The sequence below is a fragment of the Monodon monoceros genome, unplaced genomic scaffold (assembly GCF_005190385.1).
Source record: "Monodon monoceros isolate NGI ecotype Baffin Bay Population unplaced genomic scaffold, NGI_Narwhal_1 Super_Scaffold_13, whole genome shotgun sequence".
NCBI classification, from domain to species: Eukaryota; Metazoa; Chordata; class Mammalia; order Artiodactyla; family Monodontidae; genus Monodon; species Monodon monoceros.
The window spans coordinates 44,656,693-44,945,050 of NW_021703769.1; the positions used below are offsets into that span (position 1 = coordinate 44,656,693).

Genomic DNA, 288,358 nt, shown 5'->3' on the forward strand with positions numbered 1-288,358 from the left:
TAACGGCCGGGATGGAGGCGGGAAGCATGGAGAAAGCAAAGGGGAGTGATCTTTTCAAGAAACACCCAACTGCCCCCTTTACCTTTTTTGTCTCCACTATGGGGAGGTGGGGGGCCGAGAGAAAAAGATGTCAATGACCATTGTTTGCTCGTGTGCGATGTTGCTCCGCCCCCCGAGTCTGTCGTAAACCTGGCGCGGGACTAAAATAAACCCCAGATCCCGCAGCTCTGGGGGCTCGCCGCGCCGCCGACTCCTGGTCACAGGCGCTGCCGCCCCGGCCCAGGTGGCGGCGACCCACGGCCGCCGCGTCCCGCCCGCGCCCGCCCCGGGCCCCCCTACCTGGCCGTCCGCCGAGCCATGTCGTTGAGCCCCAAGCACACGACGCCCTTCTCCGTGTCCGACATCCTGAGCCCCATCGAGGAGACCTACAAGAAGTTCGGCGGCGCCATGGACGGTGCGCCGCCCGGCCTGGGGGCGCCTCTGGGGGCCGCGGCCGCCGCCTACCGCGCGCCGCCGACCGGGCCCTCCTCGCAAGCGGCGGCCGTGGCGGGCATGCAGCCCCCGCACGCCATGGCGGGCCACAACGCGGCGGCGGCGGCGGCGGCGGCGGCGGCGGCGGCGGCCGCCACCTACCACATGCCGCCCGGCGTCCCGCAGTTCCCGCACGGCGCCATGGGCGGCTACTGCAACGGCGGCCTGGGCAACATGGGCGAACTGCCCGCCTACACGGACGGCATGCGGAGCGGCGCGGCCGCCGCGGCCACCGGCTGGTACGGCGCCAACCCGGACCCGCGCTTCTCGTCAAGTGAGCGGGGCCGGGAACGCGGGACGGAGGGCAGCGGACCGCGCGAGCTTTTCCCGCCACAGTCCGAGGCGCGGGGGGCGCTGGGACCGGGCTCGGAGCGGGCGCGGTGTCCTGGGACCCTGAGCGCGCGGGGGGCGCTGGGACCCGGCCGGGGTCGCGCGGGGCGTCCTGGGACCCTGCGCGCGCGGGGGGTGCTGGGCCCCTGGGCGCGCGGGGCGTCCTGGGACCCGCCGGGGCCACGCCGGCGTCGCGGCCGCAGCGGTGTGAAGAGAGTTGGGCGGCGGCTCACTGGCATTCCCTTTGGGCCCTCCCCAGTCTCCAGGTTCATGGGGCCGTCAGCGGGAGTGAACGTGGCCGGCATGGGGTCGCTACCGGGCATCGCGGACGCCGCCAAGTCGCTGGCGCCACTGCATACGGCGGCGGCGGCGCCGCGGAGGAAGCGCCGCGTGCTGTTCTCGCAGGCGCAGGTCTACGAGCTGGAGCGGCGCTTCAAGCAGCAGAAGTACTTATCGGCGCCCGAACGCGAGCACCTGGCCAGCATGATCCACTTGACGCCTACGCAGGTCAAGATCTGGTTCCAGAACCACCGGTACAAGATGAAGCGGCAGGCCAAGGACAAGGCGGCGCAGCAGCTGCAGCAGGAGGTCGGCCTGGGCCCGCCGCCGCCGTCCCCGCGCCGCGTGGCCGTGCCCGTGCTGGTCAAGGACGGCAAGCCCTGCCAGAACGGCGCGGCCACGCCGACGCCCGGCCAGGCCGGCCCGCAACCGCCCGCGCCGACGCCCGCGCCCGAGCTGGATGAGCTGTCGGCCAGCCCGCCCGCGCTGCACGGCCCGGGGGGAGGCCTGGCGGCCCTGGACGCGGCGACTGGGGACTACGGCGGCGGCGCGCTGGGCGCCAACCTGCTCTATGGCAGGACGTGGTGACGGCGTGGGCCGGGCGGGGTCCCTCGTGACGCCTGAGGGTCGGCTTGGACCGACGGCGGACGCGGAGCTCGCAAACGGACGGACGGGTCGTGGAGGCGGGCGGGCGCGGAACCTTACTACTGGGTGTGGGGACGCGACAGCCCCAGGATCGAATCACGAGCATCGCGCCAGGGGGCTTTGAGGTGGTCATTTCCTCCTTCCAGAGGTTCCTAAATTATGTGAAAAGCCGGCCGAATCAATATCCACCACGTTCCTAACCAAAGCTCTCAGAGTTTTAAACGTTGGAGACTTCGTTGGTGTTTGTTGCTCTAAAAACCAACCCAGCTTTAGCAATGAATTCTTCTTGGAGTGGAACTTACCTTGGGAGATTAATTTTCGAATCCCCTTCCCCTTAAGTGCAATTTCATTAATGTTTGATGGAAAGTAAATTTAATTGTAGCTCAAGGTGGATCATGCACATAGCAACATTATTGCAGAGGAGTTATTGCCATTTACAGAAATGGAATAAACTTAATCAAAATATTGCTTATACGAATTGAGATAGCTTTTTAAATTTAATGCTGTTTTTTAAATGTTTTGATCATTATTTGGCAATGAGTGTTTGTATATTACCCTAAAAGAGGATTTTCCCCCTAATATGCAGTTCATCAAAAGAAAGGAGGGTTGTAAGCTACTTTTTATATGGAAACTGGTCTCCCCAATGAATGGATAAAATAAATGACACCCTGTCTTTCTGTAGACATGTTATTTACTCTTTCTAAGGTATTTGCTTATCTTAATTTGAATACCGTGATAAAACATTAGAACAAGTAAGCAAAATTGCTAAGATAGACATCAATTAATTAACCTGTTTGAAAGCATGTCAAGAAGAGAATAAGGTGATTTACTGAATTGTAATCAGTATGTAAAGAATAAGTAACTAAAATATTTATAATTTTCTCATATTTAGAACTTAATAGGGGTTACACACCGATTTTGTTGGTGTTTTCTTGTACAAATAATGTATTTACTCTTTAATATGATGATTTATATTTCCTGTGTTTCAAAAGGATATTTAAATATAACTTAAAAGAACCTTAAGTACTTTTTTTTTGGTAAGAGTCAAATGGTCATTTATTTTTCACTAAGTTGTATAGGTTTTTTTTTTAACACTACTTGGCATGATGTGACAACACAGCTCAGTTGACTCATGATTTAAAGAACTGGTAGCGGAGTAAAAATACTAAAAAGCTGAAGAACGTGAGCTTATGAAATGAAGAAAAATTAAAGACGTTAACATGGATAAAACGTGATTTATAATGACCAAAACATCTACCAGAGACCTTAACGCTCTTCTACATTTGAAGTTTTAGAATTATAGTTTGAAGCGAAACATTTAACTTCACTGTTTGGGTGTTTTTCTGAATGTGCAAAGTGCATTCTTTAAGAAAGTGTTTTAAAAGTTGCACTTTCTCTAAATGTATTTTATATAGTGAATAATAATAATAGTAATTAAAAACTCCAGTTCCTTCCACAAAGAGAAAAAACAAAACCCAAAACACTAAAGAAGCAAGTGGATCAGCCTTTATCAAGGGGCTGTGAATGCATTTTTGTAAAATGATAACTGATTTTTAAAACATTTTACATAAAAAAATAAGCAAAAAAATAGTATGACAATGGTGCAATGCACCTGAAGGAAATTTTCCCAGTTTGGGTTTTTGCATACTAATAAAATTGACTTTCAAAATATTAGCCAAGCTAGCATGACTATTACTGATGTGCCACATTTCAAAATGCTTGTTTATATTGATCGGATTCCTTCAAATTCTGAAATTTTACTTCTAGAAAACATGTTCTAAAAGTTCACATGGTTTGTAATTTTTTTTTTTTTTTTTTTACAGCCCAATACTTAACAAAAGCAAGAATAGCTTATGGACTAAGGGGTCCAAGTAACATATTTAAAGAAAATAAATCTTCATGGACAGTTTTTTCCTTGCTAATTTCTGGAACAAAAAATCCCTTAGACTAAGTGAACTCTCTATCAAAAAGACCATTAAGAAGAAACAGCCTTCTTTATACAATATTTTCTGAAAGTGTATTTGGTACAGGCATATCTTTTTCCTTTCAATGTTCCTTTAAACAGTAAAGGACCCAAGCCAGAAGTAATTGCTGCAGAGGGCTTAACATTCTATACCCAGAAACTTACTGAGTTTATGTGTGCACATCCTGAAATTAGGACAAGGTTTGATTTTGAAACATTAAAATAGAAAATGTTTTTATTATAGAATTCCACATTCTGATTAATGCAAAACAAGAGCTTTTTTCTTCTTTTGCAATTAATGCTTTGCAGATCTTTTATAAAAACACAAACGGCCAGACTAGGTGAAACTCATTAACTGAAGAGGAGGATAAGTGTCTTCACGACCAAGAGGGAGGGCTGGCGCAGGGTCTAAGTGGAACAAAGCCCCTCCAAAGTTTAGCAGAGGCCACGGTAAAACTCGGTTTCAGAAATGCTAACTGCAGATGTGACACTTTCCTAAATGTTTTGGAGTTTTACAGCATTCTAACGTATCTTTTCCAATTGAGGCACAGAAACCAAGATCCAGAATCAAAGTTGCAGAGAGGAACGGCAGGGATTGCAGGTACTGTTCTGAAATCTGTGTTGGGATGTAAATTGAAGCGGGGTGTGTGTGTGTATGTGTGTGTGAGCGCAGTGTTGAAGGATACAGGAAGGGTGTTTTGTATATGGAAGGGGGGATGGTGTGTGTAACCCAGTTGTCTTCTATTTAAGGCTTTGCTTAGAACTAAAACCTAATGGTCGGAACAAGTAAGTCAATCAGATTTTTATCAACACAGATGTTGTGTTCAAACTCCATTCTGCTATCGACTGTTTACTTTCAATTTAAAGCAAATCAGAGACTCAATCCTGTTCACTAAATGCAAGCAACTTCCAAAGACTTGCTTTGTTAGCTGCATTGAATACTGATGATGTATAAACTTTTAGAATAAATTGGTGAACCATAGTCACATAAAGACCCATCGACTGGATTTTTAGCTATGAATTTGTGCATCAGATGGTGCACTGTGTAGTGGCAGTATAAATTTCAGATGTAGTTCAAAGCATGAATGATACTGCCCAACTGTTTAATATAACACTAACGTGTGGATAAAACCCTGTATGTTAATTACTAGTCCAGTTTTTAAAAACAACTGCTACTTGCCATGCCCAAATACAATGAGACAGGGCAGTAGGATACATTTTATTAAAACTGAACTAAATAAATAGACTTTTGCTAGTGAGAATTGGTGAGCATCTGGACAAGATTCAAAGAAGACTTGAAGTCAGGAATTCGCTCTCTCCAGTAAGTATTAAGATAACTTTGTGATTTTAAGATCATTTTATGTCATTACTTTTAAGCCTGGAGGTAAGCTTAAATGGAAGCTTCTGAAAGAGGTGTTTTGGTTTCATTTGTCTTTGCTTTAGAATGTTTACCTGCAGTTGAATGAAATGCCTTTTATTTCAGTTTCTAAATTCCATGTAACCTCTTATTTCAGTAGTTGCTTAAATGATTTCCAATAAAAGTTTAACCACGAATTTGCACAAGTCTAAGTTGTGCAAGCTATTTTGGAGTAGTGAATAGCTCCATTCCCATTTCACACACACAAATTAAAGCATGTTCCTCTTTGGCCCTCGTGCATGTATACGGTGTCAGACAACAAGCAACGCAGGCATTCACTTCACCCCGAGTGGGGCGTTTGCTACTTCATTAGTTTTACTTTTTTCCCGGTTAGAAGTAGCAGAGCCGTCGCTCGCGGGCACGCGTCCGGTGGGTCGGCTCCAGGCCGCCCTGGGGGCGGGAAGCGGCGCCGACGAGCGGGATGCAGCCGGGGCCGCAAGCCGCCTGTGAACCGGGCGTCCAGGTGACTTCGGAGAATGTCTACATTCTAATTTGGAAGCAAAGCGAAATTCGCTTACGTTCAGGCTTGGAACTTAAATCAGCAGCCTCGGGAGAGGACCCTTTCCGCTCTTTCCTTCCAGGTCCCGGTATTCGAACGCGTGCGGAGCTGAGACGACGCTGGGCTGTAGGGGAAGCTGCGGCGCGGGGTCCGGCCGGGGATCCGGGCCAGGATGCCGGGTCCCCCGAGCCTCGGGGCCGCGGGCGTCCCCGCCCCCGCCGAGCGCCCCCCGAGCCCGCCCGGCCGGCCCTGGCTCGGACTCTGCCTGCCGGTCATCTCCCCGCCTGCCTCCCCGACGCTGCACGGCGGCCGGACAGCGCTTCCGATGGATGGCCGTGGGCTCTAAGGCTTTGCCTCACTGGACCCTACAGGGAAGACAGCTGCTCACCATGGGCTCTTAGCGCCGCGATGAAGTCGGGCTGTTTCCAGGTTCTAAGATTCTTACAAATCTTTAATGAGACCCTGAAAAAACTTGGCCCTACGTAAACGTACTACAGTGGAGCTAATTACATAAAATTGACCCGTTGACTTTACACCCGAATATGGAGGGGATAGTTATAGCTTTAAACATGCCATTTAAAGTTCTAAAAAGCGTGTACTTGTTGAAATAACAGGGCGTTTTTCTGGGAGATTCAAACGTGGGGGCAAGTTAGAAAGAGATGCAGAGTAAGGAGAGGGAAGGAAGCGAGGTCTCACCACCCGCTAGTGGGACTCTAGCCGGCTTAATTTTTCCATCAGGCTTTTTGCTTAGGTGTCTTCAGAACACTTTAAACATTAATTTTCAAACTTGTTTGTAATGGTGAAAGAGCCAAATCAGAAAGTTATTTTAGACACGCTCATGATAGCTTAAAACAAAAACTAGACCAAAATTAAAGATTTGAGAAAATACAGGTTCTGCAGAAGTGTGGGTATGGTGTACTTACGAAGCTCTGTACACTAAGACAGACATGTATGTGGGCTCCTTTGGAGTATGCAATACTGATTTAGGCGCTATACATTTTCAGTATTTGGAAGACAGAGAAATCTAACAGAAGGTATTATTCCCACTTTAACGTATTGTGAAGTAATATATAATGGTTGTGTTAATTCTCAGCAGAGAGACTCTTTACCTCAACAATAAAGGACCCTGCTCTATTCACCCATCAGCAATGAACTCAATAGCTTCAAAGTACCTTCCTGTCCAAGGTTTAAGGTGGGACTTTTTCTGAATAGATTTAAGATTAACAAGTGTGCCTTTGTAGAATACTAAAGCAAAAATGTCCGAGGTCAGAAAGTCAGACAGAAACCTTACTTTACAATCTGAGGCTACAATGGAAAGGTGGAAACAAGGCAGCAAGTCTTCATACGTGTGTCTGGGTTGGTTGTGGCAAGGAAAATGCATATGGAAGTGCTGCACGTGAACTGCAAGCGTAAATGTAAGGAATTATAGTGTGCTTAGTAGCAAGAAAAAGTTAAGTACAAATTGGAATCTATTGTGAAATAATGCAAAAACCTGCCAAGGAACATAGGCAATTTAGCTAGGAATTAAACTTTTTAAGTTTTCTTTCTTCTTTCTTTCTTTCTGCCCTCCCATTGGGTTCTGTGTAGTGTTTTTTCAACTTAAGTACAACTGACCTACACCACTGTGTTACTTCCAGGTGCATATAATGATTCGATATTTCTATACATTACGAAATGATCACCACAATAAGTCGTTACCATCTGTCACCACACAAAAATAATATTATTGATTATATTCCCCATGTTGTACATTCCATCCCATGACTCATTTATTTTGTAACTGGAAGTTTGTACCTCAATCCCTCTCACCTATTTCACTCATCACCACTCCCCGGAATTTTTCAACTTTTCTTAGAGATTTAAAACCAGTCCTTAAAACTGCAGTATAAATCTAAATGAAATTTGTAAAATGTAAATAATTTATTCTCATGAAGATTTTATAATTTGCCAAATCAGTAGCAGACACATACATGGGTTGGTTGGGTTGTCTTGCTGACCATATCCTCTTAAAATCTACTTCTTCACTGATTTTCTTTTGACATCTAATTGTAGAAATAAATTATTGTCTGATATACTGATTAAAGAACAACAAAAAGGGCTTCCCTGGTGGCGCAGTGTTGAGAGTCCGCCTGCCGATGCAGGGGACACGGGTTCGTGCCCCGGTCCGGGAAGATCCCACATGCCGCGGAGCGGCTGGGCCCGTGAGCCATGGCCGCTGAGCCTGCGCGTCCGGAGCCTGTGCTCCACAACGGGAGAGGCCACAACAGTGAGAGGCCCGTGTACCGCAAAAAAAAATAAAAAATTAAAAACAACAAAAAAAACACATGCTTGGCCAAGATTTTCAAAGTTTAAATACTGTAAAAGAAAAACAAGAGACCAGGGTTTTAAGTTTTTTTTTTTTTTTTTTTTTTACTAAAGTCCAGAAATTTCCATATGACAAGTACATTAATGAAATGTTCCCAAAGAAATACTGAACAATATACACTCTAGTTAGCTGAGAGTTCCAGCTCAAGAGTTCATACCTAATTGTGCATTAAAAATCAGCATGGATCTTAGATGATCTAGAATACCACTGTGTTTTGAAATCCACAGCTGGTTTGATTTTTGAACATAATGAAAAACCAGTATTCCTGTTCCATCAAATGTGTTTTACAAGCAATAATAAATTCAGATCCACTGTATTATGCAACACACATCTTTGGAAAGCAACATAAAACAGTGAGATCGGATCAGTAGAAATATACACAGTTAAAAGAAATACACAAAGTACTGTAGTTTTATTAAAAACTACTACTTGAGAAAGAAATCTTTCCACAAATAGCATAAAACTGTAGAATGATGAAAGGATTTGGGAAAGCTTTACAAAAGCCTAATTCCAACTGTATCTTCCTGAAGGTGGTGGCAAAGGGTATTTCCTTCCTTCTCTGGGATATCCCTGAAAAAAGAGCAAAAGAGAGAGTTTATCTTCTGGATTAACACTCCTGCAAAGAAACTAATCTTACTTCTCTGTGGAAAAACACACTATAAAGAAGGTGAATATGTCTTACAAGTATATCACATGGAAGGTCTCCTTAAACTGGTGCTTTTGGTCTGCAGCTTCATAGAAAGCTGCATGCAAAGTGGGACATCAGCATAAATGCTATCACTGATAACTAACCAAACAAGCCTTAACAAGCGCTTGAGAAATTCCTTAAAATGCACACAAATGAAGGATAGTTAAGTGTCCTGTGTAAAACACTTGTCATTCTCAATTCTCCCTACCACCCCCTCCCCAGCTCGTAATTCAAGCCACACTGTGGTAAGGTGCCCACATCATCTTCACACACACGTATTATATACTAGGAAAGTCGTTTTGCTTAACAAAGGCAGGCGCTTGCTGCATCAGCTGAGGCCTAATGAACTATTAATTTTAGGGTTTTTTGTTTGTTTAGCTAAATAATAGTGTACCACATTAGGTTATTACATAATCAATTACTGGCAATATTCATAACAGTTCCTAATATGCTTGCAAATAACATTTCTGTACAACCTGAAGGTAAATGTGACGTGTCTCCCATCACAATTCCCTTTCTACGGAGGATTCTGAAATGGACCCCCTTCCCCATGTTGCCACTCAGAGCGCTTCACCAGTTTAAATTATAACATGAATATGTGTAGTCCTTCAAGGTCATAATGTAGGCTAAGGACTTGTTTAGTCGTATAAACTCCACTAAAAATATAATGAAGTCATAATTTTACTGCTTTTAACAATAAACGTCTACAATTTAATAGCGCTTCAAAATTCTGATTTAATTAAAAAAAAAATCTCCACAGAAAAAAGACTTAAGAAAGAAATGTATTTCCAAAAGGTCCTAAAAGAATTATAATGTACAACCAGTTTGCATCTCCTAAGCGAATAAGAATTTTACCTCGTGTAACAGCAGAAAGCTCCTTTAAAGGGACGGGCTCCCCTAAAGGAGGCAGGGGAGGTGCTGAACTGGGGTCCGAAGTCACAGGCGTCCCCAGCTCTGCTGCCCAACCCAGAGGCAGGAGGGTTAAGCTTTCGACTCCTGACTTGGAAAAATGAGGTGACTGGACTAAACTTCTTCCAGAACTTCTTCTAGTTGCAAGTGTGCCTTCCTTTCAAAAATATTCATCATTTAGGTGGCCCAGTGTCCCCTCGACACTAGCAGCATAAATAGTCTCAATCTATGGAACCTACCAATAGCATCTGTAGAGATCTCGGGCTGAGAGTATGCAAAGTCATATTCTACAAATTGATTCTAAAGAACTGTAACAAAATTCTCTCAAAAGACAAGATGATTACTTTCTTGTAAAGTGAACTGAGACTTGTAAGAATACACCAAAAAAGCGTGGAAAAAAAAGATTTTTCTTAGCTGGCAGAAGATTTTTCTCAGCTGGCAGAACAAAGGGACACATGGCAAGAACCTGAGTTAGAAAATTAATATTCGAAGCACTGCAAAAGGCTGTAGGCGACACCAGGTAAGCAATTTAAAAACCACTTCACATCACCACAGGTGCCAACTCCAGGAATAGCACACACTCTGAATCACGGCATTCAGATCCTGTTCTCTGGCAAGCGTTTGATTAAAGAGCATGTAAATACTGGCCAGGGTGTCAAATGGCTGGGGGACAAACAGACTGAGGCAAACAGACCTCAGGCTTAAATGTTGCTAAAAGTGGATGCTATAAAGAGAAGGAAATAAAGCTTACATTTACTGAATTTGTCTAGGAATTACTATACTCACTCAATGTATAGCTGTTTAAATTTAGTTTAAAAAAAAAGTGGGAAATTAGATAGGAAAGGTTTCTTTCCATGAAGATAGAGAACAGATGAATCAAGACAGAAAACTCCCAAGAGGAATAAAGATAACAGCTGAAAAGGTGAAATATTACTTTCAGCTTCTAGAACATTACCATTTATTTTGAGAGATCTAGTTTCTATGAAACTAAAAAGCAATACCCTAAGGATAAACATGTTTTGGTGACAGACCATATTTGTGCTAAATATCAGATTGCTGTGATTAAAGGGGCTTTTGGTCTGAAAATTCTTCAGCGTCATCAAAGGATAACCTATTTAGTGAGGCAGATACTCACCCCGTATACATTTTTAATGAGGGATCCAAGTTCGACTGAGCTACTCTATCAGTAACTTATCCACAGATGTTTAAGGAAACCAAAACCAAAACAAACCATGGAGTCCCAAGAGGCATGGTTCCATTCAAAGTGAGCAGTAAGCTTTCCATGCCACAGTCCCCGCTGCATCACCTGTCTCCCGCCGCGATCATCACGTCTGGGTGCATAACCGCCCGGCCCGGCGAGCATCTGGTACTGGTTTGGCTGGAAGGCTGCGTTTGGGGTTTGGAGCATCCGGTTCCATGGCAGCAGAGGTTCGGCCCCAACGCCTCTGTGGAAAAGCATCATGTTTGCATTAAAAGTCAGAAGCCTAAAATCTGGCAGGTATCATCATCTCCAAATCTGAGGAGAATCCAATCTGCCTGGATTTGTCGTAGGGGATATGTAGTATCAGAGTGGCCTTTATGTCCCTCACAGTGAGTGTTGTTTTAACATGTTTCAGGAAGTATCAGCATTTATTTAAAAGGATGTTTAAACTCAATCGAATCAGAAAGGTCTGACTTAAAAAAAATTTTGTTCACCTTCAACTGTCAAGTTTCCTTTTTAGTCACTTAAAGTTTTGGGCCCAAGATCACCAAGTTGGCTACATTTTAAGATGCTATCCAGGGCTTCCCTGGTGGCGCAGTGGTTGAGAGTCCGCCGGCCGATGCAGGGGACGCGGGTTCATGCCCCGGTCCGGGAAGATCCCACATGCCGCGGAGCGGCTGGGCCCGTGAGCCATGGCCGCTGAGCCTGCGCGTCCGGAGCCTGTGCTCCGCAACGGGAGAGGCCACAACAGTGGGAGGCCCGTGTACCGCAAAAAAAAAAATAATAATAATAAGATGCTATCCAAAGAGTAAACATGTACAAGACAGGAGAATGAGGCTTTATTTTAAAAAATGTCCAGGCTGGTTCTTGGAGTCCATTCTTTCTAGTTAATTGCACACTGCAAATGAATTCTTACTGCTGAGTATTTTGAATCTAGGGTAGGGGACTTGGCTGTTTTTTCCCATCCATTATTCTGCTCAATATGTCAGAAGGTCTGATCAGGAGGAAACCTTTTCAAGTTCTATTGATGCAGCTTTCAATTGACCACGGTGACCTAGCAACGTGAGCACTAATTGGCATGGGCTGACTGGCATTTGGTGTACAGTTTACATGGGAACACAGATTCAACAGCTATTATAACCCAGTTTGCTGGCCCAGATTATGGTCAAAAGAAATGTTTTAATTGTCTTCAAGTGCCTATTTTAACTTTGCAGATACAAAGCAACAGGTATGATGTATTAAATCATAACAATTTAAAACTGTCACATCAACAATGTAGCAAAGATTACCCTCTAAAAGCGATCACCATGTATGACATAACTTTCTTGAGGCATTTTCCTCAACTTCCAGTTTATAGAACAGTCACTACAAAGAATAAACAGTAGCAAAATTCTCCAGTATATTTTAGCATTAGAAGCTTTGGGGCCATTACAGATGTTGGGAGGAATTATAAGCAAACTTTAAATTTGCTAAAGCACTGACTAGCTGGTATTAGCTATAACTGATAGCTTATGAATTTCACTTCCTAGGTCTTAGGGGGAAAAGCCCAAAGCTGGGCTCACTGGGTAATGCATTCTTCTCACAGCTATTCAAGCTTGAATCCATCCTCTCTACCCCCCACTCTCCTCCCTTCACTTGGAGCTTGCCTGTTTTGTTTTGTTTTTTTTCAAACACCAAAGATAATTATTTTTGTGTGATGGCTCTAAGAACAGCTCTTTTAAGAACTCTAGAAAGGCCAATGCTATTCTTCACAGTTCGTGGTGAAATCAGGACTCTAATAATATAATTTTCTGTGAGTCAAAATAAAATGAAAAATCTGTACCTCAGAAAGAATATGCATATATTCAGGGCTTTTAATTATTTTTTGGATTCATTAATACAACTATATTTTAGTGAGAAGGCCTCATCTATTTAGCAAGAACAGCTCCATATGTAGAGAACATATGGTCTCTTCCACCCTCTGCAGGACTGAGGGGTTGAGGTTTGTGCTGTGACCAAGGAGGCTCATCAAAACTGAGCATGCAAAACCCACTTGCGTTAAGTGCCACTCACACATTGTATTAACTGTGATCATTTTTTCTTTACAGTTTTATAATGCTAAAACTCACTCAACTGAGTTTCAGGAAAATCTGCTGGTATGGATAAAATACATTATAAATGCAATTTTACATTATTTTATGATTTAAAAATAGGTTAGGAACAAAGCCACAATTTAAAAGCACAAAGTTCTCCTTTTTGTTTGAAATGATTACTTGAACTGTTTTTGACAAAAATAATGTTTATAAAAATAATTTAATTAAAATTAAATGGAAAGAGCAAGTAAGAGGGACATGTACTACTCTCTTTTTTGCTTGTAAGTGGCAGAAAGGCCTTTATTTTACACAAGTTTATCATTTTTCTACACTGTACTAATTATATTAGTTTGCAAATACTTACAAACTGAAATTTACCCTGGAAAATACATTTTAAATCTGGGATGGAAGCGCTGAGGCTGACACATTTTAACTTTTAAAAATCAGTAGCCATTGATTGAGGCAACTTAACTGAGGCATTTGGCATCGTGAATGGCAACAATATTCTTAAGTTTCTAAATTACTGCTCTGGAAAGTAGCTGGTAATGTGACATAACTACATACTACCACTGGGGTATCTTTATGTGTATGTGTGTGTGTCTGTGTGTGTGTGTGTGTCTGTGTGTTTGTGTGTCTGTGTGTATGTGGCAAATCAGGTTTGAGCTTAGCACCCATTTAAGTTAAAAACTAAATGGATAAAAAACCTTGCATACAGCCAGAAAAGAGAATGCTCCGCCGGCAAAGACACAGACAACAGGGCAGAAACTCAGGTGAGGAGGAGGCACATGCTGGACCTCACTCACCATCAACACAATGATTGCTAGGTTGTCTCTGTGTGGGGAGAAGAAGGTGGGGGCAGGGATGCGCCCAGTGTATTTTTAAGTGAAATGAATATATGAATTATATATACTATTTCAAAGTAGGAATTAATTCAAGAAACAGTGTAGTTTATTAAAAAAAAAAAGTACACTCAAAATTTTCTTCTCTAATAGGGTTTTCAACCAAACACTCAAAACTGTGCAGTGGAAAAGTACTGAACTAATGATCAGTAAAACCTGGTTCTAGGAAGAATTCTACTTACCAGTTGTGACATCTCAGCAAAGTCAAAGTGACTATGAGTTTGTATTTTCTCCTCTATGTCTTGTAAGGTCAGAAAGGTTAGACTGACACGTGCTGTAGAAACGAGTGATGTACTGTATTTGCTAAGAGGCTGGCTAATAGAGAAGTTTAGGAGGCTGAATTCAAACTTTGTTTTCTTTATGAATAAATGGTGTGTGTCTTAAATGACCGTGATTTAAGACGTAAGAAAGAATTATATTACGCTCACACGTAACTTCCGCTCTACAGCATGATTTTAGTTTCTGACTAAAACTAAACCAAAAACATCCACAAAGTATGTCCCAGATCTGTTGGGTTCACAGAGTCAGTCCAGAAGATACCAACTTGGCTAGGACAGAACAAAAAAAAACGATGGATGTCAGGACACAAGGTGATCATCTTAGGGAAACGATGTGTAGAGGGAAGGAAAGCTTTAGGACTGAAGAAAGGGTGCCTTGGAGGTGGAAGGGGCTCCTTTTCTTCTATGAAGTCCCTGTGGCATATTATGGAATGCGATGCTCACAGTCAGTTTTCTGATGAGTTTCGCTTGAGTGAAAAGTTTCCTAGTAAAGGATGGTGAGGAAGAGAGACCTCAGATAAGCTACTGAATTGTGTGCCTCAGTTTCCTCATCTGTAAAAATAACAACATCCACTTCAAAGGGTCGCTGAGAGGAACAGTGAATTCACGTTTCTAAAAGCATGTTAGCACAGTGCTGGCACTTCCTAAGCAGATAATACTGGCGATTATTAACAATATACGAGAAAGGCAAGCAACAAAGTGGAGAAACCAAATCTTAAGAGCAAACTTGACAAACGTAATGGAGAAAGACAGTTATTAAAATGAGATCAGCGTGAATGTGATAATATGTAATTTAGAAAAAATTTACCCCTCACTCATTTAATCTGTTTGACAATGGTGCTACTCTGAGGATGCTGAAGTGGTACATACCATGTGCCTTGAGCACTTATACTGAAAACAAAACATAAACACAGGCAGTAGCAGTTATTTTAAATTAAAATGCAGCTTGCACTAAGTAGCTGATACTATTAATAAACAATTGAATAACATAATTTCTTTTATCTTCTTGAAGAAAATAATGAAATGAGGTTTTGGAGTCTCTAAAGAAAGACCTTTCTTAAAGGGGGTAGAGGTTATAACCCTGTTCAAATAACAACACTTCATTCATTTCAGATGTGAACAGCTCAGACTGCTAAAACGGCAGAAGAGAGGCAAACAAAACAGATCAGAACTGGGGAAGGCAAAGAAGGAAGCCGTACTATGTGGGGGCTTAAACTCGTCTTAGCATTTACTGGTGCTGGCAAGACCAGCATGAGACGACAGACTTTAAAGCTGCCCTTAAAAAATTATTCTTCAGATGTTAATATAATTATTCATAACACGCCCGGCTGCCTTGTCGTGCAGAGACCACCTGACTTCGGAGAGCACAACTTATCAATGAAAGAACACATGTCAAACATCCCTTGTTATTAAACCATGTCACATTCCTCCTCGTCCGTGGTACTTATTAGACTGCAGATCCCATAATCCTCTTCTGAGTCCCTTCTGCATTTAATTCAGTTCAGTCTTAAGTAGTTAAAGAAACTGTTTTCAGTGGCAACTAATAACTACTGACCTACAGTGACACTGCACTACAATAGGCCTGTCAGCCCTGAAAAAGTTGTACCAAAGAAGCTGATTAGGACTTCAAGAGGTTTGCAGCAAGAATCAATGGTTGGTCTGTGCTGACGCTGCGCCGCCGGCACAGAAATGATGAAAGTGGAACTCCATTAGTTATGCCTCATTAAGCTGCACAACACTTCTCAAAAGAAATTTGTTTAGCCTGACCAAAACCTAATACAACTTTAAGCTCTCTGTGTTGCATTTTTCAGGGCACCTCAAAAGCATCAATAAAATAAAGGCCAAGAACCAAGAAAAGCAGAAAAGTATACAGGCATGAATCTTTTACCTCAACATGTTAACCATCTATTTTCCTAAAGAAAGGGCACAAGAGAAACTATTTAGAGGGAAGAAAGTATATTTCATACCACAGAGAAAGCCCAAACTTCAAATGCTGATGTGAAAAGTTACTGAAAAGTCGTATTTGCTTTAATATTACCTGTCAAATCTTTGCTGCTGGAAAAGGGGAGGAGGACCTCGCCAGGAATCCTGGGGCCTCATATCTGGAAGATAAACAGGAAAGGGTTGAACAGGAGATTTTTTTTTTTTTTTGAAAAGTAATCACTATTCAGCTACCCACATATATTATAATTAAAAATTCTTGAAAAAAGTTGAGACTGAATATAAATTAAATAACTAGCATAATTACATACCCTGGAAATGTAAAAAGATATGAAACCAACAGGGTCAGTAAATCTGTTAAATTATTTCTCCTTTGATAACAAAACACAGTTTTAGAAGCCCTGGTCATTGAACTCACGTTTCTCTCTCCCTCACCATCTGTGTATATAAAGCTATACATGTGTTTTACGTTTATATTTTAAACGCTGTGCAAAACGATGGTATTTTGGTTTTATCCGTAAATACAAACTGAACGAATAGTAACTCTAATAGAAATCCTAAAATTTGCCCCCGAAATGTGTAAACTGGAAAGAACGCTGACTTGCCTAGCTGTGCTAACATGAAGCAGACAGTACACAATCTCTCGAACACAGGTCAGAAGACATGTTCATAAAGGGACTGCCCACTTCCCTATTGTTTTCTGAGAGTCAAACCTCTTCCCCTAACAGAAGCTAAGCTGGGAACATCGAACGAATTACAAGGAATAGTTAAGTGGCTGCTGGTCCTCTGTGTAAATGGGATGAAGGGCACCCCCAGCACAGTCAGCAGGTTGGTATCAACCAACCACCATTCCAGTCCCCAGTCTCAGTCATCTCAGCCACCTTCCGGCAGGGTCTGAGTGTGACCTAATTAAAACAGCTGTTCCAGGAGTTGTCTAATGAGGTCTCCGCGTGAGGACAGTAACCTCCTCCAGACTCCCAAGGCCCAAGGACAACAAGGCTTACCATAATGTATTCAGGCTCACATTTTAATGGAAACACAAACTAGAAACATGCTTTTCGAAATTACTTTCTTAAAGGAAAGAAGAAATGAAAGCTTATCTCTGGTTACCAACCAAAAAAATGCAATCTGGGTTTACTTGGGGGCGGGGGGGGGGGCAGAGAAAAGAAGAAAGAAAAGTAGAATTGTGCTTTAAAACCCCCTGCAAAGGAGAATCTGGAACAAGTAAAGCACCTGGCTGCTCACAAAGGTTCCAGCATGAAACACCCAGCTGTTGCTGCTCTGGAAGCAACACAGTCGAGGTACTGGCCCAAAGAAAGCCTCCTAGATGGACAAACCACCCCAGGGGAGCCACCCCAGCCCCCGGCCCAACGATCAGTGCACGCGCGAGGCCTACACCACCATCACTTCCAAGCAGAATTCCATTCTGAACTGAAAGAAAGGTGGCATCCCTAGTCAATCTGCATTAAGTCCCCCTTTTATCTCTTAAAAACCAAATTAGTAGCGGTCAAACTGAGAACAATGCTGAGGAGGTTTCCCGTTGGTCATTAGATATTCAGAACCTGAATGGAAACTCAGGAAGCTCATTGCCACACAATCCACAGGAAACAGGGCCAGGATCCCTAGTCTAGGCCCAGAATAACTTCTGAATCACTATGCAGACTGTACACCACCAGAAAATCTAAATCAGAGGAGGGAAAACCAGAAATTCTTACAAGACAGCAAACCACCTGTGCAGTTTACTTCTATAGAGAAACTTAAAATACACTATACGATTTTCAATGAGTTACGAGAAGGCAATCTACCGAAAGTAAAACCAACATTTTGGCCACTTTTCCTGATGATTACTTTGTTAAACTTGTAGTCCATAACTATTCAGATACTGCACAAAACTTAGGTCAGTGAAAATTGGTTAAAATGTTCCCAGAAGTATTATATTTTAGTGTCTTATTATACAAAACTAGCTAATATAGCAAAGGTCAAAAGAAATACAGTAAATTTCATTTGGACACCTGTCTAGCTCTGTACTTCACATGTCCCAGAATCACTGTGGTCACCCTGGAAACATGCCTCTTTTTAACATAAAAACTTAATTCCATGATTCTGGTTGCATGGTGTCTCTTTATATATGATGTCATCACAGAACACACTCTCCATGGTACTAATAAAAGCTTCCACACAGGATCCCTAATAAATATAAAATTGAATGAAGATAATAAAAAAACACATTTACATTAAGAAAAGCCTTCAGAAATGTTTATCGTAATGTTTTATGAAAAATAAAGTCAGGGAAAAAGCTGGTATATTTCCTCCCAGGAACAGTATTAAGTGGAGGGAAAGTCCTCACCATCAGGAAATACATGTTCACTAGATCCAAATACGCTGCGTGCTAGATTAAGCACACCAGTATTTCTAAGTAGAATTGGAATGTAATGTTCACTAAGTGTCAGTGCTTTTGGAGAGGGGGAGCCCTTCTCAGTAGTCTAATTGTATACCTGTAAATGTCTAGAAAAACAGCCAGAGCTCCTACCCCACCAATTCTGGTATGCCAGGTGCTGCCCACTCTGTTTTGCTTTCACTATTTCTCACCTCCAGGACAACTTTTTTTTTCCATACAACAAACTCAGCACATGCAAAAACTATAGTTTTTTGTTAAAAACCTAAGCAAATTGTGTTAAGACTTTAAAATATCTCTTGCTTTCAACCCAAGAAGAAAAGGACTGAAGACAAATTTCGAGGCTACCTGTAAACAAATCTCTTCGTGTGGCTCTGAGCAATATATATGGCCCTTAAGTGTTCATAAAGCAGAAATATTTCCTGGCTGAGAAATAGAATGTAAAACAAACTTATTATCATTCATTTGTATGGCTCTAAAAGAAGATCCATTTGAGAAGGAGAAAAAAAAATCCGAGATAGTGAATTGCACTTCACAAATTACAAGCAAGAGAGAGAGAAAAAAAATGACAGCTTATTTTTTCCTGTGGTCTTTAAAAACATATCCCTTTTCTAGAGCTCTACAGCCACAGAAACCAAGGCTTCACCCATAGCTCCTCAAGTGACAATCTACCTAATCAGTGTAGCAATCATGGAAAAGATTCCATGTTTACTGATTGCACTAATCAAAAATCACTTTTCAAATGCAGCTAATTGACAAGTTTACCGACTGAAATGAAGAGAAGTGACATGTCACGTTCTCCAGGTTGCAGAAGCGAACGCTTTATTGATGCTGAGCACTTGGGGCTGCACTTGACTCTGACAAGTTCCCAGTACCTGGACAATCACCCGTCAGCCAAAAACTGACACATCAAAGACTGACAGTGAGAAATGCCTGCAGCAGACACTCAACAGAGCTGGAAGTATGACCAATGGCTCTCCTTGATGTAACTCTGCCCCACATGAAAAACCAGCTATGATATTGATACTACAAATATTTTAAAAGACTGACTAAACAGTTTAGATCTCAATTTTACTAAAATTATTTCCAAACAAATTTTTTTTTTTTTTTGCGGTACGCGGGCCTCTCACTGTTGTGGCCTCTCCCGTTGCGGAGCACAGGCTCCGGACGCGCAGGCTCAGCGGCCATGGCTCACGGGCCCAGCCGCTCCGTGGCATGTGGGATCTTCCCGGACCGGGGCACGAACCCATGTCCCCTGCGTCGGCAGGCGGACTCTCAACCACTGCGCCACTAGGGAAGCCCTCTAAACAAATTTTGAAGTTCAAAATTCTATAAAGAGGAATGCTGATCTTTTATCACTGAATACTTTCACAGTATCTACTATGTGCCAGGCACTGTTTCAAGTACTTAATAACTTAAACTCACTTACTGTGAATATTTTGTGAGATGGGTGTTCTCTGTACCATTTTAGACGTGAGGAAAGGGAGTACTGACAAAAGCCTGCCTGAGGTCACAAGGCTAATAAGGGTGGAGGGAAAGCCAGGATTACCCCCCCCCCAACACACTATGCTGCTCCATGGTTCACGTGCACTTGTGCTGTCAGCTGAGGTGACTCTTCATGTTATTTTACGTCAGAAGGACCAGGAGAGCTGCCTCCTCAACCAGGAGGCTCAGGAGCTCAGGGTCTCAAGAAGGCAAGACCGGGGATCTCTGCAAACTACTTTCAATATTTCCAAAGTTTAGAATTCACATGACTACACCCACCCAATTAAGACAGGAAGGAAAAATAAACATACTTTATTAACACATGCACTTCAGGAGTAAGCATCTTGACAAACAGATTCATGGGGAGAAAATAAAAGATCTTGGGTAAAACATCTGGAATCACTGCTTTTTTTTAATACAATTTTTACATTCACTTTATTAGTAATTTAATGTGGAAACAGTTAAACATTAGAAAATAATTCTTTTTGACATCTGACATTTTTTTTGAAAATCCATAATTACTTTTTTTCTGTTTTGTTAGTTCATTTGTATCCATTTTTATTTTTTTAATTTTTTTGAATTTCATTTTATTTTTTTTAATACAACAGGTTCTTATTAGTTATCTATTTTATACATATTAGTGTATATATGTCAATCCCAATCTCCCAATTCATCCCACCACAACCCCCCGCCCCGGAATCACTGCTCTTCTTAAAAGGGTAATACTACCTTAAAACACTTTGTATTCAAAAAAGATATGTAAATATAAATGTAAACGTAAGGAATCAGATACAAATTAGAAGAGAAAATACACAGAGAGAGATGAATGGATAGACAGATGGATCAACGGATGGATGGATGGACTGGTTGGCATATACATAAGGATTAGGTCTGTCTGCATAAATATGAAATCTAGAGGTCACAAGAGACCATGAAATAAATATGCCAGAAAAATATTAATGACAGTAAACTAAAAAAAAAGAAAAAAAAAGAAAAAAAAAAGAAAAGAAAAACCAAATCTTCTGTTGAGCCACATGTAAAGAGTACTGGGGAAAACATCCCAGAACATGGAATTTCCTTTCTTGACAGTTGGCAGCATTTGTCTGTGCTTATCATACAACTGTGACCAGTTTACTACCATGCAACAACTATTCTAGATTAGGCCGATTATTTCTCCAACACATCTCTTACAAAGGTATCAGGGAATACTGTGTCAAATGACATGGTTGCCTTCTAGGAAGTCCAATCTCACAACCCCAGGCTTTTCTAGGTTCTCGTATAACCAAGGGCAATTAGAAATCTTTAACCTATCGCAATCCTGCTTAAACTTTTACACTTCTGGCTTACACGGATATGATTCCCAATTTCCTCTCTCCTGAGCAGGTATCAGATCCTTATCGCTACCTCCAGGCAGATGGCATCAATGTCTTCAGGCATTTCAACTTCCACACAAATCAGAACTATCATGTTCTTCCATCTTCCTCCATCCTCCTGTGCTTCCAAACTCTCTAGTCCCCCAGGTGCCCTCAGTGCACAAAGAGCCTCATCTCTCTCCTGCACTTCGCACGTTCAACTACACAGCCCTTTAGCGCCTCCATTCCCACCTTCTCCACTTGGAATCCACTTCGCCACAGATCAGTCCAGACTTTCACCATCTCTCCCTAAACAGAACCACCACCAAGTCTTTCCACAAGCAAGTTGTGGTTCTAGAAACGAGATGTAACTGCACATTTTTTTTGCTTTAAAAATTTTAAAACTCTTGCCAAAAAAGAGAAGAATTCAGTGGTTTGTGTGAGTCTAAGAATTAAGACATGACAACAAGCTCACAGTAACCCCTATTAGAGAACAAAAATGTAGGAAACACTTTCTAACTTGTTTTATGAGGCCAGACACGTGAAGAAAGCTATAAACTAATCTTTCATAACACAGAGATGAAAAAATAACCCACACTATACTGACACACGCACACAAAATTGATATATCACAAACAATTAGGCTTATTCCAGTAATGCCAGGTTAGCTTAACAGTCAAAAATCAATCTGTGTACATTCACCATGTAACAGAAGGAAAAAAACAAACAAACATTACCATCTCAAGAAATGGAGGAAAAGCATTTGATAAAATTCAATACCCACTAGAAACAAGGAATAGAAGGAAACTCCTTCTATAAATGAAAAAACTATAGCAAATATCATATTTAATGGTGAAATATTACAGGTTTTCCCCTTAAGACTGGGAATGAAACAAGGATGCCCACCATCACCACTTACACTGACTCACACTGGAGGTCCCAGGCAGTGCAATAAAACAAAAAGACCAAAAGACATCGAGATTAGAAAATGAATATATAGAACTGTCACAACTCACAGAGGACATGACTGAGTAGGGAAAAAATCCAAAAGAACATACAAACTTTCGGAATACACGAATTTTAGTGAAGTTGTCAGATAAAGTCAATATTTAAAAACCAACTCTTTATATATACAAGCAACAGGAAAATGACATTTAAAAGATATTACTTACAAAAACATCAAAATACATGAAATATCTACGAATTTTTTTTGTCCTCGGTTTTTTATTGTGATGATTCAAGACCCAGAGAAAAGCTACAAGAGCACAAGGAGTTCCCACATGCGCCTCACCCACTTTCCCCAAATGCTGGCTCATCAGATGACACTAAAAGGAAAAGGCAAGTTTTCAAGTGGAAAAAGATACTTCCAATACAAAAAACCCCCAAACAAACTCATAACCAGACTATAAAAGAACTCCTACAAAGTAAAAAGAAAAAGGTAGACAACCCTGTAGAAAAATGGACAAAAGACCCAAACAAGCACATCACCAAAAAAGATAATCCAAGCAGTCAATAAACATGAAAAATTGCTCCAAGTCACCAAGAAGAGGCTAATTCAACGTGAGTGAGCTTCCACTACCCGTCCCACAGAGTGGCTAAAAGCGAACAGGCTGACAACACCAGGGGCTGGTTAGAGCAGGGAGCAGCTGGACCTCCCCCACACTGCTGCGGGGATGTAAACCGGGCCGTGTCTGGCACTTCTCACGAAAGGTGACTGTGCACATAGCCCTGACCTTGCAGTTCTGGGAACGGACCCACCAGAAGCGTTTACAACACGCACCAGGACGTGAGAGCTTCACAGCGGTCCATTCCAAGCACCCCCAAGCTGGGGACCAACTCCACACTATCCCAACTGGACAGATAAATGACGGTCAGTCACATAATGGGACACAGGAAGCAATGAGAACAAATGAACTCGCGCTACAGCGACAGGCGGATAAATCTCAGAAGCAAAACATCCAACTAAAAGGGCAAATTTAAAAAGGGTAACGGTGTTAAGAGACTGTTAGATACTACGTTAAAAACAAAAAAAGACAAAACTAATCTATGGAAGTCAGGTTGTCTTTAATGGGCACGGGCAGTGCCTGGGGGAGGACACAATGGGGGGCTTCTTGGGCACCAGTAACTTCTTAATTAATTAATTTATTTGGTTGCATTGGGTCTTAGTTGCGGCAGGCAGGCTCCCTAGTTGAGGCAAAGCGGGCTCCTTAGTTGCGGCTCGCCCGCTCCCCGGTTGTGGCATGCAAACTCTTAGTTGAGGCACGCATGTGGGATCTAGTTCCCGGACCACGGATCGAACCCAGGCCCCCTGCGTTGGGAGCGTGGAGTCTTAAGCATTGCACCACCAGGGAAGTCCCAACTTTCTGTTTCTTGATCTGAGTGGTGGTTACATGACTGTGATCATTTCATAAAAATTAAACTTGTAGGGCTCCCCTGGTGGCGCAGTGGTTGAGAGTCCACCTGCCGATGAGGGGGACACAGGTTCGTGCCCCGGTCCGGGAAGATCCCACATGCTGCGGAGTGGCTGGGCCTGTGAGCCATGGCCACTGAGCCTGCGCGTCCGGAGCCTGTGCTCCGCAACAGGAGAGGCCACAACAGTGAGAGGCCCGCGTACCGCAAAAAAATAAAAATAAAAAAAATTTAAACTGTACGTTTATGATTTGGCACTTTATGTATGTTACATTTTAATAAAAAGTATATGTGAAAACATGTATAATAACCTAATTTTCAAAAATTGCATATATGAAGAATTAACAGAAGAAACACTGCTTATTTCACGATCATGGATTTATTGGTTTTTAAAATGTTTTACTATTATACACCATATTTTATTTAACTAACATGTATTACAGTTAACATACATTTAAAACATCAGTTAAAAAAAAAATCAGCCTCCCTACCTTCATAATCAGTTCCAGTGCATACTCTGTGACTAATTTTATATTCTAAGCTTAATACCACCTGACTACTTGCAGTGTACTTCAAGCTCATTTTTTTCTCTCAGTATTCCAAATTCCCCCTTGTTGGCTCAATTTAAATATCGCATCCTGGTTGATTTTTTTTCCATAAACTTTTTCACTCCTCCCATCCCCACCCCCTTTGAAAAGATATGTTAAATACAATGAGAGTCCCAGCACTGATCCTCAGGTGACTCAATGTTTACAAGTCACCAGGCAGAGAGGGCCACTTGTTTCTTGCTCAAAGTGAATCCCTACTTCACAAAGCATATTTCCTATTTTTTAATGATGTAATTAAAGAGATTCTAAGTGGAACAGATTCTAATCAAAGTTTCTAATCAAAGCTTCTTTGTAAGTATAAACAAATTTTATCTAATTAAGTGCTATAAAACAGCAAATGACGAGTTAGTCAAAGTAATAAAAGGGAAGAGGGGACCCCACTATTTTAAATAAAATGCCCAGATGCTGACAAGAGTTGTCTGTTTCCACAAAAGGCAAACTAAGAACTCTAGAATTGCAGGCCCTGAAGGGTATGAAATTCTTTACCTCTGGTATGACCTTGATAAATAAAAGAACTTTCTGACTTCTTTCTCTTACTGTTGGGGCAGGATCCTGCAGGGTGGAAGGGGACCTCGGATGCAGTACTTGGATTTATATGAATCCCACACTGAGTGACTTTCTGGGAAGGGACTCCATGACTTTTACAGATCCTCATATGGCCTATGATTCCCTGATTAAGCAAAACTGATCTAGGCAATATTTCCCCAAGTGTGGTACATGTCACAGGTGGTACAGAAGATGATTTTCTGGGGGTCCATGAACAAGCTTGTTCTCTTCGTGGTTGTATTCATTTTGATGTATATTTGAAAAAATACAGCAAGCGCATCAAAACCATAATGTATTGATACACTTTACAAATTAAAAATAAGTCAATTTAAGTTAGTGGAAAAAAAAGACTTCAAAGTTTTAAGTAAGATGTCCAGGTGCCATCTGGATAAACTATGGTGGCAGCAGGCCAGCAACTGGGCCTTAGGAAACAGGAGGTGGAAGGAAGCCACTTAACACAGAGCACGTGTGCTTTCACCTCTGCTACTCAAACCTCTTGCCACACCTCGGAAAGTCTACTCAATGCAACAACCTCAGGAATTCCCCACAACCACGGTCTTGAGAAGTACTGGCTAAACTAATCCACAGAGATTATACCTGGTTCTAGCACTTGCATCTCATTTTGTCCCCGTATTTGGCAGCTGTGATACCAGTAGAGATAGAAATAAATGGCAAAGAGCCACAAGGAAAAAGGAACTGATAAAGAACGTCTGAGTAAACAGCTGGCTTTAACAATTAGCTGGAGATGCTCTCACTGCTCACTGGTGAGATCTCAGGGCACAGATAACTCCTACAAAGTGATTAGACTTTTCTGTTGTATGTGGTACATGTTGATACATATTCCGCATGCATTACAAATGGAAATACTCAGAAATGCTATTTGCTAAATTTTCGGGGGAAAGCAGCTGAGGGAACTACTGTAACCAAGCAGATCTCCAAGAAGCCCATTAAACCCTGTGCCCCTTCTGTGCTTCCTTCACTAAATAGAATAAAACCGCTGAAGTCCACAGATTTCATGGTGGAGTCTAACAATGCGCCATTCAGTGTCATTAAGCCACACAGAGAGACACACAGACAGACAGAACACAGTGAAAACAGGACCCTGAGAGAAGGAGACCATCAGAACTCCTTTCTTACAGGGCTTCAGGTTAAAAATGGTTTTGTAACTAAATCAGCATGAAAACAATACTAAGTACAAAGCATAAATATTTCCCAACAATCCTCACTTTAATCTGGTTCTTTCTTTGACAGGTGTAACTGGTTTAAAAGGAGCTCTAAGGGTTCTCTGCAATAGAGTAGCCCTTCCTGTTTTTTCTAAATTTAATTTTTATCAACTATTTGAAACATTCAGAAAAAAACTTAAATGCTACGACACTTGGATTTAACAAATGTTAGCATCTTGCCGCATTGTCTCCCTCCTCCCCACGCAGGGGCTGACTGGTGGGGCAGCAACCAGACAACCCGGAATGCAGAAGCACAGGCTTCACAAAGGAAGGGCTCTGAGAACTTGGCACGTGACCTACACTTCCCTGAAAATGAGCCCGGCCACAGAGCTCAGACACAACAGTTAACGGGGATACAGTTTAAAATTAATACAAAGTCCGAAGCCCAACACTCAACTATTTTCTCCGATTTCCACTGCAATCCAAATGCCATATAATCACTTTCACAGTTAACATTTCTGATTCACTTCTGCCCACAAAACAAGTTATAAGGGGTCAAGGAAAGGCCACAGTCTTCACAGAACCACAAGGTTAAAGGCATATTTCTACCTAAAGCAACGCCTGTCTTTATGTTAGGCAGTTACTAAGATACGATTTGAATTAAGAAACAGATACCGTTGTCTTTCAAGTAATTCCAATTCCATGTCTACTGCACCTGATTTAATTGCCCCATTACCTGTATTAATGGAATAAACAGGAGCTTGTTTCGCATACCTTTTTCTGCATATGTTCACCCAGAAGCAGATTTAGAAATGAAAATAAGAAATCCAATTCATATTATTCAATTAACTATATACAGATAAGATAAAAATATCTGAAAGTCTGTATGAAGTATTCTCTTATAATTCTTCTAAACATTATGTTTTTAAGTCCACTATGTCTGCACTGACATAATAAATCTTTTTAGCAATGAAGATCAGAAGCCACCCTTTGTTGCAGTACTTAATTTAGCAGGTAGAATAATCCATTACTGAAAACTTACTTGACATAAGCTTTGGAATCTGGGCTTGTCCTCTCAACAGTGGCCGGTACAAGTTTCCCTGGTAAGTCGCAGGTGGTGGTGCAGCATTGCTGTAAACGCCAGTTCCAGAGCCTCTGGGCATAACATGGCTATAAAAGGACCCCCCAGCCAGCAAAACAATTATATAGACATATATCCAACACATAATAAATAAATGTTGGCAGCCGTCTTTGTACTACTAGATCTGATTAAGACAATGCAAATTTAAAAGATTTATAATGGACAAAGTTCAAAACAGTACCCGATAATGGTGACAGCAAATATTCACTTATCACACCAAAGATTTTTAATAATCATGTAAATATTTATTACTTTATGCAAAAAATAATCTGAGTCTATTTCTCTTTTTTTGCATTATATTTTGTTTTGTCCTCAAAAACCCATGCTGTTGCTATCACTATGCAGTTGACCCTTGAACAACGTGCGTTTGAACTGCGCAGGTCGACTTATAGGTGGATTGTTTTCAATAGTAAATACTAGAGTCCTATACAATCCACAGTTGAGGATTTTCGACTGCTCAGAGGGTCAGTGCCCCTAACCCCAGAGATGTTCAAGGGTCAACTGTATATACTACTACTCTATATCTTACTATTTTCAGTTTACTACTGATATATCAAACATTTCCCTATATCTTTCATAGTCTTCCTAGGTGTTAACATCTATACCTATAGAATATTTACATGTTGATATCTCATATTACTAAACTAGTCCACCATTTAGTACCAGTAGTATAGACAACAATGCCTAGAGAGATCTGGGCATATAACTAGGCTCCTCTAAAATATCTTCTCAGGATAAATTCCAATAAGCAGGAATCTGGATCAAAAGTTCAGAGTACCTTCAGAACTTAAAACTCTATTTAGAGGTATTTCTAAATGTTGCTTTCCAAAATGGCTGAAATAATGCAAAAAAGAAATCTTTTAAGAATACTTTAGATTTGCATTTCTTTTACTATTAAGAATGAAGACGACCAAACAACCACAATAGAAACTATGCTAAGCAGTTAACCCCACAACAACTTCATGAGTTAAGTAGGTGTGATTGTGATTCCCATTTTACACACAGGAAATGGAGGCACAGGGCGGTGCAGTAACGTGAACAAACATGTCAAGTGGTAGACACGGCATCTGATCCAGACGTTTAGGATCCAAAGCCCATGACCCTACTGTCCCTTACTAGCCACTGTATAACGTACATGCTGCTGATGGTAACCTACTGCCTAAATCCCATTTTGAATCTTAAGGTTTTCCTATGAATTGGAAATATCTATTTATGAGTTATCATCATTAATTCATAGATGATAACTCATTAATATTTACCCCAGCACATTGCTCTTTTTATCCCAGCTTTATGTGTTACCGTTTCAAAGCTCCCTCTTTTATGTACGGTTGTCTCCGTAACTAGGAAAAAGGCAATTTGATAGCTAATAAGGGCAAAGGATAAAAATCAGAAATTCACAGCAGAGGAGATACAAATGGCCAGCAGACATCTTAAAAGAGACTCAACCTGACTAACAGGCCAGGAAACACATTAAGGCAGCACGGAGACATCAGTGCTTGGGTACAAGCCCCAGAGGTGATGGCTCTGCTCAGAGGTACTGGGGACACCCGGACATGAACTCGGCCAGAACTTTCTTGAGGGTAAAGAGCACGTTTTATTCTTTTGAAATAACGGTCTTCTAGACAGCAAAATCTCTTAAGAGAAAATAACGGAATTCTCAAGCAACACATAAAGCAATATATAGACCAAAGAAACAAGTGAATTTTAAAAAATGAAGAAAAGCAGAAAAGTATCAAAGTCATTAAAATATCTGCAAAATAGTTGTATTTAATTAAATATTAAATATCTGTGGCATAAATGCTGACTTAATGCTTTGTGGAAGACCCAGAAAAAGCAAAATACACACACAGAGAAACCTACCACTCACCCCAAAGCCCTGAAGGCCGCTGGATCCAGGTGGACGGGCCGCCGGTCCCGGTTAAAGCCGAGCTGGGGCTTCCACTGCCGCCCATTGCTGGATTTCTCCCAGTCGCCAGGTTTCAGTACCGGTGCAGGTTTTCTAACCATTTGAAAATACAAAATTTAGTTATAGGGATGAACTTTGCTTATACAAAATAAACCTGGAGAGTTTTATAAATGCATTGTTGTTTACCTTGCTCCCGGAAGCATTATGGCTTTAAAAATGTAATCTTCAGCAAACTGTGGGTCTTTAAAATTAATACTAGAAGAGAACAATACACAATTTGGTGATTATACTGGATTAGCCTCGCTTAACTATCATGTAAACTCAGGCACTTTTCACCGTTATATTTAAGTTTTTTTTTTTGGCCTCACTGCGTGGCTTGCACGATCTCAGTTCCCCCACCAGGGACTGAACCTGGGCCCCGGCAGTGGAAGCCTGGAATCATAACCACTAGGCCACCAAGGAACTAGGCACTTTTGACCTTTAAACAGAATAACTAAAATTCGAATGTTCTCCAAAAATGATCTTAGTCATTGGATTTTGCCAAATTGCCAAATGGCTAAACATCTTCCTCACCAAACTGCCACTAATTTCCAGGATGGCCCTCGTGTAACTTTCTGTGCAAGAGTCATGTTCAAGTTAATTGTGAGTGATCACAGAGAAATAACAGACACTGCCTGCCCAACTCTTGAGAAATTCCAGTATAATATCAGAGACAGGTCCAAGAGGTTTCCAACAACAAAAAATAGAAAACACCTTTCATTTTGTTCAGGCCATGGCAAAGACCCTCCCTCTGGCATCTTAGAGAAGATCAGCTCTTGTTACAAGAAAGATGCAAACAACAACAGAAACATTTGCAAAATCAAAAAAGAACACAAATAATCCATAGGGGAAAAAACACAAAACCTCCCAGTTGGAAGCCTGTATCCTGCTCTACTAATGTGTGTTTCTGTGATAATGTAACAGTCACCATTTGAACACTACACAAAGGCTGTACATTCAGACTAACAAGCTGGACCAAACTCCTTTCTGGTGGGGTGTGTGTGTGTGTGTGCAGGCGCCTCCCAAAGCACACAAGTCTTCCTTCTGACACAGCAACGTCTCTTCTAGGACTCTGGATACGCGCCTGGTTTATACTTAAGGATGCTCATAACATCAGTATTCATAATATTGAAAAACTGTAAAACCTAAGTGTATGGACAATAGTGGACTGGTTAAAGAAACTATGGTTCTTTCTAAAAACGGTATCCTCAATTGATATTTTTTAAAATGTAGTAACAAAATACTTAATGACATGGGAAAATTACACATGCAACAGACTAGACACACATTTACCAAAAGGTTACTTGTACATTCAACCATTTCCTTTCCTTCTTTTTGCTTTTTTATATTCTCCAAAGATCCTCCAAAGATTACAGATTACAGTTGCAATCAGTGAAAAAGGGTTTTATTGAACCGGTTGACATTTTAGATAGCTAACTTTTTTTTCCTCTTCAAATACTGCCACTTAAAATAATTAAGGCCCATCTGTTATAGAGAAATTTTCGTTGCAGTAGGATTTAACTGTATATTTTAAGTACACAAAAATAGTTTCATTTATAATAAAGATACTATAAGCTCAAGAACAGCTGAACAACACTTCATTTATTCAATCTGTTCCTCTTACAAACTCACTCTTCACCGCAACTGTCTTTATCTCAGATGTTCTCTATTCCAGATGGCTTAGGGCAGGGCCAGGCACAACAGGCAGTATGAAAGGTTTAAGAGCGTGAAAGAGAAAGAGATAGGTATCTGGGTCTGTTAGGGCTTTGTAGATACATAGTAAAGAGAGAAAACTGGGGACTTCACTGGCGGTCCAGTGGTTGGGACTCCGAGCTTCTACTGCAGGGGGCACAGGTTCGATTCCTGGTCGGGGAACTAACAAGCCACGATCTCACAAGCCACGTGGAGTGGCCAAAAAAAAAAAAAAAAAAAAGAGAGAGAGAGAGAGAAATCTGGTGATAAAGCAAGACTTGCAACTAAAGTATCTCAAAATACTCCTCTTAGTGTCAGCAGGCCTTTTCGGCAGTTTACCAAACAAATTTTCAGAGTGCCCACTGCATACATGGTCTCACGGTGGGATCAGGGGCACAAACACTGACCAAGCACGGAACCTGCCTCCCCTTCTAATAGGGGAAATAGACAGAAAAGGTTTAATAACAGTTTAATAGGGAAGAAAGTGGAAAAGGCAACAACAGGCACAGGAAAGACGCTGAATCAAAGCATGTGAGTGCACATGCCTTCCACACACACGCCCTTGTGAGTGTGGGCTAAATGCATGTATGTATGGTGGAGGGAGGCCTTTCACCTGGGACCAAGGAAGACAGCACCCAACAGGCTATGGTTGAAGGTGGGACAGGACTGGCTGCAGGATAGAACAGACATGGAAAGGGGTAGCTCCGTTTAATTGGAGCAGCCTTCTCAATGGGGATCTGGGAGAGAAGTAACAAGCCCTACAAAAAATGATTTAAGTGACTACATACATTCTCAGTTCTCCCAAGGAAGATACATAACCAGTGCCATTCTAAAGGCACAGGATACAAACTGGTTCATTACATGCAGTAAATGCTTTCAGTTCTCAAGACTTAATTCTCAGGTGGGACCCCGGTTGAGAAGGGCTGAACTGGAATGAAAAAGTATGTGAACAGAAGTGGGCAGTAAGACGGCCTGGTTGAACTGGAATGTTGTCATGAAGGGCTTGTTCTGACCACAACGTAAGGCCACTTCAAGTTGTCAGAGTAAAAGCAATCCAAGATGCAATTCAGAAAGAACCACCCGGCCACACTGCATTAGAAAGATGGGGCGAGAACCAAAAGGAGGTCACAGTCCTAGCCTAGGGAATGCTGGGCGAGCTAAAGAAATGGCAGGGCTGGAGCTGGAAGGAAGATCATGCTTAGGTGAGGGCTCTAGGGGAACACCTGCAAGGCGCGCACAGAAAGAGCTGAAACTAAGAAGTGAAAGAAACAGCCAAGTAACAAGCTCCCAGGGAGAAGAGAGAATCCCAAGTCATAGGGATACTTTCTCTCGAAAGACAACGGTTACAAGAGGTTTAATAAGAGAGCTGAAGGTAATGTCTGAGAAAACAAATCCATTTATTCATCAAATATGTGCAGTTTATTATATGTCAATTATTCCTCAATAAAACTGTTTTTAAAATTCCATTATTCATGTTCATGCTCTGAAAGGGAAAACATTTCCAAGCTAATAAGAAAACAATCTCCTATATCTCTCCCACTTCCCCTCAGAACTACACTCAACAGAGTGATCTTATACTTAATATGGTTCAAGCCACTGGAAGACAGAAAAGGAGTATTTAAAAATAAGCTTGGAGGTCCCCCACTGAAGGGACAAGGGACACAACTTACGATCTGAAAGATTAAAGCATTCATTCCCCTTGGATCTTTGAGAACAATCTGAAGACTTATTCTCTCCTAGAAAGAGTTAAGCTTTTACTGGTTGTGAGATTTTTTTGTATTTTAATTTGTTCCCCAAAATATATACTAAGAACTATTATGTTTCTAGAAACTAAAGTAACAACAGAAGCTAAAGCACAACTCTACTGTACTTTTTTCCAATGTGATAACATCAGCCACAACTTAAACTTCCTAAAAGTAAAACAGACTTAGGCAGGAACCCATTAGGCAAAGGTCCAAAGGGTAACTTTTTATTTGGATCCAAACTTTCAAAGTGCCTTTGGTTTTTTTCAGGTTAACGTAATTCAAATTTTTATAGGTAGAGCATTAAAAATAATGGAAATAATTCCATTATACTAAAATATATAAATAAAAATAACGGGGGAAAAAATATAGATTACTCTGAGAAATTCCCACCATTAGAAACAAGAGGCATTAATTGTGGAGAGTTTACTGGGGAGGGAAAGCAGTAATATGGAGATAAAGTCAGAAGCACCCTCAGGGAGGAGACGAGTTAACAGAACAACCTCTGGACCCAACAGGCTGCCCGGCTAAGGTCAGAGAACGGTGCGTAGATTCATATTGTTTCATCTAACTGGTGAACAGGGGAGGGGGGTTAACCACTCCCTCGAGGTGGAACAGCGCCGACTCAGCCAGCATAAGCTTCTACCCTCCAGACCAGCTCCGACGAGGGCTTGTACAGTAGATCCCCTCCTTGGTAGGTAACCTCCCTATTATTTTAATCACTTAATTGTCTTCATAAACACACTAAGGACAATATAAATTAAAAATGTTAAACCTAAGCATAGTTGTAAAGTAAGGAAACTGAACAGTGCTTTTATTTTTATCACAAGTAGCACTTTAGACACTTTGCAGCAAAGTCTCAATAGAAAAAAACCAGAATGCACACCTTTTCCAATTCCATTCACTTTAAGAATTATCCTTAGAAACGCTATTTAAGTACTACTATTGTTTGAGAGTGCTAGGACACATCACAAAGAAAGCAGAAAACTCCAGAAATCTTTTCATTTTTACCTTTCCCTGATACATTCCATAATTAATGCTCTATCAGCAAACCACTGCAAACTGTTCACGATTCATATACTTGACATTTTAAAGCACTTAAAGAGTTTATAGGACTTAACAATGTCTTTTCTGACATCCTATCAGAAGAGGCTAACCAGTTGTGTCCTATGAAGTATTACAGGCAGTGAAAGTTAAACCCTCCCAAGTGTTCCCAACCATCAACTCTGTTACTGATTCCGTGTGTCCTCCACTTCTTCAGGTTTTGGATCTCAAGTTACCTGCTTGCCAACCATGAGTCTTACAAACACGGCAGTAATGGTCATTATATTAAAAATCTATCTTCACGTGCATCCACATTTTAAAAACATCTCCTTGAAGACAGAAAACATTCTATCCCTTGCCTGATCCATCCAAAAGTGAACACAGAACCTTTGAGAAGCAGTCCTCTGAAGAAGTAAGTCTGAGCTCTTAGAAGAATCTGGCAAACACAGGTTCCAACAGTATGAAAGCCAAGCTTTTACATGGTGTTTAGAAGGATGCAAGGTGCCATGAGAGAAAAAGAGAAATCTGACAATGCTACTAATGAAAACATCTCTAAAGATTACATAAACCCAGATTACCTTTGAGAAGAGAAGAAAAGCAATGAAGGGTAGGCAAAGGGAAGAGCATTCCAAGCACTGGGAGGAAGGCACAGGGATGAGTGGGACACGGAAGGGACCAGCCTGGAGAGCAAGGAGGAGGTGTCCCTGAGGAGCTGTGGGCACTCAGGCGCAGAGCACGGCTCCACCAAATTAGGGCAGGAACCAAAGGTCGCCGAGGGGTGGCAGTGTTTAAGAAAGATGAGACAACAGATTCAGTGGGAAGGAAGGTGGCATAAAAAAAAAAATCAGCTGGGAGAGCACTACGGTAATCCAGGAGGAACGAGTACAGAGCAGGCTCACTGGGAAAAGCCAGATATGAAAAATAATTGGGAAGAAAAAAATATTCCAGAGCAGTGGTGTAGGTACATGGAGTCCTGTAAAGTGAGAAGCCAAAGCTCCTAAATCTGGGCATCTGGGGGAACAGGAGGTCGAGGGACAGAACGGAGAGATGGGCAAGGAGGCGTGTGAGGGGCACAGAACAAAGCAGCCAGTGTGGACACAGAGTCCGAGGTGAGACCAAGGGGGTGTGCGTGCATCTACTCCCCCAGATGGATAGAAAATTGTGCTGCTACACCAGGAAGATAACTTTTTTGTAATTTAAAAATCATATACAGGTTTTATATGTTTAAATTTGACAAAGAATTATTCTAAAATACTATGCTAAGCAAATTACAATGGTGGAGGAAGAGCAGACTGAGGAAAATTCAGGGAGATAGCTCAGCTCTGTTCAAAGTTAAACTACTACTATGTTGAACGATTTATGGAATCAGAATTGGAAAAAAAAATCCTAGGTAACTGCTGATTGTATTCTTTAAGAATCCTTCTATGAATTTAAGATACTTCAATAACTTTTAAAATATACTTTCTCAATACTACAGATAAGACCTAACACGATGAGAAGAATCTACCTAAAGTCAATGTGAGGAAGCAACTTCTCAAACATGGAATGCAATACCAGATGCATGCAAACAGAGAAGGGGGAAAATATCAAGAGTCAAAACAGAACTGGCAGCTGACTATGGAAGCTACCTTTTCAGATTTTTTGTTTATAAAGCAAAAAAAAACACTGGGCTACACAAGAAACCCTGAAACAAACACACGCAAAACTACAGTAAACTGCGTCTCAGCCTCAACATGACCCCTCAGAGAAAACACTGAAAATCACCTCATACGGTAAGAGTTAACACTTTGGTCTTTCACGAAATCTCTAGGAAATCAACTCAATTAAGTCAATTTTATTATGAAGTTATATTCAATATATACCTGAATATACAGCTGAATCTCAGATTTCTTTTATAAATTAATAAATCTTGTAAAAACAGTGGATACCAAACACCACCAAAGGCCATTTCAGGCTCAGAAATCACCACCACCATATCATCATACAAACAAAAACTCCAGGATGTCAAGTTTGTAACTCTTCCCTTGCGCAAGTCTCTATCCTAATTAGATAGTTAAGAAGAATTAACTATTTCTAGAGGGCTGTGAAGGAAGACCCTTGAGAACATGCTGAGAAATTGAGGAGCACAGCAAACAGAGAGGACAGGTGGGAGTTAACTGGCCTGAAGCTCGGCTGGGAGCCAAAGACCCCAGGGGTTAATACACAGAGTCCACACTGGCTCTGCCGCAGCCAGACTGTTTGTGGTGGGCACAGCAGCTTGGCTTATGGTTCTGAATCCCACCCTTAACAAAAGAGCCCACAGACAAAGAGCCAGGACAAATTATGTGCAAAGATAAACAAAAATTGTGGGTAGAGATAAATAAAGGCAACTAGTTTAGGAAGATTTTCCAAATTCACAATGGTTTTCTTTAAGTAAAAGCCTTTCTAGAATGGCAGTTGCTATCTAAATCCATGAAAGACAGGAAAATAAACATGCTTATACGTCACAATGAGAAATTTAAGTAAAATCCAAAATATTCCCTGAGAATGAGAGAAACAATAACGTGTGGGAAAGGAGTATTCAGGAACAGCTTTTACAAAATCCTTGAATTACTAGAATATTTGCCCTACTCTCATCTAAAGACTGAAGAAAACAAAAACATAAACCCTGCCATCAAGATTAGTAATTACATACAACAGTTACATAAATGAGTAGTAAGTTTGATTTTTATCTAAATAGCTATATTTTACATACTCAGTAGAAAATGCTGTCACCATTGAAGAAATGAAGTGTAAGTTTTCCAGATAGCAGAAATTAGCCCCTTAAGTTTTAAATTGTTGATTAAAAAATTCCACAAATTCGTCTATCTCATCTTAACCAAAATAAAGTATATTAACAGTTTTGTTTTTAAACTCAGCAGGGCCACGACCATAAATGTAATAAATAGTCTTACAATACGGTGAAGCTGTGTGGGCCTCTGGGGTGAAGAGGTCTGTTTGCACATACACAGCACACTACTCCTGGAAACTCCTACTTTCTACCTCCCACTTTTCTAATCCAGGAAGAATCAGAGGTTGTTAGGGGAAACCAGAAAGCAGAGAAGCAAGCTTGTTAAATCAGTAGCCTTAACAATATACATAATTTAAAGTCAAGAGGCTCTACTAGGAGGTCTGCAACACAGGGACTCTCCAATCTCAAAGCACTGCTGGAATAACAGCTACCATTTCCCGGTGAACCAGTCTTCTTAAACTTATCTGCAAGTTCAGAGCTGCATTCTGGGCAAATGTCAGCAGTTTGGAGAAACTTACCTGATCGCAGCGTTCTGTGTCAGATCCCTTAACATGGGAACAGGAGAACATACTATTCTAAAAAGAAACAAGAGAAGAACCATCTATTTGTGAATCGTAACCTTTTAGATAAGTGGAAGCAAGATGTTGCCATGTTTCTGAGGAATCATTAAAATGCACCAGCAAAACAATATAATCGTATATATCTTTAAAAAAGGGCCTTGTCTTCCTTGCTTGTAATCTCACTAACAGAAAACAATTATGGGCAAAGGGCTTTTATCAGAATTTGTAAAGAATACCTACAAACCAAAAAGGGGGAGGTGGGGGGACAGATAACTTAACAGAAAAACAGAACAGGTACTTCATAAATGAGGAAAACCAAATAGTTAAGAGATATACCATACGGCATTCAATTTCATTAGTAATCAGAGAAATACAACTGTCAACCACAAGATCCCAACAAGCATCCACCAAATTGACAAAAAGTAAGGTTGTGACAATCCCAAGAGTTTACAAGAACAGAGCAATAGGATCTCTCACAAACTGACACAGATTATAAAATAGTGTAATCACTTTGGAAAACCCCCTGATATTATCTAGAAAAGATGAAGATACACATATTTTATGACCCGCAATTCTATTCCTGGATCTATATACCCTTGAGCAGCAGTTCTCAAACTCTGATCTCAGAGCCCCTTTACACTCTTATCAACTGAGGACCCCAAAGAACTTCTGTTCATGTTGGTTATATCTGTCAATATTTACCTATTAAAAATCAAAACTAAGAAATTTTTTAAACACTAATTTAAAGATAATACTAATAAACCTATTATTGAAAACCTAATAAGACAATTTAGTAATAAACCTACCATTAATTTATATAACATTTTTATGAAAAAAACACTATATTTTACAAAGCAAAACAAAAACAAATGAGAAGAATGTTACTGTTTTAACTTTCTTTAATACATGGCTTAGTATCTATCTTAATAGCTGGATTCTGTTATCCGCTTCTGATTCAATCTCTTGAGGTATCACACTACATTTAGCCTCTGGAAAACTCCACCATACACTCAAGGGAGGAAAAGAGAAAGGCAAACAGCATCATAACACCTTAGTATTATTATGAAAATAGTTTTGACCTTGCGGATTGCCCCAAGAGCTGGGCTTTGACCCCAAGTCTTTTTTTAGTCCAGGGATATTCTGTTGTTGTTTTGTTTTCTCACTACTTTCTCATTATTACTAGAAAATGAAACATTTAGGCAACAAAGTAAAAATGCTAACTATACATCCTCCCAATCGCTTCAATTATATACAATGAATACTTACTGATCTGGAAGAATGGCTTCTTCATCCAAAGAAAACTTTCCTTGAATCCCATGGCATAGTTCAGGTGGTACATCCACTGACTGTGGAAAAACACAGCCCTGATTATACACCCGAAAAGATTGGAAAGCAGGGACTAAAACATATGCTTGTTCGTCAACGTTCACAGGAGTAACATTCCTAACAGCTAAAAGGTGGAAACCACTGAAGTTCCCATCAACAGATAAGTGGATAAACAAAATGTAGCGTATACACACAATGGAGTATTATTCAACCATAAAAGGAAGGAAATTCTGACACAAGATGGCTGAACCTTGAAAAATTATGCTAAGCCAAGTGAGCCAGACACAAGAGGACAAATACTACTATATGATGCGACTTACGTGAGGCATCAAGATTAGACAAATTCATAGAGTCAGAAAGAAGAACAGAGGTTACCAGAGGCTGGGAGGAGGGGAGGATGGAGAGGCAGTGTTTAATGTTGTTTAATGGGTACAGAGTTTCTGATGGGGAAGATGAAGTTCTGGAAACGGACAGTTGGTGGTAGTTGCACAACTTTGTACATGGTCTTAATGCCACAGAATTATACACTTAAAAATGCTTAAAATGGTAAATCATGTTTATATTTTACCAAATTTAAAAAGGGTATTCCTGATTAATTAACTAGGTATTCCTGATTAATTAACCAAATAAATATACTGTTTAAAAACACTTCATGTTGGAAGGGAGACCGTACCTCTGTGGAACCTGTCTTGTACAGCTCTGAAAGGAAGTCGTGCAGTGGGTGATGTTTCCCCACAAATAAGACATCGCCTCCAAGACTGTTTCTTCTAGCTGGGGGGAAAGTAGGAAAAGAATAAAGATCAAACAATTATATCTGCAAGAGCAATTTTTATGACAACAACATTAAAAGATGCATCTAAATTATAAAAACTTAAAAGTCTGTGAAAAATAATTTAACAATAGGTCTAAATAGGTGATATGTCTCTGCAGAAGAAAAAAAAACTTTGATGATAAGGTTTCAAAAATCAATGACTATCAAAAAAAATTACTAAAATATACCTGAATTATTATGGGATTGCAAGATAAGGGTCAGAGTTTTCTTATTTATACAGAACTCAATTTCTTATTATAAGAAACAAACATTCCCTGAGGAAACACTAATTTTATCATCTGAGAACAAAAATTATCCTAAGGATGGTTGATGGAGATACTATTTCTATAGGTTTGTTACACTGGTATTAAATAAATTTTCCAATTGAGCCCAGCCTTGCAATTTCCCAATATTTTAACTGTCAGTATTAATGACAAAATCCCACTTTTTGTGAAAAATAACATTTCAAGTTAACACTCTGAGAGCAAATGCTTTTGACTCAACTTAACCTTCAAGCAAAGTTATTGTTATCTGGGGGGTAGGGGAGGAGGAAGGGAAGAAGGGAGATGGAGGAAATCTAATACTTATAACTTAAAAGTTTCATTTAAATACTATTCAATTTACAGATAATAAATTTTAAGAAACAAATTTAACTTTTGTTACAAAGAAGTAAAATCAGTGATTTTGCCCCCTTTGTGAAAAATTCACAAATGAAAAAAAAAGGTCTAATTTTTTTTTTTTTTTTTTTGCAGTACGCGGGCCTCTCACTGCCGTGGCCTCTCCCGCTGCGGAGCACAGGCTCTGGACGCGCAGGCTCAGCGGCCATGGCTCACGGGCCCAGCCGCTCCGTGGCATGTGGGATCTTCCCAGACCGGGGCACGAACCCGTGTCCCCTGCCATCGGCAGGCGGACTCTCAACAACTGCGCCACCAGGGAAGCCCAAAAGGTCTAATTTTATAAGGAAACGTGAAGTCTGTGTCCCACAGACTCACTGCTGCCTGAGTGGGGCGTTGGCCTTACTCTCTTCGGGGGTGAGGTCCGGGTACACCTCTTCCAGGGCAGCTCGCAGTCTTCGTTCATCCACGAACGGCAACAGAGCCACACCTGGGGACATAAACGCACACCAACCGCCCAGCTATTAGGGTCACCTAAATTCCAACTGGTCCAAATGAACATTTCTAGTAGAATATCCCTGCTAATATAAAAATATTTGGGAACTGAACTCTAATCTTTAGCCAAAATTCAAATGTAGAAGAAAAAATTCCAAATTTCCCACCCTTAAAATGGCTCATATGGAAAACCATGTTTGATCTTAACTCTGTGATAATAAAATTTTTAAATTAAATGAACAAGTGGCCACCTAGACACCAGCCTCTCTCTGTTCTCGCCCTCCTTACTAGATGCCCTCGGGCAAACCAGTCAATCTCCCAAAGGCTTGGGTTCATCCTTTCATCTTTTTAGGACCTTGGTTTCTTCTTTTGTACAGAGATCATTCAACAAAAATACTCAGAAGTTCTGTTTAACTAGAATACTTGAAATGACTCTTGCAGCTCTAAAATTGCATAATATTCTGTTATATTTTAAGACCTAATAATTAACTTATACACACAAAAATTGTAGACACTTGTTTGCTTAAATTTTAGGGGCGGGCAGAACAGATGATGATTTTCAGGTTGAAAATTGTCCCCTGGAGGGTGCTAGAATTGAGATCATTGCTTTATCTGGACCCATGTGCATAATCTTCAAAGAAACACACCAGTAACACGATATCTATTACTAGAAAAACATACGCAGTTATTGAAGCATAGTAAGCGCTGCTGTATACAGTAAAAATAGTATTTTGGCCAAATAAAAATTTTAAGATAAACAGCAAACAGAAATGTTAAATAAAGCTAAATAATTTTGAAACTACTGCCACTCAAAACTGCTGTATTTGTGATTTTTTCCCTTTAAAATGATGAGAAATGAAAGGTTTCCAAAGTTGTCATTAATTATTTAGCTACCATATTTTCAAAGTTAGGAAACGTCTTCAATTGTACTACAAGTAAGGAGAATACCTAGTTAAGGAGAATACTAACTTCTAGTGTGAATTTTATGGGGCCTAAAAAGCTGGTAAACACTTAGATGGAAAAAACCTAGAAAGTTGTTCAAGTGGTAATTAATCATTCACTTAACAAAAGTTATAACATGAAAAACTACAACATTATCTAGCTTTCGTTTTCTACCTACTAGATTTAGGATCTAAACAAATTATCAGAAAGACTTTCCTCCAATATCAACTCCAGAAGCTAATTCCAAACAGTAAGCAACTTGCAGTGCTAATGACAGCCATATGGTTAACAAGTAACAAACGAGCCCTACTGGCCAAGGGAGGAAGGAACACCTTACACCCAGGTGTGACAGTGGTAGTGCTTGAGAATGAGTTGATAGTAAAAATGACAGCAGCAGCAGCTACCTTTTTCTGAGCACCTATTTCCTATGTTACATGCTTTGGTTCATTTAAACCTCTCAACAGTCCAGAGGCAGCCCAAATGGTGGTAATATTTAGTTAAACACAGTGGTCAGACTCTCTGGGTTCAGATCTTAGTTCTGACACTGTGTGACTCTGATCAAATTACTTAAATTCTCTGTTCATATATAAAATACACAGCATTCAAAATATCTATGCTATATTATTATTATTTTTTTAAAGAAGATGTTGGGGGTAGGAGTTTATTAATTAATTAATTTATTTTTGCTGTGTTGGGTCTTCGTTTCTGTGCGAGGGCTTTCTCTAGTTGTGGCAAGCAGGGGCCACTCTTCATCGCGGCACGCGGGCCTCTCACTATCGCGGCCTCTCTTGCTGCGGAGCACAGGCTCCAGACGCGCAGGCTCAGTAGTTGTGGCTCACGGGCCTAGTTGCTCCGCGGTATGTGGGATCCTCCCAGACCAGGGCTCAAACCCACGTCCCCTGCATTAGCAGGCAGATTCTCAACCGCTGCGGAATCAGGGAAGCCCTATGCTATATTATTATATATAATAATTGTAAGTACACATGGTCAATAAATATTGGAAAAATACCCAGATACATTTTATCATCTATCACTTTAAGATGTACTCAACTTAGGCAAGAACTTAACTAAGTATTATCATTACTTTCCATACGATTTAAAGATATGTATGGAGAAAAAAACTACATCTCCTAACAGTAGTAAATTTTACCTCAAGAAAGGTATGTTCTTGCTACAGAGTCTCATAAATGAAAATATTTATATAAAATATAAAAATATTAAAGGTCTGAGTTTAAACCCATGCTAAAATTCATCTGGAATCTTAAGGGACCCCAGACAGCCAAAAGAATCTTTAAAAAGAAAAATAAAGTTGGAGGACTCACATCTCCTGATTTCAAAACTGACTACAAAGCTACAGTAATTAAAACAGTATGGTGCTGGCATAAGACGGACATTCTGACCAATGGAATAAACAGCCCAGAAATAAACCATCATACGCACTCAAATGATTTTCAACAAGGGTGCCAAGACCACTCAGTGGGGAAAGGGCAGTCTCTCCAACAACCGGTGGTGGGAAAATGGATATCCACATGCAAAAGAATGAAGTTGGACCCTTACATTACACCACATACAAAAATTAACTCAAAATGGCTGAATGTCCTAAACGTAAGAGCCAGAACTATAAAACTCTTAGAAGAAAATGTAGGGAGCAAGCTTTGTGACACTGGATTTGGCAGTGACTTCTTAGACACCAAAAGCAAAGGCAACAACAACAAAATAGTCCAACAAAAATTGGACTTCATCAAAATCAATAATATATAAAGTACACCTATAATAAAACAACAAAAACCCAATTCAAAAACGGGCAAAGGACCTGAAAAGACAATTTTCCAAAACAAGATACACAAATAGCTAATAAGCACATGAAAAAAGAAATGATCAACATAATTAATCATTAGGGAAATGAAAATCAAAACCACAGTGAGATACCACTTCACACCCATCCAGATGGCTACTATCAAAAAACCAAATATTGGCAAGGGTGTGGAGAAACTAACTGATGTGCACTGCCTTACTTTTCCTCTACACAATTTATACTACAATGATAGTCAGCAAGTCATCTGCATGTTTATATACTTACTTATTCATTTAACGAACACTTACATAAATAACTTATTTTTACTTTACTACTTCCTGTTCTCCTATGCCTCCTCTCCCTCTATGTGACTCCTCTACAAAGCATCTTCAAAAACAACCTAAGTCCCCAATCTTTTTACCTATAACACAATATGCCCACAGAGTACAACACTTGCACAGCCCCAATCAACGGGTTGCACTTCCCACTATCATTCTGTTAAAGTAATATGAAATTCCTGTTACTACATAAATCAAAAGTCAACCCTAAAATCTCATAATTATTTCAATTGGTAAATTATTATTTATTCCCCTTTTCCTCCACAGTTCTCTTTGAGTTATTTTACTGGTCTCTGTACCCCAGAGAATAATCAGGGAAAAAGAATGAAAGCATGGTATTACCAAACATGCTTATCATTCTAGAAAAATATATGGTGGAAGAAGAGGTTAAAATGATTTGCTGAAAGGGACTTTGGTGTGAAACAACAATTGGCTTACTGTGTGAGAGGCATTCTTGTGTTTTACTGTCATCACACATTTTTTGAGTGGGAAATATCACCTTACATTTAGTACTAATTTTTACTGCCATTCTTTCTACAAAGTCTGTGAAAAGAATAGAATGAGAAAATAATATACACATAAATAAGAAATAAACTTTTAAGTATGATTAATGTTAAGTATGTAAACTAAATTTCTAATACATTTTTCAAAAGTTTCCACAGAATGTAAGTAAATCTCCACATGGATACTCTCATGTTTCTACATTGCTCAGCAATCTCACAAGGCGTCAGTGACTGAAAGGAGCAAGTCCCAAGTCCTGTTAATTAATCACAAAGGAGATAAAAAATATGATTAATGTATTTCAACCCATTTATTGTTTACCACAGTGTGACTATTAAAATATCAATCATTGCTAATCCCAGTTTGGATGGCAAAATATAGAAATTCTTTCATCCCGTAAATCACGTTTGTGCACAGTTTTACCAAGAGAAAATTATTTTAACGAAAAGGAATAATGTCTAAATTTTACCTTGCCATGCATACTTCTTCCCATTCAAATCAACAGCAAAATCTTCTGGGTAGAAGTCAATTATACTAGAATCCTATACCAGGAAGACAAGTAAAGATTCAAAAAGTGAAGTCACATATTTCTGTTACAAAGAATTGGACATAACATTTGATCACGTTATCATGCCTGATAAGAAAATGAGCGTCCTTTCCTTTTAAAAATGGTATTCCTTGGGCTTTCCTGGTGGCGCTGTGGTTGAGGGTCCACCTGCCAATGCAGGGGACACGGGTTCGTGCCCTAGTCCGGGAAGATCCCACATGCTGCGGAGCGGCTGTGCCCGTGAGCCATGGCTGCTGAGCCTGCGCGTCCGGAGCCTGTGCTCCGCAACGGGAGAGGCCACAACAGTGAGAGGCCCGCGTACCACAAAAAAAAAAAAGTATTCTTTACATTGCAGGTCTAGTGAAACAAAACTAACTAATAAATTTATTTATTTTTGGCTGTGTTGGGTCTTCGTTGTTGCACACGGGCTTTCTCTAGTTGCGGCGAACAGGGACTCTTCTTTGCGGTGCACGGGCTTCTCATTGAGGTGGCTCCTCTTGTTGCGGAGCACGGGCTCTAGAGCACAGGCTCGGTAGTTGTGGCACATGGGCTTCGTTGCTCCACGGCATGTGGGATCTTCCTGGACCAGGGCTCGAACCCATGTACCCTGCATTGGCAGGCAGATTCTTAACCACTGCGCCACCAGGGAAGCCCCAACGATTATATTTTAAAAGGGGAAAAAAGGTATAATTATAGAGGAATTTTAAAGCAGACAGCTGTGGACCCAGTGTAGAGTGAAGAGCTTACTTACTCCACCTCCCAGCTGGGTCTCACTCCTCGCCCACAAAACCAGCTGGGAGGGGATTTCAAGTGGGCCAGCCTTAGCTCTAGCAGCCACCACACAGGCTGGAACAACCAAAAATAATAGCTTACAGGTAGGCTGAGAATAAAAAAACTGTTCTAAGAATTTCTCCCAAACACAAATGATTTTTTTTTTACTAAGTTGGGTCCTGATGGCCAAGGAAAGCACAAAAAGAATAAAGTGGTGAAAAATATACGGAACTCAAATACTTTTACTTTTTTTCCTGCACTTCGCTCTCTTAACTATGAGATGCAAGACGAATTGTGGCTAATGTTGGTAAAATGTACGACAAAAATCCAGTTACCAACACACTCAAAATACTAAGACTCACAGGATCACTCATGAGCTTCCGCCATGATGGAGGTAGAAAGTTACCACTTGCAGCTGGAAAAACCCCCATGAGTTGTTCCAGTGGTTTAAACTGTAAAAAAGAAAAAAAAAAAAAAACTTTAGCATACAACACACAATTTTTATCTAAGCCAAAATTCTATAAATTTTATGGCTCTAAATAGTTAAGCTTACCGGTTTGGTACCCTTCTCAAAATCAGAAGCCATATCTGCAATACCTTCAAAGTCTGAAGCGAATGGTGCATAATGGAATGGATAATACCACTTCCAGGACGCACAACCCTGCAATCATTAAAAACAGCAAACCCAAAAATCTATGTTAATGATATACACAGAAAAAAGCAAATAAAAATTAGACTGTTAACCTATATATTCTATTTATGAAACACGACTTCTAGTATATATTCCATGCATTAAGTTTTTCCATGAGTCCTAAGTTATTTTGATTAAATCTGAACTTTTTACTTCGTATCAATGGCCCCTTGATTTAAAAAATACAGCAAAACACCTTTAATAATCAGTAGTTAATACCAAACTTTATATTCACAAACACAATTTGGTGAAGATTTTTATCCTTATAATGTGTTTGGTGGCATTTCTTTCAACTCTAGAGCTGCCATCATCAAATAAAATGAAGAGCAGCTGCAGCTGACACTTACTGAGCCTACAGGTGAGGAAGGGACTTCACTGTGATTGAGAGTAAAACAAGCAAAAGCTTCTTCTTACTATTCCCTATATTTTCAGGGAAAACTTTATCTTCATTATAAAAATATTTAAGTAAGCCCATCAAAACGGAAACAAGTTATACTCATAGAAAAAAGAAGTCTTCCTGATATATGTTTTCACTCTGTGCCTGGTGAATTAAAATCTTGGTAGGAGTAAAACATGAAATTAAAATATTTTATAGTTGATACTCAGCACATAAATTACTTTCTACTTACTAATTTCAGATCACACCAACTGAACTTGCTTCACTCTCCGAGCACAAAACCAGATATTAACTATCTGTGTTACAATCCCCGTGTCTACCTAACCTCTCATCAATCTGGCATCCCAATTATCAAAGGCTTTAAGTCAGATACAGATGACTCCAATTAGAAAGCACTTCAAGTAACATCACTGCCTTATACGGAGGAAATGGTATCATTCAAATTCCTTTCTAATTCTTAATAGTATTTTCCAGGCTTTGTCCTTTGTTCAGTCATTTAGTGACTATCTATTAGTTCCTCACTTATTTTTTTATTCCAATTAAAAAAAACTACACTTTAGTCATTTGAAAGACAAAGTATACTCAACCATACTCCCTGGTGTTGAAATCTTTTGACAGAGCAAAAAAATAGCTTTGTTTATATATTAACACCTAAGGAGCTTTAGAAACAAATATTATTCAAAGTAATGAATTTCTAAATAGGAAGCTTAAAAAGAAGTCTAGGTTTAATCTCAGAATACAGCTCAATAATACACATTATTATAGAAATTATGTTCCTAAAATGACTAACTAGAGGTTTAGAGGAAAATATTCTCTTTGTACCTGGTAATAATATCGAAGAACCCAGCAGAGTCCTTCAACGTAAGACTGCACAACTTTACGTCGGAATTTCTCATCAGCTGCATCAACATCAAATTTGTTCTTGTAGTACCGCTGTTTCCAACCAGCTTCCCATAACCTACAAACCAGGCAAAGCCAGTGTATGCTGAATTAATACGGTCACTGTCTACCTGTTTATCACCAAATCAATTTATATTTAATGTCCAGGTGAACTGTAAATGAGTTAAACAGTAATGCTAACAAACACGGTTTCATTTAACTATTTCTAAAAAGTCCACTTTCACAGGATTTATTACCAACTTGAAGAGAGTTAAACATCAAAAACTCAAACACGGATTCCAGTAAGAATCCGTGTTTGAGTTTTTGATGTTTAACTAAAGTAGATACAGAACACTTGTTTGCTCGAATTTTCATACTGTTTTACATGCTTTTTGATTGCGGAATAATTCTAAAACTACATTTTTTTTTTTTAATTAACTTTTTGGTTGCATTGGGTCTTTGGTGCTGCACGCGAACTTTCTCTAGTTGCGACGCGTGAGCTTCTCATTGCGGTGGCTTCTCTTGTTGCGGAGCACAGGCTCTAGAGCTCGCAGGCTTCAGTAGTTGCGGCACGTGGGCTCAGTAGTTGTGGCTCTTGGGCTCTAGAGCGCAGGCTCAGTAGTTGTGGTGCACAGACTTAGCTGCTCCGCGGCATATGGGATCTTCCCAAGCCAGGGATCGAACCCATGTCCCCTGCATTGGCAGGCGGATTCTTAACCACTGCGCCACCAGGGAAGTCCCTAAAGCTACACTTTAAAATTTGCTGAAGATATTTTTATATAGTTCAAGTTCCTCAGTTTGTTAAAATATATTTAAACTATACAGAGAAAGTCAATTAAATTACTTAAAAGAAAAAAGACTTGCTGGGTAATTCTTTTAAAGGTAAAAAGTGATTTATAAAAGAATAATCTAGAAACCAGGCAGAAATTATATGTATAACTAACCTACTCTCCCTACGCTTGGGCCTCTTTGAGCTAAGAGTTGAAGAGAAGGACACACATGCACATGTACACACGTACGTATGTATATTCTGGTAAAACTTAGAAGCAGGTCAATTAATTCACTAAGTTATCATTAATCACTGAAAATACAATGTGAAGAACCACAAAGTACTCATTTCTCATTCTCCAAGAGATGAAAACATCTTCTTAAAGGAACACAAAGAAGCCAAAAAAAAATTTTTTTAATCAGCACAGATCAAGAACACCAAGATGATTCTACAGTAAGGCCATTTTCTACCATGTGCCAGAGCTTACAAATTAACTGCAGTCATGTTTCAGAATACAGGTATGCCCTGCTTTTCAAAAGTTCACTTTATACCACTTTGCTTTTACAAAAGACCCCCATTAATACCTGTTTTCTCTAATAGAAAGAAATGCAGAGATTTCGCTTAAAAAAAAAAAAAGGCAGAAAGTGGGAATCTCGTTTAGCACGTTTGTTTTCAGTGTGCACCCCAGAAGCAGGAGTGGCCCCGCCAGCCCCTTCCCCAGGAATCACACTCAGCGTCTTAGCATCTGCCGCCAGAGCTGTGAGCTGTGAGCTGTGTCTGTGAGCATCTGGGCTTTATATCTCCATTTATTTTGTGCAGCCCTGGTCCGGGAAGATCCCACATGCCATGGAGCAAAATTTTGTGACCTAAGGTAACTCCTTCTTTACGCCATTTCGGCTCTGAAAGGTTTCATAGGCCCCATCCACCTTCGGATACTGGGGGAAACCCGCACACATTACCGATTTTAATTTCCCGCATACACAAAGGATTCACAGAACATCAATCAGGAGAACTATCCTCTATCCATGATGTGGATTATCACCATTTTACAGAAAATATGAACAAAATAAATGCTAAGAATCCCAAGCATTTCTTGAGAAGCATTTCTACCTTGATTATCCCCAGCACCTGAATTAAATAATAAAGTACTAAATAAATCAAGTTTACTATTAAGCTAGTATTGATCATGATGACCTCAGAGTAAAACAAAAGATACTCTAAGAGGAAATCCATTGTTATAGAAGCAGAGGATAAAAACTCAGGTCAGGTAAATGTTCAATGACCAGTCATCACAGATATTAGAATCTAACGTCAAAGAACATTTCTAATTATAAACACACCACCCACATCCTATATAAGAAGCATGAGATATGGACCACCATTGTTTGCTTAACCCTGAACTATATCATTTTTGCTAAATTCTTAATGAGTTACATTTATTAAGACTGTTGGCCTTTTGCACTTGGAGCCCAGGATTCAAACCTAGATTTAATTACAGGAGAGGCTGTTAATCTTATTATATGATGATCTCCAACTTCTGGACAAATTAAAGAATCAAAGTTTCCCATTATAAATGTTAAGTATGGGACTTCCCTGGTGGCACAGTGGTTAAGAATCCGCCTGCCAATGCAGGGGACTTGGGTTCGAGCCCTGGTCCGGGAAGATCCCACATGCCATGGAGCAACTAAGCCCATGTGCCCCAACTGCTGAGCCTGAGCTCTAGAGCCCACAAGCCACAACTACTGAAGCCTGTGTGCCACAACTACTGAAGCCCATGGGCCTAGAGCCCGTGCTCTGCAACAAAGAGAAGCCACCTCAGTGAGAAGCCTGCACACCACAACGAAGAGTAGCCCCCGCTCACCGCAACTAGAGAAAACCCACGTGCAGCAACGAAGACCCAACGCAGCCAAAAATAAATAAATATATTTTTTAAAAAATAAAATAAATGTTAAGTATACAGCTACAGGGAGACCTCTCTGTCATGAAATATAACTATGCATATACAAGTCTGTGTTTTTTTAAAAATATACATATTTATTTCTTAACCAAATAAGTTCTACATATTTCATCTTGAGGAAGAAACTTTTCAACTAAGAAGATTAAAGCAAACCATATCAAGTATCCAAGTGTAACTGAACTTTCTGGGTTAAGCAGCTTGAAAATGTAATCTCCACGCAGTGACCTTCAGATCACAGTCAGAGCTAAACACCTCGTGCCTAGCCCATCTAGCGCCTGCTCTCAGAGGGAAAAGTGGCTTGGAGGACGAAAACCTGCATACTAATCTAGATACTTAGGTTTAACAGCTATAGCTTACACATCTCACTGGAATTTACTGACTATTCTAACCCTCCACATTAATTACTTGTGGATAAAAAGATCACAGGTAAGCATCTGAAGGCACTGCTGCTCTGAGCTAATAGCATTAATTAGACCGCCTCTATTTCAGCAATTTGCTAACAAAGTGCTACCAAAAAATGGCTTCACCTGACGTTATCCTCTGGCTCAGGTTCACTGTCACTGTCTTCCGCTTTTCGCTTACTTCCTCCTCTCGGAGATGGGGAGCCATCAGAAGTGAAACTCGCATTAGGAGACACTGAAGGACTCTGCAGACAGTTATGACATTAGAGAGGAAGGACTTAATTATTCATTTCACATAAGAAGTTACATCCAACTGCTACTACCACCATGCTTCACGGTAATACATTTTTTAAGGCTGTTAAATAGATACTAGTAAACGTATTTAGAAAGCACAAAGACTGATCTTGGCCTACTGCACTTCCCCAAAAAACAGTAATATGGTACCAAGCTTCCTATGCTTAAACTCAAAAGAATCTGAACATTCTTAGGGTAAAAACTGCTTCAGAAGAAAAAAGAAAAATTTAATTTTATAAATTTAAAAAATTAATACTTAAATATTTATTTTCTTTGGTGATTCGCTGATCTTATGAATTCACGATCACTTTCCACCAATCAAACAGCAAAACGGTAAAGGGGGAGAAAGATAAATAAATAAATTAGTAATACATAAAATAGTCAAGCTGGTGAAAATGAAGTTAAATGGTATGTGTTCAACCTAGTATAACCACTCTGGAAAGCAACAGTTTAGTAATAAGGCTCTGCCAGATAACTGTTAAATTATTTTACATACACTATTTTAAAATTCAATGTACAAATAAAAATCTATTGGTCATCTTAGAAAAATGCACATCTTATTAGTATTTCAAAGACTTGGATACCACTTTAAATTCAGTATTATCTCTTCCCTTTGTACTTAACTCAATGAAGATAGGCACACCCTACAGTATTTTAATTTTAACTAAAAAATTAAAGTCTTCTGCAACTTTAGTTTTATGTTAAATGACCAAAAACATAACTGGCAAAAAAGGTTTTCATAGTAAAGGTTTTGTTCCATTATTCACAATATATTAGATATTTTGAGTAAATTGAATTTTTTAAATTGAGAGCTCAGGAGGCTATTTTGTTGATACTATAATTAGCATAAAGGCAGTTCACACCACAGGCTAAGAAAGTTTGTTACAACAAAGCAAAATTATACTTCACACAGAGCTTATAACACTTTCCCTTTAAAAGCGTATAGTATCAATTTTACTCATGATACCGTATGGCCAATACTGTCCAAAACCCCTCACAAAACCCAGTAAAAAAATAAATCCAGGAAGGCACTGTTGCACTGGGAAAATGAGATGGGTATTTTCAGTCAGACAGACCTGAGTTTGAAATACCAAACCAGCCTTTCTCGGTGTATGGCCTTGGGCAATTTATTTAACCTGTCAGCCTCAACTTGAAATGGGGATGCTACTGTTCTCTATCTTCACAGATTACTGCAGGGATTAAACGAAACACCACATGTGAAAGATCAATAGCACACCTGACTCACTAAGTCATCACTTTTATTTTTAAACCCCACACTAATCCATTTGGATTAAATTATGATGGGAAGTTGGGTAAAAAGCAAACTTTCCCAAATTGACAAAATATAAATTCCATCTTTAGATAACAAAAATAATATTCCTTCAAGGAAAACACGAAAGGCGGGTGTCTGCTCTTTAATGCTAACCCCCCCACGGCTCTTTTCTCCTCTCCCTCTACCAACAAAAGGATTCCTTCCTAAACATACCAGATTCATAACAAGTCATAAACATTTTTTTTAAATGCTGTTTTGTAATCATATTCTGTTAATTGAGAATGGCTGCAGATATAATGAAACCATACTTCAGAATGCAAAAATTAAAAACACATATTTATGAAGAAACAGAAGCCGTCTGATAAAACACTGACAATGTTCGCCGTCAGCAGACATTGGTCAAGTACTGCAGACTAACAAGCCCAAACAGCTCAAAAAAATCAATAAACAAAAATAAACAAAAACACACCAAAAGAGCAAAACTCCATAACTTTAAAGGCCATCTTTAACTGAACTGGTAATATGGCTTCATGATTACTTTAAATTCAGAACATTCTAGATGAAAATCCCTCTTTGCAAAGACTCCAAAAGAAATAAATGTGTCAAGAGGAATTAATACAAGATCAAATAAGCAACGTAAACACCAACCTCCCCACTCTCACTCCCATGGGAGACGTTACTAATCAACAGTGGATCTGATTCTGTGGAGCCTGACTGTAATACTGCAATCCTTCTCAGGGCAATCACAGGTGACAAAGTTTAAACCTACTGCCTCCCTGACATTAAGAAAAAAGCATTCTATCATATCATCAATATGGTGTTTGAGAATGCCAGTCACTTTCAGTTCCACTCTGTGGGGACTGTAGTCACTATGATCTTAAATGATGGACATCAGCTTTTTCTGTTCTACTCAAGTGTCTCACTGCAGTCCCTTTCACTGACCCTCCACATCTCACTCTGTATAAGAAAAAAAAAATCAAAAATAGATACATGTACATGTATACGTCTGGCCAAAACGTTTGCTGGTCTTTTTCCATTAAGATGGCTCTAGTAGCGCTCAGTTGTCTTTAACTTCATTTGAAACAATTTTCTTTTCTTTTTTATGGCTACGTTGGGTCTTTGTTGCTGCACGCAGCTTTCTCTAGTTGAGGTGAGCGGGGTGGGGGTGGGGGTGGGGGGGCTACTCTTTGCGGTGCGTGGGCTTCTCATTGCAGTGGCTTCTCTTGTTGTGGAGCACAGGCTCCAGGCGCGCGGGCTTCAGTAGTTGCAGCACGCGGGCCCCAGAGCGTGTGGTCTTCAACGGTTGTGGCACATGAGCTCAGTAGTTGCACCTTGTGGGCTCTAGAGCATGGGATCAGTAGTTGTGGCGCACAGGCTTAGCTGCCCCGCAGCATGTGGGATCTTCCTGGACCAGGGATCGAACCCGTGTCCCCTGCACTGGCAAGCAGATTCTTAACCACTGGACCACCAGGGAAATCCGAAACAATTTTCTTAGATTGTATTGTGACAGCTGTCACATCAGTGTGCATTTTAAAGAAAACATCAAGATTGGTGAATTTTTGTGTAGCCATTTTAATATTGAAGATGGAAGAAAAAAAGCAGCATTTTTGGCATATTACGCTTTATTATTTCAAGAAAGGTAAAAACACAACTGAAACGCAAAAAAAGATTTGTGCAGTGTATGGAGAAGGTGCCGTGACTGATCGAATGTGTCAAAAGTGGTTTGCGAAGTTTCATGCTGGAGATTTCTCGCTGGACGATGCTCCACAGTCGGGTAGACCAGTTGAAGTTGACAGAGATCAAATCGAGACATTAACTGAGAACAGTCAATGTTATACCACACGGGAGATAGCTGACATACTCAAAATATCCAAATCAAGCGTTGAAAATCATTTGCACCAGCTTGGTTATGTGAATGAATCGCTTTGATGTTTGGGTTCCACATAAATTAAGTGAAAAAAACCTTCTTGACTGTATTTCCACATGTGATTCTCTACTGAAACGTGAGGAAAACGTTCCGTTTTTAAAACAAATCGTGATGGGTGATGAAAAGTGGACACTGTACAATAATGTGGAACGGAAGAGATTGTGGCGCAAGTGAAATGAACCACAACCAACCACACCAAAGGCCAGTCTTCATCCAAAGAAGGTGATGTTGTGTATGTGGTGGGATTGGAAGGGAGTCCTCTATTATGAGCTCCTTCCGGAAAATCAAACGATTAATTCCAACATATACTGCTCCCAATTAGATCAAATGAAAGCAGCACTCGATGAAAAGCATCCGGAAAACAGACAGAAAACGCATAATCTTCCATCAGGATAACGCAAGACCGCATGTTTCTTTGATGATCAGGCAAAAACTATTACAACTTGGCTGGGAAGTTCTGAGTCATCCACTCTTTTCAGACATTGCACCTGTGGATTTCCATTTATCTTGGTCTTTACAAAATTCTCTTAATGGAAAAAATTTCAATTCCCTGGAAGGCTGTAAAAGGCACCTGGAACAGTTCTTTGCTCAAAAAGATAAAAAGTTTTGGGAAGATGGAATTATAAAGTTGCCTGAAAAATGGCAGAAGGTAGTGGAACAAAACGGTGAATACGTTGCTCAATAAAGTTCTTGGTGAAAATTAAAAATGTGCTTTTATTTTTACTTAAAAACCAAAGGAACTTTTTGGCCAACTATATATAAGTGAATCATTTTGCTGTACACCTGAAACTAACAGAACATTGTTTTTTTTGTTTTGTTTTGTTTTTTAACTAATTTATTTTGGCTGCATTGGGTATTCATTGCTGCATGCGGGTTTTCTCTGGTTGCGTCGAGCGGGGGCCACTCTTTGTTGCAGTGAGCGGGCTTCTCATTGCGGTGGCTTCTCTTGCTGTGGAGCACGGGCTCTAGGTGCATGGGCTTCAGTAGTTGCAGCAGTGGGCTCCGTAGTTGTGGCTCAGGGACTCTAGAGCACAGGCTCAGCCACTGTGGCACACGGGCTTAGTTGCTCCGCGGCATATGGGATCTTCCCGGACCAGGGCTCGAACCCGTGTCCCCTGCATTGGTAGGTGGATTCTTAACCACTGTGCCACCAGGGAAGTCCCAGAACACTGTTAATCAACTATACTCCAGTATAAAATAAAAATTAAAAAAAGAAAACAAAACTCAAACAGAACAAAAAAAACACAATAGAAAGGCAGGCAGGCTTCTTCTCTTGGGAGATGCAAAACCTCATTTCTCAAATTCCAAATCTAAGGTCCTAAAACTTCTAATTGTGAATTTATGGGAATATAAATTCAATCAGTCTCTTGATATGGCAAAAATTCCACATACAGGATTGCCCTATAAAAAGGGATTTTATCATCAATAGGATAACTAATAGAAAAATAAAACTTAAATATCCAAACTTATGCAATTTCCTTGCATCTATCATAGTAAAAGTTTACATAGTATCTTTTCTCCCTTTACAAAACTCTCTCTCTCTCATGCCTACTAGCCTGAAATAAGCAATAGCTTTATCTGCTGTATGTGTGTGTTAGTTCATGGTCTATTCCCTCACCCCTGCTTGCTGTCTTGCCATGTGCTCTGAGCTCTTGGTCTTCTGTCAATACAACAGGAAGCTAATGGACAGAGTAAAGCCTTGCTGGCTGAAATGATCTGCTCATGCAGCTTGGATTACAAAGTTCAAATAAGGAGGGATACCATGAGGCAAATCCATTCTGAGTTCAGTAGTGAGAACTACCTTAAAACACATGCTCGGATCTATTCTATGACTGAGTTGGAGAGTGAAGCTTAGGCAGTAAGAAGTACCTGTATTTAACAGACTGAGGAATACCATTCTGCAAAATGCCCATAACTGATCCCTGGAAGGAAAGGGGAAATTAGGCAGCAAAACCCTCCCTTGTCTCTCACGCCAGAGACGTGAGACATTTGGATGTCCCCTCATGCTTCTAGCACCATCACCACTGTACCTTTGGGGGAAGAGGGAAGCACTGTGGCCCAGGTGCATTACAGAGACACTGCAGCCACTTAGCCAACTGTATTTACATGCATTTTCTTTCTTTTCACATCATTTAGATATTTTCATATTGATAAAGAATTTAATAGAATTAAAAATATCTCTCAAGGCAAAAGAAATTGAGAAAAACTATCAAACAAAACAACCCCAGGCTAAATGATCAAATTCACACACAACTACAGGGGCATCTGATAAGTCACCACCCTTCAAAGCTACAAAAAATTGAGTCACTTACAGAGTTATTCTGCATCCTCATTTCATAGGCTGCTTGTCTCGGATTATGGGCTACTTGAGATCCTGGTGAGTTTCTTGAACCAAGGGCATGAGGGGTTAATATTCCACCAGGAGAGAAAGATGGTTGATCTCTCTAACATACATGGAAATAAATGAATGTAGAAATTAAAATTAAATCACAACACAGTTAGATGACAGGAAGAAAAGAGGGCAATAGAAAGAGTCCCCACTGTAAGCACTTAAAAGACGAAATGGATTTCTGTTAACATGACAGGGTTGTCTACACTTTGATATAATGGTAACTTACCCTGTAAACAACCGTTTGTAATAGTAACTCTGCTCTAAAAGTACATATAATTCACTGTTCTGGTATATACACGTGGAGTTTGAGAATGCCCGTCACTTGCAGTTCCACCCTGTGGAACTGTTCAAGTCTCATTAGGCTGTTCTACTACGTTTACTTACAATTTCTGAACACATTCAAGACATAATTTTAGGCAAATAAAAATAACAAATAATAAATAACTATAACATTTACCTTAATGGTAAAAAAAAATAAGTCAAGAGTTTGACTTCTACTCAGGAAATACAGCTTTTATTTACCTTTCACCTTGCTAGAATTTAACTCTTTATTGCCAATTAATTACAGCTATACTATAGCTATAGCTATACTAGGTGACGGTTGTGGCTGACTGATAAACAGATGTTTTAAAAACAGACATTGACTGAAAGGAAATAATAATATATGGTACAAACTATTATATATAAAATAAATAAGCTACAAGGATATAATGTACAACACAGGGAATATGGCCAATAATAACTGTAAATAGAATATAAACTTTAAAAAGTGTGAATCACTATTATATATACTATACTGTACATAATATACTCTAATCACCTGATTATATAATATTATACATCAAATATACCTCAATTTTTTAAAATTAATTAAAAAAAGGAAAAAAAATAAAGTAGAAACCAAATATGCTCCTCCCAATCTAAGTGGTTTGCAACTACCTGCAACAATAAATTACTCTTCTCCCTTCTAGGTTCCTGAAATTGCTCAAATCCAATAAAATATGATAATAAGAGGCAGTCCCTCAACTCCATGAATTTAAAATCCAGGAAGGAAGACAACATTCACCAGAGATAAAGGAAAGGACTGCTCAACCTGGACCACAAGCAGAGGCAGCAAGGGAGGCCGTGGAGAAGGCAAGGTGTGTGGGGCTTGAGGTAGGAATCTTCTGGAGCAGCCAAAGGGGGCCAAGGCTCTGGGTCAGGAGCAACATGGTGTATTTAGAGGACAGCAGGGGAAGGGCTGGCGGCCAGAATTCAACCAGGCCACGGTGCACTCTGCAAGGCAGACTGAGAGAGAACTGGATTCTGAGGGGACTAAGGAGTCACTGCTGACTTCCGAGCAGAGAAACAACAAAGCTATGGGTATCCTGTTCTAGGAAGATTAACCTGACAAAGATATAGACAGAGTATAGTGACTTGTAAGGGGAAACAAAGGGTTGACTGCTTTTATTACAAAAACAATATCTGATTATTGTAAAAAAAAAACCTCTTAAACAGCTAAATGCAACCTGCCCCCTCCTGCCCATCAAGTGTTTCCCTTCAGACTCCAGAGAGCTTAGAAAGGACTTCTTTAAAATCAATACCAGGCAGGAAGGCAGCTGGGTGGGTGCCACGTCCCTAACCAACTCCCAGCCCGTAAGGAATAAAGAGCTATTGTAATGAACATCTTCCTCCCAAATCGTAAACTGATACCATTGCCAGTCTTATGATATTAGCTAAAACTCACCTTCATTCTCTTTCTTTTTTCTTTCTGTCGTCTTCTAAAACTGTCCTAAAAGTATAAAATCCACATATTCTGTCAAATAATTACACAAAAATGTAAGAGTTAAACATTACCAGGAATGATTCGGGAGACAATTAAAGTTTTAAAGGAAGACCCCAGAAACCTAGGTACATAATTAAACCAGGCAATGGACTGTATGTTCAAAGTGCTGCTTATCAGAACTGCAGATGGATAGAGAGCATTCTAAATTGAGTTTAGATACAATTTTAAATGTTCCTCAATTTTTTTTTCAGGTAGTTTTTAATATCATTTCAGGAAAGAATGCAAGAGTCATGACAAGGACCCTTGGTTCTTCCCTGGAGTGAACAGGCTGCCAATAATGGAGAAGATGCACGTAAAGTAAGAAAACAATTCTTTAAGCTGTAGCTGAAGATAGTTAATAATCCAGATGGCAATTTTTAAAAATCAACACGACAATTTAATAATGGGCCTCTATTACCTAAAAAGGGCTGGACAGCTTCTAGCGCTGTCACATGTGTGGCACAAGTGGGTAAAGACAGCAGTGGGGCTCTATGCAAACACTACCCACCAAGATTGCAACAAGTCGACCTAATGAAAGAAGGAAGAAAATTCAGATGTCTATACTGTTTATTCTGGGCCAGTTAAATTCACAGCAAAGTGTCCAGTCTGCCTTGATTCTTCCCTCCACTCATTTTCAAAATGTAGCCATAGTTTCAACTAGACAGGATTTAGGGTTGACCTTGCTCTCCCCCAAGTGAGCCACGCAAAGGCCCCCTTTCCCCAGAAAGCACTCCTCCCACGCCTGCATTTCTGTTGAGTGTCCAGGCACTGAAACGACAGCTAAGGTGACCACGGCAGGTACTATACTGACTGTCACCCTACTCGCAGCACTTCCACCCACAACAGGACACCTAACGAGATGTGAGCTTTGTGCTTTCTGCAGGAGGGGCTGAACGCTGGACACATGGGGACCTACTCCTGAAAACCTCCTAAGACGTGAACACCACCCACTTCTCTGATGAAGCTTTGCCCCTGTTGTTAAGGAAACGTCTCTTATCTGACCACGACTCCTCCTTCTGGAATGGTGCCCTCTGCACTGGGCTGCCAGGACACCACACTCACCTGGTTCTTTCACTCCTGCTGCTGCCTTCACTCAACAGCCTCCCAGCCCCCACGCTGTCCCTGTAACGCTGGTGCCCCTCCGGGCCCGATACTTGGACCTCCCCACTTCCCTGCGCTCACAGAAGGAATCCTCTCATCTCATGACTCTCCAGCCAGAGCCTCTCCCAACTCAACACCCCCACCCTCACGTCTCAAGCTTGACGTGTCCAAAACAGAACCCCACCCCCAGCCCTGCACCTCCCAGTCTTCTCACCACAGCTGCTCAGACCAGACCGTCTTTCATCTGCTCAGAAAAAATGCCTTAGAGTCATTCTTGACACCTTTCCTTCTCTCACACCTAGGATTTCATCTCCCATTGGTTCCTGCTTCAACATACGTTCAGAATCCAGCCACCTATTCTCACCTTCACTGCCACCATGCTGGCTCCCCTGGATTATTGCAAAGGAGCCTCTTAACTGGGCTCATTGCTTCTGCCTTTACCTCCACACAGCAGCCACAGTGATGGCTTTATAGTACGTGTCAGATCTTTGTCACTTTTATGCTTAAATGATGCAGACTGAAAGCTGAAGTCCTGTCACTGACCTAGAGGGCTCTACCAGATCCATCGTCTTTCTGACCTCTTCTCCTACTCGCTTCTCTTTGCTTCCTCTGCTCCCACCACAGTGGCTCCTGGCTCCTCGCTGTTCTAAACATCCTGCGTATGCTCCTGCCCTAGAGCCTTCGCACGGACTGTTCCCTGTCTGAAATGCTCTTTCCGCACACATCTGCCTGGCTCACTCCCTCACATCCTTCAGGTCTTTCCTCAAAGCCATCCGTCAGTGAGGCCTTCTCCAGCCACCTTTTCTAGGGTTGCAACCTCCCCAGACACTTCCTGCCCTGCTTTAGTTTCCTTCATGGCACTTAGCACTCTCTAACACCCTGCACACTACACTTCGTTTTTGTGTTGATTGTCCATTTCCCCCGGAAGAATGTTAGCTCCATGAGGTCAGAAATTTCGTCTGCTTTTTTGCTTCATTTTTTGTTGTATCAGTAACGCTCAGAATACTACCTGACACACGGTAAACAAGAAATATTTGCTGAATAAATGAACATTTGCAAGATGAAAGGCAAACATCAAAACTCATTAAATAAAAACTATACCTTTCTGACCTAACTGTTCAATTTTAATAACAAATATTGATGTATTCCTATTCTACTATTTTGCTATTTTTAAGGGAGGTGGCTGCGTAAGCAGAACAAGTCCACCTGGACGGATCTTACTGATCTTTAATCTTTTTTGTGTGCTATGAATTCCTCTGGAAATCTGTCAAAAGCCGTGGACACACTTCCCTAGATACTTTTATACTGAATTCCCCAGATACTTCCCCACCAAGTGAGCCAGATACTGTTATATTGAATTTCCGAGGGTTCATTAATTTCCCCAATGCCCAACCATGCTAACAGACATCATATGATGTCAAGGACACCAAAAAAGATCCAAAGCTGTAAAATGCCCTCTCTGCCAGGCCAGCTGGAAACCACATGACATACTTAAATCTGAAGCACTTTGGAGTCTATCAAATCCTATACATCCAATTCTAATGCCAAATACCATCAATATTTAATAGTACAGAATCTGCTAAAGCCACCTCAAAGGACTTGTCTAACATGAGATTTTTACACCAAGTAGTACACAGTATATATAGTTTATTTCTTAAGCAAAATGGCAGCAGTTCAAGTGGAGCCACTGTAATTGCTGAAGACTTAGTTAAAAACGGCTGTTCTGGTAGACATTTGATATCCCAAAGTTAGTTATTTGAATTTTACATGTGAAGATTATCAAATACCAAAGGCTTTGAAAGAATGCCTACAGTCCACTCACTGTTACACAAAATGGTACCCAAAGTTCTAAAGAAGAGGTCCCTAACTACAGTACACAAAATTGAAGAGAACATAAAATCTTGTCAGAGACAATGACATGTTTTAATCTGTTAGGAAATCGTGAAGCAAGGTAGTGATATTATGTTGCTATTTGCTCACAAGAGCCATGTGACTTGTAGAAAATCAGTTTCTAAGCGCTCTCCTCCATTTGCTCTCTGCTCATTTTACCCACTGCTGGTCTCCCTGGCGACTCCCCGGGGTCATCCTCCAGCCCACTCTGCCTCCAGGCTGCTGCCCCTCCAGCCCTCAGCTCCCGAGGGCATCTCAAGCCCTGGCTGAAGACTAGGGGCCTGTCCATCCCGCTCTGACACCTCAGGCAGCACGGAAGGCTTCTCCTCTCTCTAGGGACCTCCTCCCCCGGCCCCACCTTCTCCTTAAACGTCCACACTCCTCAAGGTTCCTGATGGAGGCACTTTCACTCTATATGAGCTTCCAGGGACATCAAGTTCACACTCATGATGGGAGGTATCTCCCACATGCCAGTGGTTCTCAAATCTCCTTTCAAAAGACTTATGACCTGCGCTCTACATATATCCATCTAATTGGTTCATGGACTTTTCTCCTCTCAGGTGTCCTGTGGCCCCTCAAACTCAGTACCTCCAAAACGAAACTGACTTCTACCTTATCCCCACCCCATCCTGCTCTACCCCTGGGGCTTGCTACCTTGGTGAATGGCACCAGCAAACTCCCAATTACCCCAGCCAGAAACCTGGACTTCTCACCTAAGCACTCACCCTATCACAGGTAACTAATTCCCGGGTGCTTTGTGACTTTATTTCCTTTTTTTATGTCTACATTTCTTACACAGAGCTGCAACCACCTGCCTTGACTGATGTAATCCCACCCAGACCCCCGATACTCTGCCACCAGAGTACAGAGTTCCTAGGTCCAGAGCATAAACAGTGCCTATAAAACACACTAGTTCAATTCCAGCATTCTTCTAGCTTTGGAACCCTCATTTCATGTCCTATTGATTAGACAGGTGTTTGGATTTATACCTTAATTAAGATTAAGAGAGAAGAAATTACAATGCAACTCACACAGGGTGCAGTACATAGTTCCACACAGCAAGCATCACAGCCTTTATAAAATCATCAAAGCACTGACCACTCGTGATTACATTGGTGTTTGATACACTACAGTGATTTAACAGCGCACTCAAAGAGGTTAAAAGGACAATCACAGGATCATCACAGCCTATTAGAGACAGGAGCAATTTAGCTACTGCAATAGAAACACTTTACCTCATCATCCTTTCTCTTTTTAAAAATGCTATCCTCAACTTCACCAACTGCTAACATGATCATCTGTACTCTCTGCAGATTGACATAACCACTTTCTGTAAGGTAACCCTGTAAGTGATAAAATACATGTAAAATGATCTTCTTATAAAAGCAAATACTTCTGTTTTGAAATTATTCAAGAGTGAACTTACCCCAGTTTTGTGTACCACATTTTTGTATATGTTAACCAAACGGTCAATTGCACCTTCCCTGCCACCAGGAAACAAACATTATGTATTAGGACCAGCGTGCACTGTAAAGGCAAGAAGGCTAAAACAACAGTTTGAAGACCGACACAAACATACATACCTAATCTCTAAGGACGGCAGGTGAGGAAGGAAGTCATTTCCCACAAAGAAGCACATGAAGACCCAGTCATCAATGCTCCTCTCAACATCAAATGTGAATGGCAGGCTGGCCATGGTGAGCTCTCTTTCCAAATACTGCAACCAAGAAGGAACGCTGCCATTAAAGCCATGAAAAGGCAGCCTGGTTTAGTGGCCCGATGCCAAGAGTCACTGCTACATACCTCACGAAGAACACTGAGACGAAGGAAGATAAACTCTCCTTCTGCACAAGGAAGACTGTCTGCCAGTTCATCGTGCTGCAAGAAAGGGGATGAAGACTCAACACATCTACTCTGAACCCTGGAATTTTCTCCACCCACACAAACATTATGGGTTTTTCTAAAGCAAGACTCACTTTAATATTACAAGTATTAAATAAAAAAGAACTCACCAAACCATGTTAAAAATAAAAATTACCCATAACCTCAATCAGACCTAGACCAGGGATTGGCCAACGTTTTTTGCAAAGGGCCAGACACTAAATATTTTAGCCTGGGGAGCGGGACGCATATGGTCTCCGCTGCATATGCTTTCATGTTTTGTTTTGTTTTTACAAGTCTTGAAAAAACGAAAAAAAACCCTCTTAGCTCATACGCCAAATCTGGAGAGCTGCAGTTTGCCAAACCCTGACCTTCACCCAACCAATATTAACATTTTAATGTATATGCCTCATCCTTCTCTGTGAATACGTATACTTCTTACCTGCTTTTTTCACTCAACATGTCTTTTAAAGAGGTACCATATTCTTAAAACAGAAACCCCTTTAAAGGAGAATGGATATAATCAAGGGAACCCAGAATATGTAGAAACTAGGAGTAACTTAAAAGTACCAAGGGGACTTCCCTGGTGGTCCAGTGGTAAAGAATCTGCCTCCCAATGCGGGGGACGCGGGTTCAATCCCTGGGCGGGGAACTAAGATCCCACACGCCGCAGAGAAACTGAGCCTGCGCGCCTCAACTAGAGAGCCTGCATGCTGCAAACCACAGAGCCCACATGCCACAACTACAGAGAAGCCCAAGTGCTGCAACGAAGAGCCCGCGCCGCAACAGAAAAATCCCGTGTGCCGCAACTAAGACCCGACACAGCCAAAAAATAAATAAATAATTTTTTTAATAAATAAAATAAAATACATATGCCGTTAAAAAAATACCAAGAAGTTTAACATACCTGATTTATAGTTCCTTTTAAGAAGAATAACCATTTGAGACAAATAACTTCTACAAACAAATCAAGTGCAATGGGCATTATTACCTATATGACCTCAGCCTCATGTAGATTATAAGCTGTGTTAGGAAAGTGGGGAGTAGAAAGGATGAGTTCATGCGTGGTTGTTAATTGGTGTTTACTTTAAAGAGCTTTGAAAGATACATCTCTATGAGGGGTGACGGAGCAAGTAGGTAAAAATCTAATCAACCACTGTCTTCTCTTTATCCATTTTTAAAATGAGGCAACCTAAATATACTTAATGCCATCGCACTGTACATTTAAACGTGGTTAAAAAGGTGTATTTTCTGTTGTGTTGATATATATCAATATTTTATCACAATAAAAAATAAAATTAAGAAATTTTAAATGAGGCTACTACCACCTCGAAGTTCTTACCTTTCCCTTCTTTTCTCTCGGCAAACCTTCACAGTCTTTGACCTCATGTCCGAACTGATTACAAAGACCACAGGGTTTGGGTTTGTTTGGTTTGAATTCTTCTCTGATAATGGTAAAGTTGGGCTCATGTGTAGCAAGGCCGAGCATAATGAGATCAGCTATCAATCAACAACAACGAAACAGCAAACAGTGAGCACCCTAGAAGACCCTTACCCCATAACCAAAGGCAAGACATTATCATAACACAAGACACCAACGCAAAGAAAAGCCCAAATGAGCACATAGAGGCAGCAAAGCCAAAAAGCCTAAAACTTCCTAGAGGCCAACAAGATCTCCTACAGAAATGTGGGCCTAGAATCTAACTACCACTCAGGAGTCAACACTTGGAAACATTCCATTTTAAAGATATGTGTGGCCATATTAAAAAGTTGAAAAAATGTAACAACAACAACAAAAATTCTAGATAGGTGAATGTTAATCACAGATTGAACAACAACTCTATACTAGTTCCCCCTCACACATAAAATAAGCAAGGCATTTTAGAATTTCCAGGCAACCACAAATAATCCATTACTACACACCAACCCATCAACTTGCTATGGTTTAATCCAAGAGACTCAGATCCCAAAGAAGAAACTTACCATCTGCTCCACATAAGCAATGATGAGTGTTTGGGTCGTGGTTAGGCTGGGCTAGAGAGAAGGGAAATATATATTGAAGTAAATATATTTTATACTACAGGAATATCACATTTTACCAAATATTTTCTATACAGTGGCTTGTCTTTTTTAAAATGGAACATATAATCAAATATTTATAAGTGAATTTTACCTCTTTGTCTTCTAATGTAATCCATGATTTTATGTTCCCCTTCACCAGGAGCACTAGCATCAGATAAAATAACCTATAAAAAAGTTTTTAACATTTGTAGCTCACCCCCAGTTTTCTAGCACAAAAATCAACAGAATTGAATGTCTTAAAATAAACTGGGGTAATTCTATTAAGACAGTGTTATTAATTAGAAATTTTTCTTAATTAGGTGTGCATGTGTTAAACATCAAAATTATTTCATTGGTTAACTTACTACTTGGAATAGAAAAAAATGAAATGTTTGTGTCAAACTTAGCCATTAGAAAAACAGATTCAGTTCACAAGTTTCTACTCTTCTCACTGCTACTCAAGTATACAGCATCCAACGATATAAGCCCTGAGAGTAATCAGTAAGAGATACCCATTAAATATAATGTACCATATCTAATTAACAGGGAAACAAGCTTATTATAATTTCTATTATATAAAAGTTTTGCTTAAATTCTCAGGAGAATTTTCTTTAGAGGCAGTCCCATGACTTTAATCTTGCTGTATTTTGATTTCTAATAACAGAAATGACTTTCATATATACGTATTTTAAATCATGAGTCCCATCTTATGGCTTCGCAGTGATGGTAAGAGTACAAAATTGGCACTGAGAGAAAATCAGCTGTCTCTAACTGGACCATGCAAGGCACCCCATTTCTAATAACCCTGGAAGCTTCTCCTTCCTCTAACAGCCAACCAGTATTTTATGGGGGGAAAAGGACAAATAATATCAGTCGTATCAAAGGACAGCCTCAAATCGTCACTCTAATCTTTTATTTTTTTTTTTGCAGTACACGGGCCTCTCACTGTTGTGGCCTCTCCCGTTGCGGAGCACAGGCTCCGGACGCGCAGGCTCAGCAGCCATGGCTCACGGGCCCAGCTGCTCTGCGCATGTGGGATCTTCCCAGACCGGGGCACGAACCCGTGTCCCCTGCATCGGCAGGCAGACTCTCAACCACTGCGCCACCAGGGAAGCCCCACCCTAATCTTTTTGAAGTACGAAAATATGAAACTTACTGTCAAATTTTTCCACCCTGGGTCATTATTTAAACGATCAGCTATGTAATAGCGAAGGCATTTAGCAAGATTGTCCATGAACTCAGTTCCCTAAAATGATAGAAGGAAATAAATTAACCTACCATTTAAGAGTTAGCAATAACTAGCAAAGTATGAGACTACTTACTGGTGTAATGCAGTTGCTGTCAAATCTTTCCTTTATTTCTTCTGGAGGAAGAAAGCCACCTAGAGAAAAAGGGGCAATGCTTTGTTCTCCCCATAAACAGTGAGGTAACTATTCGATATTAGGCCAGAACAACAAAAACAATAAGTTGAAATACAAAAGGAGGAGAAGTATTGTCACCTGAGGAACAATGATCCCCCTTTCCGAAGAAAATAAGATTCCTCCCCTCAAATTTAAACTAAGCTTTAACATGACTGTCAAACAATACATGGTACACAAAAGATACTATACTGTTACATAAAAATACAAAAATTATGACATTCTTCCTAATGCCCCTGGCAGCAGAACACACACACACACACACACACACACACACACACACACAGAGGTTAGGGGCTCTGATCCTACTAACAGTTCTGAAGATGAAGGGGCCTTAGAAAAACAAAGTTAAAATGCTGAATTTATCACAGCTTTATATCACCTAGAGGGATTTAGAAATCCTATTTGTTCCTCTATATCACTGATTAGCTTTTTCTCAAGACACAAATATATTTTATAACATCTTCAAGAAAGAAGACATCTCTAAAAGCAAAGACAGCCTGTTATAAATATAAACAGGTTTTAGAGTATTAATTCCAAGCTGCAGCTAAAATACTCACATACTTGCACACTTCCAGCAAATTAAAATAACATTAAAGGCAGCGTAATTATAAGCCGCAGCCAACTACACTATGTCTCTTTTTCCACTTGCCAAATGCAACATCCTGAACCAATAATCGTGGCTTTCCTGGTCTATCATTTTGCCTCATGGAACAAAACACCAAACAAGCCACCCTGCCAGCACCGCCCTGCACTGCACCACACCCACAGGCATCTTGGAAGAAGCGGTCCCGGGGCGTCAGGGCCCTGGTCGCCCTCCTCTATGACACTCAGCCAACTCCCACCTCTGGACCCATCAGGGCTTTGAGGAACTGCCAAGATGACCACATTCCACCCCACAACCCCCTCCCTGAACTGAGGGAGGCCTGGGCACCTCACTACCTCGGTGCCTGCTGCCTCAACCCAAAGTGAGAGTGTGCATGACTCAGGGAAAGCCTGGAAACATGGTCCCATCATCCCAGGCCTCCTCACCCAGACCTGAGTTCTAGGGAGAAGCAGCAAGCATGCCACCAAGACTGACTTGAGGAAAATGCTTACACAACTGTAGCTCCCTAACAGCCCCCAGAGAAAAAGGAAGTAAGAAGCACTCTTCATGTGTTTCTAGTTTACAGATCTATAAAGTGAGCTGAAGGGCTGCACTCGCCCTGACAGAAGTTGACAATTTGCTCTCCCTACCAGAATTCCCTCCTTTTATTCCCAAGTTTCCCGTTTACTATAGAGTTTGGAAATGAACAAGCTTATTAATGGAATAAATGATTCTATTAACTACTTTTCCTCAACAGTGAACGTCAATTTCCCTTGGCTATCCTGGGGTCCTGATTAAATTAAAACCGTACCTATTTGTAAGGAGAAGTCTCCACCCCTACACCCCCGTCTGCATACATCTGATAAGTCCAACCTCAAGGTGCATGTTCTTTACCTTTTGCCAGTATTTCTTCCTTGACTCGCTGCTTCTCTACTGCTGCTTCCATTCCTTCTTTGGATGCTCGGAACCTCCTTGAACGCTGCTGGTTCATTTTAGCGCGTGGCGCCTGAAAACAGGTATTTCATAGTGACATAATACTGTTCCAAACATTCGTAAGTAAATCTGTACATTATTTTGAATCAGTTAGTCTTACAAAAATAGTATGCTAAAATGGAAAAGTTAAGCAATATGTCCAAACAATCCTTTCATGACAGACAGTAGATCCTGGGAGCTTATATCTGGACCAAGAACCTTGAACGCTGAACTTAGGTGAGTGAGTGACATGTCAAAAAGACAAACATCCTATGAGGCCACAGCACTTAATACTGCAGGGTCCATGCCCCAAGGCCAGTTCCACTGGGTTACGACGCTTTCAGGCACCCCAGACGGAAAACTCACTTTACTCAAAAGACTCAGCACACAGCAAGCGAGTGGTTTCTACAGAACCAGGATCAGGAAGACCTTCCCTTTGTCCACGACTAAAAGGAAGGATGGTCTCCAAATGGGATTCACAAGACCTTAAAAGCCTTTTTGTATTTCCCACAATAAGGTTCATAATTATCACTCTGTGTCTATAATAAGGCACAGCAGGTAGAAAAGGAGCAAGGTTTTAATCAAAAGTACTCTTAAATCACTCGAACCGAATGTAACTTACAATCACTGGGTAAGCCTGAATGAAGTGAAGTGAACTGCAAGGTTTTGCAGTTACTGAACTGGGTTTGGGACTGGAAGGGACTCTCAAGTATCCTGCCTACATGAAATAAGTTATTTCATATTCTCTTTAAACAGTTCCCTTTCCTGTAAAATGAGACTACCTAATCTAACTCTTTTAGGTTCTATGATCTACATTTATATTTTAACAAAACATGAGTTATAGACAAGAGCGTGTACATACACATACGCGTGTGCATATAACTTAGACCTGATTCAGCAGAAGTGCCCAATGGAGTACAGTGAAAGAGCTTCTTCAAGAAACTTAGCTAATGTGAACTGCAATCTGCTCCAAATAGGACATATTCCTGTTCCCTTTATTCCTCACTACACTTTAACTGCAACTTAAGTTTTCAGGTAGCTAAGATTTTTCTTTGAGTAAATAGTATCTCACAGAAAAGTTAAGCTTCTTGGACCCAAGTTTTCCAGATTTTCAAAATTATTTCATTAGCCACCAAAATTATTAAATCTAAAAGAAAGGGAATCAATGTGTATATGGCTAAATAAATTTAGGGTTATGATTTACCCTAATTTTCCTTGAAACCTGATATACAGTTTGCTGGTCATTTATAACTGAAACCACTTGGTATTATTATAAGCTAGTCCCCACCGACGTTATTGTGATGACTACTCACTGCATATAGGATAAAAGCCAAACTGAGTGTGACAAGAAAGGTTTTCTCAAGCCCCTCTCTCTACTTCTCTTTCCAATCTAAACACCTGCAGTTGCCCCAGCATGTCAGTGTGGCCAGAGACACAGAAAGTGTGTGACCTGGCACATTTGAGACATCTGGAAGGTCCTCCTTCCCCACATCTGTCACATCCACCTCTCTCCTCTGCCCCTGCCCTCCCAATCTCCAATTATTCTTAACTCTTCAAAAAATGGGACAAACGCCCCCTCCTCTCTATTTCCTCACTCCCTTGTAGCACTGACTCCCCCTCCTTCAAGGCCCCTGCAAGTGCCGTCTAAGGCCCGAGGAAGGCCCTGGGTAACTAACCTTGCACGTCTACCTCTGCCTCTGTCCCTTAAGTGGCGAGCCCTTCAAAGCAAGGGCAGTCACTGACATCCCCAGCCCCTCACGGGATGCGGCACAAAACAGGCACATACACAAAATACATTTGAATGAATAAACTGAAAGATGAGGCTTTCTTTCTCAAATTCACTATAGTCAACATTTTTCACGATTTAGCTTACTTTCATTCTAGACACTGGGAACACAGCAAAAACAAAAATGGGGGATTTAGCACTTACCACTCCGTCTATTGCCATGTACAGAAGCCGTCTTGGTCTTACAATATTGAAAAGCCTGTCAATGTACTCAAAGATTGCAACCATCATTTCATCCTCGTTTTTCGGTGCTGGTCTACGATGACAAGCAAACGATGTAATATCAAATAGTACTCCTCTGTAATTTGTGACATCAGTAACAAAAATGGGTTACGTACTTGTCTTCAGGATGAGTACAGGGATGGATGATTCCATTCATATCCAAATACAGATTATCAAACTCCACATCATTTGGATTAGGTTTACTGGCATCGACAGGGATCTTTACACCACTGCATTCTTTTGGCTATAAGGAAGTGATAATTAATAGTAGTTTGAACTTTCAAGTCTGAAACTGACACATCATAGGCTCAGTATGAACCTGCTTCATTTCTGAATTGGAAATAAAATACTTTTAGTAATCTTTAAATTATAAGATAGGCTATTGTAGTCCTTAAAGATTCCATCGCAACAAGTTACTCTTGACTACGTGGGGGATAGTTGCCAAATTCCCAAATCACTCAGTTGTCCAAGACAGAGACCATGGGAGTCATCTTAGAATTCTCTCCCTTATCGCCCGTTACCAGTAAGTCCTGTCAATTTAACCTGAAAAATGCCTCTCCACACCATCTCCTCTCATTCCCACTACCAACATCAGGCATCACCTCTCACCAAAAGATTGGAATAGCCTTCATATGGGCTGCCCCACCTCCAGACTCTACTGTCTCCAGCCCACACTCTATGCTGTCAGTTTTCCTTCTTAAATACAAATGTGGCTGTGTCTTCATCTTCCCTAATTTTTCCAGTGATACCACAGCAGGTGCAGACCAATGAGTCCAGCCCTTACCCACCCTGTCCTGCCAAACACTGCTCAGGCCGCCAGATCTCCCCAGTTCCTGGAAGACGCCCTTCCATCTCTCAACACCTCTGCTCCTCCTTCTTCCGCCCAACCAACACCCACTTCCGGAAACCTTATTAATTTTCCAAGGTCTAGACTCACATCAAATGCCATTCACTTTATAACACTTTGTACACATCCCTCAAAAAATTAACTTCTCTGCCTGCATTTCCTCCCAATTTTGCTTATTCACCTGTAGCACTTTTATGGTCTTATAATTAGTTTGTCATTCTAACCCCCAGCTACACTGTGAGTTCTTCCAAAGGCAAGGATCACGCCATACTCACTCCTGGAGGCAATCAGTTGTATTTCTGTGGTAAGCATTATCTTTCTCTTTTTCTACCAGAGCTTCAACAAATGATAACAATATGACTGGTTTTTACTCTTACTAATAGCAAAGTCACTTAAAAAATAACATAAAAAGTATCATTTGTAATAATAAAAAATTGTGAACAACTTAAAAGCCCATCAGGCACATGCTACGTCATGGATGAACCTCAAAAACATTCTGCTAGGGCTTCCCTGGTGGGGCAGTGGTTGAGAGTCCGCCTGCCAATGCAGGAGACACAGGTTTGTGCCCCGGTCCGGGAGGATCCCACATGCCACGGAGCGGCTGGGCCCGTGAGCCATGGCCGCTGGGCCTGCGCGTCCGGAGCCTGTGCTCCACAACGGGAGAGGCCTGCATACCGCAAAAAAAAAAAAAAAAAAAAATTCTTCTAAGTAAAAGCCAGTTACAAAAGACCACAAAAGATCCCATTTACAAGCTCCAGAGCAGACACATCTTTAGACAGAAATAGATTACCTTCAATCTGCAGTTGGGGAAAGGGTGAGGGAAATAGGAAGTGACTAAAAACGGTTACAACATTTCTTTGGGGAATGACGAAAATTTCTAAATTAGATAACAGTGATTGCTGTACCACTGCATATATACTAAAAACCACTGAACTGTATAGTTTTAACAGGTGATTTTTATGGTATATAAATTATATCTCAATAAAGCTATTTAAAAAAGAAATAAAAACAAAAGGTCAACTTAACTAGGAAAAAAAAGAGCCTGTAGAAAGGACTGATGAACTGTAGTACATCCATACACCGGAACGCCAGACAAAAGTAAGATTCAAAGAAATAGGGCTGGAAGGTCATAAATATCTTAAGTCAAAAAAGCAAGGTGAAGAAGAAAAAACACAGTATACCACTTACAGGAAGTTATAAAATACACAAAACAGTATTAGGCATTGTTCAGGGATGAATATGGATGCAGTGAAAGCACAGGAAAGAGCAGGGGAATGATGAACACCAATTTCAGGACAAGTGGTGATCTTCGAGAGAGGGAAGGAATGAGACTGGGCTTCAGTTTGTATATATAATGGGGAGAAACGGATATCAAAACAGGGAAGAAGCTATCAGTGATCTGTGCAGACACCCTGTAAATCAGGAAAGAGGGGCTTGATCAGAAGCAGTGAATGGGATAAGTGGGGAGGAAAGCAGGAGGTCAATTTAGGAGGTCTATCAAACAAGATAATCTGATGAGTCCAAAACAAAAACAAGCTCAAAGAAGGCAGGAGGCTCTGTGCCTCTCCACCTCACCTCTACATTCAAAGTCCACATTTTCCTTTCTCCTGAGCCAAGCAGACACCACACTCAGGAGAATCCAAACCCACTTTCTTTATGCTCTCCAAGAAGCCAGACGGTAAGTATTTTAGACTTGTTGACTGAATGATCTCAGTTGCAATGACTCATATCTGCCTTTATAAAGTAAAAGCAGCCCTAAACAAGATGGACATGAATGAGTATGGTTACATTCCAATAAAACTTTACAAAAACAGGAAACCACTGGTTTGCTATATTGCAGCTCTTCAATGAATGCTGAATGCAGCTGCATGAGAATTTCCACTTCCACTACCTAGAAAGTATAGCCTGGGGAAGGAGGTATAGGTGGGTCCTAATTTTGAGAAAAGAGCTGCAAGCATTCCCAATAAGAAAATGGAACATATTTTTCTCTCCAGAGTTCTGAGGATATCTTCAACACATTAATTATATAAATTTAGTGCTTCTTTCTTCAAGGGAAGATTCTGATACTCAACAAAGGTACTCACTCTTCAAGAGCCTTGCCATTAAATACAATGCCAGTTATCTCCTGCTAGGTTCAAGAGAGATTCTTAATCAATCAAAGAGTAGCTAAAAGGAGAGCTACTCTGAACCCTAAAACCAATTCATTTCAAATAGCTTTTCATTATCTTTCGGGTTTTCCAGATGATAAACTGAGCACACATTGCAGTCTTCCCTTTCTATCCCCAGACCACATAAAAGACTAAAAACAGGGACTTCCCTGGTGGTCCAGTGATTAAGACTCCACGCTCCCAATGCAGGGGGCCTGGGTTCGATCCCTGGTCAGGGAACTAACTGCATCCTGCAACCAAGAGCCCGTTTGCCGCAACTAAAGATCCCGCACGCGGCAACGAAGATCCCACGTGCTGCAACTGAGACCCAGCACAACCAAATAAATAAATATTTTTTTTAAAAAAAAGACTAAAAACAAACAAATAACCACAATTGCATAACTGTGCTGAAAAACCAAAAGGAGATCCGTCTGTGACTGATAAATCACAGGGGATGCCCAAAATGTGGAAAACTAGTAGATCTGATCAGATGGAACACACAGCCTCAAACATGCAGAAATGGGAGAACACAAGAGGGCTCTGGGCCCAGAGGGGGCTCACAGGACAGCATCTGGATGATCCCGCAGCAGCAGCAGGAACAGCCCAGTGGGTCAAGCCCTGCACCCTCCTCTCCCCTGGCCCTCTCAGGCCCCATGTGGACCAGTCAACTTGAGACAGTTATTCCCATAAAACACGAGTGCTTGCGGAGGAAGGGCAGTCAGTACCCTGGCTGAGCAGCAGTTCCCCGCAGGGGCAGGGAGCACACCCACCCAAAGGCTGGCCGTCAAGGCAGTTCTGCCCTGCAGGAAGCCCACTGCATGGAAAGAGGAAGGGATATATGTATCCCAAACAAGCAGTTGAGAAATTACCCTGGTTGTGCACAAATATGCCAAGGAATCAAAATAAAGAAGGTATTTGAAGAAGATGGTACACATACACAAACAGTGAATCTGTATAAAAATACACTCCACAGGTTTTGAAGTAAACCCCCAGAATGAGCTTCACATCAACCTACTGTTCCAGTCAACCTTATACGGCTTTCTGGCTCTTCAAATGTAAGGCGGAAACCACTACTATCAGTAATACCTAACTAAATGCATTTCTGTGTAAGTCTGCACAATATTTAACAGCAGCACTAGGAATATCAGGACTCATGCCTGAGGTTCCACTGTAACAAGAGCTCCCACTGTTGGACAGTAGATAACATACTGTAGAACTTGGTTTTAGACTTCCCTTAAAGCAGCTCAGAACTCCAAAAAAGAACTGCAAAACACAGGTGACATTTTGGGGAGAAAGGGTCAAAAGGCTACTGAAAAATTTAGATTACCGTATTTGCATTAAAAATTCGGGCTATAAATTTTGATGTAGCTGTCAAACAAAAAAAACTTAGTATTTCTAGTGATTAGTGTTTTTTCAAGTTGCATGTATATCAGCTCTCCATTTTTATGCAGTGTTAGTCAACAAGGACTACTAATGATCACTAGCGTTTACAGAACACTTAAAATGGGATACTGTTCTAAGCGCTTTTACTCATGGATTATTTCCCTCTCTCCTCACAACAACCCTGTGAGGTACAGAGTATCCCACTTACAGATGAGAACACAAATGCTTAGAGGGGGTAAGTGGCTTTCCAAAGTCACACTTCTGCCAAGTTCAGAGACCAGGATTGAACCCAGTCATCTGAATTCAGAGCTGGTATCTTAAGCGGTATGTCAGACTGATTAACTGCAATTTCACTAGATTCAGCATAAACTTATTGAACACCTATAATGTGTGTCAAGGACTACAGCCAGAACTATGGGGGACACATAATATGCAAGATGTATGAATCTGATCTTCACTCTCCAAGACAGAGATCATACTGGAGAGCTCGGCTACCAGCATGACTGCATGAGGACTTCTGCCTACCTGCTCCCCAGCTGAACTAGAGAAAATCTTTTAAAAAACCAAAACACTTAAAGCCTTTGGAAACAGTCCAAGGAGCAAACAGCAATCTAGTCAAGAAAAGCTTTGAAAATTCAGAAATGACTTCATTTGCAACAGAGCATGGAGAAGTTTACACCCAAGGGCATTCATTCTCAAGAACGGCATAAGGTGTGGTGAAAAGAACTGAGTAGAGAATCAGGGATCTAATGAAGATACAGCCTAGACCACAGACCAGCTGGTCTGCAGGAGAGAACTGGGGAATAAGACAGCTGGGAGGAACCCTCCTGGGGTTAGAACAGATACCAAACATTAACCTCAGAAGCTAATCCTTGGAAGGTGCCACAATTTCACTGCATTAGTCTGTAGAGGAATTTATTCCCTGAGCGCTGTTGAAAACAATGTCGCAATGGACAAAAATCCATGGAATTTAACTGCTGGGTGATCACATGCAGCAGTTAAGTGGGTGAGAGTAGGAGACAGCCCTATGTGTGCCACTGTCATCGCAGGGTGACTGTGGGCACATCAAAACTGCACCTCCCTGAAGATCAGTATTAGAGGCATAACAACACGTTGAGAAAGAAACTCACCTCCTTAAAATAATCCAGCCAGTAGCAACATAAATAACAATAACATATCTGGGAAGGGCTTCGGGGGACCAGCACCTAAAATATCCTGTTCGCAGGAAAAAAAAAAAAATTCCAGGCATGCAGAAAAACAGAGAAGTATGACCCACATGCTGGAAAAAAGTCAGGCAAAAGAAACTACCTGTGATAGTGTCCAGATGTCAGATTTAACAGAATAGAGTTTAAAGCAGCTATTATAAATATGTTCACAGAATTCAAGAGACATATGGTTAAAGAATTAAAGAAAGGTATGATGACAACTTTTATCAAATAGATATAGTAACAAAAACAAGAATTATAAAAAACAAACAAATGGATACTCTGGAGTTGAAAAATACAATAACTGAGATCAAAAATTCACTACAGGGGCTCAACAATAGATTTGAACTGGCAAGAAAAAGAAGTCTTGGGACTTCCCAGGTGGCGCAGTGCTTAAGATCTGCCTGCCAATGCAGGAGACACGGGTTCGAGCCCTGGTCCCAGAAGATCCCACATGCTGTGGAGCAACTAAGCCCATGCACCACAACTACTGAAGCCTACACTCTAGAGCCCACGAGCCACAACTACTGAGCCCGTGTGCCACAACTACTGAAGCCCACGCACCTAGAGCCCGTGCTCCACAACATGAGAAGCCACCTCAGTGAGAAGCCTGCACACAGCAGAGAAGAGTAGCCCCCGCTCGCCACAACTAGATAAAGCCCGCGTGCAGCAACAAAGACTCAACACAGCCAAAAAAAAAAAAACACCAAAAAATAAAAAAAGAATCCTTGGAACTTCCCTGATGGCTGAATGGTTAAGAATCCGCCTGCCAATGCGGGGGACACGGGTTTGATCCCTGGTCTGGGAAGATTCCACATGCTGCAGAGCAACTAAGCCCACGTGCCACAACCACTGAGCCTGCGTGCTGCAACTACTGAAGCCCTTGTGCCTAGAGCCCGTGCTCCGCAGCAAGAGAAGCCACCACAACGAAAAGCCTGTGCAGCGGAACGAAGAGTAGCCCCCACTCACCACAACTAGAGAAAGCCTGCGTGCAGCAAAAAAAAAAAAAACAGAATTCTTAAACTTAGATTAATAGAGATTATGCAAGCTGAGGAGTAGAGAGAAAAAAGGATGAAGAAAAACGAACAGGGCCTGAGAGAAATATAAGACAGAAATAAATACATGAACATACAACTGGAGTACTGGAAGGAAAGGGGAGCAAGGAGCAGAAAAAATATTCAAGGAAACAATAACAAAAAAGTTCCCAAATGTATTGAAAAACAATAACCTACACGTGCAGGCAGCTCTAACAACTCCAAGTAAGACAAGCACAATGAGACCCACAGACAGATACATCAGAGTTAAAATGATGAAGGTATAAGACAAGGAGAAAACCTTCAAAGAACCAATAGGAAAAATGACGAGTCACTTACAAGGGAACCCCAATAAATTTAACAGCTGGCTTCTAGCAGAAATAATGGAGGCCAGGGACTTCCCTGGTGGTGCAACAGTTAAGAATCCGCCTGCCAGGGCTTCCCTGGTGGCACAGTGGTTGAGAGTCCGCCTGCCGATGCCAGGGACATGGGTTCGTGCCCCGGTCGGGGAGGATCCCACATGCCGCAGAGCGGCTGGGCCTGTGAGCCATGGCCACTGAGCCTGCGTGAACGGAGCGTGTGCTCTGCAACGGGAGAGGCCACAGCAGTGAGAGGGGCCCGTGTACCACAAAAAAAAAAAAAAAAAAAAAAAATCCGCCTTCCAATGCAGGGGACATGTGTTCAAGCCTTGGTCCGGGAAGATCCCACATGCTACGGAGCAACTAAGCCCGTGTGCCACATCTGCTGAGCCTGCGCTCTAGAGCCTGTGCACCACAACTACTGAGCCCACACACTGCAACTACTGAAGCCCACGCACCTAGAGCCCATGCTCTGCAACAAGAGAAGCCACCACAATAAGAAGCCCGTGCACCACAACAAAGAGTAGCCCCTTAAACTGTATTGCAAAATTGTCAGCCTTCCCTCAAGTAATCTATAAATTTGATATGATTTCAATAAAATCTCCACAGGAAATTTAAAAAAAAAAGAAGAAATAATGGAGGCCAGAAAGCAGTGGGATTACATATATAAAGTACTGAAACAGAAAAAAAAAAAATGTTAGCCGAGAATCATATATCCGGGAAGGCCACTGTTCAAAAATGAAGGTGATGGCTTCCCTGGTGGTGCAGTGGTTGAGAGTCCGCCCGCCGATGCAGGGGACACAGGTTCGTGCCCCGGTCTGGGAAGATCCCACATGCCGCAGAGCGGCTGGGCCCGTGAGCCATGGCCGCTGAGCCTGCGCGTCCGGAGCCTGTGCTCCGCAATGGGAGAGGCCACAACAGTGAGAGGCCCACGTACCGCAAAAAAATAAAAAGAAGGTGAAATAAAGACTTTGCCAGATAAACAAAAATTGCATTTGTTGCTAGCTGACTGGACTTACAAGAAATACTAAAGGAAGTTCTTCAGGCTGAAAGTTAAGTGACCCCACTAAAGATAATAATACATTTTTTTAATCCTTTCTTTTCTTAACTGCTATTGCAAAAAAACAGTTGGATGAAATGATATTTTGTAAAATACTATGGCTTACAATACACACTTTAATATAAATGTAATATATTTCCTAGTAACAGCCCAAAAAGAGGTGGGTAGAAGCAAAATAGCAATATGCTACAGAAGTAACCACAGATGGTAAAGTAATAATTATAGCAATGCACTGTTGGGTTTGTAACATTAACAGATATAATACATATAATGACAATACCATATAAAAAAAGGAAAATGGGGGGACTTCCCTGGTGGTCCAGTGGTAAAGAATCCATCCTGCAATGCAGGGGACGTGGGTTCAAAACCCTGGTTGAGGACCTAAGATCCCACATGCTGCAGGGCAACTAAGCCCACATGCCACGACTACTGAGCCCTCGTGCCTCAACTAGAGAGCCCCGTGTGCCGCAAACTACAGAGCCCATGTGCCACAACTAGAGAGAAGCCCGCACGCCGCAACAAAAGATCCTGCATGCTGTAACTAAAGACCCAATGCAGCCAAAAATAAAATTAAAAACAAAAGGAAAATGGTAATCAAGCCATACAGCAGTAAAGGTTCTATATATTACTGGAATTCAGCTAGTATAAATCTAAAGCTAACTCTGGGCTTTCTCTGCCAGGGGCCTGGGTTCAATCCCTGGTCAGGGAACTAAGATCTGTAAGCGTGGTGCAGCCAAAAGACAAAAAAAAAAATCTAAAGCTGATTAAGATGTGTATAGTAAGCCCTTAAGATATATTTTTTAAAAAGATCACTAATGAAATCTAAACGCTACATTAAAAATACATATAGAAAACAGAAAGTAAAAGGGCAAATGTAAATTCAGTGATATCAATAACATTAAATGTGAATGGATTAAACAATCCAATCAAAAGACAAAAGTTGTCAGACTGGATTTAAAAAAATACCCAATTATACGCTGTCTACAAGAGACACACTTGAGATTCAAAGATACAGAGTGAAAGTAAATGGATGGGAAAAGAGACTCAAACAACAACCACAAGAAAACTGGAGTGGCTGTACTAGTATCAGACAAAATACCTAGACTTTAAAAAAGACTTACTGGAAATAATGACATTTGATAATGATAAAAAAGGTCAATCCATCAAGAAGACATAACAACTAGAAACACATGCACCTAGTAACAGCATCAAAATACATGCAACTTTTAATAAATGACAAAAATGAAAGAAACAGACAATTGAACAATAATAGTTGGAGACTTCCATAGTCCACTTTCAATAATGGACAGAATTGAACAGAAGATCAACAAGGAAAACAGATAACTGCAACAACACTATAAACCAACCAGACCTAAGAGACTTTTACAGAACACTCCACTCAACAGAATATACATTCTCAGCTGCATAAGGAACATTCTCTGGGAAAGACCAATCGCTGGGCCATAAAACAAACCTCAATAAAAGCATAAAAGTGATGCCAAGTATGTTCTTCAACCACAACAAAGTAATGAGCTCAATAATGGGAGAAAAGTTGGCAAATTCATAAACATGTGGAAATTTACAACACACTAATGAATAACCAATAAATTGAAGAAGATATCAAAAGCGAATCAGAAAATAATTTGAGTGGAATAAAAATGAAGACACAACATATGAAAACTTACAGTGTAGAGCCCAAAAGCAGTGTTCAGAGGGAAATTTATAGCTGTAAGTGTCTATAATAAGAAAGATCTCAAATCAACAACCTAACCTTCACTGGAATCATGTTGATTATAACTGATTTGAAGAAGGCCAAGTGAACTGAATAAGATCACTTGAACAGCATGTTTCTTGTAACTATCCTTATATTCTTCTCACAAAAGGTCTATAAAATATTTGTTTAAAATTTTTTTGTATCAAAATATTTGGAAAATTAGAAGCTTCTTTTTAACATGTATTGATATGACTTGAATTATTATTTTATGAAATTAAGAGCCCTATATACCCGTAAATCTTTTCACATATCGTTTAAGATTTTAAAAAAAAGAAAAAAAAAAAAAACCTAACCTTCCACTTTAAGACACTAGAAGAGCAAACTAAACCCAAAGCAAGCAGAAAGAAAAAAACAACAAGTATTAGAGAAAAATTTAATGACAGAGAATAAAAAGAACAATTTTTAAAAATCCATGAAACCAAAGAAGATCAACAAAATTGACAAACCTCTGGCAAGTCTGACCAAGAAAGAAAAAAAGCAAGGTGGGAAACCTAGATTTCACTACATGCAAACAGCACAATTCTGTATTACACAACATTACCAAGAGTTAGACATGAAAATATCCCCACTTTTACTTGGACATATAAACTACCAAAAATTAACTTACCAAATAAAATTCTGAAATATCAGTGCAAGGCACTGTTTCATGCACTTAACTTGGATTAACTGACTTAATCCACACAACCACCTTATGTGGCACATAAACAGCTGATCTTCTTTATTCACAAATTCCATATTTGCTAATTCACCCGCTCACTAAAATTTTTTGTAACCCCCCAAATCAATTTTTGCACTCTCAAGGTCATTCACAGACACAAGAAGGGTGAAAAATTTGAGTCCACTGACACACACATTCCCAACTGATGTTAAACAAGGCAACATTCTGCCCTATTTCAGCTCTCATACAGAGATGACCAGAGCATAGAGACTGTAGGAACAGGGTGGTGAAATGCAAGAAACTCCAGTTCTTCACCGTTTAGGAGAGTTTAAGTCATTTTCCCAAGACCAGAAAGCTAATGAGTGGAGGACTGTATAAGCCAAGGACACAAAGTAAAGAAACTGATGGTTGAATGAATTAAGAGTAGTTAAAAAGCCAAGAAGAAATAAAATGGAATCATAAAAAAGAAGGAGAACAATTGTAAAATGGAAACAAAGCACAGATGAGACAGACAGCAAACAGATAGTAAGATTACAAATTTAAATCTAACCATATCAATAATCATATTAAATGTAAGTGTTCTAAATGCCCGATTTACAAGGCAGAGATTGGGAAAACAGTTTGGCAATTCCTCAAAAAGGTAAACATGGAATTACCATAAGACCCAGCAATTCCACTCATAGGTATATATACCCAAAAGAATCAAAAGCAGGGACCACTCATAGGTATATACCCAAAGTACTGATCTATTGTACAAATACCTGTGCACCAATGTTCACAGCAGCATTATTCACAATAGTCAAAAGGTAAAAATAACTCGTGTCGGGATATCATTATACAGACTTAAAAATTAACAGTTATAGAATATATGTATCTTCAGGTTTTACAGATGCTCCCAAACTGTTTTCCAATAAAATTAATTGCATTTTCATACAATGGGCTCCACAGTGAAATACTACATAGTAACGAAACAAATTTAGATAAATCAAAGAAACATGAAATCTCATAAACACAGATACAAGAGAAAGTAGAGGTTACGGTACCATTTTTAACAAGATAAGCATTACCAAAACTACTCTTTGCTATCAGAAGACAGGATTGTGGGGTGGCCACTGTCTAGAAGGGAGCAAAGGGGAACTTCTGGGGTATGAATACTACGATAATATTCTGTTTCATAATCTGGATGCAAGTCATACATTTTTATTTTGTGAAAATTAACAAGCTATACACAGTTATATAACTTCAATATATGAAGAGTTTAAACATTTAAGTGACTATACATGCATATATGTATTTGTGTATATATACTTCAATTAAAAGGTTTCCAAAATCCGAAAAAAAAGAGAAAGAAAGAAATTGATACATGCTAAACATGGATGAATCTTGAAAACACTATGCGAGATGAAAAAGTGAAATAAACCAGACAAAAAATGACAAATATTATATAATTCCACTTATATTATATATTAGCTCCTAGAATAGACAAATTCATAAGATAGAAAGTAGGGGAATAGACCATGTTAACACTAGTCAAAAGATCTGGTTATATTAATACTGGACAAAACAGATTTCAGAGCAAAGAATATTACCAAGGATAAAGGTCATTTTATAATGATAAAGGAGCACATTCAGGTATTTCCCTGGTGGTGCAATGGTTAGGAATCCACCTGCCAATGCAGGGGACACGGGTTCGACCACTCATCTGGGAGGATCCCACAGGCTGCAGAGCAACTAAGCCCACGAGCCACAACTACTGAGCCCGCATGCCAGAACTACTGAAGCCCACGCGCCTAGAGCCCATGCTCCACAACAAGAGAAGCCACCACGATGAGAAGCCGGCACACTGCAATGAAGAGTAGCCCCCACTCACCGCAACTGAAGAAAGCCCGCGCACAGCAACGAAGACCCAATGCAGCCAAAAATAAATAAATTTTTTAAAAAAGAAAAGTATCAAATCTTCAAAAAATAAGAAACACATTCATCAAGACGACCTAACAATATTAAGCGTTTATGCACTAATAAGAGTTTTAAAATGCAAGGAGCAAAAACCAACAAAGCTGAAAGAAGAAACAGACAAATCCAAAAAAATTATAGAAGATTTCCATATATATTGATAGAACAGGAGACAGAAAATCAATGTGCTGTTCAAGTCTTCCATATCCTATCAACCAGCATGATAATATTTACAGAACACTCTATCCAACAACAGCAGAACTTGTGTCTTTTTCAAGTCAAAATGAAACATTTACCAAGACCATATTCTGGGTCATAAAACAAATCAGTTAAGCTTTAAAATACGTAATTCAAATTATGGAAAGTTATGTTCTCTGACAAGGGAACTAAATCAGAAGTCAGTAACAGAAAAAGAATGCCTGGAAAATCCCCCAAATATTTGAAAATTAAGGAACACTCTTCTGAATAACCAATGGGCCATAGAAGTCAAGGGGATATGAGAAAGTATTTTTTACTGAATGAAAATGAAAAGACAACATGTCAATGTTTGTGATGTGCCACTGGAACAGCACCTAGCAGGCAGCTTATGGCACTCAACAGAAGCAACTCAAAGAAGCAGCATCAATACAACGACCTCAGCTTCTACCTTAAGAGGACAAGAAACACAAGCTAAACTCAAAATGAGCATAAGAAATAATAAAAATAAGAACAGAAGTCGATGAAGTAGAAAACAGAAAAAATAATATAGAAAAATCAATGAAACCAAAAGCTAGTTCTCTGAGATCAGTCTAGCCAGACTGATAATGGAATAAAAGAGAAAGGACAAAATTAGTAGCAGGAATGAGAGAAGTGACATCACTACATTTTCTATTGATATTAAAAAGATAATAAGGAATACTATGAACAACCTTATAGCAACAAATTGGACAACTTAGACAAACAAAATCTGTGTAAGACACAAACTACAAAAGCTCATTAAAAAAACAGATAGGGCTTCCCTGGTGGCGCAGTGGTTGATAATCCGCCTGCTGATGCAGGGGACACGGGTTCGTGCCGCGGTCTGGGAAGATCCCACATGCCGCGGAGCAGCTAGGCCCGTGAGCCATGGCCGCTGAGCCTGCGCGTCCGGAGCCTGTGCTCTGCAACGGGAGAGGCCACAACAGTGAGAGGCCTGTGTACCGCAAAAAAAAAAAAAAAAAGATAATCTGAATACCCCTATGTCTACTAAAAAAATTATATTTTTAGCTTAAACCTTCCCAAAATACTTCAGGTCCGGATGGCTTCAATGATGAATTCTACCAAATACTGAAGGAAGAAATAATACCAATTCTACACAGACGCTTCCACAAAACTAAAGAGGGTATGTACCTCGCAACTCAATATGAGGCCAAGATTACTCTGATACCAAAACTGGACAAAAACATTATAGGGGCTTCCCTGGTGGCGCAGTGGTTGAGAGTCCGCCTGCCGATGCAGGGGACACGGGTTCGCGCCTCGGTCCGGGAAGATCCCACATGCCGCGGAGCGGCTGGGCCCGTGAGCCATGGCTGCTGAGCCTGCGCGTCCGGAGCCTGTGCTCCGCAACAGGAGAGGCCACAACAGTGAGAGGCCTGCGTAATGCAAAAAAAAAAAAAAATTATAAAAACACTATAGACAAACATCGTTTTTGAACATAAATGTAAAAATTCTCAAGAAAATGTTAGCAGACTGACTCCAACAGTATATAAAAATAATACACCATGACCAGGTGGGATTTATCCACCTGAAATGCAAGGTGTGTTTAACATTTAAAAATCAATGTAATTCACCATGAAAAAAACCCCTAAAAAACAGAAAGCATAGTATGAACTAAAAGCATAATAAGACATCTCTAAGAAAACACAAGAAAAAATCTTGGTGACCTTGGCAAAGATTTCTTAAATATAACACAAAAAGCAGGAATACTGAGGAAAAAGAAAGAAAGCAGACTACTAAAATTAAAAACTTTTGCTCTTCTTTGCACTAAGTAAGAAGACAAGCCACAGATTAAGGGAAAATATTTGCAAAAAAAAAATCAATATGTAAGAAACTCTACAATTCAGTAAGACAAACAACCTAACTTAAAAATGGGCAAAAGATATGAATAGACACCTCACTCAAGAAGACATATGGAAAGCAAATAAGCACCCAAAGATGCTCAACATCATTTCTCATCAGGGAAATGAAATTAAAACCACACTGAGATAACACTACACTAGAATGGCTAAAACTAGGAAAACTAACCATACTAAGTGTTGACAAGGAAGCGGAACAACCAGACCTCTCATACACTGCTGGTGGCAATGAAACGGTACAACCTCTTTGGAAAACAGTCTGGCAAGTTTTTCTTTTCAAATAATCAAACACCTACCATCCAATGCAACCAATTCACTCCTAGGTATTTTCTCTAAAGAAATGAAAGCATACATTCACACAAAGATTTGTACACCAATGTTCATAGACTTTTTTTAATAGTCGAATACTGGAAACAATCCAAACGTTCACCAATCAGGTGAATGAATAAACATGATATATGCACAACACTGAATACTATTCAAAAATAATAAGAAATAAACTACTGATATAAGTACCAACATGGATGACTTTCAAAATAATTGTTCTGAATGAAAGTAACCAAAAAAGGGTACATATTGTATAATTCTATTTATATAAAATTGTAGGATATGAAAACTTATCTATAGAGTCAGAAATAAATCAGTGGTTGACTAAAGATGGGCAGTGGGGAGGGGTTATGGGGAGGAACAACAAAGGGGCAGAAGGAATGTTTCAGAGATGATGTTCATTATCTTGATTGTGGTGATGGGTTCATGAACATACACATATGTCAAAATGTATTAAATTGTACACTTTAAATGCGTGCAGTTTGTTCTAGGTCAATTATACCTCGGTGGAGGAGGGAGGAGAGAACAGAGAAAAGAAAAATAAATCAATCTAGGAGGACCAGTATTCAGAGTTCAGAGAAGGCAGAGTAAAAGGAAAACAAGAAAAAAATCAAAGAGCATTCCCTAGAACTAAAGAACACAAGCCTCCAGACTCAGAGTCAGCCAAGCACTGATCAAAATGAATTGAAATTTTTAAAAAAATCTGTACCTAAGTACATAATTACAAAAGCTTATACCACCAAGGATAAATATCTTTTAAAAATTCAGAAAGAAAAACAGATCAACTACAAAAGAATGAAAGCAAAAGAACACAGAAACCAAGAGCATGGGCTTCCTGGTTTTGACACTGGCTCTGACATGTATTAGCCACAAGACCTTGAGTACCTTACTTAACCCCTGTGTGCTTCATTTTCTCATCTGTAATAAGAAGGAGAAGGGGGGGAGGAGAAGGAGAAATAGTTATGTAGTTGTTATGAGGATTTAATAAATTCATCTGTGAAGTGCCTAGTACATGTTAAACACTACATAAGTGTTAGCTAAATAAATAAATCACATTAACATTCAACTTCTCATCAACAATTCTGGATGACAGAAGTCAAAAGAACAATGCCTTCAAAGTTTTGAGGGAAAGTAATTTTCAAACTCTGCCTAGCTAATGATTATTCACGTATACAAGGGTAGAATGGACTTAGAAAACTCACATACCACACACCACTTCTTAAGAACTCAAGTAAGAACAAAAACCAAGGAAGGGTTTAAGCCAAGAGAGATAATGATTAGAAAACAGTACCTCCAACTGAAGAAATTTTTAAAAATCTCAGGAAGCGGCTTTCTAGCAAGTCTAAATAACCAGGTGTGACAGCAACAGAAATAAAGACTTCAAGCAGTCTCCAACTAGAAAGAGGACTCGACAGAATAACTGATGAAGGAGAGTCTAGATGGGGAACGATGTATAATGGAAAACAGGCAACACACAGAAAAAGACAAAAGTAGCACAAGAGAAGAAACAGTCACAGTACATAATCTGAATCTACTCAGTGACAATCATCACCAATACTATTTGACTTTTCATGTTTTGAAACAAACCTGTACAGCCAAAGCCCTGACAATTTAATTCTGGATGCCAACGAAGCAAGAGCACAGCTGAGAAGCTTGGGATGAAGAGTAAGGAAACAGCAGTAGAAAAGCTAATACCTAACCTCAGAATGTGAAGAATCACGGGATACTTTGTAAAGGAGATGGAATAAAACAATAAAGGAATATTACTTAAATTTATCAAGTTTACCAATAGAAGAAATAGAAATAATGATTAGGAGGATGGGGGGGGCATGTGGGGAAGGGCACTGTATAAGTGACTACATCCTCTTCTATCATAGCTAGAATGCAACAGATACACTCAAAATCAATAAATCAGATGTCAGCAGGACATTTAGAGATAGAACCAAAAATAGTTTAAAGCAGTTATCAGTGGAGAGTAGAAATGGGATAAGATGTAAGTAAACTTTAAATAAAGTTTGATAAAAGTTTTAAAAGCAAAGGACGTGAGCATTCAGTTTAACAGTTTCTCTTTGAGAAAAGCACAGAGAGTACTGGAAATTCATCAGAACAAGAGTTTCGGTTCCTCCTAGGATAGAAACTAAGCAAAATCAAGATCTCACATCGAATGAACCCTGGAGATCCATCTACCTGTCCAAAAAACAAACAAACGAACAAACAAATCTCACTAGCCTAAGCAAAAAGTTCCCAGTGTCGACTGGGCACTTCCTTCAAAAACGAAGGGGTGGGGAGCATAATGTGCCCCTGAACTTCCCAATCCGGAAATTCTCATTAAGAGTACAAAATCGAACTGGGACGGAAACAAGGAAACGACAAATACAAAACTCAAGAACGGCCAACAGTCTACGTAACACTAACAAACCAACAGCAAAAAATGTATTGTCCAAGTGCATCCAGGAATTCTGAAAATGTCAAAGGCATGCCCAGCAGTCGGGCACCTAGACAAGGGGGCACTTAAGGGACTTCTGTCCTATCCTAGACATTTCCGAGGTGCTGCTCTCTCCATAGGACCTAACAACAGCAACAAATGGCCTCTCCCCTAGCAGAAAACCTTTCAGGCTAGTACAGGAAACGACAAAAAGCTGCCTCCCCCCCCCCCCCCCCCTACTTCACAAAGTGGTTAGAGACTGGCAGGAACACCCGCGCATCCCTAACCAGCTAACTCAGCTGACCAGCCGCGCGCTGCCCGACGGCCGGGGAGCCGCTTTCGAAACCCAAACCCGGTGAGCAGGGAAGAAACAAAGCCGTGGGCGGGGCCTTCCGCCGGGGAATCTGCGGACCGGGGAGGAGCATCCCTCCGCGAGCTCCGCCGCTCGACCCTCGCCCCGCCCATGCCACCCCCGGAGCCCGCGTCCGAGCGCCCGCGCCCGGCGCCCGGCGGGCCGCGGCTGCCGGGGCGAACGCAGCGCGGGCCCCCGCACGACGCCCGCTGGGCGGGCGGCGGGCCCCAAGGACCGCGGCCTGGACGCGCCGGGGCTCCTGGCGCTGGCGTGGCGGCCTCGGGGCGCCTCCTCACCTTCTCTTCCACGCAGTTGACAATGATGGACGGGTACTTGCGGCTGAGCCAGCGAAAGAAAGCCGGGACTCCCATAGCGGCGGCGCAGCTGTAGGCGGCTGCTCGGCCCGCGGACGGACGTAACCAGAGAGACAGGCAGCAGCGGGCCACGGGCACTGGCACTTCCTCCCACGTGCACCCGGCGACAGGAAGTGAGGTGATGGCGCCGCCGCCTGGGAAGCCGGGAAGGAAGCTCCGGCCCGGCTGGGCGGAGCGGGCCTGGTCGGGGGCGGGGCTGGCCAATGGAGCGGGTGGCGAGGGCAGCAGCCTGGGCGGCTCGGCCTGCGTCCTCGGCGGTACGTGTCCCGGAGCCTCTTCTGCGGCGGGCGCCCCTCGGGCGGGATCCCTGCGCCCCGCAGGCCACCAGGGAGCCTTGGCCGGTCTGGTCTCCTCCTCTTTCCCACCTATCTTGATTCACGTAGAATCTAAGCATCTACACGCACTCGTTATTTCTGCTTCCTGCTTTCTCCCGGTTTTATGCCACAGTACGTATCTGGACTAGCAACCGTATTTTTGAAAAGTATTTTGCACTAATGATGGCTGGTTTGCATAAGTAACTCACTTTAAATAGTTGTAAAATGGAGTGTACCGTTCAGCATCTAATTCAAGCATCCAGCTACATTTATGGGTATAAAATAATTACTGGTATCACTCTCCAGCATTTAATTGAGCGTTTACAATGTGCTAAAGCATTGGCTAAGGGATTCTCAAATTTGATCGTCACTTGGGCGTTCTGAGGGTGCTTTTATCATCTTCACGTAACAGATGAGAAGGCCAGGTTGTAGAGGGGTTAAGTCATTTGCTTATTCACACAGCTTGTGTTTCAGTCCAGGTAAAGATCATTTAATCCTCTGTCCTTGCACTAACAGAATACTTTTGTCCTTTGTTTTCTGATGGCTTCAAATACATTTTTTTTCAACATATAAAAAGGAAGGTGTGGAAGGGGAGTTATTTATGTCCATTTGCTCAAGCCTGGAAGCCTGTCTCCCTGGAATCCCCTCTTGGCTTGATAAATCACACTCAACCCTAAAGGCTCACCTCAGGAGGCCTCTGTGAAAGCATTTCCCCCTACGACCTGGCATGCAGTATTCATGCCCCCTCCTCTGTGGTCTGATGGCACTTTGTTTAAACTGCTGGTGTGGAAATTAGAGAAATGGTGAGGCCATGTTTTACCTAAGGACAGCCAGAACTATTACCGGGAATTCTATCTGTGGTGAAGTCCTTCATTTCTCCTAGAAACAGCCCCTCCTCAATATCTGGCTTCCCTGCGGAAGTATCTTATAGGAACACACGCCGCAAGCATTTTGGTACGGGGATGGGTAGCTGGGCAAGCTTGGCCATTGAGAGCCTTTGCCCAGCATTTTTGAACTTCAAGCCATAAGGATGGTAAGGCAATCTCTCCCAGATGGTTGAAAGCCAAAAGATAAGAATGGGACTTACTGCCAGTCTGCAATGAGAGGAGCAGATTTAGTCCCTGGTTTCAGTGGGTTTTGAGTACAGCTAAATCCCTCTTCTTACAGTTTGGTTGGTAAACCTGTCCTTTAATTCCATGAGCCAACAAATGATCCTTTTGCCCTAAGATGTTTTGGGCTAAGTTCCTATCCTTCTCAAAGGAAAGAGTCTTCTGCCAATTCATATCCTATGTAGTCCCTCTTCCCCCTCTTCTCCAGAAATCTCTCCCAGCACATGAGCCCAGACTGGCTCCTGCCTGCCCTCACCTTCCATAGCACTCCTTGACTTATAACACATGGTGTTGTGTCTTACATTGTTTCCTATCTCATCTGTGAACATCCTCTTTCCTCTAACATATAAGGATAAGCTAGGCTTTGCTGTGGTAATAAGTAATGCCTGAAAACTCATCAGCTGACCGTATGTGCGGTTGAGCTACCCTACAGGGCTGTCCTCCACGGGGTGACTCAGGGATCCAGCTGCTTTCATCCTGTGGTTCTGCCAGCTCAACACATGACCACCACAGCCACTACCAAAGGAAGACAGGGCAGGAGGGCTGCCCTGGATGTTCTGAAGGGCCAGGCTTGATGGTGGCTTACATAATTTCTACTTGCATCCGTTTGACCAAATCCCAGTCACATGGTCCCAACCCAACTGAAGACAAGATTGGGAAATACAGTCTTTTGGAGTGCTCAAGAATAGGAACAGGAAACAGGATTGGTGAACACGCCTTATCTCTGCCACACTTTTTAATTAAGCTGCAAATCAAATTATTAAATATGTATTTAAGGTCCACAGTCCCTGCTGCCTGCCTGTGTTGGGCACCATTAGCAAAATAAATCATTGCTTTCAAAGAGCCTACCATCAGTAGCAAGGACAAGATACAACCACAGCATAATAAAGTTGCATTTTGACCTATGGTAAACAAGTCTCATACCACAGTGTATGATTAAAAATCCCAGATGAATTGCACAGACAATAACTGCTACAGACATTTTAAAAAGATAGAGATCTAGTCATCTAATGGGGAAATCAGAGATGATAAGGAGGAAGTAGAATGACAATGAGTCTTGAAATCTCAGTGAGATTGGATTGGGAAAAAAGGAGGTGTGTGTAGAAGGAGACACTGTGAGTTCCCTGGAAGCAGGGACATGTCTTTATTAATCTTGTTGTGGGCATCCAGTAGATTGTCAATATTTTTATTGAATTGAATTCTTAGAGCAGTAGTTCTCAAAATGTGATCCGGGGACCCCCTAAGATCCCAGAGACCTGTTCAGGGGGTCCATGAGGTTAAAACTATTTTCATAGTAATATTAAGATGTGATTTTGGGGGCTTCCCTGGTGGTCCAGTGGTTAGGACTCTGTGCTTCCACTGCAGGGGGCATGGGTTTGATCCCTGGTCCGGGAACTAAGATCCCGCATGCCGAGTGGCGAGGCCAAAAAAAAGATGTGATTTTCCCCCTTCACTCTTATTCTCCGAGTGTATTGTTCAGAGGCTATGTGATGTGATAGCGCAACAGATTGAATATCAGAAGCAGCTGTGGCAACCCAGTTGTCTTCTATTAAGCCAGACACTGAAGAATTTCAAAAAATATAAAAATGCCAATCTTCTCACTAATTTTGGGGCGTTTGGGAAAAATAGTTGTTTTATTAAAATATGTTACTTATGTTAGCATGTTATGGGTTTTTTGTTAAAGTGAATTAATAATTTTCTTTCTTTTTTGGCTGCGTCGGGTCTTAGTTGCGGCATATGGGATCTTTCGTTGCAGCGCACGGGCTTCTTTCTAGTTGTGGCGTGTGTGTTTTCTCTCTCTCATTGTGGCACGTGGACTCTGTAGTTTGTGGCACGTGGGCTCTCTCCTTGAGGCTGCAAGCTCAGTAGCTGCGGCGCCTGGGCTTAGTTGCCCCGCAGCATATGGGATCTTAGTTCCCTGACCAGGGATCGAACCAGCGTCCTCTGCATTGGAAGGCGGACTCTACCACTGACCACCAGGGAAGTCCCAATTAATAATTATTTATTTTAGTATTCTAAGCATTTTTAAATTTTCTCAGGTTTGATTTCTAACATGGTAAATATTGACAGATATTATTACCTGAACAAAAGCTCTTTGGGGTGCTCAATAAGTTTGAAGAGTATAAAGGAGTCCCAAGACCAAAAACTTTGAGAACCTCTGTCTTAGGACACAGAAACAGAAATGGAATCGACAAGTTTCTGCTCTTAGAACCCATCCAAAGCTACTTTTTCAAATTTCTAGGATTCTGATGTATTCAGATCTTGTCTTAAATGCTCCTTGCAGCACGAAACAATGTGCAATCATTATCACCAGGTGTAATTCACAGGTACAAATGAACATGACGTTGGTGAAAACATGTTTGTTCCTGTGCAGTCCTGTCCTCACTGAACTTAAGAATGCAGCTCAGAAAAAAAAAAAAAAAAGAATGCAGCTCAGAAATGTAGGTACAGAAAGGTAATGCAGAAATGGAGATAACTGAAAGATGCATTTGTTAAGGCCTCAATCTGTACTCACTGCTAAATGTATTCAGAAAGCTTATTTCCCTGTAAACTTTCTCAGTCTGTGCTCACACCTTAAATTGACCAAAGACATAAAACAATGAGCATCGTACCCCCAAAGCATGTGAGAAAGGGGATCTGTAGTCACATGACTTTAGGAGCTCTGGGTTAAACTGAGTTAAGCAGACTACATTTCTGTGGCCACGTTAGAGCCTTTTGGCATGCCCCATCTCGCAATTTCTCTAACCACAAAAATCCTTTTTTTTTTTTGCAAGGCCTTGTATCCCTCAGATACTTTTGGAGTGTATACAGTGTATACAGGCTGCGACTGACGTTTTTGCAAACTTTGGCTGTATGTAGTTCGGTTTCAAAGAACAGGATTTGACCAAAGCCACAAATCTAAATCCATACTTGTTATTACGTGGATTTCAATGACAAATCCCGTGCTCTGAAATGTAACCCCAAACAGTCAAAGCCCACCAGAATGTGATTCGCTTGTAAAGCAGGTATAAGACGCCCTAGGTCAGCACTATGAAAGGGTCCTGCTCCATTTCATTCCATAATATAACATTTGAGAAGATTCTGGCAGATTTCTGTTTAAAGCCACAGGTTGTATTGTCTCCTAAAGCAAAAGACAGGAAGTTGACAGAAGGCATATGTTTCAAGGAGTTGAACAGTAATAATTCCCTTTGGGGGTATAAATGGAGAAACTGGATGGAAAAGGCCTCCTTTAAAGGATAATAAAGTGTGAAGCACTAAGAAGTGTTGAAGGTATGACCTCAACCCTACAAGCTGATAAGCAGGCCCAGACTTTTATTTATAGTGACATGAGTGACATTTATCTGCCTTTCACTAGAACATCTAATCCGCTTGTCAAGGTGTGTCTTAAGCGGACACCTGATTTCTGGTCAGAGTTGGCAGGCTTGGAATACAAATGTGACTGCCCTGGCTGAAATTCATGACTGAAAAAAAATCATGGAGATATGAAATCATCAGGGAAATATATCAACTAGATTTCAGTTTGCCACAGAGAGGACATCACCTGAAGAGGGTATTGGCTTTGTGGTAGAAATTATGGTCTGTCAGTTAAAGTAGAAATGGGTCCAAAAGGGAGGGGATATCTGTATGTGTATGGCTGATTCATTTTGTTGTACAGTGGAGGCTAACACAACATTGTAAAGCAACCATACTCCAATAAAAATTAATAAAAATAAATTAATAAAGTAGAAATGGAGATGAATTACTGAGGGGTTCACAAACCTCATTATCTCCCTACATAGTCCTTAAGTTCAGTTATGATAGAGTTGTAGCTGTCTCTTCCTTATGCCAAATTGTTAACAGAGTCCAGTTTTAGGAGCTGAAAATCAACATGAATCAAGAACATCCACAAAAACTGCCCGACTTCTCTGTAGGAACTAAGGGGGATCCAGGCTGTGGTTCTCTCTTCAGGGACTTGCAGTAGCAGACGATATAAGGTGTAATCACATTTAAAATTAAGTAGCAATAAGCAATTTCAATAGCAGTACAAGAAAAGAAAAAAAAAAGGCCATGGTTACTTCCAAACAAGTTAAACAGAACTTACTCTAAGAGTTCAGGGGAGAGAAAGAAGAAAAGGCTGTTATGGGCAGGGAGTCAAGCAAGACTTCATGGAGAAAGTGGGACTGGGAACAAGTCTTGAAGGAAGAGCCAGATAGGTAAGATTTTCACTAGAATGACGTGCATTAATTAACTCCAGGCCACAGGGATCCCATCCCCCCCGCACACACACACACACGCACTCTCCTCTCCGTTCTGTCCACATGCTTCCCGGGCCATGGCACCCACGCTGCTGTCCATGGTGCTGCAGTGCGGGGCCTCTATGTCACAGGCTGCAACTCACCTTCAGTCAAGAGGACAAGCACCTTAGGAAGGTCTGTCTTGTTTCCTCTGCCTTGTATGGCATTTTGCCCAAATACAGTTCTGTTTTTTTAAACCAGCTTCGTGTAGGTATAATTTACATACATTAAAATACTTCCATTTAAGTTCAATGAATTTTGACAAATGGACGTACTTGGGAAACCAACACTACAACAAGGCTATAGAACAATTCCATCACCCCCAAAAGTTCCCTGTGCTCCTGTGCGTGCGGTGGCAACTCCCTCCTCACCCCTGGCTTCAGACAACTCTTAATGTGCATTTTGCCCCTACAGATTAGATTAGTTTTTTTGAGAGTTTCCTATAAATGAAATCTACTGTTTATAGTCTTTGTCTGACTTCTTTTCCTCAGTATAATGTTTTTGAAATTCATCCATGTTGTGTGAATCAGTCCTTTGTTTATCACTATGTAGATGTACCACAATTTGTTGGTCCATTCCCCTGTTGATGGATATTTGGGTTGTCTCCAGTGTTTTGGAATAAAGCTTCTGTGAACATCCATGTACAAGTTTTTTTGTGTGTGTTTGCAAATACACTTTCATTTCTTTGGAGCAAGCAAATACTGGGGATAAGGGGTGCTGGTAGGTATATGTTTAATGTTGTAAGAAACTGCCGAACTGTTTTACAAATAGTTGTACCATCTTTACCTAAACAGACGTTTGATGATTATAAGGATGGCCTCCATGAGCATTCTTGTCATTGTCAGAAACCTTGGGAGGGGGCTTCCCTGGTGGCGCAGTGGTTGAGAGTCCGCCTGCCGATGCAGGGGACACGGGTTCGTGCCCCGGTCCGGGAAGATCCCACATGCCGCGGAGCGGCTGGGCCCGTGAGCCATGTCCACTGAGCCTGCGCGTCCGGAGCCTATGCTCCGCAACGGGAGCGGCCACAACAGTGAGAGGCCCGTGTAATGCAAAAAAAAAAAAAAAAACCTTGGGAGGATCTCTGATTGCTATAGAATGGAACTGATACTCCTTAGACTAGCATCTTTGGCCCTCTGCCATCTGCCCTTATTTTGCTTCTCCACCACCCTAGCATATGCTTACTTCACTCACTCACACACCATTGAACTACTTGCTCATCCACAACTGGCCAAACATAAGTGACAGTACTTCCAGCACATGGATTTGCACTAGTCCAGCTCCCCTTTTTGCCTCGTTGTCTATGTGACCACATACCTACCAGCCAAATGGTCAGGGTAAGGCACCAACTTATATGTGTGACATCACATTCTTAAGGCAAATTTCACAGACATCATTAATCTCGAAATTTTGTCTGTCTCTAAACCTTCCGAACATGTTTCTAGGAGTTCAGAAATCCTCTTTTTGAAGGGAAGGGAGTACAGAGAGCATTCTCTTGACAGATTCAGTCTGCAAACATTTAGTGAGCATCTACTAGGAACAAAGCATAGTGGGAGATACCATTTGTAGAGTCTCTATAGGATGGGTGTGAGTCACTGCAGCAGTCTAAAAGGGGGAAGTAGCAGACGGCTCTAAGGGAGCCTGAAGTAACCACATGGGCTGATGCAATTTTACCTGAAGCACAAATGGGAAAACGAATATACAGTTCATGACAATTACGAAGAGGAAGAAAAAATGAGCAGCCCACCCTGTCTCATTATTCATTCATTGTTTAAGCAAATAAACCTCAAGTGTCCATTTGGTGCTGCTGAATTGCAATGATGTCTATCGCTATTAGAAACATCCTCATGGGGACTTCCCTGGTGGTGCAGTGGTTAAGAATCCGCCTGCCAATGCAGCAGACATGGGTTCGATCCCTGGTCTGGGAAGATCCCACATGCCGCGGAGCAACTAAGCCCGGGCGCCACAACTGCTGAGCCTGTGCTCTAGAGCCTGCATCCGCAACTGCTGAAGCCCACGCACCTAGAACCCGTGCTCCACAACAAGAGAAACCACCACAATGAGCAGCCCGCGCACCACAACGAAGAGTAGCCCCCACTCGCTGCAACTAGAGAAAGCCTGCATGCAGCAACAAAGACCCAACACAGCCAAAAATAAATTAATTAATTTTTTAAAAAAAGCATCATCATGAAAAGGATTTGTAATGTCTTCTGGGCTCAGATGCAGTCTCTTCCAGGTAAAGCCAGGTAAACGGGATGGAGGGGAGAAGAATCGTGCATTTACAAAATCTCCAGCGGCCCTTTGTGCTTGTTAAGACAATGTCAATTTGAAGGAGAAAATACATTGGTATAACAAGTGTGCACGTGCCGTTTTTTCTTCTATTTTTTTAAACCTGATTCCCACTGTTCTGCAAATCCTCATGTTCTTTTCTGAAATGAATCTTCCACCTGGACTAGTGCGTTTCTTTGTCCTAACACGTTACTCAAATAGAATCACTCACGAAACTTGAATAAGAACTAAGACATAGAATTGGATGCTTGTGTGGTGCAGAGATGAGGCATGATTTGACTTCTGGCTGCACGATGTGGGAGTTAGTCCAGCACCATGGGAGAGCACCTTAAATTAGTGCTCTCAGAAAGTTAACAGAGGGAAGAATCCAAAAGCTTTTCTGTGCGTGAACGGCAGTCACGTGTTTCTATCTTTCTATCATGGGATCATTTGCTTAAGAAGAACTGGCTTAGAAACTTCTATCTTTTACAGAGAGCACTTTAGCCAATGGCCGGGAAAAACAGAGGCTTTTATGATACGAAAGACCAGTAGTATTTTTCATGCAGCTGATCCCACAACCCAAGGTAAATGAAATAAAACTCCAAAGAATGCATTTCCCTCGGTCTAGTACCCAGAGATCCTGCAGCATGTGAGCCTGACTTTTACTGTCCAATTCATAATCTCTTTCTAAAATCTCATTCATTTTTGCCCAGCCAGCCAGCACTGTCAGGCTAGGGATGCTACGATCCTAAAAGATGCTGCATTGGAGAGAGGGATAGACACCTGGAGCTTTAACTTTACCTAGTGACCCAAGTCACAGACCTGGCTCTAGACCTACTGTTGTGTGGCCTTGAACGATCCTCTCACCTCTTGGGACCTCACTGCCCTCACCTGTAAAGCGAGTTGCTAAACCAGTCACCTCTGAGGATTCTTCCGGCTCTATCCGTCAGCATTAGACGCCACTTTCCTTGTCTGAATGCCTGTGTCATCTGTGGTCAGTATTTAATACGTTGACATACACAGCTTGTTGCCACTTGTTTTCAGCTGTGTGGGGCTTCCCTCCCTGGAGTCATTTGAATGCTTTCAGTAAATTTGACAAATCTTGACTGTGCATCTGTGTGCCAGCCTCTGTTGCAGGTGCTAGGTGTTCATCAAAAATTGCCCGTCCTCCTAGATTCTACAGTCTTGCTTAGCATGGGGAGTGGGGTGGGAGAGAGACGGCAAATAAGTGAAGAAACAACGTATAATACTGTTGGGTTGTGATAAGTGCTCTGGAGTAAAATAAAACAGGGCACAGGGGTGGGGAGTGACAGTGGGGTGGGGCCTCTATTTTAGGGTCAAGGAAAGCCAAGTTTCCATTTTTAAAATTGGAGTATAATTGACATATACGCTTCTGACACCAATTTCAAAGTGTAATTGCAATTCTCCATCAAGCAATGTTCTGACACCAGCTGGGTGTCCCACAATTCAACTCAATTCTGACACTGTCTACCTGGAGATGGTGTCAGATCCCACAGGCTGAGGGCTCAGTCCCCCAAGACTGCCCCTCCCCCCACTTCAGATGCCCCTCGCAAGTCTGATCGTCACCTGTGCTTCTGACCCACTGGCCAGAGGTCAGGGGTTCCCATGACCTCCTCCTCAGGTTAGACTAATTTGCTAGGGTGGCTCATAGAATACAGAGAAGCATTTTACTTACTAGCTTACCGGTTTGTTGTAAAAGAACACAACTCAGGAAAGGACCAGATGGAAGAGATGCACAGGGTGGGGAAAGGGCGTGGAGCTCTGGGTGCTACCACCCTCCCCAATTTCAACATATTCATCAACTCGGATGTTCTCTGAACTTGTACTTTGGGGTCTTCTGCAGGCTTCATCTAGTGGGCATGACGGATCATTGACTGCATTTCCAGACCTTATCTCCTCCCCTGAAATCAGAGGGTGGGACTGAAAGTTCCAATCATCTAATCAAGGTTGGTTCTCCATCCTCATTAACATCACAAAAGATAACTCTATCAGCTCTGGGAAATTCCCGGGGTTTCAGGAGCCCTGTGCCAGGAACTGGGACGAAGACCAAATATATGTTTCTTATAGTAAGTCATAATACCACAACCTACCATAAGATGAACGGTTCTCAAATGTTCAGCCAATGAGTTTCGGCAATTGTGCAGATGTGTGGTAAAGTTAAAACGTGTCTGAACATTCCAGAGCACTCTTCTCATCACTTCCTTCCTTTGAATTTGGACTGGCCTCAGTGACTTGATTCCAAGGCACGGAATGTGGCAGAAGGGACAGGATGTGACTTCTGAGGCAATACAGCTTCAACCTGGAGGCCTGTCTCCCCCTCTCTCTCTCTCAACCCATCCACCAGGCTGTGAGGAAGCCAAGCAGCCACATGGAGAGGCCAGGCATAGCCATTCTGGCTGACAGCCCCAGCTGAGGTCCCCGCCAGGGGATATTGGTTTTCTCCTTATCACACCTGACGGGTGAGGAGGTGGGGAATCTGAGCACAGAGCTCAGGGAACCCCAGGCAGACAGCCTCATGAGGGAAGGGTCGGCAGAGGCCAGGGGAAGAGAGCTGGTGGCTGGGGACAAAGGTACGGGGGCTTCTCCCCGACCTGTGGTCTGCCTCTCTTGGGCCAGGGAGCCTCCCCTCCCCCCACCCCCATGATGGGAATGTGGCCACCCCAGAGCCCCTGTCTGTAACTACCAGGGTGGGGAAAGATGGCCATGACCCCAAACTGCAGCTATTATAATACTTGACATTATTAAAAATCTCAGAATAAAGCTTTCTGCTGCCCTAAAAAAGGAGCCGGTTGTGTTCGGCAAATGGATGCAGAGTTAGGATGGAGGGGTCAGGAAAGGTCACGGACCAGCTTTGCAACTAAGCCATGCGAATGGGGACCCAGTGTGCTACTCTGTACTCACGGGGGGCCAATGTCATGTCGTCATCTCCCGCTTTCCGACAAGAGAGGCTTGGAGTGACATGAACTTTAGGCTTCTGAAGGAAATGATAGAGCAAGGCGCTGTGAGGAATGCTTTTCTGGCCAGGGCAGCAGGGGCAGCATAAAGATTAAAACGCTCCGCAGGCTTCCCTGGTGGTGCAGTGGTTAAGAATCTGCCTGCCACTGCAGGGAACACGGGTTCGAGTCCTGGTCCGGGAAGATCCCACATTCCGCCCGCGTGCAGCAACGAAGACCCAACGCAGCCAAAAATAATAAAATAAATAAATTTTTAAAAAAACGCTCCGCATTTGATGATGAGCTCGGGCCAGGATGGGCCTCCAAGGGGAAAGCTGAGTCTCTTTCTGCTCAGTCTGAGCAGGGCTCGAGTGTCCGCTGAGCTGAGAGGCTCTTCAAAGATCTCAAGTTTGCCCAGCAGGGGTGATATTGACCTTCCGTTTTTCTTTTTTTTTGGTTTTTTTTTTTTGCGGTACGCGGGCCTCTCACTGTTGTGGCCTCTCCCGTTGCGGAGCACAGGCTCCGGACGCGCAGGCTCAGCGGCCATGGCTCACGGGCCCAGCCGCTCCGCGGCATGCGGCATCCTCCCGGACCGGGGTATGAACCCGCGTCCCCTGCATCGGCAGGCGGACTCTCAACCACTGCGCCACCAGGGAAGCCCTGACCTTCCGTTTTTAATCAGTTGTTCTTCCCCTGAGGCCACGCAGAAGATGGGAAGCAATCTGTCCTTTCCCAGTTCTTGCAGAGCTGCCTCCGTAGGAAGAAACAGGAAGACATCTGACTTCCCAGGTCCTGGTATAGCCTGTGGGGGTCCTGCAGCATTCTTTTTTCTGGAGGTTTCCTGGGGAAAGAGGGTCGCAGGCAGGAACTGGCTAAAACAGGGTCATTGTCCCTTTCCCTCTGGGCAGGAAGGGACTCCACCTTAAAGGACTGAGATCACAATAAACCTTTGAAAGTCCTTGTAAAACATTTTTTAAATGTTTAAACATTTATTAGAATAAAATATTGACTCCCCCACATGGTGTGAGGGCAGTGTAAGTGCCCCAGGAAACTTCAGAATCCTTCCTCACAATATCAAGAAGAAACTTGTGAATTTATTTGGCTTTGGGCAAGATAATGTGCAAACCGAGAATTATTACTATGGATATACCTGTTTCTTCACACAAAAAATCTTGCTTAATGCCAGGACTAGGGTTGGTAGCTCCCCTACATCCTGGACTCCCCTCTGTCTCTGTAGATGTCCTACTGCCTTGTCCACCAACAGAGGCAGGAAAGCCCTGGGTTTGCTTACTTTCACCCTCTTAACACCATTGCTACAAAAAAATGTTATCTTCCTCTCTCTTCCCATGCCCAGGTCTCACTCTTTCTAAGCACCCCCTCCAGAATGATTCATCTCTACCCAAAAAAGATGCAGTGAAGACAGCATGATGGAGCCAGAGGTTCCCACAAGGGAAATGCACAGCTTGGAATTACTATCCAGAGAAATCAATGAGCCACCAAGAAATAAAATAAGAACTGAGAGAAGACCCACGAAGAAGCCAATATACCAAGTAGTGAGCACACTGGGTGCTTATGTGCGAGCATAAATGAAAATGTTATATGTGGAAGCTCTTACTAACCTGGACTAGCTTAGAATAGTGGTCACCACAAATTAGCAATGGCTCTCATTGAAACCTACAACCTGTGAAAGAGGTGGACCAGGAGAGGAGCAAAGAGTGGTCCAGGTAATAACCACAGCAGGACTTCTAGTCACCATCTTTTTCTCCAGTGAAATGCCTTTCGAGAATTCTTCATGTCTATGAAAACCAGGAGCCTTGGTGGCTCCTGGAGTTAAAAAAAACATTATAAGAGAAATTTTGGGGGCACAAATGGTGAAATTAGAATAGGGACTATATATTGGAGGGCATTACAGAATTAATGCTAGTTGTCTTAAATATGATAATAGTACTGTGATTAGGTAGGATATGGCCTTATTGTTCAGAGATGCAGGCTGGAGGGTTAGATCATCAGGGAAGAAGAGGGGACCACAGGGGAAGGGAGAATGAAGGTAATGAGAAGCCCCAGCTGGGCGGCTCACAACCTCACTCAGCCAGACAGGAAACATGCGGTTTGGAGTATCTATCGCTGCACAAATCCACCAGCCCCAAACATAGAGGCTTAAAACAATTGCTTATTTGCTCCCAACGTGGACTTCGGGCAGGCAACTCATCTTGGCTTCACGCAGACTCACCAGCTCTGGTGCTCACAAGGCTGGAGGCTGGACAGAACAACTTGCTGTCGGCTGGGTTCCTCAGTTCTCGTCCACGTGTCCTGCCCATAAGGCCAGCGTGGGCTCCCTCACAGCTCAGTGTGGGCTCAGAGCAGCCAGACTTCTGACACGGGCCCTGGCTTCCCTCAAAGTGCCAAAGTGCAAGCTGCCAGACCTTCCTAGGCTTGAGGCCTGGAACTGGCACCGTGTGGATTCCGCCTCAGGTCACAGGGCCAGGCCAGATTCAAAAGACTTAACTACCAGGGGGAGAGGGTCACTGGGGGCCACTAGATGGACAGTTCACCACACACAGGGATGTGGGGCTGTGGCCAGCGGCAATTTCCTACAGGCCAGCCAGCAACCACAGGAACAGGGCACGTGAGAGATGGCTGTGTTTCAAACACCTTCGGCTCCTTGATTACATCAGGGCTGTTGAAGCGCAGAGATCAAACTGCTCCATGAAAAAAAGGGTAAACAAGGGTTTCCTCATGCAGCAGCTCCCCAAGAATTTCAGAAGCTCATATGCGTGGGAGGTTTAACATAAAGTGTTTCCTGAACCTATCTGACCATGGTGCACACTTAAAAAAAAAAAAAAAGACTATCATTTGGTACATTAGGACTGTAATGACTCCAATTTAGTTGTTTTTTTCTTTTAATTTAATAACACTTTAAAAAATTGTGGTAAAATACACATAACAGAAAATGTACCATCTTCACCATTTTTAGGGGTGTTAAGTACATTCATATTGCAGTGTAACCATCACCGCTGTCCCATCTCCAGAACTCTTCATCTTGCAAAACTAAAACATTAAACACTAACTCCCCTTTTCCCTCTCCTCCCAACCTCCCAGGAGCCACCATTCTACTTTCCATCTCTATGAATTTGACTACTCTAGGGAACTCGTATGGGTGAAATCATACAGCGTCTGTCTTTTTGCGACCAGCTTATTTATAGCCGCCCCTGCTCTCTTTTGATTGCTCTCTGCGTGGAGTATCTTCTTCCATCCTATCACTTTCAACCCATTTGTGTCTTTAAATCTAAATTGAGTCTCTTGTACGCAGCATATAGTTGGATCATGTTTTTTAAAATCCATCCTGCTGATCTCTGTCTTTTGATTGTAGAGTTAAATTTGTTTACATTTAAAATAATTACTGATAAGGAGAGACTTACTTGTATCATTTTAACTTTTTTTTTCTAGATGCCTTATAGCTTTTTTGGTGCCTCATTTCTTGCATTACTGGTTTCTTTTGTGTTGAGTTGATTTTTTGCAGTGAAATGTTTTAATTTCCTTCTCATTTCCTCTTGTGTATATTCTGTAGCTATTTTCTTTGTGGTTACCACAGGGATTACATTTAACATCCTAACATGATAGCACCAGTTGGAATTTATGCCAACTTAACTTCAATAGCATAAAAAAAAAAAACTCTGCTCCTAAACAATTCTGTCCCCACCCCTTTCAGTTATTGATGTTACAAAAATGTCTTTACACGTTGTGTGTCCAAAACATAAACTAGTAATAATTTTTTATGCATTAATTTCTTACATTGTGTATAAGACAAAATGTGGAATTACAAACAAAAGTTATAATAATAGCTTTTAAGCTAATATTTTAAAAAATGTAGTAGTCTCTTCAATCATGTAGAATATAAAAAATTTGAGTTATAAACCAAGGTTAAAACAATACTAGTGTTTACAATTGCCCACATCTTTATCTTTACTGAGATCTTGATTTCCTCATATGGCTTCAAGTTACTGTCTAATGTCCTTTCATTTCAATCTGCAGTATTCCTTTTAGCATTCCTTGCAGGAAAGGTCTAGCGGCAACCAACTTTCTCAGCTTTTATCTGGGAATGTCTTCATTTCTCCATCACTTTTGAGGGACAGTTTTGCTGGGTATAAGATCCTCGGTTGACAGTTTTTCTTTCATTACTTTGAATATAACAGCCCCGCTGCCTTCTGGGCAAAAGTTTCTGGTGAGAAATCTGCTGATAATCTTACTGAGGATCCCTTGTATGTGATGCATTACTCTTCTCTTGCTGCTTTTAAGATTCTCCTTTTGTCTTGGCTGTTCTATAGCTTGATTATAATGTGTCTTGGTGTGGGTCTCTTTGAGTTCATCCTATTGGAGTTTGCTGAGCTTCTTAAATGTTTATAGTCATGTCATTCATCAAATTTGGGAAAATTTCGGCCACTATTTCTTCAAATAATCTCTCTGTCCCTTTCTCTCTCTCTCTCTCTCTCTCTCCTCTTTCTGGGATGCCCACAGTGTTGGTCCAGTTTATGGTGTCCCACAGGTCCCTTAGGCTCTGTTCACTTTCCTTCAATTTTTTTTTCTGTTCTTCAGTCTCAATAATTTCAGATTGTCCTATTTTCGAGTTCACTGATTTTTTTTTTCTTCTAGCTACTCAAATATGCCTTTGAATCCCTCTAGTGAATTTTTGATTTCAGTTATTGCACTTTTCAGCTCCAGAATTTTTGTTTCTTTTTTGATATTTCCATTGTGCTCATACATTGTTTTCTTGACTTTCTCCATGTCTTCCATTAGTTCTTTGAGCATCTTTAAGACAATTGTCTTTGTCATCTAGCAATTCTGCCATCTGGTCTTTCTCAGTGATGGTTTCCGTCAGGTTCTTTCTTCCTTTGAACAGGCTGTTCTTTCCTGTACACCTTGTGAATTTTTGTTGAAAACTGGACATTTGAATCTAGTAATGTAGTAACTCTGGAAATCAGATTCTCCCCCTTCCTCAGGATTTGCTGCATTTTGGTTTTGTTTTGTTGCTTGTTGTAAGCTGTGTCTCTGGTGGGGATAAGCCTGAGGTATAAACGTCGATCTTCTCAGGTCTTTTTTTAAACCTGCATATTTCCTTGGGCATGTACCTTTCTCTGGTCTTATGTGTTGACTTTATAAATTCCCCTGTATTTGTGGTTTCTTTTCAAAATCCTAGACTTTAAATGTCTGGCTCCCAAAAGGGAAAAGCAGAAAAATGAATGGAAGTGGAAAAAATGGGTGCTGGCCCTTTAATTCCCTTGGAAGTTGCTTCAGCTGGAGGGGGAGGAGCTTGCAACACCGAGGAGAGGTTCCACATGGGCCACCTGCCTATGTTTCTGCACCTCCAAGATCAGAAGCAGCAATCAGTAATCAGAACACAGAGCCCCAATTTTTGGAGGTCAAGATCCCTATTGCCCACGCTGGCTCCCCAAAGCTGCCCATAAGCTGCTCCAGGAACTCATGCATAGCTGCCTGCCATGTGGCTAAGGGTCGGGGGTGGGTATCAGCCACTATGCTGGGAGCTGAAATTGGCTGGAATTAACTGCAGTTTACCATCCAAACCCTCCCCTGGAAGTTGCAAGCCTTTGGATAGGCTCCAGAATTCAAAGGCAGTTACAATAGCCACATCCTGCCAGTGCAGTTGTAGTCTGGGTGAGGAGACAGAGTCCTGGGGCTTCCCACCCCACCACCTTCCCAGCAACCTCTCTCCTCCTGTTTGGACTCTTGTCCTCCAGGCGTGGAGGATGAGTTTCTCATTGGATCATAGTCTTGGCTTTTCTGCTGCCTGTCCTCAGTGCCAACATGGCACCTGTCCCCTGATTCTTATGATGTACCTTAATAGTCTTCCTTCTCCCACATCCTACCAAGGGGATTTGCTGAGGTTCAAGGTCACCTTGGCTCAGAATGTGAGACATGAGAGCCTAACATGAGCTCTCTTGTTATAAGAACATTCTAATTTCTCACAGGTAAAAATGATCACCTGGTCATGAACCTCCCTTGGCACACGCATGCCTGGAACTACTGAGCTCCCAGCGTCCACTTGCCAAACTCCTATTGGTTCTCTGAGACTCACCCCCAAAGGTAATGTCCTGATTGAATCCATGCACAGACAGTCTATCCAATCCTTTAGGTGTGTTTCCACAGAACAGCAAATAATACCATTAGATATTTTCTGTGTGCCTTTGTTAAGTGAGTGATTGAATAAATCGTTCACATGTTATTGCCAAAACATCTATGAGAAATGTTTGAGCTGGAGACCGGATGCAGGCACCTCTGAAAAGGGAGAAAGAACTAGTCCTTGGCAAACATTGGGACAAGGATGCAAGACTGACAGCATTCCCGTGGCTCTGGAGGGAGTGATGTGGTCTGCTTTCAGTTGATTTCACACCGTTGGCCTAACACTCACAAGTGCTAGGAAGGCCTGGCAACGGGACCCTGTGAACGCCACTTAGTAAACTACTACGGTGATTAAACTGCAGGATGCCGCAGAATGCCTTCTTAGCTCTTTTCTCTAGCACGTCCCCTCAGCTGGGAAGCATCCGGCTTTTAATTTGGGAAAGCAGGAGATGGCAGGCGTCCTGTCCATCAGCGTCATCTGTCACCATCTTTGAGCTGCCAGCACGACAGCTGGGGAAGAGCGGGTTCAAGTTGACGGGCAGAACGTTTTACATCGAATGAGTTTGTGTGGAATAACAGTATAATAAATAAGGCTCTAGAGGAACCCGGTTATCACTTGCATTCCAAAAGTGAGATATGGCCTCACCAGGAGCTCACAGAGCCATCTGTCGTCAAACAGTCTTTGTGCCAAAGGCTGGACTGGCCTGAGGAAATGGAAACATCAGCAGAGGAGAGCAAATGACGACACTGTGTCTTTTCAAAAAGATTTACAGGGAGCCACCTCCAGGAGCCAGAGATTTCCAGACGATTTTGAAATAAATATATAAAACCACTACCCAAAGCGGTGAGACTTGAAATCCTGGCTGCTGAATGCTAATGAGTCTTCCCACTGGATAAGTTCAGTTTCTGTCACTCGGGGTACGTTCTTGAGTAATATAACCCTTATCTGCTTGGATTTGGGGCTGGGATTACTGTGATCTCCTTTAATGTGTTTTTGCCAGTTTGATATATCAAAATCCGATCGTCCCCGAAGCACTCTGCTGACGACACAACCGCTGGTGACAGGAACACTGAAAGTGGATGAAATCTTGAGAATTGGAGAAAAGCTGTAGGGATTTGTGGTTCTTTGCTTTCCTCGTTTTTTTGTTGAGGAAAAGGAGGAGGGAACTCACAGGCTGACACGATAGAGAATTGGGCGTAAACAACACCTCATGGGTCAATAGCACAACCACCAGCTGAGCGCTGCAGACCGCGTGTTGACGGGAACGTCTGGGAGGGCAGAGAGGCGCTCTGGCCATTGGAAAAGGAAATGCATTAGAAGAGCAATTCACTGAGATGAAAAGTTCAAGGCTAGCCAAGTCCCAGGGGCAGCAAACGTGGGAGATTTGATGGGCCTTATCTGCATAAGGTCTTCAGCCTGGACTGGCCCTGGTAAGGTTTAGTCCTGGAGGATGTGCGAGGTCCCACTGTGATGGGAGACCCTGCAGTGGCTGCCCTTGGGAATTACAGGGATGAGTCCCTAGGGTCAGAGTTCAGTGAGGCCAACTTTGGTGGTTCAAACTCACAGAACTCGCCTCTGATCGGGTTTCCCTGTTTGGAACAATCCTTCCCCAGTGTATCCCTGGACCAGGACCAGTGGACATCTACAGGACGGATGGCAGGGTGGTCCCCACCTCCATCTGCCCCCTTCAGGGCGCCTCACTGCGTGGCAGAGCCTGCAGAGCTCAAAACGGTACCCTCCAGCCTCGACTAGAGTTCGGCTGTGATTTAGGGAGGTCCTACCAATCAGACGGACCTGTGTGAGACTTGGAGACTGGTTTCGTTCTGGTGGCCAGGAACGGGAGTTATTGCATAATGGGGACAGAGTCCCAGCTGTACAAGACAAAAAGAGTTCCGGAGACGGACAGTGATGACGGCTGCACAGCAAGGTGAATGTCCTTAATGCCACTGAACCATACACTTAAAAATGGGTAAGGTGGTAAATTTCATGTTATGTGTATTTTACCACGATTAAAAGTTTAAAAAAAATTTTTTTTTGGCCTCGAGGCTTATGGGATCTTAGTTCCCTGATGAGAGATTGAACCTGGGCCCCCGGCAGTGAAAGCGTGGAGTCCCAACCACTGGACCACCAGGGAACTTAAAAAAAAATTTTTTTTTAATGAAAAGAAAAATCATTCCACCCTTGTGCATATATAAAAAGGAAAATATAGGCCGAATCAATAAGTTAATGCTTTTCTAAAACTCACGCATGTGTAGAACTTACTCCTTCTAAATCACTTTTTTTTTTTGCGGTACACAGGCCTCTCCCTGCCGTGGCCTCTCCCGCTGCGGCGCGCAGGCTCCGGACGCGCAGGCTCAGCGGCCATGGCTCACGGGCCCAGCTGCTCCGCGGCATGCGGGATCCTCCCGGACCGGGGCACGAACCCACGTCCCCTGCAGCGGCAGGCGGACTCTCAACCACTGCGCCACCAGGGAAGCCCTAAATCACTTTTTGATTCAGAGTCACTGATGCCGAGGTTTACCAGCATCACCGGTCTCAGTACCACGAGCAGCGCAGCGAGGGTGAGGCAGCATTTAAGGCCGCTCCACCGTATCCAGGATGTTCATCCAGGTTCCTGACGCCCATTCTGCAAGTACTGATGCATCAGCGACACCCACGCCCTGACTGCTGACTGGCCAACACGGCATAGCCCAATCTCAGAGTTGTTAAAACATGGGGAAACAGTGTGTGCCAGAAGCAATGAAATACTCTTCTTCACTTTTATTAGCTGGCCTGGATGAGCCTAAAACGAGGCTGCCAAAACGCTCCCTCTAAATGGAAATCTCGTCCCCTGTTTAAAACCCTTCAATGGCTTCTGAACATTGACCAAAAGAACAAAGTCCAAACCCCTCTGCATGGGATACAAAACTCTTCACGACCTGTTTCTTTAAAAAATTATTAATTATTTTAAGCACACAAACATGTAGAGAACAACATAACATAAATAATGTGGCGCAAGCAACCAGATTGGACAAATATGACAAATGTTTGCACTTTGCCATATTTGCCTAGAATATTTGGTTTTTAATCTAAAGGAATAAGCTGTTCCCGGTGCATCGATGTTCTCTGTATGCACTGCTCGTCCTATTGTCCTGTTCTTCCCAGGGCCAATCGCTCTCTGGAAGATGTGACACATCCCTTCCATCCATGTTTTACACTTTCACTTTAGCTGAACCCTTTCCTCCCTCCCTGTAATAACACACTGGATTGTTTTGTGTTTTTCACTTTTACGTATATTTTATTAACTGTCTAAATCCTCCAGCAATATGTGTTTCTCATCGTTTTCCTGTTGGTGGGCACTAATGTTTCCCCATTTTTACCATTTCAAACAATAGGGCAGTTAACATTTTGAGCATGTCTCTTTGTGTATGATAGTGAGAGTTTCTCCACAGCAGCTTTGTTAGTAGAAATATCATAAAGCCCCAAATGAGAGTTATATATGTAACATAAAATGTTCTAGTAGCCACATTAAAAAATATAAAAAGAAATTGATGAAATTCATTTTAATAACATATTTTAACCCAACATAGCCAATATATCCATTTCAACATATATCCAATATGTTAATGAAACACCTTACAGTATTTCTTTTTTTTTAAAAAAATTAATTTATTTATTTTTGGCTGCGTTGGGTCTTCGTTGCTGTGTGCGGGCTTTTTCTAGTTGTGGCGAGCAGGGGCTATTCGTTGCAGTGCACGGGCTTATTGCGGTGGCTTCTCCTGTTGCGGAGCACAGGCTCTGGGCACGCTGGCTTCAGTAGTTGCAGCACGCGGGCTCAGTAGTTGTAGCTCGTGGGCTGTAGAGCGCAGGCTCAGTAGTTGTGGTGCACAGGCTTAGTTGCTCCACGGCATGTGGGATCTTCCCGGATCAAGGATTGAATCCGTGTACCCTGCATTGGCAGGCGGATTCTTAACCACTGTGCCACCAGGGAAGTCCAGTATTTCTTTCCTAAAGTCTTCAAATCCGAAACAAAGTTCTCAGTTTGGATGAGCCACATTTCAAGAGTCACACGATGCTGGTGATTACCGTATAGGACAGCGTGACTGTGAAGTATGTATTTAGAGATGGAAACATAGGGTCACAGGATATGACACGCCATCTGCAACCTTGCTTGATATTATAAACATGCTCTTCAAAGTGTGCAAAAGTCACCCTTCCCTGGTATCCTTCCCGACACTCAAGAGTGATCTGCCTGCCAATCTTGGCTCGTCTGCTGGGTATGAAAAGGCACCTAATTGTACTTTTCTTTGTTTGCTTTCCTGGTAAGTTTGAGTACTTTTTCATGTTTACTGATCACTTGGGTTACTTTTTCTATGAATTTCTCATTCTGATCCTTTGTTCATTTTTCTGAGTTACATTTTTCTTGTTGATACGTGGTTCTTTATATATTCTAGCTACAGAGCTTTGATGGACATGTATCTTACAAACGTCACTTTCTAGCCCATGATTTGTCTTTGCATTTTGTCATACAGAAAATTTTAATTTCAATGTAATATTTATCAATATTTTCCTTTATGGGTTTGTGCATTTTCCGTGTCGGTTAAGCAGTTCTTCCTTGCTTGGAAGTCATAAAGACATTTGCCTATTATTTTTTTCTTTAAGAGTTTTAAAGTTTTCCTTTTCACATTTAGTTCTTTATTCTAGCTGGAATTTTCTTTGTGTTAAGCTTGATGTAGAAGTTTTACCACCTCACACCCAGTAGGATGGCTGCTATCAAAAAACACCAGAAAATAACAAGTGTTGATGAGGATGTGGAGAAATTCGAACACTTGTGCACAGTTGGTGGGAGTGTAAAATGGTGCAGCCACTGTGGAAAACAGTATGGCAGTTCCTCAAAAATTTTAAAATAGAGTTACCGTATGATCTAGCAATTCCACTTCTGGGTACATACCCGAAAGAATGGAAAGCAGGGTCTCCAAGAGATTTTTTTTTTTTTTTTTGTGGTACACGGGCCTCTCACTGTTGTGGCCTCTCCTGTTGCGGAGCACAGGCTCCGGATGCGCAGGCTCAGCGGCCATGGCTCACGGGCCCAGCCGCTCCGCGGCATGTGGGATCTTCCCGGACCGGGGCAGGAACCCGTGTCCCCTGCATCGGCAGGCGGACTCTCAACCACTGAGCCACCAGGGAAGCCCTCCAAGAGATATTTTTTATGCTCATGTTCACAGCAGCCTTATTCACAAAGTATGGCACATACATACAATGGAATATTATTCAGCCTTAAAAAAGAGGGCGTTCTGGCACACGCTACAGCGTGAATGAACCCCAAGGACATTACACTGAATGAACTAAGCCAGTCACAAAAAGGCATACTGCATGATTCCACTTATATGAGGTACTTAGACTAGTCAAAATCACAGAGACAGAGAGTAGAATGGTGGGTGCCAGGGCTGGGGGGAGGGGAGGATAGGGGGTTATTGTGTCATGGGAACAGAGTTTCAGTTTTACAAGATGAAATGAGTTATGGAGATAAATGGTGGTGACAGTTGCACACCATTATGAATGTATTAAATGCCAATGAACTGTACGTTTAAAAAATGGTTAAGATGGGGCTTTCCTGGTGGCGCAGTGGTTGAGAATCCGCCTGCCGATGCAGGGGACGCGGGTTCGTGCCCCGGTCTGGGAAGATCCCACATGCCGCGGAGCGGCTGGGCCCGTGAGCCATAGCCGCTGAGCCTGCGCGTCCGGAGCCTCTGCTCTGCAACGCGAGAGGCCACAGCAGTGAGAGGCCCGCGTACTTCAAAAAAAAAAAGGTTAAGATGGTAAATCTTATGTATATTTCACCACAATAAAAAAATAGAAAAGGGAATTCCCTGGTGGTCCAGTGGTTAGGACTCTGTGCTCTCACTGCCGAAGGCCCGGGTTCGATCCCTGGTTGGGGCACTAAAATCCCACAAGCGCACACTGTGGCCAGATAAAAGAAAAAGAAAGGAAAAGAAAAATGTACTAGGGAAAGTGGGAGGGCTTCAAATGTACCATTAATGAATGAATGAATGAATGGTGGGAGAGAATAAGGCAGCGAGGGAAGGAGAAGGGACTTTAATCTAGAGAGAAGATGCCAGATATTAAGAGATGACAATGGAAGGAGGACTGGGAGCTTCGACCTCAGTCTCAGCAGGGGCGAGGCCGCTCCCGACCAGGGGAGGGCGAGGCTCGAGGTGTGGGTGTGGGGCGTGCTTCCCTTGGGAACTGACAAAGAGTCACTGCAGATGCCACTATCCACTGAGAGGTAAATCGAAGCAAAATAAATACTTTATGATTGCCAAATAACACATTTAATTTTGTGTTTTGCCATGTGGATTGCCAACTGGTCCAGCATCATGCACTGAAAAGTCTGTTATCGCCTCACTGATTTCTCAAACATCTGTCTGTACCCAGCTCTCACGCCTGGGATTTTTTTGTGGCCTCTATCTATTCTGCTCCAAGTTTCTACCTTTGATCCGGGACCACAGGCCTAAGTACGATTTTTATAATAAATCTTGACATTTGCTATGGGAAGACCTTCTCTTCTTTATTCTTCAGAACTGTCTTGACCATTTTGGACCTTTAAATTCCTTCCGAGTTTAAGGAGCAGCTGGTCAACTTCCAGAAATGACCTGTCGGGATTTTGATTGAAATAGCATTGACTTTTTGGATGAATCTGGACAGAACTTGTGCTTTTAAGATGGAATCTTCCCATCCATGAACATGTAGTTCTCTGCTGTCAATGGATGTTTAAAATTTTGTCCTTCACTAATTTCTTAAAATTTTAAAATATTTTTGACATGTAATTTTTATTACTGTAAATGGCATCTTTAAAAAAATTATTTTCAGGACTTCCTTGGTGGTTCAGTAGTTAGGACTCCGCGCTTCCACTGCAGGGGGCGCGGATTCGATCCCTGGTCGGGGAGCTAAGATCCCACATGCCGTGTGACATAGCCAAAAAAAAAAATTTTTTTTTTCAAACTGGCTTTCCTGGTGTGTCACCATACTGCTGAGTTTTGAAGTTGCTCATAAGTTGCTCTTATATCAAAACTCTCACTGGTTTGAACGCTCTGCTCCAGCGTCTGGATCTTCTTTGGGGACAACCGTATAGCCCGTCAACCACACACACCTTGTAGCTTCCCCCTCACTCCCAATCTGCGGCCCCACTTTCTCTCGGGCGCCCCTCCAGCCCTCACCCTTGCTGCACGTGTGTCTTGCATTAGCCTCCCGTGAGGACTGTTTCATTTGCACAAGTTCTGTTGTGCCTCTGGGCCTTGTGGGGGTCATTTCTCTGCCTGGAGTCTCCTTGTTCCCCTAGCTCCACCAGGTTTCGTGCAAATGTCACCTCCCACGTGAAAGGTCCCCAACTCAGCCGCAGGAGGAATGGTTTCTTCATTCCTCAGAACTTCGGGGACAAAGGCATCTCCCGTTAGGGACCATGCACGACGTGCTGTGCTTCAGGCTTTGTCACCCTTGTTGGAGCGAGGGCGCCCGAGTTCGGTGACTATGTCAGATCCAGCTCTGTACTCCCAATGACTGGCCCCCTAGAGCCTGGCACACAGGAAGCGTCAGGAAAGGCTTGATCAAGCTGTATCTGAACTTCAGTTGGTAGAGCTGGGATGGTGGTTACCCCAGATCTAGAGTTGTATCCTTAACACTGTGGGTTCCAGGGATTGATTTCATCACATTAACCAACCTCACAGTTTGATTTATAAGTTGAAAGACTAGTGTGAGAAAAATGGATTGTGAAACATGCCCCCGGTTCCTGACACAAAGCTCCTAAAACCCTTGGAATTTCATGGGTAAATGAATCTTTTTTTTTTTTTTAATGAGATGACTTGGGTGGCGGGTGGGAAGGAGGCAGTCCTGAAGAGCTTCAGGAGTGGGACTGGTCACTCGAAAAACCAAGCCATGATTAGAAGCTTGGGACTTTCAGCCCCCTGCTCCCCTTGTGTGGAGAGCAGAGAGGGGCTGAAGGTGGAGTTAATAATCCTACCTCATCATGCCTACCTGATGAAGCCACCATAAAAGCACCAAGGATTCGCAGAGCTTCCGGGTTGCTCAACAAACACATGGCGGTGCCAGGAGGGGGGTGCACCGGCGGGGACAAGGGAGCTCCGTGCCCTTTCCCCAGACCCCACTCCATGCATCTTTCCATCTGGATGTGCCCTAGCCTTCATCATAAACCGGTAAATGTAAGGAAGGGTTTCAGTAGGTCCTATGAGCCATTCTAGCAAATTATCAAACTCAAGGAGGGGCTGTGAGGACCCCACCTTACAGACCAGTCAGACGAAGGTTTAGGGAATCTGGGACCTGTGACTGGCATCTGAAGTGGGAGTTAGCCTTATGGGACTGAGCTGTGAACCTGTGGAGACTGCACTAACTCCAGTTACTGTCCGAACGGAACTGAATCACAGGACAAGCAGCTGGTGTCAGAGCATGGGTTGAGATGGGGAAAAAACCCCACATCCGGTGTCAGAGGTCTTGTGAGCATGGTAGTCGTCTGAGAGTAAAGGAAAACACAGTTTATTAACTTAGGCTGTGACTTTGCTCTTACCTTGGAAACAAGACAAGCCATGGGCCCAGTGCATAGCCTCCCCAAGAGCTCAACCCCACCGGAGACCCCAAAATAGATGAGGGAGTCATAGGTGAGCAGAGCAGAGCTCCTAGCTCCAGCCGGCCAGCCTTGCCCTCCTATCACTTGTACTATCATTTTCTTTGTATATACTTATTTTTTTAATGTAAATTTTATTTATTTTTGGCTGTGTTGGGTCTTCGTTGCTGCGCGTGGGCTTTCTCTAGTGTGGTGCACGGGCTTCTCATTGTGGTGGCTTCTCTCGTCGCAGAGCACAGGCTCTAGGCGCACAGGGTGCAGTAGTTATGGCTCGCGGGCTCTAGAGCACAGGCTCAGTAGTGGTAGCGCACTGGCTTATTTGCTCTGCGGCACGTGGGATCTTCCAGGACCAGGGCTCGAACCCATGTCTCCTGCCTTGGCAGGCGGATTCTTAACCACTGCGCCACCAGGAAATCCCCTCTTTGTCTATTTTTTAAAAGTCAGTTATCTCCTTTCCCCTAAAATGTATTTGAAAAGGAAAATTTATATCACTTCTTTACATTTTAAACCAGGGTCACCGGAGATAAACAGAAAGTAACTGAAAAGAAAAAAAATGCATTAAAGTTTAGCTGGAAAGTTCTGCCTGCTAACAGCGCTGGGGCCCAGGCCTGCCCTACCTACCACGATTCAGTGTAAGACACGTTAGTGCTGAAGGCCAGCACCAGGCTTCCTTCTGACCACCAGTGGTCACAGCATGTGGTCTCTAGGAGAGGCTGTTCAGAGGCAGAACTCTGTATACTCCATCAGCATCACCGGCAATATCTAGTGAGCGTCCAGACTGAAGGGCTTCTTTTGTTTTTTTAGTGGGTATATAAATCATTTAAACCTGGTAAGATTTAGAATTAAAATTAGAAATGTTTACAGGAATTTTTACAAGGTTTATATACATAGAAAAGGCTTGGAAGAGTATCGCCCAAATGTCACTGCAGAACTTGCAAAGATAATGCAGAGAGCTCTTATGTACCTTTCACCCAGTTTCAGTTTCCCCTAATGGTACATTCCTCTTATCTCACATTTCTGTGGTGCATTTGTCAGAACTTAGAAACCAACACTGGACATTACTATCAACTAAACTCTAGACTTTATTTGGATTTCACCAAATTTTCCATTAATGTCCTTTTTTCTGGTTCAAGGATCCAACCCAGGGTCCCACCATTTCACTGAGTTGTCACATCCCCTTTGTCTCCTCTGATCTGTGACTGTTCTGTATTTTTATGACCTTGACGAGTGTTTTTCTCTGTTGTTAGTGCTTTGGGTGTCTTACTATCTAAGAAACCACTGCCTAATTCGAGGTCACAAGGGTTTTTACCCCTGTGTTTCCTTCTCAGAGTTTGATTGTTCAGCTCTTACACTGAGGTCCTTGACCCATTTTGGGTTACTGTTTGTACACAGTGTGAGGTAGGGATCCAACTGCATTCTTTTGTGTGAGGCTGTCCAGTCATCCCAGCATCATCTGTTAAAAATACCATTCTTTCCCCACTGAATGGTCTTGGCACCATTACTGAAAATTAACTGACCATAAATGTGAGAGTTTATTTCTGGATCATCAATTCTAGATTACATATAAATCAATATTTCATGCAGTACCACACTGTCTTAATTACCGCAGCATTTTAGTAAGTTGCAAAACTGCGAAGTGCGAGTCCTCCAACTTTTTCAAGACTGTTTTGGCTATTCTGGGTCCCCTGAATTTCCATATGAATTTTAGAATTAGCTTGCCAATTTCTACAAAGAAACCACCTGGATTTTGATGGGCATTGTATTCATCACTGTGCTTTTTGATGACACGTAAAAGCAAATATGCCATTTCGTAGTTATGTCATGAAATTTCACTGGAATGACAATATGGTCCCAACTTGTCATATTAAACAATTAGAAAACTTAAAGGGACACGTTTATTTTGAACATCACATCTGAACACAGGGGTTTAGTTTGTTTAAAGACTTTATTTCTAACAGATGTTACAGCTTATAAGTCATAAAAATCATCAAAATCATCGGTGGACGTGTTATGGTTTCTAGGACGTAAGGCAGCTTCGATCTCTGAGTTACTGTCGTCAGACTCGCCCCAGAAGGCTGGAAGAGAAAAGCAGACAGCCGCTCAGCATCTCTGCAGTCTGATTAGCTCGGCTTAATCAGCCGTGGCCCGCAAAGAGCCTCCTGGGGGCCCTGCGTGGTGCACCTGAGCGGACAGGCCCGGGCCGCAGGCCAGTGTTGCAGCAACGACTCACTTCTGCGTGCTCCTCGTGCTGCGATGGGAACTCATGGCAGAACACTTGCTCCTCCCTTCTGCCCAACTCTCCACTGTAGGATGGGAATCTGTAACCAGGGTGAACATGGGGGCAGGGCGGCTGGGTGCTCTACCAGGCCCGGTAACAGCTTGCCTGACTGCTCCTTGCCGTGAGCTCCCTCTGTTCCTCAGCACAGGGACACGGTGGAGGAACAGCAGTGAGGTCTGCACTGAGACGAGGGCGTGGGTACACGCAGTTCATTTGGGAGGTGACCCTGGGCAGGATGGGGGGCGGAGAGGGTGTTAACCAGGAGCAGGGCTGGCAGTGGACCGCTGGGGTCAGTCCTGCCGGGGCCTCAGAGAGACCACAGAACGCTCCTCAGATGGCCCCAAAAGCCAGCAAGGAAGTGGGGTTATTTATCCACCAACTCCCACCCTTCAGTGGCTGGGGGTTATTCTCAACCAGGCGTCGACTCCCTGGAGCTCCTGGCTCCTGTGGCCAGAGAAAATCCCCCGGGTGGAGCCGCAAGCTGCCCGACAGGGAGGCTGCAGGCTCGGCCTGGAGTGCCAGGGTGTGGTGGGCCCACCGCCTGCGACACTGACCACCCCTGCGACCCCCGTATCTACAAGGCACAGCCTGCCACCGCCACGATGACTCCTGAGATGTGACCCCATCTAATCCTCGCACCAGCCTGGCGAGGTGAGTACAAACACGTGTCTTACCGAGGCTGAGAGGGTAAGTACATGGCCCGATCACAGCGACAGAGGGTGCTCAAGCCCCAAGTCCCACCGGACCGGCTGGGAACAGGGTTTCAGAGGCAGGAGTAGGGGCGGCCCAAGCTCGGCAGGGGATACGCCACTGCCAGTGTGGAAGGAGGGTGTTGAGGGATACATAGGAGCTCCCTAGCAGAAATGTCACAGAGAAGGAAGGGTGTGAGCGAAGGCACAGAGGTACGAGGGTAGAGCACAGGGAAGGCTGGCTGCGGCTGGATCCACCGAGGAGAGGACGCGACCTCAGAGGAACAGGGCTGGGAGCAGGGGCCGGGCCAGACCACAAGGGGACGTTCCAGACTCTACCCTGCAGGTGGCGGGGGTGCTGGCCCTGCTTCCCCAGCAGGCAGAGGTCTGGATGAGGATTCAGAAGCCAGGGCTGGGGGAGGGGCGGGGGAGGGCTACCGCAGGAGCCCTCAGGTCAGAGCAGCGGGTACCTGCGGGCAGTGGCAGTGAGGACGGGGACAGAGGTGAGGACGTTTCATGTGGAAGACATGGCAGTGGGGGGGCGCGGGGGGGGGAGGCCAGGATCCCCTGCAAAGTCATACCTGCAGATTAAAGCGCTGGGCACCACGGACCCCGGCACCCGTGTTCTCAGAAGCCCCCAGTTCTCCCCCAGGAGAGCTGCAGGGCCCGTGAGCACAGGCAGGCGCCTCCGCCCGCCCCGAGGCGTGCCTGACACCACACGTCACAAACCACCCTTTTAGCTAAAACACAAAATGAGAGTCTGGTCTCTGGTTATTTCTCTTACCTTTAGACTTTAAATTGGTAGCTAGTTTCTTTTTGTTTTCATGCCTGGAAAATAAAGAAAGAACCTAAGTCCTGAAAAAATAAAGACAATCAGACTAATAGTTTTACAAGGAGCGCATTAGGGAAGAAGCACACATTACTCACTGGGAGGCCAGAAGGTTTACATTTACTCCCCAAGATTTTTTTTTTTAACATCTTTATTGGAGTTTAATTGCTTTACAATGGTGTGTTAGTTTCTGCTTTATAACAAAGTGAATCAGTTATACATATACATATGTTCCCATATCTCTTCCCTCTTGCATCTCCCTCCCTCCCACCCTCCCTATCCCACCCCTCTAGGTGGTCACAAAGCACCGAGCTGATCTCCCTGTGCCATGCAGTTTTAAAAGCAAAAAGCCCTGTGGATGCTCTGGTGGGAGGGTCCCGGGCGCATTGGGCCGCACGCTGGGTGCTCACTGGGGAGGCCGCCAGGGCAGGAGGCAGGTCCTGGCACGCACCGAGCAGGCAAAGCGCAGCGCTGCCAGCTAAGCTGAAAGCAGAGGGTCTGAGGAACAGGGAGAAGTCGGCCAGGAGGTTACAACACTTACCTTTGTCAAGCCAGCGATACGATTCTCAACTGCTTAACAAGGAGTTCAGAATAAACTGTTTGCTTAATTAAGGGTATTAACTCAGTGGTAGAGAAAAATGCAAGAATCCTGTCACCTGTGTTTAGGTTTCTGTGTGTCACACACACGAAAGTGCAAGTGTCCAGGGACGCATCTAACACTGGGTGACTCGCTTACTAAACCCACTGGACCGAGAAACTGGCTCTGCGGGAGACTGTGTCCATCTGCGTCACCTTCTCCAGAGCTTTCGCAATTGTCATGCGCATGGAAGTCCCCTCTCAGAGCCCCATTCCAGTTTCTTATTACACTTAAATTCTTTAAAGTTCATCCTAAGTGGTCAACGAGATGTTAAAAAAGAAACAGTCACTTGTGTATGGCTTGACATTCTGATGTTTTTCTCATACTCCCGTTGAAGTTTTCCCTCCCATTTACATTTGCAGATTACTCCGTGAAGGCAGATTCCAGCCTTTAGGTGGGAAGAGCGCTGAGAAAAGACGAGGACACATCCTGCAGCAGCACTGCTGCTCTCTCGGCAGGACCCTGGCCCTCCTGATGCAAGAAAACCTGGGAACACATCTCTGTCACTTTGGCTCAAGTCTGGCTAACCTATGGTTTGAAAATCTGCCTTTTGCCATAGCTGCCATAATTTACATTTTTTTTCCAGTAAAACAAGCTCCATGAAGGCATAATTTTCTAGGCAGTCTGTGCTCTGTCAGTGCTCCCTTTAAACTTGGTGGCTGTTTCTTCGTTTTGATTGAAATATAGTTGATGTGCAATATTATATAAGTTACAGGTATACAACATGGTGATTCACAATTTTTAAAGGCTATACTCCGTTTATAGTTACTGTAAAATACTGGCTGTACTCCCTGTGTTGAACAATGTATCCGTACCTCTTAATCCCTTCCCCCTGTCTCGCCCACCCCCCAGCCCCCTGCACTGGTAACCACTAGTTTGTTCTCTGTTGTTTTTTTTTAATTTTTATTGGAGTATAGTTGATTTATAACGTTGTGTTAGTTTCTGCTGTACAGCAAGGTGAATCACTTATACATACACATACACCCATTCCTTTTTAGATTCTTTTCCCATATAGTCATTACATTAGAGTATTGAGTAGGGTTCCCTGTGCTATACAGTAGGTCCTTATTAGTGTTCTCTATATCTGTGAGTCTGTTTCTTTTTCTATGACACTCACTAGTTCGCTGTATTTTTTAGGTTCCACATATAAGTGATATCATACAGCATTTGTCTTTCTCTGACTTATTTCACTTAGTGTAATACCCTCTAAGCCCACCCATGTTGCTGCAAATGACAAAATTTCATTCTTTTTTATGGCTGAGGAATATTCTATTGTGTATATATGCACCACATCTTCTTTATCCATTCATCTGTTAATGGGCACTTAGGTTGCTCCCATACCTTAGCTGTTGTAAACAGTGCTGCTATGAACACTGGGGTGCATGTGTCTTTTCAAATAGTGTTTTCATTTCTTTCAGATACATACCCCAGGAGTGGAACTGCTGGGTCATATGGTAATTCTATTTTTAGTTTTTTGAGAGACCTCCATACTGTTTTCTACAGTGGCTGCACCAATTTACATTCCCACCAACTGTGTATGGAGGGTTCCCTTTTCTCCTCGCCAATACTTGTTATTCATGGTCTTCTTAATGATGGCCATTCTAACCGGTGTGAGGTGATACCTCATTGTGGTTTTGATTTGCATTTCTCTAATAATTAGCAATGTGGAGCATCTTTCCATGAGCTTGTTGGCCATCTCTATGTCTTCTTCAATAAATTTGAAAAATGTCTATTCAGGTCTTCTGCCCATTTTTTAATCAGGTTGTTTTATTGATACTGAGTTGTATGAGCTGTTTATATATTTTGGATATTAACTGCTTATCAGTCATATCATTAGCAAATATTTTCTCCCAGTCTGTAGGCTGTCTTTTCATGTTGTCAATGGTTTCCTTTGCTGTACAAAAGCTTTAAGTTTAATTACGTTCCATATGTTTATTTTTGCTTTTATTTCCTTTGCTTTAGGAGACAGATCCAAAAAAATATTGCTACGATTTATGTCAAAGCGTGTTCTGCCTGTTTTCCGCTGCAGTTTTATAGTATCCAGTCTTAACATTGAGGTCTTTAATCCATTTTGAGTTTATTTTTGTATATGTTAGAGAATGTTCTAATTTCATTGTTTTACATGTGGTTGTCCAGCTTTTCCAGCACCACTTGTTGAAAAGACTGGTCTTTTCTCCATTGTATATTCTTGCCTCCTTTGCTATAGATTAACTGACCATAAATGTGTGGGTTTATTTCTGGGCTCTCTATTCGGTTCCATTGATCTATGTGTCTGTTTTTACGCCAGTAATGTACTGTTTTGATGACTGTAGCTTTGTAGTTAGGGAGTGTGATTCCTCCAGCTCTGTTCTTCTTTCTCAAGATTGTTTTGGTTATTCGGGATCTTCTGTGTTCCCATATGAATTTCAAAATTATTTGTTCTATTTCTGTGAAAAATGCCCTTGGTATTTTGATAGGGATTGCACTGAACCTGTAGATTGCCTTGGGTACTATGGTCATTTTAACAATATTAATTCTTCCAATTCATGAACACAGTATATCTTTCCATATGCTTGTATTGTCTTCAATTTCTTTCATCAGTATCTTACAGTTTTCTGAGTACAGGTCTTTTATCTCCTTAGGTAGGTTTATTCCTAGGCATTTTATAATTTTTGATGTAATGGTAAATGGGATTGTTTTCTTAATTTCTGATAGTTGTTATTGTATAAAAATGCAATAAATTTCAGTATATTAATTTTGTATCCTTCAACTTTACTGAATTCACTGATGCGTTCTAGTAGTTTTCTGGTGGCATCTTTAGGGTTTTGTATGTATAGTACTATGTCGTCTGCAAAGAGTGACAGTTTTACTTCTTCCTTTCCAATTTGGATTCCTTTTATTTCTTTTTCTTGTCTGATTGCTGTGGCTGGGATTTCCAATACTATGTTAAATAAAAGTGGCAAGAGTGGGCATCCTTGTCTTGTTCCTGATCTTAGAGGAAACACTTTCAGCTTTCCTTGGTGAGTGCCTGTTTATCTGATGTGACCAACTAGTGGCCTATGCCATTTCTCCATGAAGAGTGGACGGCCCCACAGCCAGTGCTGACTGTCATGGAGGCCGCCAGTCAGGTGGCTGCTGACAGTGTAAACCTGAGTCCACCTTCTGTAAGAGTGCATGCACACCCACACCCACACACACACAAAACACAATTGTGGGTTGTGTCTACTCTCTATCCAGGTCCCACTTCATGAGGACACCAGGCTCAGTGCAGGGTGGGTAGGCAGACATAACAATGCTGTAAAGATGCAGAGAGACTAGTGTGCCAGCTGACGTTCAAACAGTAAGAGCCACGTGGGGTTGTGGGGAGACGGCAGGAGCACCGCAGGCAGAAGGCAGGCAGGAGGACTGAGAGAACAGGTGGATGATGGGGCGGGTGGTGGTGTGGCTGCAGGATCCCAGAGGAAGCAATGCACTCCCTGGACTCTACTGTGAGAGCTGGAAAGGATTTCCAGGCCAGGCCCAAGGCAAGGGCACAGAGGCAGGCGAGCACATGCCAGGTCCTTACAGCCTGGCCCCTGCTCTGAGCTCCATATGCATGTCCTGGGCTCACCTGCTGGCTCCAACTTGGCTGCCTCCAAAGAGTCTCACGGCCAACATGTCCATACACAGCCAAACTCAAGCTCCTCCACCAAACCTGGGCCCTTCTCCTGTCTCAGCTAACGGCACCCCAAGCCTCGAGTCCCTCCCAACCCCTCACCATTCCTCTGCCCTCCCACACCCAATCAGCCCCTAGGTCCTGCCAAGTTTACCTCCCAGCACTTCCAAGTGTCCTCACCCGTCCCCTATGCACTGCCACCGCCTGGTTGACCAAACCAGCATCTCTTGCCTGGACCTTCTAACAGCCTCCTAACTGGTGACACCACATCCACCTCGTCCCCTCCGACCCACTTTCCACTCGGCAGCAAGGGTGAGCTTTCGAAACACAAATCTGACCCCTCTGCCTCCTTGCTGAAAACTCTTCAGTGCCTTCCTATTGCTTTTGGCAAAAGAACTAAACCCTGAACAGTGCCTCCAAGGTTGATGCCCAGACTTCGTTGGGCCTCCTGCTGTAGCCTCCCCCACACCCCACCCTCAACCCCCAAGTCCTCACTGAATTTGCTACTTCACAGCCATTTCTGTCACTAACTGACATGTGACTGCCCTTAGGCTGTCAGCTCTACGAGAGCTGCCACCGTACCAGTTTCAGTCCCCGGGGTACCTGGTGCTCTGCACTTAGTAGGTGCTCAGTGATATGTGTGGAAGGAATAGATGAGCCTCACTAAGCATAGGACCTTGCCTAAAGGCACGTGATCAACATTTGATATTAGATTATTTAATTTGCATGTTTTTACTTCTATCTGAGTTCAGATCAGGTTGTTCAAGTGTCTTCCCAGAAACATGTTTCAGAACTAAACGCATGTGTTCAACCCTGAGGAAGGTGGAAAATGCTTCCAGGTGTTTCCGATGCCATCCTCACCCCTTAGGGGAAGTACTTTTCCCTTTGGGAAATCATCTCTGCTAGTCGATGTGACACTGCAGTGCGAGGTTGATTTTTATTACACATGACTTGTAGGGTCAATATTTCTTTCTCCAGGTCACACCTAATGTCTGAAGCTAAGTCAAGGCCAAAGGGGATGGTGTGAGATCTCGGAGTAGACAGAGCCAACTTGTTTAGCTATTATCATAAATGAGAGAGAACCCAAACCAAACGCACTTCTGAAAGCATAAGGATGCGAGAGTTCAGGTTAAAAGCCACGGGGCATGGTCCCTGTGCTCTATTAGATGTGCTTGGACTCCGACTGCCTGACCTTCCCTGACAGCGTGGACGTCACACCTCCATTGTGTAAGGCAGAGGCAGCGAAGGTGAGCTGTAGAGAGCCAGTGAGTAAGTGGTTCAGGTGTTGTGGTCTCTGTCATAACTATTCTGCTGCACGAAAACAGCCACGGACAATATGTGAACTAGCGGATGTGGCTTTGTTACAAGCAAACGTCACTCAGAGACACTGCAACTTGAATTTCATATAACTTTCAGGTATCGTGCAGCATTATTCTTCTTTGGATTTTTCCCAACCATTAAAAAACATAAAACCTCTCTCAGCCTGCAGGCTGCACAGAACCAGGAAGAGGCCCAGGGCCAGGGCTGCCGAGGCCTTCATAAAGCGCTGCCACCACCTGAAGCCCGGCAGCAAGCCAGGGAGCCCACCCTCCCCGGCCTGCTCGTGGGCGACTCCTGGAATCCAAGAGGGCAGAGTTTTAGTTTTTTCCCTAGAACTTTACAATTAGTCTGGAGGTCCTATTTCCAAACAAACCACTTTCAGGTAAGACACCACAGATAACTGATTAAATTAAGGCGTGAGCATGCTCTGCTGGTCTCATTCACGGGGCACCGTCTCTGCGCAGTGTCCTGGGAGGTGTGGCACCTCCCGCTCTGCACAGTGACCACCATGTGCCCACCAGTGAGATGCTCCCTGTCGACATTTTGCCACACTGGCTCTGTCACATGTCTTCTCTGTCTGTCCATCAAACCATCTCAGTTTTCGATGCTGTTTATAAATTCCCTTGCTATTGATAAGGGATTAGGACAGACAGGTAAGGACAACTCTCATCAAAATCACTTTTGCTCTCATCCTTGCTACACATAAGAAGTTATGGTCAGCTGGGGTCTTAACAGCAGGTTTTATTCTAAGCACAGCACCTAGTGAACACCTAGGATGTGATCCTGCTGACATGGGTACTAGAGAAAGAGTCAAAATTAAGTGTTGACTATTCATTAAATTTTTAAAATTTTTTAATTTTTATTTTGTTTTTAGTTTTGGCTGTGTCAGGTCTTAGTTGCAACATGCGGGATTTTCCGTTGCAGTGTGCGAGCTCAGTAGTCGTGGCGTGTGGGCTTAGCTGCCCTGCGGCATGTGGGATCTTCGTTCCCCGACCAGGGATCGAACCCGCGTCCCCTGGATTGGAAGGCAGATTCTCTACCACTGGACCACCAGGGAAGTCCCTCAACTATTCATTTTATATGAACAAAAGGCTAATAATATCGCTAGAAATAGGCTACACGGTCAACATAAGTACAAAATTAGGTGGCAAGGATGTCTGCCAGGATTCAGGTTTGCTTTGTGGGGCCAGCAAGTAGAGACAAAAGTGAGGCATGGAAAACCTATGGTTCCTAGGAGACTCATCATTAAGTCACACCAGGGCTCAGGAGGCAGCGTGCTCTGTGAGGGGTGACGGAGGCTGTCGGGTGAGCACAGGGACCCAGGGAGGTGGGCCACAGGAGCTCCTCAGAGCCGCGGGATGTTCTAAGGTTAGTAACACAGACTCTCAACCTCATGGTCAGTAACATATTTTTGAAAGAAAAAAATATCTACAGCCCATTAACAAACATAATCAACTTTTTGTGGCTTTGAGGCCACGTCCGTCAAGTTTGGCAATGAGCTTTTGAGGGTCCTACCAAGAACATGGCCTATGGTGTCGGGGGCGATGAGGAAGGGCCCCAGAGGGAAGAGCCCTTGCAGTTCTAGAGTCTTACCATAAGCCTGAAAAGAATAACTAACTTATGAGAAGATGTGGTCTCTACACTCTGAATTCTGTAAGTTTAATGATTTTGACTAAGCTAAAATCAGTATTAAAATGTCTCACACAGCATCTTCAGCTAGAATTTTCCTCAAAAAAAGACGTGTTTCTGAAAAGCACAAGGCAAAAAAAAAAAAAAAAATTCGGAAAGAAAATAAAAATTCCCAATCAGTGTGCCAACAAATCCCTGTAAATCCTCAATTTTAAGTGTTAAGAGGCAGACCGGTCTGAGACAGCTTTAATTTGACAAAGTCTGAGTGCCCTCTGATGGTCAACCAGGGGCCCTGCAGCAGATGCCATTTTTTAGGGGTCAACTTCTTTACTCCTTCCCTTCAGCCAATCAAGCAAAGACTGTTCTTTCGTGCTGTGTGGAAAAAATAAAGTAGGCGGGCTTATGACAAGAAACGTGGAATGTTTAGGGAGCTGCTACTTTGGTAGAATTTATGGAGAATTTAGCTTTGCTAAACCAGAGACAGAGACCGGGGCTTTTATACCAGAACATAAAGGACTTCCAGAAAAACCTCACTCTTATTCCTCTGGACTACTCGTTCCTTGTGATCACCTTATCATCCCAGGGGAAGCGGCACAGGATCAGGCAAGAAGAGACAGGACGGCCGCACCAGAGCAGCAGCTGCCGCCTGGTGCCCTCCGCTGGCCACTTCCATGGCTGCAGGGCTGGCACCAAATGCCACCAGCGGCCCTGCCAGGGTGCGGTAGCTGGGTGACTTCTGCTACCTTTTCCCCAGGCAATTATGTTGCAAGCACACATCTTTTTCTTTTGGTAAAACGTTATCTCAATCCAAGCAGTAAACCACAGTTACATGGCAGGCGGTTAAAATACGCTCTCTGTTGACTAAATGGATCCGGGAGAGTGAAAACAACTTCCTGGGGAAGGTGGGGCGAGACAGTGTTTGTGGAGGAGAGGAAGCTCTGGCATGCACCTCTCAACAAAAGGGAACAAGTGGTCTTTACTCAGAGAACAGCTTCCTATTAGGACTCACTCCTTCATACATTATGCCTTTCATCCCCACTCAACCACAAAATGATTTTGCTGAGGCAAATACAATGGTAGAAAAAGATTTACACTGAAAGAATCTTTAATAATAAACTGTTGCCTATCTGCCTACTTGCCCGTGGTTTATAATACAATAAACATCGGATTCTATTACGGCTCATGCACTGAAGCCGCTGCTCTGGAAAACGGAATATGAAAGCACGGGGACCCCACCACCATCACAATGAAATGAGCATGGATAAATGTGCTAAGAGTATCTCTTTGCATCTTTTATAGCTTGTGTGTATTAATCTGTAACGCTTATTAAGAAAGTCATTGCTATGCAAAGCAGCACCCAATCCCTTTCTCTGGCTTTTCAACAGAGTGCACTGTTTAGCCAATAGGACGGACCCTCTGGTCCTCATTCTGCATTCATCACAGGCAACATTTGCACAATGTATCTCTCAAAGGCGGCTGAAAGGAAGGCCTTAATACTCATGTAAACAACTGCAAACCAATTACTTAATGAATCAGGCCCACACATAATGAGGTGCAGACAAAGAGCTATAAATGCATTTTTGCGCCCAAGCCGCTGCTTTAAAGTAAAATCCCTCAGCTGTAGTTTGGGCTTAACTAGCACATCATAATTATTGTCTCTAGGACATCAGAGGAAGCCATTTTTTTTTTTTTTTAAGGTCCAGCAGGGTCTTTTTTTTTTTTTTTTTTGAGGTTGCTCATCAGCTCACTGACAAAATAGAGCAAAGAAGAATTTTTAAAAGTGCTACAGCAGCACTGCACTGTTACGTTTATTCTCAAGTACTGGGTTTCGAGACCACTTGTAAAAGCAATAAAGCACGAGGAGTGACTGCAGTAAGTGGGATCCTTAAATGTAAGCCTCTAAGAAATTTCAGTGAATCCAGGCACAAACAGCAAGCCCGGGGCTCTCAAAAGCCTAAGGCGGCGTATGAACACCAAACCCAGCACAAGAACCAACCATGGCAAACAGCGCGCCAAACCCACACACTCCATGCCCAGAACTTTCATCTCTGGATTATTATCAACTGTCGAGAACCCAAGGGTCCCCTGAAGGCCTCTTTTATTTTTCCGGAAAGGGGATGATGTGATTACTTATAATTTAGGAAATTAATTTCATGCAGAAACAACAGTAATAACAAAAGGCTCCTGCCTAAAACTGAAAGGGAAAGGAGTTTGATTTTATAATGAAATATAGATGCAAGATGTGAAATGTCAAATGATCAGACTGAGAAAATGTTCTACAGAATCCAACTGCTTTCTAAATGTGTTTAAACATTACTCCAAGAATATATACACACACACACACACACACACACATATATATATAAAAGTTTAAGAAGAATTGGCTTTTTTAGTGCCTCTAAAATATAAAGAAAATAAACACTTCTAACAATCTTGAAAACCTAAAGGGATGTATTATTAAGCCAAATGGTGCCATTAAACCCTAAAAACTACCTGTAGAATTTATTATCTTTTAAAATTTCTTTCAGGAGACCCAGAACTTGAATTTATAATATAATCATAAAAATATAATACTTTAATACTCTTCCTGTCCCATAATTCATTATCTCTCACTTCCTTCAAAAACAGAGATGAAAGATATTAAAGATAATAATTTCTAAAAATTAAATGAGTGGATTCCCTAAAATTGAACACACCAGGTTTCTAAAAGAACTTAATATCAGAAAACCAATCTCATTTAAATATATCCAGGTCCTAAAAATACTGTAGTGTTTTTCAAAATAGAAATGAAAATGAGCTTTTTTTTCACTGTAAAAATACCACATTTCTGAACAAATAATTTTATCTTACGGGACATTACAAACGTAAAGTTCCTGTTTTAAAATTTCATCAGGGCGAGCAGTTAATTCGAATGTAATGCAATCATCTACAGGACATCTTTTGAGGGGAAATGTTATTACAAAAGGCAAACTTGTGTTGTTTTAAATGCTATTTAGCCCAAAGCGGAAAGGTAGGTATGTATCAGACAACTGCTTCTACTCCCATCCACAAATTCTTCCTAAGTGACTCAGTGCCATTGCACGATCAGTATTTTATGTTGATGACACATCTAGCACACGACTCACTTATCACTGCTCCAAAAACTTACAAGGAGTGCTACAGTTTAACAAATGTGAAAAGATAAATTTTCACATTTGAAAATAAGCAAGAAGGTATCAGAGAGGGAAAGAATAGTCCAGCCCAAATACTTGGTAAAAAAGAGGAATACAAAAACAAATATCCAGCAATTGCTTGTATATATCTCTGCGGTCTCAGAAAGAAGAAACAGGCCACTTTATTTCTTTTAAGGCCTGGCTCTTTCTCTCTGCCCTCTCCGACACCCTCCATTGTGTGGTTTCTAAGCAGCCCTACTGCGAGCAGCTGTAGACGCTAATTTGTGGTTCACTGAGGTGTCAATTGAGTCTTAAACCAAGGAAACAACAGCTGCAAAACAATACTTGGCTCTGGCGCAAATATTTTCAAAGGTAGACTAAAGTTTCCACTGTCATCTCAGATAAACAGAAACCTCAACCCTAACCTTCCATCGAGTCACAGCAAAATCATCTGCAGCCAGCGCTCAATTCCCTGAGGAGTGACACCTCCCATCTTGCTGCCGCTATTCAGAACGGCTTGCACGACTTTACCTTGACAAAGGACTGCCTTCGCTAGACGAGAAACTCGCTTCTGAAGAGATCTTGTGAGTTGTCTTTGTCTTGGATGTACCGCTGCCAATATTCAAACCTGTGACAAGCACAAGCGTGGAGAGTGAGCGTGGCCAACGCAGTGAATGCAGAAGCGGCCTCACGATAACTTGTAAAACAAACATCAACAGAGGAAGAGCTGTTCACAGAAAGCGAGGGGCTTCTGAGGCAGGGAATGACACGGAAAGGAAGGGGGCGGCTTCCCGTGATAGTTACACAGAGTACGTAAAAAGTAAAATCATTCAAAGAGCACCATTTTAAATGGCCATGATGTGTGTGTGAGCACATGGGTCTCCACCGTGGCACTAAGCTCTGGATAATTCGAGTTGTTGTAACACGGGGGCAGCGCTGGCTCACCGAGCTAACAGGAACTGGGAGCCAGTCTCAGAAGCAACTGACACCTCTGGATGACATTACCGCCCACCCGCCTTTAAGCCCCTCTGCCAAATCCTCTCTTTTTCCCTCTCACGGAGGAGAATGAACGTCCACTGAAAACCATCAAGGCTACTCCTTAACTAGCCTGAAAGGGCTGATGGGGAAGATGCACAGTCCACCCCCTTTCCCTGGAGCCTGGGGAACCAGACCACCCCACAGTGCTCCCAGCTTGCGGGCGATCCCTGACCTCTGCCTCCTGGGCGTCCTCACCTTGGACGTTTCTGCTACAAGTCTGATTCTTAACTGGCAGTCAAACTAGATCGCGGATAGAGGGTGCATAAGCATCGCCTCGAAAGGCACCTACTGCATTCCTAACCTGTAACCTGCGTGCCTGCTCATAACCTCTGAAGCAAAGTGGTTCTCTTAACAATGTGTCCATGTTCGGTCCCTACAGGGTCTGCACCCGCTTAAGGGGACCAGGTCTTTTCAGACATGAAAACAAAGTGGCTTCCTTAGAGACAGGTGTGGAGACAAGAGATCTGGCGCCTGACACAGGAGATGAGCCACGTGCCTCCTCATCCATGGTTATATCTGGGGTGGCTCTGCGTTCAGTGTGTGACAGTGTGTGACGTTCCACACCGGGCACGTGGCCCTCCCACCCACCGCCTGCTTCTCGTGGGAGCTCAGAGAAGTCCCTAGGGTCAGGGTGAGGGCGAGAATGGAAACGTGATGCGTGACTGAATGCACAATAAACTCCAGAGCCAGCATCTAACTTCAATGCCAGCCAACACTACCAGGAGCACTTCGAGGATCCCAATGTCTTACAAAGCACACGCTATGATTTTGAGTGTGGAGGATGGGAACCGAATCGAGGGGTGCTTGGCTGTACAACCCGTGTTGTGTGGATCACGTCATATGAACAAACTCATATGTTAATCATTAGCATATTTTTTTATTTTTTATTTTTTTGCGGTACGCGGGCCTCTCACTGTTGTGGCCTCTCCCGTTGCGGAGCACAGGCTCCAGACGCGCAGGCTCAGCGGCCATGGGTCACGGGCCCAGCCGCTCCGCGGCATGTGAGATCTTCCCAGACGGGGGCACGAACCCGTGTCCCCTGCATCAGCAGGCGGACTCTCAACCACTGCGCCACCAGGGAAGCCCAATCATTAGCATATTAATAGCACTATAATTTTTGATACACATCCAAGGGACTACAACTTATGTCAAATTTACTCATTGTTTGAGCCTGTCCTATTAGCCATTCAAAATATACTTACCAAAATCACATCTGTAGAGTCACCTTCCAAACCACGTATGCCTGCTAATGGGTTGTAATGCTCCAAAAGAGGCATTACTCTCTTGGGTAATTTGTAAAATGAGGGAGGGGGTTGGATAAATACTTTCTGAGATCCCTCTGGATTCTGGTTCTGTGATTCAAATGTGAAGAAAGTGATGAAAAGCAAACAGTGAATAGGGTTGTATCTTTCTACAGTGATGCAGACCTCCACTGGGGCAGAAGCCTGTTTATACCTCAACAAACTACAATGTCTCATGTTTGCGGAGTTCAAATCACCACCACCACCAACATGGCCAGCCCTCCCCAGGGGCTTTTCTCTACCAGGCACTGTGTTGGGCATTTAACCTGCACTGGCTCACTGAATCCTCACAACAACCCAAATAACTGAATTTTGCAGTAACTAATTCTAACACTAATATTATCTAGGAAATAGCTTTCCAAAGACAGACAGCTAAGTCTGATGTACCATAAATATCTCCCTCAAAAAAATGTCTGTCTGATGAAGACACCTTTGAGACAATTGAGAAATCTGAATACGGACTGGGAATTATGTGATATTAAGAAATCATTCTGATAGGTGAAATCATTCTGATAGGTGAAATTCATTCTAATAGGAGAAATTCATTCTGATAGGTAAAATTCCAGCGTGGTGGTTTATATAAAAACTAGAGCGGGGACTTCCCTGGTGGCACAGTGGTTAAGAATCCTCCTGCCAACGCAGGGGACATGGGTTCGAGCCCTGGTCCGGGAAGATCCTACATGCCGCAGAGCAACTAAGCACGTGCGCCACAACTACTGAGCCTGCGAGCCAAAACTACTGAAGCCCACGGTCCTAGAGACCGTGCTCGGCAACAAAGAGAAGCCACTGCAATGAGAAGCCCACACACTGCAATGAAGAGTTGCCCCTGCTCGCCGCAACTAGAGAAAGTCCGCGTGCAGCAACAAAGACCCAACACAGCCAAAAATAAATTAATCAATAATAATAAAAAAAAATTAGAGGGAGTTCCCTGACAGTCCAGTGGTTAGGACTCGGTGCTTTCACTGCTGTGGGCCTGGGTTTGATCCCTGTTTGGGGAACTAAGATCCCACAAGCTACGCAGGACAGCCCCCCAAAAAAAAGAAAAAAAAAAAAGCAAGTCGTTAAAGTATACTTCCTTCTGTTATTAATCCGTTTACTTTCACAAAGGGAGTTGAGGTGACTTATACCAAAAAAAAAAAAAAAAAAAGGAAAAAAGTGTGATAAAGTAAAAACAACTGAAAAATAATAAAAATACGATAATAACGTATAAGAAAACTAAGAAGATTACAATTGAAACAAAAATCCTAAATTGAAGGAACTACATTTAAGCTTAAAATTGAGCTCTTACTGGGATTTACAGTCTTTTCATTTGAAGAACCCCAAATCCCCCATCATTCAGGCAAGGGAGGTAGCCCAGATGACACTCCCCACTACTGATTAACAAACTGGGAAAAGGTGGGAAGGGAAAGAATTTGGGGTGTCTGTGGTGCTTAGCGACAAGGTACCATTGTGACACGTCAGGCAGAAACCAAGGGCCTGTAAGGCCATCGCCAGCACACACCCTGGAGGGAAGCTTCTTCCAAACTCCTGTTCATTAAGGACTCAAAAAGTACTGGCTCATTCTGAGATGGTGACAACCTGTTACAAAGCAAACTCCAGAAACCTCCGACAGGAGCACATCATAACACTTCCCTGTACACAGCCCTGGCCGTAGCCCTGGGTCTCCCAGATACTGGCTTGTCCGCCCTGCTTACCTGACAGTGATGCAGAGGCCTCGGCCTTCTGGAATCCGTCTTCAGCTTGGTGTGCACTGTCCTGAAGGGTAGACTGTTTCAGCATCTGGTAGGCTTTCGTTTCTATATATGAGAAAAAGTCCCAGGTAACAAGATACCCACAGGCAAAAGAATGAATTTGGGCCCTTACCTTACATCATACACAAAAATCAACTCAGAAAGGATTAAAGACTTAAATATAAGACCTAAAACTATTAAATTCCTAGCAGAAAACGCAGGAGAAAAGCTTTAGGATATCACATTTGGCAGTGATTTCTTGGATACAACACCAAAAGCACACTTAACAAAATAAAGGCAAACAGGACTACAGCAAACTTAAAAACTTTTATGTGTCAAGGGAAACAATCAACAGAGCCCTTAGCCCTGCTCTAAGTTAAAGTGGGGAAGACTGTTGGGAAGGATACTAAATAAGGGTCCCGTGAAGGAACTGAGGGACACAAGCTTCCCCATTGCCTCAGGTCTCAAAGACTCCTGGGTGAAGCAGAGGATGCAGAGTTAGAGTTTTAGCAGAGACACAGCAAAACAGCACCCATGGCCACACTCTCAACATGGCCACTAACTAAAGGATTCCCCTGTCAGCTCCAGGGGCTGGCCATCGGCTGCATTCCTGTGCTTGCTGGTTCAGTTTAAGAACTGAACTACAAGGCCCGTTATTACTGGTTAAAACTACCATCATGCTGAAGGAGAAAAATATAACTTACCTTGCCCTACTGAGAATCAGTCAAGATAAAAAATAAGTATTTAAAATGAGCATCATATTTTTGAGTAGTAAATGCTATGTAATTAAAATATGCACAGATCAGGGACTCTTAACTCTGAAAATAATAAATCCTAAGGCAACATTTTTTAACATTGCTGGATTGTGAAATCAGTGTCCATTGGAACTAGCACTGATAGTTTGAAAACTTTAATAAAGAAAACACCAGATGCAGTACACGCACGAGGGGAAAGTATTGTTTTGTGTAACATCTGTGTGTGTGTGGGGACGTGGCCTGGGATACAAAGTGTTTCTTGCTGTAGGTTAATCCCAGTGTCCCAGGGTGGCTCGACAGGAGTGCATCATAACACTCTCCGATTAATCCTAACAACCTTATCACCTCACATTCATTGTCAGGTAATCTGTTGAGGGGGTAAGGTATTAATAAAATCAAAGGTGGAGTGTCTGAATTCTAAAAAGGTAAAGAATCACTGTAAAACAGATGAAAATGCTGTTTTGTTTTTATTTTATAAAGATCAGCCAAAAATACTTTCAGCTTTTAGGATACAAGTCCAGATTTTAATGACCATGTGCTATTTCTGCATTCAGTGAAACTTATTTGGTCAAGGAAAAGATAGCAAAAGATAGAAAGACATTTTTTTAAAGAGAAATGAAGGAAGGAAGCGGGGAAAGAGGGGAGAGAAAGAGAGAAAGGAGAGCTGCTTCTTGATGAACAAAGGCTCCTGGTGGCTGGAAGCTGGAGCTGGGCTCTGCTGTCTACCATCTGAAGGGAAATCATTTGACTCCAGTAAGCCAGCTCTCAGGCTTCTCAGAAACCAAGAAAACATGTGCTATTTATTTTCAGGAGAGGATTTTTGTGCAAAATATCAGGTTAGTAGCTGTGAGGTGATTTCAGATTGGGGGTGGGGGATTAAGTATTCTGTCCAAATACAAGACGGAATGTATCTCATCTCTGGTGTGAGCCTGGAAGGGAGGACCGGGCAGCGAGTCACCCCCGCCCAGGGGCCATCCTAGCGCTCGGAAATCAGCTCCACATGTCTCCCACACTGGGGCCTGCCCGTCCTTCTCGAAGGACTCGGACTCTCTCACTGGGCTGCCCGTCCAGGCTGCCTCAGTCTGCTTTCAACGGTACAACAGTTTGGAGGGAGAAAGCTCATCTCTCCCGCCCACGCAGCCAGAGCCCCCCCCCCCCCCTTCCCACGCCCGGCTCCTCACGGGCACTTGATCCTTAAACCTCCTGTGGTCCTTCTCCAAGCAGAGTCACTGGCGGCCGTCCGGACAGTTTTTATGTGGGATGTGGCGGCCCTGACCCGAGTAATCAAGGGTTGGCACGATCCAGCTGAGGACCACCGGGCACATCGCCTTCCCCCACCTCCAGTGCACGCTTCCTCTAATGGTTTCAGCGCAGAGTGAGGTTTAAAAGGTGAAAGGATTACGTGCACTCCCTTGGAGGAACAAACACTAACTGAGGCAGGACCAGCGACCCCAAAGCAGCCGGAGGGGTTGGAGCAGACGCTCAGGACTGGAGTCGTTCTCCCACAGCACCGGATACCCTTATTCACTGTTACTTTAGTCAGAAGAGCTGCACAAAACAGCAGACGAAGAACTGAGAGATGACCCAGAAAGGAAAAACAAAATCAAGGTTTGGTTAAAAAAATGATCAGGAGAGGTTACAGGCTACACAGCCTGTGTAGAAACAAGGGAAGAGGGGTTCAAGTACACAGATTCTGCAGCAGAGAGGACAGGGCAGGACTGTCAGTGCAGACACTCTCTGGGGCCCGGCAGGACCACACACGTGACTCTGGCCAGACGGGAGCGGTAGGAGGGGCGGGAGAGCTCACGCCCTGTCCGGAGGGGACAGCTGTTCTGTGGCCACGGCCGACTGCTGCCAGCCGGGAAAGCGGGCCTAGTCTTGCCAGATTTCTGGCTTAAAAAAAAATTAAAACACTGCACAGGCCACACAGAACATACTTGCAACCTTGAAACTAGACAGCGGTGAGCAATTTTTTCTGTGTCCACTGAATGTGGCACAAGAACACTCAAGAGAAAAACTTCAGCCAAGGGATACAAGCTAGATGTTAAGGATAGCTTTCTCCGCTAAAAGAGCTGACATAGCCCGGGACATAGGATCAAGGAGGCTGCAACAGCTGTCTGGAGATTGCTAGGGCGCTGTCTGTATCAAACGGACCAGATTCCAGAATTTTTGGAAGCAAGAGTATACTTTTTGCTCAAACAATTCAGACATTCTCCTGGAACAGCCTAGAAGACTTGGCCAGGACACCAACGGCATAAAGCAAAGCCACAGAGTTGAAGTCTGTGGCACTTCAGGCCCAGACTTTTCTGGAAGGAAGAAGGGCAGTGAGGAATCAAGTGGCTGAAAGCCGCATGGCGTAGCCCTGCAAATTCAGTTGTTAAATGAATGAGTGAACAGACAGGGGAGCGAAAGGAATAAAGCTGGAGGTTCCAGTTGGCCTGCTGTAAACAAGGTCGGGACGAGGGTAATATCTCAATATTTCCAAGGTGAAAAGACCTGAGTCTTAACTGCAGGGACACCATAAGTCTGCAAATTTGAGGACTGGGTGGCCCCTTAAGGCTTCACTTTGTAGCCTGTGACTCAGAACTCCAGAGAAATACTTCCTCCCGTTAGTAATGTCAAACCCTCAGAAAAAAACTGAGTAGTGCAAACAATTAGATAAAACAAGCATTTCTAAGAATACAATGATTTTCAACTAGATGCTCTGGCGCACACAGAAGTAGTGTACATGCAGGCGCAAGTTTCCAGCTCTGGGCTGCTCAGTCAGGCTTCCATTACACATTCAAAGCTGCGTCAAGACTGAGTTTCAAAAGTAGAAACTACTGCGGCTGAAAATACAAAATAAGGCAAGGGGTCCAGGGGTGAAAATCTACCCTTAGCTATCAATTCCAGACTGACGACACAACAAGAGAAATACATTTTTCCTTACTCTGTTACACAAGCTGGCTGAACCCCATCACCTATCTTCCTGCCAAGTGGTGATGGATCACCGAGATTTTTTTTTCTTTTTGATATGCATTTTGTCTAGAAAATGGGAACAGAGAAAGAAAATGAAAATGTGCTGAATAAAGGGAGGCAGGAGAGCGATGATGCTGAGGAGAGAAAGAAAAAGCCTCAACTTCTTATCTTTCATTCTCTTTTATATGCAAATGTACACCTGCTAAAATACTTCTAAATCTACCAAATAAAAAGAAAAAGAAAATATCTGGCGAACAAGTGCTTTTAACAACCCATTACAAGAGCCAGATAAACACGTGTTTCCCCAGCCTCTGAGGGGTGTCTCCGTCTCCAAGGCAGAGGCTCGGCCTGGCTGGCCTGGTTTCGCAGAAATCCCTGGTGAAGAAAAGAAGAGAGGGAATAACAAAAGGAGATGCAAACAATGCCATACTACAGCTAGAAAAGCAACCCTGAACCGACAAAGAACTGGGCATCTCTGAGTCAGGAAGGATAACTGATTCCTGTAGGAAGCATGCAGAAATTCTAAACTTAAATTCGAAAAATAGTTTCTGCCCACGAGTTTCCCAGGGCTAACGCTTTTCATGTATTTCTGCACCCATGCCAATTTTTCATTCACACTGCACTAGATGTGTTGCTGATGGAGCAAACCCAGTTGTCTTTGCAAAATAAAACAAAAATTGTGGGATGTAACTCTAAAATTAATTCTAAAGGTAAATACTATTACTTAAAACCCAGAAATCACTTGTCTAGCAATCTACTCAAATTAAAACAAGAAACTATTAGGCTAAGGGTGCTTTCACAATTCTGAAAATACAGAAGACTCATCTTATGTTTAGGAATTAAAAAAAAAAATGCCACACGGGACTTCCCTGGTGGCGCAGTGGTTAAGAATCCACCTGCCAATATAGGGGACACGGGTTCGATCCCTGGTCTGGGAAGATCCCACATGCTGCAGAGCAACTAAGTCCGTGCACCACAGCTACTGAGCCCGTGAGCCACAACTACTGAGCCCATGTGCCACAACTACTGAAGCCCACGCGCCTAGAGCCCGTGCTCCACAACACGAGAAGCCACCGCAATGAGAAGCCTGCGCACCGCAACTAGAGAAAGCCTGTGCGCAGCAACAAAGACCCAACGCAGCCAAAAATAAATAAATTAAAAAAAAAAAAGAGCCACACGTCTAGGTGAACGTGAGAGGCACACAGGCTGGCTCTATAACCGGAATTACTTTTCATATCTAGACTTTCTGCAGTAACCACGACTCTACCAGCAATCCTGGGCCTGGGAGCCTCTTGTCCAGGTTTCCTCCGTCCTCACACAGGGAGGGCAGATGCACGGAGAAGGGAAACGCTCCCCGTTCAGATGAGCTGCCTGGAGATGCTTCAGGAAATAGATGTTTCCATCACATTCTGAATTTCTATGGGGCAATTCAACAATTACACCTGCAAGTAAGTGCCAGGCTTGTAACTGACCTTTAATGAATGTTCAAAAACTGAACTGAAACAGTTTTGCTGATACTACTTCACATGAAAATTCATAACCATGTAACACTGATCAACCATGGGAGGTGAAATTTCAACTCTCAAGGTCATGGAATCTTTAACTTTTGGGTAATTTTGATCAGGAAGCTGTATCTTAATGGCATAATTAAATAGTCTTTAAAAGCAACTTTCTAGCAATTTGTACTCAATGATTTATAAAATGAGAAGATTTGGAAATAAAGACAGTAATATCCTCCTCCTCCTCCTCATCATTTATAGCAGGGCCAGGAACAATCACTGTACATGACGAACCAGAAGCCGGCAGTGTGAAATACGAAGAAATCCCTCCCCACCCCCTGTACCCCAAATTCACGACCATCCAGAACCTCAGCATGTGACCTTATCTGTAAACAGGATCTTTGCAGATGTAATTAGCTAAGGATCTCAAGATGAACTCATCCTGGATTTACACTGGGCTCTAAATCCAATGACTGCTGTCCTGCTGGGAAGAGGACACAGAGACACAGGCGGCGGCAACGTGAGGACGAAGGCAGAGACTGGAGTCGTGCTGCCACAAACCAGGAGCCACCAGAGGCTGCCACAGGCCAGGAAGGATGCTCCTCGGAGCCTTCAGAGGGCCCTGCTGCCACTTTGATTTTGGACTTCTAGCATCCACAACTGTGAGAGAAAACATTTCTCTGGTTCTAAGCTCGTGGCACTTTGCCACAGCAGCCCTAGGGAAATCATACCCTCCCTGACCCCTGATTGTACTGAAATATCTAAAGCCCAACCTCTCCCCTCTCTCCACTCAAGTCTCTTGCATAAAATAAGGGTGTTTCACACTATGACCTACAAGGGCTCTTTCGGCTTTGAGATCCCCTGCTCCATGGTTCTCAAACCCGGGGAGTCACCTGGTGTGGTACACAAGACTGATGCCTGGGGCTCAGGCCTGGAGGTTCTGGGGCACCCGGTCCAGGGTGTGGCTGGGGTGTGGGTCTGTTTTAAAGCTCCACATGGGATTCTGCTGTGTAACCACTGAAGAGAATTTCTCAGGCACTTCTGAGTTCATCTCCTTGAAAGCACCCAATCAAGAGCTCTTCAGAAAGGCGCCTTCCATTCCTCTATGACCACGTTAAACAGGCCCCACCAGCCTGCAACGTCCTGCGTGAGGAGTTCTCTGCTGTCATGAGCAGCTGGACCCCTGCCACAGAGACGGGGCCAGGGCCAACCCAGCGGCACACAGTGCTTCCCTGGGCTCCCTTCCCCAGGCACAGCAGGTAAGGCATCCTGACTGACTGTGCATTTCCGGGACAGAAATGGTGAGGCGCAGTCTCAGGAAAGCCTGAGGAGCAGAAGTGCTTTGCCACTGGACTCCACAGTCCTCAGTTGTCACTGCAGTTTTCTCTCCCAGGATAAATCTAGCCACCGGTGACAATGCGGCCATCGTGTATTCCCAGCCTTTTCCCAATCTGATGCAAAACTCAAGCCATGATGTTTGGGGAAGCCCTGCCCACAGCCCCAGGAGCACCCTGCAAATCTAGGCTGACCTCCCACAGAGCTTCTAAATGGACGTACCTCAGTCTGACCTGGAATATTTCAGCTTGCCAAAGAATATCAGTGAGAAATGGCATAGTCAGGCAACCACTTTCAACACAGCTTGACCAAGAGAATTGGTGTCAAAAGAATGAGAGGCTGAATGGACATTCTTAGAGGCTTAATCCTCTTGAGATAAAAGCTGAGAGCCCTTTTCACATGGAGCTTAAGGAGATGAGTTTTGCCAGGATGGGCACGTGGGTGGGAAAGTACCGGTGGAGTGACTGATGGAAAGAGACGGTGTTCTGGCCTAAATCAACAAGCGCTTAAGGAAACTCCTTAGTACTTTCATTTTTATTCATTCATTTGATGAAATGAGTGCCCATTGTGTGCCAGATACTGTGTCGGGGCTGGGTTTTTATGACACTTAGCATAAGCTGCATCATTTACTAAAATTAAAACTCACCAAATCCTCCTCAAAGGTAAATTTAGTATAAATACCAATAAAATTACCAATGTGGGAAATTTTACTTTGGGGGTATGAGTAGTTCAGAGGGAGACTTTCTCTCATAATCTAGACAAGCATGGCTTCAATTCTGGCCTAAGTGCTCCAGGGAAACACTGACCTGACTGTCCTGTACCCGCTTCGTGGTCTCAGGCTCGCCTAGGGGTACAGACTCACTCCGCTTTACAAGGGCCACCCCAGGACAGTCCACACTCAGAAATCCTCAAGAGCTGCCCACCTCTCCAGGCTTTGCTCATCATCACTCTCAAAATCGTCCTTGCAGGGCTCATCTTTTGTTAAGATACAAACCGATGTTTAACTGGTCCAGATGCCGTGATGCAGGCGCCTCTCATAAAACAAAAGAGGCTGCATGGTGGGATGGAAGGACTTCAGGGCTTAATTCCTGAAATTTGAGTGTAATTCAAGATCTGACACATTGGCTATATGGCCCTCAACAGGGCTCTCAATCTTTCCAAGTATGCCGGACCATGTGTACAACGATTTGCTTACCTACAGGGCTCCTGCGAAGGTTAGAGACGATGGAGGCTTAGGAGGGCAGGGACCTGGTCTTTGGCTGTCCCTGGTATTCCCTGGACTCAGCCCAAGTAAAGGTGTAACATATATGCAAATTATATATTATTCTTAAATAAAGAAAACCACACACTCATAGATAATCACATTAATCTTTGATTTTGACCTGGATTCTTTAGTGTGAACAACCAGACTAAAGGAAGGGGTAGCCTGTGTCAACAAGCAGATCACAGGCTGTGGTTGTGTGCGTGGGTGTGTGTGCAGGAGGGTGTGTACGTAAGTCTCCGCACAGATGACAGGAACTAGTGTGAAACTCACATTCCCCATGACAGTGACTAACAAGGCCGATGCCTTCAGAGTGACAGCAAACTCTTTTAAGTGGTGGGGATATGCAATAAGAAGGGAAATGAATGAGAACGTCGGCTCATTTGATCCCTTCACTACGGAATGAGAATCACAGGCTTAGCATTAGAAGCAATGTCATTGCTCCCAGAAGCAAGAACCCTTCCACGGAGCCCCTCTAGAGAGCAGGTTCCTGCCACGGTTCAAGCCCTGGCACAGAACCTCATGCCTGGAAGACACCCGACTAAAAAGGCTAGAGAGTTCTGCCGTTACTGGGTGTGGATTCCTTTGCTGCAACACTCACTAACAGGGCTCCCGAGTTACACTCTATGACTATATTCGGTAAATCTGGCAGCCCCGCAAATATTTAAGAATAGCTTTTGTGCCCTTCTCAGGTTAAACTTTCCCAGGACCCTCATCATTCTGAAAACGGTGTAACTTCAGAACTTCTGCCCAATTTCCTGTGCCGGACCCTGATTTCCCTGTGACCTCGCTCTACCATATCCCTTGGGAGATGGCTATAAGGCAGAATCACACAGAAGCACCCACCCTGAGGATGAGCACTTCCGAACTGTCCAAAGTTACTACTGTAACCTGCTGGTTGTTGATGCAGGAAGCAGCTTTAACAAGTCACTTTCAATCCTGACATCGCCTGGGTTTAGTTACACTAAAGTAGCCCAGGTCAGGGGCTCAGACGGGTGAAGAAACAGAGCAGGAAGTAAAGAGCTGACAACAACGGCTGATGCCAAAGCCCAGGATCCACCACCACATCTCCTCAGCTCCCAGTGGGCAGCCTCACAAATGTTCCTTCTCTTTGGAATATTCCAGAAGGACTGTGGCCCACATAGACAGGAGAGCCTCAACAGAACTATTACAAAGGAGGAGGTGGCCTCCGTTATCTTAAATCAAACGATACACCTGCCTTACTTCACCAAAGGCCAAATCTCCAAATAATCATGGCAAAAGACACAAACATTTAGTAAAGAGATTTAGGTCAAGAACTTGGAGATCAAAGGAGCTGCAACGACAGACGCAACCAAGGAATACGCAGAGACCATGGAATATGCAAAGCAGAGATGCACAAGGCCTCTGGCAGGAACTTGGCGGGACGTGCCGAAGAGGAGGGGTGTGGTGGCAGGGCGCAGAACGGCAAGGCTCCCACTAAGAAAATGCTTCGGAAAGCTTTTTTCACATCCCCCAGGTTATTTTATATGCCTACTGCTTTGGCCTATAACAGGCACAAAGCATTTTTTAAACTGTGAACTACTGATGGATCAATGACAATTTCTTTAAAAAAACCTTCATGGCAAATAGTCCGTATTACTTCTAAGTACATCACACCTCTTCCCACGTGAAGAGAAGAAAGACTTGAAACCCTGGTACTTGACTATCTCCTCTCTTAAGAAGAAATTCTGAGATATACAGAGAACAGACTGGAGATTACTGGTGGGGGGGGTAGGGGGTGAGTGATACAGGTGACGGGGGTCAAAGGGTACAAACTTCCGGTTATAAAATCAGTAAGTCCTGGGGATGGAATGTACAGCACTGTGACTACAGTTAACACTGTGGTACCGCATATCTGAATGTTGCTGAGAGCGTAAACCTTAGAAGTTCTTATTACAAGAAAAACAATTGTAACTACATGTGGTGACGGAGATTAACGAGGCTGACTGCGCTGATCATCTTGCAACGTCTACAAACCGTGAACCATTACCTCGTGCACCTGACACGGATGTAACGTTACATGTCAACAGTACCTCAGTTAAAAAGTCCCATGGGAAGACTACATCTGTATTAATTTGGGGACAGTCACTGACTGATACTGAACAGATGAGGAAGAATAGGCAATGAGGTCACTTCCTGGTTCCTCCCCAACAAGCCCTTAGGATTCTAACTGAAACAAATTCAGAGGTCATTAGAGATCCTGCACTCAAAGGTAGATGCAAAAGGAAAGCATTCAAATGACTTCTTGGATATCTGCAGTTTGGGATCATCTACACTTCTATTAACTCTGCTAATAAAAAAATAAACAGGGAATTCTATCAGAGTTTTCTCAAAATGAAGAAAAAAAATGCAATAAACATATCACCAGGGAAAATGTTTAAAAGAAAAGAAAACCTCTGTATTTTGGAGTGAAATATTATCTGATGCAGAATATATACAGTAATTGCTCTACTATAAACTCCTTTTTCAAAATCAGAGTTCATTCTAGATACATGGGTTTAAAAGTAATCATCAGGCCATGAATCATATTGCCATAAAGGAAACCATTCTCTTCTGCTTATAAACAACAAAACTAACACATATGCAGATGCATGCCTCAGTACCTCCGTGCAATGGTGTGTTTACTTGCATAAATATTTAAAGTCAGACCTTTGAATTTATAATGAAGTAGCACACCACTTTACAAAATAAGGTACTAGTAAATTTAGATGTACGACAAGTAAGAACTCTGTTCAGAATACTAATTGCTGCTATTGATATTCTAAAACTAAAATAAGTAATGACATTTAGATTTCACCTAAACAGACCTAACATATGTGCAGAAATCTTAACAGATCTTAATGAAACTTTACTGCTAAAATTTTTAAATGATCAGATGGGCTTTGTAACTGAGGCACAAGCAAGCTTCTTGTCCAGCACTGTTTTTTTTCCTGCTCTTATTACAGTATAATGATACATTCAATTATTACAGGAAAGAAAAGAGGGAAATCAGAAACATCTGTAGTTGGCCATAGAATGACTGGTGTTCCCCATGGGGGCTGACCTTTTCACACAGACGCAGGTGCTGAAAGGCTCATGGGGGGGTGGGACACTCACACGTGTAAACATGTAACAATTCTGAAGGACTCAGCAGACAGGGTTATTTTCTACCTTCCTTTATGTTAACCTAAGCTCACACCTCATGCTCTCAGGATTGATCCCTTGCTGCAGCACGTGGTAGTGGAATGCACTTGCTCTTCGCAGAGTCCACAACCACCAACCTGAAATGTTCTGGTTACATAAGGAAGTTGAATCTGAGGCCCTCAGGCAGCCACGACCTTACCTGTGACTGGCATCCTCGCTGCCACGCTTTCTTCTGCGCTCTCGTCTCCGCAGCCACTGGAAACTTCTAAAAATCAAACATATGATAATAAAAATGTATTTCAAGGTTATATGGATGGAATAGGCCTTTGTCTGTTTGGTTTTTTAACTGCCATTCCTTTTATTTGCATTGCCTTCCCATCTTCTTTTCTTGGTTAGTTTATCTCATCTGAAATACACTGTTACTAAAGGAAACCTATTCGAAAGCTAAGGTATCTCTATGCTGCTTTCATGCAAAATAATTTAACCTTACATCTATCAGACTTGTGTGGGGCTTAACATAAGTGGGCCTCAGGTCCTCAGGTGCACATTATCAACTTCTGGCAATATCCTGAGCAACTCACAGCTGTCTTGGAAATGCCATTATAGCGGTTTACTGGCACGTCTTAACAGTAACACTAAAATAATCACAATTTCTAGATACTAAAAATTGCTTATTAAATTTTGGGGTCATGAATTCATTGATTCTTAATCATCTGTTTAGACTTTTATAAGGTTCTATTATAATTTAAAAGAATGTTTAATAATTTTGAGTAAATTCTATTAGGTGATATCAAAAACTTCAGTTCTTTACGGTATCATTTTAATGGAATCATCTTCATCTTTGTGGGATGATCAAAAAGTATATATTATCAATTGTTAATTTTGTTAAGATTTCATAACTTACAAAAACATATTTTATTGGAAATTCGGCAGAACTGCAGACCTACGATTAGGTTTCCCAGTCTTGAAACACCTATTTCTGGAAGGTGGTATAAAACAAGTAACATGTCATGTATATTGAATCACAGGTATTCCTTAGAAGCTTTATTTTATGGGCACACTTTGAGAAAGAGGGTGTCACATTGATTCTGAACGCAGTTTCGCTGTGGACAGACCCTTAACAATAGCAACCTCGTTCCCTTGTAGGAACACAGCTGAGCCACAGAGCAGGCTTTCCGTTCTTCATTCCACTGTTGTCATTCAGAGTGGATGGCAAGCTGCAAGATGATTCACTGCTGTGAACAGCCGACCTATCCTTATGCTCTCCTGTGAGGCCTTTTTTCAATAATGCTGTTGCCTACGGTGCATAAAAGAAAGCACAAAGAAATGAAAACAAGCCGTGGTGAGTCACATTCCCCTTGGTCTCAAAGACCCAGCCTTCAAATGTTATTTTAGGTTAAGCTTTACTTAGGATTTAATTTGTCTCCTGACATTTAACTGAAATTAAAATGTCTTCAAGATAAAATAACACCTGATTATTTTCCAGCGTAATTTAATTCTTTACAACAACTTACACTCACAAGAAGACATTTTTTGAGGACTGAATCTTATGTAAGCAATGTTTTTCTACTTGGGAAGTATGTATATGAGACGTGACCACCTCTGTTAACCTGGGTGGTTTACCCAAGATCTACTCTTTCACTGCACGAATCCTGTTTTTCAGGCACGTGAGGACAGAGTTGGTTTGGACTGAGAAGGAGATCTGGAAAAATGTGACCTTACGGTATCCCCATTCTTCAAGAAATGACCCCTGAACTTCCCCTCAATGGGAAGATTGTGGAAAAACTTGGGGGCGGAGGAGCATACACTAAAGCAAAAAGAGAGCCGACCTTATTGGAAATCATAACCTTCAACGAAGGATAAAGACACTGTACTTTGCCACTAAGCCTGCCAGGGAGCTTGGGGAAACTCAGCTGCCACATGGCCTATCTGCTTTCACAGGGCACTGAACTGTCGACATTGCCAGAAGTGTCCTGGGCAGGGAGGTGGGCAGGGATTTTACCACAGCCAACGTGAGAGGCAGAGAAAAAGTGGCACTTAATAGGATAGGTTAATACTCATGCCAGTGCATTTCCAGGTCAGCACTCCTCCAAGAAATAAAAATATACTGGTGACCAGAGCTGAACAACCATTGGTGCCGCTGTCCCGCTGCCAGAGCACAAGCCTCTCTCTCCCCCTACTCGGAAGTGGAAGCCTGCCCCGGCGGTGGGAGAGGAACACTAGGTGGTGGCACCGACCTCTCCCTGGTACCTGATGACAGTAGTAAACACGGGGCAGGGTCCGACCCACTGTGTGGGGAATGGACCTGAGACCCTCAAGTGAAAGGGAAGGAGGAGCTGGGCAGAGGCTCCCTGGTCATCTTCTGTGCAAGAGTGAAACGGTAACAATGCAAACATCTAGTGAACAAAGGGGAATATCATACTCTTTCCTTGTCATCAACATGAAAGGATGTGAAGAATCGCCGAGGCCAAACCTTGAAGATTGAGCCTTATGAGTCTGGCCGAGGCCACTGTCATCAGCCTTGACATCCCTGCAAGGCTCTTGCCTTCGGCCCGCCTTAGGACCAGCTGGCCTCCAGGACCCATGGCTTATCCGAGGGGCCAGAAGTGGACTGAAGGGGACTTAAGGAGTTCTAGTCTCCTTGGCCAAAAGACCTGGTGTCAAGTTAGCCTTGCAGCCGAGACCTGTCTGTCCAGTTCTTGTAACCAGGAGCTTTTCCTACATTTGTATAAAGTGGGCCTTGGATTTTACTCCAACTGGGATAACTCTGGAATGAACTGAACAGGAGCCCTGTTTCTGCCGACTGGCATTCAGGTGTACCATCCTCCCTTGAAGCTCGGGCCAGGGCTGGTTCCCATCACTGGCTGCCATAGTGCCCAGTCCCAGCTGCCCATGTAAACCACGGCACTGCACTTGCTTCTAGAATCTGTCCAGAAGGACAGGAGCTGCCATCTCGCAACCATCAGGATGCTCTCTGGACCATCCAAGCATGTCTCATTTCAAGATCTCTGCCCATCCTGATCTAGTCTGTCTGTCCCCACAGAGAGTAAGCTCCTATTCTGTGCACCCAATAATTCTGGATATATGGAAAGCATTTTAGAAGATGAACAAAAAGAATTGGCTTAATCTCTGTAGTTAAAACTATAATTTTCTTTTTCTGATATTTAAAATAATCCAAACTTTCGGAGAGTGCCTCAAGTATGTATTTCTTCCTCATATTATCTTATGCAATAGCTGTAACTAATAATTTCTTGGCATGACTTCACAATAGCCACTGTCTTAACCCACAGTTTAAGAATAAAGTTGTTAAAGGACTGTTGAGGCTTTCTACACTTTATACTGTAGAATTTGCAGACAATGGAGATTGTCCTAGATTTTCAATAACTCGGATTACTTCTCACTAGTCCCTCCATGATGACACACAATCAACATCACTGTTTTGCACGTCCCTTTCATGTAAGAACTTCTTTTGCTTTAGCTGGGTTCCACCTGGGCTTCAAAAGAACACAGACTAAAGTGCTATAATGATACTGCAAACATCCTTCTAACAAGCCCTTGTAAGCTTGCTAAGAATACCACCAGTGTCACCAGCTCTATACTGAGCCTTCTTTTTGCACCATGGTGAGTAAGTGCAGGGCACACTGCAGGTTTTCATTTATTTCGTATATTTTATCCCATTTATCTTCACTACTTAATACTCATATCTCTAGGATTTCTCTTACTAATTCTAGAGATAACTTCTCAGAGATGAGTATTTTATATCTATAAGGGTTTTTGATGGATGGTCAAATTACAGCATGAGAATGGTTGGTTTGACTCTGCTGGACCATGAAGCCAACAGAGATGGCGGTAGATCTGCCCAGCGGGTCATCCGCAGAGGAATTCACAAGTTAAGTCCCTAACAAGCAGGAAATAATGACAATATGGGACAGAAACAAAAGTCAGCCTGAGACAAGGAACGGTAGGAAGGTCCATTCAAAGGGCCCATCAAAAACAACTTATGCAGAGTCAGGAAAAACATCTGTGATACATTCTCAAGATGTACTGTTTGCAGATCTTTGAAAAGGTGCATTTCTAAGGAAGGCCCCAAACGGAAGGAGTTTGCAGTGCGACTGGCGAAAGGACTAAAGCGCAAAAAGTGAGCAAGCTGCCCTGCACGTCCCACCTGTGACTGAAGGGCTCTGCAAAGTGGGGCTCTCTATCTGAAAAATGCCACCAAAGATGGACCTTCTGATGGTGCTTATGAATGGCCCGTGCTTGGGTTCCAACTTATTTGTTAGGTAGTAAAGGCTCGCTCTCATCTCATACATTTGAAGCCCAGTGGTGGTGGTAGTGGTGGTGGTGCTGGAGACTGCCTCATCGTTCTTAGCAGTCTGCAGCCTAAGTCAACACCAACGAACTAGTCCCTCACTTTTCTAACCTTCCCAGGAGTCAGGAGAAAGCGCTTAGAAATTCAGCGCCAAGGCACACACTACTTACAGGATGACTGAGAGCGACACCTCCGTATTTCAGATCTTACGAAAGAAAAACTGTCCTATGAGTTACGCTCAGCAGGACACCTAGGATTAATTGGCTCATTTTCTCAAAGTTCTGTCTAAATATGGATCTTGCTAGGCCTAGAACCCTAAGAGTCATCTAGGTTGACTCAATTTACATCTAGAAACTTATCAATTGTGAAATTCACATGCATAAATAGATAAATGAAGATATTAATGGAAAAGGCTTTGTATCCAAACACCATTAAGAAAAATGAAAGGTGAAAATCAAACTGCTCAAAATATTGTAGCAAATAATACAAATTCATATATGAGTTCTTAAAAGTCAGTAAGGAAAAATATTACTAACCTAATAGAAAAATGAGCAAAGAACGTGAACTGGCAAATTACCAATATAAAATAAGAAATACAGATGGCTAACAAATAGGTGGGAGAAAAATGTGACCGCAATTTGACCTCCTTGGCACTTCTCAATTTGGTGCTCAAAAAAAAAAAAATTGATAGTATCCAGTTTCATAAAGAGCTCAGAGAAAGGATATTTTCATCCATTCCTGGTAAGTGATGACCCTGCCAGGGTGAGATCTGACAGTGCAGAGCAAAAGCCTGAGAGACGCACATACCCTTTGACCTAACAGATCTACATTTAGGAAATCATTCTCAGGAAACCGCATGGGAATCTGTAAAAAACTGAACTGCTCAGATAGTCTTTGAAACCTTTTTACTAGAGGAAAAATTAAAAACAACTTAAAATGTTTAACACCAGGAGCCTGGTTAAAGAGACAGTGGAAGAGCCACACAGGGGTCTCTGTGCAGCCGTTAGAAAGGATGTAGAACACGCGACGGCATGAAAGAAAGTTCACCTGTGACAAGTGGGGAACATGGAGCCCGCGCACACAAACAGTATAACCCACGTTTGTCAATATGTTAAATATTAAAGACCATACATCGCAGTGTCAACAGGGTTCTATGTGGACAGTTGGATAACAGGCAACTTTCTTCTTTTTGTTTACCTTAATATTCCAAGTTTGTTTTTTTCCCTGTTACTTTTTTAAAGAAAACATATGCTAGGCTCTAGAAGAATACGGTTTCTGCAACGGGTGCTACAAAGAGAAAATGAACGTGAAAGCACTTAATAAAATAAAATTACCTTCCATATGTAAACCAGTGCTGTTAATGCAGACACAGAAGAACAAGAGAATGAAACACCACAGATGTTGACAGCATGGATGTTTCCCCTCATACACAGATTAACTGACCCTTCCTCAAGAACCTTCCTCCTGCACACCGGAAGTAATTTTTCAGTGTTAGAGAAACGCGAGTATCATTACTTAAGTTTTATCTGAGTTACAGGAGAGGAAGGGGATTTCATCGATGTAGCACTGAAAAGAAAGGGGAAGTATTCATATGAGCCAGTGAACGAGTATTCAAGAGAGAAGAACAGAACACCAGTCCCTCATTTCAGGAGAGGGGCAGGGGTTTCTGTGGCCGTTCCCACCTGCTCTGCAAGTGACTCCGGCAGGCTGGGCTGCTTTGCCTGCAGAGGTCCCCCTGGGTGGAAGCAGGCTTCACTTGGGAGAAAAGCAGTATTAAGGTACTTTGTATTTTAATGAAGCACCCAACTCATTTTTTTTTTTCACATAATTACAAATTTTCCTGATTTAAAAGCATGCAGCTCAATTATGTAATTGCCTAATAGGTTATGCGGGTGCTGTGGATCTTATCTGGTCTCAGGGGGACATAATCCAAATTTCAGCAGCTTTAATGATGTATTTACTCAGGAGACGGGTTGACTCCAGCTGACAGCAAGGGACCCCACAGGTAAACATCATTTACATGTGGCTGTTTAATTAGCCATTTACCCAAGAGATCAAAGTAAGTATTTCTGAGCTTCATTAGACTCTTAACCAAGTGATGTCTAGTAGTGCTTCCTTAAATTTTGAAAATCTCCTACTTTTAAGATTTTATCTACAGAGAAACATTGAACCCATACTATTTACTAAATGTATATATTGTTCGAATACAGGAAAACAACTCAAAGACACTTGACTATGCTAATCATAAAACGATTTGTGAATCTAACAGTCCTAGAGCCCAGAAAAGCATTTTGTTCTCACGTCTGTAAGGCTTGCCCCTGCCCACATCATTCTGGTAACGTTAGTCTTTAGGGCCGTGCATTTTTTCAGTCGCAACCTATTTGAGAAACTGATTGCTTGCTTCTATTTTTAAGGAAGGATTTTTTTTTTGGCCGTGCCACAGCATGCGGGATCTTAGTTCCCCGACCAGGGATTGAACCCGTGCCCCCTGCAGTTGGAAGCATGGAGTCTTAACCACTGGACTGCCAGGGAAGTCCCTTAAGGATGGATTTTGTCATTCATTTATTAGTAATTTTTATGGCTGTCACTAAGATGATTTAAAAAGGAACAAGAAACCTACTAGGGGAGGAAGAATATCATTTGACTCATAAACTGTTAATTGGGAAGCCCCCTTCCCATTAATGATGGAGCTGTTATTTGAAAAATTATGAGTGAACTGGTCATCTGGAACTTGGAATATGTTTTCCTGATATAAACAACACCTTTAGGAAAAAAAAAAAGACGATGAGATGGCAAATGGCAGGAGACCAATACTTATTTCACCCTTGACATGGCTGAGATTTGGGGTAGCTGCAGTGAACAAGAATGGAAAACGATGTCGTTACAAAACAGTACTAAATACGATGGATAATAAAACCTGAAAACAAAATCCTTTTTAGGATCTACATTTATCAATAGGTATGGAACGGATCTAAAAAGCACAGGTTCTGTTCCTCCTAAAGAATACTGTTCTTTCTTTAAGAACATTCACACAAATGGTACCATACCTCAAACAAAACAAAACAAAACTAAGGGTTATTTACTGAGTCACACGCAATGCAGTAAAATGAAAATGTGTGCAGGAAGGATGCACACAAGGTTACCTTTGAAAAGGGCAGGAACTGTGAGGGGTGCCCAGGGGCTGTATCTATACCTGCAATAATTTACTCCAGAAGGAGGGAAGTGGGGAGGAAGGAGGCGAGGAGGGAGAGCAGAGAAAGGGCAGGGGGAGGGAAGGAGGAGGAGGGCGAGGGAGTCCGAAACAACATGGTGCAGGGGTAACACATGTGCAAGTGTGGGTCAATGGCGTCACTGTATCACTCCATGTACGTATGTTTGAAATGCTTAAAAAAAAAAAGTCCTTTTACTCTCTTTTAATTAAGGGGGCAGGAAAGGGGGGTTTGGGAAGGCTGGAGGGTGATGCAGAGGCTCTGGACTGCATGGCAGCACAGGCTGTGGCTTTGGGACAGAGGGGAAAGGTTTGCCTCCAGAGGGGGCACATGCGGAATCCTGAACATTGTGCATAATAAAAATAAAAACTGTAAAATGATCAAAAAGCCTGAGAACACTATATTATGTATAAGGATAAAAAAACATACTTGGAGGGAATTCCCTGGCAGTCCAGTGGTTGGGACTCTGCACTCTCACTGCCGAGGGCCTGGGTTCAATCCCTGGTTGGGGAACTAAAATCCCACAAGCCACGCAGCATGGCCAAGAAAAAAAAAAAAAAAAGAAAGAAAAAACATACTTGGAAACAAGACAAACAAGACATTAAGCTCAGGAGAAGAAAGGCCATGTCTATGGGGCGGCCGCTCTGGACCTGGTCTTCCACCCCCCCACCCCGCACTCCCCATGTTTCCCCAGGAACGGGCTCCATCAGCTCGTGTCCAGCATCTCACGCTCTCCCTAGTGACAGGTCATCAGTCTGCCCCCAACTGTCCTGGCTGAGCCATGGCAGGGTTCGTCCTTGGCCGTCCCCCTCCCATCCATGCAGGCTAAATTCCCTGAGGCCCTGCAGGCCCTCCTGCAGCCTGGCTCAAGGGGCTCTGCGGCTTTCCAAACTCTGCTGAACCCGTGAACACCGGCTCCCGAGCTGGGCCAGACCCTGCACAGTGGGCGGTGATCCCTAGAGCTTCTCATCCCCGTCCCCAGATGCAGTCCACTCCCCAGCCACAGAGAACAGCTCCGTTTCCTGGAAAAGTGTGGGCTTTCTTGGTCTGTTCTTGGGCTCCTAACAGCCCTTGCCCATCGCCCTGCCCTCTGAGCCTGTCAAAGTCCTGCCTGTCTTTTAAGGGTCACCTCGCACACCCCTCGGCTCCCGCCCCGTTTCTCCAGATGGCCTGGCTCCCTTTCCTGAGGGTCCATACCCTCTGCCGTGTTCTTACTGCAGGCATCCCATTATGCCATTCCCCTGAAGGAGGGACCACGTGGGATTTCTCTCTTTCCCTCCAGTGGATCTGGGCTGCTGCCTAATCCACAGAAGTGGATTAGTACATATTTGCGGAGTTGACATAAACGACCATACAGTATTTTTAAAGGATGGAGCGGAGAAAGAAAACCAGAATTCTACAAGATGCTCCTAAATTCCCTGGGCAAATGTTGTGGTAGCTATGTTTAATTAGGTTACCTCCAGGACCTGGGTTAACTTTATGTAAGGACTTGAGATGCCTACATATAACACTGTGCAAAAGGCCTGAGATCAGACAGTTCAACCAACCAACCAACCAACCACAAAACCTCACTTACAACTTATCATTTTTTTCAAATATGTTAATCATTGTTAAGAATGTAACTATTTCCTCAAATGACTGACTTGTACATGTTGAAACTTATTTAAAAAAATAAAAATTACTAACCCTTGTCCTCCGGTCCACGTTTTTGACTGGGAAAACTTCAGACAGCTTCGCGACCACCTCTTCTTGGATAGAATTATCATGTCTTTTCAAGGTGGTAACACACTGACCCGATGGTGTCCTCCATAAACCTGAGGCTGGTGCTTGTTCAAACCTATGAAACAGAAACAGGAGACTCATTAGACGTGTGCCGCGCTGGGTGACTTAAGAACCTCCCACATTGTTAAAGGCCCCCATAATCAAGCTAGTATTAGACAGTTTATCCAGAAAAGTCTGGAACCTAATATATTCTGGGCTAAGGGAATTTCCAGAGTCCAGTACTTAGATGCAGTACTAAAAGGAACAAGGCCCACTTAGGAAAATGCATTATATTCCAGGTCTGGGGCAGGAAATGCACCAGATGAGCCTGGAGCACCTTGTCGTTCCAGGAAGTAAGGAAGTTCTCAGACTTCTGAGCTGTGTGCAAAGGCCTTGAGGGTTCTCTTGAAGGGGCTTCCACTGGCCAAGGACAGGACAGCTTGAGAACCAAAAGGATAATGACTACCGCAGACTGATACACAGCAAATATATAAAAATACATGAGTTCGTTTGAAAAATAAATAAGTAAATAAAATTTTAAAAATAATAAAAACCTTTGGATTCACAGGCCACAACACAGATGAATCTACAGACATTCTGCTAAGTGATATAAGCCAGTCACAGAAAGGCAGATACGGTATGATCCCACTTACATAAGATGCTGAGGGTAGTCAAATTCACAGAGACAGAGAGTAGTGTGGTGACTGCCGAGGGCTGGGGGAGGGAGGAATAGGGACTAGTTTAGCGGGCACAGAGCTCCAGTTTTGTGAGATGACAAGTTCTAGAGATCTGCTGCACACCAACGTGAATGTACTTAACACTACTGAACTGTACACTTAAAATGGTTAAGATGGTAAACTTTATGTTTATGTGTGTTTTTACCACAAAAATATAAACAACCCAACCTTTGGATGCTGCTAGGGCAACAACTCATTATTCTGGAAACTGGTTAAGTAAAGGGATAGAATCAAGCATTTACCCTGCCTCTGTGGTTGAAAAAAAAATTTCAGAGTTACCAAGTAGTTGATGGGAAAAGTTTTTCCCACTAATAAATGCAGAAGAAAGAACTGAGTTAGAAAAGTCACCATTTTCTAAGTCCAAGTGAATGAAATGCATCTAGGAAAGGATCCTAACTTTGAGAAAATTGCGTAATGGAAGCTTTATATCAGAGGCATCCATCTGCCAACGCTCGAGCCCACGGCCCAGCCTTGGCAGCACAAACGGTGGGACGAGTAGACACCTGCTGCCTTAGGAGGTGGAGTAAGAAGGACCAGCACTGCCTTGGATGTCATTCTGCCAGAATAACCCGCCTGGAATGTAATCCTGGACCCAGGTCCAACCACCAGTTTACAGGGAAATCATTTGGATCCTGATTCAAACACAGCAAATACAGACAGACTTTTTTAGAGAAAGCCAAAGCAAACTGACAAGGACTAGGTAATAAAGAATCTTCTTAAATGGTAATGTATTTAATCCTTGTTAGAGATATAAGTATTTGTGAGAGAAAAATGTTGTCTTAAACTACTCAAGAAAAAAGTGTGGGTGAGGGAAGGAGATAAAATAAGACTGACAAAATGTTGACAACTGTGGATCTGGGTGAGGGTACATGGGATTTCATTATACTCATATCTACTTTTGTGGATGTTTAAAAATTTCAAAGTATAAGCTAAAAAACAGTGTACTAATATCTGCAACTTACTTGGAAATGCAGACAAATAACAGATTGGAACTGATGGATGGATGGATGGGAAATGGAGAGAGACAGATTTGGGAGTGTAATAAAATGTCAATGGTAGAATCTGGGTGGTGGGTATGTGGGTGTACAGTTCTTTTTACTTTTCTGTGTGTTTGGAAATTTTCATAATAAAATGTGAAAAAAGTTAGTCTAGGTACAATCCAGAACCTTTTAAAATAAATCTTAATTGTTATAACCTTTGCCTGACCTAACCCTAGTTTTTCCCAAGACTTGATTATGAAGTGGGATGATGCATCATTGGAATCTTGGAACTTATTTAAACACTTCCCCAAATGATTCCAAGGTTCCAGGCTGGTTTGGTAGAAAGCCCCTTCAGCAACTTGCCTCTCCTGGTGATGTCTAGATCCCAGTGACGTCATAAAGCCCCCAGTTCCTCTTTTCTGTTCTGTTCTATGTGAATGAAGCAACCTTTGAATCTGTACTTGGGTTTGCAATAGATTTATTTCCCTCCTAGGAAAATGCGCTCACAGGCCATCAGCAAACCCTAGTCCAGTCAGCAGGTATATTTCTCATAATGAGTAAATCAATTGTGTTTTTAGCCTGAAAGAATGTTTAGTTAGGATGAATTAAATTTGAAAACAAGTTTAATGAGGATGAGTTAAACTAGTTAATTGGGATGGAATGAATTATCAGAGACCAGTCTCTCTGGTGACTGATACACATGATTTCTGCAGAAGCAAAGCCAAGGCAAGACTTGGGTTACTAACACCTCTGCCAACTGTAACCATCCTTTGGGTCCTGGAGTGAAAGAAGTAGCTAAGGTTTCCTATAATTATTATACCTGCTTCACAAAAGAACAAAACCTATGGGGTCAAAAAGCAAATAAGCTTCTGGAGGAGATTGAGCACTAGAACCTGTGACTTCTGAACAGCTAAACCAACACCTGGCAACAAGGAGGGCTTGGGCCATGGCTGGCCTTGTGTGGAGTCCCGTCCCTGGTTCTACACAAACATACAGAATCAGAACATCTACATAGCGGTACAAAGGACTTAAAGAAGTTTTTTCCTCTTTCGTCCACTTCACTTCAGAAACTTTACAGTATCAATGTCACACGGAAAAAACAAAGTGTGATGTCAGCTAAATTATATACTCCTCTAATTAAAGATAAGTAAAGCAATAGACTCTAAATAGTCTATAATTAACTTCATATACTTGGAATGGTTTCCAATGAGAAAACTGCAATTTAAGCAAATGTACCAGCATTTCCTAACTACAAATGATTTACAACAGATTGGTAATTTGACAATAGTTTTAAATGCAGACAAAGTAATAAGTACCTTGAATTTTATTCTGAGCATAAGCAGAATAAAATAGATTTCTACATACTATACTCCAAACACTATAAAGCTGACTCAATTGTTCAGCATTAGCTTGAGAGTACAATTGGGTGACTCCATCTGAAAGTAGCCACTGACAGAGACAATTAATTGCACCTGGACAAACATAAACTCATGGGTGGTCTCATCACGGTTTTCATATAAGATAAAGTGATTAAGTAATCACTTTTGTGTTAAAATATATTCTCCAGGAGGCAATATGAACAAAGTTTTAAAATCAACTGCCCCAAGTGACATGAATCATATTTTAAAAACTCATAATTGTCTAAAATAATGACTTGGTCCTCCACCTAATAATAGTAAACCTTTCGTATGAAGGACTTTCAACATTTAATCCTTGATATAACAAAAATTAATAATAATGATGATAGGAATGGTTTTGTTCATTTTAAAGATGCTTCATCCTGTGATAGAGAATTCAGAAATCTTCACACTATCTTTCAGAGTATGCTATGGGGCAGGTGTCCCATTTTCCAGATGGGATTAAAGCAAAGAGACAGATGTCGCCTGCCAAGGTTTGGTCAGGGGCTCAAGCAGGGCCACGACCACACCAAACATGGCTCTATTCACAGGCCTGCAGGAGTCCATAAGCTGTCAGAGCCTTCCCATTCTGCCCGGCTTAGAATTCTGTGACATCAATGTCATTAACAATTAAGGAACAAAAGTATCATTCTCTCCAAGTCTGTGCTTCCGGAATGACCAAGCTGACTGTTTCAGTCCAAGGGATATCACAAGGCAGAAGGGAATACTTCACTTCGGGGAATACCTAGCAACAGCTCCTGGGTGCTAAGGGGCACAGGAGGTGGGAGCACACAGAGGGCAGGGGGAGCGTGACGCCGGGATTAAAGCCTGTGAGACTATTGTAAATAGTGCCGCAGTGAACACTGGGGTGCATGTGTCTTTTTGAATTATGGTTTACCCTGGGTATATGCCCAGGAGTGGGATTGCTGGGTCATACGGTACTTCTATTTTTAGTTTTTTAAGGAACCTCCATACTGTTCTCCATAGTGGCTGTATCAATTTACATTCCCACCAACAGTACAAGAGGGTTCCGTTTTCTCCACACCCTCTCCAGCATTTATTATTTGTAGATTTTTTGATGATGTTATTCTGACCAGTGTGAGGTGATACCTCATTGTAGTTTTGATTTGCATTTCTCTAATAATTAATAAAGATGTTGAGCATCTTTTCATATGCCTCTTGGCCATCTGTACGTCTTCTTTGGAGAAACGTCTGTTTACGTCTTCTGCCCATTTTCTGACTGGGTTGTTTGTTTTTTTGATACTGAGCTGCATGAGCTGTTTATATATTTTGGAGGTTAATCCTTTGTCCGTTGATTCATTTGCAAATATCTCCTCCCACCATTCCGAGGGTTGTGTTTCGTCTTGTTTATGGTTTCCTTTGCTGTGCAAAAGGTTTGAAGTTTCATTAGGTCCCATTTGTTTATTTTTGTTTTTATTTCCATTAGTCTAGAAGGTGGGTCAAAAAAGATCTTGCTGTGATTTATGTCAAAGAGTGTTCTCCCTATGTTTTCCTCTAAGAGTTTTACAGTGCCCCATCTTACATTTAGGTCTTTAATCCATTTTGATGGATAAAGAAGATGTGGTACATATATACAATGGAATATTACTCAGCCATAAAAAGGAATGAAATGGGGTCATTTGCAGAGATGTGGATGGACCTAGAGACTGCCATACAGAGTAGAGTAAGTCAGAAGGAGAAAAACAAATATCGCATATTAACGCATATATGTGGAATCTAGAAAAATGATACAGATGAACCAGTGTGCAAGGCAGAAACAGAAACAGATGTAGGGAACAAACGTATGTACACCAAGGGGGGAAGGGGAGGTGGGATGAACTGGGAGGTTGGGATTAACATATATACACTAATGTGTAAGGAATGGATAGCTAATGAGGGCCTGCTGTATGGCACAGGGAATGCTACTTCACTTTGCTGTGCAGTAGAAACTAATACAACATTGTAAAACAACTATACCCCAATTAAAAATAGTAAAATAAAATATAAGGAGCATAAAAAAATAAAGAAATAAAGCCTGTGAGAAAGGACTGGCAGCTAAGACCTGACTGCTTGTCTCTCAAAGGTCAGGTAGGCACCTGGGCCTTTTTCCGAGGCTAGAGAGGGAACCAGTGACAATCAGTGTGCACTGAACAGCATCCTCAGTCACGACAAGGGGTAATTCTAATTGTAACAGAACACAACAGTGACATTATAATGGAACCATTCCTGACTTCTTTATCTTGTGGCAAAGAAACAGTTCCGAAGGCTCCAGATATTAATTTTAAAATTTGTGTTGGTCATAAAGAAGGATCATTTCTTCTGGAAGGCTGATTTATACATAACTGTAGATCAACAGTCATGTAAAAATGCAACTTCTCATAATGGAAACCAATGCTCTATTTATGCATGTTGAGAAACTATAACAAACATTGGTGTAGTTGATGGAGATATCATATCTTATCACCCACAGTCACAGTTTGGCAGCCCAGGTTAAGAGAGTCACACGATGAATCATTTAGTCTAACAACTCAGTTTGCAAAGAGAATTATAAATGCATAATATGCTTTTTATGCGACATACCACAACTGTGGTTTATGCCAAATAGTATATCAACAGACACACAAGGCAGTGAGAAAGAAGCCGGGCTCCAGCTGAAGAGCCTTACAGTACACAATCACCAAATGACCACAGACTCCTCCCCAGCCAGCTTCTTTCACACCCCTGTAAAGGGTATTTTAAAGACTGCCTTTTGTCACTTCACATGATAAAAAACATGGAAGAGGATTTTTGTGCACTGCCCTTTACTGCTGTTAAGTTGAAAAGCTACTGATCCAGGATGGTCATGTCTAGCATTCTCTGTAGTCTGGAGATCACAGCATGATGCAGAAGGGAATGTAAACACAGTCAGGACTTGTGAACCTCACCTTGTGGTCTGTGGAATGGAGCCCTGAGATTAGCCAAGTTTTCTTGTAACAAGGTCCTTTTAGAGGCCATTACCCTGACTTCTCCTCACACCCTGATGGGACCCAATACACACTGGATTTATGCTGAATTCTACTCCGAAAATCATGTTATCCTTCCTGTTTATATCATTACATAAAAGTGCCTGTGTGGCATGTAGAAGGGAGAGAAGACGAGGCCGGATGTTAGACAACCAGACCCGAAGCCCCTCTGGCTCTCCTGGCCAGTCAAGGCCCTTTCAGATGGCTGACCACACCTGAGCCGTCATTTGTTCTCTGCTGCAAAATGGTGGGGACCTACTTCATAAAGAGGAAACGTAGTCAGTCCCCAGAATACAAATCGGGGTTAGGACACTGGTAACATTCACGTACCATGAATCAAGCACCTACCAGGGGCCAGCACTGGACAAACTATTACACATACTACACAACTGTAATTTTGCGAATTCAATTAAGAAGCCCAGATGCCATGAAGCTTCTGAGGCCATGCATGAGAAGACACCTAGAGTGCCGAGAAGGTGGGTGGAAGGATCGATTTCTATCTGATTTAGGAAGGACGTACAAGAATCATGGTTCGTATGCACCAACCACCCTGCAAATGATTAACCCCCACTCGCTCACCCCAGCTTTCTAGCCATTTAAGGCACATCCTCCGAGCGCTGCTCTCGAACTTGAGGAAGCAGAGTTTAACACTCATTCAAACCCTGCATGGCTGGGCCCCACCTCCAGACTCCTGATTCAGTGGATCTGGGGTGGGACCCGAGAACGTGCATTTCTAACAAGCTCCCAGGGCATGTCGATGCTGTTGGTGCAGGAACGTACTTAGGGGTCTGTATCACTAGCATGACCTTGGAAATTTAGGAACCTATCTGGGGTTTGGACCTGCTAAGGACATCCCTCTAGATGGTGGCTTTGCTGGATAACCTGGGCGTTCACCAAGGTACGCTAACATGTCAGACAAAGCCTACCCACCTTCCCTCCCCCCAAGTAAGCCTAAAAATGTTGCTATGGGCAGGGGTTGAGTAGATACATCCAATTAACAATGAAAAACAGATACATTCACAAAGGAGATGGTGAAGCCACAGTTAAATTGATGCTGCAAGTGCCCAGCACAGTGCTGATCATGTGGACCAGTGTTTCGAGACCCTTATCTGGGAACAAAGGCCGACCCACCACAGCAGCAACTTGACGACAGTCATACCTGACTTGCTTTTCGTTGCTGCCACCCCCAGGGGAGAGTCTGGGGATCTGGTGAAGGACAGCTGCTTCACAGGCGTCAAGGTCTTTTCTCAGAACGTCACTGTGATTACACAGCCTATAAAATAAAACAGGTACTGCAGGAGATGTTTATTTAAGCACAGACGGCCAGCTTCTAGAATCTATGGTGGTTCCTCATGGTTTATTGAAATATATCTGTAATATAATCTAGACATAAAAACGCAGCAACCAGACTGTCTCTCGACAAAGATGTAAAACGGGGTGGTTTGAAAAACTTGTTTGTGTGTATGTGGCAGTTTTAAATCCATCAGAGGAAGTAGCTTTTAACCCTTTGAAGACTTTAATGATGTTCAAATCCACAGCTGTGCAATCTCATTCCACATGCCACCTGACTGATAGGAATGCCAGATAATCTCAACAGCAGAAAAGGCTAATTTTACATTGTCAATCATAACAAAGTTAGAGCTCCTCAACTTACATGAAATTTACTTAAATTGTCACTGCTAAGAAATTGAAAACTGCTGGCTGAAGTACAGGTTACATCCTCTATTTCTGAATGCAGAAAAATGACTATTATTTCTCCATTCAGATCCCACTGCAACATTTTCTTTATTCTTAGTAAGAACAGGAAGGAGTGGAAAGAGGGATTTAGCCCTCATCATCTATTTGCAGTCCACGGGGGGACTGGTGGAGTGTTAACAATTTGGCCACTGTTTTAGGTTAGGTCTGTCATAGGGCCACAACAGCCTCCAAAGAGATTGGGTAATAACTTCCTTTAAAAAAAAATGTCTGTTTGCATGATTCTAAAAAGCTATGGGAGAAGATATCAAAGACAAAACAGTATTTCTCCTTTAAAGGAACTGATCACATGTGTAGTTGGGAAGATTCAATACGTACCCCAAAAGGAAAATGAAGCAACTTATAAACCAATGTTCATTAGCAAAGTACTACTAATTTGTAATTAGTGCAAAGGTTGGTTAAGTTACTAGATCTATGCAATGGCCATGCGCCCGATGATGCAAGGATGAAAAAGACCTGCTCCTCCTGTACACTGGAGGTACGGGCCCACCCCCACTCTGGAGCAGGTTTCCACCCTGGGCAGGAAATAGAAATCGGCAGACACTGGTTAATGCTGCTGTGCTAAGGAGGGGTGGGGGCAGCCTCCCTCCAGGGATGAGCATTTTATCTCTGCCATTCTCAGGAAAGATGAGAAGAGAAAGCTGATCAGCGGTTTGATTATTGTTATAAACCCCCTACAGACAATGCTCCCTGATGCCAGCATCCGCGCCCACCCCCCCAACCCGATACCACCAGGGTGGGGCCAGTGCTCCATCACACGCCAAACGCCTTCGTTCTTTCCTAGTCTGATTAGTCCAAACATCAGGTCTGCTTAGACCAGCTCCCCCCACATCTGTCTGGGAGCTTCTCCGACTGCCTCCTTCGCAGGGATCTTTCTCATCCCTGAATTCCTCTAGCACAACGCAGACAGCATCCTACTCTGTACTGCTCTCCAGTTATGCCCTGTCTGCCAAGTCTTCTCAACATGACCAGAAGCCTGTTGAGAACAGCAACTGGACTTGTGATTTCACAGGATGCTGAAGACACACTTAAAGACACTGTGTGTTGAATAACAGGCCAAGATTTAAAAACAGACTAGGGAATTCATGACACGCCTGTTGTCACAGCCTGTTTTTACATGTTGGTGTCACACCAGTCTGGGGCTTCCAGGGCTCCGCAAGGAGTGATCAACAAGACAGTGATCAATTAGACGGCCGCAAGCACTGTCCCCATGGAGCTACGGCCGATGCCAGATTAACTCCGAACCTTGATGAGTTGGTCTGTGTTGAGATTTCTAGCAGTTATCTCCCCAAGGGATAGACTTTAGTTTGCAAAATATCCATCAATCCTTTGCTGAAAATAACTCTTAAATAATTCACACAGTGTACTGAGCTAAAGATTAAAGACTATGTGTTATGAAAATACTATTTCAGAATTCAAGACCCCAATTTCATGTCTTCTATTTGCATTCCTACCAAAATACTTCAGCTGGGAGGGCAATGGCCTGACAGCCCAGGTCCAGTCTCCCCGGGGGGAATATGTGGCCTGGCACCAAGGCACTGGGCCCTACCATCCGGTCGTTTTCTGTGAAGTCCGGCAAGTGGACAAACCTGCTGGATGACAAGCAATTGCTAGAAACACAAACGGCACTTTAAAATATTTTATTTTATTCAATAGTAGTTAAGTATACAATAAATAAAATTAGTTTTTGGCTAAATTTAAAGTAATTACTTTTTTAAAAAAAATTATTTATTTACTTTTGGCTGCGTTGGGTCTTCATTGCTGCACACAGGCTTTCTCTAGTTGCGGGGAGTGGGGGCTACTCTTTGTTGTGGTACGTGGGTTTCTCACTGCGGTGGCTTCTCTTGTTGTGGAGCACAGGCTCTAGGGTGCACAGGCTTCAGTAGTTGTGGCACACGGGCTCAGTAGTTGTGGCTTGCGGGCTCTAGAGCGCAGGCTCAGTAGTTGTGGCACACGGGCTTAGTTGCTCCGCGGTATGTGGGATCTTCCTGGACCGGGGCTCGAACCCGTGTTCCCCGCATTGGCAGGCAAGGATTCTTAACCACTGCGCCACCAGGGAAGTCCATAAAGTAATTACTTTCTAAGGTTTCGGCTAAATTTAAAGTAATTACTTTCTAAGAAAGCTTCATTTTTCAGTCACACAGAATTTAGGACATAATTTACAAGAAAGCAATTCCATGTCAGGCTAATGTGAGCACTCAAATTAAGGTAGAATTTTTTGTTTAAAGTAAGGGAGAAAAGGTGTTATGCTTTTTCTTTCACTATCACAAGCTGAGAATGACTTCTTAGCAAACAGAAAATAAACTTTTCCTTAACTGTAGTATATGACTTTCACACATGCCCGTGGGTGTTGTTTTTGGGGGACTCAGCACAGATGCGCTTCAGCTGCAGCGATGCGAGCTTGACTTTCGGGCTTCCTTTTCTCCAGGAGACAGCAGTCAGCATGGTGTGGTCCCCGACTCCAGGTAGTGACAAGTTTGCTTACCTAATTTACATAGTATAGTGTTACTTGTTAAAAGTTTTATGAATTACGTTTACTGTCTTTTTAACGAAACTGAAGAATCAGAAAGGAGTTGGTTACATCCAGAACAAAGTTTTAGGGAGGAAACTGTATTTCAGAACAAGCAACAACAAACAGGCATCACTCGCAGAGGTGGCCGTGGATGGTGAGCCTGTCACTGAGGAATAACCCACACGTGAGGGTGGGAAGGGGACAACCCATATGGACTGTCTGCATCCGATTCCGGAGGTCGCAGAAACCCCGCCTGGAAACTCATGGCTTCAGTCCTACCTTCCTTTTGAAACATAAGTGGCTTTGATCTTTTCACTAAGAACACATGGTCTGGATAGAAAAGATGATTTTAAAACTATCATTTTATCAGATCCCAGGCCTTGTTTTCTGCATTTAATTCCCACGGAAATTTGTTGATTACAATGAACATTTAAAAATTCTCCTAAGATCCATGAGGTTCTTAAACAGAAGTAACAGAATGCATTCACGTACCTAATGCTCAAAGCCCACAACTGCTGCAAAATATAACTAATGAACCAAAGCCGACTGTTGTCAGTCAAAACCAAAGCCGCTAATTCAATTTGTGTAGCTTACTGGTCCTCCTGAAGCAATTTAGCACCTTTGCCAATAAGAGAAAACCTCTAGTGACACCCCACCCACAGGTACACAAACACAACCCAGAAGCAGAGAGGCCCGAAGAAAGCCCTACCTCCATAAAGATGCAAATTAAGATTTAAACAGGGTAGCAATCGGCCAGCGCTAATCCTTTTACCGAGGTGTAAATGGCTATTGAGAACTGAATTCTGGGCTGCCAGCTTTTGTTGGGTAGTCTTACAGACACATTTCACCCAGGAGCCACGCCAAGCCACCAACTCTGAGGACGACTGATAAACAGTTTCATCAGGCCAGCGTAATTTGTTTGCTTTGCTATCAAACTTCCTGACCATCAATCCAAACACGTCAACGTAACCGGCATGAAGAATTAGCACCCTGGGAACAGGAACTGGGAGCAAGGATCCCAAGCCTGACGCCCGGTGGCCAGAACAGCTGTAGGTGCGGCCGAGGCAGGGTCTGGACGTAGGGTTTTGTTGGCCACACAAAACGGTTGTAGAAAGGACAAACATGTACATAGTTAAACAGTATTTTTCTTTTCATGGGCTGTCTTAGGAAACCTATGTTTTCGTGGCTACCTCGGCCCCCATTGTGCAACCCCCTGGGTGGTCCCTTCCGGGGGGGGGGGCACTCAAAGGGAGCACAAAGCCGGAGGAAGGGGAGGAGGGGGCGGCAGCACAAAGGCCAGCGGCGGGGGCGGGGGTCTGCGGCGGCCGCGGGCCAGGGGTCACGAACAAGACTCCTCTCTTCACCCGGGAAACAAGGGCTCCTTCTCTTCACCTGGAGGCCGCGTGAGGGCGATGACAGCTGGGATCGAGGGCTTGCCGTGCGGGGCACCCGGGCTGGCGAGCATGCTCTTTATTTAAAGCAGCAGAGGCTGCACAAGCAAAACCCCTGCCTTTTCCCCCTTGCTGGCCTCCAAACAGATCTCCTTATTCTGCCCCACTTCAATTCTCAGAACTACTCCCTCTCCCTGACCACCTGATTTTAAGTTCCTTAATGAGGTGCTGGAAGGCCCCCTTTCTGACTGGTGCTCCCCTCCAGCCTTCAAAAGAAAGAACCCGCCTGAACCCAGAACGAGTTCTTAGTAGCCAAGAATCTCTGTGTGTCCCAAACGTAACACCCAGGTTGATAAAAATCCACCCTGCTGGGAGGATGAAGGCTGGAAACATTTGCTCCTTGGGTTTCTGTTAAGTCCCTGACATGTCACCAGAGGGGTGTCGTCATTAGGGTGCTGGCTGCGCTCTCCAACCTGAGGTGCATACAACAGATTTATGGAGCCAGTTACCTAAAGTGACCGGGCTTTAAATCTCTGCTGCCAAAATGAACACGCAGGGTGAATGACTTATTATCAGACAGCCTGATGCCTTTCAAAAATTTAATACAATCAGGCCGTGTATTTTAGAAAAGTTTAAAAAATACTATGAACATAGTAAAAAAAAATTCTTTTATTAGACATCATCATTGGTTCTATAATTAAACGCGAGAAGGTGCTTTTGGTAAAGGGGTATCTTTTACCGTCAGGGTAGAACCATCTTTGCTGGGGCTTAATGACCGATGGAGGACCCTAAAACCAAACATCAGACTTTCGCCGTGCTGGTACACGTTTGTCTCCAAACGTGTATGTGCGCGCGCACGCGCGCACGCGTGTCTGTGTGTGTGTGTCTGTGTGTGCGTGTCTGTGTGTGCGTGTGCGTGTGTGTGTGCAGGGGTGCGTCTGTAGGAGAGGAGACCAGGAGGCTCAGGCTGGGCCAGCGTGGCACCACCGCCGGAGGGAGACCAGAAGGCATGATGGGTGGTGGATGGGTCGCTGAGGCTCGGGCAACATTCAGACCCTGAAATAATTTAGTGTTTACGTCGCTTCTCACCTAGAAGGGACATATGAGACTCCTTCAAGGCCAATTAAGTCTGATGAATGGGAGTGGGGTCCAGGGCAGTCACTGCCTCAGTGTTCTGGGTCCACCTCAATGATGCCACTGAAATGGCAGCCGCAGCACCCAGGGAGGGACCTGCAGGAAAGAGACTGAACACTTGGCTATTAACGCTTGCCCTCTGCTGTAGGAGTCAGTAGAAATCAAACACAGGACTGCAGGAAAAGACGGTGCCCACTTGCTGCCGGGCCCTTCAGAGAGGCAATACTGTATTACCATGAAGAAGCTGAGTCACTTTATTATTCAATGCTCACTCACCCAAGAAGCTGCTTAAGCGATGCCAAAGACAAAAAGAAGAAACAAGAAAGTGGACGATACCAAATCATCATTGTGAATGAACAAATGGATTAACTGTGGAGGAGAGGCAGGCAGGATGCAAGCAGGGAAACAATCCAAGTTAACTGGCCCTCCTGGGTAGACGCTGGGAACCAGGTGAAAAGGCTTCTCTAGTCAGTGTAGGGGTTCAGGGGATGTCAGACAAGCACATCCCTAATTCCAGGTAAGTGCACTTTTCAAAACAGTGGAAACCAATTCCAAGTGTGCTCGTGATTACAGATGTAATAATGCTCCAAACAACCATGGACAGCATATGTCTTTGTAATCTGTATTTCAGCTGATCAGTAAGGACCATCAGTGCCATGATTCAATACCATAAAAATTTCGTTTAGGGATTCGATGGTGCTGGAAAGTAGTGCTTTTCAGTGTTTAAGGTGGCAGAACACCTGGAGTTCACAGAACTTTCTGCAAAACACCAGAGTGTACTAATGTACTTCGTTTCATCACACAAATCTGAAAAACTTTTACAAGTGGACGATGAATATATATATACAATATAAAAATCAAACATATATCCATGATAAAAAGCCAATCTGTCAAAGCTAACAAAATCAGCTGCTTCCATGTTTTTCGTCTTTAGTCATTTGGCACTCTCGCTCATTTTGTTATCTCCTAGTAGGCAAGCTATAGCAGGTACCAAAGTTTTAGGGAAATGATTTTGAGAAAGTTCTCAAAATTACAAAGATTCATTTTCTACAAACTTGAAAAAGACCACTTTACTCACTGCAGGGTAATGCCAGTGGAATATGTCTGAGCATCACTGCCATGGAGAAAACTAGTCTAGCATTGCTTTAAGCAGCAGATTTAGACACACAAGTCCATCAAAATGACAAGCAAATTAAAACAAATTACCCTGACGAGGGAGAGCAGTGAGAAAAGAATGAGAATTAGTTGGAAGCCGTAGAAGATGGGGGTTCAGGACTCCTCCTCACGGCTCTCCTGGAGGTTAAGGTAAGTCGCCCAGCAGGGACTGAAAATGGTGAGATCAACTGTAAAAGTACAAGAAAACATATCAAGGGCTCACTTTTTGTTTTGCTTTGGGTTTTCGGTTGTCTTATCTGCTTGGCCTACCTGCACACCCTCCCTGCAAAGCTCCCCTGAAGGGAAGCCTTCCACTCAGGTCTCAAGCTCCAATGTGCCTTCTCTAATCCCACCTTAAAATGAATTTGGTTTTTCCAGAAGCCTATTATCAATGGCTCAAAGACTGTTCTTCAAAGGTGGGAAATATCAGTTAAGGGGATTACGAACAGGGAAGCTGAGCCATGAGGAACCAAAGAGGAGGAATAAAACGGCAACAAAACAGAGAGGAGGGAAGTGTTGATGTTTGCCACCCGATGACCGGAAACAGATCCCAGTTTTGCTCTGAGGACCCCTCCCCATCGTCATCCACCCAACTTGGACAGGGCTCACGGTGAAGTGTGGGCCTGGGTAGAGCCAGTGGGTGCTGCCCTGGCCCCAGGGACTGTGCAGGGTGTGGCCACATGGTGCGGTCAGAGCCGTGGAGGTAAAGGCCCCACTGCTGGGCCCAAGCACGCAAACCTCCAAGTTGGGCAGCCCACCTGGAAGGGGGTCCCCAGGTCCACTTCAGGGTGAGCAGAGGGGACTGCAGTGGGTGCGGACCTGTCTGCCCTGAGGACAAACTCTGGAAGTGAGCTCTGAATGGAGCTGAACGGGGACTATCAGGGCAGCAAAAAGCATCTTTCCACTTGGAGTGAGGAGGGGAGTAAGAGGCCACCTTGTCGACATGCTGGGAGAGCAACAGGAGAGGGAGCTCTGGGGCCATGAAACAGGCAGCTGCCCCCCTCCCCACTCAAAGATGACAGAGGTTCTTAGCACTGTTACAAATATTACCATATTAAGTTTATAGAACAACCCAAGCCTATCCCTAAAGAGATATTAAAGATTTCAGGTAGGTCAAGGTGGAGTGTGGAAAACACCACTGTCCCACCCCAGACATCTTCAGAGCTGTCCAGCCCTGGACCCAGCGCTTCTCTCCCCAGAGCGGCGATGAACACACAACTACCCAGTTCTGCCTCTGGCATTCCCTTCCTGCTGCAGGCAGACCTCGTTCCCGCTGCTCACACATCCTGGCTTCAGAGTGTCCCCCACAGCTGCTCAGACTAGGGTTTTCCTTTATGATACATTTTCAGCTCTGATTACCTTGTTTCTGGAAGGTATCCCATTTTTAAGGAAAACTTATCACACCCATTTGGATGATTATTTCCTGGGTGAACTCTGAGTTCTGGGGCCTCACTGGGGACCTCACACGCTGATGTGAAGCACAAGCTATGCTTACACAGCACAATACCCACCATTTCTCAATGAAAAGGACCAACTAAAATAAAACACCCATTTTATCAGGATTCTGATTCTTCGATGCTAGAAATTAAATCTACCAAACTGCCAAAAGAGTCAGAAGTGGGAGAGACAGAAGCCAAGTTCATTTCTAACTTAAAAAAAAGGTTGGCCATTCCTGTCTCACCTCATGGACATCCCTGAATCCTGACTTCCGGAACCATCACATCAGATCACCACGAACTAATTAATTATCAGATGCCAACACATGCCAGCCACTGTACCCGGTGCTTGTGCCGAAAAAGTGAATCTGATGAAGGTGATAAATGAGAACTGAGAAGTCAAGTTCGATTAGTCAATGGTGATACCGGCCAAAAGGAGATCCAAGATCACAGTCACAATAGGTCATGGCTCTGCCATTGTTCCTGCAATTTCACAATATGTCTAGAGCAAGGAGAGATCAAGAGAACATTCCAAACCAAACAATTCCTGATTTGTTTCTTGTGATTGTTTCTAGTTTAAGAAAGGAAATCAGGGGCAGGGCTAGCCTGATATGAGAAATAAAATAAGGCAACAGGTTCATATTCTGGGTAATTGTTCATAAATGTGTATAAAACACAACCACATCCTGAAATAGCATATTCTACGTGTCAGCACATGGTCATCAGTTTGGAAGGCTTTCTAGAAATCACACACAGGAAAACAAGAAAGTATTGTGTACAATCTGAAGGGACAAATTGTTAACAGACTCGAGAGGGCTCGTCACAAGGGAACAAAGATGACATGCAAGGGGAGAAAGCCGTTCCAGGAACAGATTTAAAAGGTAAAGGGCAAACCAAATTAGAAATGACGTGGCCAAAACTATGCGTTTCATAATTAAAAGTGAAAGCGGCCAAATGAGATCTGGTTTCCTAGGTCTTCAGAAAGGAAGCAGCGGCCAAGCAGAAGTAACTGTGAGGGAGACGGGAGCAGGTGACATGGTGGGGAAGGAGGGGGAGGCTTGGGTGCTCATGCTGTTTCTTGCCTGGGCGGGGTGACCACGTATTCACCTGTCATAATTAGTCAAGCAGCATATTCAAGATTTGTTCACTTTTCTGCATGCATGCTATCCTTCAGTAATAACAGTTATCTTAAAAAGTACCTAAGATAAGGAGTTCAGCTTCTTGTTGGTAATGCAAGCTAATCCTTGCATTAAGACCAAATATATATATATATAAATATGTCTTTGATAACATTAGAGAGATAAAGTAGGAAAGAACTACAGGATCAAAATCTAGAGAAAAAGGAAATTCAGAGAGATGAGCCTAACATTTGGGGGCACCTTTTCTTTGAAGGGCATGTGTCAATTTCTGAAAAGGTAGCTAATAAGTGTGAGAAGCTGAGTGGAGCTTTGGATGACCTCAGAGAGCAAGAGAATAAGAACTCAAGTCCAGGTCCACCAAGGAAGGGCAACCCTAATAAATCATCCACACTTGGAACTGGAAACTCATAGGGCTACTTCCTACAGATAAGGGTGAAACAGATACAGTCTGGCCCTCAGAGGGACCAAAGCCTGGCTTCAATCCATCTCAATCCTCAGACCTGGATGAAAGTAACCCAGGACTGCTTCTGCCCAAGACGCTGCCAGGAGCAAATGTAAATACTCTTTAGGTTTCTTCCTGAAACTCATATATTTTATATATATAAAAGTCATTCCAAAAAAGAGCAAAGAAAAAAGGGGACATAATTATTGACACAGTAGAAATTCTAAAATATAAAATATGCCCACAAATTTGAAAACTTAGAAAATGGATCTCTTTCTAGTACACTATAGATTTTCAAAACTGACTCAAAATACATGAAAACCTGAATATACATATAAGCATTTAAGAACTGGAATAAGTAATCAAACAAAAATGGAGGAAATTTTCATCAGCAGACCTGTCTTGCTGGTGAAAGCAGCTCTTTTGTAACCTTTGCAAGTGCTTCTCAGCATTCCCCACACTGCCTTCGCTCCAGGTCACCTCTTCTGACTGAGGCCAGCAGCCTGTGATGAGATGGCTGACAAAGGTGGGACACCAGGCTGAGGCTGGCCAATGGAGAGTTCTTTTAACATCTGTATACACACCAGGTGATAATGGCTGTAATTACTGCCTACTCTGCTGACAATCAGGTCTCAGGATTACTGCCCTCTTGAAAACCTGGTTATGGACTTTAAAAATTTAAACCAAAACAAACATAAGAAAAGTCTCAGATTTTTCAGATCAAAACAGATAAGCTAACAGGAGAGGCACAGGCAAGACTGGAGAATGAAGTGCCAGGTTGAACGTGAAGGGGATGCACTGCGCACCCCACCCCCACCCCAGCACGGGGTTATTTTTTCCAGAAGTGTATTGCACAGCCTTACTTTGAGAACAAAAGCCAGAATATGTGGAGTGGCAAGAAAAAGCTCAGGGGAGCACCTGTACTGAGGGGCAGAGGTCATGTCCAGGAAAAACAAGCAACACTGAAGAAAAAAAACAACTGAGAACAGATATCTGAAGGTGCCATCACATCAGAAGGAACACTGCATTTATCAGTGTGCTTCCAGCTCCTCTAAAAGTGAACGCTGGGTAAATTCTAAAGAATTTGGTTGTAACCTATTACTCCAGGCAACATGATTTCCACCAGCAAGTCCTTCTCAGATGCAAGAATTTCCTTCCTATATTTAACTTCTGAGAGGGGCTAAATTAAAATCACTGGATGAGATTCAATCTATGTGATCGCATTTTTAGGACCTTGAGAAACCAAGGCTTTCATTTGACTTAACTTAAAAGGCAGTATTACATTTAGCTTTCAGGCATGCTCCAGGGGGAGAAAGAACAAAGCAACTCGGCAAGTACTTTGTTCAAGCTGGAAGAAAGGTACATAGCACTTCATCAGCTTATTTGAGGCTGGAAGGCACAAAAATCAATATGCACAGAGCCAAAGGTCAAGCTGCCACTGCTTGGTTTTCTTTTCTTTTTCTAATTAAAGAATCTATTTTGTTTCTTAAGCTTCCTTATTCAGCCTTACGAAATATTACCCTTGATGACACTCCAGTTACGTAGGCAGTGGAGAGAATAACTGACAGAGAGTTAAGAATGCAGACTCTGGACCCAGACGGCTGAGTTCAAAGCACACTGAGCCACTTTGTGACTCTGAACAACCTCTCTGTTTCTCAGTTTCCGCCTCTATAAGATGATGATGGTGATAGGAATAAATGGGTTATTATAAATAAAGCTCTCACAACAGTATCTGGCACAGAGTTGGCACTACTGAAGGGAACACCACCACCGTCATGGTTGTGATTTGCATGGCAGAGCGCAGAAATTAGGAGCATGAATTCTGGCATGTGCCCTCCAGGCTGGACGTCACCTGCACCTCCAGCCAGCTGTGTGCCCTAGGAAGGTTATTTAATCTCTCTAAACTCCACTTAAAACACTCTACTTGGCATCTATAGCACAAGCCTGGCCCTCAGTTCTCCTCACTCTTCACCGCAGACTCCTCCCAGACTCCTTTTCTGGTTCCTTCTGATCTTCCTGACCTTGACTGTGGAGTCAGGCCTTGGGCTGCTTTCCTATGTATGCTTACTTCCTAATGGTCCTCTCAGGGCCCATGGCTTTAAAACGCATTTATACTATGATGATTCAGTAGAGTTGCAGGATACAAAGTCAACACACAAAAAATCAGTTGCATTTCTATACAATGAACAATCTAAAGGGGAAATTAAGAAAATAATCCCATTTATAATAGCATAAAAGAACAAAATAGGGACTTCCCTTGTGGTCCAGCAGTTAAGACTCCGTGCTCCCAATGCAGGGGGCCCCGGGTTCGATCCCTGGTCAGGGAACTAGATCCTGCATGTCGCAACTAAAGATCCCGCATGTCACAACTAAGACCCAATGCAGCCAAATAAATAAATAAATATTTTTTTAAAAACTGTTACTCCTGTTACGTTGTTAAAAAAAAAAAAAAACAGGAACAAAATACTTAAAAATAAACTTAACCAAGGAGGCAAGTTGCACATTGAAAACTACAAAACACTGTTGAAAGAAATTAAACACAAATAAATGGAAAGACAACTTGTGTTCATGGGTTTGAAGACTTAATGCTGTTAAAATGTATATACTACCCAACATGATCTACAGATTCAATGCAATCCCTCAACATCCCAGTGGCATTTTTTTACAGAAAAATAGCAAACAATCCTAAAATTCATTTGGAATCACAAAGGACTCTGAATAGCCAAAATAATATTGAGAAAAAAGAACAAAGCAGGAGGACTCACTTTCTTGTTTTATAACATATTACAAAGCTACAGTAATCAAAACAGCATGGTACTGGCATAAATACAGACATAGACAAATGGAACAGAATAAAGCCATGCACATACAGCCAAATGATCTTCGACAAGAATGTCACGATGGGGAAAATACACTGTGGGGAAAAGACAACCTCTTCCACAAATGGTGTTGGAAAACTGGATAGCTACATGCAAAAGAACAAAGTTGGACCCTTATATTACACCATACAAAAATCAACTCAAAATGGATTAAAGACTTAAATGTAAGACCTGAAGCTATAGAACTAGAAGAAAACACAGGAGAAAAACTACCTGATACTGGTCTTAGCAAAGATATCTTGGATATGACAGCAAACGCACAGGCAACAAAAGCAAAAATAGACAAGTGGGACGATATCAAACTAAAAAAATCCTACACAGCAACGGAAGCCAGCAACAAAATACAAAGGCAACCTACTGAATGGGAGAAAATATGTGCATATCATTTGTCTGATAAGGGGTCAATATCCAAAATATATAAAGAACTCATACAACTTAACGGCAAAAAACCCAAACAATCTGATTAAAAACGGGCAGAGGATCTGAATAGACATCCTTCCAAAGAAGATATACAGACAGCCAACAAGTACATGAAAAAGTTCTCAACATCACTGATCATCAGGGGAATGCAATAAAAACCACAATGAGATATCATCTTACACGTTAAAACTGCTATCATCAAAAAGAAAAGAAGGGCTTCCCTGGTGGCGCAGTGGTTGAGAGTCCGCCTGCCAATGCAGGGGACACGGGTTCGTGCCCCGGTCCGGGAAGATCCCACATGCCGTGGAGTGGCTGGGCCCGTGAGCCATGGCCACTGAGCCTGCGCGTCTGGAGCCTGTGCTCCGCAACGGGAGAGGCCACAACAGTGAGAGGCCCACATACCGCAAAAAAAAAAAAAAAGAAAGAAAAAGAAAAGAAGTAACAAGTGTTGGCAAGGAGAAAAGGGAGAGAAAAGGGAACCCTTGTGCACTGTTGGTGGGTATGTAAATTGGTGCAGCCACTATGGAAAACAGTATGGAGGTTCCTCAAAAAATTAAAAATAGAACTACCATATGAGCCAGCAATTCGAGTTCTGGGTATTTATCTGAAGGAAATGAAAACACTAACTTGAAGAGATATACACACCCCCAGGTTCACTGAAGCATCATTTGCAATAGTCAAGATATGGAAGCAACCTAAGTGTCCAGTGATGGATGAGTGGATAAAGAAATTGTGCTATATATTTACAATGGAATATTATTCAGCCATAAAAAAGAAGGAAATCCTGCAATTTGTGACAACATGGATGGACTTTGAGGGCATTATGCTAAGTGAAATAAATCAGTCAGGGAAAGACAAATGCTGTATGATCTCACTTATATGTAGAGTCTAAAAAAAAACTCAATTAATAGATACAGAAAACAGATTGGTGGTTTGGTGGTTGCCAGAGGTGGGCAAAGGGTGGGAGGAGGCCAAATGGGTGAAGGCAGTACAGTGTACAAACTTCCAGTTATAAAATAAGTTCTGGGGATGTAACATAGAGCATGGTGACTATAGTTAATAATATTGTAGTATATATTTGAAGGTTGTTAAGAGAGTAAATCCTTAAAATTTTCACAATAAAAAAAAATTTTAACTATGTGTGGTGTTGGATGTTACTAGCCTTACTGTGATGATCATTTTGCAATGTATACCAATATCAAATCATTATGTTGTACACCTGAGACTAATATGAAGTTATATGTCAATTATATCTCAATAAAAAAATAATATCTTCAAATGAAAGATAACCACCCCCACAAAAGTTAACTTTTCATCAACATGCTGTAACAAGTGGACATCCACATGCAAAAAAAAAAAAAGAATCCAAACACAGACATTATACCCTTCACAAAAATTTACTCAAAACGGTTCACAGTTCTAAACATAAAACACAAAACTATAAAACTCCTAAAAGTTAACATAAGAGAAAACCTAAATGACTTTGGATATGGCGATGACTTTTTAGATACAACACCAAAGGCATGGATCCGTGAAAGAATTAATTGATAAGCTGGACTTGATTAAAAGGAAAAACTCATACTCTACAAAAGATAATGCCAAGAGAATGAGAAGACAACCCACATACTGGGAGAAAATATTTGCAAAAGACACATTTGATAAAGGACTGTTATCCAAAATATATAAAGAACTCTTAAAATTCAACAATAAGAAAAATAACAGCTCAACTAAAACTGGGCCAAAGACCTTAAGAGAGATCTCACCAAAGAAGATGTACGTACAGTAAATAAGCATATGTAACGATGTTCCACATCCTATGTCATCAGGGAAATGCAAATTAAAACAACAATGAGGGGAAATCCCTGGTGGTCTGGTGGTTAAGACTCCATGCTTCCACTGCAGGACGCATGGGTTCGATCCCTGGTCGGGGAACTAAGATCCCACAAGCCACATAGCACAGCCAGACAGACATACATACATACATAAAACAATGAAATACCACTGCACAACGCTAAGAATGGCCCAAATCCAGAACACTGATAACACCAAATGGTGGTGAGGATGTGGAGCGACAAGAACTCCCATTCACTGCTGGTAAGAATGCAAAACGCTACAGCCACTTTGGTAGACAGTTTGGAAATCTCTTACAAAACTTACAAAAGTAATGGGAATACTAGAAGAAAAAAGAGAGAAAGGAGCAGAAGGAATATGTGAAGAAATAATGGCTGAGAACTTTCCAAACCACAGATCCAGGAGTTCAGAGAACACCAAGCAGGATAAACACCCAAAACAGCACACCTAGGAATATCAAAGAAATCCTTAATGTGTATGTATGCAACAACAGAGCATCAAAATACATAAGCAAAAACTGGCAGAACTGCAAGAAGAAAAAGATAAATCCACTCTTACAATTGAATACTTCAACTCACCTACACCAGTAACTGATGTATCTAGCAGGTAAACAGTCAGCAAGGATACAGCTGAACTGGAGAGCACCATTAATCAACTTGATCTAACTGACATATATAGGACACTTCATCCAACAACAGCAAAATACACATTATTCTCAAGCTCACATGGAACATTTGCCAAGATAAACCACATTCTGGGCCATAAAACACACCTCAACAAAGTTAAAAGAACAAAAGTCATAGAAAGTATCCTCTCAGATCACAATAAGATCAATAACAGAAAGATAACAGGAAATCTAAAAATATTTGGAGATTAAACAACACACTTCTAGATAACACACTGGTCAAGAAGAAGTCATAAGAGAAATTTTAAAGTATTTTGAATTGAATGAAAATGAAAATACAATTTATCAAAATTTATGAGATGCAGTGAAAACAGTGCTTACAGGGAAATTTGTAACATTAAATGCATGCTTTAGAAGATCTAAAATAAATAATCAAAGCTTCTACCCTAGGAAACGAGAAAAAAGAGCAAGTTAAATCCAAAGCAAGCAGGAGAAATAATAAAATTTAGAGCAGAAACCAATGAAATTGAAAACAAGAGAACAAAAAAGAAAATCAATAAAGCAAAAAGCTGGTTATTTAAAGAAGAAACAAAACAACAAACCAAAATGAATAAACCTCTAGTCAGGTGTATTTGTCTGCTCAGGCTGCCATAACAAAATACCACAAACTGTGTTAAACAACAGGAATTTATTTTTCATAATTCTGGAGGCAGGGAAGTCCAAGGTCAAGGTGCTGACTGATTTGGTCCCTGGTGAGACTTGCAGATTGGCCCCCTTCTGTGTCCTCACATAGCACAGAAGGAAGAGAGAGCTCTGGTGTCTCTTCCTCTTCTTACAAGGGCACCACCTCTACAGGATTAGGGCCTCACCCTTATGACTTCATTTAACTTTTTATCGCCTCTTCACAGATCTTATCTATAAATATAGTCACTTGGGAACTGGGGCTTCAACATATAAATTTTGGGGACACAAACAAATTCAGTCTATAACACCAGGCTAACCAAGAAAAAAAGAGAGAAGACACAGATATTAGAAATAAGAGACTATCATTATTGATCCCATGGACATTAAAAGGATAATAAAGGAGTAATAAGAACTCTATGCTCACAAATTTCTTAACTTAGATGAAATGGACCAATTTCTTGAAGGATACAATCTACCAAATCTCACACAAACAGATGTAGGTAACATGAGTAGAACCATGTATGTTAAGGAAACTGAATCAATAATAATCTTCCAAAACAAAGCACAAGGTCCAGTTGGGTTCACTGGTGAATTCTACTGAATATTTCAAGAAGAAAATATACTGCCAATTCTCTACAATCTCTTTCAGAGGACAGAAGCAGAGGGAATACTTCCTAACTCATTTTATAAAGCTAGCATTACGTTTATACCCAAAACAAAGACATCAGAAGAAAGGAAAACTACAGATCAGTATCTCTCATGAACATAGATGCAAAAATCCTTAACAAAATATTTGCAAGCTGACTCCATCAATGTATAAAAAAATTATACACCATGACCAAATGAATTTTATCCCAGGCATGGAAGGCTGATTCAACATTTGAAAATTAATGAATGAAATCCATCACAACAGGCTAAAGAAGAAAAATCAGATGATCATTATCATTAGGTATAGAAAAAGCATAAGAAAAAGTCAACATTCATTCATGATAAAAAACTCTCAGACCTGGAACAGAGGGGAACTTCCTCAACTTGATAAAGAACATCTACAAAAAACCTACAGCTAACATTATGCTTAATGGGGAAGAACAAGATTCTTTCCCTATAACATCAAGAACAAGGCAAGAATGTCCTTTCTCACCACTACTACTCAACACTGTACTAGAAGTCCTAACTAATACAATAAGACAGAAAAAGGAAATACAAGACATCGATTAAAAGAGAAATAAAACTGTCTTTAATCAAAGATGACATGCTTGTCTATGTGGAAAATGCCAAAGAATCAACCAAAAAACTCCAAAACCCTGGAACTAATCAATGATTATAGCAATGTTGCAGGATATAAGGTTAATATACAAAAGTCAATTCCTTTCCTATACAGCAGCAACGAATAATTGAGATTTAAAATTAAAAACAAAATACCATTTACATTAGCACCAAAAAAAGAAGTACTTAAGAATAAGTCTAACAATATATGTACAAGAACTGCAAGAAGAAAACTGCAAAACTGATGAAAGAAATCAACATCTAAATAAATGGAGAGATATTCCAATTTCATGCGTAGGAATACTCAACACTGTTAAGATGTCAGCGCTTCCCAACTTGATCTATGGATTCAATACAATTTCAGTCAAAATTCCAGCAAGTTATTTTTTTTGGGGTGACAGTGACAAATAGATTCTAAAATTTATAGGGAAGGTCAAAAGACTCAGAGCAGCCAATGCAGCACTGAAGAAAAATGAAGTCAGAGACCTGACATTTCACAACTTCAAGATTTACTATAAAGCAGCCATAATCAAGACAGTATGGTATTGGTGAAGAAACAGACAAATAGATAATGGAACAGAATACAGAGCCCAGAAATAGACGCACACAAATATAGTCAACTGTTCTTTTATGAAGGAGCAAAGACAATTCAATGGAGAAAGGACAGTCTTTTCAACAGATGGTACTGGAACAAAAAGATATCCACATATCCACATGAAAAAAAATAAATCTAGACACTGACCTTATATCTTTCACAAAAATTAACCAAAATGATCACAGATCTAAATGTAAAATGCCAAACTATAATATTTCTAGAAGATAACATAAGAGGAAATCTAGGTGACCTTGGATTTGGTGATGATTTTTAGATACAATAACAAATACACAATGCAAGGACAAAATTGATAAACTGGACTTTATTGAAATGAAAACTTCTGGGGCTCTCAAGATGGCTGGTTGGTGCCTTGAGTAGCTCATACCGGCAGCAGTGGTGGAACTTGCTGCTGGTGCCGGCCACCCCTAGAGTGGCTTAAAAAAAGAAATAAAACAAAAACAAAATCTTCTGTTCTGAAAAAGACACTGTCAAGAAAATGGAAAGACAAGCTGCAGACTGGGAGGAAATATTTGAAAATCACATTATCTCTCTGATAAAGGACCTGTATCTGAAATATACAAAGAGCTCTTAAAACTCAACAATAAGGGCTTCCCTGGTGGCGCAGTGGTTAAGAATCCACCTGCCAATGCAGGGGACACGGGTTCGAGTCTTGGTCTGGGAAGATCCCACATGCCATGGAGCAACTAAGCCCATGTACCACAACTACTGAGCCTGCACTCTAGAGCCCGTGAGCCACAACTACTGAGCCCAAGTGCCACAACTACTGAAGCCCACGTGCCTGGAGCCCGTGCTCTGCAACAAGGGAAGCCACCCAATGAGAAGTCCATGCACCGCAACAAAGAGTAGCCCCTGCTCACTGCAACTAGAGAAAAGCCCGTGTGCAGCAACAAAGACCCAACGCAGCCAAAAATAAAAATAAATAAATAAATTTATTTTTAAAAAACCCTCAATAATAAAAATAAGAACCCAATTAAAAAATAGGCAAAAGATGTGAACAGACATCTCACCAAAGAAGATATATGAACGGTAAATAAGTACATGAAAAGATGCTCAACATCATATGTCATCAGGGAATTGCAAGAGAAAACAACGAGATATCATCACATACCTATTAGGATGGCTAAAATCGAGAAAACCGACAACACCAAATGCTGACAAGGATGTACAGCAACAAGAACTCTCATCCATTGTTCATGAGAATAAAAATGGTACAGCCTCTATGGAAGACAATTTGGGGGTTTCTTACAAAGCTAAACATAGTCTACCATACACTCCAGCAATTGCGCTCCTCGGTATATCTACCCAAATGAGTTGAAACCCTATGTCTACACAAAAACCTCCACATGGATGTCTACAGCAGCTTTATTCATAACTGCCCAAACGTGGCAGCCACAGAGATGTTCTTCAGTAGGTGAATGGATAAACTGTGGTATATCCAGATAATGGAATATTATTCAGCACTGAAAAGAAATGAGCTATCAGGCCATGAAAAGACAGGACGGAATCTAAAATGCATACTGCTTAGTGAAAGAAGTCGATCTGAAAAGGCCACATGCTGTCTAACTCCAAGTACATGACATTTGGAAAAGGTAAACTACAGAGACAATAAAAAAATCAGTGTTTACCAGAGGTTTGGGTGATGGGGAGGAAAGAGAGATGAGTAGATGGAGCAAAGGGAATTTTTAGACAGTAAAACTACTTTGGATGACATTGCAAAGGTGGATCTATGACATTACGCATTTGTAAACAAACAGAGCAAAACAAAAAACTCTCAATACATTGCTTCATTCACTAGAGAAAGAACCAGAGAAATAATGTTTGCGTGAGAAACAGCTTGTTGGTTAATACAGATGTGCACACCCACTTTTCTAGGTCCCTACCTGTCTACCCCCTTCCATCCCTGCTCACCTGCATGGGGCCCTGTGTGAAAAGGCACCTGCTCAGATGGTGAGGGTACAGGGAAGGGAAAGCACAGGTTATTCTGGCTGCTGGGCTGCTCACTCCGACCCCCTGTCATCATGTGCTCCCACACTGGACCCTGAACACATCTGATTCAGCCTGTTATGTGTAGCGACTTCTACCCATACAATCCTTGCAAAGTTATAATCCTTGATTCCAGTTCAACTGTATTAATTTCCTATTGCTACATAACAAATTACCACAAATTTAGCATGTAACACAAATTTATCTCACAGTTCCCAGGGGTCTGGGGTCTGGGTATGGGTTAGTGGGGTCTCCACTCAGTGTCACGAGGCTGAAATCAAGGTGTCAGCTGGGATGCAATCTCATCTAAGACTCAGGGTCCTCTTCCGGGTTCACTGGTATCTGGCAGAGTTCAGTTCCTTATGACGGAAGGACTGAGGCCCTCAGCTCCCAGATGCTGCACACCACTTCTTGCCACGTGGCCTCCACAAGATGGCAGGTAAACAGGAGAATAGCTCAGCTGCTTTGAATCTCTGAGCCCGTTCTTTTTAAAGCCTGATCCACTTACATCAGGTCCAATCTGGATAAGTCCTTTTGATTATCTGCAAAATTCTTCATCTCTGTCATATGACATCCTAATCACGGCAGGCAGCTCCATCACCCTCACTGTCCTGCCCACACTCAAGGCGAGGGGATCATACAGGTGTACACCAGGGGCAGGAATTTCGGGGGCCATCTCAGAATTCTGGCTACCTCATGGGTAAGTCATCCTGATGAAACTAACATCAGATTAATTCTCCTAAATCAAGTGATTCACCATACTACCCCCTTCTCTCAAAATAGCCTTCAACAATTCTGCAAAACATAGAGATAACTCTAAATACGTTAACTGGATACTCAAGGCCTTTCTCAACCATGTCCCAGGAGACATTTCAAACCTCCACTCTGACAACCCCTCATGGATAAGCCTTCAGCCACACCCTCTGCCTGCCCCCTTCCCCCTTGTGTTCTCTGTACCTGCGTTCCTAGTTGCACTCTTCCTTCAGACCTAATCCACCCCTTTCCCTCCTCCTCCTTATTCAAACCTGTACATCCTTTAAGATGCTGCATCAACACCTGTATAAAACCTTTCCTGACCCTTTGGACTCACATCAAGCTTATCTTTATTTGAATTTGTCCTAAAGTACAGTGGTGGGTTACAAAAAATGACGACAAACTTCTCATCCCTGGATACACATCCTTTGCAACGCAACTCTGCCACTCACCTCATCAAGAGATGGGCTGTCTTTATCTACCTTCTGACACTGTGCTGGGCCCTGTGAATGTTTTTAGCCAATGGGACATTAGCAAACATGATGCAAGCAGACACTGAAGAAGCATCTGTGCACTGGCCTTGCCCTCTTGCTGTCTTGGGAACTCTGCTACCTCTACCAGGTGACTGAGGCTGGACTAATCTCCCAGATGAGGGACAAGTGGCCAAGTTATCCCTGTGGCCCCAACTGACACTGGGCCAACCACCTGTCACATGACAAATAATAAATGTCTCGTGTTTTAAGTCATGGGGCTTTGTACCGACATTTGTAGCAAACTACTCACTCCTTAAGAAAATAAAAGATTCAAGGGCCTCCTTTTCAACATTTCTTTTGTGCAGCTTCATTGTAGTAAGTGTTCTTCTGAGAAGAGTTAATTGCGGCTTGCAATGGAGGGTCAGCTCACGTACATGAATCACATGCTCAGCATCTGGAGGTAGCCATGGGAGCAGGCCATGAAGCTTCTCAAAGTCACTTGGCTTTTAAAGGTGGAAGCAACCCCAGTGTCCATCAACAGATGAGTGGATAAACAAAATGTGGTTTATCCATACATTGGACTATGATTCAGCCATAAAAATAAATGAAGTTCTGAAACATGCCACAACATGGACGCACTGGGGAACCAAAATATTCGTGTGACTTGCCTTCTCATGAGACTCGTTTTATTGTGTCCTGGAACCAGACTGCAGTATCTCCCAGGTGTGTCTGAAGTCATCATCATCACTCTCATCAAATCAGAGGTTCCAGTTTCCTGTTCAAATCCTTCTGTGTGTCTTCCTTTGTCCCACCGCTTCACCTCTGTTAACTAAAATCCCTTCTAGTAATTTCTCTCCAGGCCCTCAACAGATCCTAAAGTAAACTGAGAACCTCTGAGGTCAGAGTGGTACTCTGTAAGTATGAAGTCACAGGCTCAGGTTAATAATCAACCCTCTAAGCAAAGAAGAAGAGCAAATGCTAGAGAGGAAAGAAAAGAATGCAGACCCCTCAAGAGCAGTGGGGAGTCGGCAAGCTAGCCAACACCATTTAAAACCAGCATCGATCTATGCCTGGGGAGGACTTTCACCACAGAAAATCAACAGACTCAAATATGGTAACACGGACACAGAAAACCACCACTGCTGACTGACCTTTCATTCTGGGGGCATTCTATTAAAACAAACTTTCAAAAATTCCCCAAATGCCCCTATTTTCCAACAACTTTTGGAAAACTATATCCCAACACTTCAAGGAGCTTTGTTTTAGGGTCACAGGAAACAGTCATTCACATAGGAGAATAGGAGATAGGAGGTTCTTAATTCTATACACTCAACTTTTTTCATCTCAGAAAAGGACTGAGTCCTGGGTAAGGACACTAGTCCTCCAGTTAGCCTACCAAAATACTAACTTGTCCAATGAACTTGTCCAATGAACTATAAAAAAAAGTCTGCAAATACAAACCTAAAATAGAAACATTCTCTTTTTAGTAATAAAGTTTCTAATGATGTATTAATAGTATGTAATACCCGTATTTCCTCGATGAGAGAGAAGTATTATTACTAGAAAAACCCATCTGGCTTGCCTCTGCAATAAAGCCAGTCTCCCAAGGACAAGAACCATGTTGGTTCTTCCATCCACAGCGCAAATACTTTGTATTTGGATGCTCTTAATAAGTATGTCTTGAACATCAGTTTGGAGGCAATCAGACTATAAATTAAACTTTTCACCGTAAGTAGGTAATGAGTGGTAAGAGGCAATATATTAAAAGGTTCAATGGTGCTTTAAAGAGAACGTGAACCTATGCATACAAGAACACCTGCCTGGCTTTACACTGCTGCTGGGACTGTTGGAAAGAGAGAGACAGATGGTATCATAGTGTAACAACATTCTGGGGGTGGGGTGGGGTTGGCGGGGCTGTGTGGAGGGTCTGCCCCCATGGCCTATGTGCCACTCCTATGCCCCTGGCCTTGGTATCCTCATTTTAAACAGCGAGCTCTACCTCGGATTGTGTACTTAAGTTCCTTGTATCCCTAAGAGATTGGATGCTATTTGTGCTACTTTTATTGCAGAATTGGTTCTCAACGGTTTCCATGTTTTCTACAATTCCACTATCTCCGATCAACAGTAAAAAAATCATATATGAGCTTTTATGACTTGGATATTGTAAGTGTTCAAAACATATAACACCGATGTTCCTATTTACCCTTAAAGACTCCAATGTCCTCACTTTTGCATTCAGAAAATGAAAGCTGCCTTAGATATATAATTACAAAAACTTATTAATGCATATTTAATTGTATGACGAAAATGACACTCTGGCAAGGGATAGAAGGATTAAGCAAATTAATTAGATACAAAGTTCTTAGTCTCAAAAGCTGAATTCCTAGGAAGTTTAAGTGTTTGTCACCTGTGTTACTACAACTCCAAAATGACTGATTTTCCAAAAGGATGGTGGGTAGGGGGAATGACTTATGAATTAACCAGGGATTCTTTAGATATAATTATAAACTGCCAATCACCATGATTTCAATGATATTCAGGCTTTTAAAGCTATTTCATAAAAAAAAAAAAAGAAGAAAAGAAATTAGTCCTTATCTAAAAGACTATTTATGAGACTTAAGGAACTTATACATTCATGGCTGAGTGTTCAATAATATACCCCCAGTGGAATGGTCTCTAAAAATGTCTATAACTAAAAACAGAACAATGAAAAAAACTGAATGGCTTACTCTCTTGCTGGCGAGTTAGTGGAGGATTCCTTTTTTGAATCTGGAGAGCTTAGGGTTTGCAAAATACAATTATGTTTTTCAGTGGATGGGGCATCTCTTTCTTGCTTGGAGTGAATTAAATTTAAGGCCTCTATTCCGTCTTCTTCCTCCACCGTGTCACCTGGATTTGGCTGTGGTTCTGGACTCCTTAAAATCAGATCCTCTTCACTTACAGAAACTGTGAGGTCACTGCTGCTGCTCTCACTCTCCTCCTCCTGCTCTTCCCACATTTTTCTGCAGGGCTCCTGTGCCTCTGGGTCCCGGCGAGGAGGACGATCTGTAACGGAGACATGAACAGATTACTGATCACTGACTTCAGGCGGCAGCAGGGGTGAGACGTCCTACCTCCCAGAGCAGAGCTGCTCATCTGTTAGAGATGTGTATAAACAATCCACAGCGAACTACAGTATTTTAAGACCCATGAAAAATATTTTTAAAATATCACAGTGGGTTTAAAAATCAGAGAATTTGCTCGCAAAAATATTTCCATGTACCTAGTTAAGAACTCATTAGAATGGAATTTGTTGGCAAAGTCACTACTTTGTTTTTTGACAGATACAATTAGACAGTATTTTGTATTCTTACATAAGACCATCACCACCCAAAAAACTAAATACCAACAAAAATCAGCAAACCATTTCAGCCTCTCACCCCACCTGAGGAAGCTTCCCAGGCAGGATGCTTCTCTTGAGAACACTCGATTTCAGATGCACTGTATTCTGAGCCTGATGGCAGAGAGACTGGCGGCCTGGCTCTTTCTTCCTCGACTTCAATATGCTCCCGTGTCAGTATTTCTCCCTCTGATCCCTCTGATCTGCTGGAACTGTCACACTTTAAATCAGTGGTTCTGTTCTCTGGACTTAATCTCTCCTGTAATGGGGAATGGAGTTCGGCAGACTTTCTGCCTTCAGATAAATTACTCTTGCCCTGACGTGCGTTGCTTCCTATCTCCAAGCAATGAGTTTGTTCCTCCTCAGACAACGCGCTGGCTGTGACTGTCGTTTTCTCACCCATCTGAAGAGATGTCTTTCCATCTATTCTGTCAGACTTATTTAAGCACTGTGTGTCACTATGAATTTGTACTACATAGCTGTCTGTCACATTACTGCTCCGGGCTGTCTGTTGGTGTGAATGTGGGTCAGGAATTGAAAAGTTCTTTGTGGGTTGGGGAGATTTCTGCTCTGTACTGAAATCTCCAACGCCTGAGACGGCTGACACTTGGCGGCCCATAAAGATTGTTGCTGGTTGATACAATCCTCTTGACGCGGCGGTCCCTGAGTTAATTTCTGCCGGCATTACAACCTGCACCACCAAAAGACATGAAAGTTAAACAGGTTGTGTATGAACAATGAGGTTATTTAGGTTGTTTTCAGAAATGAAATTAGGTCAGGAAGCAGGACCAATGAAAGCAACACCTACCATGTTCTATAAAACTCATGGCTTCCTACAAAATGAATGACCAAAAAACAGTACAGTCCACACTATTTAATTGTAATAACAATATTGGTTCACAAAGCAAATACGGTCAGGGAACTATGGAATCTGTATTTTTAAAAAAGAGATACATACATTGCATTGTACAGCTATGTGAATGTATTTAATGCCACTGAACTGTACACTCAAACATGGTTAAAATGGTAAATTTTCTGTTACTTATATTTTACCACAATTAAAAAAATAAACTTTGAGTTCTAACCACTTTCCACAGAGAAGTGGATTTGATGAAGCTAGAGAGGTACTTGAACAAAAAAACCGGGGGCATATAAAGGACTATTGGGGGTTTCAAAACTCTATTTCTAGTAGTGTGGGTAATATTAAAAAACTTCCAACAATCACATATTCAAGGCTGCATTAAAATATAACGCATATGTGCAAAATAATCTAATTTCCTGTCAAATTGAAAATAATAGCAGTTTTTTTCTGAACAACTTCAAGTAATTTTAAAGACATTTAAAGCAATTTAAATTCACTGGCATGTCTATGGGGAGTATGAGCACTGTCTCTTCCTTAAAAAGAGAGAGAGGAGGGGATGAGGGTGGGATGGGAAAGAGAAACAGAAGCAACTGGTTCAGCGGCTTGATCAAGGACACACAATGGGAAGCAGAACTGGAAGTAACAATCATAAAGCCTTGAAGAAGTTAAGTGTTTTTCTTCCAAAGGGACCAAAGCACCTCCACATACATAATAGCATTTAGTCCACAGAGCACTATAGGTTGATGGGGAGATGCATCTGCACCCCTCCTCTGCAGATGGAAAAACTGAGGCCAAAATTTTCAGAGAAAATATCATTCACATAGCTGAAACAGAGTCTAGGTCTTACTTCCCTTCAAACATACTGTCTCTTCTATTTCTAAAGATAAAACAAACAACTTTGAAGCAAAAACAAATGAAAAGGGATGTCAGAGAAATGGCGGAATAAGGACCTCTCAAAATGCTCTGTAAAAGAAACAATAACAGTGGAAAACATCTTCAGAATAACTTTTCAGAGCTCTGGAAATTAACCAAAGGCTTGCAGCAATCTGAGGAACATTTATTCAAGAAAAGTAACTGAATCTTGGCAGGAACAGCAGTACTTCACAGTGTTTTAACTTGCCCTATTCGCATTTCCCCCTCCTCCAGTCTGCAGTAACCTTGAAAATCAGCAGCCTGTAATCACAGCCTGTAAACCAGCACCCTTATAGAGACTGAAAGGAGTAGAAAAGGACTGGAACTCTTTCAAAGCCCCATTCCCAGAGAACTGACATTATTTGACCTGTCTAGTAGCTCCCTGGAAGACCACCCTCACAAGACTGTCTTTATTTGACCTGACTTGGAGCTGACTTTCCCTGGGGGTTATTTTTCAAAAATAAGCAGAGGCAAATGTTTAACATCAAGGCTGCCTAAGGCAGTGGATAACAGTTGGGCAAACAATCGGCTAACTAAAATAACTTAAAAGGAAAAGTTGGTGAATGAGCTGTCCACAGGGGGCTTTGAAAAGCTCCAGCATATTCCTGGAAACCTAGACTGTGGGCATGCTCACTAAAAGTCCTGAGGGGGCGTTGGTTCTGGAAGGAGAGAGATTTGCGGCCTGGGCATGCGCAGTGCAGTTTGCTGCCCGGGCTGTCCGGCTCCGGCCGTGGCGGTTCCACACCAGCACGACTTCGGTGCCGGACCCAGTTTCCCGCCACCTGACCATGCTTCTGGGAGACGCCCCACCTCACTGTCACTCGAAGTTTTGTGGGGGTCAGGCGTCCAAGAGGATTGAGGTTTGCTTGATACGTGGCGTGTGCGAGACTCCTGAGGACGACTCCAGAACCATGGGACTCCGGCATCCAGGTCATTGAGATTCCACATATAAGTGACATCATATGATATCTGTCTTTGTCTGACTTACTTAATGAACTTTTAATGAACAGCATCCATGTGGCTGACAGGGTCTCGGTGCTCAGGCCGGGTGTCAGGCCTGAGCCTCTGAGGTGGGAGAGCCAAGTTTAGGACACTGGACCACCAGAGACCTCCCAGCCCCACGTAATATCAATCGGTGAGAGCTCTCCCAGAGATCTCCATCTCAACGCTAAGACCCAGCTCCACTTAACCACCAGCAAGCTCCAGTGCTGGATACCCCATGCCAAACAATTAGCAAGACAGGAACATAGCCCCACCCATTAGCAGAGAGGCCGCCTAAAATCATAATAAGTTCACAGATCCTCCAAAACACACAACCGGATGCGGTCCTGACCACCAGAAAGATAAGAATCAGCCTCATCCACCAGAACACAGGCACAAGTCTCCTCCACCAGGAAGCCTACACAACCTACTGAACCAACCTTAGCCACTGGGGGCAGACACCAAAAACAACAGGAACTATGGACCCGCAGCCTGAGAAAAGGAGACCCCAAACACAGTAAGTTAAGCAAAATAAGACGACAGAGAAGTATACAGCAGATGAAGGCGTAAGGTAAAAACCCCACCAGACCAAACAAGTGAAGAGGAAACAGGCAGTCTACCTGAAAAATGATTCAGAGTAAAGATAGTAAAGATGATCCGAACTCTTGGAAATACAATGAAAAAAATACAAGAAACGTTTAACAAGGACACAGAAGAACGAAAGAGCAAACAATGATGAACAACACAATAAATGAAACTAAAAATTCTCTATAAGGAATCAACAACAGAATAACTGGGGCAGAAGAACGGATAAGTGACCTGGAAGATAAAATAGCGGAAATAACTACCACAGAGCAGAATAAAGAATAAAGAATGAAAAGAATCTCAGAGACCTCTGGGACAACATTACATGCACCAACATTCAACTTATAGGGGTCCCAGAAGAAGAAGAGAAAAAGAAAGGGAATGAGAAAACATTTGAAGAGATTATGGTTGAAAACTTCCCTAATATGGGAAAGGAAACAGTCAATCAAGTACAGGAAGCAGAGAGTCCCATACAGGATAAATCCAAGGAGAAACATGCCAAGCCACATATTAATCAAACAATCAAAAATTAAATACAAAGAAAAAATATTAAAAGCAGCAAGGGAAAAACAACAAATAACACACAAGGGAATCCCCATAAGGTTAACAGCTGATCTTTCAGCAGAAACTCTGCAAACCAGAAGGGACTGGCAGGACATATTTAAAGTGATGAAAGACAAAAACCTACAACCAAGATTACTCTACACAGCAAGGATCTCATACAGATTCGATGGAGAAATTAAAAGCTGTACAGACAAGCAAATGTTGAGAATTCAGCACCGCCAAACCAGCTTTACAACAAATGCTAAAGGAACTTCTCTAGGCAGGAAACACAAGAGAAGGAAAAGACCTACAATAACAAACCCAAAACAATTAAGAAAATGGTAATAGGAACATACATATCGATAGTTACCTTAAATGTAAATGGATTAAATGCTTCAACCAAAAGACACAGACTGGCTGAATGGATACAGAAACAAGACCCATATATATATGCTGTCTGCAAGAGACCCACTTCAGACCTAGGGCACATACAGACTGAAAGTGAGGGGATGGAAAAAGATATTCCATGCAAACAGAAATCAAAAGAAGGCTGCAGTAGCAATTCTCATATCAGACAAAATAGACTTTAAAACAAAGACTATTACAAGAGACAAAGAAGGACAGTACATAATGATTAAGGGATCGATCCAAGAAGAAGATATAACAATTGTAAATATTTATGCACCCAACACAGGAGCACCTCAATACATAAGGTAAATGCTAACAGCCATAAAAGGGGAAATCGACAGTAATGCAAAAATAGTAGGGGACTTTAACACCCCACTTTCACCAATGGACAGATCATCCAAAATGAAAATAAATAAGGAAACATAAGTTTTAAATGCCACACTAAACAAGATGGACTTAACTGATATAGGACATTCCATCCCAAAACAACAGAATATACTTTGTTTTGAAGTGCTCATGGAACATTCTCCAGGATACATCATATCTTGGGTCACAAATCAAGCCTTGGTAAATTTAAGAAAATAGAAATTGTATCAAGTATCTTTTCCGACCACAATGCTATGACTACATATCAATTACAGGAAAAAATCTGTGAAAAAAAAGCAAACACATGGAGGCTAAACAATACACTACTAAATAACCAAGAGATCACTGAAGAAATCAAAGAGGAAATCAAAAAATACCTAGAAACAAATGACAATGAAAACATGATGACCCAAAACCTATGGGATGCAGCAAAAGCAGTTCTAAGAGGGAAGTTTATAGCAATACAATCCTACCTCAAGAAACAAGAAACATCTCAAATAAACAATCTAACCTTACACCTAAAGCAGTTAGAGAGAGAAGAGCAAAAAACACCCCAAAGTTAGCAGAAGGAAACAAATCATAAAGATCAGATCAGAAATAAAAGGAAATGAAGGAAACAAGAGCAAGGATCAACAAAGCTAAAAGCTGGTTCTCTGAGAAGATAAACACAACTGATAAACCATTAGCCAGACTCATCAAGAAAAAAAGGGAGAAGACTCAAATCAACAGTTAGAAAAGAAAAAGGAGAACAACTGACACTGCAGAAATACAAAAGATCATTGGAGATTACTATAAGCAACTATATGCCAATAAAATGGACAACCTGGAAGAAATGAACAAACTCTTAGAAAAGCACAACTTTCTGAGACTGAACCAGGAAGAAATAGAAAATATAAACAGACCAATCACAAGCACTGAAATTTAAACTGTGATTAAAAATCTTCCAACAAACAGAACCCCAGGACCAGATGGCTTCACAGGCAAATTCTATCAAACATTTAGAGAAAAACTAACACCTATCCTTCTCAAACTCTTCCAAAATATAGAAGATGTAGGAACACTCCCAAACTCATTCTATGAGGCCACCATCTCCCTGATACCAAAACCAGACGAATATGTCACAAAAAAGGAAAACTATAGGCCAATATCACTGATGAACACAGATGCAAAAATCCTCAACAAAACACTAGCAAACAGAATCCAACAGCACATTAAAAGGGTCATACACCATGATCAAGTGGGGTTTATCCCAGGAACACAAGAATTCTTCAATATATGCAAATCAATCAATGTATATACACCACATTAACAAACTGAAGGATAAAAACTGTATGATAATCTCAATAGATGCACAAAAAGCTTTCAACAAAATTCAACACCCATTTATGATAAAAGCTCTTGAGAAAGTAGGCATAGATGGAACGTACCTCAACATAATAAAGGCCACATATGACAAACCCACAGCCAATATCGTTCTCAATGGTGAAAAACTGAAACCATTTTCACTAAGATCAGAAACAAGACAAGGTTGCCCACATTCACCACTATTATTCAATATAATTTTGGAAGTTTTAGCCACAGCAATCAGAGAAGAAAAAGAAATAAAAGGAATCCAAATTGGAAAAGAAAAAGTAAAACTGTCACTGTTTGCAGATGACATGATACTATACATAGAGAATCCTAAAGATGCTAAGATGCTACCAGAAAACTACTAGAGCTAATCAATGAATTTGGTAAAGTAGCAGGATACAAAATTAATGCACAGAAATCTCTTGCATTCCTATACACTAATGATATCTGAAAGGAATGATATCTGAAATATCTGAAAGAGAAATTAAAGAAATACTCCCATTTACCACTGCAACAAAAAGAATAAATACCTAGGAATAAACCTACCTAAGGAGACAAAAGACCGGTATGCACAAAACTATAAGACAGTGATGAAAGAAATTAAAGATGATACAAACAGAGAGATATACTATGTTCTTGGATTGGAAGAATCAACATTGTGAAAATGACTGTACTACACAAAGCAATCTACAGATTCAAGGCAATCCCTATCAAACTACCATTTTTCACAGAAGTAGAACAAAAAATTTCACAATTTGTATGGAAACACAAAAGACCACAAATAGCCAAAGCAATCCTGAGGAAGAAAAACGGAGCTGGAGCACTCAGGTTCTTTGACTTCAGACTATACTACAAAGCTACAGTAATCAAGACAGTATGGTACTGGCACAAAAACAGAAATACAGATCAATGGAACAGGATAGAAAGCCCAGAGGTAAACCCACGCACATATGGTCACCTTATCTTTGATAAAGAAGGCAAGAATATACAGCGAAGAAAAGACAGCCTCTTCAGTAAGTGGTGCTGGGAAAACTGGACAGCTACATGTGGAAGAATGAAATTACAACACCCCGTAATACCATACACAAAAATAAACTCAAAATGGATTAAAGCCCTAAATGCAAGGCCAGACACTATAAAACTCTTAGAGGAAAACATAGGCAGAACACTCTATGACATAAATCACAGCAAGATCCTTTTTGACCCACCTCCTAGAGAAATGGAAATAAAAACAAAAAAAAAAACAAATGGGACCTAATGAAACTTAAAAGCTTTTCCACAGCAAAGGAAACCCTAAACAAGACGAAAAGCCAACCCTCAGAATGGGAGAAAATATTTGCAAACAAATCAACGTACAAAGGATTAATCTCCAAATTATATAAAAAGTTCATGCAGCTCAATATCAAAAAAACAAACAACCCAATCCAAAAATGGGCAGAAGACCTAAATAGACCTTTCTCCAAAGAAGATATACAGATTGCCAACAAACACATGAAAGGATGCTCAACATCACTAATCATTAGAGAAATGCAAATCAAAACTACACTGAGGTATCACCTCACACCGGTCAGAATGGCCATCATCAAAAAATCTACAAACAATAAATGTTGGAGAGGGCGTGAAGAAAAGGGAACCCTCTTGCAGTGTTGGTGGGAACGTAAATTGGTGCAGCCACTATGGAGAACAATATGGAGGTTCCTTAAGAAACTAAAAATAGAACTACCATATGACCTAGCAATCCCACTACTGGACACATGCCCTGAGAAAACCATAATTCAAAAAGAGTCATGTACCACAATGTTCATGGCAGCAGTATTTACAATAGCCAGGACATGGAAGCAACCTAAATGTCCATCGACAGATGAATGGATAAAGAAGATGTGGCACATAAATACAATGGAATATTACTCAGCCATAAAAAGAAACAAAATTGAGTTATTTGTAGTGAGGTGGATGGACCCAGAGTCTATCATACAGAATGAAGTAAGTCAGAAAGAGAAAAACAAATACCATATGCTAACACATATATATGGAATCTAAGAAAAAAAAAAAAAAAGGTTCTCATGAACCTAGGGGCAGGAGAGGAATAAAGACGCAGATGTAGAGAATGGACTTGAGGACACGGGGAGGGGGAAGGGTAAGCCGGGACGAAGTGAGAGAGTGGCATGGACATATATACACTACCAAATGTAAAATAGATAGCTAGTGGGAAGCAGCTGCATAGCACAGGAAGATTAGCTCAGTGCTTTGTGACCACCCAGAGGGGTGGGATAGGGAGGTTGGGAGGGAGACACAAGAGGGATGGGATATATGTGTACGTATAGCTGATTCGCTTTGTTATACAGCAGAAACTAACACAACATTGTAAAACAATTATACTCCAATAAAGATGTTAAAAAAAAAAAAAGAAAAGTCCTGAGAAGGGCCTAAGCTGTCACCTCAGGCTTACCTTTCAAGGTAAGCTCTGGGCAAGCACTGACATGAAGGCTAAGGTGGAGCTGGAAACTGCCTGGATGAGTGCCAAAGCCCCTTGGTAAAGACTGTGAGAATTACAGGTTTCAGGCATTTGAAGAAAGCTCTGTCTAATCATTAGCTGGTTACTAAGCTAACTGAACAGAAACTTCAGTGACCACACATGACGAAGAATACAGACTTTACACAATTCAGAAAATCACTAAGCAAGCAAACAAAACAATAAACTCTAGGAAGGGGTAAATTTGACGTTCATTTTATTATTTAAAATGTCCAAAAGTTAACAAAAAATTATGAGATGTTAAAAGAAACAAGAAGGTATGATCCATAAACAGGAGGAAAAAAAGCAGTCAATAGAAACTATCCCTGAAATCCTGAGGAAAAAGGACAAAGCAGGAGACATAACCCTCCCAGGCTTCAGACAATGCTACAAAGCTACGGTAATCAAAATGGCCTGGTATTGGCACAAAAACGGACACATGGATCAATCTAACAGAATACAGAGCCTAGAAATAAACCCACACACCTAGTCAATTAATCTTCAACACAGGAGACAAGAATATACAATGGGAAAAAGCAAGTGGTGTTGGAAAAGTTGGACAGCCGCATGTAAATCAATGAAGTTAGAACACACTCTCACACCATACACAAAAATAAACTCAAAACGGCTTAAAGACTTAAACATTAAGACATGACACCATAAAACTCCTAGAAGAGAACACAGGCAAAACATTCTCTGACATAAATCCTACCAATGTTTTCTTAGGTCACTCTCCCCAGGCAATAGAAATAAAAACAAAAATAAACAAATGGGACCTAATCAAACTAACAAGCTTTTGCACAGCCATAAGGAAACCATAAACAAAATGAAAAGACAACCAATGGAATGGGAGAAAATATTTGCAAATGATGCGACTGACAAGGACTTAATTTCCAAAATATACAAACAGCTCATACAACTCAACAAAAAAACCAAACCCAGTCCAAAAATGAGCAGAAGACCTAAATAGACATTTTTCCAAAGAAGAAATACCGATGGCCAATAGGCATATGAAAAGATGCTCAATATCGCTAATTATTAGAGAAATGCAAATCAAAACTACAATGAGGTACCACCTCACACCAGTCAGAATGGCCATCATTAAAAAGTCTACAAATAACAAATGCTGGAGAGGGTGTGGAGAAAAGGGAACCCTCCTACACTGTTGGTGGGAAGGTAAGTTGGTGTAGCCACTATGGAAAACGGTATGGAGGTTCCTCAGAAAATTAAAAATAGAATTACCATATGATCCAGCAATCCCACTCCTGGGCATATATCTAGATAAAACTATAATTCAAAATGACACATGCACCCCTGTGTTCACAGCAGCACTGTTCACAATAGCCAAGACATGGAAACCATCTAAATGTCCACTGACAGATGAATGGGTAAAGAATATGTGGTACATATACACAGTGGAATACTACTCAGCCATAAAAAACAACAAAATAATGCCATTTGCAGCAACATGGATGAACCTAGAAATTATCATACTAAGTGAAGTAAATCAGACAAAGACAAATATCACATAGTCTCACTTACATGTGAAATCTAAAATATGACACAAATGAAACTACCTATGAAACAGGAACAGACTCACAGATATAGAGAATAGACTTGTGGTTGCAAAGGCAGAGGGAAGGTGGGGGAGGGATGGAGTGGGAGTTTGGGATTAGTAGATGCAAACTAGTATATATAGAATGGATAAACAACAAGGACCTACTTATAGCACAGGGAACTATATTCAGTATCCTGTAATAAACCATAATGGAAAAGAATATAAAAAAGAATGTATATATGTATAACTGAATCACTTTGCCGTACAGCAGAAATCAACACAATATTGTAAATCAACTATACTTCAATTCTAAAAAAATTTTTAAGAATAAAAATTAAAGAAATTATCCCTGAGGAAGCCCAAATGTTGGACTTACTACACAAAGGCTTTAAATTAGCTATTTTAAACGTGTTCAAAGAACTAAAGGAAATCATGTCTAAAAGAACTAAGGGAAAGTATGGGAAAAATGTCCAAATAGAGATGATTAATAAAGAGATAGAAATTATTTAAAAGACAGAACCAAACAGAAATTCTGCAGTTGAAAAGTACAGTCACCAGAATGAAAAATTCACTAGAGGGGCTCAGCAGCAGATATGAACAGGTAGAAGAAGGAATCAACATACTTAAATACATATCAATTATGATTATCTACATTGAGGAAAAGAAAGAAAAAATAATGAGCAATGAACAGAACCTCAGAGACCTGCGGGATACCACCAAGCATACCGACATATGCATAATGAAAGTCTCAGAAGGAGAAGAAAAAGAAAGACACTATAATTTTGAAGAAATCTCCCCCAAATATAATGAAGCTCAACGAAGTCCAAGTGTAATAAATTCAAAGAGATCCTCACCTAGACATATCATAATCAAACTACTGAAAGCCAAAAAGAGAGAATCTTGAAAGCAAAAACAGAGAAGTGACTCCTTACATAAAAAGGATCCTCAATAAGAGTAACAGGTGACTTATCATCAGAAACTGTGGAGGCCAGTAGGCAGTAAGATAACACAGTCAAAGCACTGAAAGAAAAAGACTATCAGCCAAGAATTCTATAGCCACCAAAATGTTACTTCAAAAACGAATGAGAGGAACTCCCCTGGTGGTCCAGTGGTTAAGACTCTGCACTTCCACTGCAGGGGGCACTGGTCGGGCAACTAAGATCCCACATGCAGTGCAGCACTGCCAAAAAAAAAAAAAAAAAAAAAAGGCGAAATTAAGGCGTTCCTCACTAAACAAAAACAGAATTTGTCACAACCATACTTTCCCTATATGGAATACTACAAGGAGTCCTTCAGGCTGAAATGAAAGGACACTACACAGTAACTCAAGTCTGCATTAAGAAATAAATAGCACTAGTTAGGGTAACTACACTGGTAAATATGTATTTAACTATGTTGGTACATATAAAAGCATAAATATATTTTTCATGTAACTCTAGTCTTGTCTTTTAAATCATATAGGAGAAAACAAGAAAACATTTTTAATCTGACAGTGCAGTACCTTGAAAAGTACAGTAGTCCAGTACAACAGCTGGCACACAGGGGCTGGCATCGAGTGAACAGGCAAGAAGAGTTACTGACTGGAGGAGGGAGAGGAGGTGGGAGATAGTAGAGCTGAAGGATCGCCAGCAATAGGAGACGGAGGGCAAGCTGCAATTTCACTCATGCCTGACGCTGATGGAACACACGTTTGCATCTTTGAAAGTTCAAAACTTGAAGGTTCGTATGTAGGGAACTTACAGTATATAGAAAACAAAGAGCAAAATGGCAGATGCAAATCCTACCTTTTTAGTAATTACATTAATTTTAAATGGATTAAATACTATAATTAAAGCCAGAGACTGGCAGAATGGATTTAAAATATGATCCAACTATATGCTGTCTAATGAGACTCATTTTAGATTCAAAGACACAAACAGGTTGAAAGCATAGGAAAGGGAAAAGATATATCAGGAGAGCCCCATGGAAAAAAAATATACTATGCAAACAGTACTGAAAGAAAGCCAAAGTGGCTATGTTAATCAGACACAATAGATTTTAAGACTCAAAACTGTAACTAGACACAGGACATTTTACAATGATAAAAGGGTCAATCTGTAAAAAAGATATAACAATTAGAAACATGTAAGTATATCTAACAACAAAGTCCTATCTGAAGCAAAACCCAACAATAATAGTTGGAGACTTAAATACTCTACATTCAATAATGGTTAAAATAACTAAATAGAAGACCAATAAGGAAACAGAGGACTTGAACCAACTATAAACCAACTAGACCTAACAGACATATAAAGAAGACTCCACCTACCAACAGTAGAATACACAGAATATATATTCTTCTTAAATGTACATGGAACATTCTACAAGACAGACCATATGTTAGGCAATAAATCAAGTCTCAATAAATTTAAATAGATTAAAATAAAAGTTCTCTGATGACAATGGAATGAAATTAGAAATCAATAAAAGAAGGAAATTTGGCAAATTCACAAATATGTAGAAATTAAATAAGAAACTCCTAAATAATTAATGGGTCAAAGAAAAAATGACCAGGGAAATTAGAAAACAGTTTGAGATAAATGAAAAGGAAAACACAAGATCCTAAAGCCTATGGGAAGAAATATTTAGAAGGAAATTCAGAGCTGGAAAAGCTTATTAGAAAGAAGAAAGAACTCAAATCAATAACCTACACTTTCATGCTAAGAAAGTAGAAAAAGAAGAGCAAATTAAATCCAAAGCAAGCAAAAGGAAGGTACTAATAAGATTAAAGCAGAAATAAATGAATTAGAAAATAGAAAAGCTGGAGACAATCGACAAAACCAAATGCTGATTCATTGAAAAGATTCACAGATTGACATACCTTTAGCTAGACTGACCAAGGAAAAAACAAGACAAATTACTAAAATCAGAAATGAAATTGGTACTTTGTTACCAACCTTACAGATATAAAAAACTAAGGGAATATTATGAATAATTGTTTGCCAACAAATTAGACAACCTAGACAAATTGGACAAATTCTTAGAAAGACACAACTACCAAAACTCACCCAAGAAGAAACAGAAAATCTGAATAGGCCTAAAACAAGTTAAGCAATTGAATTAGTAATCAAAAAATTTCCCACAAAGAAAAGCCCAGGACTAGAAGGCTTCACTGGTGAACTCTACCAGACATTTAAAGAAGGATTAATACCAATCCTTCAGAATTAATACCAATCCTTTACAAACTCTTCCAAAAACAGGCGAGGAAAAACCATTTCACAACTCATTCTATGAGGCCAGCCATAATACCAAAACAAGACAAAGACATCACAAGAAAGAAAACTACAGACCAACACTTCTTATGAATATAGTTGTAAAAATTCTCAACAAAATGTTAGCAAACCAAATTCAGCATAATATACAAGGGATTATATCCCATGACCAAGTAGGATTTTTCCCAGGAATGCAAAGTTAGTTTAACATATGAAAGTTAAGTGATATAATACATCATGTTAATAGAATAAAGAACAAATAAAAAACCCAAATTATTATCTCCACAAACACAGGAAAAGCATTAGACAAAATACAACATGTGTTTATGATTTTAAAAAACTCAGCAAACTAGGACTAGAAGGGAATTCCCTAACCTGATAAAGTGCATCTATGAAAAACCCACAGCTAACATCACAGTCAATGGTAAAAGACTGGAAGCTTTCCTTCCCTCAGATCAGAGTTAACACAAGAATGTCTGCTCTTAACACTTCTATTTAACACCATACTACAGATTCTAGCCAGGGCAGTAAGGCAAGAAAAAGAAATGAAAGGCAAACAAGATCAGCATTCTGTGTTCAAGCAACACGAGACTTAAAATTGTTGAGATGGCAATACTCCCAAATTGATTTACACAGTTAATACAAACTCCAGCAAAATCCCAGCAGGCTTTTTTGTAGAAATTGGCAAGCTAATACTAAAATTTATATGGAAATAAAGGAACCCAGAATAGCCAAAACAATTTTCTAAAGAAGCGGAAAGCTGGAAGATGCACACTTCCCAATTTCAAAACTTACTACAAAACCAGGGGTAATTTAGACTGCACTAGCATAAAAATAGACATACAGATCAATGGAACAGAACTGAGAGTCCAGAAATAAATCCATATATCTACACTCAATGGACTTTTAAAAAGACATTATTTTTAGAGCAGTTTTAGGTTCAAGGCTAGAAGGGGCTGGAATTATTTCCGTTCCTCCACGCAGGAGGCTAGCACCTTCTGGAGCTGGGTTTTTCCTTCCCTCAGGTCAGTCAAGCTCTGGCTAAACAGCTTCTCCTGAGGGCAGACCTTGTTAATAACAGAGCGTTCTGGCTCCTCTCCCCCTTCCCCTCCCTGACAGTCACTGTGAGGACCTGGGAGAACTAGGGGTAAAACTCACAAAAGTGTGGGGGGCCCCTGCGGCTGGGTCCCCCAGAGTTTCTCTCGTGGATCTGCCCACACTGAACCTTGTCAGTCACAGTTCCTGTTTCTCTGTCTGGCACTGAGTCCTGCAGAGGCGTCAGCTCTGCTCTGGGAAGCTGTCGCTCTCTCTAGTCATCTCTTGGTCTCTCCAGAGAGAGACAGCATATTGCCCTGGGACCTCGGGACAGCATATTGCCCTGTGACCTCACTTCTCTGTCAGATCTAAGAAGAGATGTTGATTTTCGGCTTGTTCAGCTTTTTACTTGTTAGGATGGAGTGGTGACTTCCAAGTTTCTTACCCGTTGGACTGGAAACTGACTACATTGTAATTTTAAGAGCTGTGTATTAACCTTTCCTATAGATGTACCATAAATTATTTAACGAGTCTTATTTTCATGGACCTTGGTTTGCTTCCCACCACCTACCCTTCCAAACCATGTGCAATAATTATCCCTGAGTGTATGACTCTCTGCACACATGTGAGTAGGACAGCCTCCTAGAACAGAAGTTGCTCCGTCAAGACTGCCTTATAGGATACCACTGTCCAAAGAGGCCATTATGTCATTATTAAGAATTTTTCATTATACCACATGGTTTAAACAGCAAAATTATATTAATCAACATTCTGATCCATCAGTATAAACAGTGTTTGTGACATAATATGTGACCTATTATCAGTAACAAAGAAGTCTTAAAACAGGCAAAAATCACCAATTACCACTACCCTAATCTAACAACTACTTTCATTTTTCCTGTACTCAAACAAAAAGTTATTTAAATAGAGGGCTCCAAGTGATGGGTTACTGTGGAGAGCTTCAGCTGGCCGTATGCTGAAGGGGACTCAGAGTATATACACAATAGTGGTCATTTAGTGAAGACTTGAGGCCAATCAGTGATCTGACTTATGAGTTTGAGGCCTTTGATTTTTCACTTTCAAGACCGATTTAGGGAGTATTAATGAACTAACTCAGAACAGGGAGTACACCGCAGCCCTAAGTACCTGTCTCTTTGTTGGTCTGCTTAAGGCCAAGATATGAAGTCAAAGGGTAGGCAGGCCTTAGAGATGAGAAAGCCCCCTGGGGAAGGACAAAGGAAGTGCCCCTGAGTTATTCCTTTCAATCAGTTCCTCTCTAACTCCTCTGACCCACTAAGAGAAGCAAAAGACTCCAGGCCCATTCCCAGGGCCAAGAACTGGAGAGAAACAACAAAATCTAAATGGTAACCTGCACAATCAACAAAAATAGCATGTACCCACGATTTAAATGCTTACAGAACTGCAGAAAGCAAAAACAGTGACCACTTCAAGATGGCACTGTTAACAAAGAGTACTTCCTGAAAACAGAAGCTACAGCTCTCTGTGACGGGAAATAGTTAAATGCCAATTTTGCCAGACTTTTTAGAATACGGAACTCTGGTCCTCAACAAGCTCTAGTAATACACTAATTAATGAGAACATTACATATTAGTGTCTATAATAAACCAATAAGTAAATTGTTTATGGTTTGCCTGATTTGTTTTATCATTCTCTCCCCGCCTACACACATGCATATGTGTATGTGTATATACATACACACCATTTTCTCCTGAACCATCTGAGGCTAACTTGGAGACACCCTGCCCCCTCCCCCTGAACACTTCAGTGTGTACTTCCTAAGCACAGAGACATTCTCTTTCACGAGCAGAGTTCAATGACCAAAATCAGGAAATTTAACATTGATGTATTTTCCATTCCACAGTCCACATTTAATTGGCACAGTAATGCATACTGCCCCTCCCCCTTCCCTCTCCCCACTGATAACCATTAGTTTGTTTTCCAGTATTTTTTGTGGCTTCTTTTACTTGGCATAACATTTTCAGGGTGTCTCCATGTTGTATCAAATATAAGTATTTCATTCTCTTTAATGGCTGAATAATATTCCATTGCATGGATATACCATATTTTGTTTATCCATTTGTCAGATGATGGACATTTGAGATGTTTCCACTTTTCAGCTGTTAAGAACACTGCTGCCATGAACATCTGTGTACAAGATTTTGTGTGGGCATATGTCTTCACCTCTCTTGAGTGTGGAGTTTTGGGGTCATATGGTAACTATGTTGTGAGTACATTGATACACAATGGTAACATTGTGAGGAACCGTGAACTGTTTTCCAAAGTGGCTACACCATTTTACATTCCCACCAGCAATTATTTAAACTTGCATAACAAAAAAGAAACCTGCAAAACTACAAGAAACCTGCAAAAACTAATTGCTGCTCGTTATAAGGCAATGCTACGTTTGAAATGGCTCAGACAGCTGTCTCTTTTTTTAAAGAATAGTCTGTCATTTTGTTTGCTTAGCAACAGGAAATAGGGTGGTCTTTAACCTTAAAATTCTGAATATTATTATGTGTCTTCTCAAAGCAGCTTCTGAGCCAGGGAAGCTGAAGAGAAAAATGCTGTGTTTCACATTATTATTGACAGTGGTATAATATTAGGAATTGAAAAGTTTTTGAGAGACAGCTGTTATTGCCAAAGGAAGGAGTATGTGTCAGTGTTTAAGGATCTGACATAATGATCAACCTTTCTATACCTTCCTATTACTTTCTGTAGTTAAGTGTTTGAGGTAAATCTGTAATCCAAGGTTTTAGTTCATTTCTTCCTTTTCCTGTCACAGTTATCCATCTGTACCTCTTAAAAAATATTGGAGAGGAGATGTTACCACTGATACCACAGAAATATAAAGGATCATAAGACTACCATAAACAACTATATGCCAACAAACTGGACAACCAACAAGAAGTGGATAAATTCAAAAAAATCTGAACAGATAAGTTACTAGTAATGAGGTAGAATCAGTAATCAAAAACTTCTCAATAAATGAAAGTCCAGGACCAGAAGGCTTCACTAGTGAATTCTACCAAACATTCAAAGAAGCATACATACCAATCCTTCTCAAACTTCTCCAAAAAAACAGAAAAGGAGGTAACTCTTCCAAACTCATTTTATGAGGTCAGTATTACCCTGATGCTAAAACCAAAGATGCCACAAGAAAAGAAAATTACAGGCCAATATTCTTGATCAACATAGATGCAAAACTCCTAAAAAATATTAGCAAACTGAATTCAACAATATTTTTTGTTGTTGTTGCTGTGCCACACGGCTTGTGGAATCTTAGTTCCCTGACTAGGGCTTAAACCCAGGCCACAGCAGTGAAAGCACCAAGTCCTAACCACTGGACAGGGAATTTCTGACAATATATTAAAAGGATCATATACCACAATCAAGTGGAATTTATTCCAGGGGTACAGGATGGTTCAGTATCTGCAAATCTGTAAATGTGATATACCACATTAAGAAAATGAAGGATAAATATCATATGATCATCTCAATAGATGTAGAAAAAATATTTGACAAAATTCAACATCCATTCATGATAAAAGTATCAACAAAGCAGGTATAGAGAGAACACACCTCGACATAATAAAAGCCATATAGGGCAAGCCCATAGCTAACATCATACTCAATGGTGAAAATGAAAGCGTTTCCTCTAAGATAGGAACAAGACAAGGATTCCCACTCTTTCCATTTTTATTCAATATAGTATTGGAAGTCTTAGCCAGTGCAATTAGGCAAGGAAAAGGAATAAAAGGCATCCACACTGGAAAGGAACAAGTAAAACTGTCACTATTTGCATATGATATGTATTATATATAGAAAACCCTTCAAGACTCAATCAAGAAACTGTTAGAACTGATAAACCAATTCAGTAACGTTACAGAAAACAAAATCAATATGCAAAAATGTTGAGTTTCTATACATGAATAATGAAATATCAGAAAGGGAAATTAACAATCCCATTCATAACTGCATAAGAAATACCTACGAATAAATATAACCAAGGAAGTGAAAGACTATATACTAAAAACTATAAGACATTAATGAAAAAAACTGAAGAAGATACAAATAAATGGAAAGACATTCTGTGCTCATGGATTAGAAGAATTAATATTGTTAAAATGTCCATACTACTCAAAGCAATCTACAGATTCAATGTAATCCCTATTAAAATTCAAATGAAATTTTTCACAGAAACAAAACAATCTTAAAATTTGTATGGAAATGCAAAAGGCCCAAATAACCAAAGCAATCTTGAGAAAGAAGAGCAAAGCTGGAGGCATCATGCTCTTTTATTTTGAAATATATTACAAAGCTACAGTAATTACAACAGTATGGTATTGGCATAAAAACAAACACATAGATCAGTGGAACAGAATAGAGACCGCAGAAATAAACCCACACATATGGTCAATTAATTTACAATAAAGGAGCCAAGAATATACAGTAGAAAAAAAAGCCTCTTCAATAAATGGTGCTGGGAAAACTAGACAGCCACATGCAAAAGAATGAAACTAGATCACCATCTAACACCATATACAAAAATTAACTCAAAATGAATTAAAGACTTGAATGTTTTACAAAATCATAAAACTCCTAGAAGAAAACATAGGTGGTAAACTCCTTGACATAAGTCCTTGGCTATGATTTTTGAATCTGATACCAAAAGCAAAAGCAACAAAAGCAAAAATAAACAAGTGAGACCAGATCAAACTAAAAAGCTTCTGCACAGAAAAGGAAACCATCAACAAAAAGGTAACCTACTGAATGGCAGGAAAGATTTGCAAATGATATATCTGATAAGGGGCCAATATCCAAAATACATAAAGAACTCATACAACTCAAGAGCAAAAAATTATCTGATTAAAAAATGGGCAGAAAAATCTGAATAGACACTTTTCCAAAGAAGACAGAGGTGGCCAAAAAGTACATGAAAACATGCTCAACTTCACTAATCATCAAGGAAATGCAACTCAAAACCACAATTAGATATCACCTCACACGTTAGAATGACTATTATCAAAAAACAAGAAATAACAAGTGTTGATGAGGAGGTGGAGAAAAGGGAACCCGTGTGCACTGTTGGTGGGAATGTAAACAGGTGAAGCCACTATGAAAACAGTATAAAGACTCCTCAAAAAATTAAAAATAGAACTATCATATGAGCCAGCAATTCCACTTCTGGGTATTTAACTGAATAAAATGAAAACACTATCTTGAAAAGATATCTGCACCCCGATGTACACTACAGCATTATTTACAACAGCCAAGGTATGGAAGCAAACTAAGTGTCCAATGATGGCTGAATGGATAAAGAAGTGGTAAAAATATACAATGGCATATTATTCAGCTATGAAAAAGAAAATCCTGCCATCTGCAACACCATGGATGGACTTTGAGACATTATGCTTATGCTAAGTGAAATAAGTCACACAAATACCATATGATCTCTCTTACATTTGGAATCTAAAACAAACACACACAAACCAGGTTCATAGATACAGAGAACAGACTGATGATTGCCAGAGGCTGGGGGTGGGAGATGAAAGAAATGGGTAAAACTTTTTTTAGTTTAAATAAATTGAAAACATATTGGGAGCTGGGGAAAGTGATAGCAAAGCAAATGAATACAGTTGAAAATATTTTTAAAATCAGGAGTTCATCTTTACTGGCAGAAAGGGGAGAGGACATGCTGATGGATCCAGCAGCAAGTTAAGAACTACTGTAATGGCGTCTCAGTTAATAATAACTGCTTACAGTTTTCAAAGCAGGTAGATCTTGAGTATTATTGTACTTTGAAAAATATATTTATGTTATACTTCATGTTTTACAGAATACTGCAGTAATTTTATCTTTTCTTATTATTTTTCCCCCACAGACGAGGGAATTGGTAAGTAACAAGATAAATGCAGAATGTTAAAATGGAGCTGTCAAACCCAATTTCCAGCTTTTCACACAGTACAATTACTGCTCTTAGTTTCTACAAGCCCTTAAGTCACATTGAGAAGATTTCCAAAAATCCCTTAATACAAATTTACATATAACAATCCTGAAGGAATTATTTTACTTTATTGCGTGTTATAAACTGAATTGTGCCCCCCCAAATTCTTATGTTGAAGCCCTCCCCCAACGTGACTATATTTGGAAATGGGGCTTGGAAGGAGGTAACTAAGGTTCAGTGAGGTCTATTAATCCAACAGACTGATGTTCTTAGAAGAGGAAAAGACCCGAGATCTGCCTCTCTCCACACACGTGCACAGAGAAAAGGACACATGAGGACCCAGAGAGAGGACAGTCGTCTGCAAACCAAAGAGAGCTCTCACCAGAAACCACCCCAGCTGGCACCTAGATCTTAAGACGTCCAGCCCCCCGAAACATGAGAAGATAAATTTGTTGTTTAAGCTACCCAGAATGTGCTATTTTGTTATGGCAGCCCAGGCCGACTAAGACACCATGACAATGTGATTTTTAACTCTTCATTTTGCCAATGGGATAGATTCGAGACTCAACCAAATTTTCACAACTGAGGCCAAGAGGAGATGTTACTGGCCACTAAATCCAATAGAGGTTAGAACTACCTAAATTTTTAAATGGGTCCATTAAATTCAGGCTTCAAAGGTGTGTCCTGTAAGTTATTCTGTATTGTAACCATGCTAAAATCATCTATTATGAGTTGCTACCACCAAGGGCTTTACTTCTCGTTTCCTAATTGGTAGGTAGCCTCTCTGTCCCCACTCCCATAGGTAAGTGGTAGAAAGCCAGGGACACCCTCATACGGCCACCCCAGTGGAGAAGGAAGATGGCTGACGACAGTGACAGTGGGGACAGGGGCAAGAGGATCACTGAACACGTGCCAAGCACTTACCAGGTGTCAAGCAGACTTCTATTCATTACCTTTTTAAACCCTCAAATCAACCACTGTTATTATACTCACTCCAGCAAGACTTACAAGGTCGGACAATTTGCTCTCGGTCACAGGATCCAAACCCAAATACGAGGATTCCAGTGCCCATCTCTTATGCCACAATACTCAAAACTGAATGAGTTAAACTCAAATTGTGTTACTAAACCACAGCTTTTTTTGAAAAAAAAAAAATCCCCAATAATGAATCTGAAGTGTATGTCTAATTTCTTACTCAATTAAACCAGTGCAAAATCAGATCTCACTTGATTCAGCTGGACTATTATACCACCAAGGGAGACCATTTCACTCTCTCCCAAGGTTAGGTGAAAATGCAGCATCTAAATGAATAACTGAAATATTTCACATGATATGGCTAGGCTGTTTTTATTTGACCAGGAATTTCTCCCAACTTTCGAGGAGCATTTCACCCATACTACCTTGGAAGGCAGTGTAGCAACATGGCTAATAACATGGACGCTAAAGCCACATGGTCTGGGTTTGAGTTTGGGCTCTGCCTAGCAGTGTAGTCTTGGGCAAGTTAACCAACTTCTTTGAGCCTTCCTCTAAAATGAGGATACGATAATATCTACTTCCAGGATTGCTGACAGGATTAAATGAGTTGATGAATATGAAGTGCTTAATGCTGCCCCTGACAAAATACGTGTGCAGTCACTGTTCCCCACTGTTAATATTAGGATTAGAAGCCGAAGTAACAAGCTGCACAGTCATTCTCCACGTGACCCTTGCAGGGAGGTTTACAACAGAGGAAGTGGAACTCCCCAACCAGCCTTTAGCCCTGTGATGGAATTCTCTGGTCCTCCACATTCTCCAGCCCTGACAGAGTATAATCTTTCTGTGAAGTATCCAGCTCACTTCTGCTTTTAGTAGAACATATTTCACAGTGTAACAGTTCAAAGAAACTTCACAAATCCCACCTCAAGGTTTATGCTCTCATTCACTAATGCCATCTCCACCTCTCCTGGGTGCATATGTTTTGATGTGTCTTTATGTGTATGCTCTAGTCACTGCTGATACAAAAAAGCTGGGCAACAAGAAGAACATGCCTAGAGACCAATGGAACGAGGGTTCACCCCCAAATAAAAAATGGCAACGTATAATAGAGAAGGATTACTATATTATAGTAAAATTTGTGAGGAGTCAAATGGGGACCAGAACTTTGTCTTTTCTGTCTATTAACAACAACATAAGAGTTTACTAAGTAGACTAATATTAGAAACAAGCTTGAGGGATGAACAGATCAATGATTACTTCTCTTCAGAGAACACATGACTCTGAAGAGCAGCAACTGGATGCATGAAAACACTGGACTCCTATTATAAAACCGAGCTAAAGTTCTACATTGAAAAAATAGACAACTACTACCTGATCATTCTTCTTAGTGGCGCATTCAAGCTGCTGCTTCTGGTTGAAAGTTGCACAACCACTTTTTAAAGCTATCTTTTCATAACTCAGAATTATCATTAGACAGCTCCTCTCCCCTTCACTGGCATTCTCCATCTCAATGGCCACCCCAACTCAGGCCCTCAGTTCATTCCTTGCATCTGAATGAACCCAGGTTTTCTCGCCCCATGAGCTCCTTCCTCCAGGGCATCCTGCATAGCACTGCCAGCCCTGCCTTCCTGCACCTGTGATGTAACTGCTCTGAGCCCCAGTCCTTGCTTCACCTGCCCCATCATGCACGTGCACACGCACTGATTCCAGGGGGAAATTTTCAATCCTCGAGCCTTGGACTGAGTTCCACGATGCCCCTTTCCAAGCTCATTTTCTCCCACTTCCCTGCAAGAATGTTCGCCTTTAGCCAGACTGATGGCTTCTCGCCAGGCTTCCTGCTTCCACTCCTTCACTCACAACATCTTCAGACCCAAGAATGTCTATCAAATACCCAGTGACTGGCACCCTCCCCACCCTTCACGCCAGCTCACACACCACCTTCTCCCCTAGGCCGTGGAGGACTCATTGCAGAGGAAGCAAACTTTCTTTCTCCATGTAGCTGGGACTCAGCACACACTATCCCAGGCCTCAGAAAGAACATCGCTTTGTGGGAAGCGCCTCAAGGACAAGCATCGTGGCATTCCTAGAGGGACCTGCTGCAGCTTCTCAAACAGAGCACTCACTCATCAACGATCTACTGAATTCAACCACCGTGCTCAGGCCAGTCCCTGGAGACCAGCGCTCTGGGCACAGAGACTAACTCATGTGACTGCTGAAAGATAAAACATACCCCATACGGTAAGGAATTGTTCTGGTTTAGTGTATAATAAGTGTTAACTAATTCAGGGTTCTGCTGAAATATTTTTACCTTTTAATTGATAGAACATCAATGGGAAATTGAAAAAGGCAAGCTATGTCTCAAAACGTTACCTAATTGAGTCTTACATACAGTCAAAAGTCAAAGTTTTTAAGGAGATGACACATTCCAGTAAAAAGGAAACACTTCTAGTTATTCTATGTAACATTTTAAGGAGCTGTCAGCTATATGTCTCTTGCCCTAATTTTAAATATGACTTAAAAGGAAACTATATAACTATATGTAAGGTAAGGAATCAGTAGTGCAAATATAAAAAAAAGTCTCCTGTTTTATTTAAGTACCATTGACACTGTCATACTAACAAGGTGTCTATCAGGAACAGCACAGAAAGAACAAACTAGATTATAGATTAAAAAACACGTCAATTATTTCATGACCAAACGTCAAACAGAAAAACTGCCTGAATGTCTCAGAAGTCTATCACATCATACCACATTTGGTATACATCTAATGGCAGAGAAATCATTTATCATTAAAGGCCTTTTTATATAGGTCAGGGTTGCTGGGGCTTGGTGTTTTGTATCTTACAGTTTAAAGAACGCTCTAAAGTTCTAGGTTTTTTAACTTTTTAATCTCTGGGAAGGAAAACTAAAACTTCCTATAAACTCAGATTAATGCCTGTTAATGCACGGAAAAAAGAAAAACTAAAACCTTGCTCCTACTATAAAAACAAAATAGTGTGGCCTCTGTTTCTTTTCTGATAAGAGTCTTAAATACCAAACAGTTAACTGCATAATAACATTTACTGGCAGCCCGGCAGCCTGCTTAGCAGATATATAAAACAGGTAAAAGGAGAAAAAGTTAATTTCTTGGCTGAATGATTCCATCGGTAGCTATAGGGCAAACCTGAAAGTCTTTTAGTAAAGTAGCAGTTGATTCTTCTATCAATCTGTAGCACACATACTCTTCCAAGGAAAGCATTAAATATGAAAATCATATCCCGTTATCATCTGTTTCCAGCTTTCAGCCCAGTAAGCTTTTCTTAATGAATGCTGCAGCCTAAGGAGGAAGCACGCTCTTGGCTTCTCTGAATAATGGAGTGATGCTCCCATTTTTGCTTATTACAATATCGACTGGCTGAGGGGGTTTCACACATAGTCACAAGTGACTACTCTTGCCAGCATGCTCCAAGTTATTACAAGATGTTTTTAGACATTTCATCTAAAAGAGCTTTACTGCTTTTAGTGAAGAAAACATCTATGGTCTTGAGCAGAATCATTTATATGGAGATAGGCGGGAGGATTAGAAGCCTGCATTACGGCAGATACATAGCAGAATTTATTTAAGTATTCCTTGCCATTCATTTTGTCTGTTGCTGAGATATGCAATCCTTTCTTTCCACTTTATCTATGAAAAGGTTAAAATGTACAAAATTACGTATACAAAGGAAAGAAGCAAAATGCCACATTTCATTTACAACATTTCTGGAACTAAGAAAAAGGCAGCTACAAAGCATTATTTAGAAAAACAAAATTTCACCTACTAACAACACTGAGGTTTTCTTTGGAATCTATCTCTTACAGCCACAGTGACTGCCTTTCAGCAAATTTAATTGAATTATACATTAAAGCAATACTCTATAAGCAAATGTCTTTAAATAATCACTTAAAGTTTAATCAAAAAGATCTTTGTAATAAGACGATTTTATTTACAACAGTATCCTAAAAGATGAACACGCCAAAAATCCTCCGTTAACAGAAAGTTTATCATTTTAATTTATTACCTTTTCTCTGTCTTCATCTTTCAGTTCACCTTTTTTTCCCAGGCTATCTTTTGAGAGTAGCCGCATCTTCTTAATTTGAGTCTCATATTCAATCTAAATATAAACAAAGTTTGATTTTGTGGAGGATATTACGACAACTAGCACCTATTTATATTTTTCAGACTTTACAGCATAAAAGGAACAGTAAAGAGAAAGTAAAAACTGATACTGCTGAGAAATTCAATTTATCTTAGAAAACAGACAATTTCACAAATAACACATCAAAAGCTGAATTCTATAAAATGTTACATGTTTTAAATAAAATAACATTTGATGGATTTTCACTTAGTCCTTCATCAATCTAGGAAATAAAACCTTGATATATTAAGCTATCATGAAAAATCCAGTTACTTTATCATGAAAGTTACACATTTGACGGTGCTTCTTCTGAAAAGTTCTGCCCTAAAAAAAGGAAGAGAAAGCAATCCTACTGATTTCTTATCTGTATGGTATCCACATAATATCATGGTCCTACTTGTCATAGCAACTGAGTATATTATTTGCTAGATCATCAACTGGAAACAAACTCCATTTTTTTTTTCCGGTACGCGGGTCTCTCAGTGTTGTGGCCTCTCCCGTTGTGGAGCACAGGCTCCAGACGTGCAGGCTCGGCGGCCATGGCTCATGGGCCTAGCTGCTCCGCGGCATGTGGGATCTTCCCGGACCAGGGCACGAACCCGTGTCCCCTGCAAACTCCATTTTTTATGGATACAAATACACTGTAGATGTCAATGATCAGTACCACAGGCATCAAGTTTGCTCTCGTGCTAATAACTCATAAAGATGTCTGTGTCATTACCACACTATAATTGATGAAAGTGATTCCATCATAAAACGACTTTTTCTTAAAAGCAACGCATAAAAAGCACTTTGATTCATATGTTACTAAGTAAAGCCTAAAAAGTCTCTGCTTGTGGTCCATCACAGATAAGTATCAGAACATTTTCTAAATGAGGCAGTGATGTACTGCAATTGGAAACACACCTATAAGATAACCAAATTAGAAAACTGTTTTCTTAGTTCTCAGTCTGAAGATAAAATAGGCCCAAACTTTTGTTTTGACACACAAAAAGTGAACAGACAATAACCAAAATTGACTTGTCTCCCTCAAACTATCTTAAAAGGTATTATATGCTGCCCCATTTTTAATATGTTAAGCAGGGATTTCTTTTTTCTCTATCAGAATGCTATTAACACAGTAGATTGGCAGTAATGATATAAATAGAGACCTAATTAAATCAACGTTTCATAAGGCCAGTAAAAATGGCAAAACAAGCCAAGAAAAGATAAAGAAAGAAGGCAATTAAGAAAACACAATTTACATCTCTCTGTGCTATATCTACTCCTTTGAACTCAACAGATATTTAATTTTTAACCCCAAGAGCTTTATACAGGCACACTCTACAGATTCCAAGAGAAAATACCTTTAAAAAGAGATGAGGGGTGATGTACAAAATAGACAAACAAAGTAAACAGAGGTTTATTAAATAATAAACCTTAAACAAAAATTCTTTGTTCCTGTGGCTACAAATGTTTTCTTATGCTCTTTGAGATCAGTTACAAACATGCAACAGGCATTGTACCTTATTTCCTCATTATGGGATCATTTCAGAGCCACAACTCCAAAAGACAGAGCACTTTCTCATGGAAATATAAGAGTATTATTCAATTCATTTTACTGAAGCAAAAAAGTGCTAACTGCTTCAGGACTTCATAAAGAACAGCAGGGAAACTATCTTCAAGGGTCCAATGCAGGGTGACCTCCCTGGTGATCCAGTGGTTGAGAATCTGTCTTGCAATACAGGGGATGCTGGTTTGATCCCTGGTGGGGCTACTAAGATCCCATATGCCGTGGGGCAACTAAGCCTGAGCACCACAACTACTGAGCCCTCGCACTCTGAAGCCCGCATGCCACAGCTAGAGAGAAGCCCACTCACCGCAATGAAGAGCCACGTGCTGCAAAAAAAAAATTAAAAAAAAAAAAGTCCAATGCAGATTGTTCTCAATGCATATGAAACATCTGAACTGTAGCTACTCTTCCAAATTAATGATGCAAATAAACACTATACAATGTATTCGAAATTTTACAAGTTACTATGATAAACTGATAATCGACACAAACTGTAACTCTGCATGACCTAGGACCGTGGGTTTGCACCTACAACTGTCTTTGCTCTCCTTCTTTGCCTTTTATTTATACATACAGTACTTGGTTATTATACATCCGATCCACCTCCTGAACACTGGAGAGCAGGGACTCTCAACCCACAGGGCTCCCCATTTCTACTTCCTCCTTTATCTGCATTTAAACAAAGGGTTATACTATGTTTAAAAGGTTGTTTGTTTTTTTTTTTTAAAGTTTGGGAAACATTGCACAGATGAATCTCTCCAAGACTTTCCAGCTAAAAATGCCTAATGAAGCAGTAGAATATGTGTCCTCATGTACATCTATTTCTCTGACCATCAGTCTTTCACGTCTTATTCCCTATTTCGTCTCTGAATCAGGTCCCATGGGCCTCTTCTATCTCCACAATACAGGAGGGCTTGCACTGCATCCTTTCTCTTGGGTGCAGACTGAGGTCCCTGTTCCCTTCTTGCCACGTGGCCTAGATTCCTCACAGTCAGAGCTGCTGCTTCAGAGGCCAAACGACTCACGCCTCAGTAGCATCTGCTGGCCTAGAGCCTCTCTAAGGACAATCCTCTCATCTCCCAATCAGGAACTTGCTGTCCTGTACTGCTTCACAGCACTGGATTTGCTGTTGCCCACCTAAATTTAGGAGGCCTTTCCTACTCACTTCCTTACTCTGCACAGGTGATTCATTTCAGCTCAACTAATGAAATCTGCTGACGGTAATCTGGGGTCGTGGGAAGAGGAGTTGGAGGTCCTGGCATGTCTGGGATCTCTCCATACTCACAATGTGCCCCAGTTTTCATTGTTTCCTTCTTTTCTCCTGTATTCTCACCTACATTCCTTCAGTTTTCCCTCGTCACATAACCACTTGCCTGAAAGTGCCACTATTACCTTTTTCATAAGCTTCCTTTTTTCACTGGTCTTTGAAATTGTACAGTAATTCTCAGCTGCAGAGCTGAATTGACATTGAAGATCAGCTGGCCTGGCCTCTGCACATTACAGTTGAAGGATGGCTACAGAGAGTTAAATAAACTAATGTGACTCTCAGATGAATATGAGAGATTCACAGTCTTTTTGTTTTTCCCTCTCCTATTTTTTTCCAGTATATGGGCTTCCTCTTAAATGTGGAACTTTTACCAAAAGATACGGAGGAATATTTATTTATTCAACTAGGACATATTAACAGGCAAAAAAATGGGGTTTGCTACAGACTTTGTCTTCAGGAGCCAGAAGGTCATGCTCTGCCCACAGTGGCTGTCACAGTGCTTAGCAGGAATTGTATGAGAGCTCAAAAGATTTGTTCTCTTCAAATTTTATGCCCTATAGGCACATGTAACCTGATGACTGAATTTTCAACAAGATCACATCTTTAAATAATGACATTATGTCTTCAAAATGCCTCTGCTATCAAACACAAATGCTCCTGGGTGGTTTGCCATGGATCCAATCACACACGTTCATCCTCACATAGTTGTTTACGGTCCATAAGAGAAAACAAGAATATGGAAGAATTACTTTTCAGTCAGTGCTTACTGAGCACTTACTATGTGCCACTGAGAGCACTGAAATAGTAAGACAAGGAACTCACAGTGAGGTGGGGAAAAAGACACGCAACAATGACAGTACCGTGAAGGAGGTGCTTATGTAGATCATATGACATAGACCTACAGCAGCATAGAGGGAGCAAGGTCTCCTCTATGTCCTCCGAGTCGAAGGACATAGGACAGAGTGTGGCGCATTCAAGGAATTACAAACCATTCAGCACGTGTGTAGCAGAGAGTGCAGACGCGCATGTGTGGGAGATAAAGATGTGGAGGCATGGTGCGAAGACATGCGGTGGGAGAGAGAGGGGAAGAGATGGAGGTGTGGAGGAGGGGAGGGGAGATGGCAGGAGGAAGACTGGGATAGGGGAGCAGGGGAGACAGGAGCGAGGGGTGGGGATGGAGGGAGAGGGTGGAAGGGGACAGGGTGGGGAGAGAAAATGTGCACATCCGTATAGCTGTGTGAGAGGGACAGAGAGAGAACAGAACTTGTGTGTGGTCAGAAGGCTGAAGCTGTGGGTAGTTGGCAGGCAGAGATCAGCACCTGGGCTTTGTCCCGAGAAGGCTGCGCACTCAAGGATTTCAGGCAGAGGGGAGACATGACCAGATGATGACCCGCTCCTGGCCAGGGACCCTCCCTGAGCCCTGACATGCCAGCCCCAAGCCCAGCACTTGAATGCAGGAGGCCAAAGCAGATGCTGGCAATGCTCCACACGTGGCCATGGGACCTTTCTCAGTGCTCCTAAGTTCCAGTACCGCTGTCTCTGTGCTTAAGGCCCCTCAGAGCCTGGGGAGGCTGCTCTGCCTACAGGAGCACACGGTTAATGAGCTCCCCACACCTGTGCCCTTCCCCCAGCAGTCCTCAATCAGTGATGCTCAGGAGCCCGGCTATGCATCTCCCAAATGCTCTGAACCATTTGGTGGAGTTCCCCTGCGGAATTAAGCTCCAGGTGCCGACTGTGGTAGTTGACTTAATACCCCCATCCGGCCACTTGTCCTTCCCTGTCTCAGCTCCCCACTTGCCTCCCGGCATCCTTGCACTTCCCAAATAAGCCACTTACATCCGAACCCTTGTCTCAGGGTCAGCTTCAGAGAAAAGCCAACCTGAGACAAGAGCAAAGGGCACCTGAGGAAAAGTGCTCTAAGTACCAGCTGGGCCCTTCCACTAAAGCTGCCAAGGTGGGGAGTGTGAGGAGGGAGGGGAAACAGAGGTGAAGTGGGCGGGGTGGGGAGAGGCGGTGAGGGGGCAAGAAGAGGGAGAGAGGGGCACCCTCTTCACAGCACCGGTGATTCTCCTATTTATATTCGTGAACTGAGTTTATTCACCCTCTTTATCCATCTGACAAGTAGCAATATGGCCACAAAACTGTATTTACAAAACTACATGATATATCACTATCCTTATAAAGCCCTGAAAATTATTATAGGACCCCAAATAAAGTAGTATAATTCATAAAATCAGTTGAAATGGCTTTTCAAAAAGTTTTTCAGCCCATTTTAAAAGATTTTAACATTCTACAATTAAGTGGGCCTCGTCTTACAAAGAGGGAGAAATTCACTTAATATAATTTGGGCAAAATCCCCACTTCTCTCACAATGCTTCACCTTGTTTCACTTTCTGGACTTCCACCAGTTAGAAGTTCATTCACACTAACTATACTCTAGTCAAGGGAAAACACCCCAGGCATTCTGGGGTGTGTGGCAAATACACCACGTAGGTGCTGACCAGAATACCTCTCTCCTAAGACTTCCATGAGCTGAAGATGTGACATGGGAGTGGGGCGGGATTAAGGGAGACAAGTGGCTCTGGTATTCCTAAGGCCACAACTGGCCGTGGCACAAAGGAAGAGGCAGGAAGAAACACGACGACCCCCACTGCTTGGACACTCCACTCACTGCACAGCTTGCTGAGTTGGTGGTGTCACCGGCATCACTGGCTGGTTCACAGCCAATGTACAGTTTTCCACAGAACACGTATGTTTCCCAACTGCAGCTACATGACCTGCCCTTTTATGCCATCAGCAGATTTTTTAAAAGGCATTCCTTCTCCAAAATTCAAAAAGGAATATCTGTGTCATTTTTAAATGATATTTATGAATAAAGCTTTACAGTTTATCTGTAAACCAGAAATACAGTTTATCATTCTTTTCTTGAAAATGGTCCCCTATGCTGATATTCTTTAGTAGCTCATGAGACAAGTTTTTTTTTTTTAACACATTATACTATACACAACAAATGCTCTCAATATTAAAATATTTACAAAGGATGATACTTCCTTTCAAATTCCTCCCTCTCACATTTGGTTATAATGAGAAATCAATAATTAAGTAAAGCATCAATATGAAAATAAGAGGAAAACTTCTATTATTCCACTGAGAAGAAGAAATTCCCTGCTTTGTCCACCACTTTTATTTTCTCTTTGAACTCTCTGAAAAGAAAAGAGGTTTACAATGTTGATAACAATTGCTTTTTGAGCCTTAAGCATTCTACTTGAACACTAGGAGGAAAAACCTGGAGTGCTGTAGCTAAGACTCACTATTGCTTGAGCACATCTAGCCTCCACATCTTGGTTTCTAAATACCCCTTCCCACCCAAAGGAACCACAGCTCCTCAGATAAGAAGCTAATTCCAAGTCTGAGGCAGGGAAGTACAAGGTAAACCTGGAACATCTTGTCAAAAGGACACAGGAGCCAACTCGAAGAGACTCTCACTGGCAAAATTTGGGAGAATGTAAGCAACAAAAGAATAATTACAGTAATTGATAATACAATGACTAAATAAAGATTCACAAGCCCAGAGTGACATTTAGACAGAGAGAGGGAGAAAAAGAAGAATGCCAGCTAACAAATGTAAAAGACGAGATCAAATTAGAAAATCACCATTTCACAACCTCCACTATAACTGATTCAGGCATCATTAATGGATTCTAAAACCACTAGGCAAAAAAGGCTATTGAGGAACAAGGTACTCCCAAGATGTCAAGCCACCACTCCACAGATTATTTACTAATTTACAAAGGGAAAAAAGGTACCTTACAATAGAGAGACCTAGAAGTCACCATGTTAACAAAGGCATCAAACTCAGCCTGGCTCAAACAAGACCACCTGACATCATGGCTCATGAGCCTCCTGACGGGATGCAGTAGAATGTATAACCTCAGCTGTGACTATTTAAATTTAATTAACTAAATTTAACACAAAAACTCAGTCCTCAGTGTCACAAGCTACATTTTAAGTGCTCAGGAGCCATGTACGGCTAGTGGCTACTGTATTAGATGGCATCAGTACCGAGACAGAAGGTTCCCATCACCACAAAGTTCTACTGGGCAGTGCTAGTCTAGAGACCAAATTTCCAGTTTACAGGAAACACAGGGGATGCTACAAAAGTTAAAATAACCAGTCAAATTCAGAATGTAAGTCATTCTACAAGCAACTGGCCTGGCTTCTTCAAAAAGCCAGTATCATTTAAAAAAACAAAACAAAACAAAACAAGACTGGTAGGAAATCAAATTAGATTAAGAGACTAAAAAAGACACAATAACAAATGTAATGTGTACCCTAGTTGGCTCCTGGTCTGGAAAAACAGACTTCTGAAGGGAACTGTGGAAACTGAAATATTGGCTGAATACTAAATAATATTATGGAATCATTAGTAATTTTCTTTGGTGTGATAATGGTATGATTATGGAGGAGACTGTTCTTGTTCTTAAGGGATCCACACTCAAGTATTTAGGGGAGAAATGTCATGGGTTCTGCTGCATACTTTCAATGGCTCAGGAAAAAATATACATACACAGACACAGGCAAAGCAAATATAGCAAAATATTTACAACTGTTGCATCTGGTTAGATCATGAGCTGTCTTAGTCCATTTAGGCTGCTGTAATAAAACTGCACTGGCTGGGTGCCTTATAAACAACTGATACGTATTGCTCACAGTTGTGGAGGCTGGAAGTCCAAGATCAAGATGTCAGCACGGCTGCCTTCTGGTGACAGACCCCTCCTGGTTCAGAGCTACCACCTTCTCACTGTGTCCTCACCTGGTGGAAGGGGCCAGGAGTGCCCTGGAGCCTCTGTTACAAGGCACTAATCCTGCTCATGAGAGCTCCACCCTCGTGATTTAAGCACCTCTCAAAGGCCCCATCCACTAATAACATCACTTCTGGAGGTTAGGATTTCAACATATGAATTTGGGCAGGGAGACACAAACATTCAGACTACAGCATGAATGTTCATTATAATAATTCTTTTCCTGTGTACTTAAAATCTGTATTATACACGGCTAGGGGAAAACTGTGAGAGGAAAAAAAAGGAAGGGAAGTGCTGAAGCCAACTTCTCCGGTAACCAGTACGCAGGTGGGTTAAGTTGGGCAAAAGCCTTGAGCAGCACAAATGGTGAGAAACAAGGCCTAGCCCTCCATGCTTGACACAGTTTGTAGAGCAGAAGGTTGCCAGGCAGCCTAAGGGAGTGGGGGCCAGGGTCAGAGAGGGCAGGGAAGGCGTGGCTGTTCTGGCTCGCAGAGTCGACGGGCATGAGGGTGAAGTCCTTGGGCCAGTTCTTCCCCCCAGTCTCCCCCTGACACCCGGCCTGCCCAGAACAGTGGGGCTCAGGCCACAGAAAAAGAACCTCTGAAGAAGGAAGCAGGCTCCACAGGGAAACTGATGTTGCTCAAATTCAGTCCTGAGGCCAAGAGATCCCATGTGCCAGGCGCCAGGTCAGATGTGGCCAGAGGCCGTGCCCGTTTAACTACCTGTGTAGAGTAACAAAGTATAGATGTTCCAGTAATTCCTCAACTAAAGTAGAAATCTGAGAAAATGCAATCTCCAGTTCTCTGATCAAAATCTGGTCACATGGTAAGTAATTCCCAGAGAAAACTGACAGTTAACTTACGGGTGAACAACTGAACATCAGTGACTGCCACGGACCAGAAACTTACTACTCACTAGTCCCAATCTTAGCTAAAAAGGACAAAAGAAAACAGTACAAAATGTCACCTTCAGTTCTTGCAGCTTCTCTGAACTTGTGGTAAAGTGTCCAACGTGAGCCTGGACCTGCTCAAACCGCTTTAAATATTCTTGGTTTCGAGTACGAGCCTTCTTTTCTGATTCACATATTTCCTTCAGATATTTCTTTAGTTTTAAATACTTCAGCTTAACTCTATAAGAATAAAAGCAGATTTTTAAACGATGGAGTTAGACTTGAACAACTCTAAGGAGGAGAATTTAACAAAATTGTTAATGAGACAATGTATTCTAAGATATTTTACCCAAACGCTGCAGCCTAAAGGATAGGATGCATGTGCATTTTTAGAGAGGAAATTAATGCAGCATCACTGAGGTATCACCTCTAGGCATAACTCTCCTGAGAAATGGATACCAGACCACATTACACCACTCACACATAAAGATTTATATGGATTTCTTTCTCAAAATTAAGTGTGGTGTCAAGAGCCGTGCCTAGGTGGCCCTTTTCAGATGAACGCCCAATGGCATTCTTTTATGTGACAATTTCAAAACTACCTGCTCATACAGAAATAGAATCAAACTATGCACCACAATCCACAAACATTAAGAAATTTTGAAATTTAAAATGCCCCAAAAGTTCTCACTTAGGTATTTAAAATTTTTTTTAGAAACTGCAATAACATACTGTATTATGAAAATATTTTATAACAATATATGGATTGTCACTCTACTCAAATTGTGAAGAAACCTTTGGAGACTCTCATCCAAAAGACACAGCGGGCGGCTAGAACTGTGCAGCCCCTCTCCCCTCATTACCAACACTGCTCCTCTCAGCTCTTTCGTCTTCACAAGTATTTAAGTCATAAGAGCACCTGGTATGTAGCATTTCCACTGTTGGCTCAATTAATTATTCAACATTCTCTCATCAAGCGAAAATAAGTTGCAAACTACAAAAATGTTCACCCTCAAAATCAGATTTGCAGAGACGCTGGAGATGTTAAAAATTAAACAATAGACCTTAAACTCCCACCTCTAAGCCAATAATTTTCAAGAAACTCTTTATCGTGCTAATAATTCTGTGCTTTGATCTTGGTTGGCTGTCCCCATTTTTCCTTCTGAACAAAAAACTCAGGACTGGGTGTACTGCTGCCCATGCCTGCCGTTTTCGACACAAGTGACGGTAACAGAGGTGGAACCCGACATACTTTCCCACACAGGCACCTGGGGAGGCTGCTGGCTGCGACCAGAGTCCCCCTGGAGTAGGTACAATAGGAACCAAGCCTTCTCCACCCAAAGTCTAGCTTCACTCCTGCCCTCACGTTAACCCTCGAAGCTGACCGCATCAAATCATCCAGCCCTCCATGCAGTCATTCATACAGTCAGCACTCTGCATACAAAAGCCATGGAGCTTGGGACAACAGGGTAACAAAACTTAGATACACACAATATAGTGTGATGGCTGCTATGAGGGAAACGGCAAGGGACTCTTAAAGACTGGGCAATGTGACCTAGCTGAAGGGGCCCAGGAGGCCTTCCCAGTGGAAATTAATTTTCAGCTGAGATATGAAGGATGAATTAACAGTTAACCCAAAATTGGGGAAAGCAAGAGTGAGAAGATGAGGGGAAAACATTCCAGCAGAGGAAAGAGCATGTTGGAAAGCTCAGAGGCAATAAATAAGAGTAACAGTGATACTGACAAAAAATGGTCATGAACAATAAATTATTGACTCTTACTCTGGGTCAGACCCTGCTTTAAGGCTCTATTAAGTTCTCATAACTATCTCCATCCCCATTTGACAGATGAAGAAACAGAGGCACAGAATACTGAAGTTACTGTCCCATGGTTGCCTGGCTAAGTGCTGGCAAGGCTGAGACTAAACAGAGGCACCTGGCAAGAAAGTCTACCTGCTTCACTATACAAGACCTTGTCACGTTCCAGAAACCGAGGATTCAGTCCATTAAGAATTTTAGGGAGAGGCTGGCAAGAGATAGTAATGATGGAAACTAAACAGGGGCAGATAATAGAAGCTCTGGTATACCACCGCACCACCTCACCTCCTCCTGGCCTAGCTTTTCTTCCTGCAGCCACGGCTGCAGCAACCTGGCAGCACCTGCATCTGCCGCCCATGGTATCTTGCTTTCCCGGGGCTGCTTTTCTGAATTTGCAGCAGGGAAAGCCTGGAGGTGCGGAGGAGTTAACACCTCCTGAGATGGCCCTGACCAACGGGGGTCAGGAACCGAAAGGTAAAGAGCCCCCCTCTTCCTTCCCTTGAATGGACACTTGGGAGGAGCAGAGAGATGGAGCCACAGGTGCCCACAGCAGTTACCAGCTCCTACTCCATTCTTCCCAGCCCTTTATGTGACCACTTCCTAAAATAAACGACCACCTACACACTAACCCTTGTCTCAGACTCTGCCTTCTGGGGGAATCAGGTTGAGGCAGCCATGTTAGATGGTTTGGATTTTATCCTATGGGCAAAGAAAGCATATTTTTAGTAAACCATACCCTCTGTCTTCCAGGAAACAAGAGGCTGAGAGAGGGGAACAAATTCAGCCAGCCGAAGCTTGGTGAAGATTCCCACTGGTCTCTCATCTCACCCAGCCTACCACCATTATGCCGGGAAGCCACCTGGGAACAGGCTGTAGGAAGAGTCTATGCCCTGTCTTCTGTCCCTGTAGTCAGGGGCTAGAAAAATGGCAACTGCCACGATCCTCTCAGACTTAGGGCCCACTTCTGAGGCCACGGCATCCACATCACTGCTATTTCTTCCACTGTCTTGCTGACTCTCCCTGTCTCTTTTGGAGCCGCTAGAAACACATGGCTGTCTACTCTGGTAGCTTTGGAAGTATGGACACTAAGCAAAGCGAAAGAATAATTTTGGAGATGAGGAAAAATGGACCTGATGGGTGCTTTGGTTTTAAAGTATTCTTGGTTTCTCTCTCTTCTGGATGAGATGTTTTCATTTCTCACTCGTGCTGTGAAGTGGATACGTCACAAACTTAACTCTATCACAGCCAGAAAACTTTCCTATGAGTAATATTGGAGGTTACACCATATATTTGGCTTAAGGATAAAGTTCAGTTTCCTTAAAATATAATTAAAAATATTAAGAGTTTGCTCTTAATGTTAGAGTAAGTAACCTAAAAAGGATAATATGTATATTATCCACTGCTCAGAATAATTTTAACAGTCATTGTCATACACCCATGAACAAATGAGACACCACGTAACCCTGCCTACAACAGTTTGTTGAAAGGTCAGCTGTAATAATTATGACTCAATCATTCACTGATTCAATGTGTTCAAATTGTGTCCAAAAAGATAAGTAAGACTATAATGTGTCTTATTCTTAAGCTTTTTAAGCAAAAGATTCCTGAAATAACACAAATTATCAAATAATGAAAATACAATAATTTTTATCTTATACTTTCATCAAATTTATTCTTACACTTAATAGTGATTGTATTAAATTGCAGTGTTTACTTGAAACGATTACACATTAGAAATAAGGAACGGCAACAGGACTACAACTATGGTATTTGTAACATATATTGATATTAGGGTTAAATTTTGATTAATATAGGCAAATTGGTTTTAAAACTTTGTCATATCTTACCTGCGTGTATCAGATTGATTATATTCATAGAGTTTCCCTTCCAGGTCCAATCTCTTCTTTTCACTATAATACAGAAAGAATATATTTTATGAATAAATTACACTGATCGGTAACAGGCAGGCAGATCTAGAACACGATCTCCTTCGTGAGAATGCTTCTCTGGTCTCTCTGAGAAGCAGAAAATGCCAGCTGCATTTGGAACTCAAGACACAGAAGTACTTAGCAGTCACTAGGGAAGTCTAAAAGGCAAAAAGGACACCAATATGAAGCAAAAAGAACAAGATTCTCAAAGTAAATGGGGAAACGTAGTGAGAAAAGGCTGGGAAGCAGGTTCATTCATTCAGCAAGAGTTATTTATTGAGTGCAGTGGTGAGCCAGGCTCTGCTCTAGGTGAAGACTGACCTGGTAAATGAGCCAACCAAGGTCCCTGCCCTCAGGCAGTGACATTCAAGGGGGAAGGGCAGACAATAAACAAGATAAATATGCAAAATACAACATGGCCAGCATCTCTGAGAACAATGGGGGTTCCACACACAAGGCTTCCATAAATCCATCCTGGACTGAAGGCTGGGGGCTCGCTCTGCTCTCAACCAGACAGGCCTGGGCAGGGCCATGTGGCTGAGTTAGGAAGAGATCTCTGAGAAGCAGACTTGGCCTTACTCACATTTGGGGGAGACCAGGTCCCCTGACACCACTACTTGGAACTGAAGGCATTTCCTTTTATAACTTGATAACATCGCCATGATTCGTCACTGACTGCTAGTCCCCGGAGGTACCGCCAGTAGAGACAGCTTGTGATGTTCAGGTAAGTGCTGGCAGGAAGCTAGAGAACAGAGCTGACATGCCCACCTGCACACCCAGCCTGGGCAAGAAGCAGGCGAAACTGGACAGCAGAAAAGGTGGCAGCAGCCAAAACCAAGGGGCTAGAGGGTAAAACTGCTGAACAGCAAGCCATCCCAGTCTCAAAAAGAGCCCTTGGAGGTTTAACCACAGATGGCTCTGCTCAAAGACCACCGAAGTACAAGCTTCAACTGAAGTCAAACTGGTAATCTAAGCTGACATTAATTAAGCAAGGCTGAATGAGAAATCACATAATGTCTAAGAGAAAAATGCTAAAAAAACAAAACAAAACAAAACAAAAGACTGTGAATCAAAGGAGTCCAGAGGAGGATGGGCGCTCAGGCTGGCCTCCTGAGGGAAAGGGCCGAGGCCACGTCCACTTGGGAGCCCTTAATTATTAGCTTCTGTTTTCCTTCAGTCCATTTTTTCCTATAAAAAAAACCCTGTTAGCTATATTATAGGTTTAGTAAATTTTTCTGCTTATTGTAATCTAGAATGGAAACCACTATTTAACCAAAATTCTTTTAAAGGGACAATGGTGTCCAAAATCCAAACACCTAGCCTTTGCTTGGGGAACACAATCCATTCCTTGGTTGGGGTGTACCTATGTTTAAACAAGAAAAAGATTACAGAATCACAAATTTTTAAATTAGTAGCTTCACACAGATCTTTACTTTCTCATTAAGAAGACTGGACTTGGAAGAGAAGTGAAGGAAACGTGGTATAACTGCTTCCCTGTTAGAAATATTTATTCCCCTTCTAAGGTTTCATGATCAATATGATAATGAAGAGTGATTGACTGGACAGTGTAAGCAATTTGCCATTAAATTATGGGCACAGAAAAACCCTTAAATGCAGTTGTGACCTTGCCCGTGATGTCATGATTCACTTCTGTGATATTCCTGCCAAGAAAACATGATCACTGTCTGGTCATGAGGAACCATCAGACGGACCCAGCTTGAGGATCACCCTCTGGGATGAGAGCTTTATTCTATGAAACTGTCAGGAACACGAAAGACAGGGTAGGATGGAGGAATGGTTCCAGACTGGGATAGAATGGAGAGACATGGCAACACTGGTTCACAGGTGGGTCCTGGACCAGAAAAGAAAAAAGTGTTAGGACAGTTGGTGAACTGTGACTGGGGCCTGTGGATTGGTATATCAATGTTAGTTTTCTGATTAGAAGGGTTATACAGTGATCATGTAAGGGACATCATATCTGCAATTCTCAAATGGTTCAAAGAAGTCTCATGCTTTCACATAGACAGGCAGAGAGACAAACAGAAAGGGAAAAAGAAATAAAATGTTAAGGAGTTGAGGAATCTGGGTGAGGGGAATATTAGAGGTCTTTGTCCTATTCTTGCAACTTTTCTGTAAGCTTGAACTTTTTTCAAAATAATTTTAAAAATTTGCCCGTGACCTCGAACGAAAAAGGACCACCAGCTTTATGGGAATCCATCACCTCCCAAGCAGAAAGTTCTTTTCAATAATGAATGTAAAACTTCCGTGTTCCTGCTCTGTCTTCAGTACATACAGACGTCCACTGGTCTTACTTCTCTACTGCGACCCTTCAAACACTGAAAAATCACAAAACACCTCTTGGCCTTCTAATTCCAGGCAAAATGATGCTGATCTCATTAACTCTTCTTTACAGGCCCATTGTCTAAACACATCCAAGCTGCAGTGCCCCTGACACTGACTTTCATATCTATTTTAAATTCAAGACTTAAAATAAGATATTTACCCCAATAAAAAAGCCAGAGAAAGGCTTATTGGGAAGATCATCTTAGAACTGCTGCATCTTTTTTTTTTTTGGTATGCGGGCCTCTCACTGCTGTGGCCTCTCCGCACAGGTTCTGGATGTGCAGGCTCAGCGGCCATGGCTCACAGGCCCAGCCACTCCGCGGCATGTGGGATCTTCCCGGACTGGGGCACAAACCCATGTCCCCTGCATCGGCAGGCGGACTCTCAACCACTGCGCCACCAGGGAAGCCCGAACTGCTGCATCTTAAATCTCTATTTCAGAATCTTTAAACACCCAGCCCTGAGATGTGTATCCATAGGCCCCGGTTTCAATCACCTGCACCTCTGACCTGGATCTTTCAAAGTTTTACACAGCTGGGTGCTCCTTAAAGTATAGCCACGGGGTTTAGTTTTCTCCTTGTAAGCTGCTTATTATTCTATTTTTGTCTCAATACCATCTTCAGCTTTACTCAACTAATATCTCAGCATCAATTTCTGGACTATTATGATATCTCACTCTGAATCAATATTGGCATTGAAAAAACTGGGGCTGGTTAATGGGCCTTTTCAAGGGATGTTTTTATATAATTTTAAGAGTCGATTCCACTTTCATGTTGCTACCATGCTTGTGGCACTGAACACACTGTAACAAGTCACTCCATCAGGCTGTTTTAGATCCAGTGACTGGCTTTTGCCATGATGCAGAGAAAACACTGTATACAAAAAGGAAAAAATTCAGAATATAAAATTACATCTATGTGTGAGTACGGCTAAGACAATTTGGGTTAGAAATACACCACTTACAAGGGGAGGGCCCAGTTATTAGACCAGCTAACACTGCAATAACCCACCTCTAAGAGGACTAAGAAAGGGCAAGTTGTTTTTCTCTACCATTCCCAGGACATTTTCAGACTGACAAATCAGCTGTGACTACCCGGGGTTGCAGCCTTTAAAATGACTCTAGAGTTTTAAGGAGATAAAGGTCCTTATGGTCACGGGGATTGGTCAAACAAACAAACAGGTACATACAAATACTCAGATGGGATACAGACGATAATATTCATTGCTTGCTGCTTTGCAAAACTAACAGCTTTAGACTTTTTTTTACTTTAAGGCTCATTGCTCTACTAGAGAAAAAAAATCTGTGGCCTTACTTTACATAATATTCAAGGCCCCTCATTTCTGGTGACGATGGCAGGTCAGGGGAGCTGAATGACCAGCTCAAGGTCACACAACTGTTGGTGGACTAGAACCTAGGTTTCCACAGCTGTCCTGCAGTTTTCTTTGTATCCGAAGTGATTTGCCTCTGTACTTATTAACTATGCATTAGAGTTAGTTATGGACTTTTTTTTTTTTTGCGGTACGCGGGCCTCTCACTGTTGTGGCCTCTCCCGTCGCGGAGCACAGGCTCCGGACGCGCAGGCTCAGCGGCCATGGCTCGTGGGCCCAGCCACACCGCGGCATGTGGGATCTTCCCAGACCACGGCACGAACCCGAGTCCCCTGCATCGGCAGGTGGACTCTCAACCACTGCGTCACCAGGGAAGCCCTAGTTATGGACTTTTAAAATGAAAAATGAATACACACAGTAACAAATTTGTACTGACTTAAAAATGAAACAAACCTCCAAATGCAGAACCATGAATAGGCTGTAAAATTTGACTCAAATTCCTTATATAATTTCAACAGCCTCACCTTGCTTAACAGTGAAAGCATTACATGTTAGACATAAAGTGAGTAATAATCATTACACAGAAATTATACCATAAGGACTATAAACAGCCAGGTGTTCCTAGCACAGGAAACAAAAATGATAACTCACAATTAGTTTTTTTTAAAAAATGCCATTTGAACCAGTAACATTTTAAAATTAGAACTTGGGTTAAGAAATACAAATAACTAAAGGCCTGGGGTAACTAAGCCACTCTTTTAACAGAACACAGAGCACTGTAAGTGTACCAAAGCACAGAGCACTATCTTGTCTCTTAATGAAGGCACTGCAGGAAGTGATTTTTTTTTAAGTTGGAGGTGAGGTGAGTGGGTGGGTGAGTAGTGGTATGTCAGAAAGAAAACAGGATGTAGAAAAGGGTTCAGGGGTAAATACAGTGAGAATGGTTAAGGAGGCCTCTTGTAGATGCTCTATAAATATTAAACAAGAATTAACTCTAGCATAGATTGAATATAATTCCTTTTCAAAACCAGTAACTTCTGGCTTTACCTTCCATGTAATTATTGTCATTTTAGAATCATCACACACACAGCTCTCTTCACTAAAATGAGTTTGTAACTTTTAACACTCATTAAACGTTTTGTTTATCAAGAGATCCAAAAATCTATTTCCTTTCTTGTCAACTAATGAGATTTCCAACTCCAATTAATTTAGCAACTGAATAATAATTTCAACAGCCTATCTTTTATGCAGTTATTTATAGTAAATTGCTTTATAATTTTCTCTCTTTATGTGATCAAGCTGTTCTTCAGTGGTTCTCATCTTTCATGTCTTAATCAAGGTATCATGAACCCTCTGAAAGCTGGGCTTCTCCCGCTGGAAATGTCATCCCTTCGCTGGAGATCTGGCCCCACAAAAAAGCCTCCTTCATTTAAACAGGGCACATGTTTGACAAACACACACACTCTCCCGCCTGCGTTCCTGGACCTGTCATCACTGATGCAGCGCAGCTGTCAGGGTGGGATGAGAATGTGAAGAGCCGGGGAGGGGGCGTGTGGAAGGGGACCAGAGAAATTCACGGGCTGGATTGAGAGTGACAGGCAGGAGACTCCCGCTCTCACTTCTGGGCACATTCAGTGACACGGCCGCACGCTCCCGCGGGATACTGCCCATAAGGAGGTGTCTCTGGTAAACTCCGTCCTCCAGGCCCCTCCGGGAGCTCGAGGGGGGGGGGAGGGCGGGGGGCGTCGCGGGACTGGACCCGGGCCCAGGGGAACCGCGGGCGGGGGCAGCAGAAAGGAACAGGGGGCAGGGCTCCGGCGGACCCTCGGGCCGGCCGACTCCCCGCCCCCGCCCCGGGTAGGCCGTACCTGTCCCGCAGCCCGTGCTGCAGCCGGCCCAGCCTTTCGTAGTAGTCGGGGCTCGCCAGGGGCGCGGACGGCGCGGAGGCCTGGTGCATTCCGCCGCCGCAACCACTCCTCACAGCCCGAGTTGTCCAAAGCAACGACCCCACCATGCACCGCGGGTAGACGCTGCGCCCAGACGCCGCACGGGGCGGGGCGGGGCGCCGTGGAGGGGCGGGGGCACGGCGCCGTGAGGGGTGGGGCAACTTCCTGGGGTCGTGGCGCCCTTGAGGGGCGGGGAGGAGGCGGGGCAGACGGCTAGGAGGGGCGGGGCGCCGTGGGAGAGGGCGGGGTGCATGCCGGCGAAGAAGAGGCGGCGTTGCGACTCAGTGCCCAGGCCTCTTTGTTTCGAGGCTGGAGCCTTCTTCTACCCCAACCGTTCGGAGTTCTCGTGGGAGAGACCCTGGCCCTCCTTCGGGCGGGTCCCTTCTCTGAAGGCCAGGTCTGAAGCCGACCCCGTGATCCCCGCCCCCTAGGTAGAGGATGGAGGCTGGGCGGGAGTAATCACGTGATCATTTTTGTCTTTGGCATCAAACTGCTTTAACTTTACCAGGTGCATTCTCTCCTTCCTTCCCTTCTTACCAGTATTTGCTGAGTGCTGGGCACAGTGCTGTTTGTTTTCCTACCAGCGCTTAAAAGCAAAACAAAACACGAAGAAGACAAAATCCTCAGTCCTAAGCAGCTATGCTCAACCCTGAGAGTAGACCCCGTTAGCTGAAAGCCCGTGCTGACCCTGAGGCTGTGGCTAAGGCTGCAGATCACATTGCTGGCTGGTGAAGAGGGGGAAGTTGCCAGCAAGTTGCTTGCAAAGCTGACATTTGTGCAGACAGAGCTCAGTGGACAAACGCCCTGTACAATACTTCATCAGGGACTCTGGAGCCCGCTGCCTGAGCTCCAATCCCTTCTTCCACTGCCCAGCTGTGTGACCACGTACAAATCACCCTCTTTAGCCCCAGGGTTCCTCGTATGTAAAACTGGGAGGCTGTTACTACAGGACCCACCTATGTCGTTTCTATAATGATGAGATTCATTAATGTGTGTAGGTGTTTAGAAGGGGTCCCAGCACATAGGAAGAAGCATCAGTTTTTATCATCATCATCATCACCAACTTGGGGGAAAAGCTTTCTGAAGAACCGTAACTGTATTCTGAAACCCACAGGGCAGGAAAAAAGAAACTATAGAATTTCTTTAGTCTCTTATTCTTCACTTCTTTTGTTTTTTCTTTGTCATTAATTTCACTTACTTGTGTGCTAGGTGTGACAAACTGGGAAATAGATCATCAGCAAGAGAGATGGGCCATTCAAAGGTCTGCAGTGTAAAATGATGATGTTACTCAGCCTTCTCTTCACATTTGCTAGGTCCAGGGCAAGAGGATGAATGGAGACCCTCATGCCATCTGTCAAAATATTAAACAATTAAAAATCAAGATGACAAATTGTAGATAAAATATGGTCCCTCCTACCTTGACCAATGTGCCTTCATAAAAGAGGAGAATTCATACAGGGGAATTTAGTTTTCTGACTCCTTACCCAGCCTTACCGGCCCCCACCCCAGTATCCCCCTCCCCATACCAGTCCACAACTCCTAGCTCTGTCCTCATCCCCACCTCAGCCTCCTCTTGGCCACTTCTCAGGCTGAAGGGTAAGCACACCAGTGACGGTCATCCTAGCAAGAAGGACCCAGGAAAGAGGTCTTTAAAGGCCTTGGAAAGGAGCTTAGGCCCCTTTGACCAGGGGATGTCCGGGTGATGGACACCTGGAGTGTGTCCTAGAAGGACGTGTGTGTGTGTGTGTGTGTGTGTGTGTGAGACCTCCAGGCAGGCATGTCCCCTGGCCCTGGGGCCTCCTCGCCTTGTATGGAGTGGCATGGCCAGACAAAGTCCAGAACAGGCTCTGTAACGTATAGAAGCCCAGGTAGGGCCTCTTGCCTGAATCTAAGGGTAGTACTGATGTTACTTTTATTTAGTTGTTATGTCACATTATACCAAGTTGATCCCATGGTAGTGAGCAAAGGTTTGCTTACTGATTTTAGTGCAAACAATATTTTACTACAACCCTGGCCAAAAAAATGCATGTATGGCGATATTTTATTTAGGACCATCCCTACCCATATTAGTTTTTTAAGGAAAAAAATCCCCAATTAATATAACTAATTATTTTCAGCAAATACACAGAGTAAGCAGATAAGACAGTCATTTAGCATCCAAAATTTTTATTCGGCCATTTTAGGAGAGTCTAAAATTAAATATAATTAAGCAGTAACTAGATAATTCAAAATAATTATAATTTGCATTCTTTGGTTGATTTATTAATGACATATGACAATCTAGATGCAGGATCCATTTATTAACAGTAACACCTAGCAAATTAAATGAATATTTCTAGAGTATTTATGCTAAAATTATGCGTTCTCAATGGTGACAGGCTTTTAATAAATTCAGAGTTCTTCACTTTGAATATTTAATTTGCTGGTGCACTCTCCTTTAACATTGTTCTTAAATCCCCTTATATTAGCAGAGCTGATTTCTGTAAGCAGTTCTGCTTTCAGCTCACCTGGACCACAGGCCATCAAGTCTTCCTAGATGGGCCAGGTTTCTTTTAAGCCAAAGAATATCTTAGCTGGAAGTTAGTTAAGGAATGTAGCCTCACTCTCGTATTTTTTAGAGGAGGAAAAGAGTTCAGGGCAGACAAGGGACTTGGCTAAGGTCATACAACCGGTCATTTGTGTAATATTAATGAGCCTAGTTCCAAAGATAGGTCCCTAACAGCCCCATTAAGCAAACAGCAAGAAAAGCCAATGTTTCATCCCGGTACTCATATGGATCTTAGGGTGACCCCTATGAAGTTGCTGTTTTTGTAGCTCTAAAACAGTTGAATTAATGGATGGAAAATTGATTTTGGAAATATGTTGAAATTAGCATTTTACAAAAATGTGAACACCTGCAATTTAAAGATTAAATTCTGTGTATATGAGTCAATAACTGCTTGGATATTATATTAGTTTCCTAGGGCTGCCATGATAGAGTACCACAAACCACGTGGCTTAAACAACAGAAATTTATTGTCTCATAGCTCTGGAGGTCAAAAGTCTGAGATCAATGTGTTGGCAGGATTGGTTCCTTCTGAGGGCAGTGAGGGAGAATCTATTGCATGCCTCTCCTCTAGCTTCTGGTGGCTTGCTGGCCATCTTTTGCATTCCTTGGCTTAGTAGATGCCTCACTCAATCCCAGCCTTTATCTTCACATGGCATTCCTCCTGTGTGCATGTATTTCTCCAGATTTCCCCTTTTATAAGGATACCAGTCATATTGGATTAGGGGTCCACCTTCCTCCAGTATGACCTCATCTTAACTAATTAGATCTGCAATGACCCTGCTTCCAACGAAGGTCACATTCTGAGGTACTGGGAGTTAGGACTTCAACATATGAATTGGGGGAGTTTGTGGGGGCTACACAATTCAACCTATAACAGACATGAACACGGGAAAGTATTTCATTTTGCAATTACTACACGGTTTGTACGTAGATCTGACTCAAAAGTAGAATGTGGGGGAAAGGCTGTGACGTCACATGTATGTGTGTATGTAGCCCCACCTGCCACTGAGCGTCTACACTAATGTAAGCATTTACTGCCGCATTTAAACCCCATGAGTCCTCTGAGGGCCCTGCAAGTTTAAGCAACTGGCCTAAGATCACACTGCCAGTGTGTTCTTGGCCAGTTAGTGGTAGTGTTGGAATTCAAACAGACTTTTTCCAATTCCCAAGTCCATCCTTTCTTAGCCTCCATTCTATATGGCCTTGAAACTCATCATTTGATAGTTACTGATATTTTTTATTTTCCTTGTATGAGATGTGTAAACATATATACTGTGTGACCCAGAAGGGTTTTTACATATACATAGTTCATTGTTGGGGGAAATAATATCCCTTGACCTAGGAATGCTTTTTTTCTACCTGCTGTGATACAGCATTTTGTGTTCACCATTCTGTTAATTTTCCTCCTTGGCCCTTGGAAAGACTACATTTTTAGCAGTGAGATGGGTCTGTTTGACCCAGGCTGGGCAATGAAATGTGAGCAGAAGTGATGCAGCCACTTCCAGACCTGGCCCCTGAACATCCTGTACTGTCTTCCCCACTTTTCATTAGGTGGCCAGCTGGATGCAGAGGACCCAGTGGAGAACTCTGAGGCCCTGGAAGAAGAGTGAATGGCTGTAAAGAGTACAGGACTGTAACTTGGGCAAGAAATAAACCTTTATTGTGTTGAGTCACTGATCTTTTGGAGTTGTTTGTTTCAGCAGCTAACATTACTTATCCTGAGCAATACACAAGCATTCCATGCAAGAATTACACAAATGCATCAAACTATCTTTTTGCAACATTCTCAATGAGGATATATATGACTATCCAGATGGTCAAGGAGACTGCAAACCTGGAGCTCTGAGATTCAGGGTCAAGGTCTGAGGAGAGAGGCCTAGATAGCAAAGGCAAAACTATAGTGAAGAAACGTCTAGAGCACCTCTGTCCACTGGAACCTTCAGCAATGATGGAAATGTTCTACTCTGTGCTGTCCAGTATGGTAGCCACAAGCCACATGTGACTGTTGAGCACTTTAATGTAGCTACCGCAACCCTGGAATTGAATTTTAAATTTCATTTTATTTTAACTTGTTAAAATTACAATTGTAGAGGACATGTATCTACTGACTCCTGTGTCGAACAGTGAAGCTCTAGAGATAAAGTAGAAAGATGGTTAAGCATGGTGGGGGAGAGGAGGCGGTCATGAGTCACCAGGAAGTAGAAAGCAGGAGCTAGAAGGTGAGATACCATCATTGGTGGGAGGTTATAGTGATCAGGAGGAGAGGTGTGATTTTTAATTTTATGTGTCAACTTGCTTAGGCCATGGTGCCCAGTTGTTTGGTCACATACCAGTCTAGAAGTTGCTGTGAAGGTATTTTTTAGATTTCAATCACTAGAGTTTGAGTAAAGCAGATTGCTCTGCATAATGTGGGTGGGCCTCATCAAATCAGTTGAAGGCCTTCAGAGAAAAGACTGAAGTCCCCAGAAGGAAAAGGAATTCTGCCTCCAAACTGCCAGTGTTCAGACTCCAGACAGCAGCATCATCTCTCACTGAAATGTCCAGCCTGCAGGCCTGCCCAATGGACTTGGCTCTTGCTGGTCCCCACAACTGCATGGGCCAATTCCTTATAATAAATCAATCTCTCTCTCTATGTCCAGATATAGATTTAGGTGTACCTTGGAGATATTATGGGTTCCCTTCAGACAACCTCAATAAAGCAAATATTGCAGTAAGGCGAGTCACACAAATTTTCTGGTTTCCCAGTGAATATAAAAGTTATGTTTACACTGTACTGCAGTCTATTAAGTGTGCAATAGCCTTATGTCTAAAAAAAGTACATACCTTAATTAAAAATATCTTATTGCCAAAAAGAGTGCTAACCCTCGTCTGAGCCTTCAGTGAGTCATAATTTTTTGAAATAGCAACATGAAAGAACACTGATCACAGATCACCATAACAAATATAATAATTTAAAAGTTTGAAATATTGAGAGAATTACCAAAATGTGACACAGAGAAATGAAGTGAGCAAGTACTCATGGAAAAATCACACCGATGGACTTGCTCGGGGCAAGGTTGCCACAAACCTTCAATTTGCAAAAAACTCAGTATCTGTGAAGTGCAATAAAGGGAAGCACAGAACAATGAGGTATGTCTGTATGTCTATCTATCTATCTATCTATCTATCTATCTATCTATCTATCTATCATACTGTTTCTGTTTCTCTGGAGAAGTCTGACTAATTAATACAGGAAGGCAAGAGGTTACTAAGAGCATTTTGCTCTAAGGCATTTGTAATAGCTAATTTAAAACAATAAGAATAGGATGCAAATTCCAATAAATAAAGTGAAAACATAGATTTCCTCATATGACTTCATATCATGTAAACCAACAATTAACGTGTGGATCTCTAAAATATGCGAGATATATGAAAGCTAAATAACAGCTGAAAAATAGAATAACAGAGTCATTGAATGGCTCTGCTAGAGATTCGGTTCTTAAAGGAGATGGGCTCGCTCTGCCCCACAACTTCCATGTGCCCATGATTTCCCTGAAGCCCTTGAATTTTGCTTCTGTGAGGTCTCCAGGATTCTCCCATTATTGAATGGAATCCTCAGAGGCATTAGACTTAGAGCACCAAATCCTACACTCTTCTCCCTGCAGGACTGGGTGGTGGCTTGGTTCCACCTGGCCAGGTATATCCCAGATCCCTGGGTGCAGGAGCAGCAGCCCTGCATCCTTGTAGGTGTTGACGTCACGTGTGAACAATCTGAATGCTGAGATTCTCCTCAAAAATCATTTGGTGGATTTCATAATTGTTTGCCACTTGCATGCACTTCTCATCAGGGTTCAACGAGTACTCCTCCTAACTACAAGGATTGGAAACAAAGGGGTGCTCTAGACCTGCTCTTAAAACTCGAAGGCAGGTTGAAACCAAAGGGTTTTGCATAATAAATACCATTGAATTTGGTGGCTGTGTGTTTGTGTTTACCAGGTGACAGGGCACCGGATGTCGAACTTCTACTTTTCACATCGTCTACAATTATCCACGGCATGTGTCTTTGTAGAAATGTTGGCTTCAGTCATCCCTGGGGTACCTGGATGGTGACTGCCACACAGAACACCCTCCCGGAGTCAATAAACACTTGCCATGTGTCCTAGAGAAGAGGTAGAATACAGAGGATGTGATTCAGGCTCAGGTCCCCCTCTGCGTGGTATACTACCACTTCCTCTTGCAAGCTGTGTGACCTTGGGTGGATTACTTAACCTTGCTGTGCCTCAAATTCCTCATCTGCAAAATGGTGATGGTAATAGTACCTTCCTCTTAGGCTTGTTGAGAGGATTAAATGTGGTAGTCTGTGTGATGCACGTAGAATCATGTCTGGTAGAGTTAGCCCTCAATAAATATAAGCTGGTGTCACTTCTTAGAAGGCAAGAAGAATATCCCTTTGGGAGATGGGGAGAGTCATCAGAGGTAAAGGCCCACGTTCTGCTTCGGACTATTTGTCTCTATCTCTCTAGCTCTCAAAGCCATTTCCCAAGCTTCCTCTCCATCTTTATCAACCCTGCTGGCTCTGCACTCACACGCCAACTCAGAGGGGTCCAGTCACCTGAACTCATGGCTGATGACACAGCAGGTGACATTCAGCTGGGAACCTCAACCCGAGATTCAGTTTCATTCTTTTGTGTCTAACCTGGATGTAGGAGGGATCCCAGCCCATCACCCCTCAGGAGTAGAAATCCAGGCCATGGAAGGGAGTGCCCAGCACCACGTTGTCCAAAGACCACATGCTTCGGAATCAGAAGACCTGAATTCAAATCCCAACTCTGCCTTATACCAGCTGTGTGGCTCTGAGCACATTTCTTAACATCTTAAATGCTTTATTTTTCTCATTTCTAAACTCAGAGCAACAAATTTTTATTTATGGAGTTATTGTGAGGTATGAAGGAGGTAACATTTGAGAAGCTCTTAGCACAAGCCTGGCCGTAGAAAACATTCATTGAGCAAGTGGTTCCCACACCTCCCTGAGGACAAGGAACGCTCCTAATTTCCTAGGACTTTTCAGTGTAACCAAAGGGGAATGGCAACAAGTTCAGTTTGTTATTGGGGGTGTGCGTGTGCACATGCATCAATAAATAGCATCAAATAGTTCATATTAATGGAGGCCCTTCCTAGCTCTTTACATGTACTATCCCCATTTTCCAGATGAGGAGTTTGGGGCACATCAAGGTTAAGCAATCCAGCCAAGACCACACAGCTCACAAGAGCGGGCATGGTGTTATAACCCCCACCAGACAACACAGAGCCCAAACCCTCCATCTTCTCCAGCTTCTCACCATGACAAGTGTTTGTTGGCACAGGGAAACTTAGGGACGAGAGGCCATGTCCTGTCCAGGGTGGGCCACTGCAGCTGGAGCAGAAGCTGGAATGGGTCTGTGGAGGTCTGACAGACACCACTTCTCCCCAGGGTGGACTTTTTCGGGTTGGACTCAATTGGAATCTTTTCAGCTCTTTAAATAATGCACCGTGAGTATTTTAAAGCCATGGTTCGTTACCACAACTCAACTGTAAGTCTTCCGCAGAGAGAAAGACGCATCTATTCCTTTGGCGTTCTTCAGCTCAGCTCAGGGACTAGAACCCAGCCCAGAGGACCACTCCAAGATACTGGCTGATAGGACAATGTAGCCATTAAAAAAAATTAAGGTATATTAGCACAAGGAACTATATTCAATATCCTGTGATAAACCATAATGAAAAAGAATATAAGAAAAGAATGTATATAGGTATATAACTGAGTCACTTTGCTGTACAACAGAGACTGGCACATTGTAAATCAACTATACTTCAATAAAAAAATAGTAATAAAAAAGAAAAAGAAAAAGAAACCCAAAGCAACCAAAAAACTTGAGGTATAGTTCACAGTTCATAAAATTCACCCTTTTAAATGGTACAGTTTGGTGGGTTTTAGTATATCCACAAAGTTGTGCAACCATCACAACTATCTAATTCTAGAACATTTTATCACCCTCCAAAGAAACTCTCTACCCGTTAGCAGTCACTCTCCCTTCCTATGGGCACCCCTGGTCCCTGGCTACCACCAATCTACTTTCTGTCTCTGTGGATTTGCCTGTGGAAATCTTATATGAATACAATTACACGATATGTAGTATTGTGTCTGAAGAAGACATTATTTTCTCCGTATGTTAGGATGGTCAGTGTGGAAGCTGACTTCTACGGTGGCCCCTGTATTAGCTGCTCCAGCTCTCATAACAAAGTTCCACAGACTCGGTGGCTTAAAGAACAGAAATTTCTTTTCTCACAGTTCTGGAGCCTAGAAGAGATCAAGGTTTAGGCAGGGCTGGTTTCTTCTGAAACCTGTCTCCTTGGCTTGCAGAGACGCCATGGTCTCCCTGTGTCTTTGCATGGTTTTCCCTCTGTGCACGTCTGTGTTCCAATCTCCCTTTTTATAAGGACACCCGTCATTTTGGATTAGCCCCACCCATCCTAGTGACTTCATTTTACCTCAGTCACCTCTTTAAAGGGCCTGTCTCCAAATACAGTCACATTCTGAGGTGCCGGGGATTAAGGCTTCAATATATGAGTTTTGGGGGACACAACTCAGCCCATGACAGCCCCCCGTGCTCCTTTCCATCAGGAATTCATGCTCCTGTGCAGTCCCTTCCCATTGAATCAGGACTAACGTGTGTGATGGTGTGTGACATCCAAAGATGGCTCACTGTGAGGTAAACCAGCCACTATATTGTGAGAAAGCCCAAGCTATCCTAAAGAAGGGTCACTGGAGGGTAACTGGGGCCCCCCTTGAACTGCCAGTGTCACCTTACCACCATGTGAGGGAGTGGAAATGGATCCTCCAGCCCTGTCCCCACTCCTGATGACTGCAGCTCTAGCCAACATCTGACTGCAACCTCGTGAGAGACCTCCAGAGAGAACGGGCCGGCCAAGCTGCTCTTGAATTCTGGCCCACAGAACCATGAGATAATAAATGGTCCTTTTAATTTTAAGTCACTAAGTTTTGGGCTGATTTGTTATGCAGCATTAGATAACTGATACAGCTGAGGCAGAATGGTACTTGTTGAAGAAGTCAGTGATTATTATATACCCACTGTCTTTCAGCCATAGGATCATTTGTGGGAGTCACCTCCAAGCCTCACAAGAGCGCTGTAAAATGTATATTATTATCACAGTTTCATTGAGGCTTGTGGTTAAGGAACTTGCTGAGGATTTAAATCTATGTGCTTTCTACTACATCCCTGGATCCCTACTGTAGGATAGCCTCACCCGGGACTGGATTGAGTCCACAGTGAACTACTTGCTAGCAGTTAGCAGCAACAGGAGTGACCCAAAATGTGTCTCCTACTTACCTTGGGATTCTACTTGGGAAAAATCATCCTTCTGCATTTAATATTTCTTTCTCTTTTTTTCCCTCATATATTTCTTTCCTTTCTATTTTCCTGTGTGTGTGTGTATCTATGTGTGCCTGTGCTTGTATTTCAGTGTCTTCAAACAAAAATGATTTACTGTTTCTCATGAAGCTATGGGCTGGATGGGCTCAGCCAGGTGACCTGGATTACATATTAGCCTGCATTCAACCAGGAGGTCAGCTGAGGCTGGAAAAATGTCCACGGGGGCTTCACCCTTATATCTGGGCCTTGGTAAAGCAATTGGCTGGACCTCTGTCCACATGGTCCTGCATCATTCAATGGTCTGGCTTCTTTCTACAGTAGCTGGCTGCCGAGAAAGCTCTCATATATTTCATTATTTATTTATAAACAATACATCATGCAAAATTCTGTGGGAAAGATATACAGTAAAAATATCCCTCTAATCACTGCCACCAGCTTCCAGCTTCTTTTTCTGGTGCTCAACCAGTTACCATTTTCTTATGTAACTTTTCTGAGTGATTCTGAGCACATATATATGTCTATGTCTATATGTATATGAATATCTCTACATTTCTTTTTTATTGAAGTATAGTTGATTTATAATGCTGTATCATTTTCAGGTGTACAGCAAAGTGATTCAGTTATACATATAAATGTATATCTATTCTTTATCAGATTCTTTTCTATTATAGGTTATTGCAAGATATTGAATATAGTTCCCTGTGCTATACAGTAGGTCCTTGTTGTTTATCTATTTTATATATATTAGTGTGTATCTGTTGATTCCAAACTCCTAATTGATCCCTCCCTTCCCCCCCATTACCCTTTGATAACCATAAGAGTGTTTTCTATGTCTGTGAGTCTATTTTGCTTTGTAAATAAACTCATCTGTATCATTTTTTTAGATTCCACATATAAGTGATATCATATGACATTTGTCTTTCTCTGTCAGACTTACTTCACTTAGTATGATAATCTCTAGGTCCATCCATGCTGCTGCAAATGGCATTCTTTCATTCTTTTTTATGGCTGAGTAATATTCCATTGTGTATATGTATCACATCTTCTTTATGCATTCATCTGTCGATGGACATTTAGGGTGCTTCCATGCCTTGGCTACTGTAAATAGTGCTTCTATGAACACTGGAATGCATGTATCTTTTTGAATTAGAGTTTATGTCTTTTTCAGATATATGCCCAGGAGTGGGATTGCTGGATCATATGGTAGCTCTACTTTTTTTTTTTTTAACTTTTTAAAATTAATTATTTAATTAATTAATTTTTGGCTGCGTTGGGTCTTCGTTGCTGCATGCTGCCCTTCTCTAGTTGTGGCAAGCTGGGGCTGGCTACTCTTTGCTGTGGTGCGCGGACTTCTCATTGCAGTGGCTTCTCTTGTTGTGGAGCACGGGCTCTAGGCACGTGGGCTTTAGTAGTTGTGGCTTGTGGGCTCAGTAGTTGTGGCACACGGGCTTAGTTGCTCGACGGCATGTGGGATCTTCCTCGACCAGGGCTCGAACCCGTGTCCCCTACATTGGCAGGCAGATTCTTAACCACTGCGCCACCAGGGAAGTCATGGTAGCTCTACTTTTACTTTTTAAGGAAACTCCATACTATTCTACATCTACATTTCTATATCTATTGTATCACTTAAAATATACATGGTAATATTCTTTACACATTTCCTCACCTTGTGTTATGCTTGACATATCTTAGAGATCTTTCTGTATCAGTATATGTAGGACTATAACTCTGCCTCATTCTATATGCAGCAATATAGTGTTTCATTTTATGGATATCACATGAAGCAGTTTAATCAGTCCTCTCTTGATGGACCTGTTTTTATTTTGTACACTATGATATTGACAGTGGTGTCATTTAATGCAGTAACTTCTATTTACTTTCTAAAAATTGACTTAATAATGTCATTGGGATAGGCATCTTTCTGGTACAACAGAGCGCCACCCCACTATAGAACTGCTAATGGGTCAAAATGCATGCGTGTGCCATACATATGGAAACACGTGCTTCAGGAGAGGCTGCTGACACCTACCTCTGAGCTTTTAAAAACGTGTATCATTAAGTCATACGTCCAGAGGTGCTCCCCTCTTTAAGCCTCTTCTCCCCAGTTTTCATTAGATTTTTTAACACCCCATACCACTACTATTCCATTATCTTAGAGAAAATTTCCCTCCTCGGCTTCAGTGACCTGACCTGAACCCCTACTTCAATCGTTAGCTGTTGTAACCACATACAATCAGACCCATACTTGGTAATACCAGCCTTAGGAGACAGGCATGGCGGAGTCAGTGCTGCCTTGTTGGTGTCCAGGTATACACTGCTTGATATCGGGTCATCATTGTTTCAAGTGTATTACTCCATATCCAGTAGGACTAGAGGATGTACTCTAGAGCCAGAAGACCTGGGTTCTAACTCTAGTTCTGCTTCTAGCTAGCTTCATCATTTGTCAAATGCCCTGTCTTGGTTCCATTCCCAAAAGCAGATCTCAAGACAAGGTTTTGGGGCACAAGTAGTTTATTTAGGAGGTGACCCCAGGAAGTGGTTGAGAAAGAGAGGATGTGACACAGGGGAGGGAAGGAGGCAGATATAGGTACTTTAATCAGCATGTTATCACTGTGGGCAAGTGTGTCAATTCAACGGAGCCTGTAAGGTACTGTATAGAATAGAACGAAATCATCCTGATGGCGGGATGGAGAGTTGCCCCTGGGATGTTAGCTGCCTAGTGTTTCCAATCTTCCACGGACCAGAGAACACACTCAGGCAGAGAGACGCAGGATGTCTTTGGCTGGAGAGAAACCATGAAGGTATCATCCAGGCTGAATCAAGGGGAAATGGACTCTGACAGACTCTGCTATGTTTAGAAACAGCATATACATTAGCTAAGAACCTAGCCTTTGGCTCCTTAATGGAAAGTACTTCCTGATAGGTGAATAAGTAAGGACTTTTCGAGCACTTACTCTGGGCCTAAAGGGTGCTTAGCATTTGGGGGCATGAAAGAAGTTTTCATAGAGAGCCTAGAACATGAGTCAGGCACTGAATGTGTGCCCTTTAACACACATGAGACCATCAATCTTAAGATAGTGTGGCAAGTTAAGCATTATTATCCTGAGGCTCAGAGAGGTTGATTCTCCTGTTCAAGGTCCTACAGCCGACAGAGAAATAGAGATCCACCCATGGTTATCTACATGACAAATGTCCTCTCATCTGGCTAAAGCTGTGTCTGACCTCTGGTTTCTACTGCCTTGTGGAGAACTAATAAGTGAGCTTTATTAAGGTTGTAGGATAAAAGATCAATATACAAAAATGGCTGTATTTTTATATGTCAGCAACAAACAATAGGAAATCAAAATTTTAAAAAAATACCTTTTATAATAAAAATATGAAATACTTAGGGAAAAATCTGACAAAAGATGTGAAAGTTCTATACACTGAAGACTGTGTATATTGCTGAGAGACATTAAAGAAGATCTAAATTAATGAAGAGAAATATGGGTCAGGAGGCGCAACATTGTTAAAATGTCAATTCTCCCCAAATTGATCTATAGATTCAGTGGAATCTCAATCACAATCCCAGTAGGCTTTTTTTGTAGAAATTGATAAGCTGATTCTAAAATTCATATGGTAATGCAAAGGACCTAGAATAGCCCAAATAACTCTAAAAAAGAAAGTTGGAGAAGTCAGTCTGATTTCAAGACTTATGACAAGGCTATAATAATCCACTACTCTGCTCGGCAGGAAACTGTTCAACTGCCCTGCATGATTCAGATTGAAGAAACTGGGGGATGCACAGAAGCTGAACAATGGGTGGGATTGGGCATGAACCGGTCTCATCCAGGCAATCACACCTCCAGCATTCCTGAAAGTCAAATGGGATGATGTCTGCAAAAGCAGTTTCATGAAGAAAAATAGTCAAATGAATGGAAGGAATTCATTTTTCTAAGTTCTGGTGGGTCCATTCAAGAAAACGTTTGTGTTTTAATTTTTTTTTTTTTGCAAGCTCCCACGTACTGTTTTTTTTTTTTTTTTTTTGCGGTACTTGGGCCTCTCACTGTCGCGGCCTCTCCCGTCGCTGAGCACAGGCTCCGGACGCGCAAGCCCAGCGGCCATGGCTCACGGGCCCAGCCGCTCCGCGGCATGTGGGATCCTCCCGGACCGGGGCACAAATCCGTGTCCCCTGCATCGGCAGGCGGACTCTCAACTACTGCGCCACCAGGGAAGCCCCTCCCACGTACTCTTGATCCTCCTTCTGCATTTCAGAAGTAGTCAATTGGCCAGTCCACCAGTCCACGCTGTTGGGATCATTTCAGGTTATGCTGAAGTCTCCAGTTTTAAAATCAAATCTTCAGATTTGATTTTCAGCAGGCCGTTGCCAATGGCTCACTCTAACTAGACAGAGCATCTGGGACAGAAAGCCATGTCTCAGTCTGTACAACAATTGTCCCTATTATTGCAGAACATAGGTAGGCATGAACTGCCTGGATAAAGATAGTCAAGACAGTTTTTTCCTCTGTTGGTTTATTTTAAAGAAATCACACCATACTATGGTATTTTTCCCCCTTTCTAGCTTCTTTAGGATTTATGTATTTCACCTAGCAGTGTGTGTGTGTGTGTGTGTGTGTGTGTGTGTTGAGCTTTTGATACCTATCTCTTTGTGTTGGTAGGGTAGAAAAATGCAGACAACATATTAATAGGAGAGAAAATATCTCAATAAAGGTCTTGGACTCATTTAATAATATTGATAATATTCTGTGGTAAAGCATCTTGACCACAGGGTCAAGATGTATGTACTTATTTGCTTACTAAATTGATCACACTTTCTGGTGGAAAAGGTGAAACGCAATTTACCTGCTAAGGATTTTGACCGTGCCCTGGGTTTGACATTTGTTTTTATATTTTTAAAAGGGAAGTAATTTCATTTCTCTAAGATTTGTTTAGAAAACTTTGCCAACTTAACTAAATTCACAGCCATTTCCTGCAGGAGCTGGCCTTCTCTTGATATGCACTTGCCTTAGCTTATGCTAACGTGGGGAAGGACTTCATTTGGGAATTACATTTCTTTCAAGACTAATTTCAAACTGGATATTTAAAGAATGTTGGTTGACAGATTCTTACCTACATCACCCCCTATAGAGGGGGGTGTTTATTTTTTTGCTTATTGTTTTATTGATCTTTTGGTTATTGTTCTCCTGATGTGTGAGATCCTGAACGCTAAGAACTAATTACCCTCTTTTGTGCCACTAGGACAACTTTTTTTTTTTTTTTTTTGCGGTACGCGGGCCTCTCACTGTTGTGGCCTCTCCCGTTGCGGAGCACAGGCTCCGGACGCGCAGGCTCAGCGGCCATGGCTCACGGGCCCAGCCGCTCCGAGGCATGTGGGATCTTCCCGGACCAGGGCACGAATCCGTGTCCCCTGCATCGGCAGGCGGACTCGCAACCACTGCGCCACCAGGGAAGCCCCACTAGGACAACTTTTAATGAACACTTTTTTTCTTCATTGTATGGAATCAAATCACATGAACTCTCATTCAATTGGTTTATTCTTTTAAAACATCCATCTACTAGAAATAGGGAAAGGGGAGGAAAACTAAAAAATAAAACCAGTTTGTAAAAACTTTAGAGTGAAACACATGGATTATTTTTAAAAAGAAAACCTCACATTAAGGATTTAATTTAAAAAATCCTTTATTTTCCTGTCTTCGCATCTGTAGTATGCAAAAGGCAAGAGAGCTCCCTTTGAGTTGGGAAAAAGTTGTTCTTTGAAATGACTTCAGTGATACGATTTCATCTGTATTTCAAACGCATTAATTTCATACCGTCCAAAGTAGGTAATGAAGATACACTAATTCAGGTCAAATTCACCCTCCGGAAAAACTGCAAATTAAGATGCTGTTGATTGATACGCCGCTGGCTTGTCTTAATCGTCGTGATCAAAATCCAGATCTTCGGGAAAGGGGCCCGGGAGGGATGCGTCTGGGCTTTTAACAAACCCTAGCCTAGACCAAACTCAGAAGCCCAGCCCGCTCTTTTTCAAACCTTTTTCCAGGCAAGAGGCCCCGACAGCCCGCGTGGGGCTCGTAGTATTTCTCGAGTGGTTCGACACCCCCCCTCGTCCCCCAAACCCAGACACTCTCCGACCCCGCGAACTGGTCTGGGCTGTCAAAACTCGCGGAGGCGTGTTGAGTCCCAGTAACTCGCACGATGATTAATGAGCGGCTTGATAATTTAATATCGCGTGTGATTAAATTATAAGGCGTGGGGGAGGGGAGTATGGGCCTACGCCGCGGAGCCAGCACGCGCAAAGCCGCGCTCATCCTCCGCGCAGAGCCCGGCGAGGTCGGGCGAGCGGCGGCTCCGCGCCTTCGCAAGGTTAGTGGGTCTAGGAGCGGAGCGCGGTGGGGCGGGGCGGGGCGGGGCGGGGTTGGGGGTAGGTTGGCTCGCTCGCGGAGGGGAGGAGTGTGCGCTCCGGACCGCTCGGGTCTGAGCCGCAGAACTGGGCAAGCGGCCGGCTCTTCCCCGGCAAAGGCGCGGAGGGGCCGGGAGATGGTCCCCGGCAAGAGGAGATATCTTTCTTAACGCCCCGCCTCTCGGCCACAGGGCCCTAGGGAGTCCCTGGGACCCCGGGACCCCTGGGAAAAAGGGGAGTGAGGCCTGGCACCGCGGGGTTTCCTCCCGCCCCCTCCCCCGGGCCTGGACTTTGAGAGGGTTTCCCTGAAGGCGGGGAGGTGGCGGCAGGTTTGAGCCATCCAAGTCCCCTCTCTCCCGCAGCCGAGGCCCCCAGCACCGTCCCGTGCGGAGCGGGGTCCGTGCCCCCTAGGTCCAGGCAAGTCCAGGAGGAGAGAGGGACTGTCAAGCCGCGCAGGAGCCTGCAGCCCCGGGAGAGCGCAGCGAGGTTGACAAAAACGCGTGGCCCATCTCCAGGGTTCCCAGCTTCATTTACTGGGGAGGAGGTGAGGGAATGTGATCTAGGCCCTTTCGAGGTTACTGGGGGACTCTTCACTGTCACTTCCTTCTCCTTAAAGGCCCGTGGACAGGCTCGGACGTGGCCCCCCTTCCTCCGGGAGAAGTGGGAGCGCAGGTTTGGAGGCGATCGCCCCGCATTGGCCTGCGCGGGGGGAAGGGGTCCGCTGTCCTCGCGTTGTTGCCGCCGACCCGGCTGCCCCGAGCCAGGCCGGCGGCTGCTTGTGCTGCAGGGCAGAGCGGCGGGGCTGCGCGGAGTCCCCGAGAGGCCACTCGAGGGCAGAGGAAGCGTGGTCTCTCACTTCCTGATTGCATCGCGGGGCTTAAAGTTTAGCCGGAGGAGGGCCTCGAGAGGCGAGATGTCCCCAGAAGCCCCTCGGGAACGGCATCCCGGGCGGTACGGACGCCGAGCAGGAGCGTGCGAGGAATAAGCACCACCACCGGGCTCTGGAGGGCCGGGCGTCCAGGCCGTGCCCCGGGCCTGGCAGGAGGACCGATGCCGGCTGGATTTTCAGGCAGGCGACGAATCCTGGAGCGGACGCCGCGGGCTGAACCCAGGCTATCCCGCTTTCCTTCAGCCAGAGAGGCCCCAGATTGCTCCAGGAGCGGCCGCCTAGTGTCCTGTGCCTTGGACTCCAGGTGCGGTGGCAGAACGTGCCTCCGTGAAAGGGATAGAAGCGTCCTCGGCGTGGTTCCTCCGACTTGCGGGAATTACCATCCTTCCTCGGCTTCTCTAGATTACGTGGAAGCAGCGCCAAGAAAGAGGGGAAATCACGAACAACCAAATGGCCTTGTAAACAGAGGTCATAGGATGGGGAAAAAAAGAAAAGAAATATTTTGTCTCAAAACCCTCCAAGAGAATATTAAAAACAAATAAAACTGCCTAGCTAGAGCAAAAACAAGCCACAAATTGGTTCTAGTAGGCTCAGCCTGAAATGCCTCAATTAGTACAGTGTATGCTGTACCTACAACTCCAGGATATTCGGAACACAAAAAATCCTGCGTAAGAAAAAAATTTGAAGGGGTGTGTGTGTGGAGGAATTGACCAGAAGCCTTATCTCGTCCTTGGCCCGAGTGTGGCCCTGGAGCTGCCTTTCTCCCGGGTGAGACTGGTCCGGACGAAGCCTCTGTGTCCAGGCTCGCAGGCTCTACAGAGGAGGCCGCTCCCCTCGTGGGGCCTGCATAATAAGTAAAAAGGATTTATGCGCAAGGCTGCTGCTTGCGCGCCTCTGCCACCGGGAGTGATTCCGCAGAGAGGTGGCCCCAGGTATCATCAGTGTGTGCCCTGGCGCTCCACCCCGGGCACCCACACGCCCAGAGGCCAGACGCGGAGGCTGCAGACTGCTGCTTTCATAAGATTTTACGCTGTTCATAAAATCATTCCTTAAATTTGCTTCTCATCCGTGCTTCTCTCAGACATAAGCTGAACCCCTATATCTGGCTGTCACTAAAAACAGCGGCTGGGCCTACGGAGGACAATTTAAAAGCTCGGGGCCAACTCTTTCCTCCCAAATGTGCCACATGCCATGGGAATAACAGGCAACTCCTGGACCCAGTATTTTCCCTGGGAATTAAGTTTGAGTTCTGAAAACAGGACTGGGATGATCCTAGGCACAAATGTGTCCTTGGAAGGAAAGACTCCGCGTTCTCAATATTAACACGGGAGGATGAGAGGGGCTAAGCTAGGTTTTATTTCGCAGATTATCATCAATCTGTTGTCTGACTAAACGACGCCAGGACGCTGTGAAGAAGAGTGCAGTCTCCAATTTCTAACGACTCCCAAAGTTGCGAGAGAAGGAAGAGTTACTTTTATTCTTTCATCCACAAGATCACACGTGTCTAATGATGTCGGCCACCTGCAAAATGACGTCGAAGTCGGTGGCGCATCGGGTGGCATTGCCGGCCCAACGTGCCAGGACGCGAGCCGAGCGGCCGCTTCGCTGCCTCCCGAGGGCGAGCTCGCGCGTTCATTTCTCCCCTCGCTCTCAGCCCCGCTGTCGAACACCATTTAGGCCAAGATCGGGTGTAATGGGAAACACTATCAGCAGACAATTACCCTTTCAGAGGATTCACTTCTCCTCACAGACACTGTTATTTGAGAAATAGGATCATTTGATTTCATATTGCACTAAGTAACACCCAGCCGGTTCAAATTGCCAGCTTCTTAAAAGCCGCCCATCGGAATAAATTGCAGCGGCCTCTTTTGCTTTTCAGGGCAATGTGATGGGCACCGGGCAGGACTCGCAAAAATAACTACAAAGCCAGCCCGAAGCCGTCGCTATTGGTGGGAACAGCTCTGCTACCCCGCAGGCAAAGGCATTCAGCCACGCAGTTTCAAGCTACCGCCCGCTCCGCCCGCCAACTTAGAGACGGTTCAACCTCTTGGCTTTGGAATTAAAATGCACCGCCCTAGCCGTCCAGAGAAAGCGCTTCGGGCCACGCGGCGCGTTAGAGTCGGGCGGAAAAAGATGGGCGGGGTCGCAAGGCACAGATTTCCGCGTGTCCTGCCGCGCTGCCTGTCCGGCAGACGTGCTTGGAGACCGTCGGGCGTCTGGGGCTCCGCGTCCGGGTGTGAGCCCTCAGCTTCGCGGGTCCTTGGTGCCTCGCTGGAGCTGCCACTGCCGCCGCGCCCTGCTCCCTCTTGCGCCCTCCAGGCCTGCGGGCCGCAGCGCCCCTCTCTGACCTCAGCCAGAAGCCGTGGCTCGCGGGGTCCGACTGGGGACAGAAAGAGGAAGGGGCTTCACTGTAACTTCAGCGCGGAGTCAAGGGAGAGAGGGAGAGGGCGAAGGAGAAAGGGAGGAGGGGGCGAACTGCAGTTCGCTGCACGCCCACCGCCGGAGACTTTTCAGAAAGAATTGAGCTTTTTCAAGTTGGCCGCGAACTGCGGCTTGACACCCTGTTCAACTGGGTGACAGTTGTTCAGCTTGATGGGGCGATCCGCCCCCCCTTTATATAAAACAAGATTTGACTCCTTGATGCTTGGTTCATTTGTGCCAAGGGGCAGGGTGAATTTAAGACGGCCGGGGCCTTGGCGAATCTGCCTGTTGAAGTCTTTATTACCTTTGTGTTAGTGTACTTCACGAAGGCCGAATTAGATTCTCCCGCCCCCAGGAAAATTGAAGGCCGCATCCCGAAAACACCTGTATACTCAGATCTGGGGCGTGAGATGAAAGGACCCTTTTAGGTCCTGAGACGGAGAGGGAGTTAGTCTGGGTTTTTGGGCACTGGGGACGGGGTTGGGGGGGTGGCTTTTCCCTTCCCTGGCGCTGGGAGGAGCCAGGGAGCAGGGGCTTGTGGGCATGCGTCCAGAGGGAAAGTTATGGGCGCCCAGAGAGCGGAAACTAAGTTCCCAAGGCTGGGGTTGGCGCAGACTTTAGCTCCGGAGCCGAGCGGGGGTTGAGGGGTAAGCGTGGGCGCCCACCCTAGACGGCGTACTGTAGGCCTGAGTCCGGCGAACCCTGAGCTGCCCTTGCTCTTTAGCGTTACACCCAGTCACCCATCTCCCCAGAAAATAAAAGCGCCGCCCCAAAGGCCCGAGTGTACCCGAGCCAAACTCCGGGCCTCCTCTGGGAGGAGGCCGCGACACGCAGCGTCACAAGCCGCCAGCTCTGGCCCTGCGTGTGCGGATCCGGGGCAGGCCCGGGGCTGCCCGCCCGAACCCAGGGAGAGCCCCGGGGCCTGCTCCATCCGGGTTCCTCCACCTAGGCCCTAGCGCCCTCACTCCGCGTGGCACTCTGCCCCAGCTCCCCACCTCCTCCCCGAGGGGATGCAGCCAAGGAACGCTTTTCCCATCAGAAATCACGCCGAAACGCGACAGCCTTTCGAGCAGGCAGCAACAAGGTGATTAAACTCGAAGCAGCCGGAAAACAGTCTTGACTGGCTCCAATCTTCTCTGCCCGCGGGAATGGAACCGCAGAGCTGCGGATGGAACGGCCGCATCGCAGTCTTCGCGACTCCGACCCGGGCTCCGGAGCCCTAGAGCTGGCGGAGGCTGCTGCCGGGCGGGTTGCGCCCCTGAGGCCCCCGCAGGGGACTCGTGGGACGCCGTGGGTGGGCCTTTCCCTCCGCATGCACCTCTTTCGGACCCCAGCAGGGGCAGCGCGGAAAAGTCGAGCTCCAGCCCCGGGTGGGGAATGTCTGAGTCCGCCCTTTCCCGGCCTGGGAGCCCGAGGTGAGGGCGGTGAGAAGCAGTTGTCGCGGCTCATGTTGGTTCCGGCCTCGGGCGTTGGCCGTGGCCAGCAGATCATCTTCTCGCCCCTCCCGCCCCACCCGGGTTCACAGCCGCAGTGCCGGCCCCCGCGCTCCCCTCCCTCGCGCGCTCTCCCTCCAGGTCGCCGCGTTTACCAGCGCGTTTTGTTTCGCTTCGGGTTCCGGGCCGAGGGGCTGGAACTGTGCTCTCCTCCGAAGGACGCTAATCAAGTAATTTCCCCATCCCAGCCCCATCAAATTGCTCTTTAGCTGTTGAACCGCGGAGTTTTGCTCGCCTTTTCACATGCTAATCACGCCCATTCAGCGGCTCTCGGTGGGGCTGTTTGTCGCGGGATAAATCTCCTTGTTTGCCGGCTGCATGATTAATTGATATTGTTGTCTGGCTTTTGTGGGGGCCGCAAGGAGCTGAAAGGCGTCGCGTCGTGACTGCGCCGCGGGCCGCTGGAGACATCGTCGGGCTGCCGAGGTCCTGGGGAGGCCGAGCCGGGGCCGAAGACATTATGCGCCCGATTTGGTTTTCCTTATTAGAAAGATGATGAAAGACTCAGAGACCCCAGTTTTACAGCCCACCACCGAAGTGCAGAAGCCGCACAGAGCCGAAGCCACAAGCGCAGACAAAGCCCGGGCGTTTGCTCAATTCAGAGAGAAGAGTAGGTGTCACTTCGCCACGCAGGAGACAATTAAATGCATTTCGGCCCACCCGGGATTTCAGTAGGAGCTGGACGTGCGCGCGCATCGTGGTGGTTTGGTTTTTCAAGCAAGGAATAAAATCTGGTTTTGTTTGTTTTGGTTGGTTGGCTTGTTTTGGGTTTTTTGGTTGGGGGTTAGAGACGGGTTAAAACCCTTTAAAGATAAGTTAAAGGAAGCCAGAGCTCAGATGCAGACCTTGCAGGCAGCGGTCCAGGAGAGCGGCGCAAAGGTGCTTCCAAGCCTGACCCGGGTTTGCGAAGCGCGCGGGGCTGACACGGAATCGCGCATTGATGCTGAACTCGCAGAGTCGCGAAGGCCCGCGTCCTCCTGCAGGCCGATGGTTCCTTTTCCAACACTCGTCTCTGTTCATTGCCGCATTTCCCGAGGTCCACAGGTGTGCAGTCAAACCCACAAATTCCTGCGCCCTCCGCACCCCTCCCGCCCCCTCCCCCGAGTCCTGGGGTTATATCCCCTACTGACAACCCTGAAAACTTGGAGATTCAATTAAATAATTCCAGTTACGCGGTGCTCCTACCGCCTGCTTATTGCAAATATTTCCTTTTTCGAGTTCTTAAAAAAAAAAAAGCAAAGAGAAGAAAAGAAACTGTCGCCTCAGCTTTCACTGCGCGCGGGGTAATTGATAGGCGCCATCGGAGGTCAGAATTTGCATAAGAATTAAGAGCAGTAAATTAATTTAATATTCCATGCACATCTCCAATTATTCCTGGAGACCTTTGTCTCCGCGGCTGCCAGAAAGGGGATTCAGCTGCTCTTCAGCCAAACAACATCTGTGCGGTTAATAATTTGATAAACAGCTCATACAAATAGTTTCTGAATTATCTGGCAGCCCAACAACTATTCAGTTTGGAAGCGTTTTGGCAGGGTCTCCCGGTGTCCTCCGAGGGCCTCAGGCGTCCGCCTAGACAAATTTCTTCTTATCTTTTAAACATCAGCAGACGACAGTGTGTAAAATATGTCATTATCATTAAGTAATAATCCTGCCCCTTAAAACAAAAAACAAAACAAAACAAAACAAAACAAAACGCCTGGTGTCCGGAGTTCATCTATTGAAGACCCTGAGATAGACAGACGTCCTGGGGAGGGGGACGGAGGGGGTGGAGGCCTGTTTTTATTTAATATAGAAACAGAGTTTGGACTTGTGCATTGAAATATCTGCAAGGCAAGGGAGAGTCATGGTGGTTCCCACTGGAAGAGGAGCCTGGGTAGGTGGGCTGGAGGGGGACCGAGTTTTCACCATATTGCTTCTTGTACCTTTCAATGTTCTCCTTATCTATGGGTATTATTTATTGCCAAAATAAATACATAAGAAACAAATTGAGTTATCACAGCAGGAGTGAGTTGTTTTGACTGGACATAGTCCTTACCCGACTTCTTCCCACTTCTCCTCCTGACCACACTCTCTCCTTCCTACCTTCACCCCCAGCCAACGCTGCCCCCATCCTGATAAGCAGCTTCCCACAAAGAACAAGCATGTCAGTCAAAACATTGAGTTGGCCCAGAATTTTAAAAACAAAACAAAACAACAACAATAAAACCACTTGTAGAATGATGCCATCTTGTTGTTGAAACAGACCTGAATTGACGCTTTCCCTCTGCTATCCCTGTCCCTACACTAAAGATTTTATGGCTGTGATTACGTTCCCTTATCATTTCTGCCACCCATAGCAGAGCTCTGTTCCTGATATAGAGTCTAGAAAGGAGCCCTTTGATCTTGAATGAGACCCAGACTGCTCTAATTTTTGCAAGCAGTGCATTGCAGCTCAATTTACTCCACGTCTGTCTTTACCCTGGAACAGTTCTGCGCCGACTTCACTGTAACAGGGTGTTCGACTAGGATCCTTATCTCCATCTATACATTCCTGCACATTTGATGTATACACCTCACCCATTCAGTATTCTACTTTCTATTTCCTGCACTGCTGACAATCTAAGTACTTGAAGCCACTGAAAACTACCCCAAAGTTCTGAGTGGTGTTGAAGCAGTAATATGATAGAGCTTTGTCCTTGTACTCTAATGAGCCTGGGGTAGCACTGAGCTTTAAACACAGGCAAACCCTTCAGACTACAGGTCTGAATATACAACTTTACAATGAACACAGTGCGTGCCTGGGCTCAATGGAAGAATTACTTTTCCAGAAAACAAGTCATTGTGTCACAAGAATACAATAGCATTTCCACCAAGTACATTCATTTCTACTTTTTCTATTTTCTTCTTGCATCTTATTAAATTTTTTGCCCTTAGAACTATAGACACCGCCAGGCCTTGCAGGCTTTTTATAAGCATACAAATTGGCTCTGTTATTTATGACTGGGGGTCTCTGTCTGCATCTTTTTATTAATTTCTCACTTTGATTCAGACTTCTCTAGCCAGCGGAGTGATTTGAAAACATTTCTTTTCTTAAATGGAACATTATCAATTCTTTGGGGAGCCATTCTAATTTTAAACACCAAGATATTCAGTTTCTTAGTCTGCAGCTCTGAAGTTACTCATTTTTATGCGTACAACCTATCCCCTTTGGTGGTATTTCATTTATGCTTGATATTTATCTTCTTTACATTTGCTTGACTATTTTTCAAAGCAGTATATAGGCAGAAAATGGCTATTAAACAGGAAGGCAGGGAACTCTGATTATGTTTTTAACTCTCTAAGTAAAGCCACAGAACATTGACATTTTGAGAATTTTTTTTTTTTTTAAACTAATGAGCCCTCTCCAGAAAAGCCGTCTGGATACCATTAAAGTTGATGATTTTGGAAGGATTATCCTGATAAATGCTTGGCTTCTTGGTGATTAGACACATATTTTCAGTACAAATGAGACTGAGGTTTGCATTTGGATGGAGCTTTGTCGAGCATAATGGGAAATTGTTGGGGAAAAAATCCAGAGTGCCACCTTACTTTGTAGAGTTCAATTCAGAGGTAACTGCACTCATGTACACTTGCACTTAAAATATTGCACATACAGTAACAAGTGATGGTCAATAACTTAAACAGCACATACCCTGGTTATTTCCAACCTGACTGTAAAAGAAATATACCTTCTATCTTGGGAAAAATTAAAGAATGGCTAAGGGGTAGGATAATGATTTAATAATTCAGTGCTATCTCTATCACGGATAAAGGGATTGTTTTTTTAAATCTGAGAGATAAGAACAGTGTGGAGCCATTAGACAATTTCTTTCAAGTCATTTGTTTCCATTGCCCTTAAAAAAAAAAAAGACAATTTTTACACATATGACCCAATTCTAGTCAAACACTGAATGTGAAAAATACAAGTTAGCATGTAAAAGTTGTGAACAGCATTCACTTAGACAGCCCTGTCTACTCTCAGTTTCCTCTATTTTAATATTTTAATGAGCTGTGCTGGGTGCTGATGCTGGGTGTACATCTCCATCCCTGATATTGTGCTCAAAAGGAAAGAGCTTCAGCACTTAGCCTGTGTGTGGATAATTGCAAACCAAGAACAAGTCCAAGTTCTTCAGAGATGACTGTAAAATGTCCCTGATCGTCACAGATGTCAGCCAGCTCCATGGTTCTTTCCTCTCCCTCCCCAGCCCAGGACTCGTGATTACAACTCACAGGTTGAAAACCTCACCTAACTCCAGGGGTGCTCTTCACATCATTGCCATTGTAGACTTGTATGGTTTTTAAGACACTGTTGTGCTGAATGGCAGTAAATTTCCTTGAGGAAGAGGGAGGGCCATTATTATTATTTTTAAAAATTTGGGAGGGATAAATTGGGAGATTGGGATTGACCTATACACACTACTATGTATAAAATAGATAACTAACAAGGACCTACTGAATAGCACAGGGAACTCTACTCAATACTCTGTAATAACCTATACGGGAAAAGCATCTAAAGTGGATATATGTACATGTATAACTGATTCACTTTGCAGTACACCTAAAACTAACACAACATTGTAAATCAACTATACTCCAATAAAAATTAATTTAAAAAATTTGTATTAAGGGGCAACATGGGCTAACAGTGACGCTAGCTGCCTCTGCTTGAAAGGGAGGGTCACGGCAGTAGAGACTATGGGCCGCTATGCCATTTGATTTGGCCAGAAAGTCCAATCTAGCAGCCTAGTATGGACTGAAATTGAGAGGGATTCCAAGGGCTTATTCTGCTTTGCTGACTCTGTGATGTGGGGAGGTGGACCCTGCAGAATGTCAGATTCTTAAGCATTCGAGACCACAGTCAGGCTGGAATCAGTTTGGGGGCAGAAGGAAAAAAAATAGTGGGCAAAAGGCTTATAGTTCTAGTTGTCCACTAAGTAGCTGCAGTCCCTTGGGCGATCACCCAATCTCCCTCCGTCAGAGACTCCCGTCTGCCACTTCTCACCAATTTATTCTCTTCTTGCTGGGCATATGGCTGTCCATCTGGACTACATTTCCCAGCCTCCCTTGCAGCTGCATTTGGCCCATGTGACTAAGTTCTCGCCAATGGAAGGCAAGTGAAAGTGATGGGCGTAATCATCATCTCATACTTGCACCTTCCTCTTCCTTCCTGCTGGCTGGGAATGATGTGAATGGAGGACAAATATTGAGGATGACCAAGCTCCCCCAATGGCCTGGGTTTGCAAGATGACTTCCTGGAGCAGAGTGAGCCCTCTCACCCTGAACTGTTACTTGGAGAGAAATAAATTTCTATTTGGTTTGAAAAACTGCATATTTTAGTTCACTTTGTTAAAGCACTCACCCAAAGGAATCTGCATCCTGGCTTTATTTTTCCTAACTCTAAAATGAGAGTCTCTTCATTTGGGTTTCTCCAAAGGCAAGCAATTTATTGCGAGGTGATCTCAGGACCTCCAGTAGGAAGTAAATACCAGTAGGAATCAGGGTTGAATAACAGGGAAGGGAACGCAGCCATTAAAGTGCATTATGAACCGAGTTACCATTGTGGGCGACTGGGATTTAATTCTACCAAGGAAACTCTGGGACCCAGCGTGGAGCACCTGCCTTAGCGTCAGTCCACCTGAGCTGGGGTGTTCATACAGCGACTCCCATCAGCCATTAGTCTCACAGGCATTATTTCCCCCAGCATTTCTGTCCTGTTTGCTTAGGTGGGTGGGCGAGACAACAACAAACAAGCACTCAGGCAATGAAATGCCAGTGCTGGTGGTTGGATGTTGAGCTGGTGCCCACCGAAGAATAAGGGCCAGGGTCTGCTGACAGGGCACTGATAGCATCCACTACGGAGGGCACTGATGAAGAGTCTTGAAGTTCCCCCTCCCACGTTAAAGTTACCTGGACCCAGTTTATCGATCTACATTCTTCTGATTGCTAATCTGAAATGGCTGCTCTAGCCAGATTGGTTTACTCAGTTTAGGGCATCCCCAAGTACTCTGTGCATTCATTCTCATTCTATTCGTGCCGTCCTCTTATGTGGCAAGCAGCTCAGCACTGTGTCCTCCCCGTTGTCCCCACTGTATCCGTTATTTATGGCTGCTTAACTGACCACCCTGAGTTTATTCTTTTCCACAACTCTGTGTCAGGAATTCAGGCAGGACTTGCTGGGCGCTTCTCCGTGGAGTGTCAGCTGGGCTTATTCATGTGGAATGACCCAGGCAGCCTGTCGTCCTCCAGGACTCTCTTCACGTGGTCTGGAATCGTTCAGTAGCCCAGCCTGGACTTCTGCACGGCAGGTGGCTGAGCTCCCAGGGGGAGGAGGCGCAAGCTGCTAGTCCTTGTGAGACCTGTGCACTGCAAGTCTCCGGATGTCACTCCCGTCTCATTCTATTGGTTAAAGCAGGTCATATGGTCTGCACAGATTCAAGAAGGTGGGAGATAGGCTCCTCCTCTTGGCGGGAGGAGCTGCATGTGTGTAAGGGAATGGGAGGAGCTGATATGGCCGCATCTGGATACTGTCTAACGTGCCCCTTCACCCCTTTCCGCTTATTCAGATCCCCAAATCAGACTCCTGACTTCAGGAATCCTTCCCCATCACGTTAGTCTGCCTGCGTCTTCTAGCCCCATCTGAATAACTAGGGCACCCTTTGTTAGACACTTATTTTGCCCTTAGTTGTTTACTGTCTTGTGGGACTTTTTGTTGCTGTTTACTGTTGGCTCTTTGAGGACAGAGAATGCAGGTTAGAGCTCCAAGAACACTTTGTAGAGTTTGGAACACACAATGGTCTCTCAATGTGCACCTGTACAAAGACAAAGGGAGGACGAAGAAGTAAGGGCTGGGTGGAGGCAGTGACATATGCCCTTGGGCTGAGATCTGGATCAGTAGAGCTCATTTCTAGTCGATTTATGTAGAGTCGTCAGCTGTTTATTCTGAAAACCAAATAATTCTGTATTCCTCCCAGGCTACGTGAGACTTTGACGCCACACACACACCTACAGGCAGGAATGGCCAGGTGTAACTGAGCTGGATCACGTGGGAAGTGCCTGGAAGGCTTCCCCTCTTCTGCGATGCACTATTTCCTGTGTCCAGCGTTGCCCTCTTTTAAAATACAAGTACGACCCAACCCGTTGGAGATGGATGGGAAGTGGTGGGGAGAGGGGTGGAAGTTTGAATCTCTGATGTCTTAGTGTAAATTACTTGATAAGAAGAGTGTTTCTTTTTCTCTCACAGAAGAAGCTGGGTCAGCATGAATGTGCTGGAAGATTGGAGGTCACTGATGCTGAAGGAAGGAGAACTGAGGAAGGAGGGCCCCCACGGACAAGTGGCCTCCCTCATGTCAGCCAGGCCAGGTGTCCCGGAGACATTCTGAATAGTGCATCGTCCTGGGCATTCGAAAGTGGCCAGCGTTCTCACGCACAACAGAGAAAAATGGGAACATGAGTGAAAGGAAGATTCCAGAACTTCTGAGCTCATTTGTGTGGGTTGCAGCCAGTGGATGAACATCCCTCCAGTCTCTGGGATCCAATCTTCTATGTTGTGACTGGACACTTAGTCACTAGGTTTCCAAAGGCAGAGGAAGCCTGTGGGAAAACTGACCCATGGTGTCTGCAGGGAGTGGAATAAATATTGTTGTTGTTTTATAGTTGGACCTTTAGTAGAACCACTAAGGGAAGATCAGTAGACCACTGGGATGAGCATCAGTACTAAAAATTGACGAGACTTCCACGGTTGCTCCTAGTAACTGGTGGGAGCACTTCTAGAGCTCCCTGAATATGCAAGCCCCACCCCGCTCTTTAATTAAACACCCTGAATTGCCTTTGTGGATGAAAACTTTCTTTGTTCTGTCAATTAAAGAAGGCTTGCGGCCCACCTCATGGCTGAGGATATCAGATGTGTAAAAGGTGATGGTTTCTGCACATTATCATGACTGGCAACATTTTGTGTGTTAATGTTGTCTGGCATGAAGAAAATGTACTTTCCTGGGCCTGGGGACTTTGTGATGGATGCCGGCTCTGGGAGAGGCAGAATACAGCATGGACTCAGTTCACACCTGAGTTTCAATTCTGCCTCTGTCACTAGCCTGGTGACCTTGGGACATTTGAAAACTCTGATGTGGGAAAAGTTCCTCATCTGGAAAGTGGGAATAGCAATACCCAAGTCACGGGATTGTTGTGAGAAATAAGTAAATGTACGCTAAGTTTCTAGGACTTTCCCTGCCACAAAGTTATATTTAATAAATGACTTTTAAAACAAGGTTCTTTTTTGTCACTTACCATCTGATCATTTCGCCACGCCACTGTGCTTGCAGCCTGTGTCTGCATTTTCTATTAACCATCAGAAAATATATGTAGGCATGTGTGATTCCTAAAGGTGGGGGAAATATTCAGAGGATCTAGGATTACTGGCCATTCCGTTAACTGAAGAGAATCTTTTGATGCCCATTTGAGGGATTCATAAAGATGATGAGGGGTTAAAACCGTAACAGGAAGGAATTCTTTTTTATGGTGGAAATAAGAAATGAACTGATTATAAAAACTGGCAGAAGGCCCTGGATGGAGCTGTTCCATCTGTCTAAGAACATTCAACCCCCAATTGCCCATTGACTGGGCACTCACACTGCTTCATTGTTACAACCTCATCTAAGTGAGCAAAGAAACCCTTTCCTTGTGGATAACCCCTGGTTATTGAGAGCCATCCTTTCCGGCATTCTCTGAATCCCAACCACACTGAGGTTTGCTCTTCAGATGGGAACCTTGGTAAACAGCCCTGCTTGTTCTACCTTTATCCCTTCACCAAACTCCTCCACACGCAATCATGTCTCCAAAAATAAATCCAGAGAAATCCTTCCCATCATCTTCTTCTCTTCCAAAGGCTATTTGTTGGTTGATGACTCTACAGTATTTGCAGTGTCCTTAAACACTTGGTGGAGCAAACATCTCTCCATTGACTCTTTGAGCTAAAGCACCCTGACCAGGGGCCTTTGCTCAGCCTTTTCAGTTACTCTTTGTCAGGAAGCCAGGACCCAGAGGTTTCAGAAAGAATACAAAGAACTTGATAACTTTCCTAAAATCCTTTCCACAGATTTGAAAGAGGGAAAAAATGTGGGAAATATATTTAAAGACAAATACCAGACAAATCTGGGAAACTGCTGGAAATGAATGGATTTACAGATGTCACCTTTCTGAAGGCAGTTGGATCCTTGAGTTTCATTTCACTCATTGTAGTCTGTGCCCATTGCCAAGGATTTATTCTTCCAGGAAATGTGAAGACAAATTTCTTGGCATTTGTTTTGCTATATTCCCCGGACTCGAAAACTCATTAAGTAGCCATTCCTGATGGCAACTGGAGATGTAAATGAAATGCCCTCCCTGCTCACTTTAGTATTTGGTTGAGACAGCCCAAATGTTTGGCAGTCATTAAAACTTTCCCAAGCAATATGCATAGCGATAAACCAAAGTTGTCAATACACGACATCATTAAAGGGAAGACAGTAGTCACCATCGGGGGGGGGGGGAAGGAAATCAAGTTTGCATGGTGGAATACACTCCATTCCAAACTAGGGCTTCATCTCCACTTTTTGGGGCGGAGGGAGTTTGCACCATCTTTTATGGAGTTTTTAATCGAGTTGCTATTCCACTCTTTCTTTTATGGAGCCATAGAAGTGCCTGTAATGAAAGATAACAATGGTGGTTTGCAGTGGCTATGCCCAAATAAAATATGACAGGTCTCTCGTAGGGCCTGTATGTACAAGCAGAGGGAGCTCCGTAACAAGCCGCATTATGCTCTCTGTCGTGCATGCTGATTGCAAATTGTGTGGGTTATCCTCGATGCCATAAGAAAAAGGTGTGTGTGTGTGTTAGAGAGAGAGAGAGAATTTCTTTCTCCCAACTGATTATGAACCTCGTGCATAGCAAGCATTGGAGAAACGACACTCAGATTTCCTACAGCAGTGTGCGGGTGCGCGCGCGTGCGCGCGCGCGCGCGCGCACACACACACACACACACACACACACACACACACTCTTATACACTGACAGGCTAATGGCTACTTTCCCAAAGAGTGGTTAGAAAGAAGTAGTAAATGGGACTGTGTTGATGCCTGGAGAAGACCCGGGCAAAGATCAAGATACCCTGCAACGTATCGGATAACACATAATTGGCGGGTCACAGCCAAATGAGTGCAGTCACGCATCACCGGGCGGCCTTTGCCGGTGATAAAGACACTTGTAAACAATTCAGTCGCAGAACATGGCAATAATATGTTGATCCGGCGTGTAATGAGGTGTCCCTGGAATCAGTAAGCAGTCCTGGAGAGCAGGGAGCAAGGGCAGTGGCTGTCTTTTTGATGACCTTTCCTCACCACCGAGGACCCCAGCTCCCCTGAAGAGGACTTTTCTCATTTTGCAGCCGGCTCCGAGTGTCAGAACTTCCATTCGCAGCCAGCAAATGAACAGCCGGGCCCTGCATGCTAATGAAGTAAAGGCTATTTTGCACCTTTTCATCCGCACATTATGCTCTTGACTCTGGAGAAGGTGGGAATTAGGCCGGACCCCGGTGTCAGACTGCCTGATGGCTCGGCTCCGGAAAACTGGTAATTGAAGCTGATGAGTGATGCGAGGGAAGCCGGAATTTGGAAATAAACAGTTTCAAGCACTGCATGTCATTTCTAGAGAGACTGCTGAGAGAATGGAAATGAGCTCCGTTTCTTGAATCTAATGCAGTTTCTCAGCAGGAAAAACATCGTCTTTTAGACAACAATGCCAGTCATTAAGATTTAAATGTTCTGGCGATAATAGAACTGGCCTCCTGGTTCACAAACAGCACTTTTGTAAATGTCTTTCAACACCCAGATCTACATTTAATCCACGCCCAAGAAGATAGCTGTGTCGGAAAGCGGAACCAACTGCGATTCTTAGTCTATAAATATCATTCATAAGGAGAGAGAGGAAAACAGTCAAATTGTTTGCCAACCTGTCACATAGCATTGCCTATCAGCGCCAGCAAAAATGGCAACTCCCTGTTCAAACAATGAAAGGACATTCAGAAGTCTGCAATAAAACACCCGGAAGCCACAATTTTCATGTTTATTTTTGCACTGCTGTATTTCTTTGCAGCAGAAATATACCAAATAATATACCATGCTAGCCTTTTATGCAGAAATGGCATGAACGTTCCCTCCCTTATATGCAGGATCTCTGCTTGGAGAATGATCTGTATATTTAATGTTGCAACACAAGGTCAAATCTGGACGCATTCGCTTTTAGTCTTTTAAAAGAAGTTCAGTCATTGCATGTTTATTTCACCTTCTTTTACATTACTAGGTTGTCATGGAACCTGGGACCAAACATGACATACTGTGTTGGTGTCCTCTCCTCAATCTGCTGAGATGATTTGGACCTCGTGTTGATGTACGCAAAAAGAAGGGCTTGTAGCCCATACACAGACTTCTGCGGTTTAAGAGGCTTTAAAAATCAGGTTTACTAGACATCTCCCCCAGTCCAGTTCTTCCTGGGCAGGTGAAACACCTTCAGGGAGAGAATTACGAGCCTGGAGAAGAAGAGAACAAGGCGAGTGGTATTTATCATGGCAGGCCCGAGTGATTCATGAATAACCATCACTTTGCCCTTTTCTCGTTTCTCTTTCCTACCAGAAGTGAGAGTTCGCTATTTCGGGCCTTTTTCAATTTAATGGTGACATGCAGGATTCTCACAGGCAGTCTCTGGTTTGTTAGTGACATCAAGGATATCAGCACAACTCGAGAGAAACCGAAGACAGCTGGGGTGTTATTGTCACTTCAGTTTAAAGGTAGCAAACCTATCTTGCAAAGGATCAACAATGAATTACTTCAACATTTCAAAAATATAGATAAGCAATGCATTTCTAATAGCGTACTTGTGGATCCTGGATAGATCAATGAATATTCAGCAATCCTTTGCACGAAATGTATGAAAGAGAAAAGGGATAAATCTTTAACACACACACGCACGCGCACACACACGCAGGCACACACACCCCTCACTGTGACAATGTCACCCCATTCTGTCGTTATTTCTGTGTCTCGTGGGGTCTCCCACGACATAATGGCTAAAAGACAGGGAGAAAATTGGGGTCACTGCAATGCAAGGATGATAACTACAAAGCTCTCCGTGCTCGGTGTACATGTATGCTGGGAATTCAATATTTATACGGTGATTCCTCTGTGTCCAGAGCAGTGTTGGTTTTTTGAAAAGCTTTTATGTGTATTTCCTCACTGGACTCTCATTGCAAGTAAAGTCCATTTTACTAACACGTAAGAAAAGGGAAGTGAGAGAAATGATGTGATTTTTCTAAGGTCACACAGCAAATCCAGTGGTGAAGCTAGATTCGGAGCTTTCTGTTTTAAACATTTGCTTTGTTCTTGTCTATAAATCTGCGCTCTCCTGTGTAGGTATTCTCAATAAAGAAAGTTATGCAGTATTAGGCTATTTCTACTTTTATCTTTCACAAGCACCATGTTTTCGGTTGGTGTTATGAAGTTGAAATTGTTGTGACTTGGAAGGGGGATGGGCAACTCCAACTGCTCTGAGGGAGAATAGCAAAACCAGGATTTTTCCAGTCTCTCCTGGCCACTGTTGGTGACTACTATAGTAATAGCATCCTTTTTGTGTGGATAAGAGTGATTCAGCATTGTCTGAGGGTCAAATACATGGGTTTGGCTTTGGTTCAAATCCTGGCTCCATCACGGTCTCAGTAATCACAGAAAAGCGGAGTGGGTTGTTTTTCGATCATGTAACAGGAATTGCAGAAGTAGGTAGTCTAGGGAGGAACTGAATGGGCCCCATGATGCTATCAATGTCCCAGGTTCCTTTTGTCTTTCTACTCCACCTTTTTTAGAACATTGTTTCCATCTCAAGGATGCCTCATGCTCATACTGCACAGCTGCGTGCACAGCTGCAGCCATCTCATCTGAAGGAGGGCAAGGCAAAGGGCCCTATTAGTAGGTCCTTCCAAGGAGCTTTGCAGGAGGCGGCTCTACCTTGTGTTTGTAGCTCTTTGCTAGGGTATGTTGCTGTATACTGTACTCCAGATCACTTTCTCTGTCTCTCTCTCTCTCTGTCTCTCTCTGTTCCTGTCCTCTGTGTTTCTGTCTCTCTCTCTGTTTCTCTCTGTCTCTCTGTCTCTCTCTCTCTCTGTATATATATTTGTAATTGTACAGCTGATGGTCTGGAAAGGAATGCACCCAACATATAATGATCACTCAGAGCAGAAGAACTGTCAAAGGAACTTTATCTTTGACCTCTGTAATGATTTATTTAATGATTTTATAAATGTACATCTTTATTGCCATATTGTGATGAGGCAGTTCTCTGTGGGTATCTCATATTGATACTGCATGTCTTATGAGGAGAGGCACTGACGTCTTTTGTTCCAGACTATCTGTTCAAGGATGTTTGTACAGCAAATAGACTTGGAAGACAGAGAGAGGGTTTTCCTCTGAGGGCAGGGCAGGTTTGTTTGCTGCCCAGTATAATAAAGATGATGGTTGCCTCTGGGACAAAAGTTGAGCAGTGTTTGCTTGCAGCTCCTTTCAAAGACTGAGATTTCCTAAGCTCAGTGTTCCTTGGGTCTGATGCCAACCCAGTGTGTGTACAGCACCCACCTGGGCCCCCCTCCATGTCACCCCATGATACTTGGGGGTCAAAGGGAGCTGATGTAAACATGAACCTCATGGTTCCTGTGAATAATAAAGTCCTTTGTCTCTGACCCTGGAGTCTCATATCTTCTGCTGGCATCCATGAGATCAAGGCAGGCTAAAATCTCAGCCCCTTCACAGTTCTCATAAATGTAACGTAAGTATTGAAAAGCACGCATATCATAAGTGCACAGTTTGATAAATTTTCACAAAGTAGATTCACATGTGTAACTGACACCAGATCTGGAAAAAGAACGTTACCAGCATCACAGAATCTCCTTCATGCCCCGTCAGCCAGTACCCTCCCAAAGGTAACGCACGTCTATCTAACAGCACAGATTAGTTTTGCCTGTTTTTGAACTTTACATAAATTGAAACATATGATATGTATGTACTTTTTTGTGTCTAGATTCTTTCTTGCAACATTATGTTTATAAGATTCATCCATATTATTACAGGTATTTGTAGTTCATCATAATAGTTGTGGTATCAATAAACCATAATTTATAGATCTGTTCTATTGGTTATGGACATTTGCATTACTTCTAGATTTTTTGCTATGTAATTATTTCTTTTTTCATTTTTATTGAGGTATAATTGACATATATCCTGTATAACTTTAAGGTGTACAGCATAATGGTTTGACTTACATATATTGTGAAATGATTACTGCAATAAATTTAGTTAGCATCCATCATCTTATATAGATACAATAAAAAGAAAAAGAAAAAGATTTTTCTTGTGATGAGAACTCTTAGGATCTTCTCTCTTAACTTTTCTACATATCATAGAGCAGGGTTAACTGCAGTCATCGTGTATACCCACAGAGTTGTGCAACCATTAGTGCTATTTAATTCCAGAACGTTTTCATCCCCCCACAAAGAAACCCTCCACCATTAGCAGTCACTCTGCATTCTTCCCTTCCCCAGTCTCTGGTAACAGCTAATCTACTTTCTGTCTCTGTGGATTTGCCTTTTCTGGAAATGGAATACAATATGTGGCCTTCTGGGTCTGACTTTTTTCACTTACCATAATGTTTTCAAGGTTCATCATGTTACAGCCTTTTTATGACCAGATATTATTTTAGTGTATGGATATATCACATTTTGTTTAGCCATTCATCAGTTGGTAGACATTTGGGTTATTTTCACTTTTTGAATTATGAATAATGCTGCTATGGACATTTGTGTGCAGGTATTTTGTATGGACATATATTTTCATTTCTCTTGGATATATACCTAGGAGTAGAATTGATGGTCATATAGTAATTCTATGTTAACTTTTCCAGAAATTGCCAGATTGATTTCCAACTTGGAAATTTACTATTACCATTATTTTACATTACCATTTTGTGAATGGTATGAGGTAGGGGTCAAAGTTCATTTTTAAAAATAGATTTCTTGGGGTGATATATTCAAAAGTCTGCGAGAAAGAAACTGCTAACCAAGAACAATTTACCCAGCAAATGTGTACTTCAAAAATTAAGGAGATAAAGATTTTCCCAGACAAACAAAAGCTGAGGGAGCTCATCACTGCTAGACTTGCTTTATAAGAAATGCTGAAAGAAGTTTTTCAGGTTGAAAATGAAAGGATCCTAAACAGTAACAAAAAAACATATAAAAATAAACAACACACCGGTAAAGGCAAGTGTGCAGTCAGATTCAGAATACTGCAATACTGCAATATGGTGAAGTGTTAACCATTTAACTTTAGTATAAAAGTTGAGAGACAAAATAATTAAAAATAGCTAACACTATAATAATTTCTTAATAAATACACAACATAAAAAGATGTAAAGTGTGACATCAGAGCATAAAATGTGTATGTTGCGGGGGGAATAAAAGGTTAGATTTTTTTGTGTGATCAAACTTAAGTTGTTATTAACTTAAAATAGACTGGTATATCTATAAGATGTTTCAAATAAGCCCCAGGACAACTACAAAATCAAAACCCATAATAGATATGCACAAGATTTAAAAAAGGAATAAAAGTATACCACTATGAAAAATCACCAGTTCACAAAGAAAGACAGTAAGAGAGGAAGAAAGGAAAAACAACAACAAAACAACCAGAAAAGAATGAATGGGATGACAATAGTAAGTCCTTACCTATCAATAATTGCTTTAAGTGTGAATGGATTAAATGCTCCAAAAAAAAGACATAAGAGTGGCTGAATGAATAACAAACAAACAAGACCCAACTATATGCTGCCTACAAGAGACTCACTTCAGCTTGAAGGACACATATACCTTCAAAGTGTAGGGATGGAAAAAGATATTCCAAGCAAATGGAAACCAAAAGAGAGCAGAGGTAGCTATATTTATATCAGCAAAATAGACTTTAAGTAAAAAAGAGACAAAGAAGGACATTATATAGCGATAAAGGGGTCAATTCATTGAGAGGATATATAATTGTAAATATATACGCACCCAACATTGGAGCACCTAAATATGTTAAGCAAATACTAATGGATCTGAAGGGAGAAATAGACAATAAAATAATAGTAGGCAACTTCAATGCTGCGCTTTCAACAATGAATAGATCATCCAGATAGAAAATCAAGAAGGAAACATTGAACTTAAATGATACTTTAGACCAAAAGAATCTAACAGACATATATAGAACATTCCATCCACCAACAGTGGACTACATATTCTTTTTATGTGCACATGGAACATTCTCCAGGATAGATTGTATGTTAGGTCACAAAAGAAGTTTCAGCCAATTTAAAAAGATTAAAATTATACCGAGTATCTTTTCTGATCACAATGGTATGAACCTAGAAATCAATAACAGGAGGAAAACTGTAAAATTCTCAAATATGGGGGTATTAAACAACATACTCCTGAATAACCAATGGGTCAAAGAATTTTAAAACAATTTTCTGTCTTCCAGTAATTGCCTCTATAACTCTAATTAACATGGCCTCCCAATGTTCTTGATTTTTTTTTTTTTCGGTACACGGGCCTCTCACTGCTGTGGCTTCTCCCGTTGCGGAACAACAGGCTCCGGACTCGCAGGCCCAGTGGCCATGGCTCACGGGCCCAGCCGCTCTGCGGCATGTGGGATCTTCCCGGACCGGGGCACGAACCCGTGTCCCCTGCATCGGCAGGCGGACTCGCAACCACTGCGCCACCAGGGAAGCCCTGTTCTTGATTTTTTATCTTCCCATAATTTCTACTGAACTTCTATCACATCACATGAGGATTTGACTGATGTCTATCCTTTTCTATCTTGCCCTCCTTAGTGTTGGTAGGTAGATCTTTTGTACTCGTCTGCTGATTGTCTTTACAAACCTTTCTTTGCCTTGTATTTTCTAATTTAAGCCACTCTACGATGTATTGCTGCTACTACGTACCAGAAAAAATGTTTTCTTAATGTATATGAGGCCAGACACTTTTATGTCACTTTTCTGGCTGTAAATATTTTCTCCCTTTTGGATCGGAATGCATTTTTGTCTTTGATTCAATCTGCATCACTTCAATTAAAGGCCAGGAAAATAAAACTCACATGGGAATCCTTGTGTATGTGAAATGGAAGCTTCATCCAATATTAAACCACACACACACACACACAAACACACACACAACCAAACTCAACACCTGACTCTTCCTTTTATCTGAGCAACAAGGGTGAGAGACTCTGAAATCCTCCCTGGGATCCATGTAAACTACCAAGGCAGTTAGGTAGCAAATGATCCTCAAAGTGGGCATCCTTCCAACAAATGTTTGCATTGATTTCGTTATTTCTAAAGGCTGACTGAGCCAGAGAGAGCAAAAGAATAAGGCAAAACCCATCTCTTTTACTGCCCCCTGTCCTGTATTTCAGGATGAGAATGTGATATTGGATGAATTCTGTGATCATTTGGGGAATTGTAGACGGTCTTTCTTGGAGGTGAGACGTGCTGGTGGCTGGGTAAGACCAAACTGAGCCATGGAGTCAGGTGTCCAGAAGTTCCGTCTGCTGCCTGTTAGTTGTTCTTTACAACATTTGGGGATTAAGCTGCTTAAAATGGGTTAGAGACAACCAACCCACTTATGTTGACATAGTATCAAACATTTATTTTGTTTGAATTTTTAACTTGTAATTCTTCCACTTTTCATGCTGTGAAATGCAGTATGTCTCTTCCATATTTCAGATGAAGAAATGAGAGTGGGTTTTCACCGTGTGTTAAATAGAAATAAGGAAAGAATGCCTTATCTAAGAATTTCCTGGCGACTGAGGGAGGAGGACAGAAAAAAAGGGTGAGAAGAATCGGAGGATGAATGCAGTCAGGGTGTCCTGAGAAAAAGCCAGAGGCACGAGGAGAGCAGGATGAACTCATAAGGAAGCACATTTTCATTATGAAGAAAATTACTCCTGACTCCTAAATGTAGGTAGCTATGTGTTAACAAGATTTTAATGTTGAAAATATTATTGAAAAAACTTACAAATATGGCTAGTAATGGGAGATTTAATAATATATTATCCAAGAAGAAATGGTTGATTTTGCTTATCTTAATCTTAGTAAAAGAAGACACAAAGGATCTGGAACTTAAATCATTTTGGCAAAAGGAATTAATCTTTTTGTTTACCCGGGGGACTTGACATTGGTGAGCAATGGGATACTGGAGGATGAAAATTTTAACCTGATGCTGTCTGATAGAAATATGGTGCCAACCAGACACGTAATTTAAAATTTTCTTGTACCCACATTATAAAAAGTAAAAAGAAACAGGTGAAATTAATTTTTTTAATAATTTTTATTTTTTTCTTCCAGCTTTATTGAGGTATAATTGACATATACCTTAATATATATACAGTGCTGTATAGTTTAAGGTGTACAGCATAATGATTAGACTTACATACATCATGAAATTATCACAGTGAGTTTAGTAAACATGCATCGTCTCATATGCATACAAAATTAAAGAAATAGAAAAAAATACTTTTCCTTGTGATGAGAACTCTCAGGACTTATTCTCTTAACAACTTTCATATATAACATACAGCAGTGTTAACTATATGTGTCATGTTGTACAACACATCTCTAGTACTTATTTATCTTATAACTGAAAATTTGTACTTTTGACCACTTTCTTCTGATTCCCCATACCCACACCCACCTTCACTAACCACAAATTCGATCTCTTATTCTGTTTGTTTTTGAAGTATAATTGACCTACAACACTGTTAGTCCCCATTACACAAGACAGTGATTTGATATTTCTATACATTTCAAAAGGATCACCAGGATAAATCTAGCCACAATACGTCAGTGTAAAGACATTACATAGTTACTGACTCTATTCCCCACGCTGTACACGTCATACCAGTGACATTTACTTTGCAACTGCAAGTTTGTACCTCTTAATCTCCCTCACCCGTTTCTTTCCTCCCCCCGAGTCCTCCCCCCTTCTCTGTATCTATAACTCTGTTTCTGAAACAGGTAACTTAATTTTAATAATGTATTTCATTTCACCTAATGTATTTTAAATGTCCTCATTTCAAACATAATCAACATAAAAATTATTAAAGAGATAGTGTACATATTGTGTATTTTTCACACTGATCGGCCATCACAGTTGAGACACAACATTTTTCATAGTTCATGTGATTTGCAGACAATTAAGCTGACCATGCTCTTTTCCCCATGGGGGCCCGGTGTGCAATGGCTGCAAACAGTAGCCTCGTCGGTAGCGTATGCAGCCTGTTGCCTGTGGTGGTTGCCCTAAGGGGCCTTGGAGACAGCCCTTGCCCGTGGACATCGTGACTGGTGTGCTGTCCCCAATCTAGGCTCCAGACAGGTATGCACGGTGCCTTTGGAAAGCCCCAGGGCACAGTGGCCAGGGTCCACATTGGCCAAGTCATAATGTCCATCAGCAGCAAGCTGCAGAACAAGGAGCATGTGATTGAGGCCCTCCACAGGGCCAAGATCAAGTTCCCTGGCAGCCAGAAGATCCACAGCTCCAAGAAGTGGGGATTTACTAAGCTTAATGCAGATGAATTTGAAGACATGGTGGCAGAAAAGCGTCATCCTGGATAGCTCTGGAGCCAAACACATCCCTAATCGTGTTCCTTGGACAGATGGTGGACAGTGCAGTTCCCTGCACTCATGAGAGCCTTGGTGCTGTCCCTTCTTTACACACACCCACCAATAAATTCTACTGTCCCTTCTATACACACACCCACCAATAAATTCTACTTTCCTGTCCAAAAAAAATAGTTCAAGTGAAAGGTATCTCTACTCAAACAATAAAGTTGTGTTTCACAGGAAAACATATTTACTCTCCTTTAGTTTGAAGATTTAAATTAATTAAAATGAAACAAAATTAAGGATTCAATTCCTCGGTGGCAGTAGCCCTATTTCAAGCGCTCAGCAGTCACACGTGGCCGTGGCCTGCTGTTATGGACTGGACAGCTCTCACCCAAGGGGGCCCCTGGGATGTTCACGCAGTCCAAGTCTGCTGCCAATCTTCCAGCAAGAACTTATTGGGTTAGAATAGACATAGTTTGTGCACATCCTGGCTTTATGGGCTGAAATGTGTGCCTCCAAATTCATGCGTTGAAGCCCTAACTCTGAGGTAATCACATTACAATGAGGTCACTAAGGTGGGCCCTAATCCAATATGACTGGTGTCCTCATAAGGAGAGGGGAGGGAATTTGGGCACAAGGAGAGACGTAATACCAGCACGCACACAGAGGAAAGGCCACGCGAGGACACAGCGAGAAGGTGGCCGTCTGCAAACGAGGGAGATGGGCTTCAGAAAAACCAACCCTACCAACACCTTGATCTTGGACTTCCAGCCTCCAGAAGTGAGAAAATAAATTACCTCCACTAATATTTGCTATTATTTAGAACATTGCACATATTTCCAATAACTTAAAAATGAATGCCTAGGGCTTCCCTGGTGGCGCAGTGGTTGAGAGTCCGCCTGCCAATGCAGGGGACACGGGTTCGTGCCCCGGTCCGGGAGGATCCCACATGCTGTGGAGCGGCTGGGCCCATGAGCCATGGCCGCTGAGCCTGCACGTCCGGAGCCTGTGCTTCGCAACGGGAGAGGCCACAACAGTGAGAGGCCCGCGTAACGCAAAAAAAAAAAAAAAAAAAGAATGTCTATTCTTCACATCTACTAATCCCCCCAGGAAGTACAACTTTTTCCCACTAGATTTAAATAATAAATCCACTCATGGTAGGAGATTCTGAAGCTGCCCAGTCTGTGGTATTTTGTTACGGGAGCCCAAGCAGCTAATAAGGCCCAACACACAGAGGGTTAAGAAAAATCTGGTAAGGGCTTCACCATTTCAGATGTGCTCTTCCCATTTTGTCACAGGCTTCGTACTTGAATGTCCCACAGATCCTTAGAGCTTGGATCTCTGAAAATCAATTTAAGAAACACACACGTCCAAGGGTGTGTGTGTGTGTGTGTGTGTGTGTGTGTGTCTTTAGCTGGCTTTGTGCACAAGTTTTTTAGTGGCTGTTTGGCCAGGATGTTGCGTGTGTTTTCCATTTGGAAGGTGGGAAGTGAATGAGTCACACTGACAAACCACAGACACGCGGCTTTGAGGCTCAAAATGAAGTGTTGGTGGCCATCCTCTTGCCTTTGTCCATCACAGACGTGGAGCCTCTTCATCATCACCCACGTTCGTTAACAGCGTCTGTGTCTATGCTAATACAATCAGGAAACGAGGCAACCCATCTCTTCCTTCCCAGAGAGAACAGGGTGATCAGCCATTAGTGATTCACACTGATGAGCCTCCGCTAATTGAGCAGAATGTAATTAGTGATTACATAATATTTGAGCTCTTGCAACTGTCATTAGTGTCCACAATTCACCAGAGATGAGCCCTCCTGAATGGAGTGTGATTGCCGCGGCTAAATCTAGTTAATCTGGGGTATCTTAATCAACACGGGATGTGCTTTAGGCAGCACTTAAAAGCTCTGGTGACCTCGGAGAAAACCCTGCCATCCACCAAGTTCTGGATTGCTTACGATAGGGATCCTTTTCCAAAGAGAAATTTAATAATTAAATGGCCTGGAAAACTTGAGGGCAGAGTTATTGGATGATATTAACACATTTAGATTTTTCTGTAACAGGTATGGTGACCAAAACGTTGTACTGGTGCTGGCCTTAATTTATGACACATCTGATATTGACTCAGGGTGTGTTATCTGCTGAAGTTATAGTAGTTTTTGTAATGTGGCTAGGAGAACAGGATTAAGAAATAGTTCTTTATAAGAGGAAAGATGACTATTTATAATGGCCCTCTCAGAGCACACTTTTGAAAGTTCGTTTTATGGAACAAAACTTTAGAAGCAATAACATTAGAGTGATATTTTGCTTCCTGTAACAAGGAAAAGTTGGGTTCATGAGATATTACGTTTCACTGTGTCCTGAAGTCAAGATGGATTTTCAAGGCATTTGTAGCAGGAGCTCTTGGTGCCTGACCCCATGTTCCTCAGTCAATGAGTTCACCTGCAGCTGCATTGGACAGCTCTCACGTATACTGTAAACTTCCTACCCCAAGCATCTTTACCACCTTGTTTTTCTTCTCAAAGGCTTTCTTCAGCACCCCGTGAAATTGGTCAACCCACTTGTAGGACAACCTGTAAGTGTCAAGGATTCAACAACTCTGGGGTAAGTCTCAACAAAAGAGGGCTGGGAGTTGGTGGATCAATACCCCAGCTCCCCACTCTGAGGATGTGTTCCACAGGGTTTCTCAGAGGGTTTCCAGCACCACGGAGTCTATAGTGATAACCTGCTTGTAAGTACTGTTCTCCCTCCCCTGCCTCACTTCCTGACTCCCTCCGTGTATTTCCTGGGGTCACCTCCCGTGATGGTTAATTTTATGTGTCAACTGGGCTGGCCGTGCGGTGCCCAGATTAAACATTACTTCTGTGTGATCTGTGAGGGTGTTTCCAGAGGTTAGCATTTGAACTTGTAGACTCAGTAAAGTAGATTGCCTTTCCCAGTGTGGGTAGGCATCATCCCATCCAGAGAGGGCCTGAAGAGAACAAAATGCAGAAAAAGAAATTTGCCCCCTTTTTTTCCTGCCTCACTGTTGCGCTGGGAGCCTTCCTAAGTCTCCAGGAAGGAGACAGCAGATCATGGGAATTTTCAGTCTCCATAATTGTGTGAGCCAATTCCTCATTATGTATAATCTCCTATTGAATCTGTTCCTCTGGAGAACCTTGACTAATCACCTTGCAAACAAACTACAGGCACTCAAGCCCTTGTGCAGGGTCTGCTTTTGAAGAAACCCAACTAAAAATCCTTCCCTTCTTACCCTCCTCCCAATCCCAATACTTCATCACCCTAAGAGAATGTAACCAACTGTGATAACTTCCAGTAGCCTCACTGTAGGCGTGGCAAGCCCTCTTGGTATGAAGTTTTTACCACTGAATTTATGTGAATTAAAACCTTTTATACCAACCATAATTTGTGCTTTAAGTACAACGACAGTACACATAAATGGTTGTTTCCAATGTGAAATTTACACAGGTTTACAAATTTCAAAGGTCCGAGCGACTTAACATGGTCCAGTTTTTCATAAAATAATACGACTATTGAAGATCCAAGGAAAACAGCAACTCATGATTTATGGGATTTTCTCCTGTTTACGTATTTTATATAAATAATAAATATACTGGCATCTTTGCTTTGTAAGGTGCTTTCTGGTGGTTGTTTAAACAGCTCAGCCTTTCAGATATTGTTTTAGAAAAGTTCTGCTGAGTAATCATAATTGACACGAACTTAGATCAACACTTACTCTGTGCCAGGCACTGTGCTAAGCTTTCTGCTGTAAGAGCTATTATCATCCCCACTTACAGGTGAGGAAAATGGGGCTTAAAAAGGTTGTGATGTCTTGCCTAAGGCCACATGACCTCTAAGCGGAGCAGGCAAGAGTCAGCCTAGGCACTCCTTACCTTAAAGGCCGTCATTAATTTTGAGATGAGAAAACTGCCCTTAGGGCTCTTCTACTCTGAGGGGCAGCAGGGGTGCTGGGATTTATGGCTCCTTGGGAAGAGACGTTATGGATTTATGTCTCTTTGAATGGCCCACACAATGTTAGATGGGAGCAGCATCTTGCCCTGGTCAGGACATGCACAGGAGGGACCTGTGCTGTCCCCATAACTCCCCTGTCAGATCAAACCAAAGTCATTTCCCAGCTGATTTGCTAGATACTGCACCTGGCCTGGCCTCCTTTCCTGTCCTTCTGCCCCACTCTCCCACGGGTTTTTCCTGGGCTGAGGACTCAGTAAGCCATTTCACAGGAATGCTCATCTCAGGGACTATTTCTGGAGAACCCAGTCTAAGACAGAACTTAAGAAAGAGTCTATCAGTTCTAGGAGCCAACATCACCCAGGAAGGTAAACCTGCAAGACCAACTTGAATTGGGAAGCATGAACAAGGTTTTTCATTATTTGAAATAAAATACGATTGAAATACAGTTGGAAAAGATTTGAATGTCTATCAATAATGGATGAATTGAATAAATTACAGCACATTCATACAATGGAATAATATGCAACCATAAAAAAGAATGAAGAGACTTCATTTTAAATTAGTAGAAGTAAATTCAATCTACTGAATAGGAGGAAAAAAATAGAAAAAAAATGCACTGAAGAGAAAATGTAAAATAAGAAGGTAGAGTAACATCTAGTATATTACTAATTGTAATAAATATATGTGGCTTAAAAACAGACTCTTGGACTGTATTTTATTTATTTTTTATTTATTTTATTTATTTGGTTGTGCTGGGTCTTAGTTGCATCAGGCAGGCTCCTTAGTTGTGGCCGGTGGGCTCCTTAGTTGTGGTTGGCGGGCTCCTTTACTGTGGCATGTGAACTCTTAGTTGTGGCAGGCATGTGGGATCTAGTTCCCTGACCAGGGATCAAACACAGGTCCCCTGCACTGGGAGCGTGGAGTCTTAACCACTGCGCCACCAGGAAAGTCCCCAGACTGAATTTTAAAATCCAATGATATATGCAAGAGACACTCTTAAAGTGGAAAGGTAAAGAAAATTTGAAACTAATGGGATGAAAATGCTATACCAGGAAAATACAAATCAAAGTAAAGCTGGTGTAGCAAACTTAACATTCAACAAAATAAAATTCAAGGCAAAATATCGTTAATAACGAAATGTTATTTAACTGCAGAGGAAAAGTAAGACAAAAACTATATATCTGTCCTAACTACATATAGCCCTTCTATACCAAGCAACAGCTGATAGAACAGCAGGGAGAATTGGATAAAGCATTAGTTGTTTTTGAGGCTTTAATATAGCGCTTTCAGAAACTATTAGACCAAGTAGATTAAAAATAAGATATAAAAACCAGAATAGTACAGTATAGCTTGAGCTCAGACATATATAGAGCTCTATATTGAGAAACAGAGAGATTGATTTTTCTTGATCACCAAGGAACTTTTAAATTTAAATTTATTTATTTATTTATGGCTGTGTTGGGTCTTCCTTGCCGCACAAAGGCTTTCTCTAGTTGCGGTGAGCAGGGGCTACTCTTTGTTGCGGTGCATGGGCTTCTCATTGCGGTAGCTTCTCTTGTTGTGGACCATGGCCTTTAGGTACGTGAGCTTCAGTAGTTGTGGTACACAGGCTCAGTAGCTGTGGCTCACAGGCTCTAGAGTGCAGGCTCAGTAGTTGTGGTGCACAGGCTTAGTTGCTCCACGGCATGTGGGATCTTCCTGGACCAGGGATCAAACCCATGTCCCCTGCATTGGCAGGCGGATTCTTAACCACTGCACCACCAGGGAAGTCCCCACCAAGGAACATTGTTGAAAAAAAATGTTGTACTAGGCCAAAAAGTAAACCTCAGTACGTTCCAAATAACCAAATATTATATTTTCTCTATTTGGCTATTTTCTCTGACATAATGGGATCAATTAGAAATGAATACCATTTTTAGAAATTATAGCTAATATATTATATATATATATATCAGCTAATATATAGCTGATATATTTATAAATTAAAATATATATTACTAATTAACCCCTGAGTTAAAAATGAAATAAATAAGGAACAAAGGAATATTTAAAACTGAATGATAATTAAGTCCTCCTTTTCAAAATTTATGGTTCTTAGCTAAATATAGCACTTACAAGGAAGTTTTTCACCTTGAAATATTAATTAGGAAACCAGAAATATTAATAATAAATATTCAACAAAAAAAATCTGGAAAAAGCATAACAAGGTAAGTACAAAAGAAGAAAGGAATAAAGAGCAGACATTCATGAAAGAGAGAAAAAAATAAATGAGTTCTGAGACCAAAAATGCGTTCTTTGAAAAGATGGAAAAGATAGTCTGACTTCTGACCTCTGCAAATAATGACAAAGAGTAAACAACTACAGACACACCAGAAACTTAAAGGAAAAGAATATTATTATATATGTATGCAAGTGATTAAAAATCCTACATGAAATGGTTAAATTCCTAGAAAATGATATAACATCCCCAAATTTGTATACAAATAATAGATAACTTGAATAACTAATAACTATTAAATAAATTGAAATTATGGTCAAAGACCTATTTTTCCCCAAACCTCACATGCCTAGATGGTTAAGATAAATTCTTAAAAAGGTTTTGAAGGAGCCGCTAATTCTTGTCTTAAATAAGGTGTTCCAGAAGATAGTGGAAAAAATGTCTGCTTGAACCCTTTTATGGCGTTATCTTGGGTCTAAGACTTGACAAGAACAATACAAAGAAAGAAGATCTTAGGTCCATTTCATTAATGAACAGAAACCCTATATAAAATATCGGTTAACTGAACCCAACAGCATATAGAAATATTTCAAGTTCAAGTAGGATTTATCCCAGGAAAGTAAGGATGGTACATTCTCCATAATAATTAACTGAAGGAGAAAGTCATGGGATTTTCTTAATTAACACAGAAAAAGTATTTGATATGGTTCAATACCTATTCATGACCAATTTAGCAAATCAAGAACAGAAGGGAACTTCTTTTAGTTGATAAAAGTTTTATACCAAAAGTTGCAGAAATAATTCTACTTAATCGAAAATTCATTCCTTTTAATATAAAACATTGTTTGAAAGGGGTCATTGGCTGGAGGACACCAGGTAGAATTAATACAATAACACAATAATGAAAGCAGAGGGACTAACTGACCAAATGCCTAGATGAACGCTACCGCTGAAATTCTCATTCCTTTTTTGGAGCTTCCCAGAAAGCTAGAATTCTCTTCCATCCAGATACAAGACCGGAAGACTCCATTCCTGGAAATCTGAACATCCCCAAAGGAAAAATCCAAAAACTTTTTTCTTCTTCAATATTGCCTTGGCTATTCTTGGCCCTTTTCATTTCCATATGAATTTCAGAATCAATTTTTGTTAGTCATTATTAGGAATATAATGGTGTAGTGGCTCATAAAAAATGGCCCTTGGTGTATTTTGTTATTCAAATTGAATCTAGCAAACAACAGAGTGAGACAAGTAGGAAATATCCGTACTTTCATTCAGCTCAACAGCAAAGCTCTGTAAAGCATAATTTGTTCTAATGCATATAGCTTTAAATCTTCGGCATTGTTGGCTACGCATTTGCAGTCGTGTTGCTCATAAAGGGAGGCGTTTCACCTTCAAGTTCTCTTCATGTTACTGTAGCCACCTCTACTTGGCGTAAAGAAAAGGGCTTGCCCAACAACTGTTGGTAGCTTTTGGTTTTTCTTCATTGAGAAACTTCAATATTTTTCTTAAGCTGAGTGAAACTTTGATAACTTACCGGGTTGAGTATTTTAAAACTTCAAACACTACTGAAAAAAACTGTAGACGCTTTGCTTTTACACCCTGGATGCTGGCTGTATCCACATCCTGGTTATCACCGGGGCTTCATGCTACCATCTGCTGCTGTTTTCAAACCACAACATAAACATAGGGTCAGGTTCATTGTCATCGATAATGATTGTATATCCTCATTTCCAGTACTTTTTCTTTTTTGCGGTATGCGGGCCTCTCACTGTTGTGGCCTCTCCACTTGCGGAGCACAGGCTCCAGATGCGCAGGCTCAGCGGCCATGGCTCACGGGCCCAGCTGCTCCGCGGCATGTGGGATCTTCCCGGACCGGGGCACGAACCTGTGTCCCCTGCATCGGCAGGTGGACTCTCAACCGCTGCGCCACCAGGGAAGCCCTATAAGCATCTTTTAAAACTTTTTCTCAGTTACAAAAAACTCTATATAACGTTGAAAATGCCAGTATCTTTCTTTATATTTGGTTAATTTAACTAGTGTTGTCGTGAGGAAGTCTTCCCCTCATGACTTAGCAGTTTCCAAATAGGTGATCACTACACCAGCTGAAGCACCAACTGTGCGTCTTGGATAAATTAAATCTCAGCCTTAGGATATGTATTCAATGCACAGAGATGAGCAAAAGGTTAACTATTGAGAAATCTGAGTATTTTTCTAAGGGTATTTATTTAGGATTTTAAATGGACTTTCAGCTGTGTTTCTGAAAGGATCTGCAAAAATATCCTAAACATTTTCTACACTGGCTCAGCTCACTTTCCTTTCCTTACATGAAAACCTGGTGTCATTGGCTCATTCCTAGAGTTTTTCTACCTGTCAGATGAGACACTGCTGATCTCAGTCTCATGACTTTCTGCTAAATTGAGTTGGCTTGACTGCTTGACACTAACTCAGGAAGTTTTGTACAATGGAATATGACTCAGCCATAAAAGGAATGAAATACTGCCATTTGCAGCAATGCAGATGGACCTAGAGAATATCACGCTTAGTGAAACATCAGACAGAGAAAGATATACTGTACGATATCACTTATATGTGGAATCTAAAAAATAACGTACATGAATGTGTATGCAAAACAGAAACGTTTTCCTTTTCCTTCTCGCGCCCTCCAGGGACTTGCGCGTGGCTCGCCATGGTTGCAGACCCTGCATTGCAATTCTCTTCTGATCCTCAATAAACCTATCTTTCCTGGAGAAATATCTGACAGTCTGTTTGCTTCATGTCAACAAAGAACGTTCAGCTGTCTCAGACTTCAAGAGAAAAGATATAGCTGTGAAAGGAAGAAATGCCAGAAACTGTGGCAGCCATCCCAAGACCTGGAACGCTAAGGCCTGAGAACCAATATCCTGAGGATGGCCATACAGAAAGATGGTGTGAAAGATGTACCCAGTGAGAACTGCTGTGTGCAGACCTCCTGGCTGAGAGTGTCTCAAGCACTCCAGAAACATTCTCTCAATCAGAAATATCCCTTCCTGGCAGAGTCAAGATGGCAAACGAGGAGGACGTAGAATTCCCATCTCCTCACAACTAGGGCCCCTAGCAGGCACTGGTGGGGGACCACAGACACCTAAGGGGACAGGAGGAACCCCCAGCGACCAGGTAGGATGTGGGGTGTGGGGGGAGAGTGAAGGGGGAGGAGAAGTGGAGGCGGAACGGGACTGGTGCCCCTGAGGGGCAGCTGGGGGAGGGGAAGGGATCCCACGCCCAAATGGGGTTAAATTGGGGAGCCACTGGGAGGGCAGAGGATCAAAAGGGAGCGTGGCCAGGTTTCCCCTGCCCACTTGGGCCCCCAGGAACCTGCTGAGATCCCGGGCCTGATCCTCTGCCCACCGAGGCCCCCTCCAGCCACGCAGGTCCTGAGGGGGTGGGAGGGAGGGAAGGGGGAGCAAAAGTAAAGGGCAGACCTCCGGGAGGGGACCCCTGAGGGGTGGCTGGGGGAGGGGAGGAGTTCCTACACCCAGAGGGACCCACCCACGGTTAGGGGTCCAGCGGCAACTGGGGAGACCCTGGGGGAGATGGTGGGGGAGGGGCACGAAGGAGCGGAAGGGAACGTGGCCAGTGCCTTCCCTGTCCACTTAGGCACTGGGGAGCCTGCTGGGCTCCCGGGTCTAATCTTCTGCCCTTGGAGCCTCCCCCCTGCCACTCTGACCCCAAGCCCTGTCCCTACATCCTGACCCAGGGCCCTACCTCTACACTCGGAGACCCCCTCTGAGACCCCCTCCAACTGCACTGGGCCTAAACCCCACCCACACACCCTCACTCAGAGCCCTACAGCCAAACTCTGGAACTCCACACTTCAGAGGCCCGCCTTTTGGCCTCTCCCCTTCCACGCAGGTCCTAAGTAGAGGCCCTGCCCAACGCTTGAAGGAAGCCCCGCCTAGGCCCCGCCCCACGCTCAAACGCACCCCCACACCCGCCTAGGTCCCACCTCACCCGAAACCCTGCCCCCGTCTAAGTTCCACACCTGCCTAAACGCCGCCCCCAGAGCCAAGGCTTTTTCTTTTTCCTCTTTAGATTGGGGTTCTGTTTTACCTTGTTGATTCATTGCTGTTGATTCTTTTATATTTTTATTTTTCCTAATAAATCTTTTATTTTTCTAATTTTATTTTATTCTTTGTACTTTGTTATTGTTCTCTCCTTTTGGTTTGTTACCTCCACCCATTTTTTTTTCTTTTTTCTGTTGTGGTTTTATTTTACCTTGCTGCAATTGTTTCAAGTATACTTTTATTATTCCTAATATATTTTTTGTCTTTCTACTTTTATTTTGTTTTTTATTCTTTGATATTGTACTGCTCCTTTTTTTCTTTCTTTCTTCCTTTTTTTTTTTAACTTTGCCATGAAGTTTGCAGGATCTTGGTTCCCAGCCCAGAGGTCAGGCCTGAGCTCCTGTGTTGGGAGCCAGGAGTCCAAACCGCTGGACTAACAGAGAACCTCAGACCCCCAAGGGAATATCAATTGGAGTGAGACCTCCTGGAGGTCCTCATCTCAGCACCAAGACCTGGCTCTATCCAACTGCCTGCAAACTCCAGTGCTGGACGTCTCGAGCCAAGCAACCAGTAAGACAGGAACACAGCAGCACCCATCAAAAAAATAAAAAAAAAAAGAAACGACAAAAAAAAATGTTACAGATGAAGGAGCAAGGTAAAAACCTACAAGACCAAATAAATGAAGACGAAATAGGCAACCTACCTGAAGAAGAATTCAGAGTAATGATAGTAAAGATGATCCAAAATCTCAGAAACAGAATGGAGAAAATACAAGAAACGTTTAACAAGGATCTAGAGGAACTAAAGAGCAACCAAACAGTGATGAACCACACAATTACTGAAATTAAAAATACTCTAGAAGGAATCAGTAACAGAATAACTGAGGCAGAAGAACGGATAAGTGAGCTGGAAGATAAAATGGTGGAAGTAACTACCACAGAGCAGAATAAAGAAAAAAGAATGAAAAGGACTGAGGACAGTCTCAGAGATCTCTGGGACAACATAAATGCACTAACATTCAAATTATAGGGGTCCCAGAAAAAAAGAGAAAAAGAAAGGGTCTGAGAAAATATTTGAGAAGATTATAGTTGAAAACCTCCCTAACATGGCAAAGGAAATAGTCAGTCAAGTCCAGGAAGCACAGAGAGCACCATATAGGATAAACCCAAAGAGAAACATGCCGAGACACCTATTAATCAAACTATCAAAAATTAAATACAAAGAAAAAATATTAAAAACAACAAGGGAAAAGCAACAAGTAACATACAAGGGAATCTCCATAAGGTTAACATCTGATCTATCAGCAGAAACTCTGCAAGCCAGAATGGAGTGGCAGGACATATTTAAAGTGAGGAAAGGGAAAAACCTACAACTGAGATTACTCTACCCAGGAAGGATCTCATTCAGATTCGATGGAGAAATTAAAACCTTTACAGATAAGCAAAAGTTAAGAGAATTCAGCACCACTAAACCAGCTTTACAACAAATGCTAAAGGAACTTCTCTAGGCAGGAAACACAAGAGAAGGAAAAGACCTACAATAACAAACTCAAAACAATTAAGAAAATGGTAATAGGAACTTACATATTGATAATTACCTTAAATGTTAATGGATTAAATGCTCCAACCAAAAGATGTAGACTGGCTGAATGGATACAAAAATAAGACCTGTACATACGCTGTCTGCAAGAGACCCACTTCAGACCTAGGAACACATACAGACTGAAAGTGAGGGGATGGAAAAAGATATTACATGCAAATAGAAATCAGAAGAAAGCTGGAGTAGCAGTTCTCATGTCAGACAAAATAGACTTCAAAATAAAGACTATTACAAGAGACAAAGAAGGACACTACATAATGGTCAAGGGATCAATCCAAAAGAAGATATAACAATTGTAAATACTTATGCACCCAACATAGGAGCACCTCAATACAAAAGGCAAATATTAACAGCCACAAATGGGGAAATCGACAGTAACACGATCATGGTAGGGGACTTTAACACTCCACTTTCACCAATGGACAGATTATCCAAAATGAAAATAAATAAGGAAACACAAGCTTTAAATGATACATTAAACAAGATGGACTTAATTGATATTTATAGGACATTCCATCCAAAAACAACACAATACACTTTCTTCTCAAGTGCTCTTGGAACATTCTCCAGGATAGATCATATCTTGGGTCACAAATAAGCCTTGGTAAATTTAAGAAAATTGAAACTGTATAAAGTATTTTTTCTGACCACAACACTATGAGACTAGATATCTATTGCAAATCTGTAAAAAATACAAACACAGGCTAAACAATACACTATTTAATAACCAAGAGATTACTGAAGAAATCAAAGGGAAATCAAAAAATACCTAGAAACAACTGACAATAAAAACATGATGACCTAAAACCAGCAGCAAAAGCAGATCTAAGAGGGAGGTTTATAGCAATACAGTCCTACCTCAAGAAACAAGAAACATCTCAAATAAACACCCTAACCTTACACCTAAAGCAATTAGAGAAAGAAGAACAAAAAACCCCAAATGTTAGCAGAAGGAAAGAAATCATAAAGATCAGATCAGAAATAAATGAAAAAGAAATGAAGGAAACAAGAGCAAAGATCAATAAAACTAAAACTGGTTCTCTGAGAAGATAAACAAAATTGATAAGCCATTAGCCAGACTCATCCAAAAAAAAAGGGAGAAGACTCAAATCGATAGAATTAGAAATGAAAAAGGAGAAGTAACAAGTGACACTGCAGAAATACAAAGATCATGAGAGGTTACTACAAGCAACTATATGCCAATAAAATGGACAACCTGGAAGGAATGGACACATTCTTAGAAAATCACAACCTTCCGAGACCGAACCAGGAAGAAATAGAAAATATTAACAGACCAATCACAAGCACTGAAATTTAAACTGTGATTAAAAATCTTCCAACAAACAAAAGCCCAGGATCAGATGGCTTCACAGGTGAATTCTATCAAACATTTACAGACGAGCTAACACCTATCCTTCTCAAACTCTTCCAAAATATAGCAGAAGGAGGAACACTCCCAAATTCATTCTATGAGGCCACCATCTCCCTGATACCAAAACCAGACAAAGATGTCACAAAAAAAGAGAACTACAGGCCAATATCTCTGATGAACATAGATGCAAAAATCCTCAACAAAATATTAGCAAACAGAATCCAACAGCACATTAAAAGGATCATACACCATGATCAAGCGGGGTTTATCCCAGGAATGCAAGGATTCTTCATATACGCAAATCAATCAATGTGATACAGCATATTAACAAATTGAAGGATAAAAACCATATGATCATCTCAATAGATGCAGAAAAAGTTTTTGACAAAATTCAACACCGATTTATGATAAAAACTGTCTAGAAGGTAGGCATAGAGGGAACCTACCTCAACATAGTAAAGGCCATATATGACAAACCCACAGCCAACATTGTTCTCAATGGTGAAAAACTGAAACCGTTTCCTCTAAGATCAGGAACAAGACAAGGTTGCCCACATTCACCACTATTATTCAACATAGTTTTGAAAGTTTTAGCCATGGCAATCAGAGAAGAAAAAGAAATAAAAGGAATCCAAATTGGAAAAGAAGAAGTAAAACTGTCACTATTTGCAGATGACATGATACTATACATAGAGAATCCTAAAGATGCTACCAGAAAACTACTAGAGCAAATCAATGAATTTGGTAAAGTAGCAGGATACAAAATTAATGCACAGAAATCTCTTGCATTCCTATACGCTAATGATGAAAAATCTGAAAGTGAACTTAAGGAAACACTTCCATTTACCATTGCAACCAAAAGATTAAAATACCTAGGAATAAACCTACCTAGGGAGACAAAAGACCTGTATGCAGAAAACTATAAGACACTGATGAAAGAAATTAAAGATGATACAAACAGACGGAGAGATATACTATGTTCTTGGATTGGAAGAATCAACATTGTGAAAATGACTATACTACCCAAAGCAATCTACAGATTCAGTGCAATCCCCATCAAACTACCAATGGCATTTTTCACAGAACTAGAACAAAAAATTTCACAATTTGTATGGAAGCACAAAAGACCCCGAATAGCCAAAGCAATCTTGAGAAAGAAAAATGGAGCTGGAGGAATCAGGCTCCTGGACTTCAGACTATTCTACAAAGCTACAGTAATCAAGACAGTATGGTATTGGCACAAGAACACAAATATAGATCAATGGAATAGGATAGAAAGCCCAGAGATAAACCCAAACACATATGGTCACCTTATCTTTGATAAAGGAGGCAAGCATATACAATGGAGAAAAGACAGCCTCTTCAATAAGTGGTGCTGGGAAAACTGGACAGCTACATGTAAAAGAATGAAATTAGAACTATTCCTAACACCATACTCAAAAATAAACTCAAAATGGATTATAGACTTAAGTGTAAGGTCCAACACTATAAAACTCTTAGAGGAAAACATAGGCAGAACACTATGACATAAATCACAGCAAGATCCTTTTTGACCCACCTCCTAGAGAAATGGAAATAAAAACAAAAATAAACAAATGGGACCTAATGAAACTTAAAAGCTTTTGCACTGCAAAGGAAACCGAAAACAAGACAAAGAGACAACCCCAAAGAATGGGAGAAAATATTTGCAAATGAAGCAATTGACAAAGGATCAATCTCCAAGATATACAAGCAGCTCATGCAGCTCAATATCAAAAAAAAACAGCCTAATCCAAAAATGGGCAGAAGATCTAAAGAGACATTTTTCCAAAGAAGACATACAGATTGCCAACAAACACACAAAAAGATGCTCAACATCACTAATCATTAGAGAAATGCAAATCAAAACTACAATGAGGTGTCACCTCACACCGGTCAGAATGGCCATCATCAAAATATCTACAAACAATAAATGCTGTAGAGGGCATGGAGAAAAGGGAACCCTCTTGCACTGTTAGTGGGGATGTAAACTGATACAGCCACTATGGAGAATAGTATGGAGGTTCCTTAAAAAACTAAAAACAGAACTACCATATGACCCAGCAATCCCACTACTGGGCATATACCCTGAGAAAACCGTAATTCAAAAAGAGTCATGTACCACAATGTTCATTGTAGCTCTATTTACAATACCCAGGACATGGAATCAACCTAAGTGTCCATTGACAGATGAATGGATAAAGAAGATGTGGCACATATATACAATGGACTATTACTCAACCATAAAAAGTAATGAAATTGAGTTATTTGTAGTGAGGTGGATGGACCTAGAGTCTGTCATACAGAGTGAAGTAAGTCAGAAAGAGAAAAATAAATACCGTATGCTAACACATATATATGGAATCTAAAAAAAAAAAAGGTTCGATTAACCTAGGGGCAGGACAGGAATAAAGACGCAGAAGTAGAGAATGGACTTGAGGACACAGGGAGGTGAAGGGTAAGCTGGGACGAAGTGAGAGTGGCATGGACATACATACACTACCAAATGTAAAACAGATAGCTAGTGGGAAGCAGCTACATAGCACAGGGAGATCAGCTCAGTGCTTTGCGACCACCTAGAGGGGTGGGATAAGGAGGGTGGGAAGGAGATGCAAGAGGGAGGGGATGTGGGGATGTATGCATAGAGCTGATTCACTCTGTTATACAGCAGAAACTAACACAACACTGTTAAGCAATTATACTCCAATAAAGATGTTAAAAAAAATAAAACAGAAACAGACTCACAGGTAGAAACAAAGGCGTGGTTACCAGTGGGAAGGGGGAAGTGGGGAAGGGCATGCTAGGGGTATGGGAATAAGAGATACAAACTACTATGTATTAAATAGATAAGCCACAAGGATATATTGTACAGCACAGGGAATTACAGCCATTATCTTGGAATAATTTATAATGGAATATAATCTGCAAAATTACTGAATCACTATGCTGTACATCTGAAACATACTATTGTAAATCAACTATATTTTAATTTAAAAAAAAGAAGTTTTATGGATAGCAAAAGTTTCTAAGGGGCTCCTTTCAATGTGACCTCTGACCTCAAAGATTACTTTCTGGCATCTCCGCCCTCTTGTACCCTCCGTTCTCTCTGTTTTCTGGAAGAGATCCCGTGTGAAGCTGCCCCACAGTTTCACCGAGGGCTCCATTTCACGACCCCTCCTGCTGCATTGCCTATTTATTTATAACTTAGACGGAACCCTGCGGAGATCTTCCCCTCAGCTGGCCTAGATTTATACAACCTATGAGCTACAGCTCAGTCTAAAACTGTGACTAAGCTGACAGCAAGCAGAAAAGATCTTTTTGGAGTAGTGTCTTCAAGGATGGAGAAGGGTCCAAGCAGCGTGGAAACGAATGTGTTAAATTCACTCTAACTGGATTAAGGGTCTCCTGGCCAGCAAGCATCTTCCCTTTGTCTCAGCAGGCTCCCGGCTGGCAGACGGGCTCACAGTTTGCTTTCAAGTATCTTGGCCTGGCCAAAGGATCTGGTGTTTAAAAGGAAAGAGGCACATGAAGACTTCCCCCGTCTGCAACACTCTGGGCAAAGAATATTCTTTGCCGGGTGATCTTTGGCTGTTGCAACCTGTGAGAATTAACAGTTCAAATAAAGGTCCTTCTCCATTTGAGAACAAGCAATTCATTCAAGCACAGTTTCCTGCTCCAAGCTGAGGTCTTTTGTATTTTTGCATCAGCATTTTCCCTCTCTGTCCATCCCTCCCTCCATCTCTGGGGTGATGGAAGAGGGAAGATAAATTATAGTCAGGGTCCCACTTGCTGCTCTGTTATAGTCTGAATGGTTTAGCCACTAGGCCCCTGGTGAGCAGGAGAAGAGCTGAATTCTGAGTTTGGGGAGCATAGCAGATGCTGTCGGTACCCTGCCCATACTCCCTCAGCCAACCCCAGAGGTGGCCTGTGGACTGTTCCCTCACTCACTGAGCTTCCTTCCACCAGGCACACCATGGAGTGCTAGGGAGTAAACACACCAGGAGTGACCCTCAACCAATGGGAATTAGCGGAAAAACATTCCAGTGTCCTGGCCCCTCAGAGGGCCCTGGGAGAATGGAGCCCTGGGTGACACCGTGGTGACACCCTCACTCATGCATATCGGGCTCCTTCGTGCCTAACTGTCATCACGTCCTCACAGGGCTGCTGACATTAGCTCCCAAACAAACCTTCTGAATTCAAGTCCTCATCTCAGGCTCTGCTTTGGGGGGATCGCAAACGAAGTCAGGCAGCCTGGACCACTGGCTGCGGCTGCCACGTGAGGGCCAGAGAAGCAGTGGCGGGAGAGGCAGCCTTGCCTGTAGTAGCCGCCCGGGTGCTGGGAGTTGTTTACCACGTCCCGTCCCATTTTAAGTTGGTTCTTTTTTTTTGTTTTTGCGATACGCGGGCCTCTCACTGTTGTGGCCTCTCCCGTTGCGGAGCACAGGCTCTGGACGCGCAGGCTCAGCGGCCATGGCTCACGGGCCCAGCCGCTCCGCGGCATGTGGGATCTTCCCGGACCAGGGCACGAACCCATGTCCCCTGTATCAGCAGGCGGACTCTCAACCATTGCGCCACCAGGGAAGCCCTTAAGTTGGTTCTTGCCCCTCGATGATAGACACCACAGTCAGAGCAGGACGGTGTCCAGCAGGGTTCCCGAGTGCCGTAGAGCACAGGGCTCCCACTCAGGAGAGGGGCCAGTGGAGGCTGAGATCCAGGCCTGCCCAGCTCTGCCCACCAGGCCTGAGCCTTGGCAGGGGGTTGGGGCAGCAGAGAAAGGGGGTCTTTTGCTAGTTGGTGCAACCAGTGGGGACACCAGTCATCTCCCCATAGGGGTGGCTTTTCTAATTTGCCCAAAGAGTCTTTAAGTCTAGCAGCCCTGCCCAGTGGAGGATCACAAATTGGGTTGCCAACTGTGGTCTTTTACCTGGTTCCCATCTTCCCGAGGAAGATGCTCTGTGCTGCCCAGGGCGAGGTCCCAGGGCAACTGGAGGCCCTGTTCCGGGAGAACCCTGCCTCGCAAAGGTCACCACCTCCAAGGGAAACTCTGGGACTAAGGTCGCCTCCCACCATCATACCATAAAAACCATTGAAATACAGTGCAGCTGTTCATTTGATTTTCATTAAATTGATTTGCGTAAACTTATATTCACAGGTCACTGAAAAGAAATAACTCGTATAAACTATTGGGCAGTTACTAGTGAAACTAAACATATGCATACCAGCAATTTCACTCCTAGGCATAGGTTCAAGAGAAATGATTGAATATGTCTACAAAACACGTGTTCAGACTGATAGTTCTTCATTTCAAAACCATGGAAATCCTTGTTCTTGCACACGCAGAAATAAGTCAAAAGACCTGAACACCAGGCTCCTCTTCTTTGCCCATTATGGGGGCTCCGTCGCCTGGTGTGTCCTTCGTCTTCTCTGAGCCCAGTGAGTAGGTGACAACCTTTACACCCACAGGGCTGGGTGGCCCATGAGGCTCTCACACTGCAGAAGCGCCTCTGAGCCACAGCCCACGAGCACTGCCCCAGGCCTCATTTGCTCATCTGTGAAATAAAGGAGTCCAATGAGATGATTTCTTCTTTCGACATAGCTTTAGGGTTTTTTGCAAAAAATTGTGTAGTTGTTACAAAAAAAGCTAAACAATACAGGAGGCATAAAGAAGAAGAATAAAGAATCTTACCTCCCAGGGATGACTGCCATGAACAATTAGGTAAATATTCTTTCTGACACCTCTCTACATGGATTGCACACCCCCGTGCACTCCTCAAAGCCCACCGCCCAGCTTTTACCTCCAGCTGTTGCCACGGCCCCCAGCTGTGCAGGTGTAACCCCGCTCCCCCCCCACAAGGTGGAGCTCTTGTGCCCATCCTGGTTCAGGGGCTCACTGGAAGCAGAAGGGAGCAAAGACCCCACGGGGCAACCCCTGACCCATGGGGCCCGGATCTGGTGGATAAAAACATCTCTCACTTGTTCTGCAAGAGGACAATTCTGAGGCTGTCTACACATCTTCTCAGAGGGTCCCAAACAGGACTGAGCACAGGGTGATAGGCTCAACAACTATCCTTGGGTTGGCTCTTCCTGTGTCACTCTCCTCCAGCCCTCCCCTCCTGTGCCTGTGATCACTTTCCACAATAAACTGCCCACTGGTGAGCCCTTATCTCAGGCCGATCTGGGGGGAACCACATACCCTAAGACCTGTGTGTGTGTGTGTGAATGTGTGTGAATGTATATACATTTCAAATAAAGGCTCCATGCTATAACACTATTCTATAACCTGAATTTACACTTTCTGTGTCAGTAGGTATATAGCTATATCCTGATTTCTATTTTCTATTATAGAAAATCATGTACCATGCTTTATGTAACTCATTAGATGGTTTCTGGGTTTTTGTTGTCTCACGTAGGACTCCACCCTCGAATGAAAATAAGCTGGATAATTTCTGAAGTCTTGGCCAGTAGGAACTAATCAGCCTTGAGAATGCAACTCTGATTGGTAGCCGGAAATGTCATTTCTATCTCACCAGTTAAGAGCTTCCTCTGATCCTTGCCTGGGGTCTAGTCTCAGCCTGACCCCATGGGGTGCTCTGGAGGGTGAATTGCACCACGGAGTTTACATCCCTACAGGCACATGTGAACCCTTAAGAAACAGTCACTGGACACTGGCTGCCCATGGAGTGGACTCATACCCCCTCGCCCGCCCCTAGCCACCCCCCACCCCCAGGTAGCTTCCCTTTTGGCCAAGGGCCGTGCTCCAGAGAAGGAGGTAGATGAGAGCCGCTGGCGGCCACCACTCCCAGCAGCTGGGGGACAGGTACATGGCCTGGTTAAGGGGAGCTGGGCAGGGCATCAGCGGCGTGCATATAATGTATAGAATTACACATGTACAAAATATTACCTTAGCGAGCATATGCGCACGTATAGAATATCACTTTACTGGAATTATAGGTTCTTTCTCTTTATGATATATGTGGATTATCAATTTTCAATCCACACCTTTGCTATATACTCGGTAAGGCTGCCCCGCCCATCCCATTTCTAAATACTCTGATGAAGATGTATTAGAGTAGGTCTCAGCTAAGCCGCG

At 42.5% G+C, this 288,358-nt stretch overlaps 3 protein-coding genes and 1 non-coding gene across 9 annotated transcripts; 2 read left to right on the forward strand and 2 right to left on the reverse strand.

Moving 5' to 3' along the window:
- Window positions 1-345: 345 nt before the first annotated feature.
- On the forward strand, window positions 346-1,728 carry NKX2-4 (NK2 homeobox 4). Its single transcript, XM_029219272.1, has 2 exons — window positions 346-805; window positions 1,121-1,728. The coding sequence occupies exons 1-2, from the start codon at window positions 358-360 to the stop codon at window positions 1,726-1,728; spliced, it is 1,056 nt and encodes a 351-aa protein (XP_029075105.1). The 5' UTR covers window positions 346-357.
- Window positions 1,729-8,045: 6,317 nt separating this feature from the next.
- On the reverse strand, window positions 8,046-87,798 carry XRN2 (5'-3' exoribonuclease 2). 3 transcript variants are annotated; one of them, XM_029220120.1, is made up of 30 exons: window positions 87,624-87,798; window positions 69,827-69,954; window positions 69,633-69,744; window positions 67,625-67,736; window positions 66,049-66,107; window positions 65,883-65,972; window positions 64,839-64,911; window positions 64,649-64,699; window positions 64,008-64,165; window positions 62,588-62,662; window positions 62,368-62,501; window positions 62,211-62,268; window positions 62,020-62,127; window positions 57,716-57,760; window positions 55,910-56,041; window positions 50,230-50,348; window positions 46,920-47,055; window positions 45,563-45,670; window positions 45,372-45,461; window positions 44,161-44,233; window positions 40,027-40,110; window positions 38,869-38,966; window positions 38,136-38,215; window positions 36,828-36,884; window positions 29,209-29,277; window positions 28,984-29,115; window positions 27,018-27,145; window positions 16,115-16,178; window positions 10,933-11,071; window positions 8,046-8,599 (listed from the first exon to the last, which is right to left on the reverse strand). In XM_029220120.1, the coding sequence occupies exons 1-30, from the start codon at window positions 87,696-87,698 to the stop codon at window positions 8,534-8,536; spliced, it is 2,853 nt and encodes a 950-aa protein (XP_029075953.1). In that variant the 5' UTR covers window positions 87,699-87,798; the 3' UTR covers window positions 8,046-8,533. The 3 variants fall into 3 exon arrangements, with proteins under 3 accessions (XP_029075953.1, XP_029075954.1, XP_029075955.1); XM_029220121.1 differs by lacking the exon at window positions 87,624-87,798 and adding an exon at window positions 87,216-87,238; XM_029220122.1 differs by lacking the exon at window positions 87,624-87,798 and adding an exon at window positions 75,218-75,235.
- Window positions 87,799-115,293: 27,495 nt separating this feature from the next.
- KIZ (kizuna centrosomal protein) lies at window positions 115,294-227,271 on the reverse strand. Of its 4 annotated transcripts, XM_029220510.1 has the most exons (14): window positions 227,100-227,271; window positions 221,479-221,541; window positions 217,892-218,054; window positions 209,188-209,280; window positions 183,890-184,535; window positions 183,195-183,510; window positions 159,111-159,224; window positions 151,761-151,911; window positions 143,688-143,853; window positions 142,756-142,821; window positions 131,569-131,670; window positions 128,067-128,163; window positions 117,119-117,162; window positions 115,294-115,442 (listed from the first exon to the last, which is right to left on the reverse strand). In XM_029220510.1, exons 1-14 carry the CDS (start codon window positions 227,243-227,245, stop codon window positions 115,336-115,338), a joined length of 2,274 nt encoding a protein of 757 aa, XP_029076343.1. In that variant the 5' UTR covers window positions 227,246-227,271; the 3' UTR covers window positions 115,294-115,335. The 4 variants fall into 4 exon arrangements, 2 of the variants coding, with proteins under 2 accessions (XP_029076343.1, XP_029076344.1); XM_029220511.1 differs by lacking the exon at window positions 159,111-159,224; XR_003793125.1 differs by lacking the exons at window positions 115,294-115,442; window positions 117,119-117,162 and having other exon boundaries at window positions 128,077-128,163; window positions 143,672-143,853.
- A 40,360-nt stretch (window positions 227,272-267,631) lies between these two features.
- On the forward strand, window positions 267,632-267,766 carry LOC114895138. Its single transcript, XR_003793443.1, has one exon. It is a non-coding gene; the product is annotated as a small nucleolar RNA SNORA70 (small nucleolar RNA).
- The last annotated feature ends 20,592 nt before the right edge of the window (window positions 267,767-288,358 follow it).

What these genes read in the sequence shown, in the direction of transcription:
- XRN2 (XM_029220120.1), bottom strand. Translation starts at nt 87,698, where the DNA reads ATGGGAGTCCCGGCTTTCTTTCGCTGGCTCAGCCGCAAGTACCCGTCC. An exon ending in TCAACTGCGTGGAAGAGAAG is followed by an intron (nt 69,955 to 87,623) that starts GTGAGGAGGCGC and finishes ACTTCCTTATAG; the next exon opens with CCAAAAGAATGCAGTGGTGT. An exon ending in CGAGAGAAAAGAAGGGAAAG is followed by an intron (nt 62,663 to 64,007) that starts GTAAGAACTTCG and finishes CCTTTCTTGCAG; the next exon opens with CACGATGAACTGGCAGACAG.
- KIZ (XM_029220510.1), bottom strand. Translation starts at nt 227,245, where the DNA reads ATGGTGGGGTCGTTGCTTTGGACAACTCGGGCTGTGAGGAGTGGTTGC. An exon ending in ACGTGGACCGGAGGACAAGG is followed by an intron (nt 143,854 to 151,760) that starts GTTAGTAATTTT and finishes TATGCACCGTAG; the next exon opens with GCAACAGCATTATTGAAAAA. An exon ending in TGTTCCTACAAGGGAACGAG is followed by an intron (nt 142,822 to 143,687) that starts GTTGCTATTGTT and finishes TTTGATTTTTAG; the next exon opens with AAGTTTCCAGTGGCTGCGGA.
- NKX2-4 (XM_029219272.1), top strand. Translation starts at nt 358, where the DNA reads ATGTCGTTGAGCCCCAAGCACACGACGCCCTTCTCCGTGTCCGACATC. An exon ending in GGACCCGCGCTTCTCGTCAA is followed by an intron (nt 806 to 1,120) that starts GTGAGCGGGGCC and finishes GGCCCTCCCCAG; the next exon opens with TCTCCAGGTTCATGGGGCCG.